This window comes from Sparus aurata, chromosome 9 (assembly GCF_900880675.1).
Source record: "Sparus aurata chromosome 9, fSpaAur1.1, whole genome shotgun sequence".
In the NCBI taxonomy this organism is placed as follows: Eukaryota; Metazoa; Chordata; class Actinopteri; order Spariformes; family Sparidae; genus Sparus; species Sparus aurata.
Genome location: NC_044195.1, coordinates 27,456,605 through 27,744,962, shown reverse-complemented (window position 1 = coordinate 27,744,962; position 288,358 = coordinate 27,456,605). Strand labels below are relative to the sequence as shown.

General features: G+C 42.2%; 6 protein-coding genes and 3 long non-coding RNA genes across 15 annotated transcripts in view; 5 read left to right on the top strand and 4 right to left on the bottom strand.

Moving 5' to 3' along the window:
• mrasa (muscle RAS oncogene homolog a) overlaps positions 1 to 1,848 on the bottom strand; it is a 20,084-nt gene extending 18,236 nt beyond the window's left edge. The window contains exon 1 of the mRNA XM_030428672.1: positions 1,665 to 1,848. The gene's annotated coding sequence lies outside the window, so the exon portion shown is untranslated. The remainder of the gene's footprint in view (positions 1 to 1,664) is intronic.
• An 11,715-nt stretch (positions 1,849 to 13,563) lies between these two features.
• On the top strand, positions 13,564 to 14,994 carry LOC115588714 (nuclear factor 7, brain-like). The gene has a single exon (XM_030429488.1). The coding sequence runs from the start codon at positions 13,564 to 13,566 to the stop codon at positions 14,992 to 14,994; it is 1,431 nt and encodes a 476-aa protein (XP_030285348.1).
• Positions 14,995 to 15,890: 896 nt separating this feature from the next.
• tmem177 (transmembrane protein 177) lies at positions 15,891 to 18,908 on the top strand. The gene is made up of 3 exons (XM_030429344.1): positions 15,891 to 16,070; positions 17,162 to 17,426; positions 17,530 to 18,908. Exons 2-3 carry the CDS (start codon positions 17,226 to 17,228, stop codon positions 18,259 to 18,261), a joined length of 933 nt encoding a protein of 310 aa, XP_030285204.1. The 5' UTR covers positions 15,891 to 16,070; positions 17,162 to 17,225; the 3' UTR covers positions 18,262 to 18,908.
• Positions 18,909 to 22,084: 3,176 nt separating this feature from the next.
• Positions 22,085 to 99,449, top strand: ptpn4a (protein tyrosine phosphatase non-receptor type 4a). 2 transcript variants are annotated; one of them, XM_030428024.1, is made up of 27 exons: positions 22,085 to 22,624; positions 50,335 to 50,489; positions 60,996 to 61,103; positions 61,360 to 61,402; positions 62,144 to 62,222; positions 64,304 to 64,348; positions 64,661 to 64,713; positions 68,665 to 68,785; positions 69,549 to 69,636; positions 71,197 to 71,285; positions 75,532 to 75,595; positions 76,168 to 76,340; positions 77,455 to 77,523; positions 77,644 to 77,778; positions 78,410 to 78,571; positions 85,110 to 85,269; positions 85,875 to 85,958; positions 86,133 to 86,189; positions 86,348 to 86,504; positions 88,467 to 88,633; positions 89,245 to 89,335; positions 89,532 to 89,593; positions 91,130 to 91,276; positions 91,842 to 91,970; positions 93,494 to 93,642; positions 94,429 to 94,564; positions 94,985 to 99,449. In XM_030428024.1, exons 2-27 carry the CDS (start codon positions 50,352 to 50,354, stop codon positions 95,411 to 95,413), a joined length of 3,135 nt encoding a protein of 1,044 aa, XP_030283884.1. In that variant the 5' UTR covers positions 22,085 to 22,624; positions 50,335 to 50,351; the 3' UTR covers positions 95,414 to 99,449. The 2 variants fall into 2 exon arrangements, with proteins under 2 accessions (XP_030283884.1, XP_030283883.1); XM_030428023.1 differs by having other exon boundaries at positions 77,641 to 77,778.
• LOC115587919 (uncharacterized) lies at positions 47,493 to 49,619 on the bottom strand. The gene is made up of 4 exons (XR_003985230.1): positions 49,182 to 49,619; positions 48,247 to 48,512; positions 47,853 to 47,984; positions 47,493 to 47,627 (listed from the first exon to the last, which is right to left on the bottom strand). It is a non-coding gene; the product is annotated as an uncharacterized LOC115587919 (long non-coding RNA).
• A 1,965-nt stretch (positions 99,450 to 101,414) lies between the features above and the next one.
• On the top strand, positions 101,415 to 134,277 carry epb41l5 (erythrocyte membrane protein band 4.1 like 5). 4 transcript variants are annotated; one of them, XM_030428653.1, is made up of 26 exons: positions 101,415 to 101,637; positions 103,061 to 103,273; positions 108,539 to 108,643; positions 109,772 to 109,814; positions 109,933 to 110,011; positions 110,272 to 110,316; positions 111,008 to 111,060; positions 113,444 to 113,564; positions 113,825 to 113,912; positions 114,092 to 114,180; positions 114,276 to 114,345; positions 115,840 to 116,009; positions 117,453 to 117,559; positions 117,804 to 117,822; positions 118,725 to 118,770; positions 119,058 to 119,176; positions 125,239 to 125,390; positions 126,029 to 126,126; positions 126,257 to 126,394; positions 126,727 to 126,797; positions 127,519 to 127,641; positions 129,330 to 129,411; positions 129,542 to 129,622; positions 130,451 to 130,513; positions 130,771 to 130,910; positions 131,139 to 134,277. In XM_030428653.1, the coding sequence occupies exons 2-26, from the start codon at positions 103,094 to 103,096 to the stop codon at positions 131,206 to 131,208; spliced, it is 2,352 nt and encodes a 783-aa protein (XP_030284513.1). In that variant the 5' UTR covers positions 101,415 to 101,637; positions 103,061 to 103,093; the 3' UTR covers positions 131,209 to 134,277. The 4 variants fall into 4 exon arrangements, with proteins under 4 accessions (XP_030284513.1, XP_030284511.1, XP_030284512.1 ...); XM_030428651.1 differs by having other exon boundaries at positions 118,725 to 118,788; XM_030428652.1 differs by having other exon boundaries at positions 115,825 to 116,009.
• On the top strand, positions 120,186 to 124,397 carry LOC115588225 (uncharacterized). The gene is made up of 2 exons (XR_003985291.1): positions 120,186 to 121,273; positions 122,996 to 124,397. It is a non-coding gene; the product is annotated as an uncharacterized LOC115588225 (long non-coding RNA).
• A 22,621-nt stretch (positions 134,278 to 156,898) lies between the features above and the next one.
• On the bottom strand, positions 156,899 to 169,131 carry LOC115588475 (uncharacterized). Its single transcript, XR_003985367.1, has 3 exons — positions 168,632 to 169,131; positions 157,453 to 157,747; positions 156,899 to 157,101 (listed from the first exon to the last, which is right to left on the bottom strand). It is a non-coding gene; the product is annotated as an uncharacterized LOC115588475 (long non-coding RNA).
• Positions 169,132 to 171,703: 2,572 nt separating this feature from the next.
• LOC115587724 (neuropilin-2-like) lies at positions 171,704 to 280,251 on the bottom strand. Of its 3 annotated transcripts, XM_030427673.1 has the most exons (18): positions 279,006 to 280,248; positions 265,451 to 265,631; positions 250,209 to 250,390; positions 241,403 to 241,630; positions 238,281 to 238,436; positions 237,998 to 238,167; positions 232,870 to 233,025; positions 221,512 to 221,656; positions 216,993 to 217,168; positions 216,043 to 216,216; positions 214,461 to 214,605; positions 199,709 to 199,783; positions 198,701 to 198,865; positions 194,073 to 194,341; positions 193,223 to 193,319; positions 190,719 to 190,751; positions 177,532 to 177,594; positions 171,704 to 175,960 (listed from the first exon to the last, which is right to left on the bottom strand). In XM_030427673.1, exons 1-18 carry the CDS (start codon positions 279,079 to 279,081, stop codon positions 175,632 to 175,634), a joined length of 2,820 nt encoding a protein of 939 aa, XP_030283533.1. In that variant the 5' UTR covers positions 279,082 to 280,248; the 3' UTR covers positions 171,704 to 175,631. The 3 variants fall into 3 exon arrangements, with proteins under 3 accessions (XP_030283533.1, XP_030283534.1, XP_030283532.1); XM_030427674.1 differs by lacking the exon at positions 190,719 to 190,751 and having other exon boundaries at positions 279,006 to 280,249; XM_030427672.1 differs by lacking the exons at positions 171,704 to 175,960; positions 177,532 to 177,594 and adding an exon at positions 178,004 to 184,507 and having other exon boundaries at positions 279,006 to 280,251.
• Between the last annotated feature and the right edge of the window lie 8,107 nt (positions 280,252 to 288,358).

The following is a 288,358-nucleotide window of genomic DNA, read 5'->3' as shown; positions in this document are numbered from 1 at the left end:
TGATTTGACCATATATCAGGTTTCAAACCTGGAGAAAAGCAGGTGTTGATTAAATGGGGCAACACCACAAATTTGCTGTCCATCATCCACGCAGGTCACTTGGCTGGAGAATGCGAATGGGGAGACAAATCATTGTTTGATCCCGCTTGAATTGTGACATGAACTACACATATAATGTTCTTCACAGTTTGTCATAAAAATAATAACATATAAGTCTGTAAAATAACCAATTATAAAGACTACACAACAGTCGAGTCAGTGACGTGGTCTTGTTGAACGTCACCAAAAAACTAGATGGTATTTTACTTAAATTATGACAAACTGTATCATTTCCAGTTTATCCATCCAGTCTTGTGTTATGCAACACGACTTGCTCACGTTGAAAAATTATCTTTTGAATAGACAAAACCATATGTGTACTTCGTGGCGAGAACAGGATCCAAAAAATTATTTGTCTCTCTCGGTTCACTAACAAACAAAGTTTTCTGAAACAAGGTCCCATGAGGTAAAACTGACTTTGATATCGCCTATCGCAATATTTAGGCAGGACAATATCGTGATATCGCATTATGGATATCGTCCAATACAAGAAGATGATGACTGCATTTTCATATTTCATTTCCACTCAAGGCCTTAAACACATGATTTCTTAAAATATCACATTCCTGGACGGGGGAACCCAGCATCTACCGATCATCCAGTGGGTAGTTTCCCCTCATCGAAAGGTCACAATTAACTTCAGGGAAATTGCAAAACAGCATGTAAAAGTCAGCGAATCATTTTACCCTCACATGCAACTCCATCATCATCATCATCATCATCAGTAGCAGCAGGGTTTGACAGAGGACATTTCCATGAAGTTATCATGGAAGATGGAAGGATAAAGGGGGGATCTGTCCCCCAGACTGCCAAATTATCTGGTGATTTCACTCTGCTATTAATAGTGATTAAGGTGTGTGTGTGTGTGTGTGTGTGTGTGTGTGTGTGTGTGTGTGTGTGTCTTTCTCTCTCTGCAGACTGACTGGTGCTTCTGAGTGATCTCATCCTATGATTTGATTCATGAAGAATCTCTCTGTTCTCTGTGTCCAGAGCTGGACACCACTACCACCACCACCACTGTGTGTTTCAACTGTATACAGCTGTGGCGCTAGGCTAAAATATTGCTGTGGGCTGTATTTCTTACAGACGATAAAAGGCGCACACACACAAAAAAACACTGTGTTTTTGTGTCGGAACATTTTTTGACACACGGAGGCAAGCGAGGCCCGCCTGAGTGTCTGTCTGTCTGTCTGTGTGTGATAGAGAAGAGAGCGCGGCCGTATGGAAAACCGACAGTAGCCGCCCCTGAATAACGGATTTCGGTTGCTTCATCCTTCGCTTGAAGTTTGCAGCAAAAATGAATTTCCGCAAACGAGCCCCAGTCGTTCGTGTCGTTAATTAAAACGAGCTAACTTCCCTCGACGCGCTGCCATTAGTAGAAAACAGCCCGGTGACAGTTGAGCTAGCTTACAGTAAGTTGTTGATAGTGAGAGCAGGAGTTCATTTTGACATTAACGGTTAACGTTAGCTGTTAGGTGTTGCCTTCACTGACGCCCGCATTCACGACCTCTTCTCTGTCAACAGTAAAAATTAATGAAATAAATAAATAAATAAAAGCTACTCACCGATACGAGCTCCGCGGTCGTGAACACAAAGAAAACGTCCCTCACGCCACCGACATATCCCTCCTCATCTCCCTCTTTCACGGCTTCAAACCACCGCCGCCCTTTCGCCTCAGACGGGAGTGAGCTCCCCACATCTGCGAAACAATACGTTGAGTAGCTAATCTTTGTATTGCAACAGCTGATGCTAAAAATAGAAAAGCCCCAAAGGGGTGAGCGCCGTTTTTTTGGTGAAGACGTTAAACCACTAAATGATGAATTTCAGTGTGCTATAATGTCTGTTTTTAAGAGCAAGTCGAAATCAACGTGTTTGGTGTGCTTTTTTACTGTACATTTAGCGTTACATTTGTGAAATCTCACGAAGCGGTACAAGAGTTCCCCTTTTTAGTGGAATGGACTGTTCTCATGCTCTGTTGATATAGCGGACTTCTTTAAAGGGATAGTCCTGTCAAATTAGCCGTGCCTAATTTAAGGGGAGCCAAATGGATTTATTACATAATAGTAAAACTTTGATAATAAAATAATAATAAATATTATTTTTATAGCAACTTTCATAACTAACATGCAGCTCAAACTGCCTCACAAACAGAAAGAAAACATAACAGAAAAGCATACAGAGGTACACAAAGTAAAAACAATACACAAAGTCATTATAAGAGTTAAAAGGGGGGATGAAAGATATATAAAATAATGTCAAAGGAAAATACAGCATGTCTGTGGTTTAGGGGTATATGAGTATAATGTAACCAAGTCAATAGAAAATATAGAAATGTATTTTGAACTCAAATACTGTTGATTTATGTAAGTATTGTTTTGAGGTACTCTTTATACTTCATCTCTGTACCATTTTGGGAGCCAATGCTGTATGTTTTTTACTCCATTAAAGTTATTTGACACAACTTCCTGACAGCATTTCAGATTATTAGTGCAAACATAGATCAACTGATATATTATTTTGCCTTAGAATGGATTAATCTAACCAGCAGGATATAAAGTAGTTGAAATAAGCCCCATCTTTACCAGCTATATCCTACTTTAATCTTCTACTACATTACATGCTGGAAGTCGCTGTTGCACCTCAGTAAAATGTATTTGACCACATTTGTTACTGGTTACTTTCAGGTTTTAATAAAGACTTTAATAAATGATTGCGTATCATAGGTTTAATACATTAATACAATTAATATAATAGGCAGATTTGGCTTTACAGAGGCACTTTTATTGAGTTAGAAATAAGTGAAAGATATAAAGCGCAGACCTTTTCACATGGTGTTTTATTTTTGTATCTCATAATTATGAAATCTGTATGACATCATAATTACACAATCGTATAGCTATGATTTAGTTTCCTTGTAATTATGAGATTTATTCTCTCTTAATCCTGAGATACACATCTTGTCATGAGAAGAGTACAAGAGTCTTTTTTCAGAAATAAGACAAAATCTTTCTTCTTTTTTTTTCCGTTGCTGATGTTCTGACATTTCAAATGTGAAGAACAAAAAACACGTGACACTTGCACATGTGGTTTTCTGGCATTTGATGTGAGAAAAAAAAAAAAGACTGTTCACGTGAAAAGCCACCATCAAAACACAAAGTGCAATTCATTTACAATCGTGTGCTCTTTCCTCCTTGGTGAACAAGCTCAAGAAAAAAAGGATGTGACACGGCAGCCTTGGTTCATTTTAGCTGGAGGTCAAAGAGGCAGATAAGGATCTGATCAATCAAGAGAAGAGAAGGCGGTCTGTGTGTGTGTGTGTGTGTGTGTGTGTGTGTGTGTGTGTGTGTGTGTGTGTGTGTGTGTGTGCGCGCGAGTGCGTGTGTGTGTGTGCGTGTGTGTGTGGCAGTGCAAAATGATTGAGAGCAAAGGGTAAAGAGATTGAGAGAGGGGCTCAGAGATATTGAGAATAGATCAGGACAGATGATGCTGTAGGCTAAAACAGTAAATATGCATGAGCCCGACTGTTCGCCAGCAGATGTGTGCAGATCCTTTGCACACATCTGTGAATCCTTTGTTTTACAGGTTATCAAACTGATTACGAGTCACTTTTACACAATCACATTCCTCATTTCATAACGCACTCAGTAACGGGTCAGTAATTCGTTCAAAACATCAAATATCAGGGGTTATGAAACAAGAAAAGTTCTTTTTTTTTTTTTTTTTTCCTTCAGCTTCCTCGAAACTCTGGTAATCCTGAGTTAGCTTGTGAAAACAGATGAGTTCATTCAGAATATCATCTGGAAGCCACAGAGGACAGGGTGCAACATGCCAATATCTAATGAGATGCTGTTTTTGCCGATATATTATTTAAAGAGCGATATGATAGTGTACTTAATAAGTGCACACAATGCAAGTGGATGCTCAGAGACTCAAAACCCAGACGTTCTCCACATTACCGGCAAGACAGTTTACGATGTGGCAGTCCATTACCAGTAACCGTCAGAGATGTGTGTGTGTGTGTGTGTGTGTGTGTGTGTGTGTATTTGAGTGTGTGTGTGTGAGAGAGAGAAGGAGATAAGATGTAAATAATTCAATAGAAATGAGAAAGAGAGAGCCTGATATGAGTTTTACTTCTGAATAATCCAGACATTAGGTGATGGGTGAGCTCTCTCTTCCAGGAAAATCTCTATGTAAAAGTATGTGGAGACACAAGAGCGCATGTGTTCTGATTGTCTGCATTAACAAAAACATATTATGACCAGAATAAAGAAAGAATGTACGAAGATGTCAAATTCAGGACATTCAGTACAGTAGGCAGCTCTCATTTCTGATTCCAGTAAAGGGAAAAAAAACACTTCAACACATGAATACAAATATTTTAAATTACAGTTCTCTCTCTCTCTCTCTCTCTCTCTCTCTCTCTCTCTCTCTCTCTCTATGTCTCTCTCAACCCAACCTGCTCCAAGGTACGGGGGAATCATGGGGGGAATGTTCGGTGTCTGTAAATGAATGAAGAGGATATTAAGAGAAGTATGCAGAAATAGGGCTCCAACAATATTGGTGTTAAAGGTGAGGGGAATGATTGAACATCGCATCATATTTTGATAATCTGACAAGTTTAAATCAGTTTTTATAAACGTCTATAGCATTATTGGTTACTGGTATCTATTAGCCAAACTAGATCTACAGCCATCCTGGCGACTTGTTGGGTAAATAATAATGTTAGCAGTGCAAATAAGCCAACAGGGACCGTTTACCATTTTTATCATCTTATTTAGTTTGATAAGCATGCCAACATCTCTAAAATGAGAATACAAATTTTTATCTGATGATGGCGACAGATAGAGTAATGAAATCGCCAAAGTTATGGCGATTAACTCATGTATGGACACACATTTTTGTGCAAAGCATCCCATAGCTGTCAAGACATTGACATTCACCATCAACATGAAGGTGGGCTAGAGGAGCAGTCAGAGGATTACACAATCATTAGGATACATTGTCCAGAATCAAAAGGAAGGCAAAGAAATTAATGGAAAAACAGCACAAAGTGATTGTCTGGCCAACTTGCACTGTCATCTCTGAAGCCTTTCTACTGTAGCGTGGCTTAAAACCTGCAGGTAAAGACTGCAGATCAAACTTCATACTGTACTTTATTTCAGGAATGTGTTGTGCTGTTGTAATCTTCTTGTACCATTATCAGAATTTCAGTTATCCACACAAAAAGTCAACAGTCAGAGCCAGTTGATGCAGTAAGCTTGATGTGTGGTCATGTTAGTATCATCACTGGTTGGTCAGGATGACAGGGGGACAACCGCCTCTTTTCTATCAGCATGGCACCAGTTCGATTTCAGTTGGTGCACCTTATTTTGAACTGACTGGAGCATTTAGAAAAAAACATACTGGTGCTGAACCCAAAAAGTTGGTTTCAGGTGGAACCAATTCATTGACATGAAGTGGGAACCATAGTGGGCGAGTCATATTCTACAGGTCATTGGGCTTTGTGCAGCGCCCTTAGATGACGATGCCTAGTTGTTTACAGTGGTTCCCCTCAACATTGGTGGATATGCGTGCTTCCCAAGAATCTTAAATGGAACCAGTTCAAGAACCAGAGCTTATTCTTGTTGGAGAAGAGGCCACAAAGATTGGAAGATCTCAAGAGGGATTGATCTCGCAAGTTTATCAAAATCATATGCCAAAGCATTGTCAGACTTTATTTTTACCATTCTCTAGGATTAACCAGGATGTTTACAGTATGTTTTTAATGTGAATTCTCTTTTTGTTTTTCCAGTAAGTTAATCGTAGAGTCAAACGCTTGCTGTGTTTGACAGGAGGATCTATTGATTCAGGCTTTGGACGACTTGTAGGAAGCAATCAAGAGGTGGTGAACTGATTGACCGGGTTACTGATTTATTCCTTCATTGAGAGGTCACTCTACTGGATCGGACGGCAAGCTGATGGGATCTTAATTTGAGAATTGATTGCTTCGTGTCTCCTCGTTTTTCTTCAGATAATGCTGCTGGGAGCTCAGTTTCTGACGGCAGACCTGCACCTACAAGCAGGAAGGCCAAAGTCTCTGGGAACAATTATACTAAACCACATCACATAATCACAAAATTCCTGTCTGGACAAATCGATGTTGATTTTCTGTTACGGTACATCAAAAGGTTACAGTGTCCATCAGGTCCACGTTGAAAAGCGCAATTGGCATTCAGTATCATGGCTCATTAAGCACCAGTGACGTCTGTGTGTCAGTATTGATGCACTGATGCACAGAATGCAGATGTGCACATGCATCCATGTGTAAAAGACAATGTCCAGCAAATAGCTTCCTTGACCTCTACAAATAGGATTCCTTTGCTCCTTGAACGAGCGTGCTGATGAATCTCTGATCCCACAAAAAGATCAGACAGAATGCAGCTTTTTTTAATTCAGTTTTGGTTTACGACACAAAATGAAAGGTTCTGATGGTTGTGTCTCTGCATCGTGAGTTCAATATAATCCCTTCAGGCCCATTTAAAATGCCAAGGACCAAAGAGTGCATGAGCCAGATGTCACTCATTCCTAAATCATCTTTTAAAGGAGGCATAATATGCTCATTTTCAGCTTCATAATTGTGTCTTGGGTTTCTACTAGGATAGGTTTACATGCTTTTATGCTCAAAAAACACATCAGTTTTCTCATACAGTCTGTCTGAAAACCCTCTGTCTCTTTAAGAATCCCAGTCTGCTCTGATTGGTCTGCTCACACACGCCTGAGCGAGCACCGCTCACCGTGTTTCCAGTCAGCTCTGTTGTGTTTTCAGCTTCCAGTCAGCTTCACTTCTACCGTGAGTATAGGCATAAATGATGCTAATGTGCGACACTGTGACGTAGCGTGATGTCAAAAAGTCACAGATTTAAAGGCGGGACTTCTGGCGAGGCGTTTTAGGAGCATTGTTTTCTGTGGAAGCGGGGAGCTTCGCTTCGGACTTTTTAACCTTCGAGAACTTTCACGTGCACAAGAACCTACAGTTTATAACACACTGAAGGAAAAGAGAAAAAACTGGAGAAGCATGATAGGTCTCCTTTAAAATGTCATGAACACAGAAAATCAACATTCTTATTATTTGTGCACTTTTTGAGGTTTATAGCTCAGAATAGAAAATAGAATAGAATAGAACAGGATAAAATGGAACAGGATAAGGGGATCCTCTCTGTCTCTTTCCCCTTCAGACACACACACACACACACATACAAAGACACACACTTCCATCGCCTCTTGCCTGTTTCCATGGAGACAGTAGTGAGCTGTTTCTTTCGGTCAGACCATCTGTCTTGATCACAATACATATGCACACACACATGCGTGCACACACATACGCTGCAAAGTGATGAATTTTTCAGTCTGACCACATTAATCGGCGCTGCACCGACGATGTGATACTGTCCCACATACTGTAAACATGATCTCTCTCTACGTGATCGAGGTTATATTAAATAGGAATTCTCACTCCACAGGTTTAGATTGAATAAAAATCGTTCCTCTTTGTGTGTGTGTCTCTAATTTGCAAATCTCTCCAATGGTATCTACTTTCCACAATGTCCCGATTCCTTTTTTACACGATGAAAGTGTAGATTTAAAAAGAAAAATGCATGTCAAATCGTGTTTTCATATTTTAACGAAGAGACTGGGAGAAAATACTGCGAGCCAGATGTGGGTCAGCTGAGCTCAATGAGCAAGCGGGTGATGAAGGTTTGTGAGGATAACATGTGCTTTCAAGAACATACAGAAAAATGGCATGGATTCTGTTTCTGTTACTTTATTGCAAACATCTGATTCCTATATGGGGGTGTTAACCACAGTGGTCTTCCCCGCAGACATAGTGAAAGACAGATCTGAGGTTATTTAACGTATGTGATGACTTCAGCAGTCTGTGTTATTAGACGAAAAGTGGTGGAGATTAAACTTCCTGCGAGTGAGCCGGCTGAGGTGAAGTAGCATGAGATTAGACTCGAACTGGAGTTGAAGGAACAGTTCAGCCGAAAATGTGTTCAGTCACGTCATTCAGTCATTATCCCACCTACATGTTGTTGGAAAGTCCGCAAAACATATCTGGAGGTTCACGGCCAAACGGCGTTAGAGCATTGTCCTAAACTCCTGAAGTAGATGGGGACTTTTCTTAAAATTGAAAATACCAACCGAAAAAAAAAACACAAGATGGCTCACGCTGCATAATCAAAGGCTCCGGAAAGCCCCAGGATCCGGAAATTAATTTGAAAAGACATTATTTACGCCCTTCCTTCAGTCTAAATCTTCGCTGCCTTCTGAATCTGAAGCCCAGCAAAATCAAAAGAAACATGAGTTAGCAGCACATTTCCCAGAAAAACTCCATTATTTTTTTATTTATTAAGTGACTTGTAATGAATGCTAAAAGTTTCGATGAGTGCCTTTACACTGTCCAGTTGGCCGTCAGTGATGGATCATCACGGCAAAGAAGCCAGAACAAAGTTTAAGAGGCCGCGCGTCAAGAAAGAGGAACAGATAACGGCAGTCAGAAAAGAGTCGTCTACGGAAAACTCTGAAGCCCCCTCCACCCTCCTGCACCTCCAAACCAAAACCAGCTGGTCTAGCCACCGGCGATGGACACGGCGGCCCTGCAACTGTTACGGTTATCAGCAATAGACAAACGTGCAGATGTTCAGCAAGCGGCAGACGTCATAACTCGAGGTTTGGCGTTGCTGCAACATTCTCAGGGAATTTGTTGCAGCATTGAATGAAGACATCAAGTTGCAGCTCGCCTATCTCACCTTGTTTCTTGAAACTTTCACATGTTGCTGAGCAGCAGCAAACAAAACCAGTAAAAAAAAAAAACAGAAAAAAAAAAGGTTCCATGTTAAAGAAAAACCACCTCATTACAAAATATCTGTGATGTTAGTTTCAGCAGTTGCACATTCTGACCTGAAATATTGTAATTAAAAGTTATCACGGGATCACGCAGTCAGTCTGACACCCTGGACGTTTTCTCACTTGTGTCTTAAGCAACTGCTCAACTTTCACTTCCTCCTCCGCCATGACACCACAGCCAGGGACTGGATGGAAATCAGCTGCTGTGTACCTGAATCCAGCCTTCATTTGCATCCCATGCATTAGCCCCTAAACTCATCCGCACCATTAAAATTTAACAACAGCTCGCGGGCATGTAGCCTCAGCTCAGAGCTTTTTTCGGATGAAGGCATCTCTACGGATCAGCAGCAGCAGCAGCAGCAGCAGCAAACACGCTCCCTCACTCCTTCCCCTTTTTCTAATCTGCACGGGATCTTGTGCATGTTTGACTCAATCTAGAGAAATGTGGAACATGGAACGTATGCGTGAGCAACAGCACAGTCATTTCAGTGGCCAGGGTCTCTTGAAAGAGTGGAAAATACCAGCAGAGCTGTATGGAAGCGTTCCCTATCTATCATCACACCCACAGACTGCAGCAGCAGCAGCTCATGTGTGGGAGATCGCTTTTATTTTTGTTCTGGTGAGTTCTACCTGTTTGGTTCCTCATTTTTCTGCTCTAATTATTCTGATTTCTATTTTTTTTTTCCACTGATTTCCTGACTGATTCTTTTTTTATATATATGATTACTGCTCTGCTTTAATGGTTTCTCTGACAATAACACATCACTTACAGGACATAGATGTAATAAACTATGATAAAGTTTGTCTAAATTGACCTCTGGTGACCTCTTCTTTTTTTCCACTGCAGTCACCTTGAATTACACATTTCCTTTTGTTTTCTACCAATAAACTCAATTTTCTATTTGTCCCTTTCTTATTCACAAAATGTGTCTGACTTTATTGATTTTATGTGTCAGATTTTTATTTTATTTTTACTTGGACATAGACGAAAATCAAAAGTAGACAAATCCACAGCCTGGTTTCTACTATGTAAAAATAAATGCATAACTAAAATAATAATAATAATAAATGACCAAATAAGAAAATAAATTAATGGATAGAACAGAAGTGAATAATGTGTCATCTTGAAAATCTGAATTTCAGCATTTGCCACAAAATTGACCGACACATGAGATTATTTTCCAGGTTGCAGTAAAACAGGATACTCAGCTAGTATTCTTAACTTTTCTACATAACATTGCAATAAAGGTTTTTACAATTGTCTAACTCCAGTTCTTTGTCCAGAGGGACGAATAATCCCAACTCTCCATCCTGGGTCTCCTGATAAAAGCACATCCTCTCTCTGCACATATTCACTCCCTCATTCATTTCAACTGAATCCCGCTTTTGACTGACAGTCAAGAATGTGTTTCCTGTTTAATGCAAGCGCTGGCTGGTTCCAGCTGCCTCACAGGTCAGAGTTCACCCTCGTTCAACTGAGACTTGAGATAAAAAAGTGTTTTGATGCATCTCATGTTTGAAAATGAGAGTGTGCCATCACCCGGCTTTGTGCCGTCTTATTAAAGGAGACTACATCCTGTCACAGATTGTTCACGTTGGATGGAAGGAATATGGAAAAATAATGAGTGAAAGTTCGAGCTGACCCCAAATAATGAGTCACATGCAAAACATCAGCAGCACATACATGCATGGCTGAACAAAGGTTTAAAATAGATGCAGCAAGATCCTCTTCCTGTGCTTCTTAAAGTAAAACAAACCTGATGTTCATTTAAAATGTTTGTAAATGTAAAAAAAATTTTAATCATTTGAGGGTGCTTCACATCAGGTTCTTTTCAAATAACATGTTTGCTTTATGTGCTCAATGTCCCAATACTATCGACTATAGAGAACTTCAGCAATGAGTCCTGAAACCTGAAAGTCAGTTAGCATGTTTGCACTTCTGGTTCCTTCACAAATGGGTTTTTATGAATATTTGTTCAGTGAAATCCCTGAAGTAATGTCTGTGGTCAACCCAGCTTTAAGAGATGTTTGAGATTTGTACTAAAACATAAAATAAGCCAGTTAATACAAAATTTTTGAATAATAAATAGTTTACTTGTCTTAAGAAGGTTGGGGGATATTAAATGTCACAAAGACTCATCTATATACTAGTCCGTCTTCTTGGTAGACTCTCTAACTCAAACGTTATGATTTGTAGATTGATCAATTTATGAGACAGTGTGTACACTAAACAGTGCAGGGAGATTTTCAGTGTTGCTTTCTGTGTAAAGAAGTTTCATTTCATTTTAAATGCCAAATCTATTTTGCATGAAGAAACTACCAGTCATTTATCAGAAACTGTGTAAATATCAGAGTTTTCCCTTTTTACAGTGCAGAAAGACAGTTGACACCACTTGTTTTATTTCTATAAAATATAAAATAATAATCATATTTATTATTATTATTACTTAAGGTACTGCAAAGGTGGTAAACATACCACACACACACACACACACACACACATATATATATATATATATATATATATATATAGTCAATTAATAGTGCTTGTATTGCCCAAGAAAGTATCACCAATGTGCAGAAAGTAGTTTTGAATCCAGTTTACTGAAGCCACTTCCCATTATAGTCAAATCAATCAATCAATCAATCAACTTTATTTATAGAGCACTTTTCATACACGAGTATGTAGCACAAAGTGCTTTACACAGGAAACATAAAACAATAATAAAGAAAGCCCCTCCCTCCCACCCTCCGTACTACATACATGCACACATACGTACACACACATACATGCACACATACGTACACGCACACATACATACATACACACACACACACACACACCTGCACACTCTTACTACTGGCAATAAGGATACATGGCAAGGCACCGAGGATTGAGGAAACGCCACCTTTGGGGCCGTCCACACTGGGAGGAGTCACAGGCTGTGCCACGGGGGGCACCAGTGCCCAGGCCCCCGAACCTGACAGACAACAGCTGGCCGGGCCGAAGGGACCCAAGGACAGCACCCCCAGCAGCAGCCCAGACACAGCTCCCAGTGTGAAGGACCCCCCTGAGGAAACTCTGGAGTTAACCCTTAAAAACTAAAAACGTAAGATAGGATAAAAACCCTGACAAAAGATAATTAAATGGAGTGAACAGTTAAAAGGATAAAATACATAAGATAATAACAAATAAAATAAAATAGTATCGAAGATAAATAAAAATAAAATTATCTAAGATGAAAATAGTTTTTTTTTTTTTAAACAAGATAGAAACAACAACATAAAATACGATAGAACCGCATAAGAATGGAATAAGAATTTAAAATATTAGTTAAAAGCCTGATTAAAAAGGTGTATCTTTAACCTTCCCTTAAAAATATCAACAGTCCCTGCAGGCCTGAGGGTCCCCGGCAGGCTGTTCCACAAGCGGGGGCCATAGTGGCTAAATGCCGCCTCACCGTGGGATTTAGTTCTTGGTTTTGGTATGGATAAAAGGCCAGAGCCGGAGGACCGCAGGGTCCGCGAGGGTTGATATGGTAAAAGCAGGTCAGATAAGTAGGAGGGCGCAAGGCCGTTAAGACATTTAAAAACCAGTAAAAGAACCTTAAAATCGATCCTGAAGCGCACGGGGAGCCAATGCAGTGACTCTAAAACTGGTGTAATGTGCTCCCACCCTCTGGTCCTCGTCAGCACTCGTGCGGCTGAGTTTTGTAATAATTGGAGATTTAGAGTACTCTTTTTGGGAAGACCAGAGAGCAGGGCATTACAATAATCTAAGCGACAGGAAATAAAAGCATGCATTAGCACCTCCGTACTGGCCTGGGAGAGAAACGGGCGGACTCTGGCTATGTTCTTAATTTGATAAAAACCTGAACAATATAAATATGTTCATATAAATATAAAATGTGAACAATATAAACCAACAAGGCGACCTGAGAGGGCGACCGCGACCACCACAGGAGAACAAGCTGCTGCTTCACCCGCTGGTCCCAGACCTGTGTTCTGCAGCCAAGAGAGAACTGAGGGTTCTGTCACCTGCAGCACGTTTACACTCTGAATGTAGAAGTGTTAGTAAACAATGTCTTTTGATGGTTGTGTCTGAAACTGTTTCAACTTTGATCTTTGAAAGTTGTGTATGGGGTCGTGGAAAGGTGACGGTACACCTGCATGAGAAGATTTTAGTTCAGTTTGAGATCAATCAGCCCTGTGTGTGTGTGTGTGTGTGTGTGTGTGTGTCTGTTTTGTAGCCACTTAATAAAGTTTGTTCAGTTTCTCCTCATGATGCAACAACTCTTAAATTCACGCTTTTTGTAAGGGAGTCTGGGATATCGCTGTTACAATTGACGTAGTTCTGCTGTTAAATATGTTTCTTTTAACCTATTTATAATGTATTACGTATAAAGTACTAATAGCATTAAAAAAAATGTTTTGATTATAATAATGGTTGCTGGTAATGTATTAGTTGAAAATACAGGATTGAATTTGTTTTCACTTCCGCCAGGAGGGGGCGCTGTTCACTGGCCGTCAGAAGAATTGAAAGTCCTGAAGAAGCAGAGGAAACGAAAGTTAACAGAGATGTGGTCCGTCCAGAAGGAGCTCTCCTGTCCCGTCTGCCACGATACTTTTAAAGACCCTGTCCTCCTCCCGTGTAGCCACAGCTTCTGTGGCGCCTGTGTCCAGTCATGGTGGGAGACGAAACGAGTCCGGGAATGTCCCGTGTGTAAGAAGGTGTCTCGAGCCAGAAGACCACCTCGCAACCTGGTGCTGAAGAACATGTGCGAGGCCTTTCTCCTGGAGGTGGGGTCCAGGCTCGTCTGTAGCCTGCACTCCGAGAGGCTGAAGCTGTACTGCCTGGACCACCGGCACCCAATCTGCGTCGTGTGTCGGGACTCGCAGCAGCACAGTCGCCACGCGTGCGTGCCGGTGAGCGAGGCCGCCGAGCTGCGCAGGCGCGAGCTGCTGGAGCACCTGAAGCCCATGATGGAGAAAGTGAAACTCTTTACTGAGATGAAGGGGAACCTTGAAAGAACGACCAAAGAACTGGCGGCTCAAGCTCGGGACACAGAGGAGAAGATAAAGGAGGAGTTCAGGGTGCTCAGGGAGTTTCAGCTGCAGGAGGAGAGGTCCAGGATCGAGGCGCTGAGGCAAGAACTGCGGAGCAAGTCGGACATGATGGAGAGCAGCCTCGACGTTTGGAGCTTTAGGATACAGCTCCTGGAAAAAACCATCAAGAGCATGGAGGAAGCGATGCGGGATGAAGACGCGTCCTTCCTGCTGAGAGCAGATGCCCTGACGAGGAAAGTCCAGCGCTCCCTGCCGGATGATCTGAAGCTGGCGACAGGAGCCCCGATCGACGTGGTCAAACATCTGGGGAACATGAGCTACAGCGTGTGGTGCAACATGAAGGAGAAAGTGTCGTGCGCCCCTGTGATCCTCAACCCCTGCACCGCCCACCGAGAGCTCCAGCTGTCCCAGGGTTTGACCAGCGTGAGCTGCGGACCGAAACTGCCCCTCGTTGCTCTGACGCACAGCCAGCCGGAGAGGATGAACCAGCACCGCAGCGTCCTGGGCTGCAGGGGCTACAGGTCCGGGACTCACAGCTGGGACGTGGAGATCGGAGGCAACCAGGAATGGGCGCTGGGTGTGATGGCACAGGAAGCCCAGAGGAAGAAAGACATACCCTCCGGGTTGTGGATGCTGAGGTTCAGCCGCGGTAAATTCACGGCGTTCTCCCCGTCACGCCAAACGCCTGTCCCCGCACCGAGGGGCGAGCTGTGGAGGATCAATGTGCACCTGGACCTGGACCGGGACAAAGGAAAGCTGGTCTTCTCTGATGCTGACACCGACACCGTCATACACACCTTCAGGCACTCATTCACTGACATAATGTTTCCATACTTCAACACCTGGAGCAACGTCCCACTGAAGATCCTGCCCCCGAAACTGTCTGTGAAAGTGTTGCAGGAGGGTCATCATCAAATCATCCATGTGTCCTCCATCTCCTGAATCACTGCATCTAAAACCAGGACACTACACAATGAAAACAGGGAAACTGCAAAGAAATGTTGAGCTGTATTGAAGCCGTTTTTGATAAAAGATGCATATTTAGAATATTCTTAAACGTAAGATTGGTTGTTTTCCTTTGTAGTTTATGATTGTAAATGATAGTTATTTGTTATATTTTTGCTAGACTGATGACACTTTGGCCCTTGGGAGATTCTGATCATTCTTTTTTTGACATTTGACGGAAATATTGTGAAAATAATCACAGATTAATTTCTTCTTTATTTCCCTGACACACCATTGCGGCCTTATTTTGTTGTTGACACTGATTCCACATTTATATGCATCTTTTTATGTTTCTGTTAAACAAAAATGTTCTGTTCTCTGTGTTGTTATATAAAAGAATAAAACTTTGTCTCTGAAAAAGAGTGAGACATACATGACATCATCAGACTGTGTGACTACTTAACAAATGAATGCCGCTTTTCTTCTGTAACAAGTCACCTCAATGTTATTCCCACATATGCTTATTAACTATGCTAATTGATTGGTGGTTCACATGATTGATCACATGATGACCACAGGAATGCTACCTCAAACTTTTCTTACATCTATTTATTATGGAAATCATCACGATGTGTGAAATTAAGACGAGAACTGAAAACAATAAATACATGTAAAGGACACAAAAATAGCCTTTTTTCAGTTCCAAAATGTATTTATTTTTCGTGTATTTATGTGTTTCATTATTTATGTACTTATTCATTTATTTCTGTGCATAATTATTAATTTCTGCATGTTTTATTTATACTTATGTCCTTAATACATGAGGAGCATAAGGTTTAAAAAAAGATAGCCTATAAAAAAGTATATATATTTTTATGTACAAGAGTTTTATACATGTGTTACACCTTTTCTGGTCTATTAAACTGAAGGGTTGAGGAGTGAAAACTTGTGAGCTCCTCATTTACGACACACTGTCGTAAAGCCACCCACAGCTTTACGGCAGAACTTTCTGTCATCATGTAACAGCTCCGTACTGTACTCTGCTGCCGTCCTTGTGAAGATGAGGAGAACATGTGAGTTTAGAAACATATTTCGTTGCTTTAAAGACAATAAACGCAGATGTTTTTAGCCTCATTGTGTCTCCATTTAATAAGGTAACGCTACTGGGAGCGTTTTCATATTTGTCCGTTAGCTAAGGTCACTGTACAATGTAGAAAACGTAGTAAAAATACTATCTACTAGCTCAATATGTCTGTTTGCAGCGCTGGAGTTAGTTCACGATATATTTTAAAAATGTATTTTAGCGTCATTTTCTTGTATTTCAACGACGTGCAACATCTAGAGGTAGCTGTTAGCATGTACTTGCATGCTAACTTCAATTCGGCAGTGCTGATATATGCGGTATATAAGCATTCTTTACCAAAGCAGACAGAAGATTCAAGCCTCACCATGATGTTATGTTCTCAAACATCCCACTTTTACACTGTGTTGATAATAAGCTAACTCTCAGGAGTCAGCTCAACATCAAATAATGGTACATTATGATGATAAATCACTCAGCATTGCCCAAATATAACCCTCAATAGTTTCTCATTTATACTGAAACATGTTTTATTGTATGTAACTTAGTTATGTCAGCTCATGTTCTGCTGGTATTGATGTCTTCGTTGGTAAGACATAATGATCAGGGACGATATTGTACCCTTGTTAACTAAGCTAACTGAATATAGTTTGAAGGCAAATATTGTACATTTTTACTCTCCTTAAAGGGAGTATCATTTGATAACTTTAGTTACTAGATACTTTGCAGATTGCATGCTGCATCAGAGCCAAAACAGTACATTTTAAAATTGATTTATCTTTATCTACAATCATAAAAAAAATCTAATTCATATTATTGGTCAGGTAAATGTGTGTTTAATTTACTTTTAATTTTGATACAAGTACATGAATTGCCAGACAATAACGTTTAATGTCATATCAGATACTCAAGATGCTTAAGATTTTTACTCAAGTCATTTTTATACAGTATCTTTACCTTTACCTTTACCTTGTAGTAAAGTTACTGTCCTTCAGAGAGACACTTTATTTATACTTCACCTCTTTCAATTCACTCATGAGGCGTGTTGTCATACTCATGCACTCTTGTCTCCTTCCTTCACAGATGCCACCTACTGAAGTCTGCAGCACCCGAGTGACACAAAACCTCTTAAACAAAAAGACGCGACATGGCCTCCCAATTCTTCAAGTATTCTGTGTTTCTTCAGAAGTACCGCACTCCTCTGCTTGCGACGGGCTGTGCCGGTGTCTTTGCAGCCAACTTGTGCTACCATGTTTTCCCTGACATGACCTTCCGTCCCCTCTATCAGGCCTGGTTCAAAAAAGAACCGGTCACGCTATCGGAGAATCTCGAGGATGTTTTCCAACAGGTAGTGTTTTGTTCTCTCCTTTCCTTTCTCACGGCGAGATTGATTTTGATAGCATTTTTCGCAAGTACATCACACATTTCATTGTTCTTTTCGTCATTTGCAGGTGTTGAAGGACTATGGTGTCAGCTCACCCAATAATTTCACCGCCTTCGCCTCCTTTGGCTTCCACCCTGTTAGTGCTGGCGTCCCTTGGCTTCCTAAAGGGGCCCACATCGGCATCCCTGCCAACTTTAACAGCACCGTCGACGACCCGAGTGGAATCACCAACCGCTATATTTTCATCAACGGCGAAACTGTGGACTGGAGCAGCGAAACCGGCTCGGCTCTAAAGGAGGCACTGCTGTTTTCCAAAGAGGCGCAGAAATTTGCCATCGCACGAGAAGTGGCCCGCTTGCAATCCGGAGGACCTGTTCTGACTGCCGCCGTTGCCCCGCTCTGTCTGGGCGGGGTGTGGGTGTACAGCGTGGTGCTGAAGCAGATGTTGGGGCTCCACGTCGGACCCGCACTGTTTCGCGGGGTCGCGAACGTTGTGGCGCTGGGGCTCGGCGGCGTGTCCTACCTCCTCACTTCGGATGCTGTCAGTCACTGGGTCGACTTCACCTCGGACCAGCGTGCGGCGAGCGTGTCCCGCGATTACACCAGAGGAGGGGTGGAGTTTTACGATAAGATTCTGTCCAGGAACAAGACACTGCGCTCCCTGATGGGGGAGAAGGGAGAGAACATGTACGCTCCCAGTGGGAACTTGTTTCCCGCTAACATCCTTCAGCTGAAACACACGCCGTACACATCCAGGAGGGAAGGGATCCTCGCTATGCTGAAAAATGAAAAAGTTTGACAAGAACTGTGTGTTGAGGATAAAGATACATGTCAGTGGGGCTCACTTGAACCTGTCACGACCTACTTTGAGTTGTGATTAGCTCTGAGTAGTCTTGAAAATAATTAGGTGGCTTCCTCAGCTTTATTAAGCAGTAAAGTCAGATCTGTCCAAAGGAAATAGAGCTCGACCGATGTGCAATTTTTGGTGCCGATACTGATATTAGGGAGTAAAATTGATTGATTACTGATATATCATTTGATATGCACACATTTTTCGCAGTGATCCCTCAGATGTGGTTATCAAACATTATTGTGGCGAAGAAATTTCATGGAGGCAGAAAATTTCATTGCTTTACAATAAACTTTCAGTTTTCATATCAGCCCATATCAACAACATACAGGCTGCGACTGATATGTGTGATTGGCCAGTATCGACCAACCGATATATCTGTCGGGCTCTGAAAAAGAATTAACATAGATTTCGCAGAAAGTGTGGTGAATGTTATTTTTTGCAATACTGTATATATCCTGAAGTGAGGATCTGTGCAAATTACAAGACGGTCTGCTAAAGTTCCGTGTCAAATGTTTTATTTATCCAGCAAAGACGTAATTGAGATGGTTCATGCTGCACCCCGTGTATGAATAAACATTTTTAAAACCTTTTCAGAGCGTGTAATGAAATAGACAGGGGTGAGTGGTCTTTGTCATGCACAATAAGCTGTAGTCTTTATGTTTAGAACCTGTTAGTAATGATATAGTGTTGCAAAACACTCAGTTTAATGAGACGGTTCACCCAAATTACAAAAAATGTTTCCCTCTCTACATTTGTCTAGTCTTGCTGCTGTAACCACATTAAAATCAGGGTGAGTGGGAATTTTGTTGCAGTGGTTTTTAATCACAGCACTGAAAAATGACATTTAAAAAAAACAGCAACTAAGCAGCAAGATGTCTCCTCATGGTGTATCCAGTGGAACAACAGGCTACTGAAGAAATAGCTAAACCCCATTGTTTCCAAAAAAGACAATTTTGCATTTTTTTTTTTTTATCTCATAAGCTTAAACCCTTTAATTTCTCCTCTCTGTAGAATCAATGGATCAGTTCTCAGAAATACAAAGGGGATGCACCGCAACATAGGCCGATGACCATGAAGCACCATCTTCAGCATGGAGCCTTTAACTAATAAACACACTCAAGGTTTTGACCTTGATTTTTAAGTCTTCGCTGTTCAGCTGAATGTTTCTTTGTAACTGAAATTCATTGTTTGTTAGTAACTTCATTTTCAGGTGCAATGAATCCTCACACAAAACACATCTGCATACATAAAGTATATTTTTATGGAACAGGCATTTTTAACCAGGCTTAAAAGAAGCTCCATCTTTTTTTTTTTTTACCTGCAGGCTTCTATTTATTATTCTATGGAAAACCTCTAATTGTGTTCATTATAATGAAACAGCGGCGTTCTTTAATTCCTCTCAAGCCAGATTTCCAGCAACTCTCACATCATTTGCATGACCCTAACTAATTTATTTAGTGATAATAATCTTAATGCGCAGCTTATTGTGACTCGGAACTCATCACACAGCGGCCCGAGTTCCCTCAGGTCGTCTGTCTGCATATTAACAAGGCTCAGATACGCTGTTTTAATTACGATCTCGTACCCCGTGGACAGAACTAAATATAGAAGCGTGTAATTAATAGCGTTGCACGGAGACATACGCTGACATTTTACAGTATTGTCCTCAGGTGGACCGCGCTGAGTGGGATCCAGCATCCATCCTGGTTTCCCCCCCCCCTTTCTGTCGGGTCAATAGAATCAAAGCGAGAAGGCTCATGTCCGGATGAAACCTGCACATGAAAAAGCATGCAGGCGTCAGAGCTGGTGAATCAGAGGGACTGCTGTTCATCGGGACAGCTCGGGTTCAGTGTCCTCTTGACAGCGAGCATCCTTTCATTCATTAAGTGCCCTTGAGCAAGGTGCAGAATTCGCTCCGGCATCCGCGGCCATTGCAGCAGACTGTGTGAGCAGCTCCTCATCAGGGAATGCTTTTGTGTCACCGCACCGAAAGAATCCCCCTTCATCACGAGGCCTCGTGGAGAGAAAATCAATAAATACATAACTAATTGGGAATGTTTCTGTGTAAAAGAAAAAAAAAGGAAAGCTTTGAGTGAATTTGTAGGTCTTACTCCATCATTTACCCGACCACAAAGTGTCTTTTTAGATATGAATATCGACAACACTGGGCGTATTGTCTCGCTCTCAACACTCCGCTTCATCTGCTTACTTCATTGTATGCCAAACAGAGCCACTGTACAATGGCCCATTGTTAGCCGCACCGAAGGCTGTTTCTCTTTGAGCCACTTGAGGTCAGTAGAGCCCACGTTACCGCTCTCCCAGTCCAGTCACTGCCTTTCATTTACAGTGTGTATGAATGACGGAGCTACAGTACAGTGCTGTGGTGTGAATGGGCAGGCTCGGACTCGAAGTGGAAGAGGACATTTTCATAATTACATTCGTTCTGAGAGTCTCATGCTGGAAATAAATCAGGCTCCTGGAGAGACAGGGCTCCAACTACAGTGTGTGTGTGTGTGTGTGTGTGTGTGTGTGTGTGTGTGTGTGTGTGTGTGTGTGTGTAAGATATAAAATGCCATAAATTCCCACTGCTGAGGCTCTTTTCTGCCAACAGTGCAGAAAAGAGCCTTGAGATGCATCAACAGAATACACCGAAGGATTTTTGCAATACATATCAGATACCATTGTCAACACAGCATTATTATTAACCATTATCGTATTTGATATCCAGCATCTATCTGATTATCAGAATCAGCATTTTATTTTTAATCTTCTTGCTGATAAAATGCATTAATTAAGATCTGCTTCGTCTCTGACGCAGCACGCACTTATAATATAAATGTACAATATTGTGTTATGAAGGAATGTAACTAAGCACATTTACTCAAATACACAATTTTGAAGCTGCGCTTGAGTATTTTTTACTTTCTGCTGCTATATACTTCCACTTTACTACATTTTCAGAAGCAAAAATGTAACTTTTTACTCCACTACATTAATACACTCATGTGAACGTGTTCACCATGTTTTCACACACAGTGCTGTTGCGTGTGTTTCCTAATGAACTACTAATCTGCAGTAAAGTAATTTGTAACTGAAGTTATAAAAAAGATGTAGTGGAGTAAAAAGTACATTATCTGTTTTTAAAATGCAGCTGAGTTGAAGTGCAAAGTAGCAGACATTGGAAATACTTAAGTGAGGCCTCAAAAATTTTAATTAGCTACAGTACTTAAATAAATGTTAGATTCCATCACTGAAATTGGTTTTACTTTTGATCCTTTAGTAAATTGAGTAGAGTAATAAATCACTTATTACACTACTTTTTAGTTACTTTCCACAAAATGCCCAAATAACCTCTATAGAACAATGAAATAGCCTGGATCTTTCAAAATGAAGGCATGGCCTTGGACACACAGGGATGAGCAGGCAGATAAAGGTTCACAGTCTGATATATTATGAGATAAGAATAATTATTTTTAATTGTGCCTCTAGCGTCTATAATGAAGCCTATGATGACATGATGAGACACAAATCTCTTTTTAAAAAATCCTTCTGTTTACCTTACATGTATTTCACATTAGCAGTGGGAGTTTTTTGACATTTAACTTTAAGTTGCCTTCACGGACACACATTAAAGTCACCATGATGTCACTGTTGTCTCCTTAATCGCTCACGTTCCAGGTAAAGGGTGCGCTCGAAAACAAACCGCGCGCCTCCCGCTCCGTGGCCCCGCCCCTGCGCGCTCACTTTACGCCATTACGTCGCTCTGCTGATCGCTGCTGTGCTGCAAGGCAGAAGGGCAGGCAGAGCAGAGCAGCTGCAGAGAGAGCAGGGGACGCTGACTACAACGGACCGGGCTCATGTTGGGAAAGTCACAAACGCAACATTTGCCTTTCCTCTGATTTAATATCCAAATATTTTCACTCGCGACCTCTCCGCTGACCACGTCTCTCCATTTTTACGCCTCCGTGGGAATATATTTTTCATCCCCTCGACCTGAAATGACTGCTAGTCGCCGTGTCTAGCCAATGGTTACTGCGGGGGCTCCCGTCTTGTGGATTATCCGTCGTCGCCGAGCCAGTTGCATGGTCGAGCCCGGAGGAGGCCCCGCTCTGCTGGATGGATGTGTGTGAAGCAGCGCCGGACTCCAAGTGCTGATGAAGACGGTGATAGTGATGATGCTCGGGTTTCATCGGCAGCGGGTGAACTGATCTTGGATGTTCGGGCTATATCGCCCCCACACAAACCATTTCCTCATACAGCAAAAAATATATTCCTTAAAAACTGGACGCCCCTGGAGCAGTTTATGACGGTAAGAAAAAAAAGACGCTCATTCACAGGCCACCAGTTTTTACAGCCAGCTGACGTTAGCTAGCTAGCTAGCTAGCTTAGCGCTGTCACTTTTATCCAAGTTGCTCCCCGCACAGCTAAAACGGCTAACGTTGCGAAATAACACAGAGGTGACGCTTATCTAAAGGGCTCGGTTTGTAGATACACATGTGTCTGTTCGAGTGGGGTTAGAAGAAATATAATAAATAGCCTTAACGTACATTTTTAATCCCTAACCGTAATAGCCAGTGGTTGTGTAGCTTGTTAGCTAGCTCATTCAATATCTCGCAGCATACTTTATGTAGCTGCGAAACGGGAGCTAATCCCTGTGTGCGCAGCGTTCTTGAGCATTTTAAATGTTTATTGAATTAGTGTTTAAAGGTTGCTTGGCCCTCCTTAAGTCGACATTTATAATTCAGTTAAACAAGGCCGTTAATAGCTAATTCATTACACAGCGCACAATAAGCCCTTTAATGACAGAGTCCAGGTGGCGTTCAGGGGATCCAGTCAGTTGGCTGTAAATAAATATGACATTCCTGTATCGCGTCTTAAAGCCATTAATTAGTGATTAATGAGCTGATTTGCTTCTTGGTGAACATATATATATTGAATACAGATCTTCCATATAAGATGCATTTGGTTTTGTTGTTGTTGTTGTAATTCATTGCACCGGTTGTTAAAACAAAAATGTGCAATCTGCTTACAGTGCATGAGTAACTGCTCATTTTCATCCTGATGTGTATGCCAGAAAAAGCAGCCCATGTCTGCTAACTCTGTGGTGTTAAGTAATGGATGTGAGGGTTTTTTTTTTTTTTTTTTTGCTGTGATGAGGCGTCCTCCTTTTTCTCGATGACGTAATCCTCCACCATCCCTGCCACATCTTTTGGGTCGCAGTCGGCTCCTCCGCTGCCTGCTGCTCGCCAGTCTGCTGCCGCTGCTGAGATCATATGGACCCTGCTCTGTCCTGTTTGTCTAGCCTCTATCTCTCCCTCCCTCCCTCCCCCTGGCTCTGTTCTTGTCCTTTTCTCCGTCTAAACTGCACAATGACTTCAGAAGGCTGAGGGCTCAGAGACGGGACTGGTTCTGAATGGGATGGGAGGGAATTGTGAATGAGAATCCAGTAGCTGTGTGGGGAGGGGGGTTCAGGTTTTTCCAACCCTTGAATGTACACCACTCAAAAAATTAGTTATCGGGATATGGGTGCATGTTCGAGGTGGGACTCTTCACCGGCCTCACGATTCCGTTACGATTCAGCTGTCAGCGATTCAAACGCAGAGATGATCTCAATGAATGGCATTCTAGTTGATCTGTGTCACTGCACGTGGCTCAGAAAGTCCTTCCAATAATCAGTCTACTGCATCTATTCAATACATGAACATCACCAAACCAAAACATTTATCCGTCTGCAGTGCCTCACACGTTTTGTTGTGATCTTCAGTAATATTGTTTTCACATGGCAGCGTTAAGATAAGGAATGTATTGACTCTGCTGCACACACACCTCTCTCAGAGCTGAATGGCCAAGTTGACAGCGCCTCCTCAGATCTTGGCTGATTAGCTGGGCTTGCTGTAACTGTTATTACTGATGGCTCTCGTCCAAGTTCATAAAATCCAACATGAGGGCCGAGATGCCCGTTTAGAAAAAAAATACTCCTACATCATAAACGTTGCACTGTAACTTTTATTGAACAATATTGGACAATCAACAATCAACATAGGCCGCAGACTCTCGATTATGCCCCGTCTCTGCATCGATGCAGAATCCTCTAAGTCAGCATCACGATGCATCTTGTAATCGAGAAATTGCAGCACCTCCGGTGCATGTGCATGGATACGCAGAGTCAAATCAAATGTATTGAATTATATATTGGGACCAAAATTATTCACAAAATGCAAATTAAACATTTGGATGTCTTACAGAATAAAACATCAAGCGAAATATCTCTTACTTTATTTGATTACTGTATGATGAGATCTGTGAAGGTGGCACCAGAAGCCTCCAAGCCAAATGACATGATGTGTATATCCTTTGTAATTTTGCGAGTAGCTTTTCTACATTATCAAGTCAATACGAAATTTGGGTTGTTAGTGACGGTATGTTTTTTTTCAGGGCAGATTCTGACACTGGTGAGAACTAACTATCTTTTACAAATTACAAATGCTTGCTTTTTGAATACATCAAATGAAATGTAATAATACTAGTATGAGAATATATATATAAAAAAAGTAATCTGTTAAGTGAAAAATACAAAAATAAATACAAGATGATTTTTTTAAAATTTTGCCATTGAGTAGCCTTAGTATGGGTTGGATTTTGGAAAAGACCTCCGACATATTTCTCATTATTGTTGCAGATTATGATTACGAATTAAAGAAATTGGTTAAAATCCCTGAAGGAATCCATTTAACCGAAAAACTCGGCAGATGGGGGTCCGAATGATGGGGGTTTGTGGTTGGTCTTGACCTGAATACGTTTGGGAATCCCGTCTAATGGTCGCTGAAGCTGAACTACTTATCTTGGGAATTAGGCCTGCCATGTTGCACATTTTTTATTTGGGACACCATTCCAGGCTGTTGATTGCCACCACATTATATATTAAAGCTATAGTGGTAGTCAGGGTTATTTTGCCACAGTGGATTCTGAGCTCGACCAGAGTCAAGTAGGAAAGTCGGGTTTCTTTAACAACACAATCCTGATCATCCCATCTCTGATAGCTGAAACACACAGAAGGACTGGTGGCTGTGCTCCAAACACGACCCAGCAAAGTTTGTTTTCATGGTTTTGCCAACATGCACTGTGACCAGTTTTTGTTAATACGCATATTATAGATTAATCACTGGAATGCTGAGGAGAAGCCTGTAGTGGACTTGAAATAGTTTTGCCGTTTCTCTGCTGAACACGAAGAAGTCTTAAGTTACGAGAGTGGCTGGACTCAGCTGGTGAAGATGAAATTGCCTGTAGCAATGGCCCTGGTTTACTTGAGCAGCACACCTGAACCTGCCATCCCCATGGTGTACAGCAGAAGTGTGTATAAGAGACAGCAGATAGTAAGAAGTGAGGCGGAGTGAGAGGAGGACATGGATAGCTAAAGACAGAGGGGGGCACAGGTGCACCTGGTAGCAGGGGTAAGGGGGGTCTCATGGGAGCAAGTTGGGACTTAAGTATAATCAGCAGATCAAAAGGCAGCTTTCTAAGATGTAACGGTGGATATGGTGGGGAGGCAAATTGTAATCTACCCTTCCTGTATTCCCTGACGATTCTTAGTCAACCAAGGAATTTGTATGTGTTGGTTTTAGTGTTGCAACGGTATGAGATTTTTATGGCAAGATAACCATCACAGAAGGTCACTTTCACATTACCACGGTATTACTTGATTATTATTGTTATTATCAGTTAGAATCAATATAAACCTGAAATATATAGAGCTCGACCAATATGCGTTTTTTGGGGCGATGCCGACTCTAATCTTAGGGAGTAAAATTCCAATACTGATATATCGGCCGAACACAGGATATCTAACAATTTAGTAATAAACTTAATCGTCTTAAATGACATCAGTAAACGATACTAATATATCTGTGATAAACCAACATTGACTAATAATATCAAACATCCAATATGTTGGTCAGGTTCTAGAAATATATATTGATGTATGTTTTAAAGAAGATGTCTATGGCAGAGTTCAATACCGTAGATAAGCAAATGTACACGGTAGGATAACCATCAAATTTCCTATTGCGGTGTGCCTTGAAACTATAGCCTGATCGATATTATTAGCATACATGGATCGGTATCGACATATGTGTTGGCCAAAATGAAAACATTTGGCAGAAAAAGATGAATGGGGTCACTTATGATCATTAAATTACCTGTGGATTTTACAGTTGATCATCATTGGCCTCAAAAATCCAGCATCGGTTGGGCTCTTCTTGAAACTGCTGCAACCTTAGTTGGTTAACATTTGCCAAAAAATGCCTGTTATGTCTGCCAGTCCTCTTGACTTGTATATTACAGGCCTGTAATTTATGCATATAAACTGTTTGAGAAGCTGTCAGTCAACACTACCTGTAGCTTGAAACCAAAAGGCAAACATTTTGTTATCTTTAGAGTTTTGCAAGCAATTTCTTCGTATTCCTTGATAAATGATATTCTATTGTTTCAGTCAGAGCTGGAGGGGCCATTAACTGAGGCACAGTGTTGAATAATTCTGTTTTACTGCTAGTGCTACATTTTAAATGCATCGGTTGAAGGGTGCAAGCATTATGCTGTTTCATTACTGTTAATGTGGCAAGCTAGGAGGTGCAGCAAATTCATGTCCACTTTGACATCCTCAGGCCTCTCAACGCTAATTTATCACCGTGCCGCTTGTGCAGATGTGTCTCAGCAGGTTTGGCCGGTGCCTGTAGAGAAGATGCATAAAGATGACAGCTTCCTAGTTAAACATCATAAACCAGAGCACACATAGCAGAAAAGTCAAAGGTCAACCATTGTTCCTGCCGGGTTGAAAGGCTGAGGTGTGTATACACTGTGGGATGGGCTGCGAACACAGGCTGTTAGAGAATTTATGAGCCGAAATTCTGTGTTTTTTTTAATTCTGTGTTATCTCATAATTGTGCCACTCCAGGAGGATGTCATCTCTGTGCACCATGAGCTTTAGCTTCTTCCTTTCTCGCCTGCTTTGAGGTGTCGGCTCTTCCTTTTTCTCTCTATCTGTGCCTGACACCTTATGTCTGGTAGGTCTCAGCGTTGGTAAGGCACACCCTCAGCGTGGTGCTCAGTTGTGCTGACAGCTTAGTATTGGTGTTAACTGACAGTGTTAGTATGAAGACTGCTGGCTGGGTGCTGCAGGCAAGATACATTATCAGGCTTCAAAGATGCTCGCATTTGCGTATCTTATTTTAGTAGGCCTGCCAGGAGAGCTTTGAAAAAAGTGTTCGTATTAATTAACTTTTACTTCAGTCACCTTTTAATGTAGTTTTTTGTTTGAATTCTGAGTAAAGTTAAACCCTTACCACAAATGAGAAGAATCACACTTGTGAGTGTTTCAAATTGACATACCTTTTTAAGATTCCTCATTAGATCCTCCTCTTTATTTAAGTGAGACAAGTCTCTCTCTGACCTATGCTGACTGTCAGTGACAGCCTTGTCAAAGAGCAGCCTGTTCATGTTTAACCAAGAGGACCAGCTGCCTGCCCATTCTATTATAACCCTTTGGAACGCTCACAGTCCTATTTGCAGTTGGGGAGAGCAGTAACCAGAGCACTTGATGGGCAGAGTTTTGCCATTTCAGTAAAAGCTAGAGTTGGCAAGTTTCTCAAGAAACATTATTTGTTGTATTTCGAGAAAAACACCCCTACAGCAATCAATAAGTCTTGTATTTTTTGGTTGGATACTTTAAAAATTCGCTCGCTCGTGCTGGTTTCTACAATTTAACCAACCCCAGCTTTAACAGTGGCGGCAGACAGACTTTACTGTTGCCAAGTTACTGGTGATTTTGTGCCAGCTTATCCCATGAATTTTTCGTGTCATGGGTCGGTAGTTTCATTAAGGGAAATCACTTTCCTATTATTCCTGAATTTAATGCAAAATTGTCGCCATAGATTTACAAATATGCCTAATTTGGCACCGGCTGGTAGCACTCCCGGATCGCCACCATTGTCCTAACCTGCAGCGCTTTCAGTCTGTCTGACTGGCAGTTCTCAAGGGAACATGGAACGGCCATCCATTCACATAAATTTCCAGCCAGATAGCTCTCAGAAAGGCAGCTAGTTAGTGGTCTGTTGCTGGGGCGGATATGGCACAAATCTGTGGCGAAAATCGTCTCCCGAGCCCCAAACACAGCTGTGTTTATTCTGTACAAGATACGACGGTTACAGAGTGCCAACATGAAGGTGCCTCGACAGATCTAGACTTCCAAAATGGAAAGCAAGTAGTGTCATATTAATAGTTTTGCCACAACAGTTTTGATTGGTAAAAGAATCATGTGGATGCATTTCTGTGAAAAAATCATTAAATACCTCAGTGATATCTTTTCATGGAGTCTGTTGTAGTTTCAGCTCTCTTTCTTTTCCATTTTTAAAATTCATTTTGGATAATTTCTCGTCGGATGAGGGTCACCTCTTCCACCCCCTCCCCTGACACTTACTCCTTCTCTCCTCTCTCCCTCTCTGTCTCTCTCTTGGTCCAGCGTTGGCGTATCTGGATCATGCAGAACTAATCAGATGAAACTGCACATTATGGTAATGGTGTTCTCAGTTAGCGGGCACTCATAATGGTTTGATTAGCTGAAACAGCATGTTATCCAGCCAGGGAGAGGAGCTAGGGACAGGCCCCCTACTTCTTACTCAGGTGTGGTAAAAAGATTCACTGTATCACTGTGTCCGTCTTTTTCTCAGGACTGCTATCAAAATGACTCAAAATGCTCTGATTAATTCAGTGAGATTGACTTTTTACTCCACTAGCCCACAAGCCTGTAGGCCTTGGCAACATAAATAGAGGCTCTAGATATCTGTTGTAATTCATCATCAGTATCAGCCCTATCATGAGTCACTTGTGTGCTCTAACCCAGTTTCTGAAAAATGCAGGGCTAGATTATACCAACAGAGAGAGAAGATGAAGCGAGCTAGATTATAGTTCAGGGGCTGCTTGATAGACTTAGCTGGCCTTGCAGAGGTTGGATTAGGACAGTGCAACATAAAGACATTAAAGTATTAACATGATTAGTTATGATCACTGGGTGTGTGATGCAGCAGAAATGGCCTGGAATGGGAGGGAAGGTGGCAGGGCAGGTGGGAAACACGGGGTAACAGATTGGCATCAATGGGTGTTAGGTGTATTCGAAGCAGTGGTAGGTGTATGGCTTTTGTTGAAATGTGTTTACTTCATTCTCCTTTGTTAGTTTAACAGCTCAATTCCTGTTGGTCTATATTTTTCTGAACATGGGAAGTTTATTGTGACAGCCTTTCCCTCACATTATCCATCCAGAGCTCTGTAGTCTTTAGAGATTAGTTATAGATTATTGCTGGTAGGGGTGGGCAATCTTGCAGTTTTAGATTGTGTTTGATCAAAATCAAATCATAGAGATTGCAGCATTGGAGGCCCTCCTCTGTTTCCAAACTTTACACAACGTCATTGACGAGCAGATGAGCACCATGTGAACATACCAATGGAGTGATGGAGCCAACAAGATTGGCTGCTAATCGGATGACTTATTTTACGTGGTTCTTCCGTGGATTACATTTTGTAATGAATGCTAGGCGAGTTATGACTAGCAGAGGAATTCCATTGCTATTTCAAGTCTGGCCATAGTGTTTCAAAATTAAGAAAAATATTGCAATTAAGATTGGGCAACATGATTGCAAATAAATAGAACATGAAATACTGATGGGCATCTGGGCAAATGGTGCCTCTATTGGTCTCTGAACATCATTTATTGATTTCACTGTGGGCATGTTTGGTTTGATCAGAGTTGCTCACATTTCTTGTCTTCGCTGTTTACCAGTGTTGACGTGTTTGTGAGCAACACACGGACACGATCGCACTTATTATTGTGTGAACTGTAGTTGCGATTTGATTTATTGAAATGTTCCAATGTGTCTCCAGTCATTAGCAAAGCAAATGAAGATGGAGCTGATGTTACTTGAAACACAATGGGACAACATGCCAGGGATTTTTTTTTTTTGCAAATGGCCAGAGAATTATACCATCATGTTGGACTTTTCAGGGAAGATTTATTTTAAATTTTTAGTCACAGGATTTATGTTTTATTTGGATCTAGGACTACAACTTTTGCTTCAACGATTATTTTCATAGTAGATGAATCTGTTGAAGATTTTTTCTGTTAATAGATGAGTTGTTTGGTCTAAGATAATCCTCAAAAGTCTTGTTTTATCCACAACCCCAAGATATTCAGTTTCCTGTTAGAGAGGAGTAAAGAAACAAGAAATAATCACATTTGAGAAGCTGAAATCAGAGGATGTAAATGTTTGTTTGTTTTTCCTTTTTCCTTTCTTGGAATAGCAGCCATCAAGTAATTGATTAATTGCTGGGTCTCTATCTGAATGTGAAAGATACTAGAAATGTAGTTAAAACTTGGTTACACATAAGAACAAGTGAATAATACAATCGTACGTAAACACTTTTCTTCTGAGAGAGGGAACGCCTCTCCGATGCAGCCCCACCCCCACCTTTACACTCCTCAGGTATGTGAGTACAGCTGGCTCCTGTGTCTTTACTCAAGAGTTATGCTCCACTACGTGTTTTGGCTTGTCCTTTGCTTCACTATCATCCTCTGTACTATTCCCCAAAATGCATATAACACAGCAACACTTACCCTTCTATGCACATTAACACAAGAGGTGTGTCAGCTTCAGATCCTCAGGTCTGCCTTTGAAACAGCTGCTTAAAGAGCCTTGAATACCTCAGGAGGTCAAAGGACACAGTTGCTTAAAAACAGTGGGACAGAGCCAAAAATGGATTGCCTGTCTCGTGTCCCCCTCATGAGAAATTACTGAGGTCTCTTTGTTTTTGACCCCAGGTTGAGATGAATTGAGAAGTATTTTCTCCCGAGTTAAACTTGATTAAATGCAGGGATTATAGAGCCTATTTCCAACCTGAAAAACTCTCTCCCAGTCAGAATGAGCTTTTACCAACAGTAAATGAGTTGCATTTTTCTTCCATCATTTATTAAACAGCCAGAAGCGGAGACTCTCACATTGGCTACCATGTTTCTGAAGTTTCCTGCCCTCTTTTTCAAACATGCAGTGTGTTTTTGTGCGACACTTGACAGAGTTATTTCTGGAACATCAGCAGTTTACATGGTGAAACCTTGTTTTATCCGCTGCTTGTTTTGCTTGGAGATCTGTGGAGGAAGCGCAAAAGCATCCAACTCAAACAAGAACATAAAGAGCAGTCTCACAACACAGGACATCAGTACTGCTGTTTTCCTTTCATACCGCTTCGAATTTCTCCGCTGTCGGCCTTGTTTTCTATCCATCCTACGTGCTCTCATTTCTTTTTATCCTGACTGGTTTTCTAATCCTAGTCTGGCATCTTATTCAAGACAAAGGTGTTTGCGATTTCTGTCTCGCCATAATTTCTTCTGTGTAGTCAACAGACAGGTGCTGAATGTAGATAAGGGCTGTGAAAATCTTGTCACTTTGCATGTGAGATGATGCAGTGAAGAGAGGAAGAGGGAAAGGATCGACAACATGCGTCGAAGTATCTGGTTACAAAGGCTGAGGCATGTTTTTTTAGGAGGGTGTGTCCACCCATGTGAGCTTGGATCACCTCCCTGTTCTCTTTTGTTGACATCTGGGCCTAACCTTTCTCATCTTTAACTCATAGCCTGAGGATAGGAATGATCCTTTCCTCAAGCTAACCATGACACAGTAAATCACAACTCCATTCTGTGACCCTTCAGGGCTATTTTGCAACTAAATACTTGGCAACACTATCCTAACACACCAGAACTTATAGAATCCTGCAAAATCACACTTTACTTACTTATTTTTCCTCCCAGTTTAATAGCCACTTAGAAGGAAAGAGATCATGAGAGGTTGTGTGTGCAGGTTAGGGGATTGGATGACATTATCAGCACAATAGTAATAAGGACAATTGACTCTAAATGTATTTATATCCCTATATGGAAAAAGCATGTTTGAATAGACCCTCTACAGAACATTGCTCTTTGAAGGCATGCTATGTAGGATTTGTCATTTGCTGTTTGTAGACATGGGACCCAATTGTCATAATAAATGTTGCAAAACATGGATATGGAGCAACCTTATGTTTCTTATGGTGACATTTTCTATATAATATTATAACAATGCTATGCTGATGATATGGTTATGTTTAGGCACAAAAAACACTTGGTCATAGTAAGGAAAAGATGAAGTATTGTCTTAAAATACCTGTTTTAGTCGCCCAAAACATGGCTGAAAATGTCCTAAAGATTTGTTAAAAACACCCGGTTTTGTTACTGCAAACATGGCTGAAAATTGAAGATATCCAGTGGTCTCATGCTTATGCTGTGGTCCCCCCTCATAAAAATATCCAGTGGTTTTACAGTTAAAAATGTTGAAACTCAGTCTTGAATTGCGGTCACTGGCTTTGGAGCCTTCTCACCTGTTGGGTTGGCGAGCCACCAACCCAAATCATTGAAAATCCTTTGTAGTATATCTTTAAATGTCAGAAAACCGTCACTTTAACTTGACAAACATTGTCCTTGGTGTAAGAATTTCAGCATCAGACATCAGCCCGTTCACAGTGGTGAAGAAGTGAAAATAGCAGAGAACAAACAGAACAAGTCGACAGGACGTTTAGCGCCAAAAGGTTTTCTGGGGAGCTGCTGAGTCAGCCCTTGAATGAAGCGAACAACAGCAGACATAAAACATGAAGCTTGTTCCTATCGAGGTTGAATGCACTCATTTGTCCTACCACATGAATTTACTGTACCACAATTTTACTGCAAGGCTTAATATTAAGATTTGCAAAATCTGAAGTTTTATATTAAGTAATCGGTTCTATGTTTGACCAGAAATCAAATTTTGGATACATATTTTGACTTTATTTTGTCAGTTTGTCAGAATATATTTATATTTTTAAAATAAAAGTGAAAAAAGTAGAGGAAAGTGCATAAAGGAAATGTGACTATCAGCTGTTTTTTAAGTGTTTTAATTTCTATTTAAAGCATTCATTGGTTACTTTGCCAAAAGATGCGGAAATGGCAACATTTTGTGGAGCCCCGTAAACTCAGTCTCTTGTTAACAGTCAATCTGAGGAAAATATATTGGTCTACCAATTAGTCAGTCTTACAGTCTATTGATCTGTTTTACTGTGTGTTGGCCGGCTAGTTACGCACTGTAGCAGCTTGTTGTATCTGCGGGCATGTGTCTAGATGTTTCTATGTGTCTGACAGCCATGGATTTGCAGCAATTCTCAGTAGGAAAAACAAATTGCAGTGATTTTGCACTGTCAGGTCCTGTGTGTGTGTGTGTGTGTGTGTGTGTGTGTGTCTGTGTGTGTGTGTGAGAGAGCTTATATACAGTATACGTGTGCAGGAAAGCAAGCAAGCAAAATGGACAACCATACCCTGCGAGAAATCGTATATCTGTGTGTGTGTGTGTGTGTGTGTGTGTGTGTGTGTGTGTGTGTGTGTGTGTCAGATATGAGAACGACAGAGAGAACATGAGAATAAGATTGTGTGTGTGTCAGAGAGAGAGTGTGTCAGAGAGAGAGAGGGAAACAGGCAGCCTCGCCACTATTTTCTAGGGCAGGCTATCAGGCAGCGAGGCAGCAGGGAGGGATAATAACAGAAGCTGTTACATTCTTGTGGTTTCTCTGATTTCAGCATGAGGCAGGGGGCCGGCTCATGGCTGACTCACGGCTGCACCGTGCCAGCATGGAAGCTGCTAGGAAGAGGACAATACATGACATTTCTTGGACACTTTAATCTAAGACGCATTAATTACAGGACTATGAATCATGTGCATGTTTCAGAATCTCTTGCTTGAGCATTAACCTAGCAACTGATTCACCGTGGCTAAGCTACCTTGATGAGCAGTGGCAATAATCTTACTTTGTACCATGTCAGGCTCGTCCGCCGGCCACTTGAGGAACTATTTCAGATGCTACAGTTAAGGACTGGCCCTTATTTAGATATTAGATATCTTGGTTTATGACTGTTTGTGTTACAGTACAATGTAATACTTACGTCAATAAATTGTGCATATAACAGAACATAGCTGTGTCTGCAGGTTGAAAGTGAATAGGGTGCTGTTGTGCATATGTACAATAGGGCCACGATGGTGTGAGATTGTTATGGTTCAATATCTTCAGATGCTCATTGTGTGCAACGCAACGCAATGCAACGCAACGCAACGCAACGCAACGCAACGCAACGCAACGCAATGCAACGCAACGCAACGCAACGCCGTTATCTCATTATTATAAAGGGGCGGAAGACAGAAGTCCAAGCATTCTGCTGCAAAGAAAAAAGGAATGCTGTAGCTAGCACGGCTATATTTTAGATCAATTTAAACAGGATCGTGTTAAAAACAGCCATTTGATGTTCCGTGGTATACGTTGAAACTGGTACATCTGGGTATGCTAAATTTGTTCAGTGTGCATCTGTGTTTGTTTTCTTGTGTTGCTCTAATAGTGCCCTATTTCATTTTCGTAACGTTTCTATTCTATGCGTATTACTAAATACTAAAACCTACTGTACAGAATAACAGCATTCCTCTGAAATTGAATCTGTTTCATTGGTTCATTACGCCCTCACTAAGGTCTGGGGTTGCACTAATCTTCTTTTGTAAAACCAGATTAATGCAGAACAGCTAAATCAAGCGCTGTTTAACCCGTGTTTGTGAAACCCAGTTTGATGCTGTTTTATACCAGGTCAGTGCTAGAGCGGATCTGCTTCATAACCCAATTGCAAAAACATAACCTGTACTAGCCTACATACAACCCTGATTAGTTGGCACACTGTGGCTCTTCTGCAGGCATCAAATCTGTAATGAGTGTATATGTCCAATGAACAATATATTTCATTTGTTTGACCATGAAAGAGCTTGTCTTTGTAGACTGTATTCAATTGGATATGGGTCGAAACGGAATTGCAAACCATTGCATTTTGTTTTTATTCATTTTTTACACAGCGGCCTAAAGTTTTTGGAATCTAGGTTGTCTGTAAGCTAAGAAGAAGTGAGTGTAATCTTAAAGTTAGCATGCTAAATGCTGCATAGTACATGGGAAAAATTAATGAAAATATTCTTTTTTTTAAATACGAATATGTGAAATTATGGTTTATCAGCTGAAAAAAAGTCTGTATTAGGCCTCCCTTCTAGTTTTGTAAGCTACAGCATGTTATAGTCACATGGTATTTGATGTCAGAGCTGCATCAGTTGTATGAGAAAAAGGCAGTGGTTACTGTGTCAGTCCACTGTGTTGAGTGATTCTTGCAGAAATGAAGTCTGATGGTGGGAGATTGGTATCAGCTGTTCAGGCATGCACTTTGGTATTCTGCATGAAGCAAACTGTGGCCTTGAAAGGGATTAATCCAGACACACATTTCTGCCTTAAACCTCAAGACCTGCACAGAAAAGGTGACTAATTGCTGTTTCAGTGCTTTTCAGCGGCAGCAGCAGCAGCAGCAGCCTTATTTTGTACAGCGTGGAAACATTGTACAGGCTGTGTGGTGATCGTCAGGTTGGCCCACGCTTTCCTGTTTTGGCCCTGTTTACCAACCACAATGTGTTCCACCCACCTCTATCTCTTCATCTTCACCTCTTCATACAACCAGTGGTACAGAGACGTCCCCTAACACCTCTCCCACTCACATACTTCTTGTTATATGAGCTATATTATACATTCAAACAAGCTGTTTAATCATCATCTCCATTTTTGAATCGCCACTTCCTCTCGGATTGTCTGTGTGTTGCAGCAGGGCTAACGGCTGCTTAACTTCGTAGGTTAATCGTTTACGGTTAATCTACCTTAAGGATATTCAATTTATTGATTTTATACTTGATATTTTGTAGGTCCTTGAGCATTCATAGTATTGCATGTCGTCTAAATCTCCCCCCACCTACGACTTAACTGCGGCTCTTGAGGGTCAAAATGATGCTGCCCTCTGACATGTAAACGTTGCATAAAAAGCAACATGGTAGGTTAAGTAATTTAGTGTCAAAAAGATAGCGATCATCACAAAATAACATAAAGGGAGAGAGAAGCGTGGCACAGTGTAAACCTTTGGCACAGCTTCCTAAATTATGCATCAAGCAGAATCTCTTTCATCAGCAAAATAAAGCAGACTCTATAAGCCCACAGTACGTCCCATCCTTGGGCACACACACACACACACACACACACACACACACACACACTGACCACACCAGGTACAACTCTGTAGAAAAAACATGCTAAAGGCAAGAACAGTTTCTCTCAGAAGTGAACATTTGTGCTAAAGGCACATATACGATTAATTTTTTCAGATTTTTCAAAGCAGCAGATGTGCTGCACCTGTTTGTTTGTGTGGCCTGGTCTGAACTTGGAGAGACGTCATATGGTGTAAGTGCACCTTAATCAAAGTACAGCATCTCCTTAAAATTCATACGCTTTTGTTAATTCTAGAAATTTTATCTCAAGTCTCCCAACCATTAGTCTGTTCAACATAGCTGTATATTTAATTTTACATTTTAGTTTTTAGAATATGTCTAAATCTAACTATTTGTAATTTCAAAGTTTTAGGGCAGTGCTGTCCAAAATGCGGTAAAAATGCTTTATAATCTGATCTTGGCTGGCAGAGTGACAAATTCCACAGGATGTTAGTCAATAAAGCCCAGTAATCTCTTTTGAACTCACTCATAGACACCAGCCTCCTAAATAAAAGAAAATGTCATCCAGATTCAGGCATTATCTCTTGAGAAATTAACGAAAATGTCAAAAACAACTCACAATGTTAAATAACACTGAGTTTTATGCAAATCCATTCCGTAGTTTTTGTGTGATCCTGCTGACAAACCACCCAACAAAGGTGTAAACAATAACCTCCTTGGCAGAGATAATGAATTAATTGGTTGTATTTTTGTTTGTATACTACTAAAGGTAGAAACAGTTTGCCCTTCCTCACAAGGTTTGATTGATAGATATCGTTGGTTTACCACTCAACTTTCAGTTGGTACTGTATAAGGATGCCAACACCACATAGTGTGGTTACTATCTTGTATATTTTTAGTTTTTGTGTATCATATTCTTCTTAGTAGTTCTATCTATTCAGCGTTTCAAGTTTTTTTAAATGCCTATAACATAAATAGGCCTGGAGATTAAACTGTATTGTAATTTCTCTGAAGAGACCTTGACTCATTGTTAAGCGTGAAAAATAAATCAGGCAATCTCTTCTCAGTGCCCGAGCAGTGACCTTTCAGAGACGGTTCGGCATTGATAATATGGGCACATTTTAGTAAAACCTTGATCGGCAGCAGGATGTGCGGAGCTTCCAGGAATATGACTGTTGTATTGCCTCTAAAGGATTAGGCTGATGATAAAAGCCTTTTTCCGAGTACTCTTTCCTCAACCAGCCGCTGCCTATCTCTCATTTTAAATGTCAACCCCCGTCTAATTCTGGTTCTCAGCAAAGAGCAGAGCTGGAAGACTACTTAGAAAAAAGGCTTTAGTATTGTGAGGGGAGACTGGTAATGAACGAGATGGGTTGAAATTTGATGAGATGAGTTTTGATTGGTTTAGTGTTTGAGTGTCAGGGCCTGGACAGCTATAGCTTCTAAGAATAGGAATCCAGGATGATCCTGAGGGTGCGGGGGATTAAGTAAATCATGCAGTCATCATGACATTATCACATGCTATCCTCTCAGCTTTTTTCTAGGAGACTCACATGTTATGTGACCAAAAATCATGCCTAAATATAAGTGTGTTTATATGTTTTCTCTTTATTGTAACAGCACAAATCTGGAAGTGTTGCCTTCACGATGTTCGGCACTCGACGGCACTAAAGCACCAGGCAGAACAGTGTGCAAGTCTCGAGGGCTCTTTCACTGTAAGACCTGTACGAGTGCCTCGGTGCATTCAGGCAAAAACTAGAGCTTCTTTCACATGATCTGCACCAAAGTGCTTAACGCTGTGTAATTCCATTCTTATTTTTAATTGTTTGCAGTGTTGACGCCCCGACTCAGCAACTGCTCAAGAAAATCACTGCGCCCTGATGCTCAGACTTTAAACTTTGCCCTAGTTTGACAGAGACCGACTGCCTGAATGCAGCCGGTCGTGTCATGTGAAAGCCTTCAGTTAAAGTGTACAGTACAGCTTGGGGCTATGTGCAGTGTGCTTTGTTGTATAGTTTTCAGGGCTTCAAGGGATGATTTTTTTACATTGTTGATTATTTCCTCTATTAATCGATTAGTTGTTTAGTCTATTAAATGTTAGAAGATGATGAAAAATATCAATCATTGTTTCCCAAATCCGAAGATGACATCCTTGATTTTCTTGTGTTGTCCACAACCCAAAGATACTCAGTGTCATAGAGATGAATAAACCAGAAAACAGTCTGATTTAAAGAGCTGGAATCAGAGAATTTAGACTTTGGAACCATTCACCGAGTACTGAAATAGTTGATCGATTAATCATTGAAGCTCTTGTAGATACATTTTTATATACAGCAGGTGTGTAAGGTGTATGTATTAATCTTTGTTTGTATGGATGCTGGATCACCGAGGTTACTTTGGCTTGAGCTTGCAATTGAAACACTTGGTGTTCTTGAGGATATCTTGGTTTAATTTGTGATGTATTGATGCATTCAGGTTTTGCTTCATGCTACACATTATATCAGCTTGTTCCCACAAAAGTCTAAAAGAAGACAGTAATAACACAAATCAGGAAATTACCTATTCAGTTCTGAATGAAAAGATACAAGTGCAGACAAAAACCATGCGGACGTTATTGTTCCTGTCAGGTGTAAAAGTGGCCGGAGCCCTCATGCCTGTAGCTGCATTTTCTAGCCTAGCAGCGTAACTGCATAGCAGCAGGGGGGGTGTGTGCTTGGTGCAGAACACCTGGCCTCCCTGCTGGTGGGGCAGGAATGTGCAGGGTTGAGGTGGATGCGGGTGGAAATTTGCAGCGTGCTCAGAACACGACCCCTGCTAACATTTAAAGGTGCCAGCGTCAGCAGGAAAGGAAAAATCAGGGGAATGTGCTGCTTTAATCAAACCTGCATCTCTGTTTCTCTGCTTTCTGTTTTTCTGTGTGTGTGTGTGTGTGTGTGTGTGTGTGTGTGTGTGTGTGTGTGCGCGCATGTATGTGTGTGTCCACATTACTGTAGAGAAGAGGGCCTCATGTTATATAAATGAGGCAACACTGTCCCACCCCTCTCATGTTTCCATGTTTTATTTTGGTTTGAAATTCCTTTAATTTTGTGCCACAACATGACACTGTCCACTCTGACAAGTTTAAATATTATTTGATATTCTCTTTCTCTTTTAGTGTAAGGAAAGTCAACTTTATGTGTAAAGCTTTTTTGGTGGGAGGATCCCCAGAACCTGCTGCTGTTGGACACAATGACAAACAAAACCAATCATAATCTGGTTTACTGTCAGACACATCTGTGGTTATGACACATAAAATAGCTCCACATGAAATGAACATGAGGTGGATTTATATTTCCTGTATTTGTTACGTCTTAATGGCTTTACGTTGGACCAGTTAGTAGTTGCAGTGTTTGCTGAGAACAGGAAACTTAAAATGTGGCCTTTTCTGCACTGCTGCTAGCCAGTCAGCCACCCCGGTGACATTTGTGCTATATGTAAATGAAAACGTCAAGTGAAGTCGACCTCTTACCTAGGTGTGTTAACTGTGGTTTTTCTGACAGCAGCTATGATCATAATGCTGCTGACGTAATCAAAACGAGGTGTTCACCTAAAAGTTTCCGTTGTTGGAATGTTTTCTTCATGTGAATCTTGAGACTGAGTGGAGATATCATGTATTTACAGGCGCTCAACAGGGTCATCGGAAATGTCAAAAATTATTTGAAGCTATTGTTTTCATGTAAGCTCGATGCGGTTGACATGATTGGGTAAACAGAAGTCACAGTGTGGTTGATACAGTGGTAAAGGTGTCAGAGTCAGGTATGAGTTTGTTAGCTGCTAAAGACAAACAAACAACGGCATACAGATATGAATCACTCACTAAAATGTTGGAGCAAGACACACACACCGTCTGTGTCTTATTCATAACTCCAGGCGTGTCTTCAAGCTTCGGCATTTCATTTGTGCACAACATAGTGTCACCTACCTGCATGCCAATCATCTTGTTCTGCTAGCCTCAGCATGTGTTGCTAACGGTTTACGGCTAAAGGTTTCCAGGGTAGGAACTGTGCCTAACCCTAACCCTGTGCACATACATCCCCCATGATTAATTAGACAGCAAACTCTTACTGTGATGGGAACCTTTAATCTAACAAAAACGCTACAAACATGGCTGAAAGTGGAAACTCTCGGTATGAGAAGTGCTAGTGGCCACCAAGCCTCGAGGAACTGCGACAGGCTTTGAAGCCAGTTTTCTTGGTGGCCCAACCATTTGATTACATCGTTACGTTATGCACTGCGGCCCAGCATTTTTCCATAAGCTAGCATTGTGACAGAGTCACCTGTAAAACATTGGATACAGTTTTTTGAGCATTACAAAATTACTCTTTTACTACCATAATGTAATCCTTTTGATCAAATATAATTTGGAGACTCCCCATTCAAGTTAGCCAAGCGCTAAACAGGAAGTTAGCTGGCTCGTTTGGCTGAAGTGTCTAGTGCGCACCCTCTGTGAGCTGCTCAACACAGTACTTGGAAAGCCTAATATTTTTGAGGTGGTGCACAAAAAATTAGTAGTAAACATTACATTATTACATTACTTTGTTTCCTCTAACATAAAAACAGTAATTCAAGAAGATTCTGCTTTTAAATAACTGCAGAAAGACTCACTACACAGAGTGAAGTGTTTGATGCAGGCGAGGTATTCCTGTGCATTTAACACTCCTTTGCAACAGGAAATGCATGTTAGCCGGGTCAGGTGGAAACGAGAACCTTGAGGGGGGGAAGATGAAAAGAGCAAACTAGCTAACGAGCAGGTGTAAAGGAGAACAGGTGCAGGAGGATGTATAGACACTCGGACAGGATCGGAGAAGAGAAGACCATTAAAGGAGAGAGAGGTGGAGAGGTGAACGTTTATTGGCTGATATATGAAGGTAATATGATGGTCAGTTGAGAGGACATGTGAGATGCATTAAGAGGGAGATGAGCGCAGCACTGACCAGAAAGAGCGCCGGCTGAAAATCCCCATCACTCTCCATTATGTGCGACTTTGATTCAGTAGGAATCTCTGTGACAGGTGTTAGGTTTTTATGAATGGCTCTGTGTGTGTGTGTGTGTGTGTGTGTGTGTGTGTGTGTGTAAATGGCTGCTCCCTGGCACTGATCACTATAATTTGCATAATGGACTCACAGGCCATACTGACAGTTAAAGACCGAGAGGAGAGGAGAGAAAAAACATGGAGGTGGGGAAATGTGTTTCGAGGAAAGCCTCTGGTGTTGCGGTCCAGTCATTAATCAGATCTGATTCTGGTTTTAAATCCACTCATTTCAGAAAATTAACACACGCTGCTGGGGTTGGGAGATTGTACTGAACTGTTACTAAGGCAGCTTTTCTTTTACATCTCTGGTTACGTCATCTTGCCTTGTCAAACACGGCAGCAACTATTAATATAACTAATTTCTGAATTGTGTAAGATAAGAGACTTCTCCAGACATTTTTACTTTATAGCACTCCGGAATTATTGGAAATATTCCGAACAGAGACATTTTAAGAATAGACAGGTCCATAATTATAAGAGATGGCGGATCAATGATGCACAAAAGTCAATTGCAGCAGCCGAACTGGGGAAGATATCAGCCGTGTTGTTGCACTGACGGGAGCACGCAGTTGAGATTCACGACTGTTTTTGATTTGGTGCCGGACTTCTAATAAGCGTGAAAGAGGAGGATATCATGCTAATGCACAGGATTACTAAAATGGATGATGGTTTTTTAAAGATTAGGCATTAAACTCACATTTGTTAAAGTGCCCTGGTGAGATGACCCAACTGTGTCACGTCACTACACTCTCTATTGAGCCGTAAAAAGAAGCTGGTGTTGTGAAACCGTGTGCACTTGGAGTAGAAGTCTGACCTGTGGGGGAAAAAGGTTGTTTTAAATCTTAATATATAAGCAGTTTTTATCAGATGTGACTGGCTATTCTAGCAGTTTTTATGTTCCGCTGACCATTAAAAGTGAAATTTTAGCTCTCTCCACATTCATTTAGTTAGTGGCCTGTTCTTGCTCGCCCCAAAATAACTGCCTGTAGGTTTTACCAAGATGGCTGCTGAGTGGCAAGACCTGCCTTTAAGGACATTGTTTGGATCACAGAAGACGGAAACGCTGCCGGGCAGCCACCACTGGAAACAGCTCTACAAATGAGTTTAATCTAATCATCTCTGTAACTGTGAAGTAATACTGGGTTTAAACACAATGAATGGACAGCCTTGTTAAAATGTTGTTTTAAAAGTTACAACCGTGATAGAAGAAAGTTTGTTTTACTTAAATAGCACACGCTGTAATAGATTGCATCCTCTTTGCTATTGTCTTAAATCCTTTTTAGCTCACTGATCCACTCACCTAGTTTGACCCTTGTGGCCGTCAGTTGGATAATGTTTATTCAGGTATATTTTACTTTGGCCTGTGTGAAAACCACAGGAAACGTTGTGGTTCCCCTCTGTTGAAGAGTTGTTCATGCTGCAGTTTTTTAAGTTTTTAAAAAAAGTGTTAAAGTTAAAGATTTAAGATTTAAATCAGGTTGTCATCTGGTGATAGATGAGGGATGTTACTGTTTAATTGAATATGCAGATTTGGCATTTGATAGAAGCGTTAACAGACAGGGGGGACAATGAGGAAACCAAAACGCATAAATATAACACTCATCCCTTTTTGAATACTGATTTTATGCCTTCAAGAGGGAGTGACTTACAAATAAAAAGCATTCAATGTAATTTAATTTTGACTTTAGGGCTGCAGTTGGTAAAATACAGCTCATTGCTACTAAAATCTACTTCCAGCTCATGTCTTCTTTTACAGCTCTAAATAAAAGTACAGTAGACTAAAAATAAATGCTCATTATTCAAGGCATGTTCCTTTCACTGCTTTCGCACGTCTTTATTAAGTTGAAATCCAAAATAATAGGCTTTAAGCAGCTGAGAACTGGATTGGCCTGCCTCATGTTTCCCATCAATGAAGCAAGACGGGCTGACTCAGGTCTTTTCTGAAGAGGCTTATTCCATGAGGGCTCAGTGAAGTTCAAGCAGAGGTTTGCAGACGTTTGCAACTCTGCATAACCGAACTGTGATGAATATGAGACAAACCGACCAACCCGACTAGACTTCCTCCTCGCATAATAATGAGCACAATTGACCTAGGTTTTTATAAATTGGACCGCATACTTGAACTGAGAAATGGCTCACAAGTCGACAGTTGCTTGGCTTTTAATTGAAGCCAAATTATCGATGAAGTTTTCCCAATTCATGTTTTGCACGAATGGTTATAATGACGCCTAAATAAACAGACCGTTAGGCAGCCTAAACTCACACACATGCTGTGAGACTGGCTCGCACTTGTCCATTTCGTTGGGCATATGCATTCTATAAAGTTTCAGTTTCAAAGTGTTAGAGAGCTTCTTACCCACATCCTTTTTTTAATTTGTCAGGCTGCGGGCGGTGTCCTTTTAAAGCATGTGCTGGTTTGACAGCATACCAAGCCAACAGATAATGAATTTCTTAAAAATTCAGATAAAAATCAACAAATTTCTTCTCTTCTCTTCTCTTCTCTTCTCTTCTGCACTGTATGGGTTTGCCATCAGCCGGGGCCACATATGGCTATCCCTAAAGCAGGTCAGAGGTCATTCGCTGCCCACATTCCTTAAGCTGCAACTTCCCTCGGCCCCCCTCCTCCCCCACATGAAGCATTTTAAATGCTTTGTTTGAATCTGTCAATTACACACACGGACACAAAACAGCACTCTTCCTGCTGCTGTCGTTGCCCTACATAAAATAAGTAGAATTAAAGGGATCACGGGGGATGTGGGAGGGGTGGATGGATGGAGGATGGTAGGTGGAGGGGAAAAAAAGTGTGCAACATTAAAAACACAGGGAGGGAAGGGGTGGTGAAAACTGAGCGAAGGTCAATGAGGTCGGTGATGGGCCTTGTTTTCACCATGTTCAGCAAGGAAATGCTTTTTTGTTTGCATTGTTTGTGTTTTTATATACGCGTGGTACATTATTGAGACAAAAACAGCATCCACAATGAATGGCGACCAAAAATTGATGTGTAGCTAAAAGACATATGAACCATGAGTCAATGTTGTAATAGGTCGCTAAGATGCCTTGAATAAAGTCTAATTTAACACAGGCTTGAGATACTCAAACGTTTTGTTCCACTGTAAACATACGTTGGTTAATACCTCGCGAAACATGATTTCTATCAAGCGGCTAAATGAGACTGCAGAGGTTGTCAGGGACATTAAACGTCTTTATATGTGAACTTTTGTTGCAAACCATTCTAATATAGTTATTTATTGATGGTGAGTGGTGGTGATGTTGAAGTCACCCGACTATGCTGTAGTTCGTTTACAGACCAACGTGAAATTTTTGCCTCTGACGATTGTAACTACTCTTGAAAAATCATAAAATTGGTGTTCTTCCGTGAAGATTATTTGACGAAACGAAAGGTGTAAGTGTCTTAGCTTCACAGGTCTTATTTTCTGCAATAATCCAAATCCCAATCGAAAAATCCAGACGACTTTTTGACGAGTATGCTGTCCTGGCCGCACTCTACGTGTTACGCCACGAGCATTTGAACAATTAAGCTAAATATGCTGTTAAACTTTGCACTCAGGAGAAAATTGATAAATCGAGTCATAATATGGCAATCAACCAGTTATCTAATTTTTATGCTAACCTCCCTCGGCACACAGTGCATACTGTCTGTCTGAACTCAACCGCAGAAGTCAACATTTCTTTTAACAACCCCAAGGAATATTCAAGAAAGTCTAGTTCAGCAAACACGTCAGAGATCACAGACTTTCCCGTAGGAATGAATGAACTCCCGGTTGACTCAGAGCTCTGTGGAAACGAGATGTTGGCGTCTAAATAGAATCAAGTGGAAAGAGGATGGGCGACTGTGCTGAATGCGAAGGAAAGAAAGAGCCGGAACAGGTTAAGAATAAATCGAGGCCGTGCTCACTTAATACCAAGCACACTACTTTGTTTTTGACGCATGACGACAGAGTAACTAGTCTTGTCAGGTCAGAGTCTGTGCATGTTTAATTTCTCTGCTCTTATTCCAATGACGTACGCAGAAAGAGGGTAAAGATGCATGAGGGCTTTAAAGTCGTGTTTTATTTTTATTTCCTCCATTACGAAAACTCTCAGCAGTCACAAGCTGTCTGCACAAACAAACACACACACTGGCACACATCTGTAATTGACCACCTGTTTGTCTGTGGCCTAGTTTACTCATTGTGAAACACGTTGCAATGTGCAGTTCCTTTGGGATTCCTAACTGCAAGCCTCTTATTTCAATTGTTCCAGAGCAACACAAAGGGACAGAAAAAAAAACATACGTAGCGCGTCTTCTTTCAGTTTCTTTTGAAGAAATTAGGGGTATAAATAGAAATGTGCGGGGCAAATGAAGTTCAGTAGTCGTCCCACATTCCAGCTGGGAAAAGACGTCGAATGTTGTGTTACTTTCTTCCCTTTGAAGACTTTTTGTTCCGTTGGTATAAATAAGAAATACGGGGACAATCGGAGTTCAGTAGGTAATGTTCTTTTTATCGTCGTGCTTCTGTGTGTTTGTGTGTGTGTTCTGATTCCGTCAAACTGTACACAGCCGGATTTTTGGTGTTAGATAACATTTGTATGTATGTGCATGTGGGGGGGGTGTATCATATGTGTTTATATGAAGGGCGTGTATTCCTGTGTACAGACAGGAAGGCTCCAGGACGGTCTGTGTTTGCAATAAGCTGAGCAAGCCCACCACCGAGGGAAGCTTTAGGGTCAAGACACACACACACACACACACACATACACACTCCTGCCTGTTTGTAAGCTCTGCTGACTGCAGGAAGCAATAATGTTAGCGTGCTTCCGGAGATCCGGAGGCTTCTCTCAGGGGAGTGTGGCTGCCCTGTCCAGCTCAGCAGAGCAAAACTGAAAACACGACAGAGCAGAAAATTATAGGGCACTGAAAAATGGAATCAAGTAGAATAGAAAACGGTCCAGTAGAAGAGGATAGTGAGCAACACAGTGGAGCGGGACAGCAAAACGTTGCAAAACCGAAGACTACAAACCTGAGTATGAATGAGAAAACAAATGGCATTGGGATGCAGATGGGTAGAGCAGATGCATGACACAAGTTTGCTGCAGGCTTAATGACAAGCTTCGGCTATTCTGACAAAAATAAGAAGAAAAACAAACCTTGGTAGCAACTCCACGACAATATTTGGGATTTCGAAAAATTTAACATAATTTAAAGTGACAAATTTGTGTTATTTTGGTGGAGAAATGTGCTAAAACAGCCACACATTGCAGAGATGATCCAGTACCTCAGTCCGTGGTCTTTAAATTATCTTCAGCTCGATGGCAGAAAAATGTTTGGACAGGAAGAGAGCAGGGAGGACGAGCCGGCCTGTGGAGAGAGTCTGTGTGTCAGACCTCATCAGCTGTGTGTCCCGTTGCTCTTCCACAGTGTGAGGCAGTGATGGGAGAGAGAGCCCTTCCTTCCTTCCTTCCTTCCTTCATACTTCCTTCCTTCCTTCCTTCCTTCTGCATGGCTTCATCTCTGCATTCCTCTCTGCTCATCTCACTGGATCGTTCGCTCTGTTTCCCAAGCTGGCTTTGCTGTGGCTGCCGTCAGTGTGCATGTTTGCTTGTGCACTTGTATGCATTCATGGCTGTGTGACTGCCTGTGCTTATGCATGTGAGCCAGATTGTGTGTGTGTGGTTGTTCTGCTGGCAGTCAGATATATTGATCTCACCAGGTTGACCCACAGTACGACCAGCGTCACGCCTGCTTGGATGTTACCTGCCAGCTCTCCTCCTCTGGTTCTTACACTTCCTGTAATGCAGCTCCACGCCCCCAGGTTTGGGTTTCCTCCAGGCAGCTGTTAGTGTAGGTGGTAAGCACTGTCACCTGCAGAGCTGAATCACATGGGCACTGATGCATTTCATGTAGTGATTGGTTGAATTATTGAATGAAGACATAAACAATTCCCCAACTCATCGTAGATGACGCGTGATGTGGCGCCTCCGCTCTTTTCCTGTGTAGGCTAATGCTGTATTTCACAACCGTGTCAGGATTTCTTTTGACATTAGTGGGGGAGGCAGTGCGTCACTTCTATGATGCACTGCAAAAAAAAAACTTTACAGTAAAAATCTAAATTGTAGTCTCCAAGCCCAACCTGAGATAACCCTGTCAACATCATCGGGGGTTATTACACGCAGAGACACTGCTTTCATTTGATAAGAAGTATCCTCTTGGTTAAAAAACAAATCTTTACACATAACATAAGTTTGAAAAAATCCAATATAGTGGTTTCTTAGAATATATATGATTTGTTTTCTGGACTTACATTCTTTTGAATGGGCCTCACCAATATGATGGCACATTTCGCTTTGTTCCTTTAATGTTCTCATGGACTTCAGGGTGTCGTGTCAAAAAATGGACAAGTATTCCCGTTGACTTCTTGTTAAAACTCGTGTCACTGTTGAATTTGATTGACAGATGTGCAGTTGATTGCTACAAGATATTTGATTTTCTCGTTGATGCAGCAATGTGAAGTGGAGACACGTGATGGTATCACAGTGAAACAAGAAACATGTTCAAAATGGCAAGATATGAGATGATAAATACGTAAGAATGATTATTTTATGATAGTCATGTATTTATAATGCAGTCACACAAGGTATAAAAGAATTATATACTGTGTATACTACAACCACCTGTTAGAGACGTAACAATCTCACGTTTTTGTGTGTAGCTTGAATCTCCGGAGGTCAGAAGGCTCGATGCTGCTGCTGCGGTGTGTTTTATGCATGTGTGTGTACGTACACCATCTGCCAGTGGTCATGGGAGGTTTGTGCTGATGTGTAGTGACAAGCAGTTCAGACACGCAGAGGTCCCTCCATATATACCATATACACACACACAAATACGCTCACACAGAGCCATCGTTGCAAATACAGCAGCCCTTGATGACGGGGCCATGACCCATGCAGGGTTATTATGTCTCCTGTCAAGACAAATCACAGAGGAATGAAGCAAGCGGGAGGCGAACGGGAAGGGCACAGATCCCACTGCAAAGGCATATGTTCCCCAACGAAATGTGGGAAAATGAAAACATCTCTGCAGCTACACAAAAATAGGAAGAGCTTGCCTCTGAGGCATAGAGATGGAGCTTTGGGGGTTTGGCTGCGTGATATTACTGTATCATTATCATGATACAAGACTATAACGTATATCATTGTGATATTTCATAAGTGTTTGCATGGTTAAGTGTTTTCTTTTTCATATTTTAAGGCTGCTTTCCTGTCAGTCAGTGCCTGACTTACAGGACTGTTCTACTTGTTTTGATACTGGCCTTTACTCACTTTGTCATTGTTCAGGAGCTCACTTCATTATTCATTCTTACAGAGCACAATGAGGATAAATTGCAAAGTATAAGAGGCCATTTTTTATCTGGAAACTTGAAATCAAGGTAACAAGTTATAAGGTCATTTTACAAAACTGATTACAAATTGAATTCAGTTTTAGCCTCTTGGTGCTACATACAAAAAAAACCCGAACTACTTGTGAAAGTATCAGAGTGCGGAGGGATGAGTTACTGGTTTCTAAGCATGACTTTTTATTTAAATACCAAATTTGTGAAACCTGTCTTAACAGAAGATTACATTACACTTACAGGTGGTGAGCCTTGTCTCATGGCCTAACCTGGTGTTAGTCCTGCTTGACCCGAGACAGCTGCACACTTATTGGCTCACTGTTGTTGATGAGGTTTACTTCTTTGGAATGAAATTTGGTATCGAATGACAAGACAGTCGTCGATATTCGATGGTGTCGAGACACTTTGGTTGGTGCCATAAAAGTATCCAATGGCGATACACAGCCTATTAAGCAGTCTCACAGCCTGAGGCGAGAAGCTGCTCTGTAGTCTGGTGGTATGGCAGTGGATACTACAGCAGGGTGAACAGACTGTGGCTGGAGTGGGTGTTGTAGTGTCCTTGGGGCTCTGTGTAGACGGGTAGCAATGGTCAAGGTGGTTTTAATCACCAGCTGTAGAGCCTTCCTGTCCCGGGCTGTTCACTAACCGCACCAGTTTGTGATGTTTCCAGTCAGGATGCTTTCTATTGCTCCTCTGTAAAAGTTGACAAGAGTTTGGCACCGTTAGTTAGCCCTCTTCACATGCGAGCAGTTTGCAGTCAACAAAGACAAGGAGAGCAGTCAGATGTGGCCTCGCTAATAACGGGCTTTGGTTTGTTCTAAGTGGAGCAGCTTCTTGTTGAATTGTTGTTTCTTTATTCCCACTGATGAGCAGACAGCGCTCCTTCTGCCACGGTTTGGTTGTTAAATGTTGAATGGTGGCAGGACAATTGAGTGAGGCATGTTGGTGAAGAAACTATCAAATTAAAAATATCTGAAAAGGACTCCTGGTTGTTTTCTCATTTTATTCCATTTTACAGTAGCTCGTGAGTGTTTCGGTGCTGGCCTGCTGTATAGTTTCCACTCTCCTGGTGGGGAACGTGCAGCTTGCCTTCTCATTGACATTCTTTTCTTATGAAGCATTCACTCTTTGCCGCTTCACCCTGCTTGTACAGGCTTGCCTCACTGTGTGGCTGCCTCACTAAGTACATCATGTATTGCTGTACATTGGCTTATTGTTTTCTTTGTGATTTCTTACTTGAAGACACCTGAAAAGTCATATATAGTATGTGTAAACTGAGCATGGAGATAATGATGCCGTTTCTTTTTCCGTCCCGCTCTGTTTGATGCTTCGCCTCCTGTTTCTCTCACTAATCATTTTCTCCTCTCTGCTGTGTGTTGGCTTCTCGTTTTAGACCCTGGTAGGAGCGTGATGAGCGCGCGCTTCCGCTTGCCTGCTGGCAGATCCTACAATGTCCGGGCGACGGAGCTGGAGCGAGACAGGCAGCACACACAGGTTGTGTGCAACGTACTGCTGCTGGACAACACCGTCCAGGCGTTCAAAGTCAGCGTAAGTACCACTCTTCCTGCTCAATGAGAGTCTTTCTTTAAGTTTTAATAAACCGAAGTAGAAAAGATAAAAGCTTTGATGTCTATAGAACTTTGATCTTCTTGTTGTGCCTTCCACAGTTGTGAAATTACACATCATAATATTTTTCAAAACAGAACAGCAGAGGTTTTCAAACTGTTTGGAGGGCCTCCTAAGGGGGGCACGGGAGAGTCGAAGAGGTTGAGCAGAGGGAGTTATAACTCTGAACACAACGTCTCATAGCACATATTTTTAGATTCAGTGTGACCGACACTATACCTGATGTCCATCATGAATCACTCTTGGAATAGAGATATTCCTTATAACTCCATAACTTGCCTGAGAATCATCGAGTTTGAAGTTTTCTTCAGTATCAAAGTAATCCAGTGATAGTTATCCATACACCAATGGGTACATTAAATATAAGAACTGCTATTTGCTAATTTGATGATTTTAGATTTTTCTCACCAACATAATTAACGATAAAAAATTAATCACAATCAATTTACTGTTAGTGTTGCTTGATAGCATTCTGGAATCAATATTCATTGGTGTAATACAAATAGCAACTGCTAGCTGCTATCTGGCATACTTTTAATGGTGTCCGTTTCCCAAAATTTAAGCAAATATATGCAGAAAGCTCACAGCTAGCTTTTATATGGACACTCTCTTCTATCCATTCATCTCCAAACAGTACCGAAACTTTGCAAGCGGCTGTTTTTGCTTCATCCGCCAGCCAATAAAATGAAGGCAATCTACAAAGTGGTGGTGAAGTATGAAACATTCACTTGTCACTTTGTCAGTGGACAGTTTTTTTTTTATTTTACCCCATATGCAAATATTTGCTAGAACATGACCGACTCTCAAGGTTTGGGACGGATGCAGATACAGGTATGATATTTGTCATCAAACACTTGAGACAGAGTTAACAGAGGCAGGATATTTTACAGGTAACAATAAAATGTATTGTCTAAAATCAGTGTACAAAAATAATGAACTTAAATTGAAATAAGATAGTTTCACAAGCATCTTCTTCTGCATTATAGTCTCTGTAAAAAGTTTTCATATCTGTGTTTATTTGACAACGTACACACTTGTACTATATATTTGTGATTGGCCAATATCGCCCCATAATATTGAACAACTAATATATCAGTTGGGCTCTAGTATCTGCCTTATAAGGGGGGTTGTTTGGATAGAATATATCCTGTAATAGCACTTATCCTTACACACTTATCAGCTTAATGTTATCATCGTTGGTTAATTGGTTAAAACTGAACAACATATGGATGTTACTTTAAGGCATGTAGAGAGGAGCAAACCAGCGAGCCCCCAAATAATCATATATTAACCCGAACAAATCCCCAAAATAGAAAAGCTAGTATTGTGCCTCCTCCTCCTCCCTCCACTTCTCCCATTACTGTAAATTTCCCCTCAAGCCCACCTCAAATTAACTTGAGAGTTGGTGGGGGAAAGGCCTCTGTGTGTCTCTACATGTCTGCAGACGTTCAAAAAACATCCCACATGTGTTAGATTCTGATGAAGCTGAAAGGTTAAAATACATTTCCTCTCACTGACTTCTATGTTCTCTCTTACCAGCCCAGAGGTTTGAGTTCAGTGTTTGATCTGTCAGTCTTTATCTTATTTTACAAGCAGTCACACGCAGTCACACGCAGTCACACCTTGAGGGGGAGAAAATGTGTGTGTGTGTGTGTGTGTGACAAGCTGCCTTGTGACTGACATTACAGTCGTCTGTCACATTATGTGACAACACACTTCCTTTTCCCCCTCTCTCTCTTTTTTGTGTCTGTCTTCATGTCTCTCTGTGTCACCAAGTGTTTGATCAGAGTTATGGCAGCATGAGGAGGGAAATTCCCTTTGTGATTCAGAAAATACAATTCCACTAATAACATCCCCTCTGACAAATCACATCCTGCCTGTGCTGAAGTGTGTGTGTGTCTGCGTCTTTGAGTGCAGCCCATGCATGTGAGCGTGACAACATGTCTATGCATGCTTATACTATATCTACAAAAATACAGACAATAAGGATGCTGTTCAGAGCGCTGACGATAAAAACATCTGTCATTGTGGAGGAGAGAAAAACTTGTCTGATTTTGTTTTTTTGTTTACAAACTAGCTTGTAGCTGGTTTGTCTTTCACTTACTGACACTCTTTTGTTCCATTCTTTCTACGGTGACGTCAGATATACAATGAAATAATTCATCTTTCATTCATTGGAAATTGATGAACTTAAATCTCAGGAAACCCCAGATAGTAGGTCCAGGAAACCATGCGAAGCATTCACTTAGTCATCACAGCACTCATTGCCAGGCCGAACTGATCTTAATTCCAACGAGCTTCAGTGTTTTCTTCCTCTTTCTCACAAAAAGATGATTTCTCCCACGATATGGTTCCTCAACTTCTCGAAAATCACAACATCAGATATCGGAGATTTCCATATTTGAACAGAGGAGGAATCATCAAAGCCACTGAGTCATTATTGCCCTTCTAGTGAACATAAACAGAAATTAAACAGTCAGTTTGTGTACTTTCAAAAATTATATTGTAGTATTAGTATAAATCCTAATAGGGATTAAAGTGGGCTGGGAGTCACCATACTTATTACTCTTTACATATCACCCATGGAGAATTTCTGCATTTGAAAACCCATGAAAACCCATTGGCTATCGGGCCAAACACACAGAAAGCATCTGACACTTGTGTTTTGAAGCGCACCTTTTGTTTTCAGCAACTGGACGAGCATCAGAAAGCATTATGAGGCGTGTCAATGCACCTCAACGCTCGTAATTCGACAAATCTGACGCGCCGTATGAGGACCCAGTGACCATAGCTGCTTTCCTGCAACCGTCATACCCGTTTGGAAAGAGCTAAATGAACACAGAGAGGCAGAGAGAGACAGAGAGAGAGGATAGCTACTGAGGTGCTGCGCCCTGTGAGGACACACTGCTGTGAAATCTTTCATTAGCGATGACCAAATTCAGCTATTGTGAAAACGCATCCCAGTTCCGTAATACTGTGGTCAGTGTAATAATTTCCTGTCGTGAGTGCAAGTAGGTAGGAGGTGACACAACTGAGGTCACTAGAGGAATACCCTACTTATAAATAACGGCTTTTTTCCAAGAAACTGCTGATTAGATTGTAAAATCGTATACCTATTGTGTGTCATAGAAGCATGAAAATGACATGCTTTGATTGAGGTGAGTCAGTTATCGCTGTCAGTGTGTGTGTGGGCCGGAAGCCTCTGTGGGCAACGGTCAATGTTGTAGGACTTCTGGCGTATCCAGCAGATATCGCGATATGGAATCAGGGCCAAGATTTCATTTCTGGAATGTCATTTTTCTTCCAGGATAACGAAGGCATGGTCCACCCTTATTAGATTTTGGCCCGACTGGCTTTCCCTGATTTTATCTAACCTAACCTAGCAAACCACACCAATGGGCTCAATGAGTACCAGCCAATCAGAGGCAGAGTGAGGTTGGTTGGTATCACTTTATAGTAACCATCATTAATAAATAGGACATTTATAGTTGATTAAACTTTAGCTAATGGTTATTACACTGGAAGCAAGCAGTTACATGCTTTAGAAACCATGTATTAGTCAATCGGTTATTATACAGTTGCAATTGATGTTTATTGACCTTGACAACTGCTTCATCAACATCTTTTGTGTATCATTTTACCCATAATCCTGTCTCTTTCTTTACATCTCTTCCTGCACATTTGCCTCCCTCTCACCCTCTCCGCTTCCTGCTCCAGACTCCCCCCTCCCAGCCTCTCGCTGAATGAATGACTCGTTCTCTGTCAGTCTCTCTGTCAGTGTCATTGATCAGACCCCTGCAGCAGCAGTAACTTCCTGGAAAGACAAGCCATCCTCAGAGCAACAATACTCCTATTGATCCTCTCCCTGGCCGACTGGCCTTGATTCTAGCCGAGAGTGAAAATCCAGAAGCAGCCACTTATTGTCATGGGAACCGGGGTGCTTGTGGTGCGGGTAGTGGGGGCAGTGGGTGGGGACATGGGGGCTGGTCTTGATGATCTTATAGATGGGAAGTCTTTGGCTGAAACTATACCAGTATAAAGCAGAATGTGGTGTAGCTTGAAAGCTTGATAGATGACAGGAAATTAAAAAAGCCCGGCCCACTGGTGACCCACCTCTTTATAAGTACAAAAACAGGGTCAGAAGCAGTATTCATTCAGAGTGAAGTGACAGGCAGCTTAACCATAGTAACCACTACACACCACATAAACATTCAGCTGTCTGCAAGAGCTATTGGTAATCAAGTAGCACTTAATGAGCGAGTAAGAGCAGCAAAAGGCAAAGGATAAATAATCCTGCAAAACAGCTGTAATTTACTGTTGAATGAGACTTCTGATTGATATGTTTGAAATGAAATCCATGCGCTTTCCCTAAATGAGTGCTTTGAGTGGCCTTAACGTAACCCTAAATATCTTAATCATGCTTCGAGAGGAAATCAGAGAAAACAGAGAGACTTTGCCAATTCTTCAACCAGCTCTGCATCATTACAATGTGGGTAGTGTAAATAACAAGATTCATCAAGATATGATATTACATTGATTCTTTGGACACCAGCATTATATCTGCTTTTACCATGTCTGCCACAATACTATTCTGATTTGATCAAATTCAGGGGCCTGCGATTGATATTAGATGAAAGCTAATCAGCATTTAACACACAAACAGTATAACTAAATAACTGATGAAGTGAAGTTAAGTATATTTCAAACTGACCCCTCTAACTTGCAGAAAACATGGGTAAACAAAGAGAACATTTGGCCCAGGATTTAGCCAAGCATTTGACATTGTTTGAATTAGCTTAGCGGCTAGCAGACCTTGATTGAAATCGTTGCATCTCCCGACAGACCCAAAACGACGTACACGTGCCATGGAAATAAAAAACTAAAAGGCACATCTTAAAGATGATGATATAGATCAATGTTTTCACTTTGAATCACTCTACCCTAACCCTAACCCTTCGGTATAATGTCAAAACATTTTGATTGTTATGACTGGATGAACCAACATAATTTACCTTGCACCATCCTAATGAAAAAGACTCATATAGAGAGTGAGGCAATCAAGATTGTGTTACTGCGTTGCCTATTTGTAGCCTCAAATGTATTCAGAAACACATTTTCGTATAATCTTTAGCTGTATTAAACAGTGTTGCCCAACTCTCGGGGGGTCAGACACCACCTGGAATGTTTCGTCGCCCAGTGCATTCTGGTTGTTGTGTGTTTTCTACCAATTGAGCAAAAGGGAAAACCACAGCCCCTTTTAATCTGTTTTCTATGGTCATGAAGCACCGATTTTATAAATATTTCTACTGCAAAGCAAGTCCAGTTTGATTTAGACACCACCATTAGTGAAACACTTCTTTAACAGTGAGTATTTTCCAGATACTTTGAGTATGAATATTACATTTTCTATGTTTCCTTCAAAATGTTCACCTGGTTGTGTATGAGTGTTAAATCATATACAACAACAATAGTTCAGTGACTCGATATTCATTGTCATTTGGGTTGTTCATAGGCTTTAGATCATTGTTTGGAAAACCCAAAGACTCATTATTTACCATCATGATTGACAGTAAAAAGTAAAGGTGTGCTGCTGTTCTTCTAAGCTGGAACTGGCAAATGTTCAACATTTCTTGCTTGCAAAAACAACTAAAACAATCAATTGATTATCAAGATATTTTATAGATATCAGTGACCTAGCGGGGATGTATGTGTAGATCAGTGTCACTAACATATAGCAGCTTTGAGAACAGTAATTGTCAGCTCAACATTAAGCTCCATCACACTTTGTATGATGGCTGTGTGACACAGCGGGTGTTTTCTTTACTCATAAGTGCAGTATAACCTCTGTAAATGTTTGAAATGGATTCATAGCATGGTGTCATATGTGGGTTGATATCTAGAATAAAGTGAGTTAGATTCCTGTTGAAGTAGTTGAACATTTCTGCTGAATTTTGTGTGTGTTTTGGTCGCACACAGAGAGAGAGAGTGAAACAAACGGGGATGGATGACTCCTCCTTTACGTAGTTCCCTTCCTGTCTCGACAAGCTGCCTCACACATTCCTGAACTTCCATCATTCTTGAACACAAACACGTACATGCAGAACTTACAGCTGTTTCCTGTGGACGGAAAAGGAATGACGAGGGAAATAAAAAAAAACCCACTGTTATTTGCCCTCCGTCCCTCTTGTGTCTTTGATGCTTGTGGGTCTTTTTCCCCTTAAACACTTTAGATAAACCCTCAGGGTGAAAAACTTAGCAGAGCATCACTCTCTCCGTCTCTCTCGGCCGGTCTCTTGTGCTCTGATTGCGCTCTATCACCATCTCTCTCTTCTCTCTTCGCTCTCACGCACACAGACACCATTTCAGTCAGTGGTGCTGCTCGACTGATGAAGATCAACACAAAGAGCGTTTGTCTCACACAGCCGCATCGTCAATCACTCTTTTTTTCTCTTCTCCCTGCTCGCTCTCTCTCGTTCTCTCTCTCTGTGTCTCTATGACTCTCTGTCTTCCTCTTACTTTCTCTCAGTCGTCTGTTGTTCTCCACATCTCCCTCTCTCGCTCTCTATTTCTTCTTCCTTTCTTTGTGTTGTGTTACTCTTTCTAGCTTTGTGACTCTTACTATCCCAGAGTATGCAGACCGCGGGTTTTCGACAGCATTGAATTTGCTGCTTTGGTTTGTTTTGTAAAAAGTACAGAGAAAGAGTTTGTCAAAATGTGTGACACGTTTGCTTCTATTAAGGTTATCAAATTAACTTTTTTTAACACCCTAAACAACGAAAACCCCCAAACAAATTCCTCAATTTTAATAGTTTTAGAGCTGTTGTCGTGGTTACATAAATATAATTGCTGGTGCTGTTATGTAGCTTAGGAAGTGGAGCGGGTCATCCAGTACTCAGAGGGTCACTGGTTCGAATCCCTGGCTGCATGTCAAAGTTCTCTTGAGCAAGATACTGAACCCCACATTACTCCTGATGGGCAGATTGGCACCTTGCATGGCAGCCTCTGCCATCAGTGTGTGAATGGGTGAATGTGACAAGTGTTGTAAAGCGCTATAGAAATGCAAGTCCATTTGTTAGCTTGCTGTTGGACCACCCCATTAATGCCTCATCCCTCCGTTTTTCATCTTTCTTCCTCCCTTCACCCTTCTTTGCATGTATCCCTTCATGATTTTTCCTTGATCCCTCCTTCCTTCAAACCCTCCTTACCTTCTCCCCTCCTATTTCCTTAAATACCTCCCATCCTTGCATGGCAGCCTCTGCCATCAGCGTGTGAATGGGTGAATGTGACAAGTGTTGTAAAGTGCTTTGAGTGGTCAGTAGACTGGAGAGGCGCTATGGAAATGCAAGTCCATTTACCATTTAAGTCCATTTGGCTCGCTGTTGGACCACCCCATTAATGCAGGTGTGTGCCTTCCCTTGTGTGTGGTGAGCAGTGGAAAAGCTGTTTTTGAAAGCCTAAACGCCAACAAATATGGACCGAAGCAGGATATATTATTAGATTAAAACAAGTCTTTCAATACATTTTCACTTCTGGACTTCAAAATGCTCTGAAGTTATTAGAAATGTTTGGATCACATGAGTTGGAATCTAATTCTACAAATAGTATAATGCTAATAATGTCAGTGCAGTCTAATTTGTATCTACAACAGTGCATTATAAATAAAATAGACATGAAGAAAGCAGTATTCGAGTGTTGATTTATGAATGTCAACGTTATGGACGAAGCTTCAAACTATTTGTTATAGTCCTAGTTTTAACAATGTGTCGCTTTTTCCTGCTGCAGTCGTGGTGATCGCATGCTTGTAAAGAACCAGAGTGGCCAGCACACTCACAAGCACATATATAGACACATACAACATACACACACACACACACAGCGGCGATGGGTTTCCTGGGAGCACAGTATAACAAGTGCACAGAGGGCTTCCACATCCAGCTTGAAAGGCCGCTTCATACAAAGGGGAGGCAGTGGACACACACATTGACACACACACACACACACACAGTCTCTCAGACTTATCTATGAAAAGCCTTACTTGGGGAAAACAACAGCAATTGTATTAAAGGCTAACATATTTTTCACACAACATAGGATAGAGCATTTCTTTTTAAGATGGATTTTTAGTCGCCAACTTTGTCTAGATGTGAAGAAGATGAAAGTGCCTGAGAGAGTCTGTCAGTTTGACAAAAAACGTCTTTATTTCGATATACTTTATTCCTTTTCTGTGCCGCTCAAACATGATAGTAAAGCTGTAGGGAAGCGAGCGAGAAGGGAAGGAGAGCTGCATCAGAGTTGACTCACTTAACAAGGCTTTGACAGCAGTAGATAGCTCACACACACACACACAAACACACGCACACGCACGGAGAGCGCTAAAAGACTGCCGGTGATCCTAGAGGGCTGCCGTGTCAACATGTCAACTGTCAACTATCGTTCCATTCGTTCCCCCCACACATGCCGGGCTGTAAAAGTGTGTCACCAGGGTAAAGGGGAGAGGTGGACAAGAGTGTGAGTGTGTGTGTGTGTGTGTGCGCGCGCGTGTGTGTGTGTGTCTTTTCTCCCATGGGAGCTCTGATGGAGTTACACACTCACACACTCTCTCTCTCTCTGGAAGATGCGGCAGGATCAGGTGTGAATTTCTGCTCCACTTGTGGTCCCACAGTTTATCCTCTCGCCCTTCCTACTCTCTCATGAAACGATGTGATATTAATGATCTGCTAAATAAATCATTCCTCAGCCTTTGCCCTTTTTTTCTCCAGCCTTTCATCCCTCTCATCCACCTTTTCCCTTCCTCTTTCCTGTCTTTATCAGTGGGTCTCCTTTATTTTTTTTAAACTACTACATTTATATTTTAAACACTAGTTTCATTGAAAGGATGCAACATGAATCATGTATTAAGTGAATTACCCCAAATGTAAAACCCAAATGGTTTTGTTCAACCAACACTCCAAAATGTCTCTCCATTTACTAACATTTATGATGAAGAAAAGCAGCAAATCCTCACAGTTGAGAAGCTTAAACCAGAAAAGGTTTAGCATTTTTTCTTAAAGTATGATTGAAACGAATAATTGTTTATCAAAACAGTTGACGAATATCTTCTTTCGATCGACTAATGGTTTCAGCTCTTTCCAAACTCAAGTTTGTGAGTAAAAATGTTGCTTGCAACCAGTAAGATATTTGGGGTAAAGTCTTTTGGCAGCTTGTAAAAAGGACATTACAAAGAGATGGTATTAAGCCAAATGTGGAAAATGGACAATGTTAACATATTAGTGACAAGATTAGGGAATGAACCACTGAATATATCGCAGAGAATGATTGGTTTTGTGGAGAGATGGCATTCCAGACCTTTTTGTGTGCGTTTCTGCTTAATTATTTCTTTTCTTTTTTTTTGTTTATGGCCTTTTTCTACAATGGAAAAGTCAATAGAAATAAATATTTAAAAGTAGTAGTAAAACCATAGACAAGCTTGCAGACATTCCTTTTGCTACTTCTTCGCACAAAACTGCACAAAGCCTGTTCCCATCAAAGACATCTTCTGAAAGCAGAACTTGACAGTAGATTGAGTTGGTTGACTATTTTAAAGCACCGCATTTTTTTCCTGTAATCTCCCCCTCATTCTCTAAATGTTCCGCTTTCCACATCAATCTATTTCGCAAACTTGACCACCAGACAGACAGTGGTTTTAGTGTTGAACTTCGTCAGTTCTCTCTCCTGATTGTCCTGTGTGTTCTGCTTTTCTGACCCCATGACGGACATTGATCAGTTTACGGTTATTTAAAGAAAGATTAACAATACATTTTAGACTTTTTATGCCTCTGTTCCAACATGAGGGGGGGAGTTCAGGCGAAGTTTCCCAGTTGTGGACTTGAATATTCAGACGACACAAGAATGCGCTATTTATCTTGATTTTAATGGCACGGTCATGGTTAACAGCTCTCTTTTGGACGAACTATAACTATATTGCTCCACTGCAGGAAAGATGTCAGATGCTGTTACACGGGCACCGAGCAAAACCATATAGAGAAACAGATACACAGTACAACAATCGGCTTACAGGAACGCATCAGCTTCATCTCTCATACATGTTCTTCTCCATGTGGTTGGATAGATGTTAGATAAGGCTCAACAGGGACCTCACACACAAATCTAAACTTGGGGACATTTTTTCTGCCCCAGTGTGACAGTTAAATTATTTAACGGAGACACGAGGGGTGTCTTTGTGCGAGGAGAATTTGGCACAGGAAACGCTTTAATCTGTTTCTCACTGTTTCTCCTTGTGACCTTTCACACGAGGAGTCAGCAGGGTAGTGATTCAGAGGTCCCTATGCTAAGCAGTGCGTCTCGTTTGTCCTTCCGTCTTTCTTTCAGTGGAAAGTGAGTCACAAGTTCATCACTAAGTCATTGTGTGTTTTCTGTCCCTCTCTGCAGAAGTCGGATCATGGCCAGGTGTTGCTGGATGCTGTCTTCAAGCACCTGGAGCTGACTGAGAGAGACTATTTCGGCCTGCATATGGCTGATGACTCCTTAGATACGCCGGTCAGTGCGACGTTTTTGATTGTGCGTGACTGAACGCGATACACCATGCCTTTTTTATAAATAACTACCTAGACTGAGCATTTACTTTATATGTAGTATGCTGATGTGTTTGTAGGTGTTTGGGTGTTTTCTCTCAGGTGTGATTTGTGTATGTGTGTGTGTGTGTGTGTGTGTGTGTGAATAATTTAGCCTGTGTGTGTTCAGCCTGTGGAAACATTATGGTGTCTCTAAGTGTCTCTCAATCAATATTTTACAGCGCTGGCTCGATCCCAACAAGCCCATCAGGAAACAGTTAAAAAGTAGGTGAAATCCACAACATACCACCTCAGCTAACCAGTCCAGGTCATTTTTTAGGAATCAGGATAGAGTCATAAAACTAAGACAGTCGAGCTTAAATTCAAAATTTTGCAGAGTTTGAAGCAGAAATCTGCAATCCAGCCTCAGCGATGGTTAAAAAGTCCACACTGCACCTCAAGCAAAAGTCTCCAGTCCATGCTGTGTGTGATTTATTATTCTGAGTCTGCCTTCAGCAATGATTAAACTTCACTTCAACTCGCCTCTTTTTTTTTTGATAATGAGTAATAGAATTTGTAACATGAAGAACAATTAAGAAGTAGCCCTGTTGAGAAATACAGTGCTCCTCGAGCGATGATTGAACTGTGTTTCAACTCTGTTTTTATGCTGAGTGATGGAGTCATTGAGGAATAACCACAGGATTTGTGCTTTACATAGTTAATGGAGTTAGACTGACATGTTTGAATGAATGTAGGCTCGCCTATTTTACACTTTTGAGCCATTTGTTCCTCTTGTTTTTAATCCTGTCAAAGCTGAAATAAATAAATACGTGTGGAGACGACATCAATAATGTCTGTAGATCAGTCGGTATAACTATATTCTGAAATAAATTGAGAATATTTAAAATAATAATATGATAATGATCTAATCACAGTAGCTGCAGGTGTTTTCTCAGTAATGCATTTAGATGTAAGATCTGCCACTTTTTGTTTTCCCTCTCTAACTGTTCATCTTCATTTTTCCAGGAGGGTCCCCCCATAACTTGAGCTTCAGAGTCAAATTTTTTGTGACAGACCCCAGTAAACTTCAGGAAGAATACACACGGTAAGACAGGCTGAGTTTCATCCAATGAATTGCTTAATATTAAAGATACGATATGTAACGTTTCTGCATCGAGATGTCTGAAAGCGACTCGACTAAAACAACTTCTGTTCTTTATTTTATGTAGCTGTTTACTTAAATGTTCCCAAATGTCTCAAACAGTCTTCAAATCCTGTGGAATCGGTTATTTTATTCAAGGTAACGGGGGTTTCATTTGATTGCCTGTCGCCTAACCACATGTTAGATCATCACCCAAAAAATATGAATTATTTTAGTCTTATATCAAAATCCAATCACGTTTCCTTCCTGCAAAACAAAATATGATGTGTACACACGTGAGCTTGAACCAACTTATTTAAACCAATAACACATCATAACATCAACCCCTCAGAAAGCCTTCAACGTCATTAGTTGTAAGCTAGCAACAGCATGATACATCGGTGTAACTTGAGATGTTTGTCACCGCACACCTTTTCCTAAAAATACTGTGGAAAGGGGGCAGTGGCTGGCATTTTTTGCCTTTGAGCAAAGCAGTGTTTGTGATATCTCTAGATAGCACTTTAAACAAACATTGGCCTAATACTAAAAGTCAAGATGAATTGAGGTTTATTGTGATTAATTAAGTGTGTAACTGCCAGGCACTGCTTTAAAGGGCGCACCTTATTTCCCAGAGCTCGTTGTGTAACAATGGACATACTGTAAAAAAATATATAGATTTGAAAAGTAAATGCGTTTCCTTTCTATGGATCTTAAATTAATTTGGTAATGATATTAAAAAAAAGTGGTTCGATGGCAAGATTCCCTCGACGGGAGCTTAATTTTCTGCATGAACCGGCCTCATTACAGAAAATAAAACACCATTGTGTTTTGCATCAAGGCCGTAATGTGGACTCCAGCCCAGAGTTCTGCAAACATAAGGCCCGCAACACATAAACAACATGCCGAGGAGGCGTCACAGCGCCGTATCGCCTTTTTCTGCCTGGTGTTTATTTCAGCCTCTCAGCCACGGCCTCGCTCCCTGAGCCTTATCAACACTTTGTATACGGCTTGCTACAGGGAATAATGAGCCTTGGATCTAACACGCTGATCTGGTGTACTGTAAATTCAAGTCACGAATCAAGTCAACACGCTCCTGATGCTCGATGAGCTTTGAACTGTGCTTGTGATGTTGGTGGCGTAGTAAACAGCAACACCGGGTTAAAAGTACTGATAACAAGAACTTGGATGAGGAAAAGCTCCTTTAAATAACGCTGGAGTATTTTAGTCTCCTTGAATTTAATTTGAATTATTCCTCCTTTTTTATAAAGACTTATATCAGTTTATATAATGTATCAGGCCTGTTGAACTACACTTTTAGAGGGGCCAGATTTTTACACTCCCTATTTTTGACCTTTTTTCATGTGTAAGAAAGTTGATTTTTGAGTCTCAAAATCCCAAATCTTCAAAAACTGATGCTTTGGAAAGGCGGCCAACCCATCCTTCAATCCCAAACAATTGTGTTTGACCATCTATTGTTATATTGGCTTATCGACCCCAGCTGTCAAAATTACATATTTTGAGAACATAATTGCCTGACAATAGAGTTCAGCGCTGCAGGGCACTGCGGCAGTAATGTTGATAAACAGGAGTGAAGATGAATTGACTTTTTATCCCAAAAGTTAAAAAGTTATTTCTCCAGATCAGTGCAGAATCTGAAGTAGATCCGGATGTTTATTCCTCCAGGAGGTCTGGCTCTGCACCTGATTCTCTCCTCTAGAGCTGGCTGGCTCTGATCAGCTGAGCAGCAGCTTTGTTTTGTTTTGACAGAGACACTCTTGGCAGCAGAAATGCTGTGTGTTGTGTGTACACAAGAATATCCCTTTCTAAAAAACCTGCATTATGTCTCATTTGGCAAATTAGCTTTTAAACTTCTAAATGGTCTCTATTGATTTTATACATCAGCAGTGTCACCATTATAATGTCATTATAATGTGACCAGCAGGCATCTGTTGGCTGCTTGTCTTTACACCAACTTACATTCATTGTAAACAGATTTAACGCTTCACCGGTCTCTGATCCTAATGCAGTGTGTTGTCTCCCCTCAGCTACCAATATTTTCTTCAGATCAAGCAGGATATATTGACTGGAAGGTGAGTAATTCTATCTGTATGAACAGGAGTGGACATTTCTGCCTTATAAATAGCTAATTGAATTTGTTGTTGTGGAGCTAAAAATGCATTTATATACATACACATCCACACGAGCTGATGTGGAAAGATGTACAATCACACTCAGCAGGCTCATGATTGTTTTTGTCTGTGTTTCTGCTTCTTCTCAAATAAAAAGGAGCTCTTTTTTTCTGTATCGCTGAGAGAGATTTTCGTATTGATCCGAGGCTTATTATCTCTGTCTGTTTGTTGTGTGTGTGTGTGTGTGTGTGTGTGTGTGTGTGTGTGTTCCAGATTGCCCTGTCCACACAACACAGCCGCACTGCTGGCGTCCTATGCTGTTCAATGTAAGTAGCTCCTAAAGCTCCCTGGATACATCCACTCTACATAACGATGGAAAGGCAATTCATTAGGCCTCTCTTTAGCTGCACACACTGTTAAACGTAATGACTGTGGTCGCTCCAGTGCTTTTATAGCTGGTGCTCTGAAGCCATTATGATTCATTTAAGCTGTGTGGTGATATTTGATATTATTTGCAGCGATGTAAATATTTAGTGTGATTGTGGTTTGGTTGTTTACAGTCAGTCATCCTTGTTATTGGTCGAAAATGGCAAAGTGGCAAATTATAATAGAGATTATGCATCATCCTTTATTTCATCGCTATTTATTGAATGAGGGACAAAAATAAACTTTGAAAAAGATAGATTTAGCCGGATAGAATTAGGTAATAATCTACAGTATTTCTGTACTTTACACATAACTAATAACATTTTTAAATCAATATGATCTATAAAATTTCAACACCTGAGACCTGATGAGCAGTCTGTTGGCATGTTTTCTTACATCCACCTTGTTTTTAGGTCTTATTGCTCTTCTCTTCTTCTGCATTTAAATGGATTATAATCTTAAATTTTGATTTAATTTTGATCTATTCATTCACTTTTTTATGTATTACTGAGGTTGTAGTTTTACATTATATTGACAGGTGTTTCTGGTATTTTGGCCACCGCGTTCACATACATGAGAGGGGCAGAATATTAGCAACACCTTTCAGTATACTGTAATCTCTACCCGCTGTTACCGTAATTACAAACAAAAAGTTGAATTCTAACCTTTCTGACAACAAAACCCTTCAAAAATACAAGCTCTGTAAAAGTAGCGATTAAAGCAGAGCTGTTGAATTGGATTGCGTGACATGATACAGTTTTGTTGGTCCGTGCTTACAACACTATTCCAGCATCTCATGGCCTACATTTCTCCAAACCCACTGGTTTTAAAAAAAAACATCTCTTCAGACCATTCAGTGCCAGTGGACGTTCAGCCTCGTCTACTGTTGTGATTTAGTGTTTGGGTTAAACGCTGACTGGGCCCCTCTGTCATCAGAATAATGACTCCTGACACACTGCTCTGTCTGTCTGTCTCACTCGCTCTTTCTCTTTTATTTGCCGCTCATTGTTTCCACGCAGCCTGTTTTGCCTTCTGTCTGTTTCTTTCTTTTATCTCTGTTTAGTCTTTCTCATCCCTCTCCGCTTAGTACTCATAAACCCCCCCGCCCCCCTCTTTCTCTCTTACCAGCCTTCCCTCTGCTCTCGCCCTCTTTCTGTCTTCCACCTCTCAGGCATATTTTGAGGGGAATTTGCACTGCTACGGTATATAGGTCAGAGAGGAGATTTGGCCTAGACTACCAACATCATGACACTACTGCTTCTACCCACACGCACACACACACACACACACACACACACACACACACACACTCTAGCTAGGTCCATGTTGTCACTTTGTTCAGTGCCAGGCCAGATTATGAAGATAAATGTTTGCTTTGGGAAAAACGGCTTGAAGCAGCTGCTATGCTGCTAATTCAGTTAGCTTGCCCCGAGTGCCAGCACTGATCACTCTAAATCCCAGACTAAAGCTTTGCATTCTCAAAACACCACCAATCCCACCCAGTAGGCCCGAAGTTCTTGTTTAGAATTGACCAACTGTCTGAAAACCAGAGCAACCCCCCTCCTCGTTTTGGAAAAAAAGAAATCCTGAATGATCACATTTTGTTTGGTTTAAAACAGTAGATGTGGGCTTGTGCAATGCAGCTTTACATATCTATTAAAAAGTGTTGCATCAGAAAACACGAGCTGTGTTTTATTCATATTTAGGGATCAACAATGACTTTTATAAAGGCTGGTAACCAGACATCTGCTTTTAGTTGCCGAGCCTGGAAATATGGTCGCCGTTCATGTCGGATTTGTACCTCAGTCTATTGAAGCATAAGACATTTATTCCGAACTTGGTAAATCTCCCTTTAGTTTTTGTTCACTGAGCGCATTAAACCAATTATATTACTTCCTCGAGGTCGACACTGTCACCAGCCCCGGACAATTCAAGATGATGATTTCGAAACACTTCAGCTCAGTGTGCAATTGTTGTCACTGAGTATTGTTCTTTTGAAATGTTTTAACTTAAGATACTATACACTTATACATCAGCTTTATCGTGAAAATGTGACTTACAGTAAAAGAGAGTTTAAAGGCTTTATTACAGTAACAGAGCAAACATCGTTGTAGTTTGTGCTTAATGTGATTGTGAACAGAATTTGAATGATTTGCAGCGTCCAACTCAAAGATGTCACGATACTTTGCTTCCAAAGACTTCTTGTTCAGTTTCATCTGGCTCTTTGTCTGTTCAAATAATTTGCGTTAAAAAAGCTTGTGACCGGAGGGTGGCTGGTTTAACACCAGAAGTATAAATCTGGCTGGGGAAAGTGAAAGACAGCACCTGCCCCTCCCTCATTACCACCAGTGGGGTGCCCTTGAGCAAGGCCCTTAATTAGAGACGCTGGATCCTGGAAAAGAGAAGATTGCTCTCAGTGAACCTTCCCTGAATAAATAAAGCTTTGAAAAAAAATAATTAAAAACAGTGTTGTCGAAAAATACTGATTTTCCAACAATATTGATTCAGAAGCGGCTTTACATTCACACGCGCACACACACAAATCAAGGTTTTCCCGTAGAAACATTGCACATTATTTTAAAAGGCCTGATTGAAGTTTCCCAAAAAAATTGTCATATTTAATGTTACTCCAGTCATTTTTCTGTGGTGTTGAAAAAATTGAATATCAGTATTTTTCAGGGTATTGTATCAAAGTTAAAGTCTACTATGTCGTTAGTATCGCAAACAGTAATTTGCACATTTGTTTGTGATATTTACAGTTTCACTTTGCTTTGACATTGTCTCTAGTATTTAAATATCACCAATTTATACATTTCTGCGTCCACATTTTGCTGTTTCCTGTCCCTGTTTTCTATTTTTCCATCATTGGCAACCAAAGGCAAAGAATTGGGTGCCAATTTCTCTAAATGGTTGCCAATGGCAACCTGGCAACTGTTACTGTTGAGCCCTGCATGTTGACAGCGGTGGTAAACATACAGCCATGTTTTCTGTCAAATGGTGCTTGTTAATTAAGGGAACGCAAACACACATGCACACACTGTCACACATACACACTTGGACTAAATTACCCACAATGCATGAAGACCGATCACCACAAGGAGAGTTGAATGTCTTGTTCAATAGCATCATTAAAAATAGCCTGATCTCAAGCTAGTCTTTCCACTTGGAGTCGATCGACAGCTGAGTATTGATTTTTCTCTCAACACAATATGAATAAATATATATAGAGAGAGAGATCAGGCTGTCAGCTGGTCTTTGAGCTTTATTGGCCCTAATATTGAACTTGTTAAAGTAATAACTGCGGCTTAAAAAGAAAAAACAACACTAGCTTACCGTTCTCAGATGTAACCTATTGACTGTACATATATTTCTCCCTGGAGCTGTGCGCACATCAATAAGTGGGCGAGCTTGAATTGATTCGTTGGTCAATATGCTTAGGCTACCGGCTAGTAGGTTAGTCCAGGGACTACTTGAGTGAATTGATGCTTTTGAGCTTCAACCGCCGCCGAGCGAGCTAATAGCTTAGGGGATTCGCTCTGAGCTACCAGACATCTGGGAATCATTTCACTCGGCCTGTTGTGTGCAATCACTCTGTCCTTTATCGTAGCTTAAAAACATCTTCATTTCTGATTCTAGTGCCAAATTTCAAACTACAAGCGATATCTGAAATACATTCATTAGGAAACGGCCCAAAACTAATTTGCCATTTAGTTTTTCTGACGTGTTTGGACCTCTCTGTCATCCTTGTCGTTATCTCATTAGGTGTCTCATTCCGCCTCACTGCCTTTTTCAAATTGAGAGTGGTGCATTGACATGTCAACCTGTCTCTCTCTCTCTCTCCATCCGTGTAGCTGAGTTGGGGGACTACAGTGAAACGGAGCATACAGCAGGATATCTGTCAGAATACTGCTTCATCTCCAACCCCCCACAGGACTTCCACAAAGAGGTCTCCAAACATCACCAGCAGCACAGGTACAACCAGATGCACAAACACACACATTCAAACGCACAGTGGTGGGGAAAGAAATCGGTATTTAGATTAACAATAATTTCTAATACCATGTTACTTTAATCTAAGTGGATAGATAGATAGATAGATAGATAGATAGATAGATAGATAGATAGATGTGTAGTTCAGGACTTTTTCCTGCAGCCCTATACTTCATCATAATACTGTTCTGTCACAAAAACATTTCAGCTTCTTGTAATTTTGGATATTGCACTTAGCTATATTGAGATTTGTGTTAGATTTTTGGTAACTAGTAACTTCAACTGTCAAGTAAATGCAGTTGGGCACAATTATGAAGTCCCATTAGAAGAAAAGTACAATTACCTCACATTTGTACTTACGGGTAATACCCGCATCTATGTACTTATTTGTAAAAGTGCATGTACATGCACAAAGGAACTGATACGTATTACTGTGCATGTGGCAGGAAAAACACTCAAAGATTCATGTGACCGTTGGCCTCGAAAAGATAAAAAAATGCTGTTCATGCCACAAATATTGTTATAATGACACTATTTGTTGCATAAACATGCATTTTTAAGAAGACTAGCTACATACGTGCAATGAACACATAAACAGTATGTGCCATGGTTTATTTGACCTTTAGTCCTGTCCCTGTTTCTTCATTCATATCTCTGATCGCTCATTCTTTTGTTTGTTTTTGTGCCCTTCCCTTCCGCTCACCTTCTCCATATGTCTCTGTCTTTCTCCCACTCTCTCTCTCAGTGGTCTATCTCCTGCCCAGTCAGAGTTTAATTATCTGAACACAGCACGCTCGCTGGAGCTCTACGGGGTAGAGCTGCACTATGCAAGGGTAAGTAAGGTTTTATTCTGCCACTGTTGAAAGACTGCTGTATGTACAGTTTGTGTTTACGTGTTGTTGTTTGTCTAGTGCCTTGGTTTTTTTATCTGAGATCTCATTCTAGCCGCCTCTCCTCCACAACAACCCTGAGGAGTACAAGATTATTTCATCCTTATCCACCGTCAGCCAATAGCAGCAGAATATATATCATGAAGTCCCAATCTGCACCGCGCTGTCATGTTGATCTGACGCTGTTTTCATTCCCTCAGCAGCTGAGGAGAAATGAGAACAGGTTGGAGGAGTTGCAGTGTGTACAGTTGGTGTTGATGCCCACATCCTGCAGAAATACCACACATTGGCATTCAGCTGTCACTGAAACATCAACAAATAGTACTAGAGTAGCCAAGCCCTTATTTAGATAGATTTATTTTATATATCTGTGTTGGTTTGTTATTTTGAAAACATTGCATGAATCTACTCTGGCTACTGCAGGACGTAAAAGATGTATGTTGTACCAACTATCGAGTCATGGAGGAGTACAGATGTGTCAAAACCCTTTCAGGTTATTTGTTGGTTTCAACTGTAAACAAACTTCAAATATGGTTTTCCTGTCGCCCACACCAAGACTGATCACTATACAATATCCATAACAATGTGAGCATCCACACTGACAAACAGTTCTTTAAACCGTAGCGCCTAGCATGGCCTGCGTCCTCCAGCTGTGTCAGCAACTCAGGAGAATGGATGTTCGTGACCTGTTTCTGCTGTACGTTGAAAAGAAACCCCTTCGAAGGATATGGTTTGACACAATTCTTCACAGATGAGTAGTAGTCTCTCGTTATCATCTGTTGAAGACAAATTTTATTTATGCTTATGGCTGAGACAACTGAGTCAACTTTCCCAGCAGGTATGAAGGACAGCAAAACAAATTTCAGAGAGCCAATCAGCACCAGTCTGTTAGACCAAAGACTGAGTTATTAGAGTAGACCGTCTAAAAAGTGTTTCCTGACTCTCATCAATTAGCTTACATAAAATAGCTGAGTATGTAAGCCGATGCGTGATGCCGAGGTTTTCCGCCTGGAAGTTATTGCTTAGCTTCCTTTCATTTCTTAAATGAGGTCATCAGGAAAAAAACAGTTATCGCCAACAAATTATATCAATCTGAGGTGGTTAACAGTCTCCAGGCTGGGTTTCCAGATTTATTGATTAGAGGGAGTGTAACAAAACTTTAGGAAAATCAATTGTGTTGACGATAAACATGTTTCAGCTCTCCGTCATCATCAGTATCTCATTGCACATGCAGGATGTCCAGTGCGTACTGTATAAAATTACAGTTCTAAATTAGATAATCAATAAGGACAAATGTCTAAACATGTCTGAAGTTCTTCTCTAATTTGCTGTAGATGTTTATTTGACCTGAACCAGTCACCATGATCTCTGTTCATGTCCCAAACAGATTCTTCTGTTTTATCAGTGTTTTCATTAACCTGGGTTGTTTTTTTTTCCCCTGTTGTCTCAGTTCAGCACTGCCTTCTTCCTCTCTGCTCACACACTCTTTTCCCCTCTTTTCAGGACCAGAGCAACACAGAGATTCTCATTGGGGTGATGTCTGCTGGCATTGTAGTTTACAAGAACAGGGTACGGATCAACTATTTCCCATGGTGAGTGAAACACACATCAAACATGAAATCACATGTATCGCCAAGCGTGCAGGTCCACTACTCTATACTCTAGCTATATTGATAATCAGTTAAATGGTTTAAGTCATTCATAAGAAAAGAAGTCTAGATTATCTGGTTCCAGTTTCTTAAACGTGAACATTTTCTGGTTTCCCCTCTCCTCTATTAATACTCCATGAAAATTCCCGGATCATTCTCATTATCTTAAGCTGCACCAAGAGGGCAATGGGGTCTTTACTGGGTCATTATAATCCACCTAAGTTTCATGGAAATCTGTTGAGTAGTTTTTCGTATAATCCTGCTGACAAACCAACCAACCAACAAACGGACACGGATGAAAACATAACCTCTTAGGCTGAGCGTTGGATCTGCATGGTGTTCCAATGTGAGATTACTTTCAGAGTGTGGGGAGAATCAGAAGTTGGGGACGCTCTTGGTGAGAACTTTGGGACTAGTGATGATCATAACAGTTTTGTCACAGTTCAGTTTTAGAGAGCTGGCTCGCATCCGTGATTTTATTTAAGTGAGGCAGTTGGTCAGGTTCGAGTAGGATTTCAGTGGGGTCAGAATAAGGTGATGTGTAATCATCTGCTCAGCAGTTGAGGTGAAGTCCATGAAAACAGATGAAATCACAAACTTCGAAACAGGAGGGGATCTGGTATTGGGCCTTGTGGGACGCCTTAAAGTGAGGGGCGAATCTGATTTTTAATGTACAATTTCCATCCTTGGTTTCATTCAGGCGGCAAGTGGGAGATTTTTTTTTTAGCATTTGCTGGAGGAGAAAATATTGACAGGAAGAGATGAAACATAAAACATACATGCATACAAGTTCAGCTGTGTCTGTTACACCTGCAGGAAGGTTGCTGAAAACCAACTGTTTCAGAGAGAAGCAGAAAACCTGGCAGCTCTCAGGTGTGAATGAACTGTGGAAGGAAAACAGAGCACTTCTAGATAAAAAAAAAAGGCTTCCTCCATTAATATTTTCATGCTGTAAACAGAAGACCAGATTTTTTTTTCAGGCCAGAGGAATCAAACTGTGCATGTTCTTGTCACAAACCCACCTCTCTGTCCACAAATCTACTGCCAGCTCCACTTGAGCCGCATCCAGGGACCTTTTTTGCTGAGAGATGCGCTACATAATATTTTGGTAACCTCTCACATGGGTGATTTTGACATAGCATATTAATGTTTAAGCCTTTAGTTGATCTTTTTTAGAATTATGCAGATGATTCCACCAGATTTTAAATGTTAAACTAGGTTTCCTGGAAATATTATAGCCATCAAATCTGCTTGCTGTCCTTCTACCTTTACCCAACATTCACCTCTTTCCGTTTCATCACTCTTTACATCTCTCTCTCTCTCTCTCTCTCTCTCTCTCTCTCTCTCTCCGAAAGCATCGATTCTTGGAAATCTCCCATTCTCTGCCGCAGCACTGTGGGAGGCTAAATGTTAATGGGTGCCGGGGGTGGGATGGTAACCGCTCAAATCCCTGTAACTCCGGAAGATAATTCACTCGTGTGTAGGCTTAACGCACACACACCCACCCCTGACCAAATGCACACAGCAGCTGGTGTGCATGAGTGTGTGCATGAACATCACTGGATGTCTGACAGCAGCAAAGATGTTTGTGGTAAAACAGGTTTGAGTCTGCGCTAGTGTAGGGTTTGTAGAACGAAGGATTTTTTTTTAAATGACGTTCATAAATCTGGGGATCGAGTCTTAACCATTTGGGATTGAAATCATGTCGCCAAACCATGGCATTTTTAGAGTACAGACTTGGTTTTTGGTCAGGGTGTTGGACAAGTCTCCGTGGAATGAACGTAAATCAACGGAAAGCCCTTGTAAGCAGTGAAAAAAAATTAAGCTTAAAACCAGTTTGTATGTGTGTGTTTTTTGTGTGTGTGTCCAGTCGGTTGAGCTAAATTTAGAGACCAACAGTGGTGTCCCCAGCAGCTGTCCCCCACCATGTGTGTGAAAGAGAGGGAGACATAATAGTCAACAGTGTCTCTCCACGCCATACTTCTTTTCTCTCTTTTTTCCTTTTCTCTTTAACAAAGACTCACTGTTCCCTCATCTGCATCAGTCCTGTCACGTCTTCTCATGTTGTCTCTTCTCGCCACTTCCCGTCTTTCTCGTCATAAATCAAACTGTAAGATACAGTAAGGAAGGGTCAAGAGGGAGAGAGGGAGAGAGAAACATTTAGACTTTTGCCTCCTTCCTATTTCTGTCCGCAGCAGCCTGACAAATGAGCCACACTTAGATGGGTCATGACTCACACTCTGCCTAAGCGTGTGTGTGCGTGTGTGTGTGTGTGTGTTTTCTCCATGCAAGTGTGTGTGAGTAAGTATGTAAAATATATTTAGCAGGGAGCGATGAGTCACAGCAGCAACAGAGCTCTGGGGAGGGATTATGTTACTCTGCTGCTCATCAGCAGACCTCTTGCTGTGGCCGCGCGTGTGTGGTCTCCTGATTCAAACATTATTTTATACCGTTTCTTCCTCTTCAGACGCATGACCAGAAAATGGACAGATTTATGAGAATAGACGGAGACTCAAGTGCGGTCGTGCTCTTATAACCAATACTCTGCCAGCTATGGAAGGAGGAACAGGTCGGAGGTTAAATGAACAGTTGCGATGTGACACATGGGTCAGCTTACTGGAAGAACAGGCGTTTCGTTGAGAAGTGTGCCTTTACATTCGGATAAACTGGGAGCTGCTGTTCTTATCCACACTGCCAGTCTGAGAATATGGTGGACCGGAGAAGGACCACAGCCAAGATTTGACCGTTGCATGCTAAAAATGCTAAAGATATTCACATTTTTATTTTATTATATAAAATCCAACGTCAGATAGCTTTATTGGCATGACCATAGCAAAATTTAGTATTGATAAAACATTCTCCTAACAATGAGTGTTGATGATAACAACATAATGCAATATATACATTTGCATTATGTTTTTTATGTTTATGATAAAACCCTAACTATTAAATAGGCCTAACTCTTGGATATTATCTTTGAAGCTGCACCAGGTTTCAGGACCTTCTCTCACTCTCACTAAAACAAGTTTAAAAAATAAGCTTTGTGACTGGACAGAGATTTTTATAGTACATCCAACTTCAAACAAAGTGCAGCATGTCCCTCTTTATCCATCATGTTGCAAGCTATTTTATTCAGTGGTCTGTTGATGAAATGTTCATCAAGTGAATTAAAGCATTAACTCAATTTATACTGGTATCCTGGACTCTCATCGTGAAACATGGAAATGAAAGGAGTCTGTCGTGATTGTGCTGCAGATAAAAGCTGGATGTCCTCATTCAGACAACAGAAGCATCAGTGTTGTTATTTGGCATTTATAACCCTCAGCTACAGTGTTTACTTTCCCAAAAGCAAACTGATGCAGTAGATCTATATAACCTTGTCCAGTTGATTGGTGCATCTTCTTACATCTGGTGTATGTGTATACGCACAATTTGAGCAGTACACTGACCTTTACTGTACTGAACTGAAACATGGAGTTTTGGGTGTGAATATTTCGGTTTCAATAATAAATTGGAATATGCTGATACATAATATAACTGCAGACAGTGTAGAATAAGACTATGTTTACAGCCTTAAAGGAGAGGAAAACAAAAGGGGATAGGAAGATGTTAAGTTTGACATAAGATCATGATGTCATGACAAATGATGGTCCATCAGCCTGAATTGTTAGCAATACAATAGCAACAATACAACAATAGCAGGGGAAAAACATTCTGAAAAAGCATTAATGGATACCGTTATTGGTACAGTAATCATCAAAATATTATCACAATAACTGGCTGAAAGGAGGCGCAGCATCCAGCAAACATAATGAAATTAAAAAGCAGTGATGTGAAACACACTGTTTGACTCCATCGCACGAGCACGACACCCTTTATTTTAGCACATTAGTAGAAGATGTATTTGTGTAACTGTATCTGATGGATGGTTATCGAAATGCCCAAAAACACATTGTTCTTTTATTCAACAGTGAAGTGTTAAATCTTGTTTTGTGCGATGAGTATTCTATGATTTAATTCCTTTTGAGCTTTGCATATTTATTAAATCGAATTGGCTCAATACTCTTGAAATTGGGGTATTCCTTCTTCTGCATGATGACTGACTTTTAGCTAGTAAGAATGTCTAATTTGGCTCATTTACTGTGGAGGTACTAACTTCTGTCTGGACTTATTTTTTGGTCTTTTCCAGGTTGAAAATAGTGAAAATCTCCTTCAAGTGCAAACAGTTCTTCGTCCAGCTGAGAAGAGAACCGGTAGGTGTACACACACACACACACACACACACACACACACACACACACACACTTCTTAAAAACCATCCCTCTTCCACTACTGTGATTGTTTTTGAACAGATGTTACACTACAGTATGTGTTTCCGTGCATACTGACTGTACCATGTGTGTGTGTATACTGTAGATGCTCTGCGGATGTAAGATGAGCTGTGTCTGCATATGTGTGTGTAATCAGTGTCAGATTAACCCCCTGCTGTCTGTGTCCTGGTTGACTCTGCTTTAATCCCCCAATTTGTCCTGCATCCCTTGTTTGACACGTGGATCTCTTTATTCTCAATGCCACAAATAATTCCCCCAGACAGCTGATCTCTGTAGGCAACTGTCACAGTCAACCTGAGGTTTCGTTTACTTGTATTTTGTTTCAGTATGATTTTAAGTTTTTCTTGTTTACCTAGACAGTTGTAGTTGTTATTGAGTTTAAAGGTTCTTGTATCGGGCTGCTCCCTGAATGCATCTCGAGAACTGCACTGGCCTTGAAGATATTTGTTTGTATCTTTACACAACCTCCTTATTACATTATTTTCTGTAAACAGAACGAAACGCGGGAAACGCTGCTGGGTTTCAACATGGTAAACTATCGGGCTTGTAAAAACCTGTGGAAAGCCTGCGTGGAACACCACACCTTCTTCAGGCTGGAGCGGCCCATCCCACCACAGAAGAACTTCTTTGCTCACTACTTCACCCTGGGCTCAAAATTCAGATACTGGTGAGAACAAGAGGAAACATACACACACATATACACTGTACTTGCATACACTGTACATGGTTAAAATCTCCAAATCTCTGAAAAATCCTGCCTTGACAGCCAGACTTTGACATATTGACATGTACACGCCTTCTGTCAGATTCTCAGCAGTAGTCCCTCTCCAGGGAAACATCACCAGAAGAAGTTTGTTTGGAAGTCGCTGCAGTTGTTTCAGTTCGAGTTGAGAGGCTGAAACACTTAAAGGCTGGTGGGAGCCTCTCATGCTACATTCCCCCTGAAAACCACAATTTAATTATTCAAGGGCTCCAAAAAAGAGGAAAAAATAACTTGAGTTTGGCCTTGCAACCATTCTTTTAAGTTTGTTGTGTGTTAGTGTCCATGTTCATGTGAATTTCTGGACATTTCTCTTAATTTAAAGCTAAAAAGGGGGACTGAGAAATGAGAGTAACAGTACAAGCATTTTACCCTGTTCTGTATTATGCCAATCGCCTTATGACAACTTAGTTTCACTTCACTGGGAACTTTTTATTATATCCTCTTTCTATGAAATATGGGTGAGAGATGAACTGAGAGTTGGAAGTCTTGTGATGCATTATTGAGCAGCAATGATGCAACGCGAGCGAGTCTGGCTCTGATGTTTCACTTGATGGTGTGTGTGTGTCTCAGTGTGTGTGCGTGTGTGTGTGTGTGTATGTGTGTGTGGGTGTGTGTGGGTGTTTTTGCCCTTACTTTAAGGTATTGACAGACTTCCAATAAGGATAACACGTTAAATTGATATTAACAGTGCACCAAGTGATAAAATAATGTGTGATGGCAGACACTCAACTCTTACTGCTGGTGTTTTTTTGACTGATTTGTTCTTTTTTTAGGCAGATATTTTCAGGAGGATTTGAGGGATTGGTGGTAGAGTGGCAGGTGTCGCTCTTATCGTCTAAGAACAAAACTGTACTTTCCTCTGTTGTCATGTGAAAGAGCAAGTAAAAGTAAACTTGGCTGTAGAAATTAGAATTTGAAACCGTGCTAAACCAAAGCGTTCGAAATTTTCCACCACTTTCATTTTAGTTATAGTATTCTCAGACACTCCACTGACTGTTTCTGTGTCTTCCGTCTCTAGCGGGCGGACGGAGGTGCAGTCTGTGCAGTATGGAAAGGAGAAAGGCATCAAGGACAGAGTGTTTGCAAGGTAATGAACATCTCTCTCTTGGTAAGTTGAATCTATCCGTTGCAAGCCATTGAGGATAGATAAACACCACATTACTGTTGTCTTTATGTGATAAGTGAATTAATGTCTTGTTCTAAGCAGATCTCCCAGCAAGCCATTGGCCAGGAAGTTACTAGGCGGAACTGACTGGGAGTCGGTCAGCAGGAACAGCCTATCAGACGAGAGACTGGAGACCCAGAGCCTGCCCACTCGCTCGCCGCCTGGGACGCCAAATCAGTGAGTCTGAAGTTTCAGGGTTCACGTTGCTGTGGAAATTTGAGGTGTTATTCTATTCTACATGTTGAGGAATATTGAAAATGGAGCTGTCACGATACTAGATTATCGTCCATACAAATGATTTCATGATCATCAAATCTAAATCTAAATCAAGTCTTTTACTTTGTTTACAGTGTGTTTTGTCTTTTTTGGCAAATAAATTGCCACAATCTGCTTTGAGTTAGTAGGAAACCTGTTCTGAATAGAGACCAAGCCGTGGAGTCATGTCAGGGCTTTATTGGCAAACATTTATGCTGCAGAAGTGCCCTTGAGCAAGTCTCCGAAGCCAAACTCTATAATCTCTAAAATGACTTGATTATTTCTCCCCCAAAAAAGAAAAAGAAAACGTTGCATAATTTAATGTCCATTCCCACAGTTTGCATTAATACAAGTTTTGTTATCAGTGATGAGACAATAGTTTTTCTTTGCCTGAATAAAATTGGCAGAATGTGATCTGAATCAAAAACAGTCTGATTAGTAAACAAACAAACAAAGTTCTGATGCCGGCAACAGAAACATTTGAGTCAGTATGAAAAATGCTGTGTTGTTATTCGGAGCCCTTTAACATTACGCGTCCTTGTGCGTTCAACAGGAACTCGCTGTTTGTACAAGAAGGCACGCGACTACGCCCGTCGTCCGTCGGCCACCTGGTCGATCATGTGATCCACGCGTCACCCAGCTTGCCTGTCTTCTCCTCCAATCACAAGTCGGCATCGTCCACGCAGGCCAACAGCATCAGCCTGGACTCCACACCGTAAGTCTCTGACAGTCACGGGAAATGTTCATCTTCTTTCCTTTCTTCCACTGTATTTTTGTTTTTGATCTATTCTGCCCTCCTTCTTTAAGCTGTTTTCTCTGGGAAAATATCAGCCTTTGACTTTGTGGCGGGAAAATAAATTTCACTGTAAATGAAACGCCTCATAAATAAAGCACCCCTCGCAAACAGCCGCCCTTTAATTTTGAAGTTTAGTTTTACTCATCGGTGTTAGTGCCACTCTGTCTGACTGTACTGCTGAGTTGACTTTTTTTTAAATGTCTGTCTGTGTCTGTGGCTTCTCCCAGCAGCTCACACCCTCTCCCAGAGTCACTTAGTTGGCCCCATTGAAAAGATGAACCCTTTGAAACGCAGCCTGTAAAATGTGTTTATAGCGAGGGAGCAGGGCGGAGAGGTTGTACAACAGGGCTGAACTAGGAATTAGTCTGTGTGAATGTCACACACACTATAAAATATCTGGTGAATTCCCTTAACCTCCTACTATAAAGTACACAGTACTACATCTACATTTCGGTGTCAAAGAGTAAAAGTTCCGACATTTTCATAATTTATTTATGAGGAATCTTCATTTATCACACACCACAACTTTAGCCTTAGCCTTCAGCACTTTGGTATTTTGATTTATCATCACTGTGTTTTTTTGGTGACAGAAGTGGTTACTTTGAAGGAGACCTTGTGACATTTCTAGCTGTGTTTGTTGCGCCAAATCTAGATGTTTTAATCTGGACCTTGAAACATTTCCAGCCGTGCTGTGGAGACCAATACTGAATATTTTTCACACAAATATGGGACATTTCTAGCCATGTTTGTTGCAACAAAGCTGGGTGTTTTGATGGAGACGTTGGTTGTCATGTTTCCAGCTGTGATAATGGCGACAAAACCAGATGTTTTTTTTTAACTCCAGCCATGTGTGTGGCGACCAAAACAGGTATTTTATGCCAAACCATGATGCCAAACCATAACCAAGTGTTTTTTGTGCCTAAACCCAACCAGTGCAGAGAGAAATGGATAATTGAACCTAAACAAATGTGAAGTTACAACTGAAAGAATGCACAGCTTGAAGTTATTTGTGGTTTTGCAGGCTGACATTTATTCTGGTGATTGGGTTGTGTTTTACTGAGGCTGGTGAGTCAAAGATGATTGTTCTGAATAGAAAAATCCTTAAAGCCACTTAATAAATGCTTAAAATACCATGGTATTACTTTTGATTGTCCAGCTGGAGCATTTTGCTATATTGAGCTGGAAATGAGCCGAGAATATAAGATGCTCACATGTGCTGTTGGCTGAGACCGGTATGTGCTCGAGTATGGATGATTTAAATGAGGAACTAGATGCATTGTACGGTGTGCTGTTTGTGTTGACACTGTCAGAGTGTGCGTGTGTGAGAGAGAGAATAGAGATGGAGGGCTTGAACAATTCTCAGTTGGAAATCAGAGTGGTTCAGTGATATTACAAAGGTAGTTCCGCTGCCTGCAAAGCTACACACACAGAAGCAGGTGTTTTGAAGGAGACCTTGGGATACTTCCAGCTGTGTTTGTGACAACCAAAACCAGATTTTTTTTAACGGGGATTTCCAGCCATGTTTGTTGTTGACAGAATTCAGTGTTTTGAGGGAAACCTCGGGGTAACTCCAGCTGTGTTTGTGGCGACAAAACCCAGTGTTTTGTAGAAGACCTCGGGACATTTCCAGCCATGTTTGTGTTGACCAAACCAGATATTTTTCATAGGAAGCCGGGCCATCTATAGTTGTGTTTGTGGTGACAGAAGGGGGTGTTTTCAAGGAGGCCTTGGGACATTTCTCGCCATGTTTGTTGTGACAAAACCCAGTGTTTCGAAGGACACCTCACCATTTCCGGCCGTGTCTGTGGCAACAGAAGTAGGTGTAGGAGACTTCGGCACGTTTCAAGCAGTATTTTTGGCAACCAAAACAGGTATTTTAAGCCAAACCATTATGTTTTCCTGACCATAACCCTAAACCTAACCATAGCACGAGTACAGTGATGTGACAAGAGAGAAACAGACAATTGTACCTAAACAAACGTGAAGTTGCAACTGAAAGAATGCACAGCTTGAGGTTATATGTGGTTTTGCAGGCTATCATTTATTCTGGTGATTGGGTTGTGTTTTATTGAGGCTGGTGAGTCAAAAATGATTGTTCTCAAAAGAAAAAATCCTTAAAGCCACTTAATAAATGCTTAAAATACCATGGTATTACGTTTGATTGTCCAGCTGGAGCATTTTGCTGTATTGAGCTGGAAACGAGCCGAGAGTATAAGATGCTCACATATGCTGTTGGCTGAATGAGGAACTAGATGCATTGTAGATACGTCGTGCTATTTGTGTTGACACTGTCAGAGTCTGTTGTGTGTGTGTGTGAGAGAGAGAGAGAATAGAGATGGAGGGCTTGAACAACTCTCAGTTGGAAATCAGAGTGGTTTAGTAACATTACAGTGGTAGTTCCGCTGCCTACAAAGCTACACACACACACACACACTATAACACACACCAAGTTGTTGGCTCGTCATACTGTTACAGAGCCAGAAGATGACATAATCACCTGCTCTCTCTCTTCCACAGACAACACACACTTTATCCCTGAGTATTATGTTATTGGCTTTATGTGGTTTGTCCATCATGTGACTCATTTCCGTTTTTAAATTCCCATCTTGCATCACGTTGTATGCTGCAATAAGTCCTGAAAATAGCTATTACCAGTAATCACAAACCTCAAATTTTATGGCTCAGACATTTTCTCGGATTGATTTAGCGTGGCCTTCAGCACTGTGTTTTTTTGGTGACGGAAGTGGTTGTTTTGAAGGAGACTTTCAACATTTCTAGAAGTATTAATGGCAACAAAGCCGCATGTTTTTAAGGGGAACTCTGGCCATTTCCAGCTGTTGTTTGTGGCAACAGAAGCAGGTATTTTTAAGGTGATCTTGGGACATTTTTAGCAGTGTTTGTTGTGACCAAATCTGGGTATTTTGAAGGGGACATCGAGGCGTTTCAAGCCGTGTCAATGGTGACAAATCCGGGTGTTTTGAAGGAAACCTCTGGCTGTTTCCAGCTGTGTTTGTGTTAAATTATTAACACTCACTTATCTTGCATATTCGGTTGGTAGTCAGTCTTTTCAACATCTTTTCTCTGTCAGTTTGTTGACAGAAGTGTTTGAAATATCACAAGAATAATCTTCAAACTCTATTCAAGTGTTTTTATGTGATTTGCACATGGAAGATTTGTGTTGTACGAAGCTTTGTGACAGCCATTCTTCTCTCGTGTACATATTATTGTCCGGTCAATTATCATCATCATGTTGTAAATCTCAGCTTTTTAGCACAAAAACATGTCTTAATGTAATGATGGGTTGAAATGAGTTGTTTACATAATGACAAGTGTTACGTTGTAGGCAGAGAAAACTGGTGAAAATCGTGTTTTGCCAAATATCAGATATGTATGTGAATGTTTACTTTATCCTTTATTTGGGCCATTAAAAAGTCAAAGATGAGAAACACAGATATCTCAGATATTACAGCAAGTATATCATTTCCGAAAGTAGATTATTGTCAAAAGAAACAAATCCGTGTTTTTTTTAATATCCTTTCTTAGCTTTTGTTTTTCCAGTGCTACTCCTTCAGGTCCATCACTTCTTCGAGTACCACAATCCAAATTTTTCCCAATGTTCCTCCAAGATTTCCCTCCAATAAAAACTAAATAAGAATCTCCCACAGGCCGCAGTCATACGCTGTGTTACTTTCACTCAAGAGCTTTACAACAAAGCCGTAGCTTTTGGGACGCTCTCACTATAACGTTCTGTTTTTAGCTCGGAAAAGTGAAAATTATCTGTTTAGCTAACCGCGGGACATTACAGTGATGGGTTTTTAAAACGCAGTGCCTTTTATGTCCTCGATGGTGTCAGGGAACAAAAAGTTACAATTATAGAATACACTTTAACACCGCATGCGACTATATGACATGATATGATATATTACTTACTGTGCTATAATCAGATATGTTTTGTCATAGATGAAGAGGAAAAAAAGATAATTTTGTATGAAAACATCTTGGGTGTGCACTGAAAGTGTGTGTTTTAAATTGATCTTTTAGTGGTGAGACAGGGAACTTTATAGCACTTTCGTTTTTAGACTTGGTCGTCCCATGTGCCCACATGTGGTTCATTGGTCACTGTGAACTCTAATTTAGTTCTGTCTTCTGTCAGGCTTTAAAAAAACAAAAACGTTGATTTAGAGTTTTGGTTATGCAACGTTCATACGAAGTCTTCAAAGTTTGAAAAATGTTTAAAGGACAAAAATCTCAGTTGCTATCTATTCACCCTCCTGTGCTGATTGAAAGTTGGGTGAAGTTTCGTAGTCCACAAAACATTCCTGGAGCTTCACAGCAAAACAGTGTTGTAGCATTTTCAGCTAAAAGAGATGGGGACTGGTTTAAAAACCTAAATCAAGACGAAAAAGAAACCTATATTGATTCATACAGCTCGTCAAGCGTAATCCAAGTCTCCGGCAGTCCCGAGATACCAGACTGATTTGAAAGATGGTTATTTTTTATCTGTTCTTTAGCTGGAATCTCTACTGTGACTCGCACTCTGTATGAAGTGGGCGCATGAGCCTGAACGCCTGTTGATAAATCATGAATAATGTCTTTTGAAATCAATTTATGTTTTCAAAAGCTTGATTTTCAACATAATCTGGAGTTTCATGATGATGTTTGTTCGTCTCCTGGCGACAAACTTTGCGAGAATTAAATAATCATGATCAAAACGCACATTCAAAGTTATGACCAGCTGTAATAATAACTGACAATCTACACTGATTGCTTTGGGTTTGAAAGAAGGCTTTAAACTAGATTTTTCACAGTTGCAATTTTGCAACATGTGATGATGAATTCTTTGAGAGTAAAGAAAGTTTTGGTTTAGCTTCATCTTGAAAGTGCTTGACTTTAACTCTGAAAAAGTGGTATGAACCAAACCCAGTTACAACCAGAGCTTAACATACAGAAAACTAAAAAGTAAGGCTATGTTATGTCCAGTATGAAGACACTGGGTGATGATTACAAATGCATTCTAAAACTTAAGATATTGTTTAAAAGCACCTACTCAAACCTTTATTTTTCAGCCTCCGGAGCAAATAGAAACTTGAAACAAAAAAACATTTCAGAGCTTTGGCTTCTTTGGATAATGTTGATTAATGTATCACAATCCATTTCTTCAGTCACATGTCTTGAAAGTGACATCATCTTCCAAAACACGCAAACGCTGCCTCCGGTCATTTTCATGCAAAAATGTCTAACACTTTTCTAGTTCCAACTCATTAAATGTAAAGATTTGCTGCTTTTCTTTGTCATTCATGTTAATAAACTAGGAGTCTTTGGGTGCTTTTACTGTTGGTTGGACTAAAGAAGCGACTCGAAGACATCCCTCTGGGCTCTGGGAAATTGTGATGAGCCTTTTTCACAATTTTATGCCATTTTAAAAACTAAATGATTAATCATTAAATGAATCTGTTGCAGCGCTCGTCTGGAGTAGACAAGTTTTTAACCTCCTCATCTGTGGTCCTCGGTTGAGTTGTCGTGATGTGCGGAGACACTCCATATTCATTTCGGCCTCATGTGTCGTGTTGAGGAAACGCAGTGATGTAGGAGGATGTTCGGTCTTGGCTCATGCCTGCTGTGCACTGCCCTCCTTCTGAAAGCCTGACCTGGTTCTGACCCATAATAAATGTTAGGTTCAGCCTGTGTGTTTAAGACACAAAGTGGCACCAGTAGCATCAGCCAAAACAAAGTCAATGCTCTTTGACTGGTGCTCTCGCCCCTGAGGAACGCCTGCACACAACCTCTCACACACACACACACACACACAGACAGACACGCACCCACACACACACTCGCAGATAGAGGCAGAGAGTGAAATGGCTCGCTTTTACCCCCCAGAGAGCGAGCCATGATGCTGCTGAAAGCCTTACCTGACTGACCGTGTTGTTTCATCATACGCACTGGCTGCCTTTTATTGTCTGGATGATGGAGGAGGGGTGTTTTCCTTCCTCTCGCAGCCCTTTTATTGAGGTTAATGCATTGTGACTAACACAGTGCTATTAAGCCGCTCTGTCTCTTGCAATCTCTTTCTCTCTCACTTCCCTTTATCTGGTTTTCCTCCATTCGTCTCGTTTTCCTCGCAAAAACCCTACCTCTTTGACAAACAGGACAATCTTCGGCTGGATCCTTACATGTGTCTTTTTTTGCTTTGTGCCTTCGGTTTCCCTGTAAAGATGCGGTGTTTTGTTCTTTGTTGGATAGACATGATCAAAAGGGATTTACCTCTGCTTTATCCAGTCATATTGTTCAAAAACTGAACACTTCTCCCAACCATTTTTCTTCATTTCTGTCTCAAATAAATGCAATTTAAAGATGGCTTATTTTGGCATGGAAAACAGTGGTAGTAGTGTTTCTGTCTCTTTGTCTCTGTCCCTGACTTTTCCTCTCCCTCTTCCTCTTTCTTTGGCTCTGTCAGGTCTCCAGAGGGGATCGACAGCCAACCTCCAGCTCTGCCCCCCAAGCAGCTGAGCAGAAAGACCTTGAGCCAGATCATCCAGGCCCACTCCCAGCAGAGCCTCCTGGACAACCACCTCAACGAGATGTACGATGTTCCCGTCAACGCTGACAAGACCACGGTCAGTATGCCGACATGTATTTGCCACAGTGGTCCTTCTTCACGATTGTTGAAAAATATGAGGAGAAACGATGAGAAGAAAAACGAAAATCTTCACTCTGCATTGCATTAAGAGTTCCTTGTGGAGCACTAGCACATTTTTCAGCTCTAAGTAACTTCAAACTTTGGCATGTTGGTCTAGCCGACATCAACCTCCCCATAGACGGCTATTTCCAGAAAATAAACCGACTCCCACTAATTGTTACCTGCCCGGGATCAAACGGCAGACAGACAAAGTTAGTGCAGGGCTGCTGAACAATGGAGTGCTAAACAGAGGGTCGATATTGGCCCTAAATTTGTAGGCTGCAAGTCAGTGCTTTTGTTGCTCTCTTGTCTGTTTAATTGCTTTATTGTCCGTTGTTTGTTTTATGTTTCTGTATTCTTGTTTTGATTATTTTCTTTTTGCCCTCTAATGGCCAAAAAACACTGATGCTTTAAATCTTGATCTGACACTAAAGATGAGGTGTTGGGATTCCAAACAGTACTTTCTGGTGATAGAGCTGCAGCCAATATACCTGTGTTTTGAAGAAAGCAGTTTTTGACTTTGATGTTCTTATGCTGTTGCAGCTAAATGGAGTCGTCCCTCATGATAATCTGGTCCTGATCAAGATGAGACCAGACGAACACGGACGATTCGGCTTCAACGTCAAGGTGAGAGCTGATACCAGCTACCGACTGAGTTTGTCAGTTGTCTGTCAAATCCAAGTTGTTAATTTTGAGTAATTGTAGAGAATCTAGCAAAATGCTTCTCATAACTCAGGCAGCTTGTTGAGGCATACATACAGGTCATCTTGATCTGAAGATCGTGTGTCTGTGTGTTTCCAGGGCGGAGCTGACCAGAAGATGCCCATCATTGTGTCTCGAGTGGCTCCGGGAACGTCAGTAAGTCAACAACCTGCCCATATAGTCACTACATGATGAATACTGAATTTTCTCTCAATAGAAAAACATGTGCAGCTTCATGATTAGACACTTTTTTTTTTTGCGTTATTCTGAAATTTCGCTCAGACTTTTTGTCTTTTCTTTCTTTACCTCTTCAGGCCGACCTGTGCGTGCCGCGCCTCAACGAGGGCGACCAGGTGGTCTTAATTAATGGACGGGACATCTCTGACCACACCCACGATCAGGTGGTCATGTTCATCAAGGCCAGCTGTGAGAGCCACTCTGGAGAGCTCATCCTATTGGTCCGACCAAACGGTGAGTTGTTCCCCAGTGGTGGTTATCCTCTGTTATAATATTCACCTCTGTTCTGTGCGAGTGAAGGAGCAAATTAAACATTTGCCTGAAGTGAAGAAAGCAAATTTGCATCTTGGCTTTGCGTGGAGTTCAACTTTGGTGAACTCTGACCAGCAAAGTCGCAACAAAACAAACCAGCAAACTGAGTTCTGCGTTTCTCACATCCTGCTCTGCCCACATTCTGCACCACAACACGATGGTCATCCACCTGCATTTGCGTATGTGTGAGTGTATCCAATCTCTGATAAATAAGAAGGAGGGTTAAAAACAAAAAGAAAAACTGGAAAAACACACAGTGTGATTCACATGACACTGCAGAGCTGAATCACAGTGACCTGACTTCTTCTAAAAATGACGCACTGAGGGTTACTGTTTATTTACGTCTTTTGTTGTTGGCTTGTGTTAGATTTCAAGATTTCTCTGTTGTTTTCTCCACCTTTGTGTATTTTAACTTTGAAAATACTGCGAGTCGCCACCGGGCCAGATTGGAAGCAAAGCTGAGCTGTTTCGGACGCATCAGTAGTGTAAATAGTTTACTAGGAATCATCTCTAGCACTGTCCAATCGAAAACAATCAACAGTGTAAACAGGAAGTCACTCCGTTGTCACAAGCTGAAACATAGAACCCATAAACAGGGTTCGTACGGGTGCTTGAAATCCTTGAAAGTGCTTGAATTTCAATGTTGCATTTTCAAAAAGTGCTTGGATTTTAGTTTAAATGCTTGAAAGTGCTTGACATTATAACTCTGTCTTTCACAAAATTGGGATCAGACTGGATAATTAATTTCTGAAGTTTTTGCTATTACAAAACATAATTTTAGATGTTTACAGCATAATACAATGTACATAATTGTGATAAAAAGTGAAGAAATAAATCACAAGTATATATATTCCTGTAGATACGTATTTTACCCCAGCAATAAGGTGCTGGAAAATCTTGAAAATGACCCTTGAAAGTGCTTGAATTTGACCTTGAAAAATGTTTACGAACCCTGCATAAATAATAATTTTAGGTTGCAAATCAATATATGAAACTCGTCTCAGAATCCTAACTGTGTGTATTTTGGATTTCAGCCACATCACATTAAAACTACTGACAATGAATTAAAGTTATTGTTAAGTTTCAGAGGTCAACCATACCCAAACACCACATTTCATAGTCCTCCTCTATCTGCTCGGTTGTCATGGCGATAGCTGCGTTGTCATCTCGGTATACAAGTTTGTCATACATCAAGTAAAACAAGCGAGGTTTTTCACTTGGTTTGTCCAAATCATTACAGTTTCATCTTGCAGTTGCTGGGTGTAAATATTTAGCAATAATCTAATCTCTATGTGAGAACTACGTTGTGTGGTGCAACCTGTTTTGATTTAGTGCTGCATGAATCTTCACTTTGTTAACACTGGAGTGATAACAAGGAAAACTGTAACATACAGACAGCTGGTGCCGCCCACTCCTGAGAATTAACAGCTCCACATCTGGTCACCAGTTTCACTTCTCCTCCTCCTTCTTCTTCTTCTTCTTCTGGACTGCACTAGTCAAAATCTACTGAAGAATGGAACGTGTACAACAGGCTTTCAGCTATATGTATTCATTATGTAGAAAGATGTCAAAGCTTTTCCTTTAATCGGCATCGGCAAAGTGGGAGTGGAGCTTTTAAAGATGATGAAACATGGAAATTCTTGGTATTCTAACTGGGTCAAAGAGGGATTTATGTATTCTATCCTCTCTTACATCAGAGCAGATATAAGATTGCATCAATGTATTGAATGCCTGTCAGCCCACATTATTTTATATTGCTATTTTTTATTAAATGTAAGCATATACATAGATGAACTGTATGTTCCCCTGGCTCTCCCTCCAGATAGATCAACTTCTGCTGTGTGTTTTTTAAACTGTGACGTATTTCCTCCCTGTCCCGTCCAGCCATCTACGACGTCGTGGAGGAGAAGGCGGACTCGGAGCCAGATTTTCAGTACATCCCTGAGAAGTCCCCCCAGGACCCTGCCCAGCTAGACCAGCATGCTTTGAGGGACTCCATGGTCACACTGAAGGAAGGCCTGAGCAGTGGAGCCATACTGGCACAATTTGATGTGAGGAGAAATGGAAATCAACACACACACTACACAGCACTGCATACATGCCCAAACAAACTTGTAATGTGACAGAATGTAGGTTTTTTTGTTTTGTTTTTGAGAGTCAGATTCATTTTCTTTTACAAGTTTCACATAAATCAAACAAGAACTTCAAACAAACATAAGTATCCTCAGAAACGAGCTACTGACTTACAAAGAATCAGAAGTTTGAGTGTTTCTTTCCTCCTTCACATCCCTATAACTTCCTGTCCTTTATCATAACAACTTAACGGTTTCCTGTTTAAGATGTGTGTTGTGCTTTTACTGAGAGAGATTGTTAGACGTAAACAGTCACTGCATAAAAGCTCTTGTGCTGACAGCCGTACTTCATTGTTTCATATGTTCAAGTATTTTCATGCATTTGATACATTTGCTGTGCAACTTTTTTACGGGGCCTCAGACTCCAGAGTTTTAAGGTGCACTATGTAGCTTTTATATTTGGCGGACCCTGCCTCCTTTCTAGCTTCAAACTGTATTCTAAGGACCTTATTTTCATCTGAGAACTGCTTATTTAAGTATAAAGTAGAATTAAATTAAAAATCTATTCATTTGTGTTTGTTTTCTTGCAGCAACTGTACAGGAAGAGGCCGGGGATGACCATGCTGTGTGCCAAATTACCTCAGAACGTTTCCAAAAATCGCTACAGAGACATCTCTCCTTGTACGTGACTGCACACTCCTCTCCGTTTCTGTTGGCTCCTGTGTTTAAATACATACCGACATTAACCTTTTGTTCCTTCCATCACGCTCTCTCTCTCTTCACTACGTTTTCTTTTCTTTCTTCCTTTGTCAATGATTCTCGGTCTTTTTCGCCTTGTGTAATCTCTTCCCTCCCTTTTTGTTTCCTGTCTCCACAGACGATGCCACTCGGGTCATTCTGAAAAGCACAGATGACTACATCAATGCAAATTACATCAATGTGAGTTCGCTCCTCCTTATTTTTCTCTCTTTCATCTCTCCGTCAATATCTCTGCGTTTTGCTCGTTTGAGGCGTGCTGGGTGGTCTTCTTTGCTAACCATCAAAACACATGTTGAAACACCACGGCGGCCACACTGTTGAATGAATTAACCACATGAGCTTCACGAGCGAACAAACCCCCCCCCCCCCCCGAGTTAATGTTCTGCAGGATTTTGAGTCCAACTAACAGCAGATCGTGTCTGAGCCCGTTGGAGAAATCATTTATTTTTTTATTAATTAAAGCCCTTCGTCTGTCAGTTTTCAGCCTTTTTGGAAGTCAAACTCTTGTCGTCTATGTTATGTAAATACTCTGTAGTGGCTCTATTGAACATTACAGAGAGAGTAGCGCGCTGAAAACAGTCTAACAATGACGTGAAGTAAGAATGGTGCTGTAATTGAGTGATTGTTAATGATCATTGTAAGCGTGAAGGACACTCGCCCCCTCTTCACACTCATCTCACTCATCTAATCAGCCCTTTACAGCCACTTTTACATTTTCTGATTAATGCGATGATCTGACAGATTCTGCCTATTGTCAATCTGACATTTCCCAGGCATTGCTAAAAATGACACGACCTTCAATTTAATTTGTATTTGCTCTACTTGCTAAAACGTAGTGAGACTAATGTTCGTGTGCTTTCTGAGGTGTGTCTTCCTCTTTCATTTCACACAGTGAAGCAGACACCATGACATAAATTTTGCTGTTATCTTATCTTTTATTTATAATTAAATGGGAGATTTACAGCAGCTATTGGGAAGTTTGAACAAGATGTGCAATTAAAGCTGCAATATGTATGAATTTTGTTTAAAAAAACAATAAAACATTAATAAGATTATCAACAAAATCTAAAGAAATAAGAGTTTTGACGTACCAAAGATGTACATGTCTTGCATTGCAGAGGTATTTATTGAAGTCAGCATGCTAACTAGCTAGCCCCAGCCCCTTCCTCGTTCACAAACCCATTCCGAGGTCCCAGTCCGAATCGCTAGCTGCATTGCCAACTGGGCAAATTACAGTTAGCACATTTTGTTTGGCAAGATCATTTTCACAACTTATTTCCCCACTTTTATGGTTTCTGAAGTGTAAAATGCAACCGCTAGAGGTAAAAAAAGTGAAACTCTCTTAAGCGTCGGTTAACCACAGGCCTTCTGTCAGGTATCTTACCAAAAAGGTATAAAAAAAGAACAAAACACATTGAGTGAAGAAATTCTGAGTCATCTCAGGGTTTCAGGGCTCTGTTATTGAAGCTCTTGCTGCTTTAACTTCGGCATTATCTGATGGCATTCACTTTCCAACTTCAATGTTACAGTGTTACTATATTTGACCTTGTACAGAACGTGACTCAGTGTTTCAGAAAAACATCTAGCTCTACACTGCTGAAAACACACAAAACACATCCTTCCTCTTGAAACTAACAAGGAAGAGAAGCTGTTAGGTGAGACCTCTGCAACCTGATTTCTCTGTATCTCATTCTCTGTGTCTCTTCCTCTCTGTAGATGGAGATTCCAGCCTCCAGTCTGATAAACCGCTACATTGCGTGCCAGGGCCCGCTGCCCAACACCTGCCCTGACTTCTGGCAGATGACATGGGAGCAGGGCTCATCTATGGTGGTCATGCTGACTACGCAGGTCGAGAGAGGGCGGGTATGTAGAAGAATTCCACTGAGGGACCGCAGCATGTTAACAAAAATAAAAGTGTGGCCATGTTGAGATTTTGTTTAGACATGATCGACTGTGCGTCCTTACTGTGTATCACGTAACGCACATCTTGGCGAGATACTTCTTAACATAAATCTACTGTGAAAATATTTAATTGCTTACCAAAACTGGTAGCAGTAATCATTAAAACCACAAAGTGAGTAAAAGTCGTGTTGCTGTGAGTGTGAAAACAAGTTACTCATCAAACCAGGTGTGAATTCAAAAAGAAAAATGCTTAGTGTGCGAAGTTCCCTTGAAATTAGTAAGACGTGTTGTTGAGTTGCGTTGATCATTCATCACCTGGAGGTTCTTATTATGGATCCAGATGGACTGAATATGTTGTTTGTGCGTCGTATTTGTGTATTGAATAAGAGCAAAGAACAGATGACTAACTTGAGAGTTGCAGCAGAGCTTGACCTCCGACCCCTGAGCTGAGAATAACAGTTGTGACCCGTTAAGTGAATTAGACGTTCACTTGTAAACAGAACGCTTTGTGTTTGTGTGTTTGTAGGTGAAGTGTCACCAGTACTGGCCCAATCCAGACAGCAGCGCCACCTACGGAGACTTCACAGTAACGTGCCACAACGAAGAGGGCAACTCTGCCTTCCTGGTCCGGGAGATGACTCTAACTCACACACAGGTAAACACACTAACACACAGAGAGGGACACACAGAAGCGGGGAGGGAAGGTGACGAGGAGAAAGAAAAAGGGATAACCGGAGCAGGTTAGCGAGGTCCAATCACAGAGCGGGGACCAGCGTCTCGGGGAAAGGACGAGCCGCCGATGGGCCCCGAGGAGGTGTGTTGCCATGGTGACCAGTGTGGGCTGTTCTTTTTCTGGATCCCGCTTTGCTGCATGCGGGCCACGTATTGGGATCTGGTTGCCATGACAACCCCCCCCCCAAACCACCCCAGTCAGTCACATTGCTGAAATAGAGAGAACAGAGGAACCAAACAGAGAGAAGTGGGACGGCGAGAGTTGAAACGGAGACTGTAAGTTTGTGTTGTTTGGATGCTGACAGTCCCACTTCAGCATGGGGGAACTTTTTTAATTTGCCACCTGAACTAAAGGCCACTTATTTGTTTTTGTGCCTCGAGTTTCCTCTCTGGTATAAAGGTCATCCACCACGCTGGCACTGAGGACTAAATCTAATTGAAAATGAACTTTTAATGGAGGATCAAGTGTTCCCGCTGCTTCCTCCCGCTTTCCCGCTGTCTGTGTCTTCCTGATTACTTCTCTGTGTGTTGCCCATGTATCATGGGCTGTAGGAGGAGGCAATTAGCATTCTCCTCTGCCTGTGATTGTTGCTATGGAGATAGATGTGTTACCATGGCAATGGCAGCGAGGCAATATTAAAGAGGAGCACAAGGGCTCTGAGTCGCGCTTGAAGCAGTGGTCAGTGGCTCTCTCCGCTGTAGGTTCGGTTTGTGTTTGAGTCGTCACCGTTGTGTCCCTGCTGGGTTTAAATATCACTGACTCTTAATTTCTGATTACTGAGCAACACATGACCTTGTTACAGTAATTCGTTTGACAGTGTTTTCTTTCCCTTTAGTGTAAATAAAAGGATCTTTGATTTATAATTTAACTGCAGAAAAATCTGAATTTTGCCAAACGTAGTAAGTAGGACAATAACAAGAAAGATAAAAACAAGTCCTGCAGGTCCGAAAGCACAAACAGAAAAAATAAAATTAACAATCAAATATAGCATACAATCAATAAAACTATAAAACAGCATGTAAAATACTGTGATTTAAATTAAAAAGGCTGTAAAGTTTTGTCCAGGAATATACAGAAAATATTCTCGTTATCTCGTGTTCATGAAATAAGACGATGTGAAACACCAAGTGGTCCAGTGCAGTGGAAAAAATAAAGCCACTGTTTGTTATTCACACTGCCCGTTTCATAACATGTTTAAAGGCCATAATTACACAAACAGGGCACAGTGCAGTCTCCCCCTGAGGACAAACAGCTCAATGAAACATGCTATGAGGTCGCCCACGTGAAATATAAGAACCAGCTTTGAACCGACTCCGAGTTCTGATATCTGAGAATAGTTAATTACTCGGGAAGCTCTCAAAAGCCTCAAATAATAAAGAAGCCTTCCTGAAAGGCATGAAAATGTAATATGAAGTCATGTCTTCTCTTCTCCTGTGTGTGTTCAGAGTGAGCAGCAGAGAGAGCTCACCCAGATCCAGTACCTGGCCTGGCCGGACCACGGCGTTCCTGATGACTCCACTGATTTCCTGGACTTTGTGGCTCTGGTACGGACTAAACGGGCCGGACAGGACCATCCGATGGTGGTCCACTGCAGGTATACATCTGTTCTCTCTGTGATTTGGAGTGGCAATCTGTTGATTTTAGATTGTGATCGATATTGAAGAAGTCAGCAATCTGCTTTTCAGGTTAGAGAGAGAGAGATCAGAGAGATTTCAGTATTTAGGTCCTCTTACGTATGTTTCCACACTCCACATTTAACCTCATTGACCAGCAGATCCAGGCTAAGCTAACAAACCACCAGAGTGACGTAACCAAGTAGAAGGTGATTCTGATTGGACACATTACTTTACGCGGCCCTTCCTCGGGTGATGTATTGTAAACAATGCAACGTGAGCTTTTGCAACTATCTTTGATGCAATAATATGTTTTGTTTATGCAAATTCAAAGGCTGTTTCAAGTCTTGTAACAAGACACGATGACCCGTTGCTCTATTTAGCACAATGCAGGCAAAACTTGTGTCGGGTGCTTCTGGAAAACAGGAGAAAAGAACATTTCAAAGGCAGTCCAGGCACTCCTAAACAGAAGATATCAAAACTGAGGAAGGGGAAATTAAAAAGCACTATTCAGGTTTATCATGCACTTCACTATATCCGTTGTTCTCTAATGTTATTGTCATGCATTGAATATAATACAAAATATTGTTTTTATTGAAAGGAACTGGGTCCCTTAATGATACAGAAAGGAAACAACTGGTCTATAGGACTGTTAAAATTTAGATTGTGGATGGTGCTAACACTTAACATGCTGTGTTGTGTGTTGTTTGATGAGCTCTTCTTAACTCTTAACTTAACTCTGTTGTGTATTTGTTTCATTTTTCCAGCGCGGGTATTGGTCGGACAGGGGTTCTGATCACCATGGAGACAGCATTGTGTCTAATGGAGTGCGGTCAGCCGGTTTATCCCCTCGATATCGTCAGGACCATGAGAGACCAGAGAGCCATGATGATCCAAACGCCTGTATGTAGACCAGGGCTGCTACTAACCATTACTTTTATTAGTGATTCATCAGCAGATCATTTTCTAGATTAGACTTGAAAAAGTAAAAAAAATATTGATGAAAATGCTCATCACAATCTCCCAGAGTCCAAAGTGACGTCTTAAAACTGCTTCTTTTGTCCAACAAACAGTCCAAAACCCCAAAGACTCTTCATTTACTGTCAAATGACAAAGAAAAGGAACAAATACTGATATTTAATAAACTGAAACAAGCAAATGTTTGACATTTGACGTAACAATTCATTGATAAACAAAATTGTTACGTCTAACTGTCTTCGGATCAACTAATTATTCCAGCTCTAATGTAGATACACGTATTGTCTCCCCGCCACTTTAAACATTTCGCTAATTTATCTTTCTCTCTCTCTCTGTCTCCATCAGAGCCAGTACCGCTTTGTATGTGAGGCCATCCTGAAGGTCTACGAGGAGGGCCTGGTCAAACCACTCAAGACCGCCATCTACCAGCAGAGAGAGAAGGTGGACGAGGAGAAAGAGGAGGAGAAGAAAGAGCAGCAGACAGCAGGTGATGGAGAGGAGGCGACGGCAGCGACGGAGGACGGGGAGGCGGCTGTGGTGGAGTTACTGGAAGGAGGTCTGGACGAGGAGGATGACGACGATGAAGAGGTGGAAGTGCTGGATGTGGGAGAAGTGACAGAAGAGGGGGAGGAGGAGGAGGATGAAGAGGAGGAGGAGGAGGATGAAGTGGAGGAGCCGAGTGTCGCAAGCGCGGCAAGCGCAGCGAGCGCCACCAGCGTGACCAGCGAGACCAGCGTGAACCCCGACCCCGATCCCGATCCTGCAAACCCGTGACTTTTGACGGGTGGTCGGGGGTCACCAGGAGGAGGCCAGGTGGCCGGAGAAGAGAACAAAAGCACTGTTGCACTTTATGCTGAGAAAAAACGGAAAAAAAGACAAACAAACGAACAAACGTGAAAATCATGGACAAGCTAGAATTTAAAAAAAAAATGAAATCCAGCTGTGTTGAATAGGTACCATTAGGGGATATTGTTTGTTCAGGGTAAAGAAAAAAAGTATTCAAAGAGTGAAAAGATAAGAGAACGAGAGAATAAAATGTGGATGGGGAATTGCTGTAGTGCCATAAGTACGAAGGGGACGGGCTGCCCCCCTTGATGGAAAGCTTTTTCCCCCTGTTTTATTTCCCCCTGAGGGTCGCCCTGTCCCCTTCTGAGCGAGTCTGCCAGACGGACCTGCCTTTTTTTTTAGTGTCCTTTTTAGCTGATAAAGAGATATACCTTATCTTTTGTTCCTCAGAAAGAGTATTTATTGTGTTTTTAGTTTGTGTCAAACCCTGTCCACTGAACAAAAAAAAAAAAAAAAAACTTGTATGTTTGTTTGTATGAATCTAGAGCTTCATGCTTTCCTGATTAAATCTTAGGTAGTTAAGTAGTGCGATTCCTCTTCTTCTAACTACTTCTTAATTTCTTTTTTTTTTGCTTTTTTGTGGAGAAAAAAAAAAACAGTGATTTAATTTATTGTACTTGGTTTTTATCTTTCTCAGCTTTCTCGTCTCAGTTTTCTGACAGCACAGACTGACGGATGGACAGCTGAAAGCACTTCTTTTTTTTGTGTCTCACCTCTTGTTCAATGCTGTGGCAAGTTGTATTCTTTATCCTGCTTTGTGCTGTGTTTTTTGAGCTTGCAGACAACACGCGCTCTGAAGCGGCCGTCGTTTTTTGGCGTGGTGAAGAACATAACTGGTTTACAATCCTCAGGGCCCTGTGTGTTTGCTGGCCACCTCTCTTTCTCTTGTGCAGCCACAGCTACAGACCTCTCTCGCTGGAAAGACATAATGAGCAGTGATCCGATTATTCAAAGCGAATTCCCCTCACATTGCATAATTAATTCGACGCCAGAAAATGAAGACGGCGTCATAAAGAGAGGCCCCAGTAGACACACGGCCTCACTGAGTTACAATCTAAGCTATTTTCCCGGCCGTCACGGCTGATAAAGCTAAGAAACGAGGCTGAGGTCAGTTCATTTCTTTCTTCAGATTCATGCGCAGTCAATTAAATGCTGAATGAAACCTGCAGGTTATTTTGCAACTGACAGAGTGGGCAGCTGAAGTGTCCTTGAGCCAGACACTGACGACAAAGCCCCACTGTATGTGACGCTCTAATTGGTTTCCCCCTGAGCGGGACAACTTTAAAGGGACAGTTGAACCTAAAAATCAAACATGAAAGTGCTCACAGCAACGGTCTGTGGATTATCTCTAGTAACCGAGTCATGAATTCTGAAAAAGGACAATTTGATATCAGAGAGAATACAGACATTTTTTATGGCATGATAAATAGCACTACAGGCGAGAGGAAAAACATGAATCATTGATTTGGGTTTGAACTGCCCCTTTAAACAATGGCCGATCAGCATTGTGCCAACTTTTCTTGCCTGCTCTGCAGAGGTCAGTCATTTAGTTCTCAAGTGGTTGAAAGCTGCTAGAATTTTTTTATGCAATCAGTATTTGTTTTTTGTTTTTGTTTTTTTGTATCCCCTCCAGGGTTTCACACACAACAAAACTGCCGGCTGAATCGACAGTGAACTGATCTCAACCTTTAGTGTGAATGGTAAAATCTTTAAAGGCCTCCCTCCGCTGACCTCCCCACATTTGAATCGGCAAACACACATCTCCGCTTACAATTGGTGGGGTTTTGTTTGAGAAAAGACTAGTTATTTGTTCTAAATTTTCCTCGCTGGATCTTTTCCTTTCATTGGGGGTTCGGAGGTCACCGGAACGGGGGCTTTAAAAAAACAAAACAACCTTTTGCTGTTCAACTTTTTATCTAAAAACCTGTCTGATTGTCTGCCAGAGAACACTTGACAGTTCAAAGAAGCGGCATAAACGGAAACATTCAGCCGATTTACTTTTTACTTTTTAATTTAATTTTTTTGTTTTCTAAATTGATCTTTCCCAATGGTACTTAATTTTGAGGCACATGTTGTTGTTTTTTAAAGATAATGTGTTGAAAAAAACGAGTGATAGGAGACTTTTTAATTCACAAAACCCAGCATCAAGTCGCTCGTCCGGTCTCAGTGCAGGTTACGTAGAGCGGTGTGGGATGAAGTGTAGCCTGCTCATGATTTGAGATGTTTTTTTTTATTCTTATCGGCTGCTTCAGTACCTGCTGTCATTGGCTCCTTCCATGGATTCTGCTGGAAAAATACCTACTGCTGTGAGTGTGTGTGTGTGAGAGTGTGTGTGTGTGTGTCCTCCTCCTCCTCCTCCATTTCTAACATATAGTTTGTTAGCTGTCTGGTCTAAGCCTGCTTGTCTGTTAACTGGAATTGAAAGGTTGTGCACTTACGCCACAAACCTAATCTAAACCTGATCTCAAGATGGAGCCTTTCTCAGAGAGGAAACTCTGTGAAACATTTCAAACCCCGTGCTCACGCATCCCTTTTCAAACAGCTGAATCACACTTTGGCCACACGGAGAGGTGGGATCAAGAAGAGCCGAGAAAAACGGCTTATTTTTTTTCCTCTTCGCTCTAGTTTAGCTCCCAAAAATCTGCCTTCTCTCAGGCAACATCAGTCGTTTCGGCGGAGCCCACGCAAAACATCCACAGTCCATTCTTCTCATTGTTCGTCCCCAGTTGCCTCTCTTTTGGATCATTATACATGGATCCCACTCTCTCTGCACGGCCTCCAGGCAAATGACACATCTGAACAGAATACCATGGGTACAGTAGAGCAGTATCAAGCTCGTCTCCCACAGGAGGGAAGAGTGTGAAGCTAGCCTGTGAATGACTGATTGAATAAACTTTTTTTTTTGTTTAAATCGACAGTTACAAATTCATCACAGACCCCGCAAGCATGAGCTTAAAATCAAAAGAATTCAACCCCCAGCGGCTCGCCCCTTCTCATCATCAGTTTTTTTGTATTCAGCAGCAGCAGCAGGGCCAACCCAAATATCAAATTACCACCAGATCACGAATAATTAACGCTGAAGGCCTCCTGATGAAGTGGCATCAATAGCAAGTTGGCGAAACCATGGCGATTTCTAACGGGAAAATAAAACATCGGCCCTGCAGTGAAAAGTTAATAATTGATAAATCGGGGCTGCCAGAGTTTCCATCTGCACAAAATGTCCAGCAGTGAGCTGTCTGCGTTCAAAAGCGTCTTGTTGTTGACACATAATTGGTACTGTCTGTGCGTTTAGGGTACTGATCAAAGGTAGTTTGGAGGGGACCAGACACAGGGAGGGCGCGGGTTTAGTTGTATTTTTGTAAAGATGAAAACAGCTCTAGGCGGGTAGGGAAAGGACAGCACTTTGTAGGAGAAGGCTGAGTGGCAGGTAGTGCTACTGAAAACGAGAAAAGAAAAAAAGGAAAAGTTGGAGACATAAAGCATTGTTAAAATAAGTCGCTCTTCTTCTTTTTAATTTGTCATTTTTGTTTTTGTTTTTGAAAATAAGACCAGTAGGGAACAAGAAAAAAAAAAAAAAAAGAAAAGAACTCCTAACTACACAGTGCCACTTGTTAATTTTGTGTAAATAATACTAGACCATGTAAATACAATGTTGTATATGAAAAAAAATCTTTAAAATAAAAGGGAAAATCATTTGTGAGCAGAAAGATTTTGTTTTTATTTTGATTTTTTGACTTTTTTTTTTTCTCCCCCCCCCCCCCCTTCCTTTTTTTTGGATGATTCAAATGTGACACAGATGATGTGTATTTCAAGACTGCTATTTCAACAAAGTTTTGTTTTATTTTGAAATCTATAACAGCGAGTGTATATATAATGAAACACAAAGTAATGAGAAATGTTTTACCGTATTATACCCTTGGTTAACTCCTACCTGTGTTATAAAAAAAAACAACCTTTGTCCTCAGTTGCTTGTTTCTTTCTGGTATCGTGGTTTTACGGTGCTTTGGACATGTCTATAAGCTTGATTGTGAACAATTAAAGCTTGTCTGTCAAAGCATGGAGACGTGGCTTCAGATCACCTTGCTTTTCCACACTGTAAAAGTGAGGTTAGGCAATGTCAAGAGTACCCCAAAGTCATACTTGAGTAAAAGTAAAGATACTGTGTTTAAAATTTGAATAGAAGTCTTAAAGTATTTAAGATTAATGTACTTAAGTATCAAAAGTAGAAGTACAATGACATGAAACATATATTTACATGTATGATTCTAAGGGTTGATCCGAAATTGAGCTTTTTCAGTGTTTTTATCTGAATGCCAATTAAATTAATTAATTTTAATAAGTGCCACTTAGGCTCTGATGTAACATGACGTAACAAACTAATTAGTCACTACAGAGTTCTAAATAAATGTATTGGAGTAAAAAGCACAATATTTGACTCCACAGTGTAGTGGAGTAGGAGTGTAAAGCAGCAGAAAATTGAAACAATTAAGTACAAATACCTCAGAGTTGTTCTCAACACACTTCGTTACATCGCATCACTGTGGCAGAGTGAGCAGATGAAAAAGATGACTCCATGCTGAAGACCTGGATTATTTAAAATGTTATGTTTTAAATATGTTTTTATGCTCTATTAATGTCAGTCTCTTATGGAAATTACACCGACAGAGAGCTATATATGAGGATTAAAGCCCCAGAGCAGAAAAAGTAATGCATCTACTGGACTTTCTTTCACGATAAGGACCAGATTTAACATGGGGATATATGCATCATGCAAAAAAGTTTTAATTTTTAAAGTCTGTGTGCTTATTTAGACGTATCAGTGCTCATTGCACGCGACATTCATTAAAGAGGCCCACTTAAAAATATCTTTTTTTGATATGTCGAGTACAGCTGGGTTAAACCAACATGTGTTTAGCATGCTGCATTAAACTCAGAATCTTAGCATGTATATTTGTCTAATTTATAGTAAAAACTTCATTATGGCATTACGCTGAATAAGACACAATTACCTTAAATAACATTTCAGTGAGATAAATGGGCAGATTTACAAGCAAACACACTGTATTCAAACAGCATTTTTTCCCTAGTATAAAGGATGATGTAACTTAAACTATAAAGCAGAGGAAGGCACTTTCTAGGCATTACTAGACATAATACAGAGTTAGAAGCAACACATACTGTATCTACCACGACACCATCCACATACATTATATGTGAACATCCCATTCTTACTGCAGAGAAGTCAAGCCAATTCTATATATGCAGCTGCATCTATAAAGAATCAGATTGAGGATTTTTGCGTGTTGGCAAAGCTTTGCAGCAATAACATAATATATATTTAATCCTTGAAGTAAATAAGAGGTCAGTATAAAATGTGAAGCAGTATTCCAGCTCCTCAGATGACACCCAAAACAGTGAAAATACTTCTTGACTACTCTTGAATACTGCCTCTGTGCACACTAATGCAATTGCATAATGACCTCTAAACCCAAAATGAACCACAGGTCAAACAAGTCTGTTTATCTCTGGCCAATTAATCATGTATTATTTTCAGAACAGCCAGCAGGGGGTGCTGCTGTCAAATGATGATGATGGACTACACTGTATGGTTCAAACACATTCTATGAATGAGGCCAAGCTTCAGACGGCCTGTAAACTTTTTCATGAATGTGTGATTATTTATATATTTCACTTTAATTACAGTATATCCATATAACAGAGAGCAGACAATATTTTCTCTGGCTGGACTTTTTAAATATAAGAATATAAACTAAAGCTTGTACAACTGTAGGTAATTAAAATTAAAGTATTTGTTTTTTAAAATAATACTACACAAAGCGTAATTTAATCATAACAGCTCCACAAAAGAAGAAGAAGAAGAAGAAGCTGCGTTTTGTCGCTTTAAAAATGCTAATCAAGTTTTTTGTTAGGGATTTAACGTGACGTCACTTCCTGCGGCCAGCTTTGCCTCCTACTTTTTGTTGGGACCTGGGAGAGAAAATTATCCCGCAGAGGCGCAGAAGAGGAAGAAAAACACAAACAGGAGAAGGGGGAACAAGTTACAAACCATGGGAATTTACGAGGCTGCCGTTTAGTCGTCTAACGATGCAAGCGGACGTGCTCTCACCGTGAATTCGTACGAGGAGGTTCCTGTAAGTATCCTCTTCATCCAGACCTCCACGGATCCACAAGTGGCTGCGGAGCAAGTGTATGTCGGATCCAGCTTTGAGGGCTGAAGGCGGCGTTTGTTTTGCTCTGCGAGACGCTCTCGCGTGGACGGAGTCTTTGCGTATCGCTAGCGTTCAATGCTAACGGTTAGCTCCCGTAGAGAAAACAAGCGCACACCTGTTGCTTTTGCTTATACCAGGTACTTCAGGCCTGAAATGTGTAGAATTGTGATGATAAGCGTTCAATTATGTATTTGTTTGCGTTATTAATCTTATTTCTGAAGGTTTTGGACAGGTTTCCAAGCGTATTTTTTTTCTTTATATTTCAGGAACGGGTTTGGCTGCCGTGTCCACCTCAACGGTTTATTATTTGACCCGAAAACACAAATAACGAGCAAGTTTACACATCTACGACCGTTAACGTTAGCTAACTTTTTCAGATTCATTTAGCTAATTATCGGTTAATTTGGTGTGTAAACTCCATCTCAAATATAGTCTTTATCCTTACTTGGCTTTTTGTATTCGTCGAATAGCATTACACGGGAAAAATATTAGGTTTCTTCCTGACGTTTTAAGACATTTTTATCCTTGTTAGTTGACTTTTTGGTTAGCTAACTAACGTCTAAACGTCAACTTGCTAATCAACGTAGCTAGCTAACTGAGATAACCATGGTTACTGCTGCTCATTCAATTAAATCGATGTACGTAATCAATTGTTCGTCTCTTCAGCTGATTTATAAAGTGATTACATTGATGTCAATTTGCCATATCGCCTAATTAATTGCGATGAGTTTTTTTTTTTTGGTAAGCCATCATTTAACTTAATTTAACTTGTAAAGTCAAGTGTCAATTTAGAGGCAGGTCTTTTTTTTTTTTAACCACTGTACTTACCATATGTTCGACCTAATAATAATAATTATAGCTTGTCGCCTCGCCTCTTCCAGTGTCAGATATGTAGTTTGTTAATGTCACCTATATAAACTATAGTTGATAATGCAAACAGATATGGCGCAGGTGCACAGTTTTCTCAGTAATGTCAGGTATTCATGGTGCATAACTAACCTTAGCTACCTACCAGCTCATATTACAACAGACTACACAAAAACAATGTAATTCAAACACAGTTTCCTGCATCTCATGTTTCTGTGGGACTAGTATACAACTGTTGTCCACCTGACAAGCCTCCACTTACTCTGTATGTTTATTGTATTTAGACAAGGGATAGGCTGCATCGTTATTCAGCATTTTTCCGATAATCGATATCATTGCTGATAAATTACGGAAAGAAACTGCTCTGTAACCTGGTGGTACGGCACTAAAACAAAGTTAGAGCTGCCAAAATTGACGCAAGATGAAATTCCTGTGTAGCTGCTTTAAATTCTGAAGGTGCTGCTCTCTTCTCTTCCAGGTGTGGTAGTGTAACCCTCCCTCTCCCCCCATCATGCTGAGTTTCCTGCGCAGGACGCTGGGGCGACGCTCCATCCGGAAACATGCAGAGAAGACCCGGTTAAGAGAGGCTCAGCGTGCCACAACGCACATACCTGCTGCTGGGGATGCAAAGTCTATCATCACCTGCCGCGTATCCTTACTGGATGGGACAGACGTCAGTGTTGACTTGCCGGTAAGGACGGTTGCTAGAACGTGTTTATTATGCTGGAATAGGTACGCTTGTTGATCTTCAGCCATCATATCATAGGTTGGGCATTCTTCTATATTTGATTGTAGATAGTAAACCCTTGAATAGTCGATTCTGTCAGCCTTTTTGGCCAATTGAATGGTAAATGAACTTGCATTATATAGTGCTTTTCTGTCATACCAACAACTGAAAGATGTGCAGCACTGTCCACATCAACCCAACCACATGCACACATTCATATGCTGACAAGCACAGACTGCCACCACCTGCTGTTGTGGAGTTATTTCCTGTCACGCAGGTGCAGAACGTACCTGTTAGCTGGCTGTCGGCTGTAGTCTTTGCGGTGTGTTCAAGCGCATATTTTAGTCCAGACACAGGCGACGTGAGGTGACTCAGCAGTTTATGTCGGTTTAGTGTGTGTGGGGCTCTATTCCTTTGCCAGTGGTGACACATTAGTGGTCTTACAAAAGGGAAGACTTAAACTTAAACTTTTGAATAGGCATGTAAACACATTGACAGTATTTAGTAATGGCTGTTCCTGTCATGTCCTCCAAGTCTGTGCACTGGTCTGGAATTGTTAAGAAGAACATTAATTCTCTGCAACTGGACTAAACTTTCTGCGTTTAACTACAACCAGTTATGTTTATGTGATATGAAATCTGGAGAGAAAGAGAAAGCGCAGGAGATGTACTAGTGACCATTGTGTGCCTGTGTCAGTAGAGCAGCCCTTTTAAGCCTGTGTAGAGTGTGTAGAGTGTGTGGGTGTGTGGTAGTGTTGCTGATCACCTGTAATTCCCTGATCCTCCCTGGAGAACACACTTAATCACATGACGCTGTCACATGACCAAGTGGACACAGAGCAGAACTTCACTCTCCCTACTTCTTCCACTCTCTTCTCTTTTTTCTTCTCTTTCTTCTTTCTCTTGTTTTATTTGTTTTCTCTGCATTGTCTCCTCTTAGACAAACACCAAGCTTCTGCTGGAATAAAGAATATTATAATATTTGAGTTACATAAGAAGTTAATGTCCATCATTTTAGAACTGAGCATGTAAATATGTGGAGGTTTTTCCCCCCACATGTGATCTTTATATTTGCTCAGCTCTCAGACTTTTCTACGTTTTGTTTCCACTTGCATTCCAGTGAGGCCAGTCTGGTATCTTACTGTCTGACTCAACCTTATCTTGAAATCTAGCCGACTGCCATGAATAACGAAAACGTGTGAGGAGAAAATTTAGTTTGTTTTCCACAAAACTTTCCACCCTTTTTTAAAGATGTCTCCTTTCTGTTTTCCTCATGTAGTTGCTTAAGTCAAGCAGCAGTACTTAGACATGGTACAGAAAAAACAAATCAGCCATTGAATTCCTCACCAGCTTATTGAGCAAGAATGCTTACAAGATCTTAATTCAGCTGTCTCACAAGTGATGTCACACGTTTTTTGAGTGTGTCTGAGTGTAAGACCAGCCAAATCATTAACATGTAATCCTTCCCATCAGCTCAGTATTGTGTGCATGGAGAGGTTGGACTCACATTCACTTTCAGTCTTTCTTCTAGTGGTCTTTTTCTGTCTCCGTCTTGTATTTGGACGAAAATGATTTTCCAGCGTTGTTAGTTCCGATTCTTTAATTGGCTTTATTATTGATATATTTAATTGATTTTGCCCTGACCTTAGAGTACTTTAATGCCTTAACGATAATGCTGTGTGTGCCTGAAGGAAGTTTTAAAATTCAATTGGATTTCTGAATGCATTCCAGCTGGGCCCTGGCCTTGTGTTTGCTTTTTTTGGTGCTCCCCCTCCCCCAGGCATAGGTAGCTCCTGCAAACTCCTCTGTCTTATCATCCAGCTATCTCAGAGTGATAGAACGGTAACAAAAACACACCAGTAGGAGCAATGCTCTGTTTGAGTGCTTTATACTACTAGATATCCTTCGCTCTCATGGTAACATAACCAACAGCATTTCCACATAATGAGGTAAGAAGTGTAGAAGAGGAAACATCAAGAAAATATTATTCTTTTTAGTCAAAGATGATTAAGAGAATATTTTAGAAAATAAACGGAGAAAACGTAGATGCAATTCCCAGTTTATTTTCCTTACATCTTAAAAGGAGATGGGAGCCACTTGAATGTTTTAAGTTTGGTTGAAATTAGCCTCTCTTCCGAAGTTTATCAGACACACTCAAAGGTTTCTCCTCCCTGTCTTGTCAGTGTCAATGCCAACTGAAACTGGAGGCACCACTTCGTTCAGGCAGCACGTTTACATCACCATTAAGAAATGTTATGCTCAATGTTTTGGGTTTCCTGAGGTTGTTGGGCAGGGTCTGCCACATTTTTAGAGAAGAAAAACGGCAGAGGCATGCTTTTAAAAATGAAGGACAGCTTGTTTTGTCACCAAGGCCTTATTTTTTGTGATTTATGTTTATGTGGCTGTTTTGATTTAGTAGATCCAGATGAAAATGCATATTGTTGTGCTGTTCTGTGTGAACAGTTCCATGCTACTGCGGTAGCTGAGTAAAATGGGAAACTGAACTTTTAGTAGAGGAATACAACCCCTCTGACAGTAGAGAGCAGCTGAGCAGGTTCGCAGGGAAACATTACAGCTTCTCACTATCTGTGTTTCAGCCAGTTTTAACCATTAGTTAAACAGTCTCTGAGGAAACGTTAGACTCAGCACATCACTGCCTTTTGCTGGCAGTCTTTCTTTGCATTAAGTACAGCATATCATGTGAAAGCCCACTATTGTTGAATAGGAGCAACGATAGCCATAAAACAGGTTTAACACAATCTGGTTGTGAATTAAACCGACTACAGTCTGGCAGAAACTTTGGGGACCTCCTGCTTAATAGTGCAGTTTGTTTTTCTGTGGTTGTAAATAGACAACCACAACCTAAACCTGAATAGGACTCATTCACATGCTTTACTAGGCCTTCCAGCTGTGTGTGTGTGTCCCCAGTTTGTAAGGCCACCCAATGCTGTCTCCTAGGGATACCTCTGTTTGGCAGCATCCATGTCCATTCATAATTCGACACAGCCTTATGATTCACATTCCTTCTATTTAGATGTACTTCCCTGTCTATTCTCTTTATCTTTCTCCCCCCATTGCTCACCCTATAGCCACCCACACTGTCACCTCATTTGACTTCCCCTTTCTAATTGTAGATTTAAAGTACAGTTGTAAAATGTATGTGCAGTGTTATACTTTTTTTATTTTCAGATTCTTGGATACAAGATCCCTTGTTTAACCTTGCCTGTTAAACTTTAACATTCTTGTTATTGGTAAATGGGACATTATGGTGTTTAGTGAAGCCATGATGGCGTCTCTTGTCTTGTACTGGATGAGTGCTACTTGTAGAGTCAGACGTTGATTTTATTACTTTAACAGGCATGTAAATTGATGCACTATTGAGACGGGGGGGAAGAGTGCTTTTACTTATCTCTTGCAGTGAAATGGGTAAACATGGCCCTAAAATTGCAGGTTAAGGGCTATTGATCCAATTCTGGACAGCTGTGCTATAAATGTTTTTTATAGAACAGTCAAGTGTGTAAAACAATCCACTAAACTACATCAGCTGCCTTCCTAAAAATCACAATTTTTTCTTTCTGTCCTGGACTGTGGTACGGCCCTAAAGTGGATGCATTACTAGGCTTGTTGGTTAATGGACTCATCACATCAGTGAAATACCTCAGTTGTAACTCAAGCATTGTGACACAGTGTCTGAGAGACAGAGCTGTATGCTCACAGGCAGGCAGAAAGACTGCAAACAGCTAAACAATACTGCAGGCAGTATAACAAGGCCTTGGTTGGAGCACACACACATACACACACACATACACAATGAGTCCTTTGTACTCCCTCTCCCTGGGTACTGTAGGGGTGCGGTATGCCCTGTCAACTATGCCAGCTAGCATGGGGCCAGCCCCCCTGAGCTGCCCAGGAGCTCTCTTGGGATGTGTGTGTTGGTGTGTGTAGGAGACACAGGGAAACTTCTAGAGCCCCCTCTTGCCCCATTCTTCTTTAAACAGATGTTACAATGAACCTTAAAGTTTAACGTCAGGACTGAAAGCTGATGGAACAAGTGCAGCACATGATAAAGACGTGGTGACGTGCTGACATCCTGATGTCAAGAACACCCCTATTAGAGTCCATTAAAGCTCAGTGAACTAAGCTTAATAATAATAATAATAATTCAGGGGGCTTCAAGCAACAGTGATCAGAGACAGGACTGATTGATTGGATACATTTTTATATAGTCTTGGTGTTAGAAAAGTTAGTTAAAAGTTACATTACTTACAGGCTAGTCATATGAATGCCACCATCAGTTACTCCTATTTGGGAATTTTTGGGGATTGTGTGAAAATGTTTTATAAACCTTTTATACCAAAACATGGAAAAAGAGTAGAACGTGTGAAATACTTTTGGTTAAAACTGATTGTACAAATAGTGCATGCATTGATAATAAAAGTAATAAATTAACAGACGAGATGCAGCTGCAGACTGATCTTGGATGGTTTCTTTCCCAAAAATCACATGATGTATCCAGCCACCCTACTTCCCCTCAGCTCCTCAGCGTCTGGGGCACTTCAGCCCCCCGTCACCATGGTGACCGTGTCGCTGTGCCTCATGGTGTGTGTGTGTGTATGTGTGTGCGCCTGCGCCTGTGTGCATGTGAGAGAGAGATCTCCCAGTCCCAGGCAGGACACAGGCAGTGACTGGTACGGGCCTTGTCAGAAAGGGCAACATATTTCAAACTTGGAGTACCTCCTGTTAGTAATTTCTCAAACTGTATCTCTCAGCTCCAAATCCATAACACATGACTCGGTACATGTTCACTTGAATCAGGCAAAACGATATTCAACAATATCAATAAGCAGGACGGAAATGTGATGTTTTTCTCTTTGAACTTCTTCAGACGAATCAGATGCCAACTTAAAAATGTTTTGTTGATATCCCTCTAACCACTTGATTTTAGAGCTGCAATGATTATTCGCTTAATCAGTTAGATAAATATAAAGTGTGTCTGGTCATTGTATATGCAAAAATGCCAAGTATTTGCTGGTTCCATTTTCTTTAACGTGAGAATTTGATGCTTTTCCTTGTCATACATGATAGTAAATTGACTGATAGTAAAAGACATTTGAAGACTTTTAAATACCACTAGTTTACAACTTTGTGTTTTTCTACCTGACTGTAGTTGAAACACTTTGTCACTCGGATACTCAAGTCCTGTGTTTTCTTTGTTTGTTTCCCTGATCAGAAAAAAGCCAAAGGTGAGGAGCTGTTTGACCAGATTATGTACCATCTGGACATCGTAGAGAAAGACTACTTCGGACTGCGCTTCATGGACTCGGCACAAGTGCCGGTAAGCATGGCGATGCACTTTACAGTGTATAGTCAATAGTCTCTTATGACTTTGTATATATATTTTTTTAAAGTTCTATATCAGTGTCATACAGTTGTTTAGAAACGCCTGGTCTAACTTTTTGATCTGCAAGTTGTTTTGTATGGTCATCTTTTTGTTTTTAACAAAGCATGAACAGATAACATTGACCAATAAACAATTTTGAAAATTTCACACAAATATTGCCATAGATACCCTGCAATGGAAGGTTACTTTGTTTCTGCAGTTGTTGATACCAGCAATTGTAATTAATGACAGTATCTCATGTATTGAACAAATCCAAATTTAAGTCAATAAACAAACTATTTGAGGCAGTCCCCTCAGCATCCATTCACAGCCAGACCTCAGATTTCAGTCCAAATCACTCTTCACACATTTGAAGGAAGGCTTCAGGCAGGGATTTTTCCTTCCAGTGAATGGGCTAACGGGATTGGTTATGGGACTTTTGTCAGTTGTGGGAGTCAGACTGTGCTCTTGAGACAAACTGTTTTAAGTCATCGGTCTGCCAGTGACCCTGTTCCTTCAGCCTGATACTGTGTGAAGGCCATGGAGGGAGGGAGAGCTGCTGGGAGGAAAGATGTAACTGAAGGGAGGGGCTCAGCGGAGAGGGGTGGAGGTAGAATCAAAAGGGTGGGAGAGAAAGAGGGAGGAAGGGGGAGGGCTGTAATAAGGAATGTGGGGGAGAGGAGACTAGAGAGTGCTGCGAGTTCTGTTATCTGTCTCTCTCTAACTTACTCATGCACTCACACACAAACCACCTCTCCTTGACATTTTTCATGCCTCATAGAGCCTGAACTTCCAAGAAGAATTACAGCACGGAGCAGAACACTGACTTCAGTGTTTGTGTTAGTGTGTCTGTGCGCATTTTGTCAAAGGACCTCCCAGCATTCAACATTTCATTAACTTAACTGTTTTTGTTCATTCATTCATTTGCAAATATAAATATTTAGTTTTTGTAATTAAAAACAGCAGGTATAATAGTGATGAAGACTATACTTAAAGCAATGTTGCTGTTGGCTTTGATAAAATTTTTGTATTTTTAATAAACTAAGCTGCAGTGTTTTTACATTGTTTATGTTTATGTTCCAGCACTGGCTTGACATCACAAAAAGTATCAAAAAGCAAGTAAAAAGTAAGTATCTTTCAGACAAGTTTAGTACATTTTCACTCTCGCATTTTGATTTCTACATAATTCGACTGCTCAGCTTTACTATAACATTACTCAGCAGTCATTTTGATCTGTCTTTCAGTTGGTCCACCATACTGCCTTCACATGAGAGTAAAGTTTTACTCCTCAGAACCGAACAACCTGCACGAGGAGCTCACCAGGTGAGTTAACCCCATGAACATTTGAACTTTGAACAACTGAGGCTTTGGGGCTTTTTCTCTTAATTTCATATGCCTAAAAGAAAGTTGGTGTTATGTCTGCTTCTGGGTAAGATTTGCTCTACAAGTAGATTGTGTCTTTTGTCTGTGCAAGCTCGCAGTGAGTAATGTGTGGTTCCTGCAGAGTTATCAGCTCTTAAATCGATGTAAGATAGTCACATTTCATTATCATATTCAACTGAATTGTTTTGTTTTTCTTTCAGATACCTATTTGTTTTACAGTTAAAGCAAGACATCCTCAGTGGCAAGTAAGTAAAATAATTGTGGTGTCATAGCACTCCAAATAAATGTTCTGTGAGAAAGACTGTTAAATTAACATTTAAGACTTATGGCAGTGGTTATATATTGTAAAAGTTTAGGTCCGGGCTTTAAATGCCAACAAGCTTGATCTATACAGGAAAATCCCAAAACCCCATTTTCATAAGAGATTTGTAGCTTCTCCTCCCAAAGAAACATTTTCCACCCATTGCTGCCACTTTACAATTAATGTTGAGTAATGCATTTGTTATAATAGTAAGTATAAGCAGTTTTGTGTCGTTGTTATTTAACCTTAATTATTTCACACAACTAACATTTAAATCACTTGTCCAAGACAAGACACCGTGTTGCCTTTCTTCATCAGCTGTCATCCCTTTCGACATAAATCCATTTGTTGTGTTGGCTGTCATGGCCATGTTACTGTAAGAGGCTTACAGGATTACATGCTGGTGAACAGAACAGAATTATTAACAGTAGTCAATAAGTGGACTGGGAATAGACTGGACTGGGATGTGTAAGTTTTAACCACAAAGAAACATTTGAATTGGTTGGCTGAATATTTAAAAGAAGTGGTAGAAACCAGTCCAACTCGGTGAAGGCTGTAGGGTAATTTTTGTGATCTGTGTCGGTGTTATAGCTTCATTTATTTTGCTATGACTCTCACCATGTCTGTGTTTTCAGGCTAGAATGTCCCTTTGAGACAGCAGTGGAGTTAGCTGCCTTCTCACTACAGGGTAAGCAGATTCTCTCCAGTTCTGTTTGTGGTAATGACTCTGTAACAGCTGCCATTGTTTTCCCAATGAACTGAATTTGCAATATGATGTGTAATGCTGGAGTTTACTGCACAGAGCCCCAAAAGGCCTGTGTAGTAAAAGTGGGCTGCACCATTGTCCACTCTCATAGAAGCCTGGTCTGAAGCCAGTCTGCAGTGACTGATTCCCAAAGCAAAGAGCTTGTTTCTGTTTGTCTACATTACTTTAATCTGTTACAACGTCCCAACAGACATTACACTTTAAACCTAAGACATAACGCCCCTACATCACAGTTGAGTTTCAAAAAGTTTGTTCATCACACAGAACTATGTACTCATAAGCCCAGCAGAGAGACACAAGAGTTTTTCTTGATCTTTTTGAACCAGTCATGGCTGTCTTTGTGAATGAGCATCTTCTTTGAGTGACGCTCCCGGCAACATTGCTGCCATGGACGCTGAGGCGCATAAATCCCTCCACCACAATACAACTGCCAACAACAAGTGGTGTAGCTTCTGGTAGCGACAGCAACCGTGGGATTGCAGACACATGTGGCCTGGATGAGATTTTCCTCAACTGCATTAAAAAGGGAAAAAATTCGCAAAAGTCTGTCAGAAGAACTTTTTATTATTGAACAGTTGCCTCTCCTGGATAATGAGGAACTACTAGCTGAGTTTGTGTGGGCAGCTGCTTCAGCAAACAACAGCATAAGAGGAAAGATGTTGTTGAGGAAAGATATATCTGTGGTTGTCTTCTGCCTATTGTCAGAAAGAAAATAAGCTGATATTTAGTTGATGTGACAAATTACTTAATATTTTGTTCATAACACTTCAGGTGAGACTTAAACTTCTACAAAATGCTAATGGTTTGACTTGGTCATTTTTGTTGTTGAACCTCCCAGTGTTTGAAGAGCAAATATGTTGTAATTATCCTGATTTCAAGGACAGGAACTTTTTTTTTATGTCAGCAATGGCAGCAAAGTGTGTTTAGTTTTTTTAAGTTTGATTTATTGGGTGTTTGGTTCTCATCCACATGTATAGTAGTCATAATGTTCATATGTGGAGCTATATAAAAGATTGCAGAGACAGATAATCCAGGAATGTATGAATTTTGAAATTACAAAGAAAATAGGATGATTAACAATCTCTTTTGTAGGACATTGTTTGTTCCCATTGTCATTTTATTCAAAGAAGTCACAGTCAAATGTCTGTAACAGCAGGAATATTATCTCCTGTTCACGGCAGTATTTGCTTATCAAAGTTTCAGTTAGGGACTTTATAGTAGGACAGCCTGGTGTCCATGTCATGGCTATTGGTGTTTCCATAGCTACATACAATGGTAGAGTAGAAATCAATTTGGCTTTCTCTTCTACCAACTGCTGACTGGCAAAGAGCTGATGCCTTTTTAAACTACACATATTTACTGTTTCAGTGGTCAAAAATGAGTGCTGCTTCAGAGGAACAAAGATTGAGTCATTAGAGATGTTTATGGAATGAGATTGCGTGCACAGACCCATGGACACACACACGCTCACACACACACTCACACTCACACACACACACTCACAAAGTCACTGTGGGGTAAATGCCAGCTCATTAGTGCTTCATCCTCTTCGAAGGCCCCCTAATCCAGCACCCTTTCTGTCTTCTCTCTTTCCTTCACTTGAGCTTTCTGCCTTCATTTTCCTTTTTTTCCTGGATTGTATTGTTGGTCCACTGACATTTCTTGGGATGGGGATAGAATAAGATTATCTTTTCTCTCCTTTTATATCCTGAGGCTTTGCTCACAGCTGGACATGCTAAACATTGAAGTTCCAGAAGCCCCTGTCTACCAAAACAGTCTAAAATGTTTTCAGAAACAAGACTTTTCAGTCTCTGAGATCATTTATTCTATTATTTTACAATTTGTCTTGTTTTCAACACACTCATTTTCATATAGTGACTTGTTTGTTTGTTTCCTTTCCTTTATCTTCCTTTTGTCTCCTTTTTCACCTGATAAAATCTATGACCTCTGCCCAGAGGGAGATCAAATGCCCATCAGTCTTTGACCTAACGCTACACAATATTTTGTGTGCTGTGACGTGGAGGGAGGCTTTGTTTGTTATTTCGTCCATTAGGATTACCTAATACCGCATTATCAGGCATTCTGCCTGGGGTCCTCTTTCCAGGGGTTGGAGTTCAAGGTCTTAGTGAACCCTAAAGTAGTATTTTAGGAATGTTTTTAGTCTTTAGCTGAATTGTACAATAAATTACAGGTTCATTAGATGGGCCTGTACAGTATCATGCATTCCAGAACTACAGCTCCTAAATAAGTCCATATGTTACTCACAGGGTTGAATTGTTCATTACACGTGTCTGTGTGTTTTCAGCTGAGCTAGGTGATTGTGACCCATTAGACCACAGTATGGACCTGGTGACAGAATTTCGCTTCGTCCCCAACCAGACAGAAGATGTGGAGCTGGCAATATTCAACGCATGGAAGGAGTGCAGGTCAGCATTCCACTACAACAGTAAAACCTAATATCTATGAGGATGAGTGCACTTATAAGATGGTCACATATATCCTGATTAGACAAATTTAAGATTTTGTCTGTGAGCTCGTGGGATGAAAGTTACCGATCACACCATTATAATATCATGTTTTATATCGCATTGGTTTCTTTTTTTCATAGTTTTGGCTGCAGTTATGTGTTTGTTCATGTAAACAGTGTCTATACCCCTCCCCTCTCTTCTTCCCTCCTCTCCTTCAGAGGTCAGACACCAGCCCAAGCTGAAATTAACTACCTGAATAAGGCGAAATGGCTAGAAATGTATGGAGTGGACATGCACATGGTCAAGGTAAGTGACGTGCTCTCTGACTCATCATCACATACTTTATATCGTTAATAGTAAATGGAAGTTTAAGGAATGTGCATAAGAACACAAATAAGTGAAACGGTCATAAAATTGTCTCATTTTCTTTCTTTTTCTTTAATTGCTCTTGTTCCTTTTTTTTTTTCTTTTTTTTTGCCCTGCAGGCACGAGATGGTAACGAATACAGTTTGGGTTTGACACCTACTGGAGTTCTGGTGTTTGAAGGAGAAACCAAGATTGGGCTTTTCTTCTGGTATGTGTTGTTTTATCCCCACTTAATAAGATATTTACTCTGACTTAATATTATTTCTGCTTTTGCGTGTGTCTGATTTTCTTTGTGTGTTGTAGGCCAAAGATCACTTGTCTGGATTTCAAGAAGAGTAAACTAACGCTTGTGGTAGTCGAGGATGATGAACAGGTAAATATACACATTGAAATACTCGTCATGCACTGGAATTTTAAAAATGCAGAACATGCATTCAATTACACTCTGTAATTCCTCTTGATAGCAGTATATCAATAACCCAGTCTAGACAACAGAACCAACCAAGTTTGTAGCAATACTGTTCTGACAGTGACACAGTTTTCAAGGAAAAGAAGTATTAAAATGTGCACAAAACTTCACAAATCAATCCTTCCACTTTGTCAACTTCTCCTTTGTCTATCTGCACACTTGGTGTGTTACACCTAAGCAAAACCTTTTGAAAATGTGACATTATTTTAAAATACACGGCTTTTGTTCATTCACAACATCCATAAACATGTAAGTCTGTGTGCAGAATATGTGATACTTAAAGACGGCTTGTGAAATTAGCTCTTCTGTCGTCTTTTTAAAAATAAAAGAAATGGTTAAAGCACACTTGTTATAGCACTTTGCACCTTAAGATTATTCTCATTGATGATTCAACAATTTACCACATATCATAACCGGATTATGATGCTGCCATTTTCTGACAAGACAAAGAGAACATTATTTACAAACTCCTCTTAAAACTTTTGTTTGAAGTGGTCCCTGAGCTCCAGGAGAGGTTGGTTCCAAATCAAAATGAAACAAGACTTAGTATTGTACTACCCAGAGGCTAGTGTATATGAAAGAGTCTGTTTATGTCCATCCTGGAGGTCTGTGAGTGAGGTTAATAAAGAAGCCCACCCCCTCTGGTATTCCTGGTATGCGCCATTCTCCTCCACACACAGGTCTCCCCTCCCAACTCTGTCCTAATCAGTTTTATACTGTATGCTAGTCCTGTCACCGCAGGAATTTACTGTAATGTACTTGAATGCTCAATTCTCTATTTAGATGCTTGTTTGTCACACACACATATATACAGAATGAGCATCAATAATGAAACCAAAAGAGAGAGCTCAGACTGTCAGTCTTATCAAGGGTCATTGCATTAAATATCAAGGACTGTTGTCTCTTTGTCAGGCAACATTTCTATGAGCAGGTGATTAGTTTGAATGTCGACCTAAGAATGCACAGTTTGTCTACAAACTTGTTTTTGCTTCTGTCTATTTGTGTGAGTATTTAATGCATCTTTTGCCACTATTTCTTGGTCTATTTTGAAAAACCCAACTCCAACCAGAGGACCCAACTGGATCCAAGTTTTGCTTCTAGTTCACCTTGGTGTCAGATCCTTGTTATAATACATTGCTACTGTGACACTGGAATGGCTCCAGTGCAAGTTTGCAACCGGCTGTGGTGCCAGCCAGGCTTTTCATCTTGGCCACAAAGAGAAATCAGATTAATGAGGCAGCATCTGAACACACTGTAGTTCTCATTCTTCGCATTTTAGTCTCAAACTAGTACATGAGCTTTGTTTGACTGAAAATATGTTGGCCAGTGTTGAATTTGATCTACAAACCCCTTGCGTACATGTTGTATGTCCTCTTACCTTAGACCGATTCTCCGCAGGGCAAAGAACAGGAGCACACGTTTGTCTTCAGGATGGACCACCCAAAAGCCTGTAAGCACCTCTGGAAGTGTGCTGTGGAACACCATGCTTTCTTTAGGTTGAGAGGGCCGGTACAGAAGAACTCTGCACGCTCTGGATTCATTCGTATGGGATCACGCTTCAGATACAGGTAACAGAGGGCTCATAGATTGGAGAGCAAAGGGTTACGGATGCTTTTAAATGAGGAACCATAACTAGCCTGAGTGGGATGATGTGCGAGGGCTGCGATGTCCATTTGTACATAATATGCATGGCTTAAAGTTCCCAAGAAAAGTTAGATTAAAGGGCCTCTATGGAGATTTTATCAACTGGTTGTTTATTTTAGCATACTCCATATTTAAGCTTATCTAATCTATTGTTGCTCTGTGTTTGCGTAGTTGAGAGAGGCCTTCAAGAATGTACATAAAGGCATATCCTTTGGACTGTCATAGAAAATACGAGTCCTTTACAAAGAAATCCATAGTCCAGCAGCACAAATCAACTCAAACAAATCGTCCACAGGCTTGCATAGACAACTGAGAGAGACAGGCCATGTTACAATCTGCTTACATATGGCCAATAAAGGGATTAATACATGTACATTTCTAAAAAATGTTACATAAAGCCCCTTTAACAAATACACTAAGCCTATAGCAGCAGTAACAGCGTGTTCAGTTCTGTAAAAGTAGTGTTTACAGAGCCTATAAAAGTTATTCACTCATGTATAGATTTTTTTCCTGTTTTACTGGATGAAATTACAGTATCTTCCCACCCCACTAATCGGTAGAAAAATCTGATGTCAAAGTAAAATCAAATCTTTTTATTTGTTGTAATCTTAAAAGAATGATTGTACTAGTGCGCAGCGTCTCTAAAAAAACACACCTAAATAATTGCTGACAGCCCATAATACATTGAATCAAGAACAATTTTATGTGGGCAAATTGTGACGGGGAATGTTTGTTCATATGTATCTCAAATGTCCAGTATCTTCCAGTGTATCTGTTTCCTGAGCACAGTGGCTTCTATTGGGATACAGTTTTAAATTATTCTGGGAACCGAATACAGATGGGTTCTCTCAAACACATTGGGGGGATGGGAAACTGCTGTTCAGTGTTAAGTGGCACAAATCTAGAGTGCCATGTTTGTCCCTGTACCGTGTTTGAACGTTCCTTCAGAGATAATCCCAGATTGACTCTTAGTATCATTCACTGTACATACAAAAAAAACCCATGTGTGTACACACAGATACTTGCAGTGGCACAAGACAGGCACTCAGTGTCCACATACTGCAATAGCCAGCGGTTCCCCCTCTGTGTGTGTTTAAACATTACCCAGTTGGATAAGCATTGGCTGTAATGTTGGTTTAACACAGAGGTTACAGGGTTTGTTGGTAGAAGACGGTTATCGCTTGGATGGATCCAGAGTTCAGCAGGGGTCAATGCCATGCCTTTTTGTTTTGGGGATAATGAGATGTATACAAGAATCGTAAAGAAGAGTTATCTTGTTTTATTTAATGCTTTGACCTGCGTTGAACCAGGTCACCAAGTTCACCTTGCAAGTGATAAATATATTTTTTGTGTCTGTCTGTGACCAGTGGAAAGACGGAGTATCAGACGACCAAGTCCAACAAAGCACGACGGTCGGCCTCCTTTGAGAGAAGGCCCAGTCGACGTTACTCCAGAAGAACCATGCAGAACAGAGGTGACTTAGTTTATACATCGTTAATACGCACAGTTTGCACAGTATTGCATCATAACAATGGTTCATGTGTGTTTACTCCAAGAATCACGTTTTCAACACCTAACATTGTGGTACTACCTTCTGAAGTTACATAGTGCAAAAACAAGTGATAGTGGCAGAGACCCCATTCAGCCTCTTACAAGACACTGTGAAGTAAAACTATTACATAATGTTACTTAAAATACTGTTCTTTGTGTTTTTACAGGACCATTCCATCTCCAAGAGTAAGTACACCGACATGTAAACACTGTGATTCTGCCTCTGTCTGATTCAATTTATCTCTTGTGTTGTACAGCTTTAATTTTTATTTCGTTTAGAAGATTTATGTAATTTTATTTGCATAGCCCTGCTGTGTAACCCTGTTTAAATGTTTTTATTTGTAATAAATAACAAAGTTGACGGTTTGCACTGGAAATTGCTTGATTATAAATCATATAAGTGTATCTACATCTACTGTTGCTTAAAGTGTCGTGACTCACACTCACACACTCTCTTAATTCATTCATAAGCCTCGACTGTAATCTCGTTACAGACTGAGGCAGCCTTTTGTTATAGGGATATGTGTGTGGGCTAAATACATGATGTCAGTAGTAGTTTTAAGCTGTCATGGGACCAGTGCACTCAAAGCTTCGTGATGACAACCACTTCTGTGACTTTTTATTACATCTAATTGGACGGACCATTACTGCTACAGTGCAGGTCCTTTTTTAAGCAACATTTGCGGTATTTAAAGCTGTGTTTAAAGGAGGAAGCACTGCCATACTGAATAACTATGGGGATTTGCAAATTGGCTCAAGGATAACATGGTAGACTTGAAATAAAAAGAGAAAAAAATACTGTTTTTAAATTGTAGTTATGCATCACCCAAAATTGAGCTTCATTAGTCAACACAAACTACGCACCTCTGTGTGTAATTTGCCAACCTTGCTGGCTGCACGGCCAAATTTATATGAGCAATATGCTCTGTAAAAAGCATTGTGGGAGATTTTAAGAGCCCCTGGTTTATTTCCTAAGTGTCCAAACGACACTAAACATGAGTCCAATTAATTACAGTATAAATCCATGTACATTATTAGGAAATCTTTCAAGGTTTTTGTTCATTTGGTCATTTTCTTTCTTTCCACAGGGTTGTTTCATCAGGCAATGGTGTCAGCTCCACCAAAGACACCAAGGTGAGGAGCAAACCAGCAGTACGTATTTAAATACTTTCTATATTAGACAGAGAAATAAAAGAGAGCAGACTTAAACATGTCGAGGATGAATGAAGTAAAATACAGACTGTAGACATATGTATGCCTCGATAAAGTTGGATGACATGAACAGCTTCAGATATTACATTGCTGTGCTTTGACTGAACTATTTTACAGTGAAAAGTTTGATGATAGTTTTTATGTTTTCTTTTCTCTACCTCTACCATCTCCACTCATTACATGTATTTTTTCTTTCTTCCTCTCTGCAGGTTGCTCCCAGCAGAGGTGCTTGGTCAGCCATGCCTGTGGTCAGCCCCGTAGCTGCAGCTGCCTGTGCGCCGATGGAAATCGAGGCCCTACCCAGGAGTCCTGGAGGAGAAAAAAGGAGGTTGGTACCTGGATAACTTGTTTTCTGACTGCGCTTTATTTTTTTCCATCTTTTTTTAAGCTCAGTTTCACCAAATATTTTTTGAAATGCCCTTGAGCCCTGGAGAGGATAAGCACTTTAGAAAATGGATGGCTGTTTCTAAGTTCAATGCCAGTTCATTTGTTAAATGCCAGTGTCGGCTTGCAACTGCTCAGTGCTCACTGCCGATGAAGGAAAGGTTAGGCGGGCCGACTGATCCCTGTTGGGTGCTGAAAGAAGTGGGTGGATAGCTAGGTGTGTTTTTCATGGTCTAATGCCATGAGAGTGGCTTAACATGGCTTATCCACTGACCCAGGTTAGCTGTGACCAGGGAAGAAGGAACTGAGTGTTTTTGTGTGCATTTTCCTATCTATGCCTTTATGTCCCATCGATGCTTGACAGTTCTGTTTGCCTGTTCTCAAGTTTGTGTGCATGAAACACAGGATGCATACTTTGAATGTGTTCTCAGAAACCTGATAATGGCCTGAAGCAGGGAAATAATTGTGTATCAGGTTCAATATACAATATTAAGGCAGATGGCATATTTAAATGCAGGAAAGATGGACTGCAGTTAGTAGCAGACAGATGGTGATAATGGCCATCAGAGAATCTTGCCTTTTGAATTGATACACAAAAACTGTGCCAGTACTCAGCCAACTTCTTCTCATTACCACCCATATTACCTTCTAATTGTTTTTTGTAGTTTTCTGTCTCAAGGATATATATTTCCTCTGTGTCTTTTGCCTCTCGTTCCTCAGTCAAATGTACTATATGTCTATTTCTTGTCTTGGATTGATCTGTTATTTGTGGATGTGTTTTCTTTTGTTGTGTGAACATTCTGTGTGTTACTGACTAAGGAAAGTTACATATGCATACAATTATGTAAGCACCCTCATCTCTCATAAACATGCACTGTCCCCCTGTGTGTTCCAGTATTAAAATGTACTGAGGACAAATTGGTCTTGTCTGGAGGCAGGCCAGGTAGGTACCATTAAACACTGAAGCTTGCCATCGCTCTAACCAATCAATCGCTGTGCAGCGGTGAGCTTTCCGATTTTGGCTTGGGAACAGGGTTTTCTTTTGCGATGGAATCGTCTCCTGTGATTTGCTGTCTGTCCACTTTTGATCAGCATGAATTACAAACCTAATCGGTGCAGGATTTTATGTGATTTCGGGGGTTTGGCATCTATTATTTCAGCTTTGGAATCATTCTAGTGTGTAGGGGTTTTTACTTTCAGTCATCTACAGTCATACTGTGCCTCCTGTGAACCAGCTTCTCTATAAATTATTATTTATCCTCTAAACTGCAGAATTGTTGACAAGATATTGTGAAAATTGAGGATGAGTGTATTTGCAAATTAGCATCACTATAAATATTGGCCATGGGCTGAGTGAAGATTTTAGATTTTTAGCAGTGAGACAGAAAGAAAACATTACTTGGTTACTCAGTTACATGCTTTCTGGTGTAAAATAGGTATTTTCTGAGCAAACTACTCTTTCTCGTAAACAAAGCTCATTCAGATTTACAGCTCAGGCTGATCCTGTTTACAGTAAACTACATTTCTGGTCAGTTGTAATAAGAGGATTGCCTTTCGTTTCTGTAGAGTGACGAGGCCTTTTCTTCTTCACTCGTTGCCCTTAAAAACAGGATGCACAGGCATGACTTTGGTTAGAGCCAGCACATATTGATGACCTATTACAATAATAATGATGTATCCTCCTCTTTCAGACTATGTTGCCCAGTAAATCCTTCAGAATGCAAATACTGATTAAACAAAAAAAAAAAAGTTTAACTCATGGCAACAGTATACATCTGACTCGTGAGGAGGATGCTTTGAAAGAGACACTGCTGTATCACAAATACCTCAGACTAATGCCTGGTGCTCTTCCCTTTCTCCTCCCATGCCTTTTCCCCTTTTCTTTCATACTATGTCTCTGTTGATTTTGCATGGAGTGTTACAACCCTCCTCATAACACGAGCAGTCGATCTCCTTTGTCTTTCATTCTCCAACTTAACCAAACACGAAGGATAATGAATACTGTAAATGATTAAGCCTGTTGCAAGCCCAGTCCAGATCAGTGAGTTTATGAATTTTTTAATTTTGAAGAACTCAAAACGTCATATTTTATGTAATGGCCATGTACTTTTCATATTCTTCTCTTACAATGTTAATTGGCCATACAGCTGTATTCTCTCTTCCTGTTTTAAAATGTCATGTAGCGCTGCATCTGTATCTGTTGCCCTCTCTCCGACCCTTTCTTCTCCTTCCCGTAAGCTACTGCACTGCTCTGTTACATTATCATAAGTGAGAGAAGATGACTCCTATATCAGTGCCACTGGACTTAATCTCTCACAGTTTACACTCTAACTCTAACAATGGAGTTTATGGAAAATATATAAGGGTCAATAGAAGTTCATCTGCAGTCAGTCTAGTCAAAGATCATCGAGTTAGTCACTGTTTTACTGAGGCAATGTGAAACTGAATGCTCCCTTGCCTCTTCAGCTCCTAGCGGGGCTGTCATCATGAATAAAAGCTTCCGGCTCGCGGCCTCCAGCACTGAATTTATAAACACTGATTTGACATCAGCCATCAGACCTCAGTGGCTCGAGGTGCAAAGCCAGGTCACTGACGCTCCAGAGACATCCAGTCCACTTCACTTAGCTCAAGTGTTTGTGTCACAACACTTGTCACAGCACACTTAAGTGCACACTAGTGTACAGTGTTGCTGTACATATCCTGACACTGCCGGGCTCATCCTGAGGATAAACACTTGATTTATTTTAATGTTGTTTTATGTGCACTTAAAGCACAGCTTTCTTTGTATGATGAGCAAGATTTCTTTTGCCTGGTCATTGTTTAAAATGAACTCGTGAGTGTTCTATGACAAAATAAAAGGAAGCTCATTGCATGACTTTAGAAAATCCTCAGGGAACTGTGTTTTTCATGCAAGTACAAGTCTTTTAGGCTGAGGCCCCGCACATCAATATTTGACGAGGAGGCTGGAGGAGGTTACTAGAGGTTAATGAGTCTGATATAGCGGCATGCACACAGTGCTTTAACATACAGACATGAAGGAGTTTCTAAGAAGAATGTCAGCTCACCAATTTGGTGATATTAAGGGTGTAAAGCGGGCGAAAATAGTGAGCGAAGGGATTTGAATGACGCTACATGTCGTCTTTGCTGTAAAACGATAATATTGTGTTATTTGGTTTGGACAATATTGTGATGTAAAATTTGGAATATCGCCCAAGCCTAGTGTCATTAGGATTTTCTAGAATCTACTTCTCTTATTGATCCATTGACCCGTAATGTCCATGAAATAAATTATATTCCTGAGATCAAAATAGTGAGTGAAGTTTAAAAGACTGAAGCTCAGCAGAGGAGAGGCTGCAACAGTGTGATAGTTAATTACACTAATTGTAAAAGGACTGTTTACGTCAGAGCCTAATAATACTCCGGTATTTAATAATTAAGCCAAGTGTTCAGTATTCGTCCCTCATAATAAATTACGCTCTTTCTCTAAAGTTATCAGCTGCCTTAAATTCCCTTCTGCTGCCTCCCTTTTCTTCTTTATACTTGTCTTAAACCAGCTGTTCGGTGGTGTTATCTTTCCCTCCCTCATACATTTACATACCCCCCACCCCTCATTGCTGTTTTCATTCACTGCTTCCCTTCCTCTCCCCCTTTCATTCCCTCTCTCTTGTTTTACCAACACTCACCCTCACTCCCCATCTCTTTTACATGTCCCTCCTGTATGTCACCTTCCCCTCCTCCTCCTCGTCCTCCCTGTTCTCCCCAGGTCTCCTCTTCCCTCCATCCTTCCTCCTCATGTCTCATCAAAGCTCCCCACAAAGGAGTCGGACAGATCAACTGACAGCCGTCTCAGCCTCTGTGCTGACATGAACTGGACAGCACACTAATAAATGGGAATGGCTCAGCAGTGACTCGCCCATTAGTAGTAACTCTGGTATTTGTGTTTGTGACTGCACCACATGGAAGGACAGATTTGGTGTGAATGCAGAGATGCCTTTTTAACGTGAAACATTCCTGAACGCAGTCAAAGTGTCACATAATAGATCTGGTAACACCCCACACGTCTCCAAGCTCGCCATCTCACTTCATACTGCCCTCATTTTCTCTGTGTTTCACTCAGTCTTGACCTTTTCTCCAGTGGCAACTCTGAGAAGTAATCCTCCCACTTTTGCTCCACCTTTTCCCACCTTTCTTCTCTAATTTTTGCCACTTTATTACGCTTTCTCCTGCCTCTCCTCTCCCCTCTCCTTTCTCCGTCCTTCACTCTGTAACCTCATGGTGAAACTGGCTGGCTGGGGTGAGATGGTATCAATGTAAGGCTTAGGAATTCACCTCCACTTTCGACTCTGCATGGAAACAATAAGTCACATAGTTCCTGGAGGGTTTCACTAAGTCCTCTTCTCCCCCCCCCCTGCCATTCTCTTCAGAGGAGTTTCATGTTTGTTTTTTTAATAATATCTTGAGCGATGTTTTAATTAAGTTTGAATTACATGAAATTATCTTTATAAGAAAAAATGATTTTTCTATTTTGTATTTAATCTGCGCTGCACATTTTGTGGATCTGCTGCTCTGTTTTTAAAAGTAGTTGGATAAGACGGTCAACACAAAGAAACAGAAGCAGGAGGCAAGAATTGCTTTTGATGCCTTCCACAAAAGTCTGTATCTGTTGTATTTGCACACTTTTTCTTTTCTTACGTTTGTAAAAAAGAAAATCCTGGAGGATGCATTTTTTGTTTTGTTTGAAGTTAGTGTTTTTTATCCTGCTCTAGCGTTGAGCTAGGCTAAACATATTCTCTATACTCATAAATTAAATTCATACTGACCTTCTCATCCAACTTCTTGCAAGAAATCAAGCATAATACCATTAAAATGTTTGAAACTGAATCAGAATTGAATGTTAATTGTTTATCTGTTGTTAGTGCACTGTAACTGTAACAGAGCAGTGTGTAGAAGTCCATATTTACTGAATGCTTACCTGCACCTCAGACTGTTTCTTGCACAGCTCGACCAATGAAGATGATTTCTTAATATATCTTAGTTAAATGTTTACAACCTAACTGACCAAAGGATGTTTATCTTTCTGAACTGTATGTTTAAAAAAAATCATTTCAGAGAATAAAGGAAGGATTACTCTTGACACGGGAGAGTATGTAGCTTTATGAGCTCTATGTGGTGTCCTCTATGTTTGTTTACTATCTCTGTTACCTTTATCACACTGTAACACCCTGTTTTAGTACATTTTTGTTTTGTCTTTGTTTTTGCCCACACAACAGTCGGATACATCCTCGCCTTCTCCTTCATGGATTACTTAACATGTGGGAATATTTATATACATTTGATTTGTGTGTCCTCGGGCAAAGCATTGTTCATTTCTTTACATCTTTCTTTAGCTCCTGTTCTCTACAGGCAGTATATATATACTTAGAGCAATATACAGCGTACTTTTCATGTTTTACTGTGTCTCCAGGCTACAGATATATGAGGTAATTACTTGGCTGCTGGAAGAGCTTTTTCCAAAATCCATGTATCAAATGTTTTTGCTTCAGGTTTCTTCTGAATCAAAGGATATTACAGCATATTATTTCTAAGAGAAGTTATTGCTTTCTTTGAAGACTCACTGCATTCTTTTTTACCTCTTAAGACGACCTGTGCACTGTTCTTTATTTTAGGGCTTCGTTTTTTGGACACACAGTTCTCATATTTTCATGGTGGAAAGTACAGCTACAAAAAAGACCAATTTTTTTTTTTTATATGTTCTGTTGTAATTTTGTTGTATGTTTCTGGGAATTTATCATAAAATGTCTCCTGATATATCATCATGGGCCAGTTTTGCCATCTCCATTCATATCTGTTGGATGCTGCAGGTAAGTTGCACAGCTGTATAATCCTGATTTATGTGTATAATTCTTGTTTAAGAGTTGCATTGTTTTCTCCCTTCTGTCTTGTGTTTTTTTATTAAACCATTTAAAACCCACATATTAATCTGTGGTTCCTGTTTTCTGTCTCCAGTGTGCCCATGGCTGCTGACCTGATGGAGACGTGTATTGATGACGTCCTCAGAGCTCCTGTCGTCCCCACTGCGACGACTGCAGACGAGGCCGGGCCGAGCAACGCCTATGCCGCGGCGAGTCCCGCTGGGGAGGATCCTCTCAGCCTCAGTGGTGAGGCTACAGAAAACTGACAATAACTATTATGAAGAAAGAATTATATAATCATTAATAGTTAATATTATCTTTATTTACATAGCACTTATCAAAAACAGTGTGACAGAGTGGTTCAGAACAAACAATAATAAAATACAAAGTGTTGAAAAACATACTTGAATGTTAAAAAAAGTAATGGCTACATTCAACCAGAGCTGTGCACTGACGTTATTGCAGAGAAATAAAGAACAGTGTAATTAATTAGAAAAAATAAACCGTTAAAACATTAATTACCCTTGTAGGAAGGCCTTTCCATGAAAATATGTCTTTAAACTGTTGCCAGCTGAACTTCCTCAGACTCACAAATTAGAACATATTTAAAATCTGCTATTAGAAGCTGAACATTTGGAATAGTCCTCTTTAAACTTAGAAATATGCTTAGTTTTTATACAAATGTATTTGGCAGGATTTTACAGTGTAGTGATAGTAGTGTTAGTGAGACACTGGCATCGCCAACAACCACACACTCTCATTACAGCACATACACATTTATATTTTTCACTTAAATTAAGTCAGATAATCACCAGCCACCAACTTCTTAGAAAAGTAAACTAAAAAGGGGTATATAATAAATGTCTAACTTTGCATCTCTGCAGAGGCAGCGGCTCGTCTGAAGCAGCTGGCGTTGGACAGCAGTCCTCTTCTTGCCACTCCAAGAAATAACATGAATGTCAACATGGCATTGAACAATCAGGTGGGTGTTTGTTCGTGTATTCTGTAGACAAGTAACACTGGATGATTTACTCCAAGCCCCAGCATAGAGAATATCATGTTTTCCATTTTTGTCTCTCTTGTGTGACATTTGTGTCGCCCTGCTGCTACAGGAGGACGTGGTGAAGCTCACAGAGAAGTGTGGTCTGAACAGTGCAGGCAGTAGTAGCCCAGTTTCCACTCCACTGCGCCCCCCAGAGGATCTGAAGAGTAACATCCTGAAAGCACAAGCTGAGGCGGCTGCCCTCAAGGTAAGCAAAACACTGAATGAAACCGGGAGAAAGGGAAGCGAAGGAACAGACTCATTGAAATTAGGTGTTGCATACTGTTATGATCATAAAGCCCTATAAATATGTTCAGAGTTGCATCAAGGCAATTATTATAACAAATACCTGTTTCGAAAAGTTACATTTTTGGCTTTCCTTGTGTCGATATTATAGAGTTGTATGTAGAGTCGTAACAGGATTGTCTTTGTCAGAGCAGAATTAAATCATCATTTGGCAAACATCCATGTTAATGTGATTCACCCCCTCGGTCTGTTTGCTCACTTGTTTTTGTCTTGTTGTTCCTCTCCTCTGTGCAGGGACCTTCGGAGGAACATGTCGTAATGGTCGGTGGAGATAAAAACTGTAACTTGCAGGATGTTTCTGCCAGGTATGACCACACGCAGAACAGTCATTTTACATACATTACAAGTGTTAGAATTATAAAGACAACAGGTCTTCAAAGAGGCATAATATTTATTCAGCTATACTCAAAATGTATAGTTTTTTAAAGAAATGCCTTCCTCCTGTTTAAGCACTGCGCACTGATCGCACATGAACAGGAGAGAAGCCATTGTCACTTGTGCTCTATTGTCTTGAAATTGGGTCTTTCCCCTCCTCCTCCTCCTCCATCTTCATGACTCATGCCAACTGTCAACACATTGTCTCAGCCAATCACAGCTCCCTGCTGCTTGAGCTGATTAACTACTTGAATATTCATGAGGATTATTAGCATAGTTCACAACATTACATCACCTGCAGCTCGTCCCAGCAGCAAGGCGTCACAGAATGACGAAGGTCGTTGTCTTGTATCAGAGGCAGTCAGTTGCTCATTATACTGAGAGAATGAGTCAGATTAGATTTGGTGAATGCCATTTGTCAATTCAGAAACACATCTTGGTAAAATCATTTTTTACGTGGGCATTGTTTTCAGCCTTTTGCTGCAGTATACTGGTTGCCAAACCATTCACTGATGTCCTTAATCCATAGAAATACAACGTCAAACACAACTAGAAGCTTATTTATTTAGATTTGTTTTACTTACATGCACAATATATGTAGGCACACCAGATCACTGCCACAAAATGAAAAAGTTTCTCATCTGTTTCCAGGTTAAAGGTGCGTAGCGGGCGAATGGGCAGCAACTCGTCTCTGACCGTTAGCAGTCGTCCCGACATCCAAGACTCCTGGGACCTGCTCAAGCCGGCCTCCCTGGTCTCATCAGCAGGAACCAGGTCAGTCTGTGTGCACTAAATGCTTTTCTATGATGTGCCTACAAGGTTCTGTACATATCCATTAAATGAGAACCAGAGAGTGAGCGAAACTGGGAGAATGGAATAGTGGAGAGCAACATTTCTTGACTCTAGCTGCAGAGACAGACACAAACAAAATATCTGTTTTCTCTCTTTTTTATCTAATTTTTAAGTCAAAAGATACATTTAGAGAAAATCATTATTCACATTTGATTCAAACAAAAGTGCAGCTTCAGGAAATTTTTCACAGATTATTATACAAGTCGTATTCATGTTTTTTCATTGATTAAGTACTGTAAGTGTTCAGAGTAACTCACCACAAAAGTAATGTATTTCACTAATATATTTCTTATATTTTCTAACAGTAATATTACGTGTTTCTTATAGGATTAATGGCGATATTATGAGATTCTAATTATGTTGAAGCATAAAAATACGAGCCACTTAATCGCCTGCAGCCTGTTTGAGCTCATTAAGCGGTGCATTACAGTATTAATGTTTTAACTTTTCTTCACTATGAACATGTTGTAGTCTACATGGTTACATCAGTCAGATTCTCCACAATTCAGTTGTTCAGTTCAGCTCAACAACAAACAGACGAACAATTCAATTCAGATCTGCTGGCTCATGGTAGACAAGAGAGACAGAAAAGTGGTAATAAAGACATTATTTCTGTCGATTCTTTAAAATGATCCCAGTTGTTAATAGTGTCCCGTGAGGTCCGTGTGTCACCATCTGCCAACCTTGTTCGTCAAAAAAAACAACATAACTTTTTCAACAGAAGACATATTATCTGTTCTTCCTGCCCGGTGTCGTTGGGTACGTTTGTTTTCTTTATGTTGCTGCCTACAACATGAAAGTGTCCCCACCTTTCTCTGTTAAGCCCCTGGAGTAAAGCAAGCGCTTCCACTTCGGAACACTAATCAGCTCTGATCTGACACAGCAGCAGTTTTTGCAGTGAGATGCGTCTTTTTCAGTTGTTTTGTAAATGCATCTGAATGCAGAACAGAAGAAAAATGATCAAAATATGTTTAGAATGGTAGTGAAAGGTTTTGTTGTCAATAGAAATCAGGTTAATTCAAGGCTACAACATAAAAAAAGACAGCAGTGTTGCCTTTTTTTGTAGTCTTTGCTGACATCTGTTGGTGTGTTTGAGCAATGTGTGTGTGTGTGTGTTGGTGTGTGTCGTGGTGTGTGGAGTCACCTGACCTGACATCTGCCTGGATACTGCTGGCGTCATTGCACATTGAGTGTTTACAGTAGGATGACACAAATGTACAGACACGCGGCCTCAGGCTCATTGATGCAGTAAACACTTGTGATGTTCAGGATGGTTTTCTTCTCATTCTCAAGATTTTTATCATCATGAATCACTGAAGTCATTAATCCAGCAGAAATCAAACATTTCCATGTTTAATACCTCTGTGGAAACACCTTGTGACTTGTTAGTCGCTCATAATAAGCAATTTGAATGCGTCACCTCGGGCTGTGTGCAGGGCTCCAATAATAAAGGGATTTCTTGAATCATATGAAAATACACCAATGAAATATGTTTGTTATGCTGCTCTATCTCAAAGACGAGGAGCTAGAAATACATTTCTGTTAAATTTTTATAAGACTTTTTCTATCAAGTGTCTTTTGCTCATTATTTCTGTTGCTCTGCTCATCAGTGCCGAGAGACTAGCTGAAGATTTAAACCCCGCTGTTCCCAAGATGCCCACCGAGTCAGCCAGCGAAGTCATGGCACCAAAGGTAACGTAATAAATCATTTTTCGTGGTGCATTTTTATTTGTTACGATGGAAATCACGATTTATGTTTCATGTTAACACCCAACAGAGGTTTCTGTGTTAAATGAGATAAAGTGGTTGTATCACCCTGCAGGTGAAAGCAGAGGAAGTTGACCTTAAAAGCACCGCTCCACTGTCAGACAACCTGATTGACTTCACAGATCCAACTCCTGTTGTAAGTTTCACTTGACTGCATGTGGAGAAAAAATAGAAAGAAAAAAAATATGGCCATACTTGAGAACACTAGGAAATAAATATTGGTCATTGTAGACAAGAAACCACCACCTAAATCTCAAAATACATTAGTCACTCATCCTCATTCAGAAATGTTAAATTCTCGTCTGCAGCCCCGACCGAGTCTTAACATGGCTCCAACTCTACCAGAAGTTCACAGGATGAAAAAAAGAAATATGAGAGAAACTGAAGTGTAAATGAAACTTCATATGGTACTTTTATGTCTCTTTGTGATCTATGAAAGTAATACTAATAATACATTTTACTGTGTAGCACCTTGCAGCTCAAGGTGCTTTACAACAAAGAAAATTAACAGGCGCCAAGTGCTTCACATAAAAGAAGACGGAATGAACATAAAAACGGAGAAACCTCCGTAATTAATGTGAATTATGACGGGAAATAAAAACCCACTTGATGATAATAGTAAAAATAGGATAATAAAAAGAATGAAAATAGAAGAAGGAGATGCATAATGTAGGAACATTAAACCCACTGAATGATAATAAATGGTAATGATAATAAATAAGTAAAAGAAGTGTAGCAGTGTGAAGTGTTCAAACAAGAGTCTGACCTCTAGCAGTGAAGTAAAGGGAAGAGAAATGTTTTTCACTTACCTTTAACAATATTTAGCTTCCTTGATGTCTGTATTCCAGATAATGTGATCTATGTATCACACCTGTATCAGCTATCTGTTGTCAAACGTGAGTGAACGCACCTCTACATGTCCTTGTGGTCATCAGAGTGTAACATGTGTCTGATTGTCTTCCAGCTGCCTCCAGTGCAGCAGCCCAAACACGTCATCACCCCCCGCTGGATCATCCCCACAACTGCTGTGAGTAATCAACCTCTACCTGTGTCTAGAGGTGTCTACCTGTCTACCTGTCTGTGTCTGTCATCCCACATATTCTTGTGAAATGTTTGCATATACAAGGTCTCTGATGTGTGTTTATTCATTTAAATCTGTGTCCGTTGTCCTGTAACTGTTGATAAAAGGCTCGTGCACTTGCTTAGTTGCTGTTCACTTGAGCTGACGTAGAGGCTCCGTAGAGACTGACCTCCTGCCTTCTCCCTCGTCCCCCTCTAATGCAGCCTCCCGGCGTCTTTACTAACGGCCTGCTCGACCTCGACCCCCCCGCTAAGGTCAACCCTGTTCTCCCTGCAGATGGGGGGGCGCCTCTCACCCCTGCCCTCCCCCAACTCGCTCACACGCGTAACACCAACTCCACCAGGTAAAAATCCTTCAGCACCCAAAGCGCCTACAGGTTTTTAAAAGTGAGCTTGGTAGAATGCTGACCTCTGCTGATCGAGTAGGGAAATGCAAACAAGAGCAAATATTTCCAGTTATTCCTCATGCAGTATATCTGTACAGTATATTTCAGGCCTCTCATCCTAAATGAAACTGTAAAGTGTGTTCAGCGATCTGTGTCTGTGAGTAATTCAACTCCTGTCTGCTGCAGCACTGTGGGTCAGCAGCCAAACTCAGAGGATGGAGCCAAACCAAGAGGTCTCCTGACCACTGAGCTCTGATGGAGAAATGAGAAGCAGCCATCACAACATTAGTCTCCCTGACTGCTTCCCCCCTCCACCTCACCCCCTCACCCCTCCACACACGAGCAAGCTGGGCCAAGAGGAAAGTGGAACCAGGGAGGAGGCAGCTTACAAACAGATGTAGCTAAATTCACGTGAGAATAATAGAGATATGATTACAGGTTTTTCATCACACAGTTAGAAGCAGTATTAACATTTTAGGATCACCTACAGGAACACGGTCAGTGACCTGCTGTTATCCATCCATCCAACCAAACCTCAGTCAAACATCTTGTTATTCATCTTGTTGCCGCAGAGGTGAAGCTGGTCCTGACACACTTAAATCTCACAACACTAACATACGTAAAAGGGTAGGTCGTCTCTTTTAGTGCTGCTTTCCTCCCCCTTTTATTTTTGACTCATGTTGTTTTACACTGGTAATCACACCACTGAACTCCTGCGACACTGAGCTTCTGTTCACTCACAGATCACGTAGCTTGTAGAGCCGCTGAAGTACACTGGAAGACAAATCTATGAAACAGAAAGACTTGTAAGAGATAAAAACATCTGGACTCTTGACACGGTGAAACATGTGGACATGAGACTGTACTGTCCTTGTAGCACACGACAAACTTTTTTTAAAACTCGATCAGTACGACATGTGAAACTCGACTCGCCACTGGATATGAAGACTTCACTGGATTATCTTTTCAACACTGGAGCTTGAAGGATTTCTTTTTTTTTTTTTCTCAATGGATGACAAAGAGACGGCCACTTTGGATTTTCACCTGATGTTTTTATTAGCCACTTATGTTTTTTTTTTCGTCTTATGATGTTTTAATTTCCCCGTCGCAGTGCTTCTGTGTCATCAGGAGTTGAACATCACTAATGAAAGTTAGTTCTGCGTCTCATTTTTTTTTCGGACCTGTTGTGCTCTGCTCCTCTTTAAACTCATCGTGGCTTCGAGTCAGAGATGATTTATAAATAATGTGAAGTTTTAAAGTTTTGTCTTAAATGTGATCCTTTATTTCCATTCGTTTAACTTTTTAAATTGGTGATGAAAATATGACAAGTGAAACAAAGACGCTGTGGAAACATTTTGTAAAGGATAAATTCACCCAAATGTGAAAATTCAGTCGTTATCTACTCGCCCTGTTGTTGATGGAAAGTCGAGGGAAATTTCATAATCCACAAAACCTTTTTGGAGGTTCACCAAAATAGAGTTGCAGCATTCTCAAAAACAACTGGCAACCAAATTGATGTGAATAGGTGTTATCTATGCCTTTTTTAAGTTGAAATCTTTACTGTAGCTGCCAAGTTAAAAGCGTTGGTGTGTTGAAGGTGTTAATAACATCTTAATTTGGGATCCCAGGAGTTCTGGAGATTTATATTTGTTGTTGTTGTCTCCATTTACTTCAGTTGTTTAGATAAAACGCTGCAACCCTGTTCTGTTGTGAAGCTCCACAAATGTTTCTGAACTACAAAACGTCACCTGACATTCAATCAGCACCAGTGTGAGGAGTGAACTCATCCTTTAAGTGAGCTGTGATCTCTGGAGGTGAACGACATTCCAGCGTTTGGATTATCTAACTGGATATCTGAATGAATATTTTTAGACAGAAAATGGACCCTGTTGTTTGTAGAGAACTGTTCCCGGTGTTAACATGTTGTAGCTTCGACCCTTCAGCCTTATGGAAATGAATGTATTCCAATAGTCTCATGTGAGAATGCTGGAGACGCCACAGTATGAAAATATCCCCCAGAGTTTTATGATTTTTTAAAATTTAACGATGGCTGATAGAACTCTGGGAAATATGGGTGATTACAAACCAACTCTGCCAGCTCATGTGATGTCGTGGAATTCATGTTAAAACCTTTATTAAATTCATGGGACCTTGAAAATCCCACAGCTGTACTCGGAGCTGAATTTCATCATTTTTTTAAATTCCTTGTCTGTATATTCTCAGCCTCTAGTAACACTTTCACACTGAACTGTTTCAAGGAAATTAAAACAATCGTTCTTGGGAAAATCTACAGTCCAAATATGTAAAATAAAATAAAAAGTCAAGACCTGTGATGCAGGAGCAAATAACTTCTAGATGTGATTCTACACAGAATCAAAGTTTAGCAGCAAGAAAGAAAAACTAGAGATGTAAGTTTCAAAAATGAAAGATCCTTTTTTGTGTTATTAATTTGATTATTGTAACCAATCCGCAACAACTATTGAAATTAATACATGTTGCCAGGTTTCCTTTGGGTTTCTTGGATGTTCAAACCTCAATCCAATGAAAAACGAGAGATTAGTGAGACAGAACGCACACAATGAATCCAAAAACTTATGAATTTTAGAAGTTGGACCCTTGGAGCCAAATTTCATAAGATGGAGTACAGCTGTGGGATTTGACAGTCCCATGAATTTATTAGATTAACCTGAATTTTTCAGAGAAAATCTGTTACAAACCTTAAAAGTCGGGAATTCTGTCTGAGCTGGCATTAAACGACCCGTATCTTAAAAGCTGGTGTTGTAAAATGTGAAATTGAGGCCTGATCATTTTCTCAGTTGTAAATCAAGAATATCATTTGCTTTTGTTTTTTATTTCACTGCTCTGAACATCGTCATCATTAAGTCTGGATCCTCATTCACGCTGTCTCTGTAGATTCTTCGTGATGATTTCTTGAACAAGGGAAGCTGAAAGTTTGGCGACGTCTTCTCAGCAGTGACGATTATTTATGCTTCTGCTCGGTTCAAGTGTTCAAACACGACATGTTGTCCAGTGTGATAGCGCTCAGATCTAATGTATTGTCAGTATAATGGCGTCAGCTGGCTGTAGATATGAAGTAGTGCTATATATTTTTTCTTTTTGAAGATTATGTCGACAGTGTTGTTACTACATTCTGTGCAGATTTCAGCCTCGAGGTGTTTTTCTAATTACAAAACTCGTAGGATTCATGTAACTGATGGAGCTGACTGGAAACACGCAGAGTGTGACATCTCAAATGCAATTTTATATAAACTTTTTTTTTCTGGAGTATCTGATCATGATTCAGTAAAGCTTTGCTACAGTATGAGTCAAGTGTTTTCTTTATTCGTTTTGGATGTTTGGCTACAAAGGAGGTCAGTGATAACAGTTGGGTTCATGCAACACTGATCTGATTTACTTCTAAGCTGTGGACCGGATGGGATTCAAGTCTTTGTTAAACCAGCGATGAAACCATGACCTGGATCACTCCGAGGGAAAAAATCTTATGTTTTAATCCTTCTTGGATTTAGACATAAAACTCTTATCTCCTCCGGAAATGTAGCAATAAAAAAGTAAATGTCATCAAAAGCGTTTTTAAGTCATAGCCCATGTTTGAGTTTATCACCATCTAATGGAATCTCTTTGATCAAGTCACATACTTATAATACATATTTTAAAGTGTATTTTCAACGCCAGTACAAAGAAAGATCCTTTCAAAAAAATTTGAGTTTGTCTTACATCTTGTCAACATTGCTGTTAGGTTTCATCGGAGATTTCAGGTTGGTAAGTAAAAACAATTACAAATTTATCTAACTACTTCTTCAAATGTTTCATTGACATAGAACGTGTTGTTGTGAAACTCCATCAGTCGGTTATAAATTATTGATTCAACCTCAAAAAGCAAATTTGACGCTATCAGACACAGCATGGCATTTTTTTCATGTACAGTCTAAGTATTCATGTACGGAAGTGAAAAAAGTGTCCACAACAAAAAACAAAAACAATTTTGTGAGAAAATTTGTTGTGTGATCGGCTCAACGTATGAAAAATAATTTTTTTCTAAGTTCTAAGAATTTTTGAAAATTTCACTCCCTCTGAGGGGCAAGTGAGAAACATTTTTGTTCACACGACACATGTAAAAGAAAAAAAAAAAGTTTTGGGGTTTTTTTGTCGTGTGTTGAGATGATTGAAGAAAATTATTTTCACTCGGTTCGGCACAGAAATTTTTTTTTTCTCTCCTTAAAAACATAAAAATAAACTTTTAACTTTCACACTAAACATCTTTTAGTTTCACTCATTTAAAAAAGTCCCCTGAAACTGTCCTTTTCATTTGCACAAATTAATTTTCCTTTTTCCATGTGTGAAACTGAATTATTTCGTTTTCTTTTTCCAGGTGATTTTTTTTTTTTTTTCACATGTGAAAGCGAGTAAAAAATATTTCTCTCTAAATACCCTTTTTTTTCTACATTTTTCACAAATGAACAAACTTTTTGGGAAAAAGAAGGAAAAATAAAGATTATCATGAAAAAAAAATTTTCTCAATGTGAAACTGAGTGGAATTTTTTTTCTTTTTCAGGAGAAAGTGTGAAAAAAAATTCTCCTGAAAAATATTTTCTTTACTTGGTTTCAAAAATTAATCTTTATTTTTTCCTTCTCATCTTTGAAAAAAATAAAATAAATTCACATTGTTTCACACATGAAAAAAAAAATCCCTGAAAAATGTTCTTCTAGAACTTTCACTAGAACTTTCACATGAATTTCGTTTTTCTCCTGAAATTTGCTTTCACTTGATTTCCCAGATGTAAAGTTTCTTCTGAAAATCTTCCTTCACATGTGTGAAAAATATAATGAGAAGGAAAAAAAACATGAGAAAATCAATCAGACGAGACTTTACAACTTTCTTTACAGTACAAAGAAAGACACATGAAGAAACCTTTTGTTTTCTCTATTCTCTAAGTTCCAAGATTGTCTTGTCATGTGTTAAGATGATGGTTTGACACATGAAAAAAACATTTTTTTATCCTTGAAAAATATAGAAATAAAAAAAACTTTAACTTTCACACTTGACATTATTTTGTTTTACTCATTAAAAAAAGTCCCCTGAAAATGTTTCTTTCCCCTTGCACAAATATTTTTTTCATGCGTGAAAATTTTTCTTATTCATGTTTAAAAAAACATAGCTTTTTAATTTCACACATAAAATAAAAATGCCCTGAAAATGTTCTTTTAACTTATTTTTTTCTAGGTTTCAAACATGATTTTTTGTTTTTCTTCTGAAATTGGTTTTTATTTGATTTCACACATGAAAAAAAGGTTTTTTCTTGAAAAATAAAAGTTTCTGTTATTATTGAGGCCTTCACCTGTGATTTCCCTTCTGTGAAATGTCAAAATGTCATCTGTGAATAATACTAATTTAGCACCACTGAACTCGGAAGTTTGAAGAAATAATTGTCAGTTTAAACTCAAGTTAAAAGATGGACAATAAGAGATATGTATGTTATGGATGGCAGCATTTTAAATCCTCCTTAAACTAAACTTTTCAAAAGACACTAATTTAATCCACTTTAAATGAAAGAAAGTTCCTCTATCGTTGACACACTGACCCTTTAACTTTAGCCTGAAGGAGCACTAAGAGTTTATCTAGAGTTCATTTTCCATCGAGTGTCTGAGCTGTGGAGAAATTCACTTTTACCAAACTGTGAACAGTGTTTGACCACTAGAGGGCAGCACAGTATCATATTTACCACTTGGGTAGGGTTGGAGTTTGACAGCTGATTTCCTTCCCCACCTGCGACATTGAAATATAAATATTTCATGCAAAAACATGCAAATATCGGAGTTGTAAGGAATTAAAAAGTGACATTACTAAACATTAAATCAAACTGTGGCTCACACTTTGACAAAATATTTAATTTTCATCCATCAAAAGAAGTGTTTTCTCACTTATTTAGGTACAGACTGCAAAATGAGTCAGATTTTTTAAAAGAGGACATGAGCAACAGGAGCCTGAAGTTTATTTCCAAGTATGTACAGCACCAGTACCAGTACCACCAGCAGCGTCATGCTCGTCCTAACCTCTAGAGTGTAGTGGAGCTCCAGAGTGAGTTCACCCGCTCAGCAGAGATGTGGATCTTTTTCTTAATCAACATATGGAATTATCACTTCCTCGTCTGATATATTATTTTTAACTACACATGCACGGTCACAGACTTAAACAGGATTTGGGTGATTATTTCCCCCTGGATATATTCTGTGTCGAGTCTTTTAATCACAAGGCTGATATCTGCAGGTTCAAGATCAGCTCAGGAGAGTCTGTTAATCAGATTCCTTGCTGAGCGACGTCTGCAGCGGCTCACAGAAGCAGTGTGAGCTGCTTTTTAACGGTTTAGCCGTCTGTCAACCGTCTCTTCAACAAAAAAAAACCTACAGGCTCATTACGGACCACAGAAGAAGAGAGAGGAGCTGCTCCTTCAGGGTCGCATCATGTGAGAAAAGACTCTTCTGTTACTCGTCGGTTGCCGTATTGGTTTAGACCTCGAAGAGCAGTGATTTGAAATTGATCGAGTGCGACCGGTCCCGGCTACGGAGCAATACATAGTTGGACCATTATTAAACAGCAGACAGCCCACAGCTCAATAACTCAGCCAGGACTGCTCCCCTCAGCAGATGGGCCGACGTTCCCCCCGCACCTTCCAAATGAATAATTGATTACGTACACGGACCTTATGCCAGGTCATGATTGCTTAAGCATGCTCAAAGCTCTGGGTGGATTCATGGAGATTTGGCGCCGGGCCCGTTGCCCTGATGTCACCGGTTCAGATCCCACCAAGCAAACAGAACATGTCCTCTCTTAAATTTTAATATTCTCTGAGGATGGATATCATTACTGCCGGGCAAAAAACAAAATCTATGTTTTTAGTTAACCGCCAGCTGTGTTTACCGCCTGATGACCCGACTTCATCCAAGAAAGGCTTTAAAGAGCAAGAAGACAATTCAACGGAGAAAAAGCAACGTATCGAGTATCGTCGAGTATTCTGATACATAAGTTAATTGAGTAGCCTCTATCTGATGGTGTACCTGGTGTACAGTACCGGACAACCAATAATGAAATAAACCAAAGATTTTAATCTTTTACTGCGATCAATATGGTTTTTCAATCCCCTTCATTTCTGATAATCGTTAACGGCCCTGAAAAAGCCTTAACGGTCGACTCCTAATTTGGAGTCAGTGCTCTCAATCAATTAAAAAGAAGAGAACAAATCAATAAAGCGATGTAACGACCGACAAGCGGTTTGAGTTCGACTGACAACCAGACTGAACACGAGATGACGTTTAGAGATGTGGGGTTCTGACACAAAGACGCAAAATTGTCTCAATGTGAGCAGAAAAGATCGACGAAACAGAGGGATTTTATCCAGCTAACATCTGTACACTTGGTTGACCACATTAGGAGAATTTCACATTAGATCTGACATTGTGTGTTGGAAGAAAAGTGTTGCTGGAAATTTCTCAGGAGAAGGAAAATCAAACATTTGCGGCTGGAAAATTAAATCAAATGTGTTTTCATCTGTAAAGTCTACAAGACAAATAAAATCTAGCTTGTTTGTGTGTGTGTGTGTGTGCGCCCCTAATTAAAACACATTTTCACACTATGGGTAAAAATCCAGATGTTGATGAAACGTAGCCCCTCTCCTCCTGCCCTCACATCTGTCTCCGCCGCCTCATTCTGTTCTCGCCGTCAGATCCCGCTAAAGTTTCCGGATCCTGCAGAATAAACCGACTGATGAAAAAGTTTCGTCCTGCAAAAGATGAACAAATGGTGGAAGCATCTGGACCGGGAGGAAGACAGCTTTCTGTGTGTGTGTGTGTGTGTGTGTGTGTGCGTGCGTGCGCGCGTGCGCGCGCGCGCTTCAAGGTTAGATCTTTCCTCCATGGAGCTGATCTCAGGTGTTTCGAGAGGTCCTGAAAATTCAACAGGTAAACTCTGTTATGTGGAAAAGACACACACACACACACGCTGACACACACACACTGACACACGGTGCAGATGGGACTCTCTGTCAGTCATGACAATAAAGGCTATTGTGCCGTTTGGCTCGCTGTTGGAGGAGATAGCGTTCTCTGACAGGGCATTTTGAAAAGAAGCTTATACATCTCAGCTATCAAAATGGGTTTATAGCCTTGTTGTGTGTGTGTGTGTGTGTGTGTGTGTGTGGGTGTCTGGTCGGCGTGCTGAGGTATTCATAGTCGAGGCTTTGAGATGATAAAGACGTGAGTGAGCGGTAATTGATCCCTAAAGGGCTGCATTGTGCCAGTAAGTGTGTGCTGTGTGCGCCAGGTGAGGCAGCACACACACACACCCACACACTAACATACACACACAGTCGTTCTATACTGTTCATCGATCCGCTGCATCAAACCAGGTGAAGTCTCACACAGTTTGATTTGTGTTTACATTCGCCCTCCCTCCTACGCAGCGTAATTGGGATTCAAGGTGCAGCGTTACAACGCGCGACAACTTCAGTGAAACGCAATTGCATTTATTTACCAAGATTTTTTTATTATTTATAAAATAATACACACAAAGCGACCAGCAACAACAAAAAAGCTACTCACGAATGGCTCGAGGAACGTGACAAAGAGCTCAACGTGCTAACCAAAAATGTTTAGTCGCACTTGACAGATTTTTGGGTACGTGTGCGCCAAAAACAGTGTCACCCTGGAGCCTTAAAGCACCTTGTTAAAACGTGCACATCCCGCGTAACGTACCGTAAGAAAACTAGCAACATATCTAGCCGCTCTGGTACAACCCATAGCAGATCAACCAGTGACAAGCTGGAAAATCAAGCTGCAGAGGAGATGATGGTGGAGACCAAACACAGAGCAAAAAAGGAGAGTGAATATTGGACTCAAAAACATAAAACAGAATGGTTCTAATGTTGCTCCGTGTATTATTAACACATTAAAGCTTTTCGAGGGGATCATATATAAATGTTTTCCTGCCTTTAATCGACAGGAAGATCAATTTAAACATTTGTTAAGTTAAAGACACTCCGCTGCTCACCACAGACCATGAGAACCACAGTGCTCAAACCATGCTTCCTTTTGCCTTTTCTTGAGTGCCGCACTGAAATATACCCTCCAAATGTCAGCCTGGTCTTTTCAAGCCGTCCAACAAGTGACAGAGATCCCCCAACGCATCAGACGCTACATATGAATGAGACTGTCTCTCCCCGCAGAGGAGAGAGGCCTGTTGTTGCTCTTATCAGTGGACCAGGCTCAATGGCTGGCCACAGGCGAGGCTGACGGGTATGTGTGTTTGTGTGTGTGTGTGTGTGTAGATGGAGGATACAGTGGGGATCCTCAACCTGTTTGGAAGCAGAGAGATTCTCTGTGTGTTAAACACAAACAAGAGTCAGAGCAGGAGGCACTGGGAGAGAAATTGAGCTGTATGTTGGTGTGTGTGTGTGTTGGAGAAAGAGGGAGAAAAGGAGTGTGTGTGTGTGTGTGTGTGTGTGTCTGACAGGCAGACAGCTTGACAGACCTCATCTGTGGCAGTCGCCCTCCTGTGTGTTATCAACGATGCCCAAACGGGCGCTGCCAATCATCCTGCATGCCGACGGGACCACACAAACACACACACACGCATGCACAAAAGCCTGGCATTACATCTACAGGAGTGCCAACACACACACACGTCTTATAACCCTCAGTAGCTTCGTGCTGCGACAACAAGCTTTCAGTCTCTGCCTCCTTCTCGGCTGTAATCATTAGTTGCAGCACATCTGCTGAAAGTACTGAACTGATGTCACGCTACCAAATAATGACCGGCACATTACTCCAGTATGCTCTTGTTAAGACCGTTTTCTTAAAAGTTGTGTACACACCTTTAATAACTTCTGAGCCACAGCGTCAAGTGCTACAGTCAGCGTGGACTAACAGGCTGGAAGGAGTAATGAAGGATTTGAATTTCAGGAGGCAGAAATGTTTTGAGTCTTATCAGGGGAACAGTAACATTTCATTGCTTCAACTAATGTTTATTTTCACTGTCGTCTTATCTGCTGATTAGATTTATGATTTGTGTAGGGTTGTTGCTGGAGCCAATCCCAGCTGTCTCCGGGCGAGGGCAGGGTACACACTGGACAACTCGCCAGCTCATCGCAGGGCAACTTTCGTTTTCACAGATGGGAAAAAATAAGAAACCTCAAAAACACAAAAAAATCAAAACACAAAATGTTTTTTTGTCTTGAAAAAAACATTTTTTCACAAAAAAAGTATCATGTGAAAAAATCCTGAGAATTTTTTTTTATGTTTTAAGTGATTTTTCAAGAAAGAAAATATTTTTCCAGAAAAGAAAAGGAGAAAAAAAAAAGTTTGACAAAATTTTCGTTTTGGCTCAGTTTCACACGCAAAAACTTTTATTGTAATATTTGACAACATTCTGGAAAAAATCATTAGAAGACATTAGGGAAAATTCTACAAAAATGTGTGTCTTTCATAACTTTCTTTCACCATAACATAAACAGAAGCGTTAGGAATTATGACCATCATCATCAAACACTGACTTGCTTATGTACTAAAGCGTTAGTCAGCCAACTCTCTTCCATCTTTTTTTACTTTTAACAATTTCCCTTGTTTCCCAAAGGTTATTCTGTTCCTTTTTCAGTGGGTGAGACTCCATTTGTACACTTTAAACTCTTTATCACCAATGTACATTTCATTTCACTTTCTTACCTCCAATTTCCACTGGATACGTCTCCGCTGCGAGCAGATACGTTTCACTTTAGTCAATGTGTCAATGCGCTGCGTATCTGCTCCGTCCCAGCTCCGGCAGTCCGGAGCCCTCCGGCACTCCGGAGACCTCCGGCACAGATACGCAGGATTTATATTTCTGGCGGATGCCGGAGCATGACGCAGCAATTCAGCTGAATTTAGCACTGAGCAGACAGGAAGTCAAGTGCCGAAATAACAAACAACATCAGTTACTTTTCAAAATAAAACAGTCCGTGTTGACACCAGCACACAAATCTCAAAAAAGAGACAAACACAAGCTCTTCTACTGATTCTGCGGTCGGGAACTCTTCGTGTTGTTGCTTTTAATAACACAGACCTATATCTGCGGTCGTGAGTGATTATGTGATTATCGCAGAACTCCTCTTGCCTCGTGATGCCAGCTGTCTACCGTACTGCGCCGTAGCGGACTCAAACCGTAACCGGTGGGGATTGCCGGACGGCGGAGCAAAACTGGATCGGAGCCGCAACGCAGCGGACCATATCCAGTGAAAATTGGGGGTTAGATCTACAACATTATTCTTTGTATGGCCATCTTTCATCCGTAGAGTTGTGTTATACAAGTTTAAAATGTGCACAATGAAAAAAAGTGTTGAAAACAACAAAAAATTGAGAAGCATGAACCAAAACATTTTGACACGCAAAAATTGCAGTTTCCTGCGTGTGCACAAAATCATGCAAATGTAACTGAAACTATTTAAATGTGCAACTTAGAAAAATTGGGAAACAGCAACCAGGTAAAATATATCTGAAATGTTTATGAAATAAGATATTTAAAGAACCAAACATTACACCATGGATTAAAGTTATCTCACCAAAATCTCAAAGTATTTTGTAAATAAGTTGCCTAAAGGAGTCATATGCTTATTTTTCAGGTTCATAATTTTATTTAGGGTTACTACTAGAAGGTTTACATATTTTAATGCTCAAAGAACACGTCATGTTTCAGCTCCTGTCTCTTTAAGGCCACTCCTCCTCTTGAATACCCGGTCCGCTCTGATTGGTCAGCTCACACACGCCTGACCCAGCACCGCTAACAACAACACATCAGCTGTGCTAAATCATTTCTAATGCACCAAACGAGCTGCTAGGCATAAATCATGCAAATGTGTGACGATGTGTGATGTCACAAAGTCACAGAATTAAAGGTGGGACAACTGACGAGGTGTTTAAGAGCAGTGTGTTCTGTGGGAGAGAAGAGCTTCTCAGACTGCAGATACTTCAGAGGTTTTACACAACTGCAAAGTTTTGAACAGGAAAGTTGTGAAATGTTCTCTTTTTTCTGGGACACAATCACCAAGTACCTTCCAGGAACATTAGTAAATAAGTACAAATGTTCTTCTCGTCCAGTTTGCTGAAAAGGAGACTTTTTAATGAAGGCGATCACACAGGTCCAAGTGGACGTTTGGCTTCATATTGACCTGAATTCAGTTTCAAAGTCTGATAGTCTGCACTGATTAATAAGCCAAAACATTTTGATTTTGTGTCAACCGTGTAACCTGTAGTGGACTAACAAGCTCCAACAATGTCACTGAATATGTGAGCAGGGTCCAGGGTGGTCACATTCACACTGTTAACAAAAGACAAAAAAAAACAAAACTGCAGAATAAAAACGAAACCAGATCAGATGAAGCCCAGAATAATTAGGAGAAATCAGAACCTGTCTGGCCCAGTCATTCTCGGGCTGAGAATCAAAGGACACAAGGAAGCATTGGAAATAGCCAGAAATGGACGACTCTGGCCAATTTTCCCAAATGGTTTCCAAAAAAACGCTCGCTGACCATCCACACATGCACTTACAAGATCTTTTTCAGGACAGGACGAAGCTTGTAAACCATCAAACCTGTCAGCGTCAGTGTGGATCCTTTCATCATCTGTCGATATACAACTTGTACGCTGCTCGACCTTCTGTTCTCACTTCTATATCAGTCTCTGCTCAGGGATGTTTTTGCAAAGCTGTTCTGTAAATAAAATAAGCGTTGTATATAGCAGGACTCAAGGATTAACATTATTTTGTTTAAAAAATGACAATATATTTACCTTGTACCTTGTGTATCTGTGCTTGCTTGTCTTCCTACCTTACATCAGGCTGGAAAGAGGTTTTTGTCATACAAATCTATACATATCTTCTCTACATTTGAACACAAATATCTTTCTCCTCCTTTCATTATCAAAACAGGCTCATCACTTCAGTTTAAATGCATTTGAGGGGAATTATTAGTCATTTTAATTTTGCCTCGTTGCGCGCTGATTTCAACGCATGGCAGACGTCACGAGACAGAAACAGGCGGGAGGGAACAAGGAGGAAACGTTGTGTTAGTGTCTCACATCTGCAGAGACCCTGCAGCCCTCTGACTGGATCTTCTTATTTTCTCAGTTTGCTGCTGCTCGGGACGCTTTACCAACCCGAAATGTGGCGTCCTGGGAACGAGATTCAACAATCAACTATCCTTGCCGTGCATTTACGAACAGCCCGGACAAATCTTCCTGATTCTACCTTTAAGTCTTTGAGTTGTATGAATATGACGTGAGTTCAGTTAACGTCCTTCAGAGGGAAACTTTTGACATTTATACTTTGAGTACATGTACTTTATTACTTTTAATGGTGTATAAAGTTGAATCTGTGCTTCTAACTTTCTAATTGAGTAAACAATGTGCGGACATTCACCACCTCAGCTTACATCATGACTGTTGTCTTGAACTTGTGTCTCGTTGCCAACGTTACACCTGGACGGTGACTACAGATAAAAACTAGCTTCTTGTCTTCTTCTGCTATATTTACAGTAATGTTCAACTCACACGGTCCCTGAAAAACAAACTGAATAAAGAAAGATCTCTTCCATTTTGACATTTTCCCACAGTAATCATGATGAATCACTGAGTTTATAATCGTTCTGGTTTTAACAGAAAGATAAATATCAACACGCCTTCAGTCTTCTTGCTGTATTTACTGATGGAGGGGAAGTTTAGAGGAAGCTGAATTGAGCTGAAATGTGTTTATATTAACACATCTCAGCTTTAACTTTCCAAAGTAATTAGAAAATAAGACGAGACGACTTATTTCATGGTTGAATTTTCATTTACTGCACTTGGGATTTTAACGTGCTTCGTGATATTTACCCTTATTTAAGTCTCCATCGTTAATCAGGCGAAAATACTGACGCAGATTTAAATATTTATACCAGCTAGTTGGCATTTAGTGATCCCTCTTTATTTCCATGAATGTGCTCATCCACTGTGTCCATTGTGGTGCTTTTTGCATTGTGTTCTTATTCCGTGTTATTGTTCAGCTATCTGTTTCCTTCCAAATCCACGCGGCTCCCTTGTGGTTTTGCCGTATCCCGATTGTGCCACAAACACATCTGTCACACCAAACATTGTTACCTTGGCAACCATTATCGAGACAGGCGATGGCGGTCTGCGCGGAGTGTCAATTAACTCGGGAAAAAAAAGGGAAAGAAAGACGCACAGGCCCACGGACACGCACACACACACACACACACACAAGCTCATCAGTGACAGGATGGGTCACATTTGGTCATCTGAAGATGTTATTATTCCACCGATTCAAACAGAAAACTATGATTAGTTCCTCATTACACTGCCGTCTCTTTCTCACACACACACACACACACACACTGACTGATAGCTGTGTATCACTTTCTGCTTAGAGTGTCAAGCTGCCTTATTCAAGTTAATTAGCGAAAGTGTAATTCTGTCAGTCTGCGGGCCTAAATACAGAAGGGTCTCTCTCTGTTAACGTGCCATACAGACACCATCTGCTGAGACAACAGCAAAATATATTATTTATATATTTTATTATTTTTTTGACTGATTTTATCTTAAAAATAACAAACACTGACATGGAAGCAGGGCTCGAAGGTTGCATCTTGCAGCAACAGCTCATTAAAAGACATCCGAGCGCTCGTTCGCAGACGGCGTCAGCGGCTCAGACAGAAGTGTGATTATAAAGTGTGAAAGTGGATGAGCATGAAACGACTCCTGCAGGTGTGTGAACGTCAAGTTCTGGTCATTTCATCAAAAAATGCTTTTGGGAGACAACCTGCAAATGTAAAAAGAGGTATTAGAGATTTTTGTGGAAGTGTTATCTAAAATCACAGAGTTCATTTTCTATTTTTATTATAGAATATATTATTAGACTGACGTCATGAATAGTTGAGAAATGTTGAGAAGATGACGTAAACATCCGGCTGAGTTAAGGTCATAACTCCGCTGGTGAGCGTCTTGTTTGGTTCACTGGTATTTTTGTTTGGAATTTAAGAAGTTTTGTTTGTTTCTTTTGGCACAAATCTAATTCCATACTACTACTTCTTCAAACTAGGAATGCCCTTTTTTCTGTAGGATCATGTTCACACCTATTTGTGAAAGGCTGTGTAACAGTTGCGATCCGCTTGCAAGCACAGAAACACTTTGCATGTCACACACTGGACTCGAGTTTTCCCAGAGCAGCCTGTCGCTCTGCAGTGTGCTGCATTCTTCAGGTTGACAGCCTCAGGAAGATGTGCATTAGCCCTCCTGCGGACTGAGACATGGGGCACTGCCGTCACTGGACGTTTTTCCGCTTGTTTTCGAAAAGTCTGCGTTGTCTGCCAGTTCCGAAAGGTCTGTGCCGTCTTCTTGTACACTTTGCCATGCTGGGCCAAGAAGATCTTAGCCACTTCCATACGAAACTCCAGGAACTGCATGATGCTCTTCTTTTGGTGTACAATCAGGTCTTTGCAGTACAGTAGCCAGCTGTTGGCTAAAGCCAGATCAGTGAAGTGCGTTAGCATCCGCAGGGTCCACTTCTTAGTACGGACGCTCATGCGGTAATAGCTCATCATCCTGTCTACCAAGTCAACCCCACCTATCTTGGAGTTGATGATGACGGATGATACTTGGACGCGAGATGGTCACATACCTTTTCAGTTTCTTGTCCCATCGCTGGCAGGTGTCCTCTGGCTGTGTATCATGAACAGCAGACATCATCAATACTGGTTTATTGTTAAACCACTTCACTACGCACGTCTTTCAATCTCCAGTGGTAACTTGTGCTGAGGTACCTCTTCCAGCCTTTTTCATCATTTTGTCAGAGTCTGAGACAGACGATCGATGGCCAAGCTTGCCAAACCCAGACCCTCTGGTTCTTCGACCTGCTCAAGCAGTGCTACTGCACCTTGATATACATCAAAGTCCAGCACAATGTCATCTGCTGTAGCGCAAACAAAGTCCTTCATGCCAACTGGGTTTGGCTTCATTGGCAGCTATTGTCGACACGGACAGGCTCCTGTGAAAGGGATCATCCGCTCATCTATAGACACACATTTGGGTCGAGCCTGAGACCTGCAGCCTCTCAGAATGCGATTCCAGAAAAGGCCTTACCTTCCAGAATTTGTCACACTCCCTCAGGTCTTCTGGAACGTCATCATCAGTGAGCACTTTCAGTGATCGCCTCAGTCTGAAGAATCTGTCGCATGTGAATCTTTCAGTGATGGCAGGGAATCGTACGGCTTTGGACCAATACATCCTGATTTGTGGTTTTGGGACGCAGGACATCAAAATACAGGCACCAAAAAAATGATACATTTAATCTACAGATGTGTTGAGTAGGTACCCACGTCTAGCCAGTGACGTAGCATTAGAGCAATCTGCAATCATTTTCATCAAATCTTTATCGATATACTGTTCTACATAGTCCAATGTGGTCCAGCCCTCTCTGTCCTGCTCTGTTTCCTCCTCATGCTCAAACTGGGCCAGGTTTGGTGTCAACGGAGTAGCCCTCCAGTGCATTCCTAGTCCTTTCTTGGACTGTCCTTGATGGCTTGGTCCTGGTGTTGGCTCTTTAGGGCCATCATTTGAGCCATCGGCCTCAACCTGCTGAGTCTGACGGCGATGTCTTGGAGTGCATGATCTGGTAACATCACGGTCTGAACGATAACCATTTTCACCACGGTGACGTTTACGTCCCCTGCTGGGCTCAGTGGGCTGTGGAATGGGGTCCTCATCCTCACTGCTGCTCGGCTCCTGTGGTGGGGATTGAGAATCAGCATCCCACACAGGATCATCGATGTCAGACAAATCCTCCACCTCTGAGTTGTCTCCAACAGTTGTCCCCAGTATCCGCTCTGCTCTTGACAGAGAAATGCGGTCTGGAAATAAAATCATGAGAAAAATCAAATACAAATCCATGTAGATTTATTTATAAAAACATGCTGTATCTCTTAGGACTTTTTTAAACTATTGTTTTCTACCCAAAATCTACCCAAACTACATTTTCATACTCACATTTTGTTGCTAACGTTCATGCAAATGTTTATGCTTACGTTTTTGCTAACATAAACATTTTCAGCTGAGAAAAATCAAATAAAAATCCATGTAGATTTATTTATAAACCATGCTGTATCTGTTTGTACTGTTGTAAACTATTGTTTTCTACCCAAATCTTCCCAAACTCCATTTTCATACTAACATTGTGTAGCTAACATTTTTTGCTGACACATTACCATTTTCAACAAAGCTAAGTCCCTCTGTCCACATACGTGGACATCATGTTTAGCAGCATAGTAAATCATTACTGTTACTACTATTGTCAAATTTGCATGCCATGGGTAAACATACAACACTTTTATGCATATCTGTACAAGAATCAGCCATGAAATTTGATAGTTTTTTTTACCTGGTCGACGTTTCCGCAGAGAGTGGTCATCCGAAAGTTCCTGTGTTGGCTGCCATCTTGAATTTAACCTGCAGTGTGTTGTACTCTTCTGACACCACTAGATGGCAGTTTAAGTGTCCACGAATGTGGACATCAGGCCCCCATTAAGCAGAATTAAGTATTAAAGTATAGACAACCCAAAATGTGATGTCAACGCATGTGAACGCCAGGTCTTAACACTGGCAATGCTGATGAGAGACACGGTGAGTGGCTCAAACATTGTAATGTTAACATCACGTTAGCTAAGAGCTAAAGCTAAACCAATCTTAATTTACCTCACCATGGTCCTTTCTCAGTCTGAGATGCATCATGTGCCAGAGCTGGTGATGAAGCGTCTCAAGTCAGTCTAAAATTTTTAACTTACAAAACATTTCAGGCTCCATTTTTCATAGTGGTGTCCTGATTGTCAAGTACAAACAAGAAGTCCTCTGCAGACCAGACCATCTCGGTTCGGCCTTCTGATTCTTCAGATGCGCTCCCTAAATTGAGACCCAGCTCGTGACTTTGAGACGGACCGACAAACACAAAGCTGTTAAAGAATAGGGAAGGTTTGTCAAAGGGGTAAACACACACACACACACACACACACATTTTGGATTGCCACCAAACACTTATGTTGCATTTTGTTTAAAATCTTCAGAGACTTTTAAATAACAAGCCAAAGAGATCATAAGATCCATAATGAGAAATATAGACTGATGCAGGATGAGTCAGTCTGAACTCTGGTTTATCTGTGTGTGTGTTGTGTGCGCGTGTGAGTCCCTACTCAGCACACGGCAGCGTTGTGCTTTGATGGCTCAGCACAAAGACGAAGTGGATGTGTAAGAGTTTGCTTGTTGTTCTTGTCATGCGTTTGTTTTTGTGTTTAGATGCCCCAGTTAAAACTCGGCGCTTTGTTCCTCAAACTAATACGAGCCCACACGACGCTCGAAACAACAACACTCACGCACACACAACATTTTTTACATATGCAAATGTTGTTGCCAACACAGCGTTAGTCAGGGTTTTCACAGATACTTTAATCACCAAGGGCAATACGAGCGGAGGAGTTCGGAGAGACGGTGCATGAATTTACAGCTGACAGAACCAATAGTGAAATACAGTCCGTGAACAAGAGACGTTGTCAGCTTAATGCAGCTGTAACGGAGCTCAACGCACAAACACATCACAACACATGACACCATACAACAGACTGTTTTCCATTGACTCATGAACGAATGATACAGATCGATCCCAGATGGCTGAAAAGGTAACATTCTCAATAACAGTGTAATGAGATTACTTCACTAATCATCTGCTGTCGAATACTTTCTACCGATGACTTCCATGTGATTCACACCTAAACAGCATTTCTTCCTCTGCATAAGTTGAAATGACTTCAGTGAGTCTTTCGAGGCAAGGTGCCAACGTTTCAGCAGATATCCGTATGACGGATTTACAAACTGACGCTTCCTCTTTTTCTGGCATGATAGCTGATGTGTTTTAGCCAAAACTTTCCAACTCTTTTGTTTTCCACAAACGGTTTATCTGCGCACAACCAAAGGCTGCTCAGATGTCACAGGTCAGTCCAACTCAGACGAAATGCTTCCGATACTTGATGTTGCTGGTGCTCCGAGGTGGAAGTTTAATTTTTTTCTTAATCTTTATAGGAGCATGTGATTGTTTTTCTTCCCAATGATATCAACCAAGCTGTTGAAGACAGCAAGCCAAGATTGGTAGAAGACCAATAAGAAGTCCATCATGTCATCTTGGTTGAGTCACAGCACGGATTTATGACTTTAATCTCCGAATCTGACATCGTCACAATCTTAAAGTGACTACCAGGAACTTTTAAATGTTTATGAAACAGTCTTGTGATTCCTCTGATGATTAAAGACGACCTGTAACAGCAAACGAGACCATCAGCAAAAAGACAAAAGACAAGTCTCCTCATCGTGATCCATCCGGGGGTCTCTCTGTCACCAGCTTCCAAAACAACAATGGCAAAGATCTTTACAACAGATCATTCCACTTTTGTCCAAAGGGGCGCTAGAATCAACAGAAACTGAAAGTACCTTCCCAAATATTGTCTGTCTGTCTCTTTATCCCGCCTAACTACTACACTGTTCAAGAATTACTGGCCTGTAACTGTCATTTGCTCTCAGAAACTCTAATGGCAGTGCATTACATTAATGAGTTACTGGGGACGGCAATGTAATTACATTAATGAGATTACGGTAATGTAGAAGGTAAGCTTAAATCATAAAGTAATGGTACAGAGTGATGTGTTATGGGGAGTTCTCAGCCCTCTGGCCAGAAAACCCAACTGCACTTCTAATGCATTTCACTGAAGCACATTCTTTTTAAAAATTCAAATTGGTTTGAAAGCACAGCGTCTGATTTGATTTGAGACTTCATGTGATAAAGATTTGCACCTCTTAAAGCCAACGCCAAAGAGTATTGGAAGGTCAGTGGAGGGATACGGAACCACCAGCTGTCAATTACAGTGAGAGATGAACAAACAAAACAAAAACACCAACGTATCCGAGCTCTCTGTGACGCAGACATTATCTCTGTGCATGACTGTGATGGGGCAGTTGTAAGAAGGAACAGTGAAATTGTCAAAAGTGAGTAATCTTTTTAATTTAGTCGGTGTGAGTGTAATGGTGAGGAACACAGTGAATAGGGCAGAATCAGTGGCATGAATAAAAATGATTGTCTTATTAGAGAAAAGCCAATGTAAGGACAATCACGACATTTCACAACCCCACACTGCCACATAATGGATCATATTTCACTGACATTTAAAAACATTACCATTGCGCACACGTACATGAATATACATGCAGTTATTGCATCGTTCTTCTCTGTGATAGCGAGGCCAGCAGCATCCTGAATAGAATCTGCTTGAAATAGTTTTTTAATATTTTTAACCATGAAACTGCTGGATATTTTGAAGGAGATGAGACATTAACAAAAGTGGATATCTTTGACGAGACACCGGGACGGGTCGTGTTTCTGGCAACAGAACCAGGTATTTTAAGCCAAAATATAATATGTTCCTCAACCTAACCAGAGCATAAAACATAAAACTAAATATTGAACCTAAAAAACAGAGTTTGCAGAAACATACAGTGTATATTAGACATGGCTAGAAGTCCAACATATATTGCATTGGTTGCATTTTGATTAGATGTAACAATGCCTACATTTATGGTGCCTTTCAAAAAAAATTATAAATAAATAAATACATTTTTACTTTGTGAGTAACATTTCAAAGTAACCATCAACATCAATTAATGTTGGTTTGCAACATGAAGTAATCCTTAAACTGGTTTAAATGAAATGTCTTACTCTGTCAACACTGGCAGTAATCCTGTTACATCCTTCCATATGTGTCAACACTGACTTTATATCCGCAAACAACTGATCTCTGACATTAAGGTCCAACTAAATTATTGTTGGAGGAAGTTTCCAGAAGAATTTTTATAATTTTTTTTTTTAGACTAAAAATTGTGTAAATGTAACATTTATTTTAGAATTAATTTTTTTTGACTTCTTTCACTTTGTCACATTTTTTTAACAAACGAAAATTTTGCTATTTACACACACACACCAAAAAAACATTTTTTTTTTTCAAAAGTTCAAAAGTCATAAACTAAGAAGGGAATATAATTGAGATCAGACTTCCTCACTTGCCCCTCAGGGCTTCTGCAGTCAGCTGTTCTGCTTCAGTAAAGACTGATAAACACACTGATTTTTAAATACATTTCAATCATTCAAACTGAACATTTGAACTTTCACCAGAATATTGTTCTCTCTATTTAGATCGAGGTCAGTAATAAGATATTTTGGGTCTCTTGCCTTTGTCTGCAGGATCGTGGGCTGTGTCAGTCTGTCCTCCTCTTTGTTCCAGGCTGAATTATCTCTATAACTATTAGATGGAAATTTTGCACAGACATTTATGTTCCCGAAGATGAATCCTAATTACCGTGATGATTAGGTTAATACTTTGGTTTATGACCAAATACCCACGAAGCTAACGACATTTCCATCAGCCTCAGCTGCACTTTCTGTTTATTGCAAATTAGCAGCTACCGCAATTTTCTTTTTTATGCTTTGCAATTGTACACAATAAAGTCTATTTTCCAGCTCGCTTATTCTTCATTCCTGCTTTCTTCAAGGAGGAAAAACACAGTTTGAAGGTTAATTCTGTGGTTCAAGCGACGTCTGGGTGTATACAAATGTGTTTTTTTATGAGGCCGACTTCACGTTTGTAATGGTTCACTTGCACTCACACTCGCACGCCATCCACCTATTCAGCTTTGTGAATAATATCAATTCTCCATGGGAAACTAATGAGCGGCGGACATGCCCACCGGCCACAGGGGACACAATCCATTCCTTCACACTGGGTGTCTGTTGGGAGACAGTGTTGTGTCTCCCCCTCCTGTGTGTGTGGAGCTGTTCCCTCAGTGCTCTGCCATATGGCCGCTGTGTCAGAACCCTCCAGGATTTTTTTTTTTTTTGGAGAGTCACCCTGTGGTCCTGACTCTCTCTTCCCAGACGTGGCCCGCTCATGCTGGGCCAAGATGGGGAGGCAGTGAGCCCCCCTCGGATGGTAAGAGAGAGAGACAGTCTATAAAAGGGACATTTTAACATTTGGAGAGGCGAGAAACGGAGAATATGGGTTGAAAAAAAGAAAAGATTTAGAGATGATCTCGACGCCGTAGAAAGAAAAAAGTCAGCTGAGAGAGAAAGAGGGAGGAGACGGGGATGTCAAAAGAGATGGAAACGCTGTCAGATGCGGAGAGAAGAGACAGATTGAGGAAGACAGAGAGAAGAGAGAGGACTATTCAGTCGCAAAAAAAAGAAGGCAGGGAGGAAGAGGAGGGTAGGATGGTGCAAACAGAAAAGAAAGAGAAATGATGAGCGAAGGAGAGAAAAGGAGTGAAAGAGAGGAAATGGAGTGAGAGAACGTGAAGAGGCCAGGTGCAGTGGCAGAGCAGATGGAGGGAAGGAAAGAGGGAGGGAGAGAAAGAGTGATGGCAGGGGGGAAACAGAGAGAGTGGAGAAGTTAATGTCTCGACCGTTGTGTGATGGGGCGTGTCTGTTTCAATGCCAGCCCGCTTTTCCACACACTCATTTAAAGACCTCCTTTTCTTTCCCTTTCCCCCAGTCTTCTCCTCTTTCTCTTTTCAAGCTTCCTCTTTCTTCGCTTTGTCTCAGTTTCTTGCTCTTTCTCTCGCAGATTCAATTCACTGCACTGGTACGACTGTACATCACAGAGAGGCAACAAACCGTTTACCGAAATGTAACTTTGACACAACTTTTTTTTTTTATACACTTGAACTACAGCGGATGATTTGGTTTGAATCCAGTGGTAAGGTGATAAGGTCTCATTCTTGCTGAGAGTTGGATGGAAAGATGGACAAACCTCTCAAATAAGTCTGATAAAAATAAGACAACAGGCAGCATCCAGTTAGCATAGCTTACAGTTGGGGGAAAATAGTCGCCTGCCCTGTTCAAAGGTAACCAAATCTACCAATCCAACCCAGAATCACAGAAGTTTGTGAAATGGTGATGAAATGTCATCTACAGGATGTCGATTTCTTTCGTAACCGCCTTGGATTAGTGGACAGCTTTTTTTTTATGTCCACTAGTAGGCTGGACTACAGAGCTGCTGTGTACTAAACTTAAACAAACTTATTTCTCAAGCAAAGTCACAATTTCCTGACCGTTTGATGAACCTCCCAACCATAATCAATGAGCTTTTGTTGCCTTTACCTGACCTCAGTTTGGATGTGAACCCTGGACGTTGTATGTTCAACATCTACCCAAATCATCTCCCTGTGTCCTCAGCACGGCTCTTAAATGTAGTGTTTCATTCTGTCAAAGAAACGTGGATGATGTAGACATAAAAGAAAGTTCTGCCGAGTCCCAAAATAAATAAATAAACATTGTGTCCATGTACCCAAACCCTGTCAATGATAGCTGGTGACAATATAACAAGCTGCTGTGAGACCATGTGAGCCCACCAGCAAGTAAACCTACTCATCAAACTCTCTCCAGTATAAGCATATTCCTCAAAATGTGCAACCATTATTTTAAGTGTCTGTGCTTGTGTGTATCTGCTGTTTAAATCTTTCCATTATCTCAGTGTCCACACACACACACACACACACACACACACACACACACACACACACACAGCGACACACATCTGTCCGACACTGAAGTCCTGGAGACGGTTTGCCGCCGCAGAAAGCAGGGTGGAAGTAGCATGAACAATCTCTCTTCTTTTCTGCCACGGGGTCACTGGAGCGGCGCGGACATAAACATAATAATCCCTTTGAGCACCGCGGGGGACAGGATGCCCTTATATGGAAGCGAGGAGAAAGGGGGGCGTGGCTGGCCGCGTCAGGGAGCTTGACACGGCGGAACGGCTGAATTATATTGGAAGGCCTGAGAAACAGTTGAGCATCCAGACTGTTGGACTGTCTGTCTGAGGCTGGAACGAACACACACACACACACACACACACACAGCTTGTCTGTCTCCTTTTCCTCTTCCCATTTCCCCCTCTCCACCCCTCTGTCCTTCATGCCTTTTTTCTCTAACACACTTTATTTTTTTCCGAGCCCATCTGTCATCCACGGCAACTTTTACTTCCTTTATTCTTTCTTTATTTGTGACTTCTCTTCTCTCCCTCCAATCCTCCCACTGCTTCCACCTCCGATGCCCACACCTGTTAGCTCTCTGTGCAACGTCCAACATTTTCCACCAGGATCGGCTGAACACTGAATGATCAAATTTCCCCTGAAACAACCGTTTCACCTCCCTCACAGTGCACGAAAACAGTTTCTAGTGTCCTGTGTCAAGCAATCCAAAACTCTGCTATTTAAAATAAATGATGTTAACTGTTACACATGTCTTACAGTGCTGTCAGCGACCTGGTTTTTCAAAGTGCAGCTCATCCAGATCATAAAAACAAAAATAAATACTGTTTATCCTACTTTCTATCAAACTAAAAAGTTCATTATTTGGATTATTCAGAGTAAAATAAGCACGGAGAGAGAAGACATTGATACATTTGATGCTCTGGGCAGAACAAACAAAAGTTCTTTCTCCTCATTTTTCATCCTCTATCCATATTCTTTACAGTGTTGACACACTTCTGGACCAGTCTTCTTTCTTTCATTCTCTCTGTTTTTCCTTTCTAAGCTTTTAGAGTCGAGGATAGATGGTGTCACAGACTATGAGGTCCTTTGAGGCAAATTTCTAATTTTGGTATGTATAAATAAAACCGATTTGAGTCTGGAGGTCATTGATTAAATACTGAGGAATGAACTTTCCAATACTTCCCACAATAAATCGACTCGTAGTTCGTGGGACATTTCTGGCTGGGATGATCTACACATGCAACAGTGTAAAACTATCCAAGAGTGGATTAATGTGTGTGTGAGTCTTGACATCTTAAACCCTCAGTGAGGACGCAGAGGAACTAAGTCATTGTCATTATAGATTACTGTTAGAATAAATGCAGTCGACTTTGCTTCAGGCGGATTGACATCAATCTTTTTCTCTCGCTCTTGGGAAAGAAAAGAAATATGTGTATTTCCCAATTTTGTTAGGGAGCTTCTTTGCCTTAGCAGAAAACCATATTTTGGTTGATATGGCACTCCTAGAGGAAAAGTAGTGATCAGGGCTAAGAAACAACCTTGAGACCAGAGATCACCCGACAAAAATTTTCACATAGAAAGTAAAGGTAAAAGTATTTTTACTATTTTTACTCTGAACTTTTTACAACAATGTCTAGGAAATTGGAAAAATCCTGTGCAACTTTACCCTCACAAAAGAAAACTGAATGGGAAATACACAAGTCATTAATTAATGAATAGTGCATTAGTGTACAGGAAAACATTGCCTACACTTTATATAGTTTATCTGTGCGTGCAGAGGACCAAGATGTGGGCACTGGAATCTGATAGAATGTGTGATTGACAGTGGACAGGAGGGCAAGAGCGAGGGCAGATTGTCCACTAGGTAATCGATCGTGGATGCCGTCGCTATCTCGGACGGATAAAAACAACAAAGCATGAAAAGCTTTCACTGGTCGGCAAATATTTGTGTGGGAAACACCCGAGAGGTTGCAGTGGCAACTCTCTGACCATTGAAAAGCAGTGAGTAGCAGCTAGTTCTGTTGACAGTGTGTTTAAATACACCTCTCTGATATGTGAAGGAGTTTGTATTTACTGTTCAGCTCATCTGAACACTGACTGAGGGAGGGGATTGCTTACTGCATAATAGACAGGAAGTTAGCTAAACGTTAACAGCAGCTTTAAATCAGTTCTTACACTGGACAATTCTGTGGCTGTACGAGCCTGAAGTGTGCAGCTTTGATGAGAGCCTTTTCCTGCTTTAAAATGTGGTGAGTCATTAGCACAATACATAACTGTAAAGGCAAAGTCTGACTATTGTTTTATTCTAGTTAGGAGTGGGAACAGAGCTTGGAGGGAAAGGTTTGATGCGATGGTGCTGATGTGAATTTCTGCTTGTGCAGGATTAAATCTGATCATTAACAACTCTGCTCTCTCTCTCTCCATCCCTCTCCTCACCTCTCCTCAGCATCACTCTCCTCCTCTATCCTCCCTCTGCTCCCCTGTCCTGAAAGATTTTAAATGTTTAAACAGCGACTGTGGTCAGTCATCAGTCACACTGACAGAGATGATTACTGAAGGCGCACACACACACATACACAACCTCAGTCATCACTAAACACCTAATGGACACGCAGCCAGGCATTGGCCTTTAAGCACTACGTCCGTCATTTACACACACACACACACACACACACACACACACACACACACACACACACTATACTCTCAATCACTCAAGCTCATTAGCCTTCTCTTTTGCTTCATCTATCTTTCTCTCTCTGTGTATTCCTCTTCCTCTTACATTCATTCCTCTTCGCTTCCATCTCCTCCTAACACAAGAAACACCTTTTTCTACCTTTTTCACTCCTTCTGATGACCAGTCTCCATCTTTGCGCCCTCTTCCTCTCTCACTCTCTCTGTCTGTCTGACACATTTGAGTCTTCATTTTTGTCCAACTGCATCTCCATCTCCTTTTGTCTCTCCTCCCACCACACATGCAGGGCGTCGTCGTCTGTAATAAATCTTGTTTCCTGTCCGCTGAGGCTGATGCGGCCCGCAGCTCTATGCAGAGTGATAGATGATACAATATTGAGCCATTGTAAAGCTGCGACGGAGATCTAGGGTTCTCATAAGAAAAGGGCCCCCGTAGCCTGTAGGGAGAGGAAGACAGAAAGTATGTGAGAGGAAGAGAAAAGGCAGAAAATGTGGGAAAGGCGAAAAAGAAAATGAGTATTTATACAGAGCTGGAGAGAGGGGGAAAGTGAAGGCAACTGGAGAAAATAAGGCACATTGGTAAGAGTGTGGTTATGAATTATTTAGGTGTATTAACTAATAAAAAATGTGATAATTTATTTCCACTACAATACAAAAATATTACTGTGGCTCATGGCAGGAATTTCTACAACAGAAAAGTAGAAAAGCAAAATGAAAACAAAAGTAATCTATTGTATATGTAATGACATTTCCTACACAACGATGGAAGAAGAAGGAAGGAAGGAAGGAAGGAAGGAAGGAAGGAAGGAAGGAAGGAAGGAAGAAGTAGAGGAAGAAAGGAAGGAAGGAAGGAAGGATCAGAGCTCACTGGGCTTGTCATAAAACTGTGTTCAGACAGAGTGAATAAATGTGTTTTTGAATGTTAAAGCGTGTACATTTTCTCTTGCAGATACCCAAAACAGAGGCATCTGACTATGGGACCATTAATTATTGTAATCTTAAACTGTAAAACTGACTTGAATCCATCCTGCCTCATACAGACAACAGTAAATCTTTGTGAGTTTGATTAGGACAACAAATCCTATTTTTAGAGAACAAGGCATCTATGTGTTTGTGCACAAACTGCTGCCAGTCTCTGTCACACTGTTTGCTGCAGTGTTTAGTCTGATAAATAGAGCCACCTGTGGTCCTCTATTAGGGATAATGACATCTCACAAACACACACATACACACACACACACACACACACACACACACACACAAACAATACACACAGCCGTTCACAGTCATCCAAAAGCATTTGGAGGAGCAGGAATGTACACACACACAGAGTTGTGTAAGCATAATGAGGCCGTCCTCCCCATAAAAATGACAGAAATGCAAATATTTAACATGACTTGTGTTTATGTTTCCTGATACGTGATCTCTCGTGGCCATGACATAGTTATTGTGCACTAAAACTGCACCGAGATGATGTCGGAGTGGATGATTTGGTGTACAAAGTATTTGATTTTCACAGCAACTCAACGTTGCCAAAAGAGAACACCTCACTGTAGATGTTATATTTTTCACATTTTGATTTTCACTTTTGCTTAATTTTCATCTAATCTGATGCACATTAGTTATTATCACAGGAGCAGGAGTTTGCTTACTTTGGAGAAAATCAAAGCTTTCCTGTGGTTCGTCTTTGGGAAGCTCTTAATGTGAAGCAGAAGCAGAAGGAGCTGTTAAGTTGGAATCAGCTGCTTACAAAAACTGCATGGTGGGGTGCAGTAGATGTCTGTTGTCTGCCTTGAAAAATTGGTATGTTCTCTCTCATCATGTTATCTTTCTTATCTCGTTTTTCAATTCAAGTTTTATTGTTTCATTGTTTGGTACCATGTTGGCCCAGATCATTTTGGTCAATAACAACAAGCCACCTCCGAACACAGCTTACCTGCTGCTGTGAAAACAGAATCAGGGGTGGAAAAAAATGTGAGTTGTGTTTTCTGGGTGACTTTATAAGATAAAGTGATAAATTGACTGTGCAAAAAAGAGACCAGAGGTGGAAAGAGAAATGTCTGGAAAGGCAAGGTGAGCAGATTGAAGTAGATTGTGATTAAACAATAAATAAGGTGGAGGATTAAGTAGAACTAAAATGTGGAGATAAGAAATAACCATCTGAGCCGAGAACAGAGAATGTCTGGCAGAGTCATTCGTGAAGTCAGGTGATGGTATAAATGGTGAAAGCAAGAGTGAGTTTTAAAAGTAATGGGCTTATTTTCGTCCAAACCACAATGTTTTCCTGAACAGAACCAAGTTGTTCAAGTGCCTAAACCTGACCAAAAGGCAACCATATGATAAAGGTCTGGTACATCTCTTGTTGGTAAGCTGTAGTCATGTTGAGGGATTCATCAGCAACAAACTTATTAAGTGGTTTAAGTAAAAGGGTAGGGATGGGTTGATGAACTATGCCACCATCTATTGCAGATGACTGACAGCCATCTACTACTAATCCCTGACCATCACAACATCGTGATTTAAAAGGCTCCCCACTGACGGCTACAGTGGTGAGCTAATACGCAACTGCTGCCTCATGACAACACTGAAGGGACACACTGCCTTAAATTCATAAATGTCATTGGGCATCGCAAAGTGTCACTGTATACATCCTCATGCCAATTCAGCAGACATCACCGAACCCTATATGAGGGTATATAGCTTGATTTTACATTAGTGACCTGTGAACTACCCAACCAGCTGCCGGCCACCGTTGACTTTTGTCCTGCTCCGAGGTTTCTGCCTGTTAAAAGGCAGTTTTTTCTCGCCACTGTATCCAAGTCTTTACTCTCGGGGAAATGTTGGGTTTCATGACTTTTGTTGTTAATTGGAGCTATACAAATAAAGATTGACTGATTGACTGATTGAACTGTATAGGACACGCTTTACATGCAGCAACAAAAGCTTGCAACCAGAACCTAACATATTATGATGGCATGTCGAAACTTTTTTTTGTACCCAACATCTGATCTGCACCATCTTTCCTCCATGTTGGAACTGTTAGTTTGATTCCCTTCCAATTGTTAATAATATGGTGTTCATGATCTTTGTACATTGTGCTTGGGTTTTTTGCCTGTTTGTGATTTTGTGTACATGCAGCATGTGTGTGTTTCTGTTGGATGCATCCAGTCTAATTGTAGTCAGGTGCAACATAATGAGCCAAGAACTCTCCAGGTACACTGCTGCAGTTTTGGACAAGCCTCCCTGTGGTAATTATACTGTATGCCTGTATGTGTGTGCATGTTTTTATAAACAATCAATATCAGTACACTTTAATTTACATAAAAAATAACACATTGTCATGGTGACTGTGTTAGAAAACAGACACAGAGCAGCATTAGCATTCATGTTTCTGTCCAGCTGATGAATGTGAACTAAATATTCACTCTGCTCTCAGCTCTGATTTGGTCTTCACCAACTCCTGGGGGAAATATCTGGTTCTGTAGCAGCTAAATGCTGCACTATGTTCACCAGCTAGTTGGTAACTTTGTCAGTGTGCTGTCTGTTCCCAGACAGGTGCAGTTGGTTTTATCAGCGCTGCCTGTGGAGTAGCAGGCAGGACAGAAGGTACGGGGGCCAAATTGATTGAGAGCCACTGTTTAAATCAGAATGAGCTTTTATTTACAGCTGCACACCGAGGTTCCTCCGGTCTGAGCAGTTGTTGCTCACAATCACCAGCTGTCACTCACCACTACACGCTGAGGCAAGAACACACAAATACACGCACATACAACACACTTAAAGGTACAAAAATGGTCTGTGCGCACCTTAAACCTGCACACACACACACACACACACACACACACACACACAAACACACACCATGCTGTGCAGGAGGAGCTGGGAGTCCAATAACCTTCTCTTAACTCAGCAGGAAATGGATGAGCATCCCCAAATCTCTCTCTCTGTTTCTTTCACTTGGCAACTTACCTTTTAATTTACCCTGAAGCTTCTTTCTGTATTTTCCCTGCATTATTGGTTGTTGCTTATCACAGACATTATTTAGACCCTATCTTAATCTGAGCGCTTCAGATGTATGAGCTTGACTATGCATGGAGGGCATATAGATTTGGTAAGGTATGGTAAGGTACTAGGAGTGGGGGAAAAAAAATAGATTCCCATAATCGGCTGTGGCTCAGTGGGTAGAGCGGGTTGCCTAGTGATCGGAAGGTGACTGGTTTGAATCCCTAGCTGTCGAAGTGTCCTTGAGCAAGATACTGAACTCCAAATTGCTCCTGATGAGCAGTTGGCATTGCATGGCAGCCTCCACACACCAGTGGAATGGTGTGAATGGGTGAATGTGGCATGTATTGTAAAGCGCTTTGAGCTGTCAGTAGACTGGAAAAGCATAATAAAAATGCAAGACCATAAGAATCATGATTCTCATCTCCCACGATTCAGAATCTAATCACAAATGTCAACCATCGGTTTTGTAAAAGTAATCGTTGCAGATTGTTGACAGAACAAAAAGGCGTGACCAACCTGCGAGGGTGGTGCAGCACCTGGACAATTTACAGTACACTCGTTACAGTTATCTTGAAGTTCATCTTGTGTTTCTTTTATTTAATGAATGGATAATTTGCAAAACAAATATTAAAGAGGCTGCATGTTTGTGAACACTGCCGTCTCGAGACATAACGAAGTAACGTTAACGGAGTAGAGCAGCGATTAGCAGTAACAAACGGCCAGCTGACAACCGCTAACAAGCTAACAAATACACACCACAGCATTCAACACGTAAAAAAACTCTGCTTCTGCTCAGCATCTTGTACATCTATGGACCCCAGGAGCTAACAGTGCAGGAGAGACACTGCTGGTCTTATAACATTAATAACACAGCTAACTGTATTATAATTGAGTATTTTTCACAGTGTGGTAGTTGGACTTTTACTTAAATAAAAGGATCTAAATACTTCCTCTGCCACTGGTCGATATCCATGCATGAACTCATAACAGGAGTCATCTGTCACTCTCCATCAGGTGATGAATAATACACCAGTCTGTCACCAATCCAATAAGCACACACTGCCCCGAGCTGCTGGTGAATGCACAACATGGTCAAACACACACATACAGGAAACCACACAAATAACCACAAATAACACCCCTGCAAACACACACACACACACACACACACACACACACACACACACACACAAACATTCTGAGCTGTGATTGATGTGTTTGGAGCTCTGTTCACATGTGAAGCCATGGGGGCATTATTAGAAAATTAATGATAGAGGACTTTCATCCCTTCGAGAGGTAAAGAGCGCAACACACAAACACACACATACACATACAGAGGAAAAGAGAGGCATTATTAGAAACCTCATGACGACAGCCCCGGCTTATATTATGACTTATTTCCTCTTTCTTTTTATTATGTGACATTTTTCAAAACAGAATATCACAGAACCACCAGAAGCCTAATTTTCTCTCCAAAGAATTCCATAAAAACAAAAATAGAACAAAGAGAACAAAGACAACCACTACGGCAAATAGTCACCTTTACATGAACATCAGTATGTATGTAGACTGGCCACAATGTATTTCATCATAAACCTATTTTAAAGAGCCAAAGCTCTATAATCATGTATGACTCAACCTAACTCATATCCTCTGCTCGGATTTCTTCTGGTAGACTTTTTAGGGTTCCTCAATTGAAAAAGCGATTGTTCATATCTATACCATGCATACATCACCTAACACCAAGAGGTGTTTTTGGCTACAGGGGTTGTGCATTAAATCTTCATAGCCACCTATGAGTGTAAACATGATGCATCATGTCAGCTGAATATGTTAGATACAGTTACGTATACATGTGAATATTGGATTGGGTGTATTGGTTTTCTCTGATGGCAAAATCGCTTCATCACCTTTAGTTTTCTTAAGTGTGTCTTTTGGAAATTAGTAGTTTATTGCCTCCTCCTGATAGGCGATTTTGTAATTATGGTAGGTCATCGTGGGTATCAGCCCAAGACAAGTTTCCCGTATATAAAAATCAAATTAAATCAAACCTGTAAAAGGTCATATTGATTTAGTAGATTATAACAGAGAGTTTCCCAGTCTTCTTCTGCCCATGACTCATCATTTGCATTTGGTTTAATAAGTTTTCCCTAGTTTGCATACTGAGGAACCAAAATAAAATGTTGGCATATTACATTTCTCTAAGCCATGTCATATCAACATTTCTACAATATGTGTTATATTATGTTCAGATAAAACTTTATTAACTTTAATGTCAGGAGGTTGAGGGCAAGGTGGTGGTGTTGAAGGTGGGCGAGATAGCTGCGAAGTCAGATACCACTGTGTCAGACAATGGTTCAACTCAAGCTTGAGCGATTACAGGCCCCGGTGTGCTTAAGTGTGCCGATTATCGATTTTTCTGATAATCGGTATCAGTGATTTTTCTGTCAGAGTGACGATAAAATGAACCAATTCAAAAATGGTACTTCAGCTCTGGTGGAACATCCTCTCACACAATGTCCCATCAGCAACAATGTCTGATTGGTAACATGTAACAATTAATAGACACAAGGTGTAAAGTACTAGTAAATGCAAATAAAATAGAGTAAAGTACCTCAAAATTGTACTTGTGTTTGAGTAAACTGTACTAAGGATTCCATCCCTACTAGTTTGACATTAAAACACAAAGAGTTACATTTTTACAACAATTAAAAATCGGCAACAAATTTCGTTTTTTCAGTTTCAGTCGACCCCTAGTTTAAACATTTTGTACGCGCCAAACAACTGAATATTTTCAATGAGATGTTTGGACAATTTCCAGCCATGTAAGTGCCAACAGACGGTGGTAAGCCAAAACACGATCACTTCCTCACCCTGACCAATTGATTTTCGTGTTGTGCTGTGAAAGAACCAAACTGAAAACTGGAGGAACATAAAGCTGGAACGTCAAAAAATGTCAAGATCCAACATCCATGGTTTACAGAAACCTACGCTGCCAACATTAATTCTGCCAATTGGGTTTTCTTCCCTTTTTTTTTCTTCCTTCATTGTTCTCCTCTCTTATGAAATATTTTGTCATGACTGTCTTCCCTGCCTGCTCCTTTCTGTTTTATTATTTCCAGCCCCTCTTATCCATTTGTACAACATTTCATCAGTCACCATTACTGCAGAGCACATTCTGTTATGATGATATCAGTCTTTCCGTTCAGTAGCCTTCGGCTTATCTAAAACGGCTGCTCAGCCACAAACACTTGTGCTCTTAGAGGTGGCTGTTGACATTAAGACTCTTAAACTATCCAAGGCTGCGGTTTCCCCCCCTTGCTGCGTTGTGTGTGTGTGTGTGTTTCGAGTTATGCAGATCCAGCCACAGTGTGTCTGTAGCAGGTCTCATTGCTTCAAGTAGGCACTACAGTTGTACAAAAACACTCTTTAGATATAGACCAGAGGCAAACATAAACACCTGCAAAGTATGTGTTTCAGCAACAGAAGGATGCACAAACGCAAAAACATACACAACATACTGTAGGGTACACACTGCTGACTCCTTACCGTATAAATAGCAACAATAGCCCTCAACAGGGCCTCCGAGGGAGCCACAGAGTGGTCTGCCACCGAGCCAACGCTTTCATCTGGGTAGGTGGCACAACTGTGTGTGTGTGTGTGTGTTGCAGGGGTTGTTGCTGGCACCAGCAGCAGAATGCCTGTGTTTTGTACTCCCTGTCCTCGCCCACGCAGCCAACTTTACCTCACTGCAGAGGCTTATGCCCACACATACACTACCTGTCAATATGTGTTGGATCAAACCCGATCTGCCCACTGAGCAACCTCTAACTGTGTGAGCAGTTCAGTGTTACATGAAATCACACTTTGAAGATTATTTAAAAATGACTAACAGTGTACTTAGGACAAGTTTAGCCCCAGTGGGAGTTCAGCCTGCTGTCTGTTCTTTATAATGGCAAAGGAAAAGTTCACCCAAAAATGAAAATTCAGTCAGTATCTACCCACATCCGTGCTGAAGAAAAGATGGGTGAAGTATTCTAGTCTACAAAACATTTCTGGAGCTTTTTAGCAAAACAGCATTCTCCTAAACAACTGAAGTAAATGGGGACTTAACAATGGCTGCATACAGCTTGTCTGGTGTAACTCAAGTTTCTGGAAGCCTGAGACTCCAAATTGATTTTAAAATACGCTATTTACACGTGTGGTCATGATTGTATACCCACCTTACAGAGTGAGATCTGGGCTGTTAAGGGGAAACAGGCACAGTGCGTTTATAAATATTATTACATTATTAAATAATATAATGTAAAAACATTTTTCTAACCTAATTTTTGACTTTCCTTGCAAGAATAAATGCTAGCAACATACTGTATGTTTCTGCAAACCACCAATATGTTGAAACTTGTAACAAAGTTATTTTGACATCTTGATGTTTAATTTTTTATCTTATGACACTGCTTATGGTCTGGATAGGTTTAAGCAAAAAAAACAACTGGGTTAGGAAGAAAACATCATATTTTCACGGCATATTTTCGTGACATGACACGTATTGTAGAAACATGGTACAAAGCCTGTGACACATACAAATGTGAACTTATCAGTGGTTTGCAGAAAATGTTAATTGCCAATATTTTATCCTGGAGACTGGGCTGGGGACGGAAGATGGTAAGTTTGACATGATATACGGTGAGAGAAAAGCAGGAGGTAGAAGAAAGGGATTAACGGCAGAACAATAAACAATGTCCAACCAGGATGGTTACAAAAAACAGAGGCAGGGGAGTAAAACGCTCAAACGAAACATTAATTACACGAAAAGAAACAAAACTTTTCAGGTGAGACTAGCAGCTTTCGTGTAACTTTTTTATTTGGCGCAAATTCAGGGACAGTTGCCAGCAGCTGGCAAACAGCCAAACAAATGAAAACCCATAAATGAGAAAGCAATAAGCCTTATACTGTGATTAGATTTACAAGAATCTTATTTGTACTGGTGTTGTGAGAAAAAAAAAAAAAGCTTTTGTCTGATGAAATGTAATTTGATTTAGCAGCATGCAGCCAGTGAGTTCGGGACATTGGGAGAGCAGGGTGCTGGAAGCTGCCAAGACCATGAACAGCTCTCTCACCCAGACGCCCACCCAGGTGGTGGAAGATAAAACAAAAAAAAAACATGTAATGGATTTTATACAGTCAATAAAGGAGACATTTTGCACTTAGCTTACTTTATGTTTTCTACAAATTGAAAAATAAGATTCAGTAAGAGGCTGAGCAGCATGCAAATTTAATTTGCAGCTCATTATTTTTATAAAAAGCTTTTTGGTCCCATCCCCTCTGCTTTTGTAAATGCTTTGTACGCTCAAAATTATAATAATAACAATAATAATAATAATAATAATTGAACTTTATCAATTATAGGAATTTGCTGGGAGCAGAGAACTCAAAGGAAAAATGTGGAGCAGGTGCAAAGACGAAGTAAAGAAGACAGAAGCAGGAACGTAAAATAAATATTTGACTAAATTATTTGCAACACAAATAATTATTTCAGTAAATAAAAATAAGCTGGAGAAAAAGGAGGAAAAAGCTGCAAACAAGGAAGGTAAGGCAGGGATTATTCTGCTTCCAGTCACCAGTTTCTGTCTCAGCTGAAGGAAATATTTCATTTGCATTGCCAACAAGGTGGAAATAATGCTAAGATAATCAAATCAACTGTGCTTCTCTAAACCTTACAATGGGGGGTTTGCTGAATGCGAACACACAAACTCTCACAGGAAGATTCATCCCTCAGGACGTGTGGAACCTAAATGAAGCCCAATGTTGAGTATTTAATGCAAATTTTTTTGTTTTTACTGATTTGATTTAGTTCATTAGGGCTGCTAGGCATTATGCAAATTCAATATTTTTAGTTGACATAATATTAGGAGTAATGGTTCATAATAGAGTATCTGTGTGGTTAATGCTATTGTCTAACAGCTAGAAGGCTCCGGGGGGCCTCTCAGTTGCACTTACATACAAACGACCCAAGTCTCTTCTACTGCTTTGTGCAGCACATGAGTATTACTGCCTTCCAGTACCAGTTACCACATTTATAAGGGGAATGCCTGTTGGTTTAGTAGGAGCTGTGTGTGTTATAAAAAAAAAAAGAGAGGCAGGGATGGAAAACATATAAAGGAGGCTGAGAGGAGGAGTGATATATATAACAACCTCATAAACTTCTAAACGTATCCAAGCTTCTTTTTCCCCCTAAAAAAATACTGTCTAAACTGCTAATTATAAACTGCTGCTTATTGTTTTTGGAATGATCAAACTAACAGATTATTTCCATGTTTTTACCATAGCATGGAAAATCTTAAATTATAAATGTCTAATACTTTTTATTATCTTTGTTAGAGTGTGTGTGTGTGCACCATCAGTGATTTGTGCTACTATGCAGAGTTAAAATCTGTGTTAGTAGGTTACACACTCAGCAAAGACCAACCACAAGAGACCTGTCTTAAGTGTGTGTTCGCATCTGAAGATTAACGCGCGCGCGCGCACACACACACACACGCACACACACACGCACACACTGCTATGCTTCCATTTGTACGAACCTGTGTTAAACTGAATTCAGGATCTGGAAAGATTAGTGCATACAAAACTAAAACACAACTAAATCGCTAGTTGGAAAATCTTAAAATTCTGGGCCATCATCAACACTTCCTCATCCTCACGACGAGAGGACATTGCAGTTTCCTACTGTTTTACTTTGTCCATTTCATAATACCACATCACTCAGAGGCTCTCAGACTGGATTGCTAGCTGCACAGCTAACCGAGCTAACCAGCTAATGGTGGTTAAGATATGCAGCAGTTAGCACTTATCCTGGTGTTGTGCTGCTTCCTATTTGTTTTGAGTATGAATTTGGGTGGTGGCGAATTCTTCTATATTGCACCTTTAATTAAATAAAATTAAAAACACAACTTGAGTCATCTCTTGGGGAATTAATTGGGATATCCTACAAAAAAGAGAACCATATAAAGTTCACTTTTAAAAACCAAAATAATGGAAATTAACATGACATGTACCCTTTAAACCTGACTCACTGCATGTTTGTGACACCTTAGAAGCACAACACCAAGTGTACTTATCAGTCTTTAACCTGGCTTTAAAAACACATTATACCTTCAACAGCTATTACATCAGTTAACTCTGAACAGAACTATGTGCATGAATGAAAGAAAGCTGATGTAATGCCGTTATTAAAACACAAAAGCTGGCAATAAACAAAATAACCCTGTGGTAGGACTGAATGCAGCCTGGCAGTGTAGTGTGGAGTTACTCACCCATGGTGAACAGCTCAACAGTCTCCTTACTGACACGACTTATAATGAAGAAAAATGGTCCAAACTCTGTCTCAGGGACAGTGACAAAATAAACGTCCAAGGGCAGGAGGGAAATGGCGGGTCTCCCTCCAGACAGCGGGGCAACCGCTCACAGTGCGCGCTGTCCGGAGCTCTGAGTCGGCTCAGTCCGTACATGAAGCATTAGCAGGACATTAGCCAGCATGCTAACGGCTAATAGCCAACCGTTACAACTACCGTTAGCTCTCAGCCACACTGTACACACGCTAACTCGTATCATAGCGATTTAACGCACTCTCTGTAAACGAGTTAGACTTCTAGATGTACTTTATCTTACTCTTGACATAGTTTAGTTGCTAGCTGCTACACGTCGGGACAAACACACACCCCGGCCGCTTTGTCGCTCTTCTCCGCCCTGTTAGCTTGTCCCGTCTCCTGACCGATCATACGGTTAGCTCAACTTCCATCGTTACGTTATGCTATTTACAGGGTTCATTATCAGAAGGCAGGCCAGCTCAATGTGGCTGGTGGTTATATTTGACAGATTATAACAATCCAGTCCTTTTTACCTGTTGAAATACCTTTAAAGGACCAATACAACTCATAAAAGGTTGTATTTCACCTGCCAAAAAGTGACTGCAGCTCCTACCTCGTGACTGAAAGGTTGTTTCTGCATCCAATTGACTTCATTATTACTCTTGGTGGTTATATTTGACAGATTATAACCAATCCAGTCCTTTTTACCTGTTGAAATATCTTTAAAGGGCCAATACAACTCATAAAAAGCTGTATTTCACCTGCCAAAAAGTGATTACCGCTGCTACTATGTGACTGAAAGGTTGTTCCTGCATCAAAATGACTTGATTTCACTCTTGGTTGTTATATTTGACAGATTACAGCCCACCCACTCCTTTTTACCTGTTGAAATACCTTTAAAGGGCCAATACAACTCATAAAAAGCTGTATTTCACCTGCCAAAAAGTGATTACCGCTGCTACTATGTGACTGAAAGGTTGTTCCTGCATCAACATGACTTGATTTCACTCTTGGTTGTTATATTTGACAGATTACAGCCCACCCACTCCTTTTTACCTGTTGAAATACATTTAAAGGGCCAATACAACTCATAAAAAGCTGTATTTAACCTGCCAAAAAGTGACTACAGCTCCTACCTTGTGAGTTGAAGGTTGTTTCTGCATCAAAATGACTTGATTTCACTCTTGGTGGTTGTAGATTTGGCATTTAAATTGAAATGAAATTGCTTTATTTTAGATCTTTAGTGAGAGTGTGTCACTTTTGACCCGGAGGACAAGGGGCAGATACAGAATGTGAAGACAACAGGAGGGTGCTTCATGTCGAAATGTGAGCCGCTGCATCTTATCAGTGCTCCAGTTCTCATCCTTCTTCCTTTGAGGCACCGGTTTGTACTTAAAGTCGGCTGATGTGAGGAGACTCCTTCACCCTTAAGTTGCCTTCGCTTAGAGCTTGCGCCGACATGTTGATTCCTCTGTTCCTGCACGCGTACACATGTGTGTGTACAGTGGTTTGTGTTTTTTTTTTTTTTTTATATCAGAGGAAAGCGTGAGAATCGGGTCAGTCTCCTGAGGAGTAACAAGATGAAAAAGCGGTGTATAAATGAGGCCAGAGAAAGAAGAAGAAAGAGGTGAAGAAATGCTGATGCACAGAAATAACTGATAAGGGCTCTCTAAGCTAATTAGAGGGCTGAAACCAAATTAGCATTGTACTGTATACAGTTACATCCAATTAAGGAGTAAAGTGGGGCAGATGGTCAGGGATGTGGGGCAGTCTGTAGTTAAGTTATTTGGGCCTCGGAAAGCAAAAATCACTTCCCTCCGTTTGATCCTCATTGTTTTTTTTTTCCACATAAGCTACTTCCTTAAATCCACTGATTCATAATGTGCTCACACACATACTTATAACCCCCAGTAAGCTAGTAAGTAAGCCAAAATGTCATCCTTTTTATATTCCATCATTACACTCACTTTCTTACTTTTAAGATAAATGAGTCGAGTGGGCGACACATTTCCTCTTTGTGATCTTCCAGCTAATCTCCAGCAGGCCGGGGCTGCTTTGGTTTGTGTGTGTGTTTTTTTTTTTTTTATGGGTACGTGTTAATTAGGAGCAAGCTTTCACGCCGCGATTAAACGAAGAACATCTTTGATCCTTCGTGCTTCGGCCTCTCGTGGGTACAAACGCCAGAACACCCCTGAGATGGATGAGAAGTGAAAATTAAAGAAAGGAAGGGAGGAAAGTAGGAGAGGGGCCAAAACAAAGTTAAATAAGGGCCAGGCACATTCTTTGGGGTTTTATTTTAAAAGGGGTTTATGGTTTGGCTCTCAGTGTGTATGAATGCATATGAGCCTGCTCTCATCACCATCTTAGTTTAGTGTTTTAGCATACTAACATTAGGTAATTAGCACTCAACAAGTGCAGTTGAGCCTAACGGGAGTGTTATTAGTTTTGCAGGTATTCGGCCATAAACTGAAGTGTTGGACTAATTCAAAATTTGACCTGATGATGGAGCGAGCTGATGATGAGGCTATGTGAACAGCCAAGGTTATTCTGGTTCATCCTGAGGGGGACGTGGATGTATGGACCATATTTCATGACAATTAATTTACCAGTTGTTGAGACATTTTACTTTAAACCAGAAATGTCAGGCTGGAGGTAAAGTCAGGGGATTCACCAAATAAGGATTCATCCTCTGGGGATAACGAATGTGTGTGCCAAATTTCAATCAATCCAATAGTTGTTCGCATATGAACATTTGTCCAACATTTTTATCTCTCTGTAGAACTGAATGTGAGTTCTTGTCTTCTCTCATTATGAAATAAAACAACTTCTATGTGTTTGGGGATGTAAAATCTAGATATGAACCTGTTTAAAATCTTCTTTTATATGAGCGGGAATTTCAGAAAGTTTGGTTTAAAACTTCAGGCAAAACCGCTCAAGTGCCGACTGCCTGTTCAGGGGTTAGTTAGTACGAGCACTCAACACTCAGAACAAATACACAAGCAAACACACAGAAGCAAATCACTTGTTATTTAGCCTTTATTAAATAATAATAATAACATTAAAAAAGAAATTCTTCTGTACAAAGTCTACAAACAACAGTTTGAGTTATCTGGCCAGTGCCGTGTGTGTGTGTGTGCATGTGTGTGTGTGCGTGTGTTTGTGTGTGTGTGCCATTGTGTAAATGTAAATGTGTGTATCCATCGAGACAGAAGAGGTAATACTATCTGGACTTCCAGAAGGAGAAAATTAAAGTCAATCAGGAGAGAGGCGATAAGTGTGTGTGTGTGTGTGTGTGTGTTTCTGTATGATTGTGTGTTAGTTATGTGTCACACACTGATCAGTTTTTTTGTGTTTCAGTGTGAGAGAGTAAGAAAAAGAGAGAGAGAGATAGAGAGACACAATAAGAAGAGCTCCAAGGCACTTGGAAAACAGTCCAGTGAAAACACAGTAAGATGGACAGAAAACCCTCCGTCTCCATCTCTCTCTCTCTCTCTCTCTCTCTCCATTGTTCTCTTCCTTCATCTCTCCTCCTCTGACCATATTTCAACACTTTTTTTTTTTTTTTTTTACATTTCCTTTATCTTCTCTGTTAGTTTCATCTCAGTAGGCCTCCTGGTTATATCCGTGCATGCCCTCGAACAGGGAGAGATGAGAGAGGAAGACAAAAAGAGAGAGAGAGAGAAGGAGGCTCCAGGCAAAGAAACAACAAGTGTTTCATGTTTGATTCTTTTCTTTTGCCTTCGTCTCTTCTGCACTTTCAATTTGCCACCCCAGAGAACAACAACTTGACCCGGATATTTGACGGATTCAGAAAATAACAAAGAGGACTTTCTGGGATTGACCTTCATCTGCCGGGGCCGAGCAGAGCGAGAAAGAAAAATACAAAGCAGGCAGAGAGAGGACAGCGTCTGGTCCTCCAATTACTGTTTTTAGATTTCTGTCTGGGTCGCTGACTCCTGCCTCCCTCCCGGCCTGCCTTGTTTTGCTGTCTCTTTGTCTCTCCCGTCTCTCTTTCTCACCGTCCACCTGGCCCGCTGACAGTCTCATTTTGTGTTTCATTTTGTCTGTCATCTGTCAGTTGAGTATCTCATTTGTTATGTTTACATGCAGAGAATCAACCTGCCGACAAGCCCACTACTCCAATTGTTTAGATGGACCCTTTTCATTTGAATCTTTCACACAATTTAATTGACTCCGTTGACAAGTTAATCAAATGTACAAGGACCACAGCTGGAACGCTCGGCAAGCCAAAACGTAACATCTTTAACTGTCGGTAGTTTCAGTAACTGTTGCTATGTTTTATATTGCAGCAGTGCATGATTTCCATTCATTTGCAGCAAATTATTTCATTCATGACGAACACTCGCTCACTCCTCTTCATTTTTAATGGACCACGACCTCCCCCGAAGCAGCACAAATTGCTTTTAGTTGTCAATATCCATACAAACTCAAATGACGCTTCAGTTTCCACATGTGTATATTGTAGGAAAAACACATGAAAAAAGAGGAAACTCTCAAGAGAAAGAGAATCAAACCTTTATCTTCTGAATCAAATATTCTTACTCAGCTCTGATGGAGCTCAGGATTTATCAGGACGGCTGCTTTATTAAAACTTTTTCACCCTACGAGACTGGACTGTGTGTGACCTTTTAATGAGTACAGGAACACGGAAGATTTAATAACATTAGATAATGACTGAATCTGTCTTCGTCTCAGGAGATTTAAATTAAGCTGCTGTGCCTCGCGCGTAAATCTGCACATAGATCTCTCTTAATGGAAAAACACACTTATTGTTTCTGCCGCTGGGGAATCGCTGCAGATAGTGTAATTAATATTTTCCAATACTTGTGTCCCACTTTGCGCCCAGCTAGACTGACCCTAAATGCACTTGCACCACGTGTCACAGATCGTGTAACAAAATGGGAACAATCAAAAACATTGCGCCATACTGCTATTAGTGGTCAAAAGTCCACAGGGTGCCTTAAGGTTTCCAAAACGTATTTAGCTGAGACCAAAAGGCGGCATGAATGTAATTCTTGGGTGAAAAAGCTGCACAATGTTGACCAAAAAATGTTCACGTGCAACCTAGGCATTTTTGTTCAGTATAAACTTGTCAGGCTTTTAATAATCTGAGTATAAACTTCACTAGTTTTTAGGTTCAGACATCAACATTCCTGCATGTAAACATAACCACCACCTCTCTCTTTTTTTCCTGTCTGTCTGTCTTCCTTTGTGTTTGTGTGTGTGTGTGTGTGTGTGTGTGTGTGTGTGTGTGTGTGTGTGTGCGTGTGTGTGCGTGTGATTCCTCCGGTTCATCAATCTCTCCAGCAGCACTGGCCCTCCTCGATGGCTGTCCTCCGATACAGCGTATACTGTAGTTAGCTTAAGGCTCGATTGTGTGTCCAAGAAAGTCAACGGTACGATTTCCGTTCTTTCGTTTCCTTCCGTTTTTCTGAGCGTCCTTCATTCAGGGGGGACGGGGGGGGGGTGACGCTAAGAGCGGCGGATAAAAGGCAGGATGATTCATCACTCTCAGTCCGTTCTCCACCCGGCCTCTTTTAACACTTGTTCAGACCCCCTGTGCACGTACACAGCTCTTTGGCAATCCATAGGTTGCAATAAAACAATCACTGACATTTTGTTCACACAGTGTCTGTCCATCGTTTCAGTCTGAAAAGCAAAAAAATATAGATATATACCAAAGACAAACCCTAGAATACTGAATCTAAAGCACGACTCCATAACAGCATGTTAGATTTAGATAAACCTCTGATTTTCTGTCATCCATCTTCCTTTACTTTTCCTCTAAAGACTGATAATCTGTAATGGAAAATGTGCCAAAATAGAAAAGGACTGAGGTTAACAGTTAAGACCATGGAGTCCAACACAACGCTAAAGAAAGTCTAAAAAAAAATGGCGTAAGAGCTCTACAGGGCGGCTACGAACTGAAGCTGGCTTTTCTTTACCTTTTATTTTTTTTTTTCTCCAAATAGACACGAGTCTAAAACAAAACAAAAACAGTCACCATTACTCTTCTATGCCACTGGTTTCACAAAGCGCAGACCAAGGGCAGACAAAGGAGCGAGCGGGCGCCATTCGGCGGGCTAATGGACGGTTGAAACTCACAGAACTCATATCTAAAAAACCTTCAGAAACAAACAATAAAAGAAAAAAAAGGTCCTTTTTTTATCATCCTCTTTTTCCTTCTTCGCCTTAGAAATCTAGATTCTTTTGAGTTGATATCTGTTAAACTTCTTTAGGGGGGGGGATAGGCATTCGCTTGATATGTGTTTGATTTCAGTCAAAAGTACCCACATGAAACGGTCCACTGGCGTCTTCACGAACACTCAGAAGCTGCAACTCTTTTTTTGATTTCTGCATGCCGTCTCTATTGGCCACATTCAAATTTCTGCCAAAGCTAATGCAATTCTCTTCTTCATTAAGAATCCCATTACCAACCCTTTTCACCGAACACCCAAGACTGTGCTGTCAATTGAGGTCCAAATGTCCAGATTGTCATGGGTGCTCTAGTCCGTCTCACTTCTAGCTTCATTCCAGCGGCTGGTGGGTTATATTCTATGGTAGATCTGTCATTCATATTCATTTATTCATTCCCTCATTCATTCACAGGCTTTTTAGAAATCGAGCAGGCTCTCTCCTGCAGGCGGAGGAGATATGGTACTGTAGGTAGGGGGGTTCTGGGGTCAGTTGTTCCCCCAGTTTAGGCCTCATAGCATGTAGGGGAGATCAAGGTCTCATGTTCCCACTGGCACACAAATAGTTAGGGGAACTCTGGGCTGAATGTTACCCCTTTAGACATCAGAGCAGGATATAAGGTAGGGGGACACTGGGGATTGAAATAGTGCTTGGTTTTCATGTTTTCTTTGTCCAAACCGAGAACAAAATTACTTCTGCGGGGGGGGGTCACAGGACGCGTCGCTCCCCCTCACGCCTCCGAGCAGCACCTCTGCTGGTTTATCTTCACTTTATGCTTAATCCCGTCGTACAACTCGAAGTTGTAGTTCTCCAGCGTCGTGGAGGAGCGTGACGAGAGCCCGCTGTAGGAGCATGTGCAGTAGAGGAGCAGCCCCGCGCAGACCGCACCCAGCAGGACGCCCAGGGAGCTCATCACGATGATGGTGAGGAGGATGGGGTCCAGCGTGTACAGCCAGGCGTTGTCCTTGTCTTTCTCTGACACCAGGGTGACGGAGGGGGGGTCCATGTCGGAGGAGGAGGGGGTGGAGAAGGGGGACGGCCATCCTGGGAAGACGTAGTCTGGAGAGAAGACGGGACACAATCAGTGTTGTTGCACGTGCATGCCTTTTTACTACAATCAGTTGTGCCACACTGCTGTCAGTTGGATATGTGGGTGTATTTTTCCAATTATCCAGGCAACTATTGGTTTCCATTAACTTCTGTATACTAAAAGAATCACTTAGAGGGCTTTAGGCACTTTATGGAGTTGTGAAATCTAAGTGAGCATCAAGTCTGCTTACACTTTTGGCAGTTACATGATTGTCTTGTGGCACTAAAGTTCAGGTGCAGATTGATTCGAGATGTTTTCGTGATTATGACTGAAGCCATAATGAAACACAGCCACAAAACCAACTAGTCTGAGGAGTCTTGGAGTTTAAGAAATGGATCTAAGGTGCTTAAACTTGTAAAAAAAAAACAGTAGAATGTTCCTTTAAAGGGAGACTATGTGACTTTTGCCTAAAAGCACCGCCTGAATAGAGTCATACTGTAAGAACAGACCTGACTCAGTAATGTACACATCAATATCTATCTTAAATTTAAAGCTAACAATAGCTCCCATCAGCTAGTGGTCGCAACAGACCAAGTCAGGCGGCTGCAGCATTATTTATCTCAGTTAAAGAGCTTATAATCGCAAAATAGATTCAATTCTTCATGTTTAATAGAGTAAATGTGGACACACATCTTTCCAAAGGCCACACGGTCACACTCTAAGGAAATTAGTTTAACCGTTGCAGAGACAAAAGTCCCACATTATGCCTGAAGTATTCAAGAACGGCTAATTCTGTTAACCGCGGCCCCGGTTGTTACCGACTTCAGAACTGTGAAAACATAATGAAACGAAACGACCGTAAAGGTGCTCTCTGGTGTGTTCTGGGCGTGTTGTGAAAGTGCTGAAGTGTGCGTGTGGAGTCGGCGCTAGCAATCATGCTAATCCACTTAATGAATGTATACACATGAAGAAGCCAATCCGCAATTAAGTACTGCATTTAGAGGGTTTTATGGAAGCACACACACGCGCACACACACACGGGAAGCGGTAGACAGACTGTAAACAGACTTGTTTAGTGATGAAAAGGCTGAGTACTCTTCTTGTTTCTGTCAAGGGGGCTGAGAGAAACAAGGGACACACACACACACACACACACACACACACACACACACACACACACACACACAGGAAGTAAACCATGATTGTAACAGACAGATGTTTTCGAGGTGCCCAGGAGGAAGCTGTCTGTCTCACTTTGTCTGCGACGGAATATGAAAGAGGAGGAGAGGAAACATACACTAACAAACCTCACTCACACACACGCACGCTTTCAAATGCTCTCTCACACTCTGCCCTTGTCTACACACACACACACACACACACACACACACACACACGAGATCGTCTGTCACTGTTGCCACAGGCTTTTCTCCTTGTGGAACCACAAGTAAAAACGAAGAGCCACGAGCGTGCCCCCCCCCTGCTTAAAGAGCGATTCTATTCGTCGGGTGAGACTTGTAAAACAGCCAGCGTAGCCTCGGGGCTGCGAGGAGAGGAGAGAAGAGGAGAGAAGGGACGAGAAGAAGACATATAACCTCACCTCCGTCAATGGGCGGCTTGGGGTGGAAAACATGACCGTCTCCGAAATCTATCGATCGAGGATCTGTTGAAAAGACAGAAAGAAATAACAGGTTTAATCTCGACGATCCAGTCCACAACGCGCTGGAACAACATCACTGCATCTCTTATTTATGTCAGCTTAGAAGTTACATTTGTAGATGAGTATCAAACACAAACAGCTCAACGAGTGAGTGATCTTGTTTAAGCTGTCTGAAGAAATCAGGTAAGACATCTCTGTCCTGTGCTCAGTGGATCGAGACATAACAACATCCAGGGTTACTTAACATTTAACCAAGACTACCTGGTTTCATTATGTGATAAGCATCATCGCTCTTTTTTTTTTCTATTTGCTTAGAAATGAAACGGAGATTGTGAGAGTGAGTCGACAGATAGAGAAGGAGAGAAAGGGGGAGACTGAACTGCGGCAAAAGAAAAAAAGACACACGAAGCCGTTTCATAGAAAAATATCGCTTTAATTACCTTCACATTCCTCAACAATATAGGTTCTTTTCATTCCAAGACCGTGAAATTCAACAAGCTAAGATACCACATTATATTTCTGAGGCAGGCCGGAGTGCAAGGCTGTGGAAGGGTTTGGAAGCTCAATTCTGCTTCAGTTCAAGGAAATTGATATTACAATCCTCGTAAAAAGAGAGCGAGAGCAATATCTGGGCAGCTGATAATCATTTATTGCCGTGGCAAAGGAACCAAAAACACATTATGAAGTGAAGCCGTCATAGATATTCAAAAGACAAGAGGTGAAAAACTAATTTGGTTGATATGAAAAAGAGATACGGAGCCTCATTTCCTCACTTAGATAAGGTCATTTCTTTTTTATGAGACAATTTTAACACCTAGATTATAACCTTCTAAAAACAGCCTTCGCAAACTTCTAACGCTCCTCAGTCTGTAAATAAGAGTAAGTGATTCATACCTCCATCTGGAAAATGAAAATATCTGCTCTGCACGGATTAAATATGAGGTCATTTCCTTGAAATTAAAGTGAAGTTAAGTCAATCAAATCTTTTTTTTTTTTTTTACACTGACTCAAAACTGGCTTCCAAACCCAATTAGAGAATAAAGAAAAAAGAAGCTGACTCGATATCATTTCACTTTCAGTATTAGATCCACCAACAAATCCTTTGCTAAATGGTTTGTATTCGTTCTCAGATGTTTGGTTGTTGAGAATTTGATTATTTGAATGATCCGTAGTTCAATATTTAATTTGCTGGAAGTCAAATCCAGTCAGAAAGACAATCACAAAGTCGAGGTCTTTCCTTCACAGAGGCAGAGAAAGTGCACAGTAAATACAACAGTGATTTCGCTGAAGCCAGGGATGAACGTCCGAGCGGCATACACAATCTGAATTACAAACTGACTCAAGTCCATCCCTTGATCAGGAAAAAATCTTTCAGATAATAAAAAAACAAAACAATTATCAATCATTAGAACATCAAATCAGAGAACAATCAGAACATCATCGCTTCATTTAATAAAAATGACATCATCAAGGTAGATTTTTACATAAACTCAACTTGTGGTTCTGCTTCACCCCCAAAACGTGTGATCTGAAATCACTGAAACTGAGGGCAGAGAGGTGAAACTTGAGAAAAAAGACTGAAGTACAGGCGATAAAAACCATCTGACCATCCCGACAAACATCTCAGATCTCTTACAAACACGACTTCAAATAATGAAGACACATGTCTTCACCATCCAAGAAAATAAAATCATAATAATAGTAGGCCATGAAACATGAGCAACCATGACAGCATAACCGCAGTTCATGAAATTGTGACACTTTCTGTGTCTCAATTCAGGGTCTGCATCCTTCGGAGGAGCATTTGAACGGCAATTACGTCACAACGCCACACGAAGGCTGTCCCAATTCAAAGGCTCCTCCAAATGCAGCCTTCTTTTCCCTCTTTTTGGAGGATGCACGGCTACTATCCTTCGTGGCCTCACATATCCCAAGATTCTTTGCGCGCCCAAAAAAGAAGAAAGAAAGAGAGAAAATGGCGACATCGCGTGGTGTAGATCATCACTTTCATGGGTCTGGGCGGCAGAAATCGTGTCATAAGGGTAAAACATCTGGTGACGAAACCAGGAAATGCTCCAAAGTCTAGACCGTCCCATTTAACATTTGACGCGGTTAACAAGGTCTCTCCGAAGGACTCGCCTTCGAAAGACCACAAAGGCCGGCTCCTTCGAAGGATGCAGACCCTGAACTGAGACACAGCAAGTGTGCTCTGTTGACAAAGACTGTTGACCGCTCAACTAGCTAAGGTTGATACCTGTGGTCACACTGGAAGTTGTTCTATTTCAATGGAGGTCTCGCTGAAATGTAGCCTTCATGTAAAACCACGCTTCAAACATGCACATGAAAGCATCTAATCAGTCGTCTCTCTCGTCTTCTGATCGTCTAAATGCGCGATCTTACAGCAGACCCTCCAGGCTCCCTCTAAATTCTACTTTCTCACAGTCAACTGAAATCACTGCAGGCCTTGACAAAACATTAAATCACTAACGGAGAGATAGCAAAAGAAGCAGGACGGGAAAAAAACAACAAAAAAAACCCTCGGACACTCTTTGGACGACCGTTGAACACTTTCTAATGATCCTGGCTTAAAGCCCCCGGGCTAGGATCCTGAGAAGAATCATCATGCGGATCTGAAAGGAGATTAAAACTCCCTGTAGCCCCATTTTATCTCCACTGTCCAATTAGCAAAGAGTAGAATAAAAAGAGGGGTTTTTTTTTTTTTTACACAGGCAAAGACACGGATGGCTCTTTGGCACCGTACGCTGCTCCAGTAGGGGCCCGAGGACCTGTTAGAGTGCTTTCACTCGTAATATTTCTCCAGGAAAACACAGGAGGAGGAGGAGGAGGGAGAAAAAAAAGAGATGGCCTGAGGGCGAGAAGTGCTTACCGCAGGGTTTTATGAATGCAATCAGCTCCATTAACTAATTAGAAATATTAAAGGGCCTCAAAGTAGCCGTGATGGAGAAGGGGAGCGGGAAGCGGAGGGGGCGGCTGATTTAAAAGCGCCGCATGAAAAGACGCCAGCGCGTTTTCCAAATCTTGCAAAAAGTTTGATAGAGAGAGAGAGAGAATGAAGGGGAAAAGTGCACTGGCAGCACAACATAAATACAGTCGTATATCATTCCTCTATTTGAATCTCGGACTCACATTGATTGGGTTAGCAGCAACGAGGCCGCTAGAATGAGTCACATAATGTGTAAATCATACACGAGTCGATTGAAGTGGAAGGGAGAGGGGATGGATGTGCAAAAAAAATGAAATACTTGTTGACTGAAGCACAAAAATGCATTTTATGAGGCACGACTTGTTGAAGTAAGTCAATACGGAGAGCCGCGGAGCAGATAACATTCTAAACATGCGAGAAACAAAGATTTAAACGCCGGAATTTTGCCGAATTCTTCGCCGCCTGTGTGCAGCGTGTCTCCATCCCACTGTCGATTCTGCCAAAAGACTTTCTTTCATCTGCTTTTGTGTTTGAAACAACCTGCCCTCCTCCTTCAATCCTCTCCCTCCTTCAATCCAAACCCCAACCTGCCTCCCTGTTAGCCCTCCTCTCGGAGTACGAGAGAAATCTATCTTTAGAAAGTATAGAGAGACGTTTTTTTTTTTTCTTCTTTTTCTTCTTCTTTTCTTTACTTCTTTCATCTTGCTCCATCTCTGGGCGCATTCTTTGGAGAGAACGGGGCCTCACTTAATGGGCCCTTCTCCTCGGAGAGATTTTGCTCTCCTCCATTTTCTGCCTCTCATTTTCTCTCCTGTGTTTTTTACTGGGAGGATTTGTGATGAAGGGAAGGAGCAGAATAGGAACAAGCGGGTTTTGGTAAAAAGGGCTGGAGGATTTGGGCATGAACAAAATGATGCTGGGGGGGGGGGGCACACAGCACAGGATGGTGAGCTGCTGAGAGTACCACAGCGGTGCGAGCGTGAATCTGAATAGAAGTTGAATCTGGGCTTCTTAAATCAAAACAAGGCAGATCATTATATTTTTTGTTTTTTTTTACATCATCTTGATTATTTGCACATAACATATCGATTTGCTTCACGTCCCTGGAAAGCCCAGTTTCCAGCGTATTATGTTCACAGTGAACGTTCCTGCAAAAACGCAGATACATCCCAGGTTGACATTCGTATCGAACGTGGCGTGTCACGTTCACGTTTAAATGCTTGTTAGCCACCTGTCGCAGCAGGAGGTGGAGGGGAAGGTGGTGGCGTCATTACATTCAACAAGGCTGCAAAACTGAAGACTGGAGTCACACCGATGGATATTTTTAAGGACACCTAGAGACGATTCCGTCTTTTTTAGTGCCAATAAAACCACATAGTGCTTCTGTGTGGTGACAAAACCAGGTTTTTGTTCAGCAGAGATGCGTTTTTTGTGGTGACCATAATTCACAGGAAGTCAGGCCAATCTCCATTCATGACCGTGGCAACCAAAACCGATATTTAAAGCCAAATCGTGATGTTTTCCTTACCTTAACCAAGTGTCTAAACCTAACCAGAGCATAAACACAGCATTGCGATGAGAAATACAAAGAAAATTCAACCTAAACAAATGCAGAGAAGTTATTTCTGTGGTTTGGGTTGACGTTTTAAACAAGGGACAAATATTTTCTGCTGCAAAATGCCATCAACAATATGAAAGTCAAGAAAAGTTGTTAAGATCATCTCAGTGAACACAATCAACATGACTGTTGCCTTCAAACAATAGTCGATGAGTATAAAAAAATAAACACTGTATTACTATTATACATCAAAAGCACACGTAGGCTTACTGTAACATGTGACCACAAAGAAAAAAATGTATATTCAATTCAAAACCAGTACATTATCAACTCAGTCTCTATATTAAGATTCACAGTTAAAGTAAGAAATTGTCATAAAATCATTAAAGCCTTCAATAAATGATTGTTAAAAAGCTTAAAAGTGCTAATGTTACTAAATAAAAGCATAAAAAAAATGCATCATGTCACACTTGTCCTGTTGATTTTTATGCAAACTTAACTATTACCATGGGAGAACATGAAAGAAATGACAAACACACAATTGAGGAAACACCAACAAGGCTGTGAAAGGGAGGTTTGACAGTGGCGCTGCTCTGGAATCAGTCTTTTACTGACAGAACACGGTGACTGAAATGATCAAAAGAGCTGACCAGTGATCCTGGATCAGGGTTTTTTCTGAAGGGCTGTCTCACAGCTTACAGTATGTTTGGTCTCACCTGTCAAATAGAAGCATAAACTGACCATTTCTGCAGCCAAGCGCACCACATTTTCATACGATTTGTAGGACTGAGCTCCCGTAAAGATTTTAAATTGCACAGACTTCGAAGAAAACTGCAGCTTTTACGATACATACGACATTTGGATTTGTTTTCATTCACCCAGTCTAACGTGTGCAGGTCATACAAAGATGTTTAGTTTGAACATTAACAGACACAGGCATTGGGTTATCCATGAGATCCAGGCGAAAAATAAAACCGTTTTTAGAGTCCATTCATACTCTAATTTGACACTGAGGCACTAACTTGTTCCGGAGGTGAGGAGGTAATAGTTATAAAGCACATTTTCAAAAAAAAAGGCATATCAGGATGTAATGAAAGAAAAAAAAACACAAAAAAAGCACTCGGGGTAAACACGTAAGACTTAGCGAAGTTTCGAAGTGTCCGTGCATATTGTGTGTGAGACGTTTTCTGGGTCTAGCAGGACGGGATGCGAGCTGTCTCGTCCTATCTCCCCTCCGAGTAAACCAGACAGAGAACAGCACGACACCGATTCCTTCCCCAGACCAAAGGAGACGGCCACGTGGATGTGTGGCTGTCTATCCGTCACGGCTGGACGGGCAGCGCTAATTCCTCCTACACCTCTTTCTCCTCTGTTCTTAATCTGTCTCTGTCACTCTCACTCTCTCAAAGGCTAGTGGACGAGTAAACAGCAGCTTCATTCAGGACCCAAAGAAATATCCTCCTCTCTTTTATGCAGCATACATTGTGACTTCTATCTCCCTGTACCTGGGTGTAAATCCCCGCTCTGTCTGACAGGGTATTTGGAGGCAGGTAGACTTATGGAGGAAGGAAAAAATATGCTGTTACAACCTTGACATTGTCCACTGTTTTGTCCAGAGTCTGTCAGGCAGCCAACCTGTGACATACTTGGTATTCTGATCATAAATCCATTTCATTTCTCAGGTTTGAGGTGCAGCCGTAGAAGCTCTTAAGCACAAAGTTGCACTCTAATCTTGTTATCAGGCCCTCATCAGCCATCAGAGTTGGCGACTGCAGTTCTTTCATCAGCTCGCGCCACTGAGGGATGTAAAAGTTTGATGTCAGGAGTTCATTCTGCCGGCTCCAGCCAACAAGGAAGTCGAGCAAAGGTGCATCCTGATTAGAAGTTAATTAGATCAGTCATCAGCGACAGGAACTGCAGCGTCTCCTCCACGTGGGTTCTCATCAGCGAAGAGCGGCAATTATGCTGATACTGCTGTTTGATCACAAAGCATTCCGAGAAAATGAGCTGTTTTCAACACTGGGAATCACAGCCGTCGTCTTTCTCCAGTCTGATGGTGAGCATGGGGTCAAGACTCTGACCGGTAGCCGGGTACAGGTGGTTTTGGTCGGGGCTGTGGATCAGATTATAGCTGAGGTTTTGGTTCTGGTTGTAGATTTGGTGACCCTGCTGAATTGGATGCTGGCTGTTGCGGTACGTCACTGAGTGATGATGATGATGATGATGATGATGATGACCAACGCTGGTCTTCTTGGGCGCCCAGTGGTACCGATGGCGGCAAAGTATCACCACCACGGTTACAGTGACCAGCAGCAAGAGGGCGCCGCCTCCCGCCAACACATAGTACCAGTAGGCAGGGACAGGCTGCACCGCCACTGTGTCTACTGTGGGCTCCATCCCAGATATGGCACCCCCTGGAGGGCAGGAGGACACATTACTGGTTGGCACCATGGACGAGGGAGGCAGGCATGCAGGCCGCATTGGAGAGCTGTTGATCGTCTCATTGACCATTTGCTAAACCCCTCCTCCGGATAGCGTTGTCTAATCAAAGCTTAGAAACTGTAGCAAGGCACAATAGGTCTGTCAAGCTTTATGCTTAATAATGTGTGTGGGTTCGTAGTAAGAGCGATACCTCGCATTTAAAGTACTGAAAACACGACGACAGATGTGGAAGTATGATGCCGAATTCACATGGATGGAAGAAGATGGTAAAATGGAGTGAGGCCAGCAGAGAAAACCTCAAAATGTAACAGTAAATTTAAATATTTTAACTTTTTGCCCACCTTCACAACAGAATTTAGATCTGGATGTGAGGACGCCCCCTCACACAAGGACAAAACATGGTTGTGGACACCAAGGAACTTTTATTTGCTAACCATTGTATAAATAATAGACTATTTAATATATGTTATTCCATTCTTTATAATCAATACATTAATAATATCCCTCCAACATCATCTCTGGACACTCCCCACTAGTGTAGGAGTATAAAAAGCAAGAAAAGTCCAGGACAGGGTCAGTGGGTGGGTCATACGTAGGATTGGGTTTGTGACCAAGAGTCAAGAGTGATTTGTTTTCAAGTTATGTTATCTAAGTTTACAGACATAAATTACGTAATGTAAGTTACCTAACTGACTCGACTGAACGTTACTTTAACACAAAGCAGGTTTTGCTGAACCTACCCAAACTATGGCCATTTGACAACCTTATAACATCCAAAACTGATACGTTTGTGAGGAAGCTTATCTTTTAAAAGCATAATGCACCTGTGTGGTTGCTACCTTGACCACGGAGTTCTTAACCTCTAAACTGATGATAGAGACGTATGTAGAGCGTCATAGTTTGAAGTTTAAGGCCACTGACCAAGCTGCTGTATTTGTTTATCTACCTGTAAATCAAGGATCTCTTATTTTGGTATTTTGGATTGTTAGATCTTACATCCTTATCGGTGTAATCTGCATACATGATGTGTGAGAATGGAAAGCTTGACAGGCCTACTTACAGGAAGAGGATGGGCCTTAGTGAATGGTCAATAACTGCATCAGCGAGCTGCAATGACTCTGCCTGCCATATGTAAGATCAACAGCAGGCAAAGAAGCAGGCCGGCAGCTTCTAGATGTAGCTCGCTTTTCAGTATTTCGGCACCCATTTGCATTTAAAAATCTTCTTTTTCTGGTGCGTATATGCCCTGATTGTGCCGATTTTACTCATGGTATCCTCGGTCGATGCAAACGTCACAAGCATTAGCTGCACATTGACACGCAGAGGCTCATGCCATGCGTTCGGATTTCAATCAGAGAATGCAAAGCCTTGATTATGCAGTGACTGGCTGATTCGGACAAAGGGTGGGGAGTGTTAAGTGGTTGTATTCGGTAGGATGCAGCTGCTTTTATCAGGGCAAGATCACGTTGAAGGGAGTCGAGTGGAGGGGGAAAGCGATGGAGAGGGAGAAAAGGGCAAATCAGAGAGAAATTACAGGGGTAGAGGAGGGATAAGAGCGAAGGCATTATTGGGAGGAAGAATGGAGTGAAATAGAGAGGGGTGGTAGAAAGTGAGGGGAGAGGGCGGGAGGGGAGGGGAAGTGAAGGGAGAGAGCTAATCCTGCCATGATATCTTTAATCCTGCATTAGAGGGTTTGTCTGAAACTTCAATACTCTGTCAACTCACTGTGAAAGAAAGCCGCTGAGAGAGAGAGGCGGTGGAAGAAAGGGAGAATGGGAGAGAATGAAAGAACGCGAGCAAGAAAGAAAGAAAGAAAGAAAGAAAGAGGAAATAGAGGTAATGTCGGCAAGATGGAGAGGAGAGAGGAGAGAGAAAAGGTAGAGAACCTCGAGGAAACCGGCGAGCTTAATTTAGTCTTTTTTTAAAAGTTCAGACGAACTCTTTAAAGGTTTAAAACCGTCTTTGATTGTAAAGCTGCGCTCTAAGCAGCCTGCACACAGATCCTTCCCACCAGTGGATTAAGACACAGACGATTTCCAGAGCTGCAAAAAATTGACCGTTACGTTAATGCTTTTTTTTTTTCTTTTTATCTAACGGGTGGAAAAAAAAGGAAAAAAAAGGAAAGTTTCCCAAGAGCACCGTTTCCTAAAGTGAGCCGAAAAAAAGGTGCGGCTCTCAAGGAACTTTTTCGGTTGCTAGAGTTTTTCTGAATCGCCCAAAATTTCTTTCTTTTCTCATTCCGGGTCTTACAATAATCTTTTTCTTATCAGACTGAGATACTTTAAAAAGTGGAGTTGAAAGCGGAGTGCTACAGTCAAATTAAAGCTAGAATTAGCCTCCTTTCTGTGTGTGTGTGTATGTGTGTGTGTGTGTGACGATCGGCCCCTTGCCAGAAGCCAAATGCCTCTTTGGTTGCCATGGATACAAAACCCCCTGATGGTGTGGCAGACTGGATCATATCTCACCACAATAACGGATCATGTTATCAGGATATAATTAAGGAGAAACTATCCTAAAAATTGTGAATTTCCAATTCTCCTGAAGTTTCACTGTGATGAGGAGATTTTGGGTCATTAGATTTATTTAATTTATACATTTTCATTCGTCGTTTTTCCACAGGGGCACTTTTATAGACATTTTATCATCTTTATTCTCGTTGGACTTAGTCAGGCAACTTGTTCGTGTTTGACTATTTTGAAAATAAATCATAATTTTCACTCAAATCTAGTTTCAGTCTCCTCTTTACCTACATGATGTTGGCTGTAAACACAGTAAATAGACCACGATTAGTATACGTTTCTACATTCTAGTGTGTTTTAAAATCGACATCAAGATATACAAAGAAAAAATCAGTCGAGGCGTTTAAACTGGCAATAAACAGCCATTTCTGATTCAGCTCATCACTCTGAAGTAACGACTGATTGCAAAGTGTAGCGACTGTAGAGAAATTACACCATCCACGAGTAGATTGGTTCCCCATAAACCTCGCTTTCACGTTGTTATTCAGTCCGACACTGGGCTTGATTTCTTTCCTGGACAAATCAAGGTCTCAGATTATGGCACAAAATCTGACAAAACTGGAAGAGGCATCGTTTGGCCCGGTCTCTATCCCCAGGTAAGGTTGGAACAACTGGGATAACTGCAGAAACTCTATACTGCAAAAGAAACCCGCTGATGGAGGAAGCAAAGAAGGCGCTCAGGGAGGTAGATAGAAACCGAAAACAATGGAGAGCTCCCGTGTTGCGCCAAAATCTGTTCCCCCACTAATATGTGTTTCCTTACATGGTTCCAAACCGGCAGTCTTTCTACAAGAACAATAGGTAACTCTTCCTTTTCATAGACCTGAGATTGGTGTTTCTTGGTCAAATTGGATTTCTTACGCTTATCTTAGCGATGCCAAAAGTAATACCACCAGGGAGTACAAGGAGGGGGTTGTTGCCAGGGTGATTCGAAAACTCTGGGTTTTTTTGGGAGATTTTAAAGCGGATAAAGACGCCTGGGGTAACTGATAATAATCAAATTCCCAGAAAATTTAACTCCAGCTTATTTAAGGTGCTCATCACCCAGAGAGTCAGTCAGTGAAAACATCTGAACATTTTTCACAGTTTCGAACGCCATCTGTGTTTTATAACCACTTCTGAGGGATCGCTGCAAAAAATGTGCATCTATCGACCCAAAAATTCAAGGTACTGGTAGGGCTCGACTTTCGTTATACATTTGTGATAATGCCGGACACAAAGAACAGGGCTCAGCTACATCTGTTCACCCAAAGACAAACACTTCAGCTCTGAGCTCACTTTTTTCAACCGACGTCCCAGAGGACAAATTTAATCCCTCTTTCCGGGGCTCATCCGCATGAAAACACACGTATGTTGTCATGCTGGGAGTCATCTGATATCTGCTCACGATCCGATAGTCCGAGAAAAACCTGCGTTAGGTCAGATACTCCGAGTCTGAGTCAGGCGACGAGGTCGACGGTTGGGTTTGACTATTTTAGGGAATGTGAAGTTACGTTTCTGAGCTGAACAGAATCAAGCGCTCCTCAAGTTTCTGACAGTATTCAAAGAATGTTTTTGATCTGCGCGCGCACACACACACACACACCCACACACACACACACACACACACACAGACTGAGCTTTACTGACTAATTTAAGCACACACCGTCAGTAATATTGACACAAACAAACTGAATCGTTTCCTTGCACCTATAGCAATAAAAAGTAATTAAAGAGTCAGATGTCCCAGTTCTAACCTGATGATCAATATGGACACTAATCATCAAGTGCAACCAAACGAAACAAAATAAAAAACATCTTAAAGTGTTGACAAATTTGCTCAGGGTCTGCAGACATAATACCACTTTTCATATTTTGTCCGTCTCTAAACAAAAGCCGTCCCGCAGGCAGCGTTTAAGGTCCCGACCCAGACTTTGAGAGCGGGAGATCCAGTAGCATAATCTGTCTAAGCCCTTTTTTTTTTTTTTAAATCTGCGTTCAGACGGGCCTATTTGAGGAGGGAAGGAGAGAAAAGAAAAGGAATAAAGGGAAGGTGGACGGCGATCAGCTCTGCGTTTCATTTAGGGGCAGGATCAGCAGTTTGCCGGGCTGGGTAAATGGAGAGGAGAAGGGAAAGGAGAAGAGAGGATAAAGATGGAAGGGTATTAGAACAGAGTAGCTGAGATGAAAGAAGAGAGGTAGAGAGGAGGGAGGAGTAGAATACAGAAAAGTGCAGAAGAGGGGAACAAGGAGAAGTAAAGGAGTGGAAGAAGGGAGGCACCTTGTATGGTGCTGAATGCAGAGAGAGGAAGCTTACATGGACGAAGAGCGATCGCACATCCTCTACTATTTGAAAGTAGTGGAGGTTGGACCGGACAGGAGAAGCCTGGTTCTTTAAATCCGAGGAAATAAGACAGAACGGAGACCGTTTGATCGTGTCTGAGCAGTCTAACCATGACCTTGTGAGTTTAACCTTGGTTCCTGTCAACTTTAAGGCACAAAGACTCGTCACACACGTGTGAACCAGACACAACACGGTGCACATCGTCGGTACGCTGCAGTGTAGCTTGTTGTAACTGCACGCTTCTTTTTGCTTTTGTTGTAAATATTCTATAGCTCTATTCACACGGGACCAGTATTACCAGCGGACCTCTAGAAATCATCTCATCCCGTCTGCGTTTCATTTGCCGTTTTTTTCCGCCCGTATATGATGCCAAGGCTCTGCATGATATTAACATTTCAAAAGGCAGAGCATCTGCTCTTCAGCAGCCACATTATTAATATCATTTAGAGTTTTTTTGCAAACTTAATACATTCCTTACAAGCGTGGCTACACGTGTAAAGTGAAAAAAAGTGCTTTGTCTGCGCTTGAATGCGACAACCTTTTGTTGCTCCTGACCTCTTCTTGAAATGTCAACCCTAAAAATCACTGAGATGCCCATTCGAACAGGACTAAAACTCTCACATGACCTCTTTGCAATTGGTATTTTTACTTTGCAAACTACAGACATGGCAGATTCTCACAGGATTAACAACCTAGACAACCTCCGCAAGTATTGCCAATCACCAGAGGTCCACAGGTAACACTAGTCCCGTGTGAATACGACTTGAGCTCTGTGGTTTTCTCACAGAGTTACATACCAAACAATATAACCGGGAGTATCAGCCCAGCATGCAGAGAGTCATGCTGGAACAATGCAGTGGATCCATTCCCTCAAGTTGCAATGCTGTCATCATAACGGTGGATAAAGTCCACATAAAATAAAAACACCCTGACGAGAGACTTAAAGGTGCAATTTGGGAGAAAAGTTGAGTTTTAAAGCTCCGGGTTTCCCCAACAAAAACTGACGCTTCGGGATATTAGCCGACCCGTCCCACAATCCCAAAGTCAGTTTTGTTGGGAGACTTAAAAATCAACTTTTTTCACAAATACCATCTTTAATAAAGAACCCTAAAATGTATATGTATGTGGGTATATTGCGAAAAGAACTGTATTTGTGAGGAAATATCTCAAACGAATAAGAGTGCTTTACGCTCCATCGATCTGTATGTGACACGTAAATGAATGCACTAACAAGGTTCCTCGGAGGCCGGGGCGGTGCTTGCGAGGCTGAGCTTAGCAACAAGCAGAAAGCACAGACATGTGACACAGGAAGTACAAACGGAAACAGGAAGTAGAACTTACTGGATATGCCAGGAGTTAAGGCAGGGAAAGGCTCTGCAAAAGAAGAAAGAAGAGAGGAAGTGTTACTGATGACGGTTAGTAACGTTTGTACGATACAGACGACGGCGGGATAACCGTGAAATTAAAGTTTAGTTGACTGATACTCGGCGGGGGGAGGACGATGAACTCTCTCCGTGTGCCGATGCACGTTTTAATGACTGAACCGACATTTGGTACAACTATATTGCAAATGACCGATAACAGAAAATGGACTGTAACGCAGCTGAATCACGAAATTGCAGGGCGCTGCACTTTCACCGCGGCACTTGTTACCCCCTCTCTGAGAAAATCAATAAAGATTTGTCGAGTTCCGAGATGTTGCAGGAGTCTAAAGGCCCATAAATCTTCCTCGGATGACAGTCATTTTTTTACCAAATGGAGAGAAAATAAAGAGAGGAAGACAAAAGTGTGGGCTGTCAAGGTTTAGAGGAGAGGAAGTGTCTCTCTTATTTTTAAAACTGCTCTCGCCTTCTCCTTTCTGCTGCGTCATCCTGTGTCTTTCTTTTTCCCAAGGTGAGACGCAAACTGTTGTTTGGTAGAGAAGGAGCGAGGAGGGGAGGACGGCTGGAAGATGGGGGTGAGGGAAAGGGTGAAGAGAAGTGAAATAGAGGGAATGGAAAGGAAGGGTGGAGGTAAGTTAAAGGGCCGTGGGAACAGGGACTGAAATTTACCGCTGTTTATTATTTGCCGGAGGAGATGACATCTATTATGAAAGCGAGAGGGGAGAGAGGAGGTGGAGAGGAACGAGGGGGAAACGAGAGGAAGGCAGCACAGAGAGAGAGAAAAAAAAATGATAAGATGAAGGAATAAAACATACAAGCAGAAAACACATCGGCGGGAGAGGCTGGAGGAAACACGTCGTCGCAGGCAGTCGGTAAATAAGCGTCTTGTTCTGACCCAAAATTTTCTGTTAAGAAAAATCCTATCTGACCCACAGAAAGAGTGACAGTGTTTAAATGCCAAAGTTAGCGATGTGCCAAACGTGAACTTTGGATAATTTTCTACAAAACAATAATCAGTTTACAGAGTCATTCCATAAAGGGGTACTCTGGCAATTTCGTATCGCATTTTCATAACATTTCGTGAACTTTTGAGGGGCAGATTTCAACAAGATTAGTCAGAACTTAAGCAGAGTTTCAGTTTGTGGACATAAAAATATACCAGAATCCTGCAGTTCCCAGGTTGAATGTTAAGTCTAGTAACCACCTCAAACCTGAGCTGACAGCCTTCCAGTACAACAAGTTGGGTTACCAGTTCCAGGTATGGTAAGAGATTGTTAGCTATTCTTCACAATCCCAGTTGTTAACAGTGCTTTACACTGAAATCTGAGGCACCGGCCCGAAGCTTCAGTATTTGACAACGACTAAATAATCTACAAACTGCTCCTCTGAAACTTTAGTGCCTTTATTTCATTTTTATGGTACAAAACTAGATTTAAAACTGAACAAAACTTAAATTTGGTGCCATAAAGTTTGAAGTTAAACTCTGATTTAATCAGGTGTAAATGTGATCCTTGTTGCAGACCAGACAGCTGAAAGAGACGCAGTGGCACAGCGAGAAGCTTGTTTACAAGAGTGTGTGTGTGTGTGTGTGTGTTCATGTGTCATGGTTATTAATGCAAAACCACCGTGGTGGTTTTTACATGTCATTATACATTATACATTATTGTGTGCATTTTCATGCCATTATGTGCGCTTGCTTATAGCAGGGTATCACCGCCCTGCTGTGCTCGGTTCAGCGGTGCTCCGCTACATTAAATGATAAGAGTATTCCCATTACTTCAAATGATGGAGGGAGCAAACTGTGTATGTGTGTGTGTGTGTGTGGTTGGAAATTCTGTTTCTCAAACGAGGGGAATGCGAATGATTTCAAACTTAATCCTGTGTCTAGTCTGTGTGTCTCAAGTCAGTCTGCATTCTTTTCGGTTGAAGTAATAAAAACGTCCACGACTGAAGCCAGTATGTCTGAATAATAATAATAATAATCTACGTGGCCAGTTTAATCGGTAACTACGTGGTGCGCTTTCATGTAATCACGACACGCACACACACACGTTGTTTTTGCTGCTGTATGGCCCAGCAACCAGGCTGGAGACTGGAGGGCGGATGAGAGAGCGACACAGAGGAAGACTGAGAGGAATCGTAAAACGGTGGGGTGGGGCGGTGAAGGAAAAGACTGAGGGAGATAGAGAGAGGGAGATATGAAAGATAGATTAGAATCCATGCCCAAAGGCCGTTTGTGGCCTACTTTCTTTTTTTCTATTTTTTTTTATTTATATATTTTTTCTTTCTTCTGTGAGTGTGTGTGAGTGTGTGTGTGTAAACGAGAAACATTGCGAGCTTCTTTTTCTCCCTCTGAACCGCTCTCTGGTGAAAACATAGCATAAGCGGTGTGGCGTGGGGGAAGCGAGACTGTCGGACAGACGGACATATCGATGAGCACGACGGGCAGGTTGTGGGACTTACGTGTGCACTGCTCCAGCTCGACGCTGCTGCTCATGTGGATGTTATCTATTCTGATGTGGCCTCGTGTCGGGTGATCAAAGAAACCCTCGAACACCACCTGGAAGACAGAAGAAGAAGAAAGAACATTACAACCTTCATTAAACACATTCTGTTCTCAAACATGGACACAAATTAGACCACAGACGTCCATTTGATAAGAAAAGTAATGAAAACCATGACCAAAAACTCATGAGTTCCTTTACTGTGCTACTTATGGTTTGAAAATTAGTGGAATTAAATAATTCCCCTATTGGCTGAGGAACCACTGGAGGTCCCGAAACCACACTTTACCACACAGTAAACCACTGAAATTAACCATCTTATTGTTTCAGCTAAGCGTCTGTACTGTTAGGTACAGTATAGTAAAGCTGTAAATTAATTATAGTGAATCGAAAAAGTAGTTTTTTTCCCCCCCTTTTGAGTAGAAGTATAAAGTGGCGTGAAAAGAAAAGACTGACTCAAATTTTCATCAAAAGTTAGGAAAAGAACTTTCATTTTTTGTTAAGCGTGGCAGCTGCTTTGGACAAAATAGGACAAGGGAGAAACAACTTTGTTCTCGTGCTGAACTGAACCGCCAGACAACAGAGCTGCTTCTTTCCTCGAGCTATTAGACTGCCATCAAAACAGTTTTATTCTACGATTCGTCCGACTCGGTGACAGGCGTTTAGAAGAACTATATCTACTCAGAAATCTTGCTGATGGTCTCGTTTGCTTATGTGGGTCATATAGAGCCATCAGTACTAAATCGAGACTGTTTTATAACCAGTTAAAAGTCACTGCTGCCTCACTGAGCTCAGAAACGAACCCTCACCTGGTACTCTTTGGGGCTCTGGGGCAGGATGGTGCGGCCCTCCTTCCAGTGAGCCCCCTGGTCTCCTTTGAGAACCCACAGCAGCGTCTCCTCCTGGTCGCTGTCCCTCAGCAGGACCCTCAGGCTGCCCTGCGCCTCCCCCTGGAGCTGGTAGTGGAAGAGGAGGCAGAGCGGGCCCTGCTCCGGCCCCACCTCGGGGCTCAGCAGCCGGGCTCTCTTGCGCTGGGTGTGGGCGCCTGCGTCCAGGTGGAGGTAGTTCCCCGAGACGTCTGTGGGAGGACAACAGGCGCTGCATTGTGAAATCAGACTAATGAGGCGTAAGACACGATTCAAACCGACGCATCGCCACTCTTGTGAGCCACATTTATGATTTTTTTTTTCTTTCTCTCTGCTATTTGCATTTTATTCATTTAATGGCTTCCATTTTAATGAATTTTATGATTTGTGGCGGTGCTGCCGCAGAGCGCCGGTTCACTCCCAACATACAGCGTGATGTAGTAATGCAGTGGGATGTGGTTGCTTAGAGTTTTAAGGCATTACCGCCATCGTTCTGTGGTATGAGGCTTAACCGCAAATGAGACTGCCATTTCATCATGGCCCCTAATGGCTATAGATACACACACACACACACACACACACACACACACACACACACACACACACACACACACACACACACACACGCACACAACCATAATCACTCCGGATGCTGACACCTCGTTCTGTTGCTCTCCCTGTTTTTGCTACTTAGTCAGCAGAGCCATCATACCGCTGCACTCACAATGCTTCTGCACACACACCTTTATTTATTTATCTTTTTTAAAATGTAATTCACTTCTGCTTCCCTCCTCGCAGCTCCGACGTATTGACGGGCAGAGGGCCCAGAGGAGGGCGAAAAAAGGAAAAGGAAGGAGTGAGTGAGCGAAAGAGTGAGCAAACATGACACGGGAGACAGAAAAGAAAGACGGCACTGTTGTGTTTTCCCTTCCCCAACAGGACCATAATCATTAGCCGGCTGCTGTGTTTGGCTGTTTGTCTATTATGGCCGCAGAGTAAAAGCTTCGCCGGAGCTGCAAACAGTGTTTTTTTATCGACGTGCAGACGCTGCGTGCGACATCTCAAGAGAGAGACGAGGAGAAAAGACAGAAAATATCCATCCATACATCTGTCTGTTTATCTGTCTATCTATCTATCTATCTATCTATTTATCTATCTATCCATCCATACATCTATCTGTCTGTCTGTCTGTCTATCCATCCATCTAGCCTCACCTTGTTTTCCCTCCCTCGGCTAAGACAGAAAAAGAAAAACACTCGACAGATTTTGCCGCACATCACACCTAATGAATAATGGATTTAGGTTGAGGTAACTCTGTTTCTTCACTCGGAGGCAATGCAAAAAAAAAAAAGGGGGACCTAAATTACCGTTGCTCATTAAGTGCAGTTAGAGAAAGTTGCAGTGTTTTTTCCGTCTCCTCGCGTTTGATCTTGGCGAACGTACAAAGGGAGGGAATTAATTAACAAGTCTCCATGGGAGGGATAGGCAGGGATGTGGAATTGGCTCTGAGGGAGGGAGTGTGTGTGTGTGTGTGTGTCGGTGCCTGTTTGCACGAGTTCATTTTTGTTTATATCTGTGCGTGTGTGTGTGTGTGAGTTCATCTGTCAGTCATTGTGCGTGTGGGTATGAGTTGGTAGATTTGCATTTGTGTGGATAAGTGCAGAATGTTTTCTAAGTTTAGAGACATACTGTACGTCTGCGGAGGTCAACGCGGGCTGAGGAGTAAGTGCAGAACAATGTCAACTGTTGTTTCCACTTGAACTGAAGCATGACAGGGACTTTTTTTTCTTTTGCAACGCTGATTCCTCACACTCCTAATCATCACACAAAAAAAGCAAATAGTAGTTTCAGAGAAGCTGCTTCTGTAAACCGAGCTGCCTTTACGCTGATTCATTTCAGGGACGTCCTGAATCTGCATCCTGCCTCGTACGTCGTGGTTTGTAAGCTCTGGTTCGGTCATTTCCTGCTTTATTTTGAAGTTATATCCTCATGTGTCATGTCTTACTTTCAACTTCCTCCCTTTGTCCATTGCAGATTTAAAGCACTTCTCTATATATTCATTTAACATTAGCAACTTTCTGTTATTTCCGTTTTGAAAACTGGCAAAATGTTTTGGTTCAAGATCAGAAAAGCTCACAGGAAATTCACGGTTGGTTTCTCAGTGACACCTGTTGGATCACATCAGAACCACTCAATCTAATATAATCAGATGTTAGAAACTCTTTTCAACACTCCCCTTATCGATAGCTTAACCACTTCCAACACCGAGCAGTGTGAGGGGTTTATTTCAATGAAAATCTCCACAGGATAAAGAATTTTCCGTCTCGGCCCATCTAAGATCAAAAGAATAACTTACGAGCTCTGCTCGGGTCGGATTTTCTCCTTTAAAAAACCCTAACAGGGCTTTCAATGACAAGGGTTGGGGATTTGATTTGCATATGGAGACAGCTTCCAGACAGGGTGCTGCGCTAATGTTGCTGTTGAACAAGACTTAATGTCATGTTGCTGTCGAACACGTAGACAGGGACGCTGCTATGTCAATTACACACACCCCTGCGCGCACAGACACACATGTGCACACACAACACACACGCAGCAGCCTGGTGTGATGTAGAGCCCTGCCTGGTGTCACGGCCCTGTCTGTTTATGAAGGAGCTGCTCAGTCAACCATAAACTGGATGGCTTCAACAGATACAGAGGAAACCTTGGTGGATGGCAAGGTCGAGGGTATGTGTGTGTGTGTGTGTGTGTGTGTGAGTGTGGGAAGCGAACCCACACACCTTGAGTGTTTAATACACGGTCAGTCCCACCTTGAGTGGTTTGTGTGAGTGTGTGTGTGTGTGTGTGTGTGTGTGTGTGTGGAGCCTCCGGGGAGCTGGAGAGCCAAGGCAGCACTTCTGTCAAAGCCATCATCTGACTTATCTGACTGCTCTGGGCGAGTGCGTGTGCGCCTTATGGGTGTGTAAGTACAGTAAGTATGTGTGTGTGAGGAATGTGTGTGTGTGTGTGTGATGGATAAAACAGTCTCGGTTATCCTCCTGCTGTCTTATTAAATTCGGACAGATGTGGGGGAAAAAAAGGCAAGAAGCGCTTGGGGAGATGGGAGAGAGGTCAGCGAGGAGAGGAAGAGGTGATGGAGTGAAAGGGACATAAAAATATGGACAGTTTATACTGAAGTGTAAGTTGAAAGAAGCGGGGTAACAAGAAGAGGTGAGAGGGTGAGGATTGAGACAGCAGAGGTCGATAAAATGCAGAAAGGAGGAATCGACGTGGGGAAAAGAAGAAACCGAGAAAAAAAGGAAGTTGTGGATTAAAAAACAAAGGATGAAAGTGAGAAAAAGATGAAGAAACAACAAAGTACCAAACTAGGTTAGGGAAAAGTGAAACTGTTAAAAACTCCAATTAAGTCGTTGCGCACTTTTTTTTAGCGGATCAGAGTGAAATCCTTGCATCATAGCTGTTGTCAGTGGTCCCTCCCAGCGCTCGGATCTGTAATATTCCACCACAGGACAACCACTTAGCTCTTAATTAGCTGCAGAGAGTCTCCGTGCTGAGGAAGGTCAAACATCTCAACGTGACGCAGCGTTCACGAAAGCGAGAAATGTCTCGAAATGAGGAAATATTCGGAAAGATGAGGATTAGATGTGGTTGCAACGGGCACACAAAGTTTGTCGGAAGTTTAAGTGGAGGAGAAGACCTGTGAAGAAATGTTGTTTCTGGTTCTCACAATGCGGATGTTTTACTTTTCACTACAGCAGGTAGGTTAGAGGCAGAGATACTGGAAGAATCTGAGCAAAGGGCAGAAAAAAAATGGGTACGTTTCCCTATTTAAAGTAAAAGATGTGTTTTTCGTCTTGGTTCACTGTGGAGACTCACAATCTGCGATCTATGAGCGCGACTTGGACATCACAAACAGTTTGGATGTGCCAATATTTAGCAAACACAAGGTCAGCTGTAGAAAATATAGTTTTGGTCAAAAAAAAAATGCATATATACAATTACTTTAACTTTTAACTCAAACCATGACTTTGCTCATGAATTGTTTATAGATTATTATAATGGTCCAGTAGTGTAGGGCGACCTGCGGGATGGGATGTTGTAAAAAACATGTCAAACTGTATTTCAGACTGACTGACTCACCCAAAGAACTCATAAAGATACTTTGAACAAAAGAAAAAAAAAAAAAAAAACATGATTTCTTTTCTCTTTCCCACGATTGTCAGGAAACGGGAAAAGCTACTGTGTGTTGAACCAATCACATTGCGATCTTTTGCATACTAATTGGGTAGACTTGACGTGTTGTGGCCACAATAATTACAGCTCTTATTTGGATATGAGAGCTTCAGACAGCACAGGCAGTGATTCATGTGCTATATTTTGTTTTTAATCCAGAAAACACGTTTCCAGTTTGGATTCTCAGTTCTCTGATGCTGCATCTGCATTGTGATTTTGATGATGTTTCAAGTTATTTGATTTGATTTGATTGAACTCACAAAGGGCCTCTTGTCAGATGCACTTTATGCTCCATGCGATCAGAATGTGTCGTGAATCACAAACAAACCGGTACTCACTGTCTGATCCGAGCGCCAGGTCCTGCCTCGTTCCATGCGTGCCGTGTCCGGTCGAACTGCTGCTGGCCGTGTGCAGCAACCAGCTCACACCCGACTGAGGATCAGCCGACCAGCCGCACAAGCTCTGCTCGAAGTCGCACACGGCCGACAGGGACGGCGTGGTGGCTGCGGGTGGAGAAAGAGACGCAGGCCGTGAATAATGCTGATCATCAAGTCGCCTTTCTGAGCGCCTTTTAGACACCATATCAGATTTAAATGTTTTCTCTCTGTTCCTTATCTTCCTTTTATGAGACTTAACGCCGCGATTGTGCGCCGCCCTCTTTATTCTGATGCTTTGAGAGAGATCCCCACTGTGTTTAGATGTTTTGGCAAAAGCGCTCGTGTATTATGACATCTCTAAATCAGGCTGAGTACAAATATTAGAGTTAAAGAGGTGGAGAATGAGCCTCGACAGAAGAATCAGTGCAGAGGATAAAAAGGCAGCTGTACGGGGGGGTGTAGCTATGAATCAAAAGGAAAAAAAGAAATACGAAAGCTTGGAAAATAAACAGGAGAAACATAAGATTAAGTAGAGCTTTATAAAACGATCTGAGTGTTCCTGATGCTGGATTTGCCAAACGGATCAGAGCTTCTTAAACCACATCACTGTACATCTACCACACTGAAGCTGCAGCCATGACAGTCGCCGACCTAAAGCTGTGAAATCATATTCCCAATAAGTCTGTGTGTGTGTGTGTGTGTGTGTGTGTGTGTGGGCTCCTCCGGCTGTGCGAGCCTATTTTTCGCTCAGGCGGAGCTTCCTGTGGGACTCCTTGAATCTAACAGACTTCAAAAGCCCAGAGGCCCTGTGGAGCGCGGTGACATCATGAGTTTGACCTTAAGAGCGTCGAGTGTGTGCCGACGAGAGCCAGAGAGAGAGAATGAATGCTGTGTGTGTGTGTGTGAGAGAGTGCTTTAACCATGTTTTATCTGTAGGTGTGTGTGTGTGTGTGTGTGTGTGGTGTTTACCTGGTCTCATTGCAGCAGTGGTCTGTTCCTCTCTGGGCAGGGTCGGGGTCGCAGTGACGGGTACCGTGGTGGTTTCTGCCAACGGGAGGAAAAAGGCAAAGGTTAGAAAGCGATGACATGGATCGGAAGTTCGTCGGTTCGATTCCCCTGGTCTGGATGTCCAAGTGTCCTTTGGCAAGATTCTGAACCCCCAAACTGCTCCTGATGTGCTGGTCGGCACCTTGCATGGCAGCCACCGCCATCAGTGTATGTATGTATGAATTGCTGTAACAAAAAGCGTCTCCTAAACGCCCTAAAATGTAAATGACGTGGCAGTAAGTGTACCACGCGGTCATGTATGGGCTCCTGCATGCATCACAGGCATTTTCACCAGGATGGGGGTCAATTATTCCAGCTCTCAGCGCTCATACCGAGTGGCATTTTCTTTTACTGGACGGAAGGAGTAAGCCTCCTACCTCTGAACAATCATCCCCCCACATTATATCAGATTTTATATTTAGCTCAAGCACTGGCAGGAGTTCATCTGCTTCGATCACGTTCCGACTTCCAACACACTCAGACCTGCCCAGTAAGCTGAGACAACACTGGACTCGCAATAACCAAATCTAAGCTCTTCTTCTCTTTAAATATTCACACTTTGTTCTCCCACACGCCGGAGAACATAGTAATATTTCAGCAGCCCGGCAGTGAGCGGAGCTTGAGCAAAGAAAGATTTAGATATTATAGGCTAACTGATGATGTTTGTACACACGCCGCTGCCGCGCGTTAAGGCGGAAGTTTGTCACGACGGCAGGCAGTGACGGAGCGAGCCGAGGCGGTGAGCTGGCACCTCGGCTGAGCGCTGTGACACAACGCACTCATTTTACCCACTGCAGGTTGGCACACACACACACACACATACACACACACACGTACACCCACAACGCTATGATGATAGATGCCGCACTCAAACTGACCTTGGTGCACAGCAGCATGCGACCAGTGTATGATAGATCAAACGGAGGCGTGTGCACACACACACACACACACACACACACACACACACACACACACACACACACACACACACACACACACACACACACACCCATCAGCAGTCGGGTATGTCAGCGTAACCCCAAGACCTTCTGGTCTTAATAAGCAGTTTTTCTACTGTTGGTTAGGATTCCTTAAACGGCCCTGAATGCCTCACCGGCTCCTTTTTTCTCCGACACACATCTACACGTTGACGTAAGGGAACAGGAGGCTGACACGGCGGACCTCTCGCCAAATTATTCTGAGAGATGACTTCTTTCTCTGTTATTCATTACACGGTCTGTCCTCTTTTGTCACTCATCATTGGTCTCTGTGAAGCCCCTCCATCTTTCCATCTCTGCCTCGTCATTTGTCACCATAAATCTGACCAGTTTCAGTTCTGCTTTGCAAAAACCACCGTCAACACACACACACACACCCACACACGCACACACACACACACACACACACACACACACACACACACGCACACACACACACACACACACACACACACACACACACACACAAAGCCGATCTCTCTTATTTTCCCTCTACGGCACAGACGTGAAACCCTATCTAGTGTTGTTTCTGTTTCACCACAACCGCAATTTTCTTCCCCATAACTCTTTCTCTCGCTCCCTTTCTGTCATCTCTCCCGGAGGCATATTTTGATTTCCACTCGTCCTTTTTTCGCCCCGCAGATCTTTTTCTTTCTCTTTGTTTCGGATCTCTTTCTGTCACTCTCCTCCTCAGCCCTCTCGGCAGCTTCCCCCCCTCCGCGCCGTAACTCTGTCTGGTGTTATTTTATGTCGGTCTGAGCCACCACCAGCACGGTAAATCTGAGACCACTGTTGATTTACTGCTTGTTTGGTTGCTCGGGATGTTTCCATGACTCACGCGGGGGGGGGATCCGTGCGTCTTGTTTGGCCTGAACTCTTGACCTTTTCTGCTCCGCTAACAGCCTCGAATTTGCTGCGGAAACCCGGTTTGATTCATTCCTCTAACGCGCGTTTGTGTGTGCATAACTTTATTGAGTTGTTGACACAGTCTGCTCACAGTGAAAATATGCGGGATTATTATGTAAGCCCGAACAGAGTGGCCTAATACACACACACACACCCGCGCGCGCAGACACACACGCGGAATTAGATATTAACATTGGATAAGTAGCTCCCAGCTGCTGACATTAAGCTGTTTTAATTTGGTGCCCTTTACCACTGTAATTAGCCCCCCATATGGAGGGAAGAGAGGGAGGAATGGAGATGAGAGAGGGGCAGAGAGAGGCATGGAGGTAGATGGAGAGAGAGGGAGATAGACATGGAGAGGGGAAACCTAACCCGTTCCACCTCTCACCACCATTTTCCTAATTAGTGACCACACACAGCTCCTGTCAGCCTCCCATTTTGAACTCCATCTCCATCTCCTCTCCACTCGTCTAATCCAATTCTGCCCCTGCTGTCTGTCATCTCCCCTCCTCTTGTTTCTCCCCCCTACCTTCATCATCCTCCCCCCCTCTCATTTCCATCCATCACGGCCCACTCTGCGGCTACTGTAAAGGTCAGTAAAATCATTTAAATGAATTACTTCATAATCAAATCTGGTCAAACTTGTAATTTTTCAACGTGCTTTTGCAGGACGATGTTTCACTCTGCCAACTGGCGGACGCGCGCGCCGTGTTCAGTCGCTTGTGTGGGAAAAGCGAGGATGACGAAACTGTCAGCGATGTTTTAAACATGAGGACTCAAACAGGGATGCAAAAGAAAAACACAAATCTCTACATCTGTATTCTGCAGACGGGTCAACACAAATACCACCGACTTACACGCAGAAACCTGCCATGACTCTACGTCTATTTCTACCTCAAACTGAGAAACTGAAAAGGTGTTGGGTTCTGCTAACCACACACACACACATATAAGCACACAGACACACACACACTCACACTGTCATAGGCCCCAGGGCTCATTGTAAAGCTGCTGACTGAGCAGCGCGAGGCGGAAACAGAGAGAGAGACGAAAACTGTTCAATTATGGAAAGAGCTCTGGGTATAAATCTACCTCTGTCAGCCTAAATAATGACTACTGACACAGTGTGTGAGTGTGTGTGTGTGTGTGTGTGTGTGTGTGTGTGCTCGAGGGAGGGAGAATGTCGTCCCCACTCAAATTATTGGTGACATGGTGAATGTGTGTGTGTGCTGAAGGGGTTTCCTTTACTTAATGACTCTGTGATTGACTGACTTATTGACTGACGCTTGTAGCTGAAGGAATGTCTTCTTTATTATGTCAATCTTCCTCGATGGTAACGACCATTAGCTTCAGTGTGACGCCGCTGCATGACCTCTCTGTTGAAGGTATCTGTACTCTGAACATTGAACTTCCTTTTAAAAAGACATTTTTCCATCCACAGCATTTTGTTGACCTTAATGTAAATGTTCCTCAGGGACTTAAAACTGTGTCCAGCATCTCAGCATACTACAACACTGTGTTCTTCTTTTTATTTGATTCATTGGACAGGTTGGAATGTGACATAAATGCTGAAATATGTAATAAAGATACATATTATTATGGGCTGGACATACAGTATATGTCAATGAATGAAATTGTTCAATTTGTTTAACCGGTTTCATATATGACAATGGAATATTGAATATTAACATATATATTTGATATGTGAGAATTGCAATACCTCCGTCATTAGCGTACGTAAAGGTTACAATATGTTTTTCATATATGTTATAAACCTAAATCTCCTTATATGCAAGGATGTATACATGTAATTACGATATATTGCCTTATGGGTAACATCTATGGCCTTGATGCAGGTGTGTATATAACATATATTAAATTTCATATGGGAAATATCAACAGTCATATGTAAATACATTTTGAGCCTCAAAAGTAACACAAAATTGATAGAAATGTTACAATTTACATCAAAGTTTATGTTTACAAGTTGAGGTATAGTGAGATAAATGTGCAAGAAAGATCACTGCTTCAAACAATCTCAGATAAAAAAAATACTACATGTTTATGTGCAACGCTATATATAGTACAAATGAACTCTTGAAAGTGAAAGGAAACTTGGAAACTTGGAAACGAGTGAGTGAAACTTTGGTTGTGGCTCTCCCCAGAATGGAGCGGTTAAATGTTAGAGTGCGACATCGAATGAGAAGCGATGGTGGAAAACATGAGTGTGTTTTTTGGAGGACAATCATTGCCAGTAATCTTGAATGGCAAATCAGACAAACTGTACTTAAAAACCCACAAGTGCAGGTTTGATTTGTACGCAGCTTAAAGTGCTGGACTAATTATGACTCCCTCGTCTGTAGATGAGTGGGTGGGAAAATGAGTTCTTTACAGCAGGAAACCCTTTCGAGACTAAATGCCTAATTAGCCCATTGTACAGCAAGCTACCGACAATATCTGGTTTTTATGGTAAGTGCTGCACTGGACCACAAGTTCTAATGTCTGGTAGATGGGGAAGGTGCGTTTTTCTGCAGCCCAGTTAAATGTATTGCCGGTATAAGACCGAGCACATGATTGTAGTTAAAAAAGCCACCAATAATAGAGCTAAAGAAAGCAGAGCTGGCTGAGACACTAAAAGCAAAGAAGCTCTTTATGTCAGGGAACTACAGACAGTGAATTGCTCATTAGCAGATTGTGCAACAAAGCACCATAAGGTACGTGACTGTAATTGTAGCCTTAAGTGTGAAGCTAAGTACGACAATAACTTAGATGATAAAAAAGAAAGCTGCTGGCAATGAATGGCTAACTACATCAGCCCACAGTAGTCCGCTACAAAGGGAATGAGTTTAAGTGTGGCAAAAAAAAAACATTGAGCTAAGTACGCCATCAACTGCTCAGGGGAGAAGAAAGATGCCAGGATATGTTTTCAACAGTTTCAAGCCACAATCAGAAGCTTTTGGGTCTGTTAAAATACAGGAAGATTGACAGACTGTATGTTAATAAGTGTTTCCAGGTAACGAGCCTAAGCATTTATTATATAATTTGTACAGTAATACCTTAAAACAAAAGTTAATGTTTCCATAATAAGGAAGGGCAAATTGTTGCATCATGATATGGTGATTAATGACTAGTGATTTCAACTGTCTGATGTTGTTAGCCGCTGACTATACTGCAAAATCATCAACCTCTACTTCCTCATCATTATCAGTGTCATCATAATAATATTTTAATCCAAATATTCTTATGATAATATAATATAAATATGTTACTGTAAACAGATTACCATTCTGTTACCACTATACTATACTATACCAAACTCTACCACACTTTACCATACTGTACTATACTATACTATACTATACTATACCATGCTTTATGATAGCATAGCATAGCATAGCGTTGCACAGCATACTACACTTTAAATAACAACATTTCTTTGTCATGTTGCCATCTTTAAATATTTTCTCATTGTTACCCTTTGTTTTTTTTCCCCTTACTTTCCGGTCTTATACATTTCCGTCTAGTATTACCCATTTATATTGGGGACGGCTGTGGCTAACGGATAGAGCCAGAAGGTCGCTGGTTCGTTTCCCCTGGTCTGCACGACCAAGTGTTCGCCATCAGTGTATGAATATATGTATGAATTACTGTAAGTTGCTTTGGACAAAAGTATCCACTAAATGCCCTAAAATGTAAAATGTAAATATATACCCGTATCTGTTAATACTTTGCTACTACCTTGTTATTTCCTTGGTAATTTCATGATTTTACATAATTATTACCTCTTTATTATTGAACTCTTTCCCCACTATCACCATGTTATTACCGAGCTGGAGTGGAAAGTGCTACCATAGCTAGATAAAGATGTGAGGCAAGGAAATCTGGTAAATTATGCAGAGGTGGCCAAACCTAAATATTTATACTGGAAAAACACAATCTTTTTTTTGAACACGGACACATATAAACAATGAACCAGTCCTAAGTGTTGCCATGTGCGATGTCTCAAAGAGGAAGAGAGGGAAGTGATAAATATTATGGTCCTTCTGAAGTGAACAGAGCATGAGTGTATATGGTTTGAAACAACAGCCGAACTTTCCGGCTCTTGAACATCTTTGTAGACATCCCAATGCCAACACGGGCTAATGGGTTTGTTGGAACATGTAATCAAGTCAGGAGCATTTGAACACATGGTGGGCAAGAGATCTCTTCGAGTGTTTTGCCTCTACAACCAAAATGGAAACATGCTGTTGGTGTCCCGTAAGAGCGCCAAGCAGTTATTCCTTCAGGAAGTATGTTTTTGAAACAGTGTCAGTTTCCATTTTCATGTGTTTGGAAATTGTGCAATACCTGATCTGTGGTTCTGGCTCTTATGGAGTCGGGAAACATTTACTAACCTCTGGAGATAATATTAGCTTTCAAAAGCTATAAAGTAAAGGAAGCACCAGCAACAGGTTTTTTTTTTTTCGAGGGAAACAATAAAAGCAGAAAAATGGGTCTTTAGAAACAATGTGAGAAGAGCGAGAGGAAGAAGAAGAGTGGGACACAGATCCCCTGAGGGTAATGAGGTCAGGGGAGGGGGGAAAGGGAAGGTGAAGACGTGGGAGAGATGGAGTGTGTGTGGTGGAGGTGGTGGTGGTGGTGGAGGGGTTGTTACAGGAGCCTTGGCAGGAGACATGAGTGATTAAATTCTTCTGATGGGGAGGGAGTCGAAGGGGCGGAGACGCAGCGGACTGCAGAAGGCACAAACATTTGTACACTCCACCTCCCTCCCCCACATTATTTTCCATTCCTTCTCATGTGCTTTTTTCAACCTGTTGCTATAAAAGAGCCGGGTCAAGTCTGCGACTTTATGAACCGAAACAATTAAGAGCTAAACAATAATTTAACATAATGATTCTTTTAACATGTGCCTCAAATGATTTGCTTGGGAATAGCAAGTCTCCAGTTCACAGCATACTTCTGTGCAATTGTTATCTCGGTAATAATGCAATCTGGTTGTTATCATTTCTGGCAAATGCGGTATCAGAAATATAATCTCTGCAGTGAGAGGAGGAGTGACACAAGACAGGAGGAGGAGGAGGAGGAGCAGAGGAGCGACGTGAGTGGGTGTAAGCACGGACACATCCCACCAATCACATGGAAGTCTCTGGACCGGGTCCACGGCTCACATGTGAAAGCTATCAGCAGTGTTTGGACCTGGAAAACACACATTCGCACACTTGGCTTAACCTGAACGATTTGCTGGAAACCTGGAACAGCAGAACACCTCCAGAATGTTCTAGACCGGGGAACTCTAAACAACGCTGTCTCCCGGGTGAACTGTCGATGTGTGTGAATCAACAACAAGCTTTTAAAGACAGACGGAGCAAAGGTTCTTACAATCATCCAGAATAAACTGTAAACTTACTTTTCATTTCGATCTTTATTTAGGCTCCCTAAACGGAAACCTGCCCCGGTGCAAATATGTCATTCCAACAACAATCTGCTTAACATTCATGAAAATCATTTCTTTTCCAGGCCTGACCACTGACTCCCTGAGAGTAGTTGTTGAGGTATTTGACGCCCGGGGAAAAACTTTATAATTTCACAGCACCAAAGATGCACTATGTAACTTTTTCTAGTAACAGCTTTGGTTATATAGTCCTATATTCTTGTGTTCGTATGTGTATAAACACAAATGTAGATATATGGCTTTAAACCACATCTAAAACTCGTATTCTCTGTATCTCTGTCTGTTAACAGGCCTGTACAAAAGTTGCATAGTGCCCCTTTAATTAACTGTTAATTTACAGTTAATTAAACTTTGGTTAATAGTTATACCACTGTTAACAATGATGGAATGACTTATAATGCATTTATGTATAATCTTATCGTTAAGTTGGAGCGGATGATTATAAGACATTGCAAAACGTTAATTAATACTGAATAGTTCATCTATGAAGATTTGGATGGTTGCTACTGATGTTTATAAACCTTTACAATTGCTTAATAAATGGTTTATACAGCATTTCATTGTTAGTGGTGGAATAACTACTAATGATGAATTGGTTGTTGAGAGTTATCATAGAGTGGGAGGGAAGGTAGCTACACCCTAAAACATACTCTGTTTTATTGTTTATTTGTCCATAATGGTATCAGAATTTAGAAAATGTACATCAAGTTGTATCGAGGCGACTTGAAACTAGCGATTGGGATCATAAACTCATTAGGAAACTGCTTAATGAGATACTGAATCAAGTCAGAAGTATGGTGATGTTCTCATAAGCTTACATACAGCCAGACTTCTTCTTTGAAACCAGTGGAGTCGCCCACCCCCTGCTGGCCACTTAAGGCACAGCTCCATCTGCTTTCTATACAGTCAGAGATTCAGTCTGATACGCTGCCAGTCCCAGAGCCAGCCTCTTTGCTACAACTGGCTCGACTTCACACCGAACGGAAACAGATACAAGCCATCAGCCATTACTGATGATGTCGTCTTCCAAACGCTGCGCCTCCCCCCCATTGAGCTAATCATTGTGGTTTTGTTGGAACACTGAGGCAAAGAAGCATCATTTCTGGCCGGCGGTGTTTAAGGTTTTTATGACAAAGATTCCAAAGAGTGGCGGCACCAGCAGCAGATGAATGAAGACAAAGACGTTATTAGCCGATCTGAGACTCTGGACAAAAAGCTGCTTTCTCTTTCTCTCCGTCTGCATTTCCCTCTCTGTTATTTCCCCCAAAGCACCCCACCCAAAACACAGCGAAAGTTTTTCAATGGAGACGAGAACCTAAGCGTGTATTTACACAACTAAGAACAAACCTTTGTCTTCATGCCAAACAGGTGGTGTGTGTGTGTGTGTGTGTGTGTGTACATGTGTGCCTGCCTGCCAACAACTAGGTGTGGAGTGAAAGAGATGAGAGCATAGCAGATGTTCTGATCGCTCAGTCATTTAAAACGTGAACAGAACTGGCAGCCCGGCAGCTCTCACTTCACATCCAATAGTCAGGGGTTACACGACCTAAATTACATGTTGCCTCCACAGCTAGCGCGAAACGATCAGAACGAGTCCTGCAATAATATTCTGGCTTTTGTTTCAGTTTTCGCACCGCGGGTTTCGGCGCCATAATGAGATGCTAAACTACAATATCGTGCGCACCCCCCCTTCCCCTCTCCTCTACTAAGAACCCCGAATCTGTAATTTCAGATTTCTTCATTGTAATTGGGTGCTCAGATTGTCTCTGCCATGTGAGGAAATTGTTTTACAGCCCTGAAGCCAGGTCAACGCGCTTGACAAAAAAAAAAAAAAGAAATGAAAACAATACAGGGGCAGTAATGGAAAAGCAATTTCTTCGCGAGTTTGTTAAAGCTGGTGTTTAGAGGATATGAGGTTTGTGATTGACATTGTGTCATATTGTGTGTGTCCCTACTTTGGAACAATGAATAAACTAAAGCACAACAACAACATGCTGCTTACACACACACACACACACACACAAGCGGTAATACTTTTGGCAAGTGTGAACGAGGGGCTGCTTATCTTCTTATTTCTCGGTGAATGATGTATGACTGTAATTTGTACCACAAAGTACGGATGTTAATGATAATGTATAAATATTTCATGACGTCGAAACACTTTTAAACAGGTCCAGGTTTGTTATTTGTGTCAACAGAGAACAGAGGCTTCAGCTACTGAATAATACAGAGGCCGTCCTGATTGCTGCATCCACTGCGAGCTGGCCTGTTTGTGAGTGTGTCAGTGATCATGTGATCGCCTCACGCCGCCGATGCCTCCTTTTACTTATTCATCAGTGCATTAATTCACTCGTTTACTTCCTGAGCAGAGCCGAGACGGACGGGGCCGTGGCTCGACTGCACGGCGAGTCGTGCCATGAGGGAGAAGGGAACTCCTGCGATTCAAATTTCTGCAGTCATTTAGCATTTTTGGGGGGCTTTATTCCATAGGATTGCTTGAGAGATGACAGGAAATGACATATGAGAGAGAGAGAAAGAGAGGAGGGATGACATGCAGCAAGGTGGCAGGTAGGACTTGAACCAAAGCCTCTGTACAAACTGAGCTACTGGAGAGCCACGCAAACGAATTTCTGACACTGGTCGTCTCGCAATCAAACAATTACAACACAAGACGTAGTATAATGTTGTTGTGAAGCAGTTGCTGTCTTCACTGTGAACAAACTGGCCACGGGAAATAATTGTTGCATTCATTCTTCTTGCAAAAAGAAGCTGGAACCTTTCATCTTCCGCCTAATCACACTGTAAACGTGTGATGATGATGATGATGTCATTACATTACGTGATGTGGTGCAAAACGATGTGACAACGCGTGAATGGCGGGACAGGAGCTGAGATTTTCCTAGAAGTTATAGCCAAGCGACCAAATGAAATGTGTCTTTACCTTGAAAACAAATTGGGAATTTCTCTGGGTTTGAACATTGTAACAAAAATTTAGGATCATTTAAGGCAAATGTGTTCAACTGGTGACCGTTTAATATCCTTATTTTAGCTTTTTCTGTACTTCTGTATATATGATCTTTCTTTTTTAATTGTGAAAAGTTATTTACAAGCTGCTTAACACATTTAAATCCCCAGCATTGCAGGTCAGACTTAGGGGATGTAAGAATGACAGCCTCACTGAGGGAAATAACAAAGGTGTGGTTGTTTTTTGGACATTTTAAATGTGGAAGTGATGTATCTTTAAAGGGAGGGAGCGTGTCCCTCTTAATGTGGGGTAACTTCCTGGATATCACAGTTGGTGAAAAAGAAGAATCAGGACGTGAACCATGTTGAACGCCGCCTGTTTACAGAAACGGAAAGCAATAGACAGAAGAAGAAACGAAAACCTCGAAGGATTTAATCTGAAGGTGTTGTTTGGGCCTTTTTCCTGGACGAATGTATATCACACTTCCTATCAGTAGCCCTGTGTGTGTGTGTGTGTGTGTGTGTTGATAGGAGAGGTCCACCAGAGTTGAATGTGTGTGCGTTTCTGTGCGATGTGTAAACAGCTGTGTGCAGTGGACTAAAGCTGATGCACTCCGTTGAATATTTCATCTGCCGGTACAACTCGGCACTTGCAACAGTCACAAGCGAGAGGCGAGACAAAGTCGGGTTTGTCTTCAGTCAGATGTGCCTTTTTCCTCTGTTATTGTTTTCATTTATAGCGCCAACATAAAAAAAAATAAATGATTTTGACAGCGTGACTGGTGAGATCATGTGTTTTTGTTTTTCAGCGTTATTATCCTAACGTCACTTAGCGTGGAGACAATTAAAAACCAGACGAAGTGAAATGTAACAAAATCAGCTCGCCCTAAGCCTCTAAAGATGTAGAATTACCAAGTTGTGTGTGTGTGTGTGTGTGTGTGTGTGTGTGTGGTACTTAGGATGGTAGCAGGAGCAGTGGCTGTGGTGTTCACGCAGAGTGGGAGTGAACTGTTATCACGTCTAATGCACGGATTACATCCAGAGGGCAAACATCTGGCACGCAGACAGCCAGACCAGCACACGATCGCGGTAGAACGGTGCAATAGCCACGAGGTTGATGATCTGCGCTGAGATGATGGCTGCAGAGACGACGTGCGTGATGTCATTAGGGGCAATAACGAGCAATGTGTATGGACGGGTGAAAACCCCACTGGGGCTACCGCAACGGGCATATTAGGATTTATTTCCATCCATTTGAAAGGAATCAGTTGCCGCCATTCATGATGTACAACTGGAACATGATAGATAATCAGTCCAGTGAATGTTTTATTGTTTATGTCAAGGTTTGTTGCACCTGAGGGCTTTTATACCAGCGACTGTCTGCTCTCTACCAGTCATCTGAAACTCAACATGAGATAAAGGGAAATAAAAATAGACATCTGGTCATGACATCTCGTCCGTTCTCTCTTTAAAGAAGCTGTTAACTGGAGGAGTCGTTCAATTAGACCTACGTTTAAAGCACAACGTTTTACTGGGCAGACTTTAAAAGCTAACTGATCACCAGACTAAATGTTGGCATTGTATGTTTCTGCAAGCCACGGATTTGTTAAGGCAGCTTTACATTTCTTTAGGTTCAGTTTGCAATCATATGTCAGGTCTGGTTAGGTTTAGGCAAAAACAACTGTGCTAAGGTGAGGAAAAGATCCTTTTTCATGCGACAAACAAGGATGGAAATGCCCTCTTCTCCCGTCAAACACATCCAGTTCTGTTGGCACAAGCATGGTTGGAAAATGTTCTGACGTCTAGTTAAAAATATCCAATTGTTTCAAATGCACAGCTGTTGAAACACTGTCTTATACACTGGTGTCTGTCTTGTTAGCTTTAGAGACAAAAACCACTGGGCTGGGGTTGGGAAAAGATCACATTTTGGCCACAAACACAGCTTGAAATATCCCAACACTTCGTTAAAAAAAACACAAACGACCTGACCTCTCGTCAAAAATATCCCGAAATTCCCCAGTATCTCCTTAAAAATATCCAGTGTTTTCATGCTCACAAATGTTGAAACACCGTCTCGAATCACGGCCCTGCTGTCATTCCACCACCATCCCACTTCTGCTCCTGAGATGAATTCCTGCTCATATACATGTAATGTGATTGTGATATGATACATATTGTGGAAATGTCAGTATGGTAGGTATCACATTTACCAATCTGAACACATCTGCGGTTTGCAGAAAGATAAAACGGCAGCATTTTTATCGTGGCGACTTGACAAAGTTCACTCTGCCGATTTTCTTCAGAGTGCTCGGCCGACAAAGTCAAAACCGTCTCTGACTTAAAATGTTCTAACTGAATTTTGACGTTTATTACACTCATGGTAAGTGTGTTATCAGTAGAGGATGTCCCTTCTCCGCCCATCACCGCCAGCCTCTTGGCTCGTCCTGACACATCTAGGATATATTGTTCCCTTCGGGCTGTCTCTCCCTCTACCGCAGAATTCGAGCGGCAGGCCATCAGTTGCAGCCAACAGCCCACTTCCCGTCCACTGGGAGCAGGTACGTGTCATTTCCTGTTCTTGTCTTCACCTCTCGCGTGTCACAACCTGACTGAAGCAGTAAGATCCGATGGGCACATGAAGGAGGAGAGGACTGGAGGAGAGACTACATCTGGGCTGTGATTTCCTCGGAGCTCAGGACAGCATACAGGAAAAAAAAAAAACACCTCTGCTTCAGGAGAACTGCTGCTGAATTTATGCAGCATGCCATTATTGCACAGATTAAGTAGAAACTGTGGGGAGATTTGTACAACGACTGTTTTATTATTGAAGTTATTGTGCAACTGGGGATAATTTGCTTTTCCACAGCTAACAAGCCCTGTACAACAGTAACATATTGTAATATATGGTACTTACACAGCTCCGTAAAGAAACATACCGACTAATGGTCTGCATTCATTACTCCGTACACTAAATCATCCCTGTGTTTACACCGATCGAGTGGAAAATATATCAAACGGAACATATTGAGAAAGAAAAGCCGATGTGCTTTTTTTTTGGTTTTCTTTTTAAAGAATGGATCACAGATTGATGAAACTCAGCCGAGCGTGCAGCGCACCTAATCCTGCGCTGCACACTCGCAACATGTTATTAACATAACAGGCTGCGAAACACAATGCAGCGCGTCTACACAGCTGGCCACTATTAGTAAAAGTCCCATGACCTAGACATGTTAATCCCTGTCCAGACATGCTGCAATGCCTCCTATAGAGCAACATGATTAACTTCAGCCACAATGCTGAATGCACACACTCACGCGACTACACACACACACACACACAAACACATACATCGATGGTTGTAGTGTATATACTAAGAAAGTGAGCACGCATTCCAAAAAGCTCATAAAGCACTGCACGGAGAAATACAGTCTAATTACAGATGTCAACGAGATGAATGGCGTGATTTAGACATTCAAGTCTCTAATGTTGTTTTTGTAATTATGTTTATGGATCATGTAATATACACATATGTACAGAAGTGGCAGAATAATTATGATGATGTATGTGTGATTGCTCTTGATCACACTTGGGTGATTTCTCTTAGCCGCTCTTATTTCAGTGATGTGTCCGTTTTATGGGAGAAGAAGGGCGCTGCAACTGTGAATTAGGGGGGTTTTCATTAAAGTGGTTACATTTTTTGTTAATTGACACACTTTTTTTTTTCTTCCGACAGTGTTCCAGGGTATAATCTTTCGTTAGTGCTGTTGGCTGAATTTTCTGCACCGCTCCGTAGAAGACGACGTTTGAACGCAGGCACATGGTTTTATTCTGTGGTGTTTAATTGCAAAGTTACAACCAACCACCTACCGTCTTCGATAATTTTTGGGGATCCTTGTGGAAGACGATCACTTTCACAATGTTGTCGTTTGATCACAGAACTTTTTAAAAGAGAAACACGTTGATGTTTACAGCAAAAATCTCATGGCTGCACACCACTGAGTCGGGTTCTGCTCGAGGTTTCTACCTGTTAAAGGCCAGTTTTTTCCAATGCCACTGTTCTGTCTGTGTAAATATAATAAGTAAAGCGTGTGATATAGACTTGCTCCAACTGGAAAGTGTCATGAGATAACTTTTGCTGTAAATAGGCGCTATACAAATAAAGACTGACCGATTGATGTAAACACGGCCTCAGTGTGCTCATGTTTTTATCTGTGTTGGTTTGTATGTGAGCACACAAGCGTTCATTCCTGCACGCTCGATGTTGTGCTGCATGCGTGTGTTTCTTTTCTGGAAGTGTGTGTGCAGCCCTCTGTTATCTTCCACGTGCACTGTGTGTCTGTGTGTGTGTTCTTACCAGGCAGGTCACAGCCGAGGACCTCCATCCTCATGCCGATCCCAGCGGGCGACCACCTCTCCGGAAAGACTCTGATGAACTGGGCCACGATCTCATCAAACCGCCGCACCTCTGGAGTATCGTAGTGGCTGTTCCCCTCGAAAATCTAGGAGCAGATGTTGACGGCGGTGTTACTGGTGTTTAGAGAGTTATTACGGCGTGCTTTCTGATTTTCATTTTAGGGAAAAATCAGGATGAAACATTTCCCCTCCAGTGCAGAGGACATATTCCTGCCAATTATGACATTCCTATGTTCAATTTGCTCCACTCCACAGGAAAATATGGCAAAGATCTTTGGCCGGCTCGACTGGCGACAGCTGCGTTTGACAGTCGGATCCTGCTGTGTCTTCCCAGCGCCGATTCAAAGGAAACTGTTTTACAAGTATCACTGCTTGTCCCAGAGTTTGTCTCAAAGCCAGAGCTGTCTGCGACATGCCTCAGATACAAAAATGATGAGCGATAAGCTTTACTCCAGTGTTTGTTTGATATGTGTGACATCTGTCAGTGGCGGGTGCGCGGATACAAGACGGCGTCGAGGATGAGCATCCTGAAACGACGGTGGGAAGACGCAAAAAGCGCTGCAGAGGTGGTTGAACTCCTCTTTTCACCATGCCATCACTGAAAAACAATAGCAAAACTACGGCGGAGTCTCTCAAAAGTCTTACAGCGCTCCTAATCAGCATTGTTTCCAAGCACGGCACGACACGTGTCATAAAAATAACAACAGAATCTGTGTTTTCCTTTGATTTTTCCCGAGTAATTTTCCGAGACGGCTTGCGGCAGCCTCTGGTGGGAAACACAAGATTTATGACGAGCTGGAAACTGACTCGACTCCTCTCACAAATGTGCGGCCATGAAAGTTGTAATATTGGTTTCATTAATTGAATCGTCTCTCCTGTCTTACCCACTTTTTGGAGTTTAAAAAAGAAAAAAAGAAAAGAGAAAAAAAAAACATATGATGAATTTCCCAGGATGCTCATTTAAAAAGACAGTCAGATGAGAGAGAACAGGATTTTAGCATCGGGGAGCAAAGCCAGGCACTCAGTAGTACTATTAAAGCGCTTTAAAGACGGAGTCTCAGGGAGGAGAACAGAGTTTAAAGTGCCCTGTCTCTCACAGAGCGTTAGACTGCCAGCAGTGCTGAGTGGTGATGCAGGAAAGACATTTTTAATTAACACCCATGAGAGACAAATAGAGGATGAGCAGAACGAGAGGATGAGACAGAGGGAAAGAGAGTACAGAGGACTTAGAGAGGGAGAAAGACAGGAGCAGGCAGAATGAGGAGTGAGGTGATTAAATTGAATTATTATCAGAGCCGGGGCTGTAATATAATGGCTTTTCTTTCCCTGAAAATGACGAGGCTGAGAGAGGGGAAGAAAGAGACGGAGAGCGAGGAGGGATTGAGAGAAAGACAGCTATAAATAAACTACAAATGAGGGAGAAGTGACAGTGACAATCAGACAGAGGAGAGTACATATGTAAGTGTCAGACACACTGTGTGTGTGTGTGTGTGTGTGTGTGTGTGTGCGTTCCCTTCCTTTACCTTTGCGAACCCGGTCTTGCTGTCGGTGATGTAAGTCCAGTCTTTTCCCGTCAAGCTGTGCGCCAGTTTGTACTTCCTGACGAACGCTCTGTTCTCGGCGCTCGTGCTGCCCTCCAGGCCTCGTGCACCCTGGGTAATAATGCCGCGCACCGTCTTGGGCACGCCGAGGTCGGCCTGCAACACGTACAAAGATAATTATTACTGTTAGCTCGCAGCGGCACAGGGGGGGCCGATCCCCGACGCCTGTTTTGGCAACCCTAACTTTCCCCCTGTGGCCCCAGCGCGATCGATCACTGCTGGTTTTCCAATTACAGAACTTTTAACAACTTTTCTGGGCTTAAGAACTAAAGATTGTCTTTGCGTTTGCATTGGATTTCATGAGCCGGGTCGGGTTCAGAACAGTCAGACTCCCACGAGCTGACTGGTGGCTCGCTGTGCAGATTACCTTGTCTACGTTGAGACTAACAGCCTGGATCAGTTTTTTTTTGGCAAAGCAGCACAAAGCCCACCTGTAGCTCCTCATCTGCAGCTACAGTCTGTATTTTGTAGTCCTTCATGTAAAAACACCGCTCAGAAGTCCCTTATGCTCCATTTGCATTTGTATTTGTTTATACATCTACATTCAATTTGCATTTTATATCATCCTCTGTAATCATTATTCTCGCTCTGTTTTTACTCATTATCTTATCCACGGTAATTAAGGGAGTTACTGGCTATTGTATTGATTGTTTATTCATCTATATTATCCACTGCGATCATTATTCTTGCGTTGTTTTGTACTTTTTAATCGGCTTACATTTGCACCAACTCTATTATAGCCACAGTGGTATTTCTGGAGGGTAGATCATCATTTCACAGCTGTGTTTTTATTATTTTGATCATATTCTTCTTTTATTCCGACATTCTTCTTTTGTACATGTAAAATCTATCTAAGGATTAAGGTGACGCACCTGCAGCCATTCCTCTCCAGCGATGGGCTGCGTCGGGTTGGGGAACCAGCCTGACCGACTGGCCACCAGCCTGGCCGCCCCCATGGAGCCGTGGATGTCCCTCATGGACGACGCGGAGATCTGGGAGTCAGGCAGCAGCCCGGACAACATGCCCTGCAGCTCTGAGCAGGGAGCGTCTGAACAGGAGACAGAAGAAGAAGAAGAACTTAATGTCACCACTGGGCATTTTCTGAAGCAGGAGATGAACTTTTTGATTGATTTCTTTTAGAGTTACAGGTGGAAAAAGGGGATTTTTGGGACATTTTACAGGTAAAAGTTTGGAAATATTCAACTCTTTCTCTCATTATCTATCAACCACCCATGATTTGACAACAGCTGCCAAAAAACACTGTTTTTATCAGTCGTCTTAAAATCAAACCCACATGACAAACAACAATACACTTGATTGACATGAAAAGAATACTATCAATTGGAGATTTCTTGCATTTAAAGGTTGACGTTGGACCTCTGTTCTCTCTAACTAGCCTGCATAAGTGATGTTACAGCATTGCTTGTTTAAAACCTCTTCATGTATGTGTGATTTGCCGTCACTGTTTAATCTCTTCTCTGTGCTAAACTCTGCGGTTTCTGCGACACGCGCTGTTAAAAAACAACAACTGGCGTGTCGCACTCCGCTGCCTCCCACCAACCCATTTCATTATTTCCCCTTTTTTCTGCGGCTGCGGAGTTGCTGCATAACTTTAGCCGAGCTACCGACGGGGATACTTCGTGGGGAATTGAGCCAGAGTAGTCCCAGGTGGAGGAGCTAAATGAAAGCTTGCTGCAGATCAAAGAGGTACTGTTTATTGTACTGACAAATGTGTTTTAGTCTAACAAGCATCGGAATATGTTATCGCGCTAAATAATGATGAAATGAAACAAGAGGGAGCGAAAAACATAGTGACCGTTCCTGTTTGAGAGTGGGAGGACTGGGGGGGGGGGGGATGACGGGTGAGGAAGAGGGGCTAAAGGACAAGGAGGAGGAGATGAAGAGATAGAGGTAAAGGTCAAAGAGAACGACGGACTGTGGAGAAGGCGAGTGAATAGACAGGGCGGGAAAGATAAAGAGAGACGCCGGCGAGAAAAGAAAAGAGAGAGGGAGCAGATTGACAGTGAAGGGTGACGCTGATTGATGGTGACATTCTTCGGGGTCCACACGGACATGAATGTTTAATGGCGTGACGTCTGCAGCCGCGCCTCGCCGCGGTAAATAATGAATCAACAATAAACAACAACAGCTCCGCCACGCTCGACGAGCTCCCTCAAGCTCCGAACAGAAAAACTGATTAGCCAGGAGAAAATTCTATTATTGCGTTGTTTATTTTATTTTTGAATCTCTCTTTTTTTATTTTTTTAAAGCAGCTCCACTCGAGAAGGTTTTTTTTTTTTTTTTTTTCATTTTTTTTTTTTTAACTCAGGGCTGCAGTGGGAGTGGATGAGAATATCATCTCTGGAGATCACAGCGGCAGAAATAGATAGAGATCTCGCAGCGGCATGAGAGTACTTAAAGCTCACACACTCATGTATACACACAAAGCGACTCATGCACCGGCAAGTCGAACAAGTCAAGGTCTCTCACACACACTTCCACTGGCTCATGCGCTGATGTTGAGCCCACACACACACACACTACCCACTGTGCTTTTCCCTGATAACAGGGTCTTACAAAAGCCGCAAAGTACACCACTGAGGCCTGCTGATACACATGCACACGGATGCACTCACGCAAAAAGCCCGGCGAGGAGGAGAAAAAAAAAAGAAAAAAAAAGATAAAGGTGCTAAAAATAAATGATTGATAGATGCTGCGGGGCTAAAATAAAACGAGATTAAGGAAGGAGAGAAGGTAGGACGGGGGGCTGGCGAGCTGAACGAGGCGGGGACATGCGGGGAGAGATTTAAGGGGAAGGGACGAAAATGAGAGAGAGAGCGAGAGAAAAGTGGGAATGGAAGCTGTCAGCAAAGGCAATAGAAGGACAGAGGAGGGAGCGGAACAAGAGGGAAGAAAAAACAGAGCGACGTTGGAGAGGGATAGGTGGGAAGTGAGGAAAAAGTAGAGAGCGGAGAGAGACATAAAAGTGTGATTTAAGTTAATGACATGTCACTGACTGACTGCTTTATGTCCGCCTTTATAGGCCTGTGTAGGGCATTATCACTTTCCCTCTGGTGGTGTGTTCGGGTGTGCGCTTGTCAATATGTCTATGTGGAGGGAGAGAGGGAGAAGAGATACTGCGGAGCTATTAGCGGGCGTGTTTGGTTGTAAAGTTTTCTCTGCAGGTTATAGACATATCCCCCTGAAACTGTGGCGGAGCAGTTTGTTTTACCTCTGGTGAACCCTAAAGTTACAAATCCCACTTTTACATCAAAATTAACAGGTAAGTGTCGGGTTTTTTTAATCGTGGATGAGCAGGCTAACGTAGAGAATTGACTCCATTCCCGTTTCCATCAGGCAAGTGTGCTTCCTGGTTTCTTTTTTCTGCTGTGTCATGCTCGGCGTCACAAAAAAAAAAGTATGGAAGCCAGTCAAGATGCACTTCAGTCTCTCTGGGGGTTTAAGTGGGAATTTTGACCAGTGGAAACTCAATGCTGAATGAAGGATGTTCAAGTGGCTATTACGCCTAACGTGCAAAGGAAAAGGGGTGAAATTCAGTGTCCACGATGGTGCCATGCTCCCATTTGGGGCTTTTCCCATCAAACTGATCTGCGATGATTTGCTTTTATTTTGAAAAGTTTTTATGGCACTGAGTTGAGCTGAGACGCAACCAAGATGGAGCTTCTGTGGGGCCGTAACCTGCCTACTGATGGCCAACTGCTGCCAACACACGGCTAGCCACCTTCTTCCCCTCAAGAGTCTGTGTTGCAGGACCAAAAGCAATAGCAGGAAAAGTTGAAGAGGCTTGTGTGTTCAAGTCCCACTTATTCGATGGATCTTAGTAAGTTTCTGCAGTTTGAATGTGAGCTTCTCTGACGGTTTCGCTTTCAGCTGTTTCAGGAGTTGCGTTAAGTTACTGCTTGTGAAATCCAACATTTTCTGCTTTTTGCTGCTTTATATCATAAAGAAACAGGGAACTTTAACTGAAAGATCTATTGGAATTGGAAAAAGTTTATAACCAACTTAATGAAGCCATGTTAGCGGCTACTCTTTGATTGTGCTGCTGGGAGGAAGTGTCTCCTGCTACTTGGACTACTACTAATAAAGACCGGTGACTTCTGCAAAGTCACTGGACCTGAGATTCGATGTTGACCGGACAAAAGCCAGACGTTAGCGGGTGTTAAAGGGTTTCCTTGACAGTGTGAAAGGGATAAAGCTTGTCCGAAATTGTCGAGATTTCACTCAGTTTTCACTTTTTCCTCCGGCTCTTGATGTATCGCGAGCATTACAAAGCGGGAGAGATGAGAAACAACGCAGTGAGACACCAATGGCCGAGAGACGTGTTGAATCGGACCTCACTGCTGTAAGTATAGTGAGGGAAAAGTACGGTGATGTATAATGCAATTTCAGGTGTTAAAATAGAGTAAAAAATAAGGCAATTGGTGGAACGGGAACACAGGCGGAGGCACCCAATATATGCCACGTCCCTCACTCTATCACACACACACACACACACACACACACACACACACACACAAACACACACAAACACACACAAACACACTGGGAGTATCATATTGTTTCGGTGCGACTGTGATTTGTGTGGGTGCTGAAATAGCCCTCTGAGATAAGAGCATATCTGTCCCTCTCAATGGCCACTACGATGGCAGCAGAGAGAGGCCCTAACCTAATAATGATACAGTGGAGCCGGGACACACACACACACACACACACAAACACACTTACACACACACACTTACACACACACTGAAATGGATTCGAACTCTCTCCCTTTTTTTTTTTTTTACCATTTCTGTAACACACGCTCGCACGCACAGACACACAAACACAGACGGTCTAATTAAGTTTTATCTATTTATAGTATTGAGCTGATTATGCCGGTTGAAATCGTGTTTGTTTGCCAGGGCTGCAGATGAAAGCTGAGAGCCTGTTACTCTCTGATGTTATCACCCACACATCACACTCTAGTATTATTCTATTAGGGCTGAGTGTGTGTGTGCGTGTGTGTGTGTGTGTGTGTGTGTGTGTGTGTGTGGGAGACGGAGAGGGAGGATATGTATATGAAAGAGCGAGGGGCAGGAGTGTGAGTGCACATGAGAGTGGGTGTGTTGTGTGCATGTGAAAGGGAGAGGGAAGGATGAATAAGAGCGCCGGTGGGTTGATGGACGGATGAATCAAGGGATTATTTATCATCAGGTCGAATGAATGAAGGGGGAAAAAAAAAAAAAAACACGTCATTTTCCAGGAGTTATTTTCCCAGTTCTGACCCAGTGAAAAACTGCCAGTACATCACTGGTACAAACTACAAGTCCCAGGAGGAGATGGGCCAGAAAAAAAAAAGTCTGAGCAAGCTTCGTTTCTCTCTCTTACCCGTAATCTGACAGCCGTAAAGCTCGAACCGCAGCGCGATGCCGTTCTTCCACGCCTGAGGCCGGATCCGTACGACGCGGGCCAGCACCGGTTGTGGGATCCGATTGAGAACCACCTCCGTGGCGTCGGTATTGGCGTGGAAAACCTATAGAGAGAGAGAGGAAGAGACCGGATTTAATCATACTACATTAATGGCTGGAGGGATTTTCTGTCTTCCCCTCGACAGGAAGGACTTTTTAAGGATACAGCAACTCAGGATGGACACAGACCGTCTTGATCAGGAGGACAAAGGATACATTCTTATATCGCAAAACACTAAAATAGTTTTTTCCTCCAATATATAAGAGTTTTCTGCAGCACTGACAGTGGAGGTTGGGACTCTTAACTTCACATGTTGAGATTAAAGCTACTCTCTCTTAGTCAGTCGACTGGTCCAAAACTTTGTTCCACTTTTAAATACCTCACCAACATTTGAATGTTTCGCTTTGAATTATTGTACGGTCATTCATGGTTCCCAGACGGTTTATCCAGCAGGTCCAACTGCAAGAAGTCCTCCATGTTGTTTCTACAGTAGCCCAGAATGGACAAACCAAACACACTGACTCTTAAGATGACCCCCCAGAGTTGGTTGCAATATCCAGTCTCACTGTTATATGCCAGAAAATCTTACAAACTGGACCTTTAACAATTGTTGAAATTACAAGACTACTCTTCTATGTGCTTACACATTAACACACACACACGCACATGCACCTACACACACACACACACACACACACACACAGAGTTCATACATTGTCTCTGTTCATGACGGAAGAGACAAGTGCAAAGGTTTTCAAACACTCACACACACACCATCAGAGGGCACGCAGTGTGTCGTAAATCTGTGTGTGCAAGTATGTGGGAGAGCATCCTCTTCTCACGTCCTCTTGACTTAACCGCACACATAAACACACATAGACACACATGCACATACACGCATGTGACACGAAGGAAAACATCATCGTTACACTTTCACCATGGCGACCCTTTGACGCACAGACACACACACACACATGTTATTGAGCTTCCAGACATGAACACACACTCTGTCTCTCTCCACCGCCTCACAAAGTGCCCTCCGAGCTCCCTATGTGCACATGCAGCACACACACACGTGCACAGACACACACACACACACACACACACACACACACACACAATGACTTCCTCTGAAAACACACACGAATACAGATAAAAAGGAAATTGAATGCAGGCGCACATGGCCAGAAGCACTCCTTTTGTCCCCTGACACCGAGACTTTATATCTCTGTCTATCTGACGGAGTGTCATGTCTCCCTCTCTCTTTCTCCGTCTATGATTGTCATCTCCGTTAGGCCTCTCCACAGGAAAACACAGCTGGGCTCCTGCTCTCTTCTCCCTATCATTTCACCCTCTGTCTTTTCCTTTCTCCGACATCTCTATCTCCCGTTCTCTCTCTCTCGCTCGCCACGATGATATTCTGCTGTAAATGTGAGTAAAGTAAAATCTGAACATCTCTCCGGTTGTTTCATTAGACGACTGCAGAAGGCTGTTTTCCCCTCCGTGACTCAAAAACTCTTTCTATTATGTTACATCAGTGCGTAGTGTGTTTATTACAGAGAGAGACGCAAACCTCATTCAACAGAGCCAAAGGCCTTGCAATTACTTGCTTGGGTACTCATTTATAGATGTTCGCTTTGTTTTAGGAGTGTGTGCGCTCGTCTGTGTGTGTGTGTGTGTGAATTCACTTTTTTCTTCCTGTTCCTAATCAATTAAACAGCGGGGCGCTGTCAGGGGTGACAGAATATGGATGAAAGAGGGGTTTTCCGAATCGAGGGAACAGAAGCAGGCCGCTCGGGCCAGCTGGGAATCGAACTCGTGACCCACTGGTTGTACGATACAAAGTCAGACCCACTGAACTCATGCCCTTACAGTGGCCCTAATACCAAAGTGTGACCAGTTTAATGATGGAAAACTGCCGAAAGGCCCCAAAAGACTTAATGGGATTGTGGCAGCGGACTGTAATTACAAGTGTGTCACGCTGTGTGTGTGTGTGTGTGTGTGTGTGTGTGTGTGTGTGTGTGTAAAAGTGTAATTATGAAGTCTCACTCTGAGGGGTTGAGGGCTTGCGGGTGCTTTCTGATTTCCCCCGGTGCACACTGAAACATTTCCTCAGCAAATGTGTGAGCATTTTTTTTTTTTTTCTTTGTGAGTGTGTGTGTGTGTGTGTGTGTGTGTGTGTGTGTGTGAATGTCTAGCCTTATTACTGTACTTTACCAGCCCTTACAGATGGTAATTGTATGTATGTTTGTATGTGTGTGTTGCAGGCACTTCTGTACACGAGTCTGTTTCCCCAGCTTTGTTCAGGGTGATCACACAGATCTGTAAATCTGTGTAACAGTAATGTGAAATCCCTTCAGTAAGGATAAAGGTAAGGGGAATTGTAAGGTGCCTTTATATAAATCCTCAACTGGACAGGCAGATTTTGTTCTGCTCTGGTGATCCCCATGTGGACTTCCTTAAATCATTTTGAACAGACGTGGAAGCTGTTTTTGATGAGAGTTCAGTCACGTCTTCAAGCAAGATTCAGTGATATAACAACCCTTCCTTTTTTCTTTTAGGTTCCTTGCACATAACCAGAAAGTAAACCTGGACGCTGGAAGGCGAGAATATTGCTGGGGGCCTTCTGAGGGCAGTTGACAACATCATGACCAGGACTGTTGCCCTCCTGTAAACGCTACAGGTCCATCAAAACATGCACCGCAAGATTCACCAACAGTTTCTACCCCAAAGCCATCAGCATACTGAACTCAGAACTAAAAACACACCCGTGTTTGTGATGTTTATATAGAACCTAAACCTAAAAAGAAGACATTCACACCTCACTTCCTACAACATGAGACCTTTAATATTTAGTTGTTTCCAAGTCTTTTTTCTCCGTGAATGACTCCGTACACCTCTGCTGCTCTGTTTCCTGTGCAGCGGCCAGTTTTTCACATCCCCTCTTGATCATCAGGTCATGTCAGATCATTTGACTGCTTCGTGCATGATCCAGACACAGGGAAAAAAACAAATAATGACACTATCCGTATAACTTGAGCTGCTCCGTGATTCAGAGCACTGAATTGGCCGCGGGGCCTGGTTGCGGGAGGTTAGCCCGCGTGAAGAGAGGAGGACGGCGGTTTTCAGCGACCCGAGGTCTCCGCTTGAGAGACGGCGTTGTCTCAGTGTGAGTCTTCGTCTGGAGGAGGCTGAGACCTTTTTTCGCTGTGGGAGGTACATTTAAGCTCAACGTGGCACAAATGTCATTAAGCAGCCCTCCTGAATCGCTGCCGGCAGAGCTGTCCGTGGTCATTACAACACTGGACCTGAGCCAAGAGCAAAACCTCCTATTCCCACCTTAATCTGTGGGAGGGAGGATGGATGGAGAGGGAGAGAGGGATGGATGGAGCTGGGAGACGTGGGTGGAATGAAGGAGGCAGGAAGGGAGGGAGAGGGATCGTGATGAGAGGAAAGTTTTGGAGGAGTTGGAAGAACAAGAAGAAAAAAAAATTAGCAAAGAGAGCGAAAGAAATGCGGAACGAAAGAAAGAAAACACAAGCAAAAGGTCAGCCAGTCAAGCGTCGAGCCGGGTGCGAGAGTGGGGAGAGAGTGAGCGGCGCAGAGGGAGGAAGAGAGGTGGAAACCGGGGGGAGAAGGGTTCATAGGGGAACAAGTGAGTGAAGGAAAGAAGCAGAAAGGGGAGGAGAGAAGCGTTCACGGGGGAACCGAGGAGCGAAGGAAAGGAAGCAGGGATGGATGGATGGAGGAGAGGAGGAATAATGAGAATAACAGACAAGGGTGTTGACCACAAATCCCCCCGGATAGATCAGAGGTCCCAGCAACACGGGCTGGGAAAGGATGTCGGGAGAGGGGAAATTAAATAAAGACGACTAGAGTAGTCGGAGGCGAGGTGAGGGAGAGGCGGGAGGGAGGGCGAGGTCAAAGGAGAGGGGGGAGAAAAAAGAGTTTGTGACAAATGAAGAGAGAAAAGCTGGGAGGAGAAGAGAGGAAGGGGACAGCGGGGGAGACTATCAGGGTGCCATGTGTCATTCGGGTTTGCAGGATTTGTGGACCGACCTGTCACACGTCGCAGGACTCAGCTGTCAAATACAGGTTACCTCCCGGACATTGGTGTGTGTGTGTGTGTGTGTGTGTGTGTGTGTGTGTGTGTGTGTGTGTGTGTGTGTTTGTCCTCGTGTGATGAAATTAGAGGAGATGGAGGGCTGTTTTACTATTTTATAACTCTGTCCGCACACATACACACAACAGGCGCACAGCACGGACATTTGAATAATTCAGCGTCGTCTGCGCCGCGTCCTCGCCGGCTGACTGACTGTGGCTCTGCAGAGCTCACGACACGGAAACACACACACACACACACACGCACACACACACCTGGTCTTTTCCTTCCCATGAGGCGACACATTCTTCTTCTTTTGTACTCAGTCAAGCTTTTGTTTAGTGTCTCATAATTTCACGTTTTTTTCTGTATTACATCATTATTATTACCATTATTATTATATTACATTCTATTTTATTAACTTTTTGAATCAGCTTTCATGTGCAATATCTTATCTAATCTAACTCCTTGTTTCTTAGTTTTTTTTATTCTTTATCTTTTTAGAATTTCAACTGTTCATTTGTCTCTAACCCTTTGTTTTCTTAATTTCATGTTTCTTCAATCACTTGTAAAGCACTCTGCACTGCATTTGTAAGATGCTTTATAAATAAAATTTGATTGATTGATTGATTTACCGTAGTTACACGTTCGACTCGGTCAATCGCCTTCAAAACCAGAATCATACTACAAAAACTCAAAATCTTACCAAGTATATTTTTCTAATTTCTGGTCAAATAAACATCTAAATGTAATATGAGACAAAATCAATTGCTTGTTTGGTGTTTCCTTCTAAACACTTGCGCTCATTGTTATTCAGCGGAGACGTTCTGTGTAAATGAAGCAGAAAACAGCATTCGCTCCACGTCTGTCACCTCTGACCGCCACTGAGAGATGAAAGCACCATTTGAATCCGGGAAGAATTCTCTTCCTCTTGGAATTGTTCTGGTAGTCTCGGTGTTAAACTCCATTTCTGTTTGTTTGTTTTGGTCTATGTGTGTGTTTGTGAGGCTGTCTGCTGGTTTGTTAACAGTCTGATATTTCCACCTGAGTTAAGAGACGAAGCAAGCTGACACCGGGAACACTCGGGTGAACAGATGCTCCACTTAACACCTAATCTACACACACACACAATAACCTGAGCTGGGTTGCGGGTTGGAGTCCATTAACTGATTGATGCAGGAGCCTTTTAGAAAGAGATGGTTAACTGTGAATTTAGGAGCTTAAAACCTCAGAGATGCTCCGTATCCCCTTACACCTCCTGACTGCAGAGCCACAACCTGCAGGTAACGACTTTAGTTAATCTGACAGCTGAGTATTCTGTAGGTTTCACCTGTCAGTACCGGCTGTTCATGGCACTCTAACAAATAATAAGTTGCACACACGCACTTACTCAGAGTGATCGCTCTAACGTGGGTTGATAGGGCCGAGCAGGGAGGGTAAGAATTAAGATAAAGCAGTTTAAAATATGCACTATGTGGAAAAACACATTTAAATCTTGACAGCGGGGTCAGCGCAGCAGCGATTTTGAATATTTAAGAGACAACTGTTTCTCTGCAGTTCTTATAAACATAATCAGTGTGTGGTGCGGAGCTCTTACAGGCTACCAGGGATGCAAAGATTGTTGATTTTGAAGAAAAATCCTGATAAATTCACAGTTTCACGGTTATAATGCATTAATTTCTTTCACATGAAAACAAATATGGGGGCAGCCTAACACAAGAGCTAACTGCTGCTAATGGTAACTGCTGTTAGCTGGTTAGCTCAGTTAGCAGTGCAGCTAGCAGTCCAGACTGGGGGGTTCGGGGGCCAAGGGATTTTTTAAACGGCTATCGCAGCACACTAACTTCAGCATCTATCACTGCAACATGACAGACATAATGACATACAAACTGTTATCTCTTCCTACGTACTGCCCCTTTAATGGAAGATATAATTGTATTTTAGCATGTCAGCGTAACTGAATGTGATTTATCTTGGCGAGCTCACACAGACACAAATGAGGGAACCACTCACTCATACATTAAAATGATATTAAGAGTGTGAACAGATACATGCGTAAATAAATAAAAGGTATGGACTGAAGCACATTAGCCGCCCCACCAACAACCAACTACATAAATTGCATTAAGTGCAGAGTAAAGCAGAAACATTTGCCACCTGCCCAATAATTAAAACCTACTGAATAGCCCTCAGTGCCTCTCTGTAGATGGGCCTTTTAAAGCGACAGGAGGGTGAACAGAGGTGCTGCAGCAATGAGACAAATGATGTGTTTTATGAACGATATAGCGTGTAAGTATCTTAACTCTCAACCTGAAAATGAGCACAAAATGGAAGGTAGGACTCCAACACAGCAAACTGGTTCCACATTGATTTGCAACATAACCTTCAATAGTTTGAGCATCTGTCTGCCCCTCTCTCTCTGGTTCACGTCTCGAGTCAGTATCTGTCATCTGTGATCCCGTCAGTACGACGCTAAGAGCGAAAGCTTCAGGAATATTACTTCTGCTGCTCTCCCGAAACTTTTTTTTTTTCTTCTGTGAGTTAACATGTATTCCATATGTTCCATCTGGCTCGCAACAGGCCTTTAATGACATTATCAAATACATTACAGATCGCACAAATCATCGTGATGTTGTGTGACGGTGGCGCCGCCCCTGTGGGCTGGCTCCCAGATGTTTAAGAACCAGAGTGTGTGTGTGTGTGTGTGTGAGAGTGTGCAGTGGCTTTGTTATTAAGAGTTACTCATCTGAGACAAATGCTCACACACACACATACACACAAATAAGAGGTTGTAAACATGTATATGTGTGTGTGTCTTTGCTGTTACCTGGAAACATTATTACGTGGTGTGTGTGTGTGTGAGTGTGTGTGTGTGTGTGTGTGTGTGTGTGTGTGTGTGTGTGTGTGTGTGTGTGTGTGTGTGTGTGTTCACATGATAGTATGCAACGCTCGTACCGTTTCTCTTTCTCTTTACTCTCTAACCATGTGGCTCTCATTACTTTTTTTCGTCCTCCTTTAATGCCTCCAGCTCATAAAACACTAATTCAATAATTCTTCCAGATTAACACACGCACGCACACACACACACACGCGCGCGCGCACGCATACCGAACTGTCACTCTAGCCAAGCACAAAAAGTCATTTGTTCGAGCAGCGTAAACCGACTAAATCATGATGACTTTCTCAGACACATACTGCCGGGATGGGAAGTGGGGGGGGGACGGAGAACGAATGATGGAGTGTCGAGGGAGGCAAAAGAGGAGAGACGGGAAAAAAAAAGAAAGAGGAAGGATGAGGTGAATGGAGACGTGAGCGTGCAGACAGGGAGGCAGGACGGAGGATGGATGAAGAGATTTTGAGAGATTCGGGCGAAGAGGTGAGTGAATGAAAACGTCAAAGCAGGGAGATGGATGGATGAACGGACAGTTCAGCAAGTTTAACAGCGAGGACGCTTCCACGTATCCCCTTGAAATTTTTAAATGAAAGCCATAAATAAGGGATTCTAGGTGGCTTAAGTGCGAGTTCGAGTTCAGAAAAAGGAGGAAAATATGACATGCTAACAACTGATCCCTGCATGAAAACCAGGATCCAGGATTTGCTCTCAATTATACACACCCAAAGCTATAAAACAACCTGCCCGAGGAGCTTTCTGGCCCTCGTAGCGGAGTTATTTATATATGTATATCTTTCTAACATGAAACAAACGCTCTGAGACAGCGGGGATAACCAAAGGAGGGCACACATTAGACTCCATCGTCTCATGATCCCATAAATGACCATCCCCCTCGTCGTCTTTTCCAGCTCTCTCTCCGCTCTGACTTCACCCCGCCTCCTCGTTCCTGACTGATGAACAGCAGCAGATCAAATGAAACCACCGACAACCCTCAGCTTAACCATCAGATTACAGCGCAGACCGACTCACCAGGGGGGCCGAACGGCTCAAAACACCCTCACTATTTGGTTTGACTATGTACATGTATGTTTCCATCTGTGGCTGCTGATTTACTCTGACCCTCCTCCTCCTCCTCCTCAAAGATACACACACACATTCCTGCTTTATGCACGCACACACACCCCTCTTCATCTCCCCAGGCAGTGAGCTCCGAAGCAGCTTTCCAGGGTTGCGAGGGAATCAAGGGGGGATTATGGGTGGTGACACCAACAACTAACCCCAAAACATCATCATTAATCCGTTTAGCATTTTGGATTTTTGTTGTTTTACAGCCAATATCGCTATTTTACTGGCGCAACTGACTGAATGTTGGACTACTCGATTGATTAGTGGATTGTTAATAAAAGAGGCAGATTTATTTGCACATACTTTTCCCATTAAAGCCAAATTCATTATTTTTCCGTTCATCTTAACCCTGGACAAAGTTAAGAGGGACAGTTTGTGTCAAAATCCAAAATACATATTTTCATTCTTACCCGTCGTGTTATTTATTATTACTGTTTTTTGGTTTGAGTTGCCCAAGTTTTGGAGATGTCAGCCTTCTTCTTGAATATGACAGAAATAGATTCCACATGTGGTGTTCAAAGCTCTTTCTCAAAGTCTTTCTTTCCAAAAATCATAATGATTTTTGCCCCATGTTGTGAGCAAATTCATGCAGGAACTATTTTCTTTCAACCAAACTACACCCACTCGCCTTGCAGATCACCTTGCAGGACGAAGCGTGCATCAAGTCATGGACAAGAGACTCGTCTTCTGTTAAAGGAGAACTTCGGTCGATTTCAACATGCAGCTTTATCGCTCAAGCTACCCTTGACTTGACTGCGCTCAAGCCAGCCGTGGTTCGTGTTTGCTTGGTCATCCTCGCTGACAGTCAGGAAGACGGTGCACAAAAAGATAGTACCTTCCTTCAACTCAAAGTCTAATAGTACTATAATAATAATACAAGTACATTTCTACATCAAATGTGGGCGAAAAGACTTATTCTATTTCTCTGTTAAGGATTTTGACAGAGGATTACTCAAAAAGTCCACGGTAAAAGTACTTCATATCATGCATGCAAGGAGTCTAGGAAGTACTAAGTTCAGCAGTGTATGAATCACGGACTTCTTATGGAAAATAAGCTTTTTATTCCACATCAAAGTTGGGTGAAATAGCCTTAATCTTCCCATCTAGTCAGGATTTTGACACAGGATTACTCAAAAAGTACACAATAAAAGTACTTGATATTATGCATGCAAGTAGTCTAGGAAGTACTAAGTTCAGCGGTATATGAATCACGGACTACTTATGGAAAATATGTTTTTTATTCCATGTCAAAGTTGGGCAAAATATCCTCAATCTTAGCCTCTGTTGAGGATTTTGATACAAGATTACTCGAAACGTACACAGTAAAAGTACTTCATATTATGAGTGCAGGTAGCTTGAGCGATAAAGCTGCATGTTGAAATCGACCAAAGTTCTCCTTTAAGCTGTAACGTTAGATAGCATAGCTAGCTCGCTTCTCGTCCATAAGTCGATGCACGCCTCCTTTTGCACGATACAATCAGTGGGTGCAATTCGGTAGAAAGAAGGCAAGTGCCATTTAATTCTGTTATATTCGAGTGAAGGCAGACATCTCTTTAGCAGATATTGCCTATATCAATGCATAAAGCACTATGTGTCAGAGCTGAAATATGTATTTTTTTGCTCTACTCTCTCTTCCTTGTCCTCCTTCTATAATCCCTCAGTTTCAGAGCTCTGGGGTTGCACACAAACCCAAAAATCTGTCAAGTGTAATTTAAAGAGATAGAAGAAGACACACCTAAAAAAAAAGGTTATATCCTTTTCACTGTACGCCATATTTTATACATTTTTGCGCTTTACATTGCCGTCAGACAGCCGTCTCCTCCGGGACAACACACGTATTCCTACACACAAGCACAGCTGGGCCTCTCCGCACCGTATTTCACGGCTGTCTGACGGCAATGTAATGCACGAAAAATGTTTAAAATAGAGCGAACACTGAAATAGATGTATACCTTTTTACGTCTGTTTAGCACCATGCTATTCGCTGCTTCACCTCACAGGTGGAGAGCTGGAGGTCGTCTATTGCAGGTAACCGCGGCACCGGTACCTCATACAACCCCACGTCAAAAGACCCGAACTATCCCTTTAATGCGCTTGAAATTTGAATGTTTATAAATGTTTATAAGTTGTTGCATGCGCTTAAATTTAGATAAACATGTATCTGCACGTTTATTCCTGCGTAGCTTCATTTACATAATGTGTTAAGGATGTAAATTAAGTTATTAGTTGGTTATTATAAAGACAAAATGTAGGCGCACCAGTGCAACCAGTGTAAAAAGTCTGCAGCCCTGAACTTCTTTATTTATTTTCTGCTGTTTTATCCATCCATCACCTGTCTGGGAGTTATACAGAGCTATAAGCCTTGTGGGAGCTGCAGTCTACAGAGGAACCCCATATGGTTAAACTGGATCTCCTGTTTCCCCTCACACAGCGGTAGAAGTTTAAAAGTTTAAACGTATGCATCTGTGAGTGTGCGCCCGTGCATCTGTGCATTAGCGTTTATAGCGCCGAGCGAGATGTGGCGATAGACCGCAGGACAAACACACTGTATGTGGGAAAGAGAGCGCGGCCGTGATGGAAAGAACAGCCACAACCACTGGAATGCTCCCTCCACTTTAATTGCAGTTGCGACCGATTTAAAGACCCTCGGTACTGTCTGCTTCATTTCTGCAGCCCGGCACCCCCAGACCGCGCCGGTGATTCATCGTGCCTGAACACCTCAGAGAGAAGCAGCTCAGAAACCCGTCCAACCGAGGTCGACGCGAGGCAGAACTCTGACCAGTGCGTAACAGGAACCAGATGGGATGTGAAAAGCAGACTGCGCGGTCTAAGTGCAGCTTCGCCCGATGATGTAAGGTATCGCTTGGAGCTCGGAGACGTGTGCCGATTCTGGCTCTGTCGTAAACCCTTAAATGAAGCCAAGTGAGCGGCGGTGGAGAGGCTGTAATTGCAGACACCGGGTGAATTTCGGGCTTGTGGTCAACTCCTGCTGCACATATTCCGTCTCATATTTTTCTCCCCTTCCGTGTGCGTGCGTGCGTGTCGAGGCATGTGTGTCACCTAAGAGCATCCAGACTTTCTCCGGTCGCCCAGAATACTTTGCAGTCCATACCGCAGCGCGAAAAACTGCGTGCCCGTGCATGAATCCGAGCCCTACCTTGTGATTCTTGCCGTGTCTGTAGACCATCCAGTCCTCCCCGTTGGTGCTGACCTCCAGCTTGAAGGTGGTGACGTGGTACGCCTTTTGAGTTTCCTTGGAAATGGCGCCCTGGGTGGCGATGCCCGTGAGCACCTTTAAGGTGTGGAGGTCCACCTGTTGGCGAGGAAGACAGAGGAAGTCTTAATACAAAATAAAATCAAAACCGCTTCATTACATTTCGAATTTAAGCCCAAAACTCAAGTCTGACACTTGACAAACAGCCATGGAATTGGTTAAACAGACACAAACACACCTGAACTTATCAGTATCCATCTCTCACCTTCACCCCTCTCCTCTCCCTCTCATCTCCTTCTCCCCCTCTCGTCTCTGTGTTTTCTCTCCCAGAAGATCGATAGTAATGACCCGGGGCTCATTTTAATTTCCTCCCATACAATAGCCATAATCACCGCCCCATCCTGATTGTGGATGCTGCGCTACGTGTTCGGCATGCTGCGGGCGGCGCTGCATTATACGCGGCGGCAGGCTTCATTTTCAAAGTCCCTCCAGAAGACTCACATTTGTTTTGCTCGGCGGCGCCCGAAAGCGAGTGGATCGAGCAGAACAATGCCGCTCTCTGAATGCAAAAAAAAAAAAAACAGAATATTTTGACAGGTTTTCTCTATTTGTTCGGGACACGGAACCGCTGTGCTTCAATGGGCCCGATGTTGAAAACTGCCTGTTGTAAAAAAAAAAAAAAAAAAACTGTGGTCAAATGTATCAATCCACAGAATCGTTATCATCTTTGTTGAAAACCACAAAGACCGGACCGGTCGCAACAGGATGTTCATTTCCTGTGACTTACTGCTGCTGTGACACCATGAGCTCTACATAATCGAAAAGCTGACGGAATTCATCAATAAAAAGCCCCAAAATCACAAAGAGACTCGATGCTGAAGGTCAAAAACAAGCATGGGTGCGTCTGTGGATGCTAATCCGGCCATCGGGTGTAACAGCCATGCAACTCTACACCTTGTGCTGGAAAATTAGAAGGATTTCCTCTAAATAATCACGTGCAAAAGGTGCAGGAGACGAGGGCAAAAGAAAACAATGGTCATGTTTCGATGTGATGGACTGCTAAGGCCTCACTCAGACCAATTCAGGCGTTGGAGCGATATGCGCAGGGCTGTACCTTCATCTGGTCTCTGGTGGGAGCAACACATTCTTGTGTTTCCACCGGCTGCACCGCAGAAGAGGCTCTCAGACCAAAGTGGACCACAGCTGCGTCAATCTACACGGGGAAGATCGAGTCGGACGCTTGCACCAGGTAACAGAGACGTTCCCGGTGGAATCTGTGCGGTCGTTTTCATGATTTCACTGCGACCGGTTTGAACAACAGCACTGTTGACCGCCCGACTTATAATGATTGGCAGCAGCAGCCTGACGTCAGGTTGCAATTCTCCCCAAAAAGTCGATCTTTCTACACTTCCTGACGCGGGGCAGCCGTGTGTTTTTCAGCAACTCCCACGTTCCGCACCAGCACAGCCTCAAAGAAACTTCCCACACAAAAGTGAGCATGGGAATTTTGCCGCAAACACCTGTTCCCACATAGTACAGTTGTTACATTTACAGTTTACAGCACACCTGCAACTGTTTTCAAGCCCTTTTCTCCTCGTTACTTGATTTATGTTCTCTGCTGCGCTGGGACAGTGATTGCAGAATCCGACCCTCCACTTCACAAAACGAGGTTTTACATGGGAGAGGAGAGGGAATAAAGACAGAGAGAGGCTGCAGGCGGATAAGGAGCAGAAGATGAGAAAGGTTCTTCTGCAGGTTATAACATTTATTCTCCTCCACTGGAGCTGCTGAAACCTGTAGATTAATCAGAAACTTGTTGGTGTGTGTGCGGGTGTGTGTGCGCTGTCCCACTGGGGTATAGTACAAAACACCGGGGGTGGTAAAATGCTGCGTTTGTTATCTGTCAGAGAGACAGGTGTTTTAGATTACTTCCACACACACACACACACACACACACACACACACACACACACACACACACACACACATCCACGCTTAGGGCCAGACAGAGATCCACCAAGACAACTAATCGATAGTCCGGAACTGAGGAGACGAATGGATGAGAGGAGGAGGGGGTGAGGAGTAGAGGAGGAAGACGAGAGGGAGGTGAAGAATGAATGAATATGAGAGGGAGAGAGAGATGCTAAGTGAGGCTTCTCGGGAAGGGGGCTTCTCATCAATCACAGAGTTGTTAGAATAACACAGCCACCAGAACTCACACCATCAATCTGCACCACACCTCACCGGACCGGATCACAGAACAGAACAGAACAGAACAGAACAGAAAAATATAATCTGCAAGTGCCACAGAGAGAGATTTTCAAAACCACACACGGGGCTCCTGAGCCAACATTGCAACACACACACATGCCTCAGCAAACACACACCGAAAACACAATCGCACACACACACACACATGCACACTCTGTTATAAGAGACCACGGGGGTGCGAGATGCAAGCAGGAGAGGCATGTTGGCATTTACGACAGCTGCTTGTCAGGACAGGAGGCTGCACACAAACACACTCACGCGGACACACACACATCCACACACGCACACACACGGACGCAGGCGCTCTGTGCTAGGTGTTAACGCAGGCGAACAGCTGAGAGCCTCCGTGGAACGCTGCCGCCCCGACCACAACACCGGCGACCGGAGAGAGAGAGAGAGAGAGGCAGGAAAGACAACATGAGGTTTATTTTAGAGCCAGGTCGAGATTTTTATGCAGCGTTCTGATGCGTCACGCACAATAAAAAACACAATCAGGAGGCCGAGGAGAAAACACGGGCAGTGGGGAAAAACATGGAGAACCTTTAAGTGATTCTTTCATGTCAGCTAATTTTCAGACAGGCCGGACAGAGTGATGAGAGACAGGAAGGAAGCGTCCCACTGATGGGACCTTGGCCTCGCTGCCGCCTCTTGGCCACAGTCCCTTCCTGTGTTCGCTGGCCCGGACTTTTAGCCACAGCGGAGCTCCGACAAACACAACTACTGCTTCTATTCCACATCTGTCTGCGGCCGTGTCATCTTTCCTACTAATCCTAAAGATGAGCTGCTCGTCTGGTTCTCTCTCTCTCTCTCTCTCTCTGTTTCAGCAAAACACAGATCCGTCACCGAACAAAACTCTTGATCATTTCTCCGAAGCAGCACATCTCGGGATAATCTAATCACAGGGTTTTCAAGAAGATGGAATATGTTTGCAAGCCTTAATCTCACCAGCTTTTTTTTTTTTGTTTTTTTTTGTGGTGTGAGGTTTTGAGTCAAGAAGAAACAGAGAGCCAAGCCAAACAGCTCTAAACCTGACCAGTTGGCGAATTATGGGAAACGGTTGAGGAGATGATGTGAGCTTCTTGGTCTCAGAAACTCGCTCTTTAAAATTCTGCTGACTGTTTTCAAGACTGATTGATTATCATTTAGTCTACAAAATGACAGACAACTGAGAGAAATGCCCATCGCAGTTTTCCATGAGCTCAAAGTGACGTCTTCAAACTGCTTCTTCTGCTAAAAATGCTAAAAAAACGCAAAAATACAAATGAAAAAAAATGCAAAATGAAAACCAAGATGATCTTTTCCTAACCTTAACCGAGTGCTTGCTTCAATCAATACAAAAGACTGACAAAGAAAAGCCACAAATCCTAAAATTCAAGAGGTTGGAACAGCAAATGTTTGACTTTTTCGCCTGAAAAGTGACTGAAAATTGGTCGAAACAGTTGGCAAATCATTTAATTTTAATTTAGAAATCAATGAATTGCATTTCTATGCTAAACTAAGATCTGGGGTGTTTTTACTTAACCTCAACTTATGGTGCAACCTCTTAAATATAGTCCTGTTGTCTAAATACTGTAGCTGGAAACTCATTTTCGTCCCATCAATCGTTGCTGCTTAAAAGAAGAGCGTAAAGGAAGGGTTCAAACTGATAACCTAACGAAGGGAAGCACCTGGCGTCAACGCCTCTATATAAAAAAAACCTTGTTAACAATGAAACAAACTACAGGGAGGCGACACACTTCAAGATAATGTGCTGTTTGTGGAGAGCGTCTCACTGAAGAATGCCTGGCGGGTGAATTCATTTCTCTCTGCGGGCTGAGTGAACCTCACGCTCGCCTCCCCTCCTCTCAGCCAGGCGGCCTCGTAACTCAGGCTCAGGCGCGGGGATGGCACAAAGTTGGCGCGGCGATAGAACACAGGAAACAATGCCTTACCCCGGCATCTAGCCGCTAAACCTTGATATCACTACACCTCCCACCCGCTAACACACACAAATATAGCTGTGGTGGAGTTACTATGTGCGACATGTCAACACAAGGAAAAAAAAAGATGCTATTAAAACACAATCTGTTTTTAGTTTAGGTAGGGTGAAGGGTACGGCTGTGCTTCAGGATCAGGGTCTTGGATTTGCGGCTGATGAAAAATAGAAACTTTTTATTTTCCTCAAGGTTTTGCTGCATTGTTTTCCCAATAATGCGTTGGTGATGAACAACAAAGTCGCTGTGGTTTCTTTGTGAAGGACTCGGGTCTGATTTTCAACGACAGTCCAAAGGATGTGACTGTGTTCATGTGCTCGAGTGCCTCTTAGCAACAGTAGCTTCCAACACAAAACAGAAGTTCAACACAGGCTCTTTAATATACATGATGTTGAATTTTGGGCTTTAAGTCGCTGCAGACTTTTCCGTATAAAGTAAGGGTTATTTTTATCATCAGTTCATCTGCTGATTGTTTTCACGATTAATAAAATAATTGGTTTAGTCCCAGAGTTGGCTTCAAATAGCTTCCAACACCCAAAGAATTTACTGTCATTAAAGACAAAGAAAAGCAGCAAATCCCAACAGTTAAGAAGCTGGAGCCAGCAGATGTTGGACATTTTGCAATAATTGCATTTTTTTCCCTTTCTATGACAAACTGTTTCATCAAATAATCACTGCAACGTTACATTAAACCAAACCAAGACAATCTTTCCTTAATCTGAACCAAGGGCTAGGCTTGTCAAGTTATGTGACCGAATCAATGGCGCCACGAGACCATCTGCAAACAGAGACGTTTTGAATGAAAGTTTGAGGAGTCCCACTTGTACCTGTATGTACTCTCTGTTGCTGTCTTCGTTGGGCGTCCACCCGTTGTCGTGGTAGTTGAGTCGGGCCTGCTGTGGCAGCCAGTGTTCATCGTAGAAGCTCGACGAGGCCGTGATCTGGTCGTTGGAGATCTTTCCCGACTCCATACCAAACGCTTGACTGCAGTGGAAAGCTGCCATAGGACGGAGGGAGAAAGAAGGGAGGGAACGATTTAGACAAATATCCAAGTATTCTTTAAAAATAATAATAATAATAATGATAATAATAAAATAAAAAACTTCTTACCCTCATTGACTTCCTTGTGTGTCATGTTGTATCGAGCTGCGAAGCCATCCTTCGCCACGGCCATGTCAGTGTGGAAGGACAGAGACAGAATCCCAGTCGATGATTGGATCTCAGGGGGCACGCTGGTCCCGCAGTATCGACCAATCAGGGGGCCCACTGTCGATTAGGGAAGAAGTATCGGATTAGCCCCCAACTTCTACACATCATCATCGTTGGTGGGAAGCGACGGCATCATTTCGAGGTTCATAATCCTCACACGTGTTTGTTTGTTTCCTCCCTCCCCTCCATTATCTCTATCGCTTCCCTCCTCCGCTGACATCTGCTCATCGCTCCGCCCTCTCGTGTCACCACCTCTCTCTCCCTTCATCTATCAACTCTATCTGTGGACTGGACATGGTTTTTACAATGTGTGCTATCTATATATATATATGTGTGTATGTGTGTGAGAGAGAGGGAGTGTAAATCCAAAGATCTAAGTGATTCCTCTACTGTCTTCTTTTCTAATACCACAACTTGTACACGTCAACACAAACAGATGAGTGTGATTTAGAGCCCTGGGGTGTGTGTGTGTGTGTGTGTGAGTGTGTGTGTGTGAGTGTGTGTGACCTGACTCCTCTCTTACACTTACAGACACACACACACACACACACACAAACAGAGAGAGAGAGAGGAGGCTTGTGGAGGAGGTGGAGGAGGAAAACGAGAAAATAGCCAGCAATCGATCAGCGCTATTGATTTTTTTTCCTTCCCTTTTGGAATGGGTGGATGTTTGAAATAGGGCTCTTGAGCAAATAACGGTAATAACTCTTTGCTTGATGGTGGTGAGGAAAAAGAACAAAAAAAAGAAAAGGTCGGGGGCAGAGAAGAGAAGCTCAAAATCCGCAGAGAGGATTTCTATAAATAATGACCCGTGTTTGCATAAAATTCTGGTGAAACTAATGAATATATATATATATATATATATATATTTTTTTTTTTTTTGTAGGATTTAATATTTAATATTTCTAGCAGACAAAAAATCGCCTTGTTTCTCGTCCTCGCACTGAATATTAATTTCAGCAGCGCGCAGAGTCGACAGAAGGCACGTTTGTCCCTCGTCTGACCCCCGAGAACACATATGTAGTAACACAGAAACATGATGATACCAGCACAACTTTAATAGTCTCACATTGTCGCCTTTCCTTTCTGGAGAGCAACGGAGCAGGCAAAAGTAGAAGCACTGATTCAACTTCTTTACTCAGGTAAAAGTAAGAATTAGTATAAAAGTAAGTATAAAAGTCAAAAGTGTCCCTCTGAAGGACATTTCTGTGCATAGCTGACTGAGCCTCATGTCATGTTAATATAATTCAAAGACTAAAAGATAGAATTAGTAGGATTTGTCCCGGCTGTGAGAATAGACGCTTGTTGAGTTTCATTCCCAGGACGTCAAATTCTGACATTTTTTGGGATGGTGAAGCGTCCAGAGCAGCAACAAACTGAGAAAAAAAAGGAAAATCCAGGCAGGGGGCTGCAGGGTCGCTGCAGATACAAGACACTAACGGGCATTTTATCCCAATTCAACTCTCTACTTCCGTCAAATGCATTTAAGCAAAAGTAATGAGCCGTTTTTGAAAATGTAAGAAGCAGGAAGTACAGAAATGAGTGTTAAAATGTAACCAGCAAAGGTCGAAAGTAAAAAAGAAATGATTACTCAAGCATGAATACCTAAAAATTCTACTTAAGTACAGTTATAAAGTATTGGTACTCTGTGACTCCATCTCTTAAACAGGTAGTTGAGTCTCTTCTGTCACACATTCATACAGACAAAACAAACACATTCTTGTCTTTGTCTGACTGATTCTTTGCACTCGTTCTCTTTCATTTTAAATTAAACGATCTCTTCCTTTCCTTCCTCCAGCACACGTTCCCTCTCCTCCCTGCCCGTCGTCTCTTCCTGCTTTGGACTCTGAGTCCTTCACCTCTGAATCTCATCCTGTGCGTTTTCCTTCCCCTTTTCAACCTCCTCCCACTTCATTTCACTTTCCTTCCTCTCCTTTCGTTCTAGCTTCTCTCTCCGCCAGTCGGAGCGGCGACCTCTTCCCTCCCCTCCTCCTCTATCGTACCCTCTCGTTTTTCTGCCTTTCCGGTCATCTTAATTTTCTACTCTGCTTAACGTCTCTCGTCTCCCGTTTAATCCCCCGCAAAGAGGGAGCGAAGGTGTTGTGGCTTCTTCTCACCTCTCCTTTCCTATCCGCCCTCTCGTCTCCGCACCACCTCCCTGACTTTCTCTCTCCTCCTCGGGCTGAATTCATATTTATAGAAGAGTTATTCACAAGAACAAAAGCGCAGTTGTTTGGCTCTCCTTTGCTACTAACGCTGTTCGCTCTCTGTTGTTAAGTACCTCACAAGATTTGGGAGTTAAGCTATTAAAAAAAAATGTCCCCAGTCGATTTGTTCAACGTGTAAAACTAAAAAAAACAACAGATGGTATTTACTGTACAAGTTACCAAAACCTGAAATGAATTGGTATAAAATCCCGGAGCAAATCTTTATTTTAACGCACAAATCTTCCACCTGCTGAACTTCCTTCATGAATCCTCCTCTTCTCTGAGGCGGACCGGAGATCTTCTGGCCCTTTATTTATTCGTCTCCACATCTCCTCCCTTTGTTCCAGTCTTCCCAGCAGTATAAGAACCTTTCGCTGCCCTCCCAGTGCTCCTCTTTTCTCTCTATACCTCTTCCATCTCTTGAAACCAGATCCAAGGTCTTTGTGCCTTGGATTTGTCCTTCTAAACCCTTCCAGTCCTCCCAGCAGCTAGACCAGAAATATCCCAGCGCTCCTCCTCCTCCTCCTCTTCCTCCTCTCACCTCCCCTCTTCTCTCCCTCCTCTCAGCGACTCCTGATTTATTTTTCCCCTTGAAAAGTTATGTTGTTTCTCCACAGTGGGTGCCAGCATCCTGCCTGTAAGCTCAGCTTTCATCTACCAACGCAGCGCTACTAAAATATCTGCTACTCCACCTCAGTCGATAATGATGTAGGCAGGGCAGAGTACACACTGCTTTAACTGCGCTCAGAGTGTTGGCTCGTGAAAACGGCTCATCACCCAAAAAAACTCCAAACGCATCACGATCGGCGGTCTCACCTCCCGGCAGCCCGTCCCACACCTCCAGCCAGTCGTACTTGCAGTCCCCGTCTCCACCCGGCAGGGGGTCGTTCTCCAGGTCGAAGGTGAGGAAGGTGAGGGTCACGTCCATGCTGGGCGGGACGATGATGATGAAGGAGCACTCCAGGTTGTGCGGGTACTTGTCGGGAAAGCCCGGGGACTCGATGACGCCCGTGGGACTGGTGAAGTTCCGGGAACAGTCTGAACCTGCGACGAGGACACAGACACCAAGTGGTTACTGAGAGACAAATATCAAACAGAAAACGTATTTAAAGCAGTTCTGAGGTTGGTGTGACTCAATGAATGTGAAAAGTGTGAGCAAAGGGCGTCAGACGTCTGATTATACTTTAAATAATTCACTCTATTCTGGGCCGACGCTCGACGCGGCTCTTTTTTAGAGGAAGGTGCTTTCAAACTCTCAGCAAACGGAATCATTTCAACATGTTTCATGTGTTTTAACTCTGTGTTGCTGCCATTCTGGGTCAGGTGTCCTGTGTGATCTCAACCTGGACTAACCTTGTTACGTTTAAAAAATAACTAAATAAAGACAATTTCAGTTTAAATTGTTGCAGAAAGGAACGAAAAAGGGGTATAAAACACTCTTTTTCGGCCCAGTGTTTATCGGGTGTAGCTGCTCCAGAGACGTAACACAACTTCTGACTCTATCACCTCTGAAGACAAAGATACAAAGATCGACAGAGTGATAATATTGAGGTCTGAGTGCCTCAAAAAAGTCCAAGTTCAGGTGTTCATAACAGACAAATGCATCTTAAGTGCTCTTAAGCAGGATGCGGTCTCTCTACCAGCTCTTGGGAAAATGTAGGAGCAACCTTTACCCCGGCGGAGACACGGGCTCTTTGAGTATCAACAAAGAGAGCAACAAAAAAAAAAAAAATCCAAGTGAGACAGAGGAAAACAAATAAGTTGAGTGGGAAATGAAACTGAGCTCAGAGATAGAGACAGCAACAAACAGAGGGCTGAAGATCTGTGAGTGAAAAAGACAGAAAACCAGGAGTGAGGAGGACTGACGTGGAATCCGTTGATAGAGTCACGGTTGGGTGGTCCTGCAGTTAAACACACACACACACACACACACACACACACACACACACACACACACACACACACTGATCTGGAGTGTAATCTCGGGCTCTTCATCTCTGAATGACTGTAATACCTTTTCTATTAATACTCACACACACACACATATACACACTATGGAGGGTATGCGGTCGCACCAACTGGACCATTGTTCCAGTCCAACCAGCCATGTATGACCAAACCCACACACACACACACACACACACACACACACACACACACACACACACACACACACACCCCGTCTAAGCCTCTTATGGCAGCCCACTTCCCTCCTGTCTGTTTGGGTGTCTGCTATTGTGTTTGCTTGCTTGCATGAGTAAATACAGAGAAAGTGAATAAAGACACATCAAGAGAAAGTGTGTGTGTGTGTGTGTGTGTGTGTTTGTGTGTGTATCCCTGCATGCATTTTAAATGTGTGCATACATGTACAGTCACATACGTGTCTAACAACATGTCTGCATCACGTGTTAACCCTCTTTTTAATCTGTCTCACACGTATGTTCGAACAGACAGATACACACAGATTTTTTATTAATTACAGATGTTCTCCGTGGCTGCTTGGTAACTTCCACTTTATGCTCATAACTTTATATAGATATTTACATAGCTTTAAATCTACTTCCCTCTGACTCACATATGTAATGTGTTTTGAGTGCTGTCAATAATGAAATTGGTCCACAACTAAAAGTGGCTAGTTCATTCAAGAGAAACTAGGTTGTTACACCCGGGGCCAGATGCATAAACTATCACTGTGGATTCACGACAGAAACTGTGTGTGTTTATTCTTCTGTCAGATTAATAAAGCTGTGACTGATTCTGAGAGTCACAGAGTCACACTCGCATGAGCTGCACAAATCATCAATAAAACCAAGTGTTTTTCATGGGAAGGCGGACCATCTCCAGCCCTTTTTGTGGCGACCGCACCAGGTTTTTCAAGCCAAACCATAATTTCTTTTCTTTATTGAAGTGTAAGCCTAAGCAGAGAGTAAACACAGTGTTGTGACTAGAGAAAATGACAAAATTGAACCTAAAGTTTAAGTTTGTGTGTGGGAAAAGGGGGTTTTCGTGCGTCTAATCCCAGATGAGTCGGACTCAGTCATCAGCCATCAGCAGACTGAAAGACGGAGTCAGACGCAGTCAGAACGTCTGTCTGTGAGAGACGCTGCTCAAATTCGGGTGAATTCTTAATAGTTAAACAAACCCCTGTGGGTGTAATCAGGAATATTGATGTTGTGTTTCCTGTCTCCGCCCCTCCTTAAGCTGCAGAAGTTCAAATACACCAAAGAGTCACTCCACATTCAGGCTCGTTTGCTGATCCACATGATCTACTGTACAGCGGTCGTCCACGTTTTCCACAACAGGATCTTTTTTTAGTCCGATGGAGATTGTCTGTTTGTCTTGATACGCGGTCTGTTTTTCTGTCCCACTTTCCTCTCAGATTTGCTTGTTATTTTGACCCCCTCTCCCTGACGCAGTGACCCACAGATGCAGGCAAACGCACACGCTCACACACAATCACACACACTGTCTCTCACGGGGATCCCCTTGCGTCTGGCCCCCCTGCAGAGTCAGTCGCTGGGTAGCGCAGGTCTGCGTGACTATGAGCATGTGTGTGTGAGTGTGTATGAGTGTGTGTATGAGTGTGTGTGTGAGTGTGCAGAGTGAACGCCTGACCAGTTCTGTTGCCGACAGCGATTTTATTCCCTTCTCATTACTTCATGTTGGTGCACATTGCCAAAACACTTGTGCCCTCCTTTCTCCTGTCTCCACCTCGGCCCTCCTCTTCTGCCTCTCTGCCATCTTTCAAGCACACTCGAGTCCAAGTAATATATTCCAGATTCCAAAAATCTTACTACATCTGTCTGTTTTTCTTCATTGTTTCCTCGACTTCTCTGATCTTTCTTTCTCTGTCGTCTCTCCCGCTGTTCCTTCTTTACCATCTTCCCCGTGCATCTTTTCATCCTCCACAGTTCCATCACTCCCTTTCCCCCCCCCACTGTCTCATTTCCTATTCTTTTCTCCTCACTTCCCATCTGTCTGAATAGGATAAGTGTGAAAGAAACATGTGGTTCAACTACGGGGTAAGGTTAGAGGAAGTGTGTGTGTGTGTGTGTGTGTTGCTGGGTAGATCTGGCGCTGGTGCTCATGGCTCACTGATCTCTGGGGTGGGGGCAGGACAAGGTCTGTCAGAGTGTGTGTGTGTGTGTGTGTGTGTGTGTTTATACGCCTAACTTGCGAGTGTATATTTCCTAAATATAGTGTGTCTCTGTTTATGTGTGTGTGTGGTAAGCTGGCATGCAGATGTGTACTTCCATTCGAACCGTCTTTCATGCCAATGGGCTATTAGTCGGGATCAAACCTACAATTATGTCCCCTCCTTCCCTCCAAAGATCTCTAACGTAAATGCATATCCAGGGGAGACTCAACATACACACACACACACACACACACACACACCCCCTCGGGCCCACACACAGCTCAACAGCTCCTGCCCCTCACAGCTCGTGTGGTGTGATCCCACCTCGCTGTCATTTGTTGTCAGCATACTTGCCAACCTTGAGACCTTAAAAAAAGGAGAGGATTTTGAAACAAAAGCTGGGTCCCGGTGGTCCGACCCCGGAAAATTTGGGATTCAAGGACTGCGTGATTCTCCCTCCAGCATAAACTTGTGTAAATCTGTGGCGCTCATTCATTCATGCCTTTAAGAGAGTCTGTGGACGGGGATTTACGCGGAGCGAGGCTCCCCCGTGATTGACAGAAAAATCGACGCGGCAGATTTTACAGCCCCTTTTCCTTGAAAACTTCATGCAAGAAACAGGAATTCTTCTCTCCAGAGCGCCTGAAATTTGCTTACATTTTCTTTTTCCTCCCCGTTTCTCTGTTCCTCTCTACCTCACTGCGGTGGGCGAGGCGCAACGGTACGGCAGACTACATGCTGTTCAGCGGTTAGGATAACTAAAAGGGTGAAAAATCTGTGAAAAAAATTCATTGTCAGGGGAAGTACTGGAGAAAAATTTGATCAATATGGGAGAAATACGGGGGAAATATCGGAAGAATATGGGGAAAATATGGAAGGAATATGGGGGAAATAAGGTGGAAATACAGAAGGAATATGGGGGAAATATGAAAAAAATATATAGGTAAAATACAGGAGAAATAAGGGGGAAATATGGCCGAATATGGGGAATATTAACTTTATATGGGAGAAATTAAGGAGAATTGTGACCCTTGGAGGGAACCGGGAGAGGGCAATGGAAAGTGGGAGTTCTCCAAGAATATGGGGAGGTTTGGCAAGTATGTTTGTCAGTCAAGTCGCAGGCTCGTTGTGCCGAAGCTCCTTCAATGAATCCCAGCAGGAGTTTCCCTCCACAACAAACTCCTCATTCAACCAAATTACCGCATATGAAATCAAACTGTCAAAGGACAACCACCCCTTCAGCTATCCTAATGCAATTAGCTAAAAGCTCCGAAGCAGCATTTCTTTTAATGCTGTAATGCAGGGAAATATTTTCGAGATTCATTCTGGAGTTTGACACGTAGACGAAATTTGACTATAACTCAAAACGCCATCTGCCTTTTTTTCTAATAACTGACACACAAACAAGTGTAAACAAACCTTTTCTAGCAAAGAGAAAGAAGGTGCATTCATCTGTCACATTATTCCCATCACGGCATAAAATCTCCATCAGTCGGCGGCAGATTGAAAAACAGCTTTCAGCCTCATGAACAGCAACGTTAGCAAAGCCATTATTAGTGGGTGTGTTTTGAAATTGCGCAATATGCTGCAGTGCACATTGAGGATATTATCAAAATTTCAGGTTTAGGTTCGTTTTGCATTACGAGAGGGGAATTTACACCTCTGCTGTTTGTTACATTAAGCTGTTTTGGCTCCTCACTGGGTCAGATCTGGATCCACTTTCCCTCAATGAAAGCCAGAGGAGGGAGGAGCGAGCGACGTGATTGGTTAGAGCGTGTAATAAAGCGGGGTTGATGGGTAGTCGGACAGAGGAGGAGAGGAAGTGCCTGAAGGTGCTCGGGAGAACGTAAACAACAGCATGTTATGGGAAGGATTGTCACGATAGCTTCCGCGTTACACCGCCTCAGGAGTGTGTTAGTGTGTGTGTGTGTGTGTGTGTGTGTGTGTGTGTGTGTGTGTGTGAGTTACTGACAGCAATGTGTTCACACGGTTGTAAACCACGTGGACTCACTTCTCATTTAGGTCAAAATCTGGTCCCCCCACAAGGTAAACCTTTAAAATCTGGGGCTCAGATTTGTTTTTGGATCAACGATAAACTAAAATGAGGTTAAGACTCGGGGTCAGGCGTGTTATTGTTAACCCTACGTGTCCAAACGCCCACTGACCCGTCTAAAGTGACAAAAATAAATCCCGTGCCTGTGTTGCGAGTTCAGATTTGCGTGCAGACATGCGAGCAGCCCTTCATCAGTGAGTAACCGTCCAGCCTGCATCAGTGCATTCATATGTGTATGTGTGAACGTGTGTGTGTGTGTGTGTGTGTCTGGCGAGTTCTGGGTCACAATAACAGCTGGGGGCACACTGCCTAGACAGTGGATTTTGATTGGTCGCCACATCACGGCGGCTGCGTTCATATTGGCTGAGATTTTTTACTACAGCATCCATAGTATCCATAGTAACAGAGCTGTAAACAGAAACAAGTGTGGCGTGTGTGTTCGTTTTTGGGTTCAAGTGTTAAATAATTCAGTTCCCTTTATGTTCACGTGCATTAACGTTCCTTATATTCACGAGCTGTGTGTGTCTGATATGTTGGACATGCGTCTGTGTTTAATGTACATGTTTGTCTGTGTGTAATTGTAAATGTGTGTACGACATTTCCAGACTGATCAGACTGTTAATCTGTGATGGGTCCAGTAATTAGGACACCCAGAGAGACAATCTTCCTCCGACATGCACGCACTCATTACATCAAAACACACACCCCAAGGAACAGTAAGGGATCGTGACAGAGACCCGCCCCCCCTCCACACACACACACACACACACACACACACACACACACACCACACACAATATTCAGTCAAGGGAATGAAGGAATCGACGAGAAAAGGCAAAACCATGATCCGCCCTAGCAACACGGGTCGAGGAGACAGATTGAATAATCCTCATTTTCAAACTTAAGGAACAGAAAAACTTGGGTACGTTGGTTTGAATTGCCAAGCCAGTGACCGCAGTTCGAGACTGTGTTTCAACATTTGTCTGCATTTTTTGACGAGGGACAAACAATTTAAATATTTAAGAAGACATCGAAGCAATTTCCAGCTGCGTTTACGGCGGCAACGTCTAGATTTTTGAGCCTTACTCCCATCTCATCAAAAAAAACTGACGCTTTGGGATGGTGGCCGACCCGTCCAACAATCCCAGAGCGTCAGCATTTGTCAAGTTGGGTATGATCTTTTTCTAACCCCAACAAAGTGTTTTTTTGTGCCTAACCAGATCATAAGCACAGTGTGGTCAGGACATCAAATAGAAAGCCGTATACATAGTATGCATAAACATACAATACCAACTTTTTCACTGGAGGCTGGGTTGCCCAATAAACAAGGTCTTCTTACACCAGCTTAGATTCACTAACATTGATAACAGAGAGGAAAATGAATAAATATTTAAACTGTTGACAGTTTTCTTTTCAAAACTATTTTTATATCAAATTTTCCGGAAAATGAAAAAAAGACCTGCAATTCTGCCAAGTAATTAAAAAAAGACAAAATCAAAAGTTACAGCTGTGACTGACTCCTCCTTCACTACAACGGCCTCTCGACTTGTTTCTCTCCATCTTTCGTGTGTTTATAGTGAAAGTACATTCTGTTGGCAAGTGGAGGAAACACACAAGCGGAGAGAGGAGAGACTTCTCGTCTTCATTTTTTAGGTCGAACTGAGCAGATTGTGCAGGGCTAACGCGGATAGATATGTATCTAGACAGTTCAGTTGTGAGGGCTAGGTGTTTTTTTTTTTGTTTTTTTTAGAATAACGCACACACCAAACACACACATTCACCCTGACACACACAAAATCCAGTCACCCACGCAACCAGACGTTCTGCTGCACCTTCCAGGATAACAAGATCGTGTTAGCAGTATGGCAACAGCTTGAGCTTTCCAAATGGCTCCATCATTACTGCCAGGGAAGGCTGGACACACACACACACACAGACACAGACACACACACACACACACACACACACACACACACACACACACAAAGTTACACAGACAGAGATGAACTAGAGGCAGTCCTGAATATGCTATTGGTGAAAAAAAAAGACTAAGCCTAAGACCCTGCTTTTTTCATTTTTTAATATATGTTCTTGTGCAAATAGAAGATCCTGAAAGTTACAACGCAAAACGATTCCCATGAAACTACTCTGAAAGTACCTCATGTTCCATGTTTTTAAAATGTCATGAATCAAAAATCAATCTGTTGATTCACAAATCTCTGCCTGCTGCTCTCGGGTCTGTTTTTCTCTCTCTCTGGGGTGCTGGGGTGCGAACACCGACACCCTTGTTGCTTAAAGTCATCAGGTGGACTGTGTCAAGCGCAGACGACACACACACACACACACACACACACACACAGAAGATGTCCCAAAAGGCCAGTGCCAGCAAGCGAGAAACACCGACAACCGCACGTGTTGTGTTAGTAACCTCAGCCCTCTGTGTGTGAGTGTGTGAGTGTGTGTGTGTGTGTGTGTGTGTGTGTGTGTGTGTGTGTGTGTGTGCGTGTCTCAGGGGAACAGGGCTCAGGACTCAATTAAGCAGACATGTGTGGAATGCTTTCAGGGGGAACGGGACAAGATGGCTGTGGGGCCGACACTATGCGCCCCTCTGTCTCACTCGCCCTTGATCTCAATTGGTCTCGCTTTGGCTGACCCATGGCAGCGTGAAGGGGAGCCATGTGAGGCGCGCACACACACACACACACACACACACATATACACACACACACACACATAAAGTGCCATGAGTGTCTCGCCTGGACAGTCTAAAGGGCTCTCAAGGGTCCTCTGCCGTGTCTCTCGTCTCGTTCTCTCTGTCCTCCCGTGATACCAGGGAGATAAACGAGGCTTGGTCACCTAATGAAGCATGTTGAGGCTTCTATGAGTAGCTTGTAATACAGCTGCTAATAGCCTCAGTAAAGGTGCAGTTCCCCAAAAGTCTTGTTCACATTTGTCTAGGTAGGCGTGAGGGACATTGGCGGGGATGTAAGTCCCTCATTGGCCAGGTGGGATCACAGTTTTAAATACTATTTCACTTGCTTTGCAGTGATGTTAGCCTTGACTGTGGTGGGTGCCAGTCGTTTGTTGAGGTTAGCGGAATGTTAGCTAGCCTTGCACCTACGTTTAGCCTTGAGATTTAAAAGGTTTGGGGAATATTAAGAAACTTTTCATAACAGTAACCCTGCTGGCCGTTAAGAATAGTGCAGTCAGCAGGTGCAGCTACCTGTATTTAGCTTTGACTTTGGACTGTGTGTTGTTGGGGCTACCGCTTGTTTGTTGACATCGGTGGACTCTTCGTCTAAGCTAACGTCAGCCAGCGTTACATACTGTTGGTGGTGTAGGGGAGCAGAAGAGAGGTAGAAGCATGCATTAATAATAAACTGCTTCAAATTCCCCAACTCTGCCTGGCTATGCAACAAAGATCCATTTACCTGTTTTGAAGATCTCGTAGCGCAGAGAGAAGCCCGCCCCCTGGTGGGCGTAGTCGGACACGAACTTGATGTGGAGCGACGGCCCGGACGATATGATCGGTGCAGGGGCGATGTTGCTGCAGTGCTTCCCCAGCAGGTCGGCCGTCTCCGAGTTCCCATCGTGGATCTCTACGTAGTCATACCTGCAGAGGGAGGAGACGCAAATGATATTAAATCCCCCTCCGCTTGATGTACAGACATTTAATGAAAGCTCTAATGAGGTATTCCTGCGGAAGAGCGGAGGAGAGAGGAGACTTTCATTTGAGAAAGAGGAAATTGTTAAATCCTTCCAAGCCGCTTTGACTCTCGTGTTATTAGTCTTTTTTTTTTTCTTTATTAGATTTTTCATCTGGCGGGCGTCGCATCGGATTTGGCAACAAAACAGAAGCAATGAGCAAATTGTTTGCATCTATCTATCTATCGGCGGTGAGGGGGGGAACCGCTGAAAGCGCAGTCACCATCGGCGGAAGCACGGGTGTCATTTCAGTTCCAATAAACGCAGCAGAAGACATTGGCAGCTCACAGATGGTGGAGGAGGAAGAGAACCACCTGCATTAGACGGACTAGGAGGAGGAACCTGTTTAAGATTCTCTAACTGCGCTGTAATTGACTGATTATACACTCAACTGCTTTGGGCTACAGAGCATCATTATATGGATTAGATCTATATTATAATACAAACAAAAGGTGAGTGGGAATGTAGGAAGCCGTGCGCCCTCTCAGCCCGCATGAGGAAACACGTGGGCCGTCTTTCAGAGACTAATCTAACTCCTTTTTTTTTTCAACTTGATATCCTCAAATTTAATGAAAAGCGTCAAGATTTTCCTGAAGCAATAGGTTTCAGAATAAATTATCGATGAATGAGTCTTATGTCGTACATGAAAACAGACTCGAAACGAGAAAGTGTACCTTCCCATGCCTTTTGCTTTATGTTATAGCGCATTCATGTTGGAAAAGAACTGAAAAATTGGTTAACGAGTAGGAAAATTGGGCTGTAAAAAAAGAGGGAAAACGACCATCACCGTCCCCAAACCCCCTATGACCCCACATTAGAGATTAATACAATAAATACAAAGATGTGAATGTAAAATGGCTTTCAACTAGCCTTTAAGTCACAGCTCACAGTATAATAAATGTAGAAAATGTACAAAAAGTCGAATTTATGGTTCACAATTTGCTGATTTTGACATCATATATGTGGAAACGTCGCAGAAGGAAGTAAATGTTTGGTTGATGGTTGGAAACTTTTTACTAATTCACTTTCCATAGTAATTTATTACTAACATGTAACTTGTAATATGGTATTTAATTCCAACAGTTAGCTGCTGTCCACATAAAGTGACCCAGATTGACCCTAAAAAGTCAGAATGACATTATTTCTGCGGATTTTGGGACTCTATAAATGCTGTGACACATCTTCCTCGTTGTCTCCATGATGTTTTTGGACACTGAAGTCGGAAGAACGACTTCCCAACACGAGAAAAACGGGAGCATCCGGAGGAGCACGTGAATGTCAGGGTTTACACGAGGGTCCAGTCACGGTGTGAGAGTGTACAGTTCACAGGCTTTTTGTGAACTGTGCACGAACCCTCCAGCCTTTGATGCTAAAAAAACAGGATTAATGTGGAACAAATGACTCTGGTTTACATCTTTGCCTGGGTCTAATTCAATAACGTTTGTAACTCTGCCCTAGGCCGTTCACTCTTCAGAGAAATTCACATTTTCCACTTTTTAGACTGGATTGAGGCTGCTTCATCATCTTCCTGGTTCTTCCTTCCTAAGAAATTATCTCACATGTTCTGCTGACTATTCTGCTGTAGGTGGACTGTGCTGACTTGTAACCAAGCAGGCTGGCTGGGACTAAATGAATAGATAAAATAGGAATAACGAGGATTCCTCAGCACGCACACTAAATTAAAAGTTAATTAGAATATCGACGACTGACATCAAAATGACACAAGTGCAGCAACTTGTTTAAAGCTCTTTAAACACACAGAACAGCGTGTGTGTTCTTTTGCTGAATATCACACATCAGCAGAAAAAAATTGGTCTGAATGGAAATCTATTTTTATTTCTCTTTTGCTTTCATGTTAACTGAACACAAATGTTTCGGGCCTGTATCTCCATGGCCACAGCAGGAGCGCTGCCTCTGTGTCTGGATACCAAAGACACACCTGCCCGCCTCTAAAATAGCTTCCCGGAAAAGAAAAAATTCCTCGAGCAACTTGTCATGACAGGCGGTATAAAGTTTGACTCAGAGGTAAGTGAACTCAGCCGGCCACCGGTTTTGAAGTAAATTGAAGGGAAAAAAACGTTGTCCATCAGATCGATCGGATCTGACCGCTGTGCATTGAACTGCTCTGCTGTTGAGCTTTCTACATTTCCCTGAAGTGATCACCCTCAAACCTAAAGAATCCAGAGTACACAGTGTACAGACGAAGATGTACGTCAGAAGGCCTCGGCGACCTGACGGATGAAGTTTCACGCACCGCTTCCTGTTGCTACTGTACACACACACATTAAAGATACATGAATATATAAGGGGTGTTAATCTTTGCACTATTTGTTAGCATGCCGTCACAGTTACGTGGACTATCATGACTGAAACCAAGATGGAAAAACACCCTTATAAACACACACACACACTCACACACACACATTTATTGGTTTTGCCACTTGGGAGACAGATTAATTCCCTGGAAACGTATCAGAACAACCATAAAGTTTACATCCGCCTGACTCCCTGAAACTACAGAGAACAGGAGTTGGTTCAACGCCACAGCTGACGAGCGTACAGACGAGAACTCCACTGTGCACGGAGAGACACCGCGATGTGTGTCGCTGCAGCGCCGTGTGTTCTGACAGGTGAGAAAGCTCCCGCCATCATGCGGGTCACGCCACCTCCCACTCTCCCCATCATGCTTTGTGTCTGCTTCGCCAGAACGAACGCGGCGGTCGTGACGCAAGCTGTCACCGCGCTGGGAAGCATGTGTGTGCGCGCGAACGTTTCACGGATCCCGTGTCGTGTTTTTTCCAGAGAGAACGCCTCGTCCCGGCGACAGCTTCCTCCTCCTCTCCTCTGTAATGACAACTTTGTTTAACTCCAATCCTGACAAGATCTCTCTCTCTCTCTCTCTTCCCTTAATTATTTTCCATCGCTTCACTTTTCAACACTTGTCTCTTTTTCTTTTTTTTTCCTACTATTCTTTGTCTTCTTCGTTTTTTTTTTCTCTCTCGCTCCACTTTTCCCTCTCCAGCTCTTCTCTAATGTGCTGTCAGGCACATAGCCAGTGGCCAAGAGCCAACGTGTGGGTGAGGCAGAGGAAGCAGAGACGGGGAAGAGAGAGGATATTAGAATTTGCGAATATTTGAATATGAAACTACCATTTATCAGTAAAATGAAGGGTGAGAATGACAGACGGAAAGACAGATAGACAGATAGATAGATAGATAGATAGATAGATCATTTACGTGTCATATCGGGCTGAATAATGTCTTGAAATTTCATGTTCACATTTCATACTTGTGACCTGACTCTCATGTCTGGAAGGTGACCTGATGCTGGTAGAGGTACTGTGCGTTTCAACATTTGTAAGCGTGACTGGAGGTCATGACACCCCCCGCTGTGTTTGTGGCGACCAAAACAGGTAATTCAAGCCAAAACATTATCTTTTTCTAACCCTAACCAGGCGGGTTTTCTGCCTCGACCTTCTCAAAACCAAAGCACGGGGTTGTCACGAGATGAAACCATAAAACTGAAACTGAATAAACGTGAAGTTGCGACACACAGTAATGCGAGATTTCACTTTATCCACTGCGGAGGCCAAACGCACCAAAACAAAGTGAAAGAAGATTTCAAATGTAGCCGGCGCAGTGTCAGAGAGAGAACATGACACTGCACTCGCCCTGTCGGCTCCTCCCCTCTGACAGACAGAGGCAGGTGTCCCTCCTCCCTCCCTCCCTCCCTCCTCCCTCCCTGCTGCTCTCTGCCTTTAGGTCACATAAGTCAGCAAGCACACGTACGCAGGGGGACACACAAACCGTCTGTCTCACCCACAAACACACTGATGCACGAACGCAGACACACAGCCCCGTGGCCATGCACTCGGATGGATCTATAGAAGGGTTTGAGGTTTTTTCCCCTCCAAACTGCCTCTGTGTAGGAGGAACACAGCTCCTAACAAACTGTTTAATCCCATCATCTCTCCCTCTCCCGCTCTCTTTCCCGATATATTCCACTGCAGCCAATCAGAGGTTTGTTTTGGGACTTGCCATAGGGAATGACAAGCAGTCTGAATGTGTTTCCTCCCCACTTTTCCCTGAAATTCGCTTGTTAACAAGCCGTACATGAGATGTTTTTTTTTCTTTCTTTTTTTTTTTTCCTCGCTGACATGAAGAGAAAACAAATGTTGGCACCAACACATGAGACACGGGAGGTTACAGCTGCTACAGATGGGCGAACATTCACGATGCACAGATTGAGCTCGTGGAAGGAGACTTAAAACTAAAACATTTGACATTTTGAGAGATTCATGCGTGTTTGTGTTTTGGGGGGCTGGGGGGGTCTCACGAGAGAGAGAAGCTCTCCCACGCCCGTCTGACGTGAACCAAGGAAAAGGTTTGGATACAGATGCACTTCCACCCCTCCCCCTCCTCCCTCCCTCTCTCCTTCCTTCCAGCTTTGGTCTTAATTGCCTTTCACACGTTCTGTCTCTCTCTGTAGGTCGGGAGTTGTCTTTTTACACCTGCACATTTCTTTCAAACATCAGGGGTGCCCTGAGCAGCAGACAGAGCGTCTGCACCACACACACATGGACAAACACGGACACACATGGACACTAAAAAAGAGCCGAAAGCAGGCAAGAATAGTTGTGTAGAGATATGACATGTGCGAAAGCTATTTTGTTGAGCTGTGCACTCAATGTTCAAACTCAGAAATCTTACTCAAGATTTCATTTGGTCGCCTGTGGCTAAAAACTTCCAAGATAGTCAGACTTCACATCAGAGAGTGAGGCAGGAAGTCAGCAACCGCTATGATCCCACTACTACTTGTATCTTTATCATCGTAATTTAGCATTAATTGATCCAAATTTGAATGTCGTTATTTCGTCTTATTTGTGTCTAGCTGGACAATTGCTGGAACTTGAAATTGAATGATAAGCCCACCCAAAAATGAAAATTCAAACCCTTTGCTTGAGCCCACAAACATTCAACTTTAAAATGTTAAAATAAATAAAGGCCATACACTTCCTCCAGCGTAATCCAGGTCTTCAGAAGCCCCGAGATCCCAGATTGATTTGAAAAGGAGTAATTCACCCCCCACACCTCGTCGGTCAAGTTCCTTCTGTCGCTTAAGATGGATTCTTTTTTTCTTAGCAGCTACAGTGAAGATTTCAGCTTCATAAACGATGTAGATCTCGTCTTTTCAAATTAATTTGGGATCACGTGTCTTCCACTTATACCAGAAAAGCTGTATGAAGCCATTTAATTATCTTTTTTTGGCTTATTCTTAAATATTTAAACAAACTGTTACTGGGTATCATCTTCCTCTAACACGTAGGGAATACGCCCTCATTAAGTTTTTATTTTGTTGTTGTTTCATTACGTTTGTTTTGGTATTTTTCACTCTTGTCGTGGAAATTTAACTGGAAGAGAAGTGAAATCACCAGCAGCCCAATACGAACATTTTTAGAGGGAACTGAGACAGGAAACTATGACTACATTCATGCACATATTCCATACACAAAAACAGAACACAGAAAACAGAAGTAAAGCGACTCTCCGCTCAGAACAAGAACAATTATGGAGGTGGTGGATTCAGCCGCGCCCTCTGACTGTTCACAGATGGAGATGACGGGCTCCAGTTCAGCAGCTGCCACTGATGTTATCTACTTACTCCTACTTCTTATTCTCATGAACGTACATCCCTGGAGACAAATAGTTTCAAACTCTGCACATTCTTATGCAATGGTTAGCATTCAAAACATAGAGCTCAGTGTTTACAGACATCGCTCAAACACCAACCAACGATCGTAGGAAGCCTGTCGCCCGGTATACACTGTATATATTACACTATATTCACACACCTGTGCAGAGTGAAAGCAGCCGGAGTCAGTCTGTCAGTGAAGCAGTTAATAGAGAGTGAGGAGGATGACTGACTTCACTGTTATCAAGTAATAGGCCTATTACTGCAGACAGATGGACAGTGTGTGTGTGAGTCTGTGTCCGACCAGCAGTAGTCTCCAGGACAACCAATCGATTCCTCATTATGGCTTTAACACACATTGATCAGGGTCAGTCCTTCAAAGGCACACACACACACACGCACACACACACACACTACAGTAACAGACATAGATCAGACAGACCTGCAGGGCATCGGGGAGTGTTAGTAAATCAGACCACTAATATTATCATCATTACCTGCCTTCCTCTGTGTGTGTGTGTGTGTGTGTGTGTGTGTGTGTGTGTGTGTGTGTGTGTGTGTGTGTGTGTGTGTGTGTGGTGTGTGTGTGTGAGAGAGAGAGAGAGAGAGAGAGAGAGAGAGAGAGAGAGAGAGAGAGAGAGAGAGAGAGAGAGAGAGAGAGAGAGAGAGAGAGAGAGAGAGAGAGAGAGAGAGAGAGAGAGATAATGGATTTCCTAAATTCACCACCTTGGCACTCAACAAATCTTTAAATTTCAGACCTTCCTCTTAAACCCCAGGACGGTGTCCAAAATCCCTCCCCGTGTCTTCTGCACTGCTCTATATATTTACCCTCCACCGTTTCATCCGTCCTTGTCCTTTCTGCTAACAATCCCACGTTTTATTGATGTGAAAGTTGCTGGTGTGTGACTCAAAAAATGATAAAGTTCAGGAAGTCTTTCTCAATATACTACTCGCTGTGAAGAGTGTCTTTGCAGTTGAATGAGTTTTGAGAAGTTAAGGATGCCTTTTTCTAACGTGATGCACCCACGTCCTGTTCGCTTCCTGGCTGCAAGCCGCCTCCTCAACTAGCTCCGTTTGAGGCCTATATGAATGTGTGCCATATGTGTGACTGTGTGTGTAAATCGAGTGTAAACCTCTTGAATGAAGCTGCCTGAGGATGCAAAATGTATATCAGTGTAAGCTAAAAAAAATATTGCATCGTATCATATCGTATGGTATGGTATGGTATGGTATGGTATCATATTGTATCGTATCCCCCCAAAAACATCACAATAAGCAAAACTACCACGTCGGTCAAGTTCCTCCTGCCGCTTAAGATGGATTCTTTTTATCTTAGCAGCTAGAGTGAAGATTTTAGCTTCATAACCGATGTAGATCTCGTCTTTTCAAATCAATTTGGGTTCACGTGGCTTCCACTTATACCGGAAAAGCTGTATGAAGCCATTTAATTATCTTTTTACACTGTGTGTGTAAATTGTGTGTAAACCTCTTGGATGAAGCTGCCTGAGGATGCAAAATGTATATCAGTGTAAGCTCAAAATAAAGTTGTATTGTATCGCATCGCATCACATCGTATCGTATCGTATCATATTGTATCCCCCCCCCCAAAATCAACACAATTTAATTATAAACGTTTATAGTTTCAGGTTTATTTGTTTGATTGATTTGATTGAGCCAAAGCGACCGTGAAAGCTCGGTTCACCTCCCCTTAAAGGCATCTACAGTAATCACCACTTTACAAAAGGTTGCCTGGCAAAGTCCTCCGATTTCTCAAAAAGCGGATTAATGAACCTTAAACAGCACACCTCTTCTGCCTCCTCTGTCTGTAGCTTTCTATTAATGTTGTCTTTCGGGCTCTGTGCCGGGACGCTTGTCTGGACACATGACTCTCCTGCTGGCAGAGTCGCCGTGATGTTAATTCAAACATGCAGGCAGCTGCTAAATGCCCACAGCTGGTAAGTGAACATCCACTGTCACTCCGAATGCTGTTCCACTCTCTGTCGCAGAGTCTCTTCATCTCTCCCTCGCAACTTTCAATTTTTTTTTCTCCCCTCTCTGCCCTCAGGCCGGTGTCACATCACATCACTCTACCTTTATGCTCCTCTCTTGGCCGCGTCAGGTGTGAGAAAACGAAGAGAAGATGAAGAGAAGAGAAGAGAAGAGAAGAGAAGAGAAGAGAAGAGAAGAGACAGACTTTGCCGGCATAAAGTTAGATGATTGATAGCGGCAGAGTACAAAGACAAGGTCTAAATCATTAGTGAAACCATTATAGTTGACTGCAGCTTCTCCATCATCTAAATCACTCTTTAACTCACCGCTTTCCTCCACACATAATGTGTTAGCCACGTAACCATGAAGCTGCCTACGTGCACGTCCGCCTCTTGTGCTTCCGCTGCATGGAACTTTATTTGAGCGCGTGAAAAATGCTCGAGCCTCTCGTCTCTGCAAGCAAATGTGAGCCTTATACTGTGTGTGTGTGTGTGTGTGTGTGTGGCTGTCTCATATCAATATTACAGATAGCATCTGCCTCGGGTGTGATATGAGGTAAAGGAGAACTGGAGAGGGTGGAGAACGACGAGTGGATGTGGATAAGAGACAGACATATAGGAAGGGGGATTTAAGTGATGGATAGGCACAGACTGGAGGATAAAAGGAGGATGAAGACAGATATAGGCTGCAGAAAAACGTCCGTAAATGATAAAGAGAAGGAGAGGAATAGATGCATTTTAAAGAGGGAGACAAAGGAAGGAGAGGGAGATGAGAAAATAAGACAGCGAGAGAGAGGAGGAGGAGGAGGAGGAGGAGGAGGAGGAGGAGGAGGAGGAGGAGGAGGAGGAGAGCGTGGCATTTGGCTCGCTGCCTGTGTTTTTTTTGTTGTTTTTTTTTCATAAGCAATGCTGAATAATGATTTGGCCTATAAAAGATTGGCGCTCTGCAGAAGGACGAGGACGAGGAAATGAGAAGGAGGGAAGGGAAGGAAAGAGGAGGGGAGATTGAGGTGATGAAGACACAGGCGTGCAGGGAGGAGCAGGGAAATGGAGGTGGGACCAGGGGGGCGAGGACGAAAGATGATAGATGGGGTCCATTGGGCAGTGGTGGAGGTGGTGGCGGAACGAGGGAGGGTGGGGTGAGGAAGGGTGAGATGAATGGGAGAGTGGGAGAGGAGAGGAGAGGGAGAAAGCCAGGAGGAAAGAGGAGAGGAGGGAGAGAGGTAGCTGTCAGGATGATTTGAGCCTGCCCTCAACGGACCCTGACGCTGCACTTTTCCCTCAGCAGCTGTGTGTGTGTGTGTGTTCTTTCCAAACACTCCAAATAGAGATCTTGCTTTCAGAGACAGCAGTGCAGCGAGCTAAGAGGAAAATGTGAAGTAGACGACCCACCGCCGCTTCAAAAAGGCCAAAAGGAGATTTTGCAGCCGTTCTTTGACCTTAAGTTAACCGTCGCTGCGGCGGTGCCACATCGCTCTCTGACAGATTCATTTGCATCAGAAATATTCATTATTTAAGGGCTTTACTCTGTTCTAGGAATACAAATTTAAATAAATTAAGTGTTTTTTTTTCTCTACCGTCATCCTGTCATTGACATTTTAGGGAATTCATTTGCTTTTGCTGGGGATCAGAGGAGGAGATGGTTATCTCTCTAATCTGAGTCTATTACATGTGAAGGTGGAGCCAGCAGCAGTTAGCTTAGCTTAGCTCGAAGGGTGAAACAGCCATACAGTAGGCTTTGCTCGCTCCAAAGGGAGGGAAATTCAACTAAATCAGCACTTTTAAAGTTCTCTTATGAGCATGTTAAAGCTCCTTCGAGAGTCTTGTCGTCACCCCGAGGCTTCCAGGCAGCTTACTCCCAGTCTTTTATGCTAAGCTAAGCTAAACACCTATGGATACGAACCTTCTTGTGAATTGGGCATTAAATGCAATAGTTATTTGTTTCTTTCCTTGTAAAAAGTGTCAGTATGTCGATGTTTGCTTCCGTTTCTAAAGTGCATCCTGCCTCCCAACAGCGGTTTGAGCTGATTTAACCATTTACACTAATTAAAGACGACATTTTATTGACGGTAAACATGTCTAACTAACTAAACTAATTAAGGATACGTCTCTGTCGTCTCCAGACTCCCTTAAAAAAACCTTAATTTAAACACTTGTTGCATTAGGAGAAACTTTATAAACTTTATAAAACAAACTCTAGAACTCATTCTTAATTATCTGGGCTTACATGTTAATTCAGCAAACATTTTACATGAAGATATATCTATATCTATATCTATATCTCTCTGTGTGGAAAAACGTTGCAGCCTTGTATGTGCGTGTTTGCATGTAGACGGTGGAAGTGAGATCTTATCGCAAGAGGTCAACTTGTGATGCATGTCGAGACGCGTGTTAACGCCAGGTGTGAACAGAGCTTGTCCACTTGCGATCAGATCACTCGGCATGGACGGTAAGACCAAATCCGAACCGCTTGTAAGCAAAAGACAACTTTCTCTCTGATGCAGTTCCGCTTGGAGAACGCTGAGGCGGCAAGTCACGGCAAACACACAAGGTAGACGTTTCTTCAACATTTCCCTGCTTCGTTACAGGCATACCCATGTCTACAGACACAGCTGTTGGGTGATAACTGAATCCTGTCACCCCATGATGGATGTCATGTGATGGGAAATGGGAAGTCACGGTGAGTCATGCCTGGCCGTGGCTGCACTGATCTTAGAGGGGCCACGAGCTCTTCTCCCTGCTCACCCCCTCCAGCTGTCCCCCTCGCACTTAAATTGCTACTGTACATGAATCTTAATGAAAACATCTCTCTCTCTCCGTCCGACCACCACTCCATCGATCCTGCCTGCAGAGCCAGCAGAGTGCTTGACAAAATGTGATGCATTATAGATTACAGATTACCATTTTAAATTGCAATCAGGCGCCGTAATAGATTAGATTGCCTCAACGCAGTGACATAAAACAACCCCTGTCTGACCGGGGCACGCAGATTCATAACAGCGCGGGAGTGTGTGTTGATACCGTATCATGAGTTTTTTATGCGATAAAGAGAGAGAGAGAGGGGGGAACCATATTGTCTGCTCATAATGCAGTCTTTGTCGACGAGCACAGACGACTCCTTTGTCTCGACAAGTCGAGTGTGTGTGTGTGTGTGTGTGTGTGTGTGTGTGTGTGTGTGTGTGGGATTAACAGCAGTTTTCAGTTTCTAAAAACTGTAAATTACAAGAGGAGAGACATATGGTTAATGTTCTAATGACCGTGTTAAATCAATCTGATGATTCAAGAAGAGGATGTTAAAGGGGCAGTTCACCACAAAATCAGAAAATGCTTGGTTTTTATCCCTCTGGATTGTTTCGACCTGGTTATTCAGGGTAATCCACAGACCATATTGTGAGCAGTTTCATGTGGGAACTATTTTCTTTTGCTACCGAGAGGCTCGTGAACATGACAGCACAGGATGTAAACATCAATGGTGGCCTTCTCGGCTGAGCTAAAACATTAGCTCGCCACTTGTCAACAACTAGACGCAGCAAAACAGAAATAGGAGGTAGTTCCTACATGAAACTGCACACAACACGGTCTATGTCCAGGTTAGCATTTTCAAAATTCCTGTCTCTGCAACCTACACACTGAAAATAGTAAGTGAACCTAAAGGCTAATTCCTGCCCAAGTTAGATACACATACCAATACGGATTGAGACTTCTGCACGTACTCCTCTGGTAGCTTACGGACTCGGGCCAACGAAGCAGTGTTTCGTTTAGCCGTGGTTGGCATTGTAGCCAATAGCTCAAAGTAAGACTCGACCACAGGAAGAAGAGGAAGAAGTTTTAAAAGTTGGACAGCGGCGATGAAAAAGTTTATGTCTGTGCGAAACATAGTTTACTCCGAGGATGCATGGAAGTCATTATGTGGGCAGTAACGGTTGTATCATTCGGAACATTTTCAGACGAAGAGGGAGCAGAAATGAACCTTAACATGGTTGCAAACAGTAAGCTAACGAGTAAACAAGCTAGCCGCTCTTACCTTTACTTTTGTGGGGATTAGCTAATTTAAGGCAGGGGCTCACATCCAAACATTTTAGTTTCCCCTGACGTTATTTTGCATGTTTAAAGGTTTAAAGGTTTAAAGAAATATAAGAAAGTATTGAGAATAGGTGCAGCCAGGCCTCTCACCAGCACCAAGACAGCACTATGAAAATATGTCTGGCTATGTGAGACTATATCTCGAGTAACCGCTTCAAGTTTGAGCTTTTAGAATGTATTTTCTAGCATTTTACTTCCAATATCTTCAAGAGACGGAGCGCATCTCTACAAGGCGACATCTCCAAAACCCTGCAACTCACACCAAAACAATCTAGATGGATAATAAGCACTAATCTACTAATTTAGATTTTTTGGGGGGGTGAACTGTCCCTTTAAATATAACAGCAGGAACCAGAGAGAGACAGCATTAGAAAGCCAGGGTCAGGGTTGGTGCCGACAATCACTCGATGACCACGTACGTCTGCCCTCCACAGACACGCACTGCTCCTTCTCCTTGGCCTCTTTGCCCTCTGAACCCTACAGCTCAATTTCAGCCTAATGCTGCACACACACAAACACACACACACCAACACAGACACACACACACTCCAGGCGTAGGGCGTCTGTAGACTTAAATAGCTCTGCGCTGTAGGACAGTTGTAAATAACAGCCTATTAGACCTGAGATGTTACCACCAGCACTGCACATATCTCACTCGTACTGGCACGGTTCAACATTTACTTTCCAACGAATGCAAGTTGTCGTTACTGGAAGCACACTGAGCTGGAGGAAAAAATGTTTAGACACACACAGAAAGTCTTAGAAAAACCACAAATACACACAGGCTGTGTGCATACACCATAATGAATAAATCAGAGCCTGTTGTTTCCAGCAGATCAGCCAGATTTTTGCTCCTCCTGGAAAACAACTGGACTTTAAATGAATGTAAGACATTCAAAGAGGAAGAGGGAAGAAGGGCCGGGGGGCGGGGGAGGGAAAACAAAAAAGCATCAAATTGATCCGAGGAGAAGAAACAGAGAGTCAAACTGAAAAATAACGAGAACAGGGAGACAGGCGGAGAGGCATGTTTTCCATTTCCACAGCACAGTGCGAGAGTAAAGCAGAGCAGAGCAGAGCGCAGCGTGGCTTCAACCTTTCAGCCTCTCGACAAACAGCCGGCCGGTGAAATATTGATGCTTCAATTCCAACAAAGAAATGTCTGAATGATTTTGGTACATCTGAGTGGGGGAATTCACCTATCTATAATTGATACGGCTGAAATGTTAATAACTGGACTGGGGAAAGCACCGGAACAGAGAGGGGAAGAGTGTAAGTGTACAGGTTTGTAAGTGTGTGTGTGTGTGTGTGTGTGTCAGTCGGTTTGTATCTGTGCCCATTAGATGCCTGAGAGCCGGTGGTCTCTTCTCTAATACGTGACGGATGGATTCGTATGTGGCATGACGGCCATACGAAGATGATGTCATAACGTCACCATCAGGCATCATCCTCTTCTTCAGCAACTTCTGTTTTGTTTCTCAAATGAAATATTAGCTTCCTCAGTGCCTGCAGAATAAAATGTATCATCAAATTGTTTCTTGATTAGCTCGTTAAGTTGGTTTTATGATGTAAATATTGGACTTTCATTTTTCTTTCTTGCAGTTGTCTGTATAATTGGCGTTTTATGAGCCGCAGCTCCGATTGGACCCGCGGCCATCTGTGGGGAAGGGAAGGGGATCTCTTTTATGGTAGCCTGTCCTTTTACAACGTGTTAACGCTGGTAACTTTGTCACAGTGCTTGGGCCGGATCAGGAAACTCTGCAGCAGCTGGCTCAAAAATCCCGATTATAATTTGTACTGTATGTCTGCACAGTTTTATCAAGAGTGGATTCAAGCACTTATCAAGCTCGTTCAAGGTACATCGAACAAAAACTGCCCAGACTCTTGAAGCAATTATCATGACATCGGAATTGTTGCTTTTAATACAGTTGTGAAATCTAAAGTCTACTCAGGAATCGAAGTCCTTTGCAACTTCATTTATCTCACCAGTTGTTTCTAACTTTGATTTGGTCCGTATGGTTTATGTCTTGCAAATTCTGACGCCAAGAAACACTACAACTGGATGGTTTTATTTCAAATGTTAAAGGATTTTGAGTTTTCGTGAGTAATTGTATAGATTAAACACCAGTTTATGTTGAAAATCATGCTCTTTTAAATTCAACTGTATTTCTTATCCTTAAAATTAAACATTTAACAAAATAAAAATGATTTCATCCTACTTAGATAACCGCAAGATTCATCTAATTCTCTTAATTTTTCTTCTAAAACCATTTGTTAAGCTTTAATCTCTAATTACATTTAAAAAATGAGTTTTAAAAAGTTTTAAAGGTGCAATTTGTTAGATTGTAAAGCTTCAAACTTCACACTCAACAAATAAGGGGGAAACGACTAGTGCTAGCTTGTTAGCTCAGTTAGCTGTGCAGCTAGCAGTCCAGACCGGGAGCTTGAGCACCAGCAGCTTTGGACCATGAAGAGCCGGGATACTACACTAATTTCAGTAGATACAATACTTCCTCACACAAAACTGATACTTCACATTTTAATGATAATTACATTTTCCTGTTTTCCCACTAAAATTCTTGCATATTGCACCTTTAATAAATGCCACAGTTTATATAACTTTCTATTATCTAACATTTATGTAACCTAAACTTTCTGCCTGCTCTTCCATCACTCCTGCAGTTAGCTTTAATGTGTTTTTTTTTTGCTTCTTAACCAGTCTCAATCCTCTCGGCAAGCATTCTCCATTAAGTCCCAGCATGCCGTTCTGTCGTCCCTTCTCTCTGTGTGCTGTATTTTTATTTCACGCTGCAGAACTGTCGGCCTTTTCTTTCGGTCTCACCACGCCGCCAACAGCCAAACAGCCAAAAACAATGACGGACACCAAATCCTCCAATCTGTGTTAATTCCTCCTAAGTGTGAAAACCATCCTGGAACAGTGAATGTGTTGTAATTAGACTTTGATAATTAGAGACAAGGGACAGAGGGAGGTCCCTGTGTGATTATTATGGGATTGTTTAAGCCAGAGAAACAGGAGGAGAGTGGGCTGAAGTTCACCGAATACACAAAACAACTCTCACACAAGCTGGTGGAGGCAGAAACTCCAAAGGCAAAAACTTCCCCTCATTTCTCATCCTTCTTTTAGTCGCAACCAAAACCTCCTCTAGCAGTTTCAATCTTCACATAACACCCATCCATCCCGTCTTTACCTGCAGTCCAGTTTCTCGATCTCAAAATGCGGGTTGAAGTTGAGGACGATGCGTTGCAAGGGCTCGGGCGCCGTGATGACCCAGCGGCAGTTCTGGTGAGGCGGGTACTCCAGTGGGTAGCCCGGGGTGGTGATGTAGCCGGCTTTACTGGCATCGAAATAGCCACCGCATGGCTCAGACGCTGCGTGGAGAGAGAGAGAAAGAGCAATCAGCTTAAATGCAAGATTAAAAAAGTCAAGTTGAAGCAGAAAGACGTACATTTTCTGTGGATTTGGTCCATCATAATATATAAAACTGTTTAAACTCTGACTAAATCATTGCGTTCCAAACTCCCAGTCTGGGCAGAGTCAGCGAATACAAATGCTAATTTCATGGTTAGCTGAGCTAACTAGCTAATGGCACCCACAGTAAGCAGCAGTTAGCAGTTATTCTGGTGGTATGCTACCCCACATCTGTTTGAATTCAACATAGGAACAATGTTTATATCCTGCACCTTTAACTAGAGCTGCAACGATTCATCGATAAAATTAATCACCAACTATCTTGACACGTGATTCATCGGTTGTAAAGGAGTAAAAATTATCTAATCCATCTTTTTGAGATTGGGTATTTTCTGGTTTATTTGCTCCTACATGAACGTAAACTGAGTATTGTTCGGGTTGAAGGAAAAACAATAAGTTTTAAGACGTCATATTGGACTTTGGGAAACACTGGTTGACATTTTTCTACTAGTTTCTGACATTAAATAGACTAAACAACTAATCAGTTAATCATAAACAAGATCATCTGATTACTCAACAATAAAACAATCATGAGCTGAAGTTTAAACTTTGTTCTAAAATATTGATAATATTATTCCGAAACGTGACAATACAGAAAGACATCTATGGAGCCAAACTGACAAAAGGTTTGTTAATTTGAGTAAAAAAAAATAAAGTAATTGAAAGAATAACATTTTAAACTGATATTTCAATTTTTGTTCTTGAATTAAAAAAAATTAAAGTCAAACTAAAGATAAAGTGTAGGTAAGTTTTTTCAATTTATTTTCAGATTTCTTATTTTTCCACTTTCAAGTTTTATCTTTTCAATTACTTAACTTTTTTAACATCAACAGACCTTTTGGCCTCCGTTTGACTCCGTAGACGTCAACATTCACGATTCTGTTAAAGTTAAAGGGTCCCAAACTGGTAAACATGCGGATAAGAGTTGTGTTTGCAGAGACAGGATATGAGAAACAAAGAGGTGTGTGTGAACGTGTCCGTGTGGATGTGTGATGTCACAGGTCAACTCTGCATCATGACACACAAAGACCCCATTCTGACCCACGAAGACCGACACACACACACACAGACAGTGGACGAGGCCTGCAGATGCCACAGTTACTGTCACAGAGCGGATCCACTTGTCGGTGGTCATACGTCTGCGTTGTGTCGCGGACAATGCCGCTCATTCACCGCCGCAGATGTACCCTGACATTGATGGGTAACTCATATGTATCTCTGACACCCGACGGCATAACACACACACGACTCTACTGTATTACGTCTGTGGCGTCTATTGTACGTCATGCCTGAGCTGTTTGATGGACTGTGCAGACGTTCGACATGAGCTCAACTTCTTCATTGTTTAACGGCCCATAAACTTAAGTTAAACCATCACGGTGGTTGTAATGAATTCAGTCATTGTGGAGTCAAAGCACTTCCAGCATAAAAGGGACAGTATGAGCCACAATCTGCCAGAAAGGAATGAAGACCTAATGTCTCATTTCACTAAAGCTGCAATTAAGGAGTGTTTTCATTAAATCCATCAAGGAGGTACATTTATCCACTCGCGTCCGTTTGATTGTTGGTTCATTTGTCGTCAGAATCTCACAAAAACTACCGACCGTACAGCCATGACACTTGGATGGAGGACGGGTCTCGGACCAGAATTGACCCCCATTAGCTTTTGGTGTGGATCTGGGTAAACAGACCGATCTGGGAATCATTTCTCACTCTCTTCAACATTGCAAGATCAGGCATTTTTCAACAGTTTTGATGAAAAAAAAGAATCAGGTGTATTTAGGTGGCTTGTATCTATGAGTGAGGACAGTCTGATGCTGATACTACACCTGGTTGGTTGAAATTATGGTTAAGCAGTTGCAGGTGGTTTGAAGTTTAGAGTCATACAGAACTTTCGAGTTTGAGGGTGGATGAAGCTCGATTTAATTAAAGGGGAATGTTTCAACATGTGTAAGTGTGAAACCAACTGGATATTTTTATGGCGACCTGGCGGCAATTTCCAGCCATGTTGGGGAGACAAAACCAGGTGTTTTAAGCTAAAAGATGAACTTCTCCTAACCCTAACAAATTTTTTTTTGTGCCTTAATCGAACTTAAAGGCTTCTTTGGTTTACAGAACTTTGCCACCATTTATCTTACTATTAGGTTGATAAATGTATTGACCTAATGTCTATCAACGCTCTCCGACAAGTGACTTGTTTTGAACCAGTAAGTATCATCAGTGCTGATGTGATCGAGGGAGAAAACTAAAAAAATAGTGCTTTGTGTTATTGTGGGACTATTATTTTGAAAGGACTGCTTTCCTAATCCAAGGAATCGTCCCAGCACCAAACTGTGATTACGCTGCACATCAAGGACGGGAGCAGATTGAGTTTTCAACAAATATTTGGGGTAAGACGAGGGCCACAGCGGAGCAGGTTATGCTAATAAAAAACAGCATCTGTGAGTGTCGGCTGCTTTGCTGGGAAGTATTTGGCCGGTGAGCAAACCCCGGAGATAATTTCCTGTTTATGAGAGGGAAAAACAAACTCTCGAAGAAGCTCCTGACGGTCTCGTGTTATTGTTTCGATCGGAGCTGAATGTGCAACAAAAAAATATGTGTGAAGACGTTGTGTAACTTGCTGGTCTGCGCCGTGACGTTTTTTATTTATTGCCCCTGTGCTGAGTGGGGTGACATAGCCAAGTCAAACTACTCAGCAGAATACAACATATCTCGAGGCTTTAAATAGACCTGCTACTGTAAACCCAATCTGAGAGGAGTCACACAGCAAATATTAACGCGTGCGCACGGCATAAACACTCTGACGGACGCCGTCTTCAGATTAAATTCAGCTCTGAGAAGGGGAAAAACAAACTTGCAGCTTCTGAAACGTCCCCTGATCTCCCACAGTCTCGTCTTTCACCGCTTCGAATGCGCACATGTGCGCTCGAGAGATTGGAAATGGAGGTCAGATCTTCCCACAAAGTGATTGACACTTTGGCGTCTATATCTGGTGTCTACCTCACACTGTCTGCAAACAATTAGCGATCGCTCCGCTTTCTCCCTCTCAATCCCTCTGCCTCCGTCCGTCCCCCCTCCCTCCGCCACGCTGCGAGCCAACTAGTCCCCTCGTCTATCTCCTCCTATCTGTTTCCAATCTCCCCGGTGACATACAGTAATACAGGAGTAGAGTTACAAGGGCCTATGTAACCCGGCCAGACGCATTTCATCTCAGCACCACCTGGATTAGTGTTTAACCACTCTGGAATCTCACAGCACCATCAGCCAAACACCACTTTTAGCTCAGCGCTTAGCTAACTGTCTCTCACGAAGAAATCTGGGTTATGCAGAGGCAATGCGAGGGGGGGAAACATGCGAGGGTTGTTAGAGGAATGAAACCGATTAATAAGCGATTGCTTGGGACTCGTAACGTGCACTCGGTTGTTGTTGTTGGGCGCGGTGGGTCTTAAAATGAGAAGAGCACAAATGTGTTTTCATTAGATCCAGTCCCCAAAGAGACCGCGAGGGAGACGGTAAAGGTTTATTGTTTTTGACAGACGACTGCTTTAATCTTCATTCAGGCGTCTCCTCAACATGCACTGAAGGGGGTGGACACAAAAACGTGAACACACAATCTAAATGTCAATCGTACACCATTAAACACATCATTAATCTAAATCTTAATCTAAATCTTTGTCTTTTATCACCTCAGTCTTACTACCACCACCCTCCGTCTCCCATCTTCACCTCTGGCCTGCAGCCGACGAGGACACCACCTCCCGGCGTCTGATGAATAACGCCGGCGTGATGAAGAGGCAGACGCTGTGCGTGCGTAAAGTAAAGTGTCTGCTCTGCTTCGAGGGTGTATTTATATCGGGACGTGCACACGTAAGTCATTCTACCATTATCGCAACCGAACAAGGAAAGGAAGTGACACATGCTGCGGGGATGAGTGCACAGGTGACATCACATCCTCCTGCATGAGGTTGATATTGTTTTCTGGTTCTTGGGCTCAAAGTGTGAGTCATTATAGAGTTCCTGCAGTAATAGACCGGTATACTGGAGAAGTGAAACTTTAAAAGAAAACGGTATAAAACAGCTTCCAAAAGTAAATCTATAGCCATGCTGATTTGTATTCCGCACTACAGCGGCCCTGACCTGCATGCTGGGAGGAGAGTGTAACGTCTGTGTGCGTGAGGAGATGCTGAGTTGGGGGAAAATCCCAAATTCTTGTCAAGAATTAGCAAACAGGTTAAAAAAAAAAACCCTGTTTTCCCACCTATCAGCTAAAAGTCAGCGAATCCAAATGTTGTCAAAGCCGATGAGGAGATAAGATGAAAGACGGACATCATGCTGAAACAGAAAGTGCCTCATAGAAATGTCCACGTTTCCTCAGTTTGTTTATTCAAAACATTATAAAAAGGATAAAAGTTTACCCAAAATGCTACATGGTACATAATTGGCATAATAGAAAAATTTATATATATATGTTAGAGAAGGGAAAGCCGAAAGTTGAGGGCAGGACTATAAATAGAAAAAAAAGTATGATAGGAGATTGTGAAAAATACAATAAAACTTAACAACTATCATGATGAAATAAATGTTGAGGTATAACAGGAAGTTAGGAGAGGTTCTATAGCAGATTAAAAGCTGTAAAAGGACATTTCACTGTGTGTCTTTGACGGGTTTGTCCCTCGCAGAGGACACAAACACTTCCTTCCTCTTGACTTCACACAAGACTGCTTCTCTCTTCTCGACCACATCAGCTCGTGTGATCTTCAGAGAGACGTCGCATTCGGACCGCATATTCACAACAAACGCACAAACACACAAACCGCTGAACATGGTTTTATCCCTCCTCTGGCTTAGACACCACTGTACTCAGACCACACACACACACACACACACACACAGAATAAGCAGCAGTAAACGGTGCTAAGCAGTCAAGCAGGGATATAAGACAGGCCACTGCATTATTTATGGCTCTCCGCCACGTTAAGTATTGCATCCTGATAACACCTATTCAGCAACTTTACCCCCCTCACATGCAAAGACACACACACACACACACACACACACACACACACACACACACACACACACACACACACACACACAGCGAGGCAGCCATAAAGACATGTAGAAATGCTGGAAACAGAAGTGCAGGCCTCGCAACAGAGAGGAACGAGTCCCGAACATGAAGAAAAACACAAAACTGATCTAAATCCTTGTTTGTTGGCCCCAAATGCAAATTTTCCGACCTTGATTTTTCTGAGCTCTCTTACACATTCATGTTCCTGGCTCCGAAGAGAGACTTTCTCAGCCCTGTCGCAATCGATTTGCTAGCCCGCGAGAACTTCGCTAATGTGCTGGACCGTAGTCGGAATTTATTTCCTTTGGCCGCGGACCATAATGATAGCATTAAATGATTTAGTGAGTGTTTGCGCATGAAAGTGTTTGACCCAGCTAACCAGGCGACGTTTTAAGAGCGAGGCTCTTATCTATCAACTTATTACCCACATACGCTGGCCCAAAAAAAAAATATGGCGCAGTGAGTCTCACACTCTCATTATTTCCGACCTTGTTGGAAACAGGTCCCTGAATTGAACAATCAATAAACTCTGATCATCTGCATCAAAGCCCGAGGGAATAAAATGCTAATTTTACCATTGATTTCCATGTATTTTTTACTTGTAATGTTTACAACGCATTTTTTAGTTGAGCACTCGCGAAACACTTCAAGCACCTTTAACGGTGACTGTGAAAAGCTTTGGTGAGACTCTGGGAATATAAGGAACTCTGAAAATAACAGGCTGAAATGTCTTTTTTTGGACTCAAACCAAGGTGCTTTTATTCCAACCTGGGAAACCTCAGGAATGGACAGAACGATGGAGGAAAGAGACAGAGCGAGAGAGAGAGAGAGAGAGAGAGAAAGGGAGAAGGAGGCAGAGCAGGACGGAAGAAAGAAAGAAAAAGAAGAGAGTAACGCCAGAACATCTGTCTCTCATCATCTGAAAAGAGAAAGTCAGCAGCTCAGAAAAAAGCTCACTGGACAGAAAATACAACCTTCACACAGACACACACGCACACACACACACACACACACACACACACACACACACACACAAACAGGTGGGGTTGTGCTTTTTCTCCAGGTGCCCTGCATTAAGCCACAGTGGAAAACTACAGAGAGAAAAAAAGAGTGTGCGTGAGTGTAAGTGTGTTTGTGTGTGTGTGTGTAAAGCGGAGGGATTGGACGACGGAGGACTACAAAGGATCCGGAGGAACAAACAGAGCGATGGGAAATCGGAGAGGAGAGAGACGAGGACTCGTAAAAATAAATAAAAGAAGGATGAGCGTGTGATACGGAAAAAGAACTGACATGAGAACAAGCTTCTCGACTCAGGAGAGAAGACGCTCGGCTGATCCGCGGGGCTTTAGAGAGCGGAGCGAGAGTATGACAAAGTAGAAAAAAAGTAAAAAGGAAGACGCTGTAAAAGATTTAAGATCAATAACAGAGAGAAGAGAGAGAGAGAGAGAGAGGAGCTGAAGAGACGACTGAAGGAGAGGAGTGTGAGAGGAGGTCGGAGGAGAGTGAAGTGTGAACAGAGAGAGGGAGATCTAATGTTCAAGAATGACGAGAGAGAGAGAAAGAGAGTTTGAGGTTACGTGAGCAGGTTTTCGATGGTCAACAGCCTCGATGTAGATGCAATAGAACTGTAAACTATCCATCAAGTTCTCCAAACTAGAGATCAAATCAAGTCGAGTTTTCTGAGGTTTATCTGATATCTGGCTAACGATTGTTGGTGTTGCTCCGACACGATCAGAAATAATGTCGCTCCAAGAAAGAGATGAAGTCTGTAGCTGGAGCCGGTCGTGGTGGACGAATGGTTCCTTAACGGTTCTTCTAAAGGCTCTTTGGTTATTCATCACTAATTACTTCATAAAAACAATTATTTGATGGTTATTCAAAGCACCGTTGGGGGTTCTGTAAAGAGCCTCTTGCTAAAAAGGTTCTCTGTGGAACCAAAAATGGTTGTTGTACGGCATCGCTCCAGAGAAATAGCCATTTTTGGACAATCGCCCAATTAACCGCAGGAGCTTTCACCAGGGACCGGACACCTTTGGATGAACTCAGTGCCTTTCCACCACATGGTCCAGACCAAATTAAGTTTTAGGGACATTGTTTTACCCCCCTAGGAGTTCCTGCTCGGTGGGTAGTACCTTCCAAAAAGCACAGGAACTTTGAGGTCGGGGCCTGAAGCGCCGACCACATCTTATTGGTCGAGCGCTCACAGCATTTTATTTCAGCCAAGTTAATTCTGCTTCAACACATCGTCATGGAGGTGCATAGGAAAGCAAATGATGGATTGGACCATCGCTCATCATTGCCCGATCTTTGTTGATCCTCAGAACCTCTCATGTTGCTTGAGAAAGTAGTCCTTTAGGTGAAAACGTATCTTATCTGTATTTATCTGTAGAGCAGATGGGCCTCCTGTTACTATCTTGTCTAACTTACTTAAACTGACATTGTGTTTATGCATTCCTGTTCAAGTTTACCTTTACTCGTACCATTGAACGTGGGGTCAAGTGCATAGGTCGAATCTGAAGATAATCCAGATAAAACCAGAACTTTAAAAAAATTCCAGAGGAAATGTTTGTAAACATTAGATGATGCGTCAGAAAGTGAGTTATGAGGACGACGAACAAGACTAAACGTAACGTGAGGAAGACTACCTAATCTGTAAACAACTCCCATGATCCCACGCTAATTCACAACGTCGTTAAATAATGTAGTGATTGACAGACCCCTAGTGGCAGAGATGACATACTAAGCAGCAGGAACATCAGCGTTTTAGGACTAACGTCACTCTTACAAGCCACGTAATTGGATTTCCAACTGTTGAGCTTCACTCTTGTCCAGGCAGAGCGAGCCGGGGACGAGAAAACCTCAGATTGACAGAGCCGGAGAGAAAAGAGTGGCCGAAAAGAGTGAAAAGATTTCCCATCGTGGCAAAGTGGGGCGAGAAGAGGGTGAGGGAGGTTTCTTAATCGGAGCGAGGGAAAAAACACCGACAAGAGGGGCGGCGTGGAGAAAGAGACAGAGAGTGCCATTAAAGGAGAGGTGAAGTGGCATGAAAGGAGGAAAAACAACTGGATGATTCAGCGTGAAGGCAGAGAGGAAAAGGAAAACAACCTGTGGCCTCGCACGGCGCCGCTCCGGAGGGACCGCCGAGGACACAGAAGGCTTAGCTCACACACACACACACACACACACATACACACACACACACACACACACACACACAAAAAGGAGTGAGGACAGGCAAATGTTCTCATTTGAAGGATTTCCATGATCTCCCCTTCCTCTCCGAGGACATTTGTTCTCCACAAGTGTACAACACACTCGCGCTGACACACAAGCTGATCTCCCCCATCCTCTCTAATTACTCCAGTCATTACCAATGGCCAATGAAGACACTAGAATACTAACAGTTTACTAATGACATGATAACTGTAATTAGAACATCCTGCTGGACCCACTAATTGTCCTTTCCCTTTTAGAGACAAAGAGAGAGAGAGAGAAAGAGGGGGAGAGTCTGCGCTGAAGGTTAATTAGCTTAATGTTTATTCGCTCGCCGCAAACTGGGTTGTTGATGTCAGCGGACCAGCGTCTGCTGTTCAACCACTATTATTCTAATGACGGGAAGACCAGCGTTCTTGTCCGAACGTCGCGCGGCTCATTAAAACGCGTACTTTTATAGAGAAAAGACTCGAAAGACGGCAGTCCGGAATTCAGGAGATGGGTACGGTTAGCTCTTAATCCTGAAACCTGGTGGTAAACACCTGTTACCTGCACCGTAATTAAAATGGAATCGGATTCTGAGGGAAAAAGTCTGCAGCACCTGTGTCACCCGCCTCAGATCAGCATAATCGCTCGTCGCACACCCGGCAGTTCGTTTTAAATTTCATGACCTCTCCGCGCGACCTGGTTTGTCCCTCTTCCTTTAATAACATGGCTGCCTTTTGGAAGCTAATCATCATCTTTTTTTTTCCACATCTATATCACAATCAGTGTGTTTCTTATTAACGCGCTTCACTTTGGGCCGGCGACCCTCCAGCGCCTCGACGGAGAGGAGGAATAAATCTGGCTCGCTTTACTGCAGGTGGCTCCACTCAACGACCGCTTCACACTCTGCTGCTCGCCCCTTATTTCACTAATGCCCTCTCGCGCTCCCTCTCTCTCTCGCGCTCTTCCTCACTACAAAACACTCGTATTTCCTCGCTCCCTCTATCTCTGCTCCCTCTCTCTCTTTTTTATTATTTTATTCTTGGGATGAAAGTTCACAAGAAGCTCATATTGGTGAAGCATTCCCGGCCTTTTTTTTTTTTTTTTGTAGCAGCGAAATACAGCAGCAGCAGCAGCAATAACAGGCGGAGACAACATAGTGAACACACGGACAAACACGTGTGGACGGGGTGAACAGGTGTCCCACATATTGAGAAGACGTCCCACGTTTTTTTAGCGACGGTAGTTTTCAGAAGTCAAAACCACTAAATTAAAGACGCTTTTTTTTAATCATCCTGAGGCGGGGAGGTGTGTTTGATGTCAGCTCCACACACTCAAGTGGAGTTTAACCTCCGTCACCGTCTCTGCTCCGTCTGCGACCTCAAGCTGGATGGAAAATACCACGGAAAAAAAAGGACACGCGGCCTCAACAAAGACTTGTAACAGCAGCTTAAGTAAGCAGCGTTCAACACATTGTGTCGCACTCGAGTCATCAGACTGTGGCAGTCAGATGGCACCGGTCATTTTTTCAGACTCGAGGAAAAAAATGCTTTCCGACAAAGGCAAGCGCGCCCCTGAATCAACGAGAGAACTAAAATATGTCACGAGCTACGGAGCCTAAATAGAAATCTCAATTTTTGAGGTGACTTTGTCTCATCGCTGTCGCACGAAAACTGACTTTTTGTCCCAGATTTGGGTTGTTGTCAGATTTCAGAGGCGTTAATTACCCTTTTTCTTACAGCCAGTCAAATAAATGTTGCTGCTGATATTCAACCTTTATCCACTCTGTCTTTCTTACTGTGTTATTCTGACTTTCATACCGCGCTGATGTATTTCCAGCCTTTGCCAGTCTGAGTAATTATCCACGGCAACACGAGATTACACTGAAAGGAACAAATACATTCAAATTAATATTTACAGACAGCCACATCTCTAATAATTCAGGCTAACGACTGATCCTTCCGTGCAAAGTCGTTACACAGAATCACCGTGTTAGTGGCTGGAGAGTCAATTCATTACGTGGTGAGTTACATGAGGGTATAACCCCATTGTGTGAACAAATGTTTTATTGACTGGCTACTGGAGCTTACGAAGCATTATGCCCCCACACCAATGTTACATTTAATTATTACAGGCCGGCCACCGCTGGACGCTCAAGGCTAGAAAATACTAATGCGTTAGGAAGCCCGATCGCACTGAGGAGACATGTTGCACATTAGCAGAAAAGCCTTAACATCTGAAAGCCAGACTTGTTTATTTCCCTTCATGCTGTGGACTTTTTTCTACCCAGGGAAAGTCCTCCTCTCTGATTCAGACCTCTACAATCACATCGGTTCGGTGCGAGCCATCGACAACCGTCTGATAAACCCGCCGTCCTCGGTGGATACCTGTGGGGCAATTCACCCCACGGCCGGCTCTCTCCTCACACTGTGCACCGAGCGAGCCTGTTTCATCATCCAGGATATTTCAGCAGAGACACTATGGAGGCAGACAGCTGGTCTTGAGTGGCCAATTATGTCCGTTTATCTCCCTTCCAGGCACAGCTGTGATCAAACGGAATGAAGAAACAGGATCAAACAGCGAGGCTAGGAATCATTCTTCCGTTTCGTTCACTTCTTTTTCTGCAGCTTCCCTTCTGCCTGATTCGGTCTCTGTTACTTCCCACCCCCCCCTCCCTTTTTACTTCCATCTCCTCCCTCCAGTCTCTCTCGCTCTCTCTTTCTCTCTATCTATACACACTTCTTCTGAGCCTCACTAACGCTCCCCTCGCTCGTCTCTCCGGAGACAACCGAGCAAGAGGCATCTGTGGAAAGTTTACTGCTGAGGAAGCCGAGAGTGTGAGTGTGTGCTCCGGTGGCTCTCGGGGTACCAGGAGAGAGATCTCAAAGGGGAAGTCCCCAGAAAAAAAGGAAGGTTTTGAGGAAGACCGCAGGATTTTTTACATGAGAAAAGTAGTTAAAAACGGCACAAATATTAGCTTTTTATAGAAAAGGAAACTGATGGTCACAGTTAGAAGAAGAACTCATCTTGGGAAAGATTGTGGTCATGGTTTAAAAAAAACTAATGATGACTGCTGTAAGAAGACGGAAACCTGGTCTCTGCTGTCGAAATTAGACTCTCCCACTCGCCACCACGTCCGCTTTGCAGTACCAAGGAACCTCACACTTCCTTCTTTGGTGGTAAATGAAAAACAAAGGCCGTTCAGGACAGCTCTGTAATAAATCTCAACATTTCAAGGATCCACACTGGCATTGATTGACCCTCAGAATTCACATGACATCTCCCACACACTGCAGTTTTCTCCCGTGACACATATGTCCTCCCATCAGAGGTAAAACAGGATGTAAAGAAAGCCTCCACTGTGCTCTCCGCTCACTGTTCCCCCCCCCCCAAACAACATTTGGCAGCCGCCGCCACTCAATCCGAGTCATGAGATCTGCAAAAGCCCGGGCTCGCCTCCCGAATAAGCTCTAAATCAATAAAATTGAGAATGCAAACAACTTCTCCGCAGCTAACCCTCCTCAGCTCGCCCCATTTACACACACAAATGTGTGTCAGAGCAGAAAGTGAGCCTCGAGGTGGGATTTTACACACAAAAAACACTCTGCCAAGATCTGGGTCTTTTCCAGAGGCAGCTCTGAGAAACCATTAAAGACAGCTAGAGTGCGTCTGTGGTGAAACATTGATCAGCAACCCCATTTTTAGCAGACAGAAACAGCCTTTGCTTTTGAATTCATGATGTGAAGTGGAGCTCAGCTGTTATTTAAAGCTGATTTTGTGAATAAAACAACTGTTTCTGGTTTTAATTGGCTGTGAAACTTTAAGTTATCCAAAAACGCACAACTGTGGCCACTCAACAGCGAATTGAAGTATTGATCCTCAACCTGGTGTGACCGCAGGCAGGTTCGTTTAGGAAAAACGGAATAAAAGACTTGTCTGATGGGCTTCCTGTGCGTAAAGATCGTTCTAACGTGGTTCAAGCGTACAGAAACCTCCTTTTAACGCATCGGACCAGCGCGCGTTTTCGCCTTGCCACCTGTAACTGAACGTAGATGTGAGAGTTTGGAGCGTTTCTCACATCAGATTCTCTGCGTTAAACCGCTGATGGATGAATGCAGCTGTCACCCTAAAGCGCGCACGGACTGAAGGGGGGGGAAGTGACAGACCTCCGGACCTCTGTGCGTCTGGAGCGGAGACAGCAACCCGGACAGACTCAGCGCCACAGACTCCAACATAAAAGGAAACCCTGCTGCGTGCATCTGCCACCCTTGATGTAAAAAATCTCTCAAGGAATATTCTAAGACGACATCACAGCGACGCATTACGAGATGAAACGAGCGCGATTAAGTCGCTATAAAGTCTATCGAGCTTGCTGACCTGACAGACCTCTGGCACCGACATTAGTCCCGATACGAGCATCACAGTGGTTTTTCTTTATTGAGCAGCTCTCCAGAGATCAGTCATTGATAAAGCTGCGGCGTAAAATCCACGGTGTGTGGTTCAGATGTTTGTCAGGACGACAAAAATCAATACCGATACCAAGTACCACATCCTGCATGCGTTACAGGACGGACCGGAGCTGCAGCGGAGGGAGAGTCCTCTGTCAGACCGCGTTGTTAGAAAGTTGCATTAACCGTTTACGCAGATGTCTACCGACGTTTTAGAAGACCAGTGGTCATGTCTCATTTCAAGTTGTTTCTCCACTTTTTTTGTCCCACACCCCTTCACCTCTGAGACGGCTCAACATGCTGCAGCGTTAACCCAACTGACCCGCGTCCCTCAGCCCTCTGACGTTTACGCATGATTTGAAAAAGGCACAAAACATTTTTTTTTCATCCTTTGCGCGTTTTGTTGGACACGAAAGCGCCACTCTCACCCCCCTATATCTCTGCCGCGTTTTTAGTGACCCCCATGCTTGTGATGTTAATCTTCTCTCAGAAAGAAGCGGGTTAATTTCTCTTTAACACTGCGGTGTGACTGGTTTGAGCGAAAGTGTCAAACTCACCTCCTTCCTCTGCTTTGGCCGCTGAAGGCGAGAGAAAAGCCAGTAAACATCCACAAAGCCAAATGTGTAAATCCATCTTCTCCCCTCGGGTGTGGAGAAATAACGCCTTTTCTTTTCTCCTCCTTTGTGATGTATATCTGAGTCCAAAGTCCCCTTATTTTCTCCTTTTTTTTCCACAGTTCTGTTTCTTTGAAGCGCAACTCGAGTAGTGCCCAAAATCCGCCACGAACGCCGGGTTGCGTTCACCGGGCTCTCCAGGAATATCGCGCTGGTTTGGCACTGTTTGGCGTGATCAATGTGTGCTTCTTCTTCTTCTTCTTCTTCTTCTTAGTCTTCTTCTTCTTCTTCTTCTGAGTAAACAAATGTGATCTACGCAAACTGATCTGAAATAAGGTTGTCTTTTTTTTTTTTACTCTAAACACGTTTTAAACCCTCAAAATCCATCGCGGTGGGCACATTTGGCAGCGCTGTGTCCCCCCGTCAGTCTCAGATATCAAACCTCGTCTACACAGCGTTTGAAAGACGAAATCATACAAACAAGGTAAAAAAAGGAAAAAAAAGCACCTGCTGACTCAACAGAAATCAGCTAAATAAAAAAATGTGCCGGCAAGTTTGAAAAAAAACAAAAAACTGTAAAAAGTCACACGAGTGTTTCCTCCTCGTCTCGATGAAATATCCCCAAATCTTTCGCTCTGGTTCTCTTCCCCAAACTGCGCATCTACTTGGTTAAAACACGTGTGATTAGGAAAGAAAAAACATATTTTCTCATCGGGGGTTTTCTCCTCTGTATACACTGTCCCGGTAACAGTCCCGTTCTTGCGCAAAGGATAACAGCAGATCTCGAGGAGAGGAGGCAAGCTCCGGCGTGCGTGCGTAAAAACCGCTCGGGAGACGAATAAAACCAAAGCGTTCAGCCTCTCCGCTCTCCTCCTGCGTACTGTGCGTTTCTTCTCCGAAACACGCTCCTCTATGCCTCCCTCTCTCTCTCTCTCTCTCTCTCTCTCCGTCACGCTCAGTGTATGTCTCTCTCTCTCTTTCTCTCTCTCTCGCTCTGTGCGTCGCCTCTCCCGGCAGCTCCGGCAGTGCGCTCCTTCCTCTCCGATCTCCGCCGGGTTTGTGGCGGCGGGCAGGACTGCTCACTCACTCCCCTGTCTCGGCGGACGTGCACGCCGCGCGCGCGCACGTGTATCGGATTACAGTAGGCACCTCGGCCCGCCTCCACGTAGCCCCTCACTGATTAAAGAGCAGTTTCATCTCCCTCTCACTCCCCTTTCTCTCTCTCTCTCTCTCTCTCTCGCCTCACCCTCTCTTACCTCTCTGATTCATTTACACCACATTTCTCCCTCTCTCTCTCTCCAAACCCTCCTCCTCGTTCCCCATCTCTCTCTCATTTGTTCCTCCACCTTTCTCTCCCTCTCCTTCTCTCTCTTCCTCTCCTGTGTTAAAGAGAAAGAAGAAAGGCAGAAAACAGGAGGAAGAGGAGGCCCACAGCACAGCTTTATGAGCTTTGTAGTGGTGCTGCTGGGAGCTTTAAAAGGGAACCTGGTGCTGCAGCCTTACAGCAGCAAACAGAACATACGCATGTGTGAACTAATCAGAATGGGAGGTAACTACCTAAATAACTGAGCGATCAATCACCGGAATTGCTTATTAGTAGTAATCCTTTATTTTCTACAGAGGGGTTTTTTTTTTCCTCATGTACTTGTCATGCAGAGCAGCCGTCGTGGTGATAATGTTTAAGCTCCTGGATGAAAAAAAAATGCAGGCCAGGGCGAATAGCTGTTTACCAAGGGCACACGGGTCAGTGGCGAACAGAATCTAAACAAGGGGAGGAAGATATAGACAGCAGTGCGATGCTGACACACACACACACACACACACAGAGGGAGAAATGAGGCTGGATGGCAAACAGCCAGAGGATCATTTCACAGGGGAAGAATGCATTCAAGTCGACTGAGTCAAAATAAAACTGTGCTCCTGTTCCGCCCCGCTCCGTCCGCGGTGTAACACAGGGTGTATGTCAGCGGGACGTGTGTTTTCAGGGACCAAAGCTCGCGGTCTGCAAAAAACTAACCAAATCTTGGCTCCCATAATGGCTTCCCAGGACACACCCTGCACACTTTCACACACAGATGCACACACACGCGGGGCCATAATGACACAGCTGAACCCACCATTGACCGCCCAGTTTAAAAGAAAGAAAAAAAGAAGAATCAAGTTGTGCGCCGAGTTATCTCGTGGGAAGAAAATCCCCCTCTAAACCTCTTTTTCTTTTATGACAGGGAGGAAAAAAATCACACAATCGCTGCTGCCATGTGACAATTATTTATAGCTCCTGGGATTTTTTTTCAGACACAAGGCTTTTCCAAGAACAAAGAAGTGTGCAAAGTGGCATATGATCGTTTATTTTACTCACCACAGTCCTGATGGTGTTGGGGTTAAAGGGACAGTTCACCTGCAAATTATAAAAAAATAGATGTCGTCCTGTTAGAACCGTCCATCTAGATTATTACGGTGTGAGCTGCCAAGATTTGGAGAAACTGGCCAAAGAGATGTGTTCAGTGGGAACACAAATACTTGAATTAGATTAAAAAGCCTTATTCGAAACATGGATACTTACAGAACAATGAAACACATGCTGTGTCTCAATCCAGGGTCTGCGTCCTTCGGAGGAGCATTTAAAGGCCAATTACGTCACAACGCTGCTTCAAGGCTTCTCCAAATGCAGCCTTCTTTTCCCTGTTTTTGGAGGACGCACCGTTACTATCCTTCCAGGCCTCACATATCCCAAGATTGTTTGCGCGCCCGAAAAAGAAGAAAGAAAGATGGAAAATGGCGACATTGCATGGCATAGATTGTCACTTTTGCGGGCCTGGGCGGCAGAAATCGTGACGTAAGGGTAAAACAGATGGTGACGCAACCAGGAAATGCTCCAAAGTCTAGACCGTACCATTTAACATTTGACGCGGTTAACAAGGTCTCTCCAAAGGACTCGTCGAAGGCCGGATCCTTCGAAGGATGCACAGCCTGAATTGAGACGCAGCAACAGACTGGTTTGGACTTAAAAGGTCTTCATCAGGGTACACAATGGTGGATGAAGATCAAGTAAACGTTTCTGAACCTGAAGAGGGGTGTCACCCAATCTTGGTTGAGAGAATGCAGGTGGTGACATCAATGATTCCCAACAGAAGTCACTTTGGAGACGACAAAAATCAACCAAAACAAACATCGAAATAACATCCTTTACATGAAGACATCTCCAAAAATATTCAATCCATTATTTAAATTATTTGGCCTTATATATAATTTAAAATAGAGCCTGTTTGTTTACTCTTCTCTATTCTCTTCTCGAGTGTTTCTTCCCAGAAATCATGACCTGGTTACTCAAGATAATCCACAGACAGTATTGAGAGCAGTTTCATGTAGGAACTACTTTCTTTCTGCAAAACTACATTTGGCAACTGTGCACAAGGAAGTGTCAAGCGGCTAGCGTCTCGTCAAAAGGCCGGTCTTCTGTAAAGTTATATAAAAATACAAATACTTCCTACATAAATACCTGCCGACACTCCTGGTTTTAGCGGAAGTTTCCCTATTTGTAACCCTTCCTTCCATTGTGTTCTTTAATCTCCAGATTTCATAAAAGAAACGGCCGTTTCTCAGTTTCTGTGCAGGATATCGATCGTCGACCTGGCAACCCAGCCTAGCGTCAGGGGGGACGTCTCTTCAGCACAAGATCTCTTAAAAACGTGTATTATAGGTAAGAGGGTGAACTGTCCCCTTAAATCATCTATATTTTCATTTCCTGATCAGTTTTACTTTTTACTGTCAGCGGCCCACAATTCCCAGCAGGCGGGCGAATCACTGGTCTGAGGTCAGGACAGTGACATGTGACACACACACGCAGGCGCACACACACACACACACACACCGTCAAACTGTCACTCAGATGTTTCCAAACATCTCTGGAGGTCTGAAGGTATTAAGTTCTTTTTCCATGACAGGTCCTGTGTGTGTGTGTGTGTGTGTGTGTGTGTGTCACCCTACTCGTTCCTTGGGTCCCTCCAGTCGTTCGACCCCTGTAACCTGTCCCTCTCTCCCCTCTTGCTCTCCTCGTGCTCGCTGAAACTAGAACCCCAACGCCCCGGACCAACTGGAATCTGTCAAGCGATGAGAGCGGAGAGAAATCACATGTTAATATCGATGTGACGCCCCACGGAGGGGCAAGCTGCAGAATATAAAGAACAGGAAGCTGCAACGTTCTGTTAGGGATCTACCTGAGACGCTGAACACGGCGATGCACGGCCCTTCAGAGAGGCATCCCCTCCTACGACTGAACAGGAATGATAAACAATGCAAAATTGCAGTTCCAGTTCTGGTTTCACATGGGAACAGAGCACACCGAAAGCAAAAAAAGTACCTCAGATTTTGGTATCCACGAGTTGGCAGGGAGACTTTGGACAGGAAAGCTTTGTAATAACCTCTGAGAATTATTCCGAATTTACACCAACTCACCACATGAACTCGAGCCTTCTGGACTTTCCCTTCGCGCATTCCTCTGTATAACTGACACAACAGTGTGTTGTGAAACTAGGATATTCTAATCCATGACACCTTTTCTGCTTGCCAAGCAGGGGACTTGGGTTTCCCAGAAGTTTACAGCTGACATCACTGAGAGTCCTTTTTTAGAGAAATGGGCAGAAATGTTGCTCATTGACGGTCCAAGTCCTTATAACTCACTGGAAACTACCTGCAGGGTCAGTTTGAGTAAAATCCCCGTGAATCCAAAGGTTTATCACAGCAGTTTATATTACAGCTTTTGAAAGTTATTATGGCGGCAACTATTTTATCTTTTTGGCTCGTCAATCATGAGGTAAACAGCAGTGAGACGTCGTTAACATTGCAGAGGAGGGTGCTTGCACTTGAAAAGCTGATCCCGGTTCAACTGTCTTGACCTCATGTTGTTTTGCCGGAAGCCCCTTTAGTTGGCACCTCCACCATCACCATGCAGGTCTTATTCGAGTAAAAATGAGATTGCTAAATGTATCATATGGGGCTTATGTCGGCCTGAATGTCTTGGTTTGAATCAATGATGTTTGAAAGCAGCGCTATTGAACTGCGCAGCGGTTCTTGGCAGTCAGCTTCTACTTCTCATCAAGGATTTTCAGGGCCCTCGTCATGCTGTTGCTGGGAAAAACAGAAGAAAAAACAGGATGGAGAATTTGATCTAAGAGAGGAAGGTGCTATTCATCCCTACATGATGACAAAGCTGTCACAGTTTGAAGGCAGGTTGAAAACAGAAAGTGAGCTTTAATCCAAAACCTGAAGTCAGAAAGCAAGAAACAAAAACCAACAAGAACAGGTAGGCACAAATCCACAACGAAACAAAACAAGTACGAACCAAAGAAGCACCGGGAGCACAGGAAGGAACACAAGGAACACAAGGAAAATGAAGTATAAGAGGAACAGGATAAACCAGCAAAGAGATGGAGGGAACGACACAGGCGTGAATACAAACTAAACGTACGAGGGAATGAGGTGCAGGTGGAGAGACACTGGGAACAGGTCAGTGCTGGTGAGGAGCACAGGAGGGAAACAGAACACTAGGAACACAGGAGAGCAGGAAGTAGACCAGTGACAAGAAGACACAAGTTGTAACTACAAAAGAAAAAGAAATGAGTGACCGAAAACTAAAACCATGAACGAGGCCCTTCTGGCGTCATCACAACCAGCCTGAAAGCAGTTGAGTGTCATTTGACCTGAGTCTGGAAATGGAAACACCACTCGACGCAGCAAAGTTTGACTCTGCACCAGCCGACAGTGGCGATGGAGGAACATTTCAATAGAGCTGAAAACCCTAAATTTGCCTTCAGGTGTTCCGTATTTACCGGTAAATATTTGCACCCTCACAGACATTTACATTCTAGTCTGGCTGCCTACAACACAAGCCTTCACCTGAAACATCTTCGACCCGTTGTAACTTGTCGGTCGGGGTACAAATTGCATTTTAGATACATCACAGCAAACTCAAATTGAATGGATTTCTTGTTGAGCTTCTTTGGATGTCAGAACCATCAGAGCTGCTCATCAGGTGTCAGATAACCATCGTCTTCTCACATTTTTTCCACCGACGTCGGGCTGGGAGGAGGCGCCGTGTCCGACTACTTCGGTGACTTTCCAAAAAAAATCGAGAATCTGGCATCCGCGCCAGCTTCAAGCTGTGATCGGCCAGCTGTGATGTGAGAAATGAGCCAGGGTTTGAACATCTCTCTCTGGCTCTCTCTTTTTATATTCCCTGGAAACAACTATATCAGTCACTTTTCATGTGAACAGCTAAATGCAACACTGTGAATGCCTTCCAGGGGAGACTTCCTGAAAACACGTAACGTTATCACTGTAATAAAAATGTTGTTTAAACTGTACAATTCAAGATTCTGCACCGTTTTAACTTTATTCAAAGCAGTCAATGGAGAGCGTGACACAAAAACCCGACATCAGAGATCATTTTAACGAGCCAGTCTGTAATGAGGGGTGTTTTTTTTCTGCTGGATCTCTCTACTAACTGCTCGACTTTCAAAGTTTCATGACCCTGCGTGAGCCAAAGCTTTTTTTCTTTTTTAAAATTCCGCTGCCATTTCTTCCTGACACTGCTGGTTTCAGATATTGAATGGAGAGGAGTAAAATACAAATGTGCTGCTATAAAAACATTCTGGTGTGTGTGTGTGTGTTGCAACAGAGCTGTGAAACCAGTCGAGGGTAAGGTGATCCTTGCTCTGCGTCAAGGGAAGAACTTGTCCGCTGGACTGTCGACAAGCACTACTGGCCCTGTCCTCACCTCACCAACACCCCGCTCACCTCTCCCCTGCTCAGTGGATTCTATCTGTTAATTTCTTTGCTTTCACTTCTCTTTAAATTTTGGGTTTCCTTCTTGAGACTTTTCTCTGTTTTGCCACCAGTACATTTTCAAGTTTCCGTTCCCTCTTTATTTTATTTCACATTCAATTCTGCTGCCTCGTGACCTTCCATGCATGAAGCTGTTTTTCCTCTTTCCTTGTTTTAAAGCAATATTTGTGGTTTTCTAAAGGATCACTGAAAGCAGGTCCCCGGGAAATAAGGTCAGCGCTGGACACTGGAAAGAAACCACAGAGCAATAAAGGCCGCTATTTGATCCAAATCCTACGACAACATGTTTCTGTTATTTTGACTGCTGGAGTAACTCCAGAAAAAAGAATACTTAGAATCGAAGCAATCTTGATTGTTGAAACACGAGGAGTTTATGCAGAAAGTTGCTGGTGACCAAAGCAGTTTCTCAGGAATCTTGCAATTCATGATATTAAATAGTAAGTGTGGGCGTTCCAATTGGCAGAAAGTTAACAGCATGTATGGAGGCTGTGTCCTCACCTCAGCAGACAAGCGTTTGATTCCAACCTGTTTCTTAATTATTTGTCAGCATGACAACATGTATTTTAGAGGATACTTAAGGACATCTCAAGCTGTGTTCATGGCGACAAAACCAGGTAATTTACACCAAAACACAATCTTTTCCTAACCCTAATCAAGTCATTTTTCAGCCTAAACCTAACCAGATCATTAGCACATCTTTGTCTCGACATACAGAAAGTGTACATCTGTAAGCACCACCGGCTAATTTCATGGAGACTTTAGGACACCGGCAGTTGTGTAACCCTAACCCTAACCCTAACCAAGTGTTTTTTTTATGCCTAAACCTAACTAGATCATTTGCACAGCCTTATCTTGACATACCAAAAGTGCAAACCTGCTTTTCAACATTTGTAAGTGTGACACCACTGGCTATTTTTAAGGAGACACCCAGACATCTGTGTAAATGGCAACAAAATCAAAAACATGATGTTTTCCTAACCCTAACCCTCAGTGTTTTTTGTGCCTTTATCTAACCAGACCACCAGCACAGCATTGCAGCACAGCACAACATCTGAAAAAAACTGAACCTAAAGAATTGTAAAGTTGCAGACATGTATTCTCATGGTTACTGCTTCACCACTGCGTCTCTCCCTCCATCCATCCATCTTTGAGGTTAATGGCACATGGAGAATGTGTTGATCTCAGAGGGACCAGCAGCCCCGTGTCCATCAACCTCTCCTCACCTCCGTGCATATGAATAAACGTTTGTGTATGCGTCTGCATGTCGGGGAGCTAAAAGAAGTCCGTCTGAGTGCATAGTTGGAAGCTCTCTTTGGCGATTTAGATTTTTTTTTTACCTGTGTATGAGTGTGTGTAGCGTCAACTTGTTGGCACTTTAACACTCCAGGGACGCCGCAGTGGCTGTATTATGTCCAGTTTTTCATCACCGTCCAATTTCCTGCTCCGAGATCTCTCCCCAGCTCACAGATCACGTTTCCTCTTCTCTTCTCTTCTCTTCTCCTCGGCGTCAGTGTCATAAATTCCGTGCAAACGCGGGAAAAAAATCTAATCATCGGAAAAAAGGTATTCCACATAATATTCACCTGACCCACAGCTATCAAAGTGTCTCACGGAACAGACACATTCCCACAGAGAGAGGGAAGGTAAATATTTATGTGTGCATACATCACCCGTGGACTGACCATATTTATCTGCAGCGCGGCAGATATTTCATCTCCGCTGTGGGTACACAAGCGCTGAAAAACACTCAGCAATGCAAACACACACACACACACACACACACACACACACACATACACACTCCCTGTGGCCTCATCAATAAGCCATATTAGTGAGCAGGTCTTACGGGAAGCCACAGTAAATTAGTGTGTCAACAGTTAACATGGGCCGCACTGACATACTCATTTAGCGCTGGAGCCGAGCTGAGACACGCTGCAGGGACACACACACACACACACACATTCTAGAGCACAGATATAGACACACAGATCTGTGAAGATTTACACACACTCAGAGATGCACACTTGCACGGACACACATGTAAAGAGAGACTGGAAAGTACAACAATTCACACACACTTACTTCTTGATCTGCTGGAGATTTATTCCACATTTCTGCTGTATATTTTTGCAAATATCTCATTGTGGGTTTCTGCGTTTGTGTGTATCACATACTATGTCCGTGTGCATGTGTGTATGTGTGTGTGCGTCTGTGTGTGGGTGATAATCACAGTACAGCCCGTGGAGCCTGCAGGGAGTCCACTCAGCTATTAGCAAGGACACAGAGGTGATAGAGAGAGACAAATATACACACCGCCACACACACGAGCACAGACGCTCAGTAATACACAGACACATACGGACAAGCAGAGTCCAGGGAGCCCGGCGGGCTGTCAGAGCCGAGCGGAGGCCGTGAAAAATGTCTGCTCTTTCTATTAACTTTATTGTCCAGCC

Bases quoted from the DNA above. Each gene is read 5' to 3' on its own strand.
- tmem177 (XM_030429344.1), top strand. From the start codon at position 17,226: ATGGCCTCCCAATTCTTCAAGTATTCTGTGTTTCTTCAGAAGTACCGC. The intron at 17,427-17,529 runs GTAGTGTTTTGT...CGTCATTTGCAG, and splicing joins TCGAGGATGTTTTCCAACAG to GTGTTGAAGGACTATGGTGT.
- LOC115588714 (XM_030429488.1), top strand. From the start codon at position 13,564: ATGTGGTCCGTCCAGAAGGAGCTCTCCTGTCCCGTCTGCCACGATACT.
- ptpn4a (XM_030428023.1), top strand. From the start codon at position 50,352: ATGAGCGCGCGCTTCCGCTTGCCTGCTGGCAGATCCTACAATGTCCGG. The intron at 50,490-60,995 runs GTAAGTACCACT...CCCTCTCTGCAG, and splicing joins TCCAGGCGTTCAAAGTCAGC to AAGTCGGATCATGGCCAGGT. The intron at 61,104-61,359 runs GTCAGTGCGACG...AATATTTTACAG, and splicing joins ATGACTCCTTAGATACGCCG to CGCTGGCTCGATCCCAACAA.
- epb41l5 (XM_030428650.1), top strand. From the start codon at position 103,094: ATGCTGAGTTTCCTGCGCAGGACGCTGGGGCGACGCTCCATCCGGAAA. The intron at 114,346-115,824 runs GTAAATATACAC...CTCTTACCTTAG, and splicing joins TAGTCGAGGATGATGAACAG to ACCGATTCTCCGCAGGGCAA. The intron at 126,395-126,726 runs GTAAGCAAAACA...TCCTCTGTGCAG, and splicing joins CTGAGGCGGCTGCCCTCAAG to GGACCTTCGGAGGAACATGT.
- LOC115587724 (XM_030427672.1), bottom strand. From the start codon at position 279,081: ATGGATTTACACATTTGGCTTTGTGGATGTTTACTGGCTTTTCTCTCG. The intron at 233,026-237,997 runs GTACAAGTGGGA...CCTCGCCAACAG, and splicing joins GCAACAGAGAGTACATACAG to GTGGACCTCCACACCTTAAA. The intron at 214,606-216,042 runs GTAAAGGAAGGG...ATCTGCTCCTAG, and splicing joins GCAAGACCGGGTTCGCAAAG to ATTTTCGAGGGGAACAGCCA.